The sequence below is a fragment of the Moschus berezovskii genome, chromosome X (assembly GCF_049115385.1).
Source record: "Moschus berezovskii isolate FMDL1 chromosome X, NW_MosBer_1.0, whole genome shotgun sequence".
Taxonomy (NCBI): Eukaryota; Metazoa; Chordata; class Mammalia; order Artiodactyla; family Moschidae; genus Moschus; species Moschus berezovskii.
In genome coordinates this window covers 47,436,188-47,678,220 of record NC_142488.1, presented here as the reverse complement: position 1 = coordinate 47,678,220, position 242,033 = coordinate 47,436,188, and the positions used below count along the sequence as shown (strand labels likewise).

General features: G+C 40.3%; 1 protein-coding gene across 4 annotated transcripts; it reads left to right on the top strand.

Moving 5' to 3' along the window:
* Positions 1–37,149: 37,149 nt before the first annotated feature.
* On the top strand, positions 37,150–161,898 carry HEPH (hephaestin). Of its 4 annotated transcripts, none has more exons than XM_055438574.2 (21): positions 37,150–37,347; positions 43,167–43,372; positions 45,314–45,558; positions 46,471–46,683; positions 47,364–47,546; positions 48,972–49,226; positions 50,625–50,793; positions 51,940–52,076; positions 56,444–56,575; positions 58,285–58,367; positions 59,481–59,631; positions 63,956–64,168; positions 70,877–71,090; positions 72,602–72,741; positions 73,488–73,619; positions 149,257–149,363; positions 150,506–150,731; positions 153,137–153,276; positions 154,590–154,752; positions 158,010–158,054; positions 160,972–161,898. In XM_055438574.2, exons 1-21 carry the CDS (start codon positions 37,318–37,320, stop codon positions 161,202–161,204), a joined length of 3,417 nt encoding a protein of 1,138 aa, XP_055294549.1. In that variant the 5' UTR covers positions 37,150–37,317; the 3' UTR covers positions 161,205–161,898. The 4 variants fall into 4 exon arrangements, with proteins under 4 accessions (XP_055294549.1, XP_055294546.1, XP_055294545.1 ...); XM_055438571.2 differs by having other exon boundaries at positions 58,156–58,367; positions 160,975–161,898; XM_055438570.2 differs by having other exon boundaries at positions 58,156–58,367.
* Positions 161,899–242,033: the final 80,135 nt, after the last annotated feature.

Genomic DNA, 242,033 nt, shown 5'->3' with positions numbered 1-242,033 from the left:
TGTATTTAAGACTAATTCTGGACTTAACAGGTTGAACGTCTGAGGGTGTTCTAAAGGGGAACAATACATGAAGAAAGATGTATCCTGATCTCTTTCATTTCCATCCTCTTCCCCTGCCCTGGTATTAGAGCAATAATTTGGGAGGTTGGTGCCCAGCTACCCATACTTACTCCTTCGCTAGTACTCTTTATTTTGCTCAGTGAACACCATAACCAATAAAACTGTGACTCTCTGGTAACAGAATTTCCCTCTCTCGAAATTTTTTTTTTCTTTAAGTGACTCAATCTAATTTAATTGAAATATAAAACAAAAGTGGGCATGAGGGGCTGGGTGGTGGTGGACAATGAAGAAATGCTCATCCAAGGGTACAAACTTTGAGTTGTAGGATGAGTAAGTTACGAGGACCTGAGGTACCGCTGGAGACTATGTTTCACAATACTCTCTTGTAGACTTGAAAGCTGCTATGAGAGTAGATCATTAATGTTCTCAATGTGACAACAACAAGAAAATGCTAATTATGTGAAGGGAAGGATGAATTCTTTTATCTTATTGTGCAAAATGTTTTACAACATACACCTGTATGAAAATTATCACCTTGTACATCTTAAACTTTGACAATATCTCCATAAATCTGTGAGGGTTAACCTGCAGGACAAAACTAAAGGAAGCAAGTGTAATTTTTTGTTGTGAGCAAGGAATGTTCCCTGGAGCTAATGAGAAACATTTAGTCCATAACCTTCATCTGTGCCTCCTCATTGAGTTCTTCCAGGTGACCTGTGGAGGATTTCTTTAATGCTGAGCAGGTACAGTTCCCTGCTCAATCCCATCAAACAGAGAAGCTCTGATTGGGATTGTCATTCCTATTCTGTTCTTTATTTGAACATGTGGTGGAGTTGATTGATGAGGGGTGGGATTTGGGTTTGGAGGTGGGGGAAATTAGCCATAGATACTGGAAACCAAAAGAGGTTGTCAAAACCTTATGTTGCAGATTAAGCAAATTGGATTACAAGTAGAAAGATCCAAATACTTTTCTTATTTACATGCTGAGGCATTTTCAGTTCAGTTCAGTCGCTCAGTCGTGTCCGACTCTCCGCGACCCCATGAATCACAGCACGCCAGGCCTCCCTGTCCATCACCAACTCCCGGAGTTCACTCAAACTCATGCCCATCGAGTCGGTGATGCCATCCAGCCACCTCATTCTCTGTCGTCCCTGTCTTCTCCTACCCCCAATCACTCCCAGCATCAGAGTCTTTTCCAGTGAGTCAACTCGTCGCATGAGGTGGCCAAAGTATTGGAGTTTCAGCTTTATCATAAGTCCTTCCCATGAACACCCAGGATTGATCTCCTTTAGAATGGACTGGTTGGATCTCCTTGTAGTCCAAGGGACTCTCAAGAGTCTTCTCCAGAACCACAGTTCAAAAGCATCAATACTTCGGCGATCAGCTTTCTTCACAGTCCAACTCTCACATCCATACATGACCACGGGAAAAACCATAGCCTTGACTAGACGGACCTTGGTTGGCAAAGTAATGTCTCTGCTCTTTAATATGCTATCTAGGCTGGTCATAACTTTCCTTCCAAGGAGCAAGCGTCTTTTAATTTCCTGGCTGCAGTCAGCATCCGCAGTGATTTTGGAGCCCCAAAATAATAAAGTCTGACACGGTTTCCACCGTTTCCCCATCTATTTCCCATGAAGTGATGGGACCAGATGCCATGATCTTTGTTTTCTGAATGTTGAGCTTCAAGTCAACCTTTTCACTGTCCTCTTTCACTTTCATCAAGAGGCCTTTGAGTTCCTCTTCACTTTCTGCCATAAGGGTGGTGTCATCTGCATATCTGAGGTTATTGATATTTCTCCCGGCAATCTTGATTCCAGCTTGTGCTTCTTCCAGCCCAGCGTTCCTCATGATGTACTCTGCATATAAGTTAAATAAGCAGGGTGACAATATATAACCTTAACGTACTCCTTTTCCTATTTGGAACCAGTCTGTTGTTCCATGTCCAGTTCTGACTGTTGCTTCCTTACCTGCATACAGGTTTCTCAAGAGGCAGGTCAGGTGGTCTGGTATTCCTATCTCTTTCAGAATGTTCCACAGTTTATTGTGATCCACACAGTCAAAGGCCTTGGCATAGTCAATGAAGCAGAAATAGATGTTTTCCTGAAACTCTCTTGCTTTCTCCATGATCCAGCAGATGTTGGCAATTTGATCTCTGGTGCCTCTGCCTTTTCTAAAACCTGCTTGAACATCTGGAAGTTCACAGTTCACATATTGCTGAAGCCTGGCTTGGAGAATTTTGAGCATGACTTTACTAGCACGTGAGATGAGTGCAATTGTGCAGTAGTTTGAGCATTCTTTGACATTCCCTTTCTTTGGGATTGGAATGAAGACTGACCTTTTCCAGTCCTGTGGCCATTGCTGAGTTTTCCAAATGTGCTGGCATATTGAGTGCTGCACTTTCACAGCATCATCTTTCAGGATTTGAAATAGCTCAATTGGAATTCCATCACCTCCACTAGCTTTGTTCGTCATGATGCTCTCTAAGGCCCACTTGACTTCACATTCCAAGATGTCTGGTTCCAGGTGAGTGATCACGCCATCGTGATTATCTTCATCGTGAAGATCTTTTTTGTACAGTTTTTCTGTGTATTCTTGCCACCTCTTCTTAATATCTTCTGCTTCTGTTAGGTCCATACCATTTCTGTCCTTTATCGAGCCCATCTTTGCATGAAATGTTCCCTTCATATCTCTAATTTTCTTGAAGAGATCTCTTGTTTTTCCTATTCTGTTGTTTTCCTCTATTTCTTTGCATTGAGTGCTGAGGAAGCCTTTCTTATCTCTCCTTGCTATTCTTTGGAACTCTGCATTCAGATGCTTATATCTTTCCTTTCCTCCTTTACTTTTCGCTTCTCTTCTTTTCACAGCTATTTGTAAGGCCTCCTCAGACAGCCATTTTGCTTTTATGCATTTCTTTTCTCTGGGGATGGTCTTGGTCCCTGTCTCCTGTACAATGTCACGAACCTCCGTCCAGAGTTCATCAGGCACTCTATCTATCAGATCTAGACCCTTAAATCTATTTTTTACTTCCACTGTGTAATCATAAGGGATTTGATTTAGGTCATATCTGAATGGTCTAGTGGTTTTCCCTACTTTCTTCAATTTAAGTCTGAATTTGGCAATAAGGAGGCATTTTACAGCCCATTAAAAGCTAGCCAAATGCATTTGGTGAGGGAGGATTCAATCATTCAGTATGGCTATATATATCCAAATCCATTCACAAAGAAACAGTAGAAATTTTTCATTCAGAAAACATTTGAGCACCGACATATCCAGACACTCTGCCAGGTGACACTAATTGCATCATAAGAAAGGAGATGGCCCCTTTTCTCAAGGGGCACACAACATATTGGAGACTGAGAAAACACTGACAGTGGTTACACTATGGATTGAGTGTTCTGTGGGAGTCAGCACAGATGTGAGAGGAAATACAGCTGAGGAAGATGATGGCAGATTTAGTTCCAGGCTGAAGGAACCACTCCCTGGACACTTGAATTTAAAATTCTACCTAGTAATCTGTGCATAGTTCAGATTTGATAATATCATGTCAACACAGAGCTAGAAGCTATCCACCCAGACTCCTAGCCCAGTGCACTTCCCAGGATACCAACTGACTTCTTTAGAGACTAAGAGGGCACCAAAAATCAGTTAGCATAGGTATTTTGATGCACAGCACCAAATGAGAATAGGAGAAGACTTGAGTGAGAGTAAATCTGCTCTGATTAGGAAAGAACTCAGGTTCCTCCAGGATGCTTCTTTATGCCAAATAATAGACAGGGATATGGGGCAGGGAAATGTCTGTATACACAATCTTGGCTTCATAGGCTTCTCCCTCCTGTGTGAGGTGAATGCATCAGGAGGTACTGGACAAGTCAACCTGCCCCTGGAGGTTTCATTTTAGGGGAACAGTGGACTTAAAGGGCCAGACTAAGGAATCTTCAATTTCCTCTGCTCAACAAGTTGTGTGAGAGGATCCATTAACAGAAGTTGACCTGGTGATTGCTGAGTAAGAATGAAGCAGGGGAGAACTGAAGGATACAGTGGCTGATCACAAAAGTATAAATACAAATGTAGGGGTGACTATATTTAACTGGCAGCAGGAACAATCTGATGATTCCCAACTGCTCAAGGATTGAAAAAAAATTCAGGAAAATCTCTACTTCACTTTCATTGACTACACTAAAGCCTTTGACCATGTGGATCACACCAAACTGTGGAAAATTCTTAAAGAGACAGGAACAGCACACCAGCTCACCTGCCTCATGAGAGACCTGTATGCAGATCAAAAAGCAGCAATTAGAACTGGACATGGAAGAATGGACTGGCTCAATAATGGGAAACGAGTACTTCAGGACTGTATGTGTCACTTGATTTTTCAACTTCTATGCAGATTATACCACGTGAAATGCTGAGATGAATGCAGTTCAAGCTGGCCTCAAGATTCCTGGGTGAGTTATCCATAACCACTGATTTTCAGATGACACCATCCTGATGGCAGAAAGCAAAGAGGATCAAAAGAGCCTCTTGATGAAGCTGAAAGAGGAGGGTGAAGAAGCTGGCATCAAACTCAGTATTCTAAAAACTAAGATCATGACATCTGGCCCCATCACTTTATGACAAATGATGGAGAAACAAGGGAAAGAATGACAGTCTTTATTTTCTTGGGCTCCAAATCTCTGTAGGCAGTGACTGCAGTCATGAAATTGAAAGATGCTTGCTCCTTGGAAGAAAAGCTTTGACAAAGCTAGACATCATAGAAAAAAGCAGAGACATCACTTTGTGAACAAAGGTCCATGTATTCAAAGCTATGAATTTTTCAGCAGTCATGTTCAGATGTGACAGTTTGTCCATAAGGAAGGCTGAGCAGGAAAGAACTGATGTTTTGAAATTTGGTGTTGGAAAAAACTCTTGAGAGTCCACTTTACTGCAAGGAGATCAAACCAGTCAGTGATAAGAGACATCATCCCTGAATAGTCACTGGAAGGGCTGATACTGAAGCTGCAATATTTTGGTCAACTGTATGCCAAAAGTCGACTCCTCGGGAAACACTCTGATACTGGGAAAGATGGAAGACAGGAGAAGGGGACAATGGAGGACAATGGAGGATGGCATCACCTACTCAATGGACATGAGTTTGAGCAAACTCTGGGAGACGATGAAGGACAGGGAAGCCTGGTGTGCTGCAGTCCATGGGATCTTAGAAATTCACACGTGACTGAGCTCCTGAACAACAACCAGGATTTAGGCATTGTTGTTACTCAGTCAGGTCTGACTCTTTGCGACCCCATGGGCTGAAGCACACCAGACTTTCCTGTCCTTCACTATCTCCCAGGGTTTTTCCATTGTGTTGATGATGCCATCCAATCATCTCATCCTTTGTATCCCCCTTCTCCCTTCTCCTCCTGCCCTCAATCTTTGCCAGCATAAAGGTCTTTTGCACTGAGTCAGCTCTTAGTATTATGTGGCCAAAATATTGGAGCTTCAGCTGCAGCCTCGGTCCTTCCAATGGATATTCAGGGCTGATTTCCTTTAGGATTAACTGGTTTGATCTCCCTTGCTGTCCAAGGAACTTTCAATGGTCTTCTCCAGCACCACAGTTGGAAAGCATCCATTCTTTGGTGCTCAGCCTTCTTTATAGTTCAACTCTCACATCCATCAGAAAAGTACAAGATGCTTATCAGTTTTCACAATCCATAGCCAGACAAAAACTAAAAATAAATATAATGGAAAGCCATGATGGAAACATGATTAAATTAACAATCAGGGATTATATTGTCAGGTGACCGATTGTTAGGTTAACCCTGTTTCCATGGGGGCTGCAATAGGACTCAGAAAGTAAAGAATCTGCCTGTAATGCAGGACACCTGGGTTTGATCCCTCGTTTGGGAAGATCCTCTGGAGAAGGAAATGGCAACCCACTCCAGTATTCTTGCCTGGAGGATTTCATAGACAGAGGAGCCTGGCAGGCTACAGTTTGTGGTGTTGCAGAGTCAGATACGACTGAGTGACTAACACACACACATAACAATTTGGGGGGGGGGTCAAGCAAAGTGAAAGTGAAAGTGCATAAATGTGCATGTTTTTGTCTTCCCAGCCAGTCAGCCTTTTCCACTGGTTCCATGTAATCCCTTTACTTTTAAGTGATTATCGATGTGTATGATCCTATTTCCATTTTCTTAATTGTTTTGGCTTTATTTTGTGTAAGGATTTTTTCTTCTCTTGTGTTTCCTGCCTTGAGAAATTCCTTTAGCATTCGTTGTAATGCTGGTTTGGTGATGTTGAATTCTCTTGACTTCTGCTAGTCTGAAAAGCTTTGATTGCTCTGCCAAATCTGAAAAAGAGTCTTCCTGGGCACAGGTATCTCGATTGTAAATTCTTGCATTTCATCACTTTAAATATATCATGACTTCCCTTCTGATTTGTAGAATTTCTATTGATAAATAAGATGATGACCTTATGCGGGTTCTCTTGTAGGTTATTTGTCCTTCTTCCCTTGTTGCTTTTACTATTTTATCCTTGTCTTTAATTTTCATCGTTCTTATTAGTATGTGTCTTGGTGTGGTCCTCCTTGGGTTTATCCTGCCTGGACTTGGTAGACTATTTCTTTGACATGTTAGGGAAGTTTTCAGCTATTACCTCTTCAAATATTTTCTGAGTCCTTTCTCTCTCTTCTCCTTCTAGGATGTTTATAATGTGAATATTGGTGCATTTAATGTTGTTGCCAACATCCGCTGGATCATGGAGAAAGCAAGAGAGTTCCAGAAAAACATCTATTTCTGCCTCATTGACTATGACAAAGCCTTTGACTGTGTGGATCACAATAAACTGTGGAAAATTCTGAAAGAGATGGGAATCCCAGACCACCTGACCTGCCTCTTGAGAAACCTGTATGCAGGTCAGGAAGCAACAGTCAGAACTGTACATGGAACAACAGACTGGTTCCAAATAGGAAAAGGGGTATGTCAAGGCTGTATGTTGTCACCTTGCTTATTTAGCTTATATGCAGAGTATATCATGAGGAACACTGGGTGGAAGAAGCACAAGCTGGAATCAAGATTGCTGGGAGAAATATCAATAACCTCAGATATGCAGATGACACTACCCTTATGGCAGAAAGTGAAGAGGAACTCAAAAGCCTCTTGATGAAAGTGAAAGAGGAGAGTGAAAAGGTTGGCTTGAAGCTCAACATTCAGAAAACCAAGATCATGGCATCTGGTCCCATTAATTCATGGGAAATAGATGGAAAAACAGTGGAAACCTCGTCAGACTTTATTTTTTTTGGCTCCAAAATCACTGCAGATGCTGATTGCAGCCATGAAATTAAAAGACGCTTACTCCTTGGAAGGAAAGTTATGACCAACCGTGATAGTATATTAAAAAGCAGAGACATTACTTTGCCAACCAAGGTCCGTCTAGTCAAGGCTATGGTTTTTCCTGTGGTCATGTATGGATGTGAGAGTTGGACTGTGAAGAAAGCTGATCGCCGAAGAATTGATGCTTTTGAACTGTGGTGCTGGAGAAAACTCTTGAGAGTCCCTTGGACTGCAAGGAGATCCAACCAGTCCATTCTAAAGGAGATCAATCCTGGGTGTTCATGGGAAGGACTTATGCTAAAGCTGAAACTGCAATATTTTGGCCACCTCATGCGACGAGTTGACTCACTGGAAAGGACTCTGATGCTGGGAAGGATTGGGGGCGGGAGGAGAAGGGGATGACAGAGAATGAGATGGCTGGATGGCATCACCAACTCTGTGGACATGAGTTTGAGTGATCTCTGGGAGTTGGTGATGGACAGGGAGGCCTGGCGTGCTGTGATTCATGGGGTCGCGGAGAGTCGGACACGACTGAGTGACTGAACTGAACTGAACTGAACTGAATGTTGTCCCAGAGGTTTTTAGGCTGTCTTCATTATTTTCAATATTTTATTTCATGGCAGTGGATATCCACCATTCTGTCCTCAGGTCACTTTTCCATTCTTCTGTGGCAGTTATTCTGCTACTGATAAATTCTAGTGTATGTTTCGTCTCTGTTGGTATTTGGTTTAGTTCTTCTGAGTCTTTGGTAAACTTTGCTTGCACCTTTTCCATGCCATCTCTGAGACCCTGGATCGTCTGCACTATCACTTTTCTGAAATGATTTTCTGGAAGACTGCCTATCTCTACTTCATTGAGTTGTTTTCCTGATGGTTTGTCTTGTCCCTTCAGTGGGGACATAACTCTCTGATTTTTCGTTCTGATTAACTTTCTGTAATGTGGTTTTTGTTCTGGCTGCTGTGGGAATGTAGTTCTCCTTGCTTCTTCTGTCTTCCCTCTGGTGGATGAGGCTAAGTGGCTTGTGTAGGCTTCCTGATGGGAGGGACTGCTGGTGTGAAAACTTCATTATTGCTCTGGTGGGCAGGGCTGTGCTCAGTAAAACTCTTAACTGCTGATGGGTGGGGTTTTGCTTTGTCCCTGTTAGTTGTTTGGCCTATGGTGACCCAGACCTGGGGCTCTATGGGCTCTATGGTAGGGTTAATGGCAACCTCTGAGAGAACTTATGCCAAAGGGAAGCTTCCAGGACTGCTGTTGCCAGTGCCCCTGTCCCTGCAGCAAGCCACTGCCAACCCACACCTCCATGGAAGGCCCTCCAATAGGAGCAGGCAGATCTGTCTGCTTCAGTCTCCTGTGGTGTCACTGCTCCTTTCCCATGAGTCTTCAGGCATTGCAGATGTTTGTGCTCTCCAAGAGTGGCATCTCTGTTTTCCTCAGTGCTGTGGATGTCTTATAAACAAATCCTGCTGGCCTTCAAAGGCAGATTCCCTGGGGATTCCCAGACCTAGAAGCCTGCTGTGGGGCTCAGGACCTTTGCAACAGTGGGAGAACAACTTTGGTATTATTGTTCTTTAGTTAGTGGGATTTTATAATGTTATGATTTTGCTGTCTCATTCAAGGTTCTTCCTTATTTTTGGACATTGGGTATCTGTTTTTGGGGAGTTCCAGCATCATCCTGCCAATCGCTGTTGCACACCTACTTGCAATTTTGGTACTCTCCCAGGAGGAGAGGAGTAGGTGTCCTTCTACTCCACCATCTTGAACGAGTAGCATGAATTTTATAATTTTACACAGAGGAACCAGAGATCAAATTGCAGACATCTGCTGGATCATTGAAAAAGCAAGAGAGTTCCAGAAAAAGATTGACCTCTGTTTTTTTTTTTTTTTTGAATATGTCAAAGCCTTTGACTGTGTGGACCACAACAAACTCTGGAAAATACTTAAAGGGAAGGGAATACCAGACCATAACATTTCTGTCTTTTATTGAACCCATTTTGTGTGAAATGTTCCCTTGAATGATTTGCCTGGGAAACGAACAGAGAACATTCTGACATTTTTGAGATCATGACGAAGTAATGCACTTTGGGTTCTTCTGTTTACTATGAGGGCTACTCCATTTTTTCTAAGAGATTCTTGCCGACAGTTGTAAACAGTCAGTTCAGTTCAGTCGCTGAGTCATGTCCGACTCTTTGAGACTCCATGAATCACAGAACGCCAGGCCTCCCTGTCCATCACCAACTCCCGGAGTTCACTCAAACTCAAGTCCATTGAGTAGGTGATGCCATCCAGCCATCTCATTCTCTGTCGTCCCCTTCTCCTCCCGCCCCCAATCCCTCCCAGCATCAGTCTTTTCCAGTGAGCCAACTCGTCGCATGAGGTGGCCAAAGAATTGGAGTTTCAGCTTTAGCATCAGTCCTTCCAATGAACACCCAGGATCGATCTCCTTTAGAATGGACTTGTTGGATCTCCTTGCAGTCCAAGGGACTCTCAAGAGTCTTCTCCAACACCACAGTTCAAAAGCATCAATTCGTCGGCGCTCAGCTTTCTTCACAGTCCAACTCTCACATCCATACATGACCACGGGAAAAACCATAGCCTTGACTAGACGAAGCTTTGTTGGCAAAGTAATGTCTCTGCTTTTCAATACACTATCCAGTTTGGTCATAACCTTCCTTCCAAGGAGCAAGCGTCTTTTAATTTCATGACTGCAATCAGCATCTGCAGTGATTTTGGAGCCCCAAAAAATAAAGTCTGACGCTGTTTCCACTGTTTCCCCATCTATTTTCCATGAAGTGATGGGACCAGATGCCATGATCTTGATTTTCTGAATGTTGAGCTTCAAGCCAACCTTTTCACTCTCCTCTTTCACTTTCATCAGCAGGCATTTTAGTTCCTCTTCACTTTCAGCCATAAGGGTGATGTCATCTGCATATGTGAGGTTATGACAATATACAAACTTGACGTACTCATTTTCTTGACGTCTGTTGTTTCATGTCCAGTTCTCACTGCTGCTTCCTGACCTGCATACAGGTTTCTCAAGAGGCAGGTCAGGTGGTCTGGTATTTCCATCTCTTTCAGAATTTTCCACAGTTTATTGTGATCCACACAGTCAAAGGCTTTGGCATAGTCAAAAAGCAGGGATAGATGTTTTTCTGGAACTCTCTTGCTTTCTGCATGATCCAGCAGATGTTGGCAATTTGATCTCTGGTGCCTCTGCCTTTTCTGAAACTTGCTTGAACATCTGGAAGTTCACTTTTTACATATCGCTGAAGCCTGGCTTGGAGAATTTTGAGCATGACTTTACTAGCGTGTGAGATGAGTGCAATTGTGCGGTAGTTTGAGCATTCTTTGCCATTACCTTTCTTTGGGATTGGAATGAAGACTGACCTTTTCTAGTCCTGTGGCCACTGCTGCGTTTTCCAAATTTGCTGGCATATTGAGTGCAGCACTTTCACAGCATCATCTTTCAGAATTTGAAATAGCTCAACTGGAATTCCACCACCTCCACTAGCTTTGTTCATAGTGATGATTTCTAAAGCCCACTTGACTTCACATTCCAAGATGTCTGGCTCTAGGTGAGTGATCGCACCATAGTGATTATCTTGGTCATGAAGATCTTTTTAGTACAGTTCTTCTGTGTATTCTTGCCACCTCATCTTAATATCTTCTGCTTCTGTTAGGTCCATACCATTTCTGTCCTTTATCGAGCCCATCTCTGCATGAAATGTTCCCTTGGAATCTCTAATTTTATTGAATAGATCTCTTGTCTTTCCTATTCTGTTGTTTTCCTCTATTTCTTTGCATTGATCGTTGAGGAAGGCTTTCTTATCTCTCCTTGCTCTTCTTTGGAACTCTGCATTCAGATGCTTATATCTTTCCTTTTCTCCTTTGCTTTTCACTTCTCTTCTTTTCACAGCTATTTGTAAGTTCTCCTCAGACAGCCATTTTGCTTTTTTGCATTTCTCTTCCATGGGGATGGTCTTCGTCCCTGTCTACTGTACAATGCCACGAACCTCCGTCCATAGTTCATCAGGCACTCTATCCATCAGATCTAGTCCCTTAAATCTATTTCTCTCTTCCACTGTATAATCATAAAGGATTTTATTTAGGTCATATCTGAATGGCCTACTGATTTTCTGTATTTTCTTCAATTTAAGTCTGATTTTCGCAATAAGGAGTTCAGAATCTGAGACACAGTCAGCTCCTGGTCTTTTTTTTGCTAACTCTACAGAGGTTCTCCACCTTTGGCTGCAAAGAATGTAATCAATCTGATTTCGGTATGACCATTTGGTGATGGCCATGTGTAGAGTCTTCTCTTGTGTTGTTGAAAGAGGGTGTTTGCTATGACCAGTGCATTCTCTTGGCAAAACTCTATTAGTCTTTGCCCTGCTTCATTCCATGCTCCAAGGCCAAATTTGCCTGTTATTCCAGGTGTTTCTTGACTTCCTACTTTTGCATTCCAGTCCCCTATGATGAAAAGGACATCTTTTTTGGGTGTTCATTCTAAAAGGTTTTGTAGGTCTTCATAGAACTATTCAACTTCGGCTTCTTCAGTGTTACTGGTTGGGGCATAGCCTTGGATTACTCTAATATTGAATGGTTTGCCTTGGAAACGAACAGAGATCATTCTGTCGTTTTTGAGATTGCATTCAATTACTGCATTTCAGACTCTTTTGTTGACCATTATGGCTACTCCATTTCTTCTAAGGGATTCCTGCCCACAGTAGTAGATATAATGGTCATCTGAGTTAAATTCACCCATTCCAGTCCATTTTAGTTCACTGATTCCTAGAATGTCTACGTTCACTCTTGCCATCTCCTTTTTGACCACCTCCAATTTGCCTTGATTCATGGACCTAACATTCCAGGTTCCTATGCAATATTGCTCTTTACAGCATCAGACCTTGCTTCTATCACCAGTCACATCCACAACTGGGTATTGGTTTTGCTTTGGCTCCATCCCTTCATTCTTTCTGTAGTTATTTCTTCACTGATCTCCAGTAGCATACTGGGCACCTACCAACCTGGGGAATTCCTCATTCAGTATCCTATCATTTTGCCTTTTGATACTGTTCATGGGGTTCTCAAGGCAAGTATACTGAAGTGGTTTGCCATTCCTCTAGGCATTGCTAATTATGAACCGACTAATCTATTTAATTCTTTGTTAGGCGGTCCTAATTTAGATAGCCCTCGTTCACTTTCTCAAGAATCATGAGAGGTCTTGGTTTAGTGCAAAATAATGTAAAAAAAACAGTTTGTTACTCACAGAAGATTAAATTTACCTCTAGAATTATTTGTACTCCTCTCTGTTCATTCTCCCACAGGACTTCTTGACGAACAAGAACACCCAATAGAATGGATCTATACCCATTTCAGAGGAATAAAGTCACTCACACTTTCAGTTCAGTTCAGTTCAGTTCAGTCGCTCAGTCGTGTCCGACTCTCCGCGACCCCATGAATCACAGCACGCCAGGCCTCCCTGTCCATCACCAACTCCCGGAGTTCACTCAAAGTCATGTGCACAGAGTCGGTGATGCCATCCAGCCATCTCATTGTCCGTCGTCCCCTTCTCCTCCCTCCCCCAACATTTCCTAGCATCAGAGTCTTTTCCAGTGAGTCAACTCGTCGCATGAGGTGGCCAAAGTGTTGCAGCTTCAGCTTTAACATCAGTCCCACCAATGAACATCCAGGATTGATCTCCTCTTTAGTTAATTGCTTTCATCATTATCAAGAGAACTAAAACTGTAATTGGCTCTGATCCTGATAAAATTGTAATACCTATCAATAAATCTCAGTTTGAAAACACATTACAAACTCCCACCGATTTTCAAATAGCCTTCCTAGAATATTTTGGATAAATTTCATTCCATTATCTACCTAATAAGATATGGAATTTCTACAAAAATCCTGAATTTATTATTTCCCATATCGTTAGCTCACAGCCTATATCACAAGCTGAATTTTTCTATATAGATGGGACCAAAAACGCCAAAGGCTCATTCTGGCCTCTCAAAGAATATAAAGTCTTTTACACCAAATTCCATTCAGCTCAACAAAATAAATTATATGTTCTTATTCAAGTTGTTTGCCTACAATGCTTACCGCACTAATATAGTCCCTGATTCCTTATATTCAGTTTTTGTAATAAAAAATCCAGAAACCTCTACTGTAAACTTCAATCTATTATTCGACAACTTTAAAAAGAAATTACAATTACAATTAGAAACCGTACTTCTCCCATTTATATTACCCATATCCGGGCACATTCCTACCTTCCTGGTCTTATGACTCATGGTAATGAACAGGTTGATAAACTTATGCTGGCTCCCTACACCAGCTATAGAAATTCCCATACCACCACGCTAAAGAAATTATTAACAATTGCTCTACTTGTAAACCCCTACATCTTCGACCCATTGCACAAGGTATTAATCCTTGAGGATTGCAACCTAATGAACTATGGCACATGGATGTAACTCATTGTCCTGAACTTTCTTCATCTTCCTTCCTACATGTCTGTATCAACACCAATTATTCTTTTATATGGGCCACACCTCTTTGCAATAAATCTAAACATCTCGTTATAACTCACCTATTAGCCTGCTTTGCTATAACGGGAACTCCTAGTTCTATTAAAACAGACAACGGCCCTGCCTACACTTCAAGATATTTCAAACAATTTCTACAGTCCTTCTCTATTAAACATATTACAGGCATTCCTTATAATCCACAGGCACAAGGCATAGTCTAACAAGCACATCACACACTGAAATCACAAATAAAAGAACTAAAAAGAGGAAAATACACAGGAGCACTGCTGTCTTCCTTATCTAAAGCGGACTTTACTAAATTCCAGCATAAGATACTTTCTAAACCTGCAACTATCGTTACTATGGCTTTATTTGTTTTAAACCTTTTAAACTTACCCTAAGGAGATATCTTGACAAGAGCAGAAAAACATTTTGAGGAATTGAAGGACTCTTTTCTTCCTCTTCCCCTTTGGTACCAGGACAGGTTGAATAAACAATGGAAATCTGGAGAATTAATCTTACAAGGAAAGGTGTATGCTTGTATTTCCCCAGATGGATCCAATGAACTCACATGGTTTCCTCTTCGGAAGATCCAACCCAAGGAGGCCCCCGGCTTTTGAGATAGAGACAATAAAAACCCCAGGAGGAAGAAATTCCAATATAGGCTATGGAAGCTCTAAAGATCTCCAGAAAGCACTGCCCTCGGTGGCATCAACCTTATAATCTCCCTTCTTGGGGACAAATAAAAACCCTTACTAATCAAGCTGAAAATCTGGTTTCTCATCAGAGAATGCCTCAGAGTCCTGAAAACCTTCTCTTCTCTACAATTGCTTTGCTTGCTTGTGCCTCCCCCACTCGAGCTGAACCAATTAATCACACTTACTGAGCTTACATACCCAAGCCCCCTTTACTTCAGGTCGTAGAATGGATGGAGAGAGGACCAATTGTATTAACTAATGACTCCGTACATATGCCTTCTCCCTGGAGCCTTGCCCTGACACCCTGAAGAAGAAGGGAGACTAATTAATATCTCTCTAGGTTATGAAGTCCTTTCTTTATGTATGGGCCCAGCAGAATTATGCATAAATGTTAGCAGACAAACTTGGGCTTTTGTCCTGCCCCCAAAAGAAGACTTTCAGACACTGCTTGGATTATTTATTGCCCTTTCTTTGTCCGTGAACTGTGTTTATACTACTGAAACTTTCGGGAAAGAATTAGGGAAAGAACAAAGAACACTGTGCAAAGGGTTTACTAATAAGAACTTTAAATATATTCCTGTTCACTGGGACAAATGTCAGGCCAAATCAGGAAAATTAATGTTTGTGGCTAATCATACAATTGTCGATTGGGGACCCCATGGTATGTGGTTATATAACTGCTCAGATGATATTAATAGAATTGTGTGTGATTATGTTACTCAAGTGGCATGGAAAGTTACTAATACTACAATGGAGCATTATCATGACAGAGGACTTCTTGGATGGCTTGATGGTGGAATGGCCCCGCCTGGTCCTTGAATCGTTCTTGATAAACAGATTGGGCCTGAGCAATGGGATATCTGGAAACTTGCTGCAAGCACTGAGGAACTTAGGACTTGGACTGGACATTTCACAGGGACTAGTCGTAGCCATAGCAATTATTTCTTTTGCTGTTATCAATCATGTTTTATACAAGCCTGTGTTCCACTTCCTTTTGTTGTAGCTATAGGAAATTTACAATTCAATAAGACTTTACGTTCTGTAACTTGCATATATTGTAAATTACATACTTGTCTTAACTCCTCTATTTCCTTGAGAAATGACTCCCTTTTGATTCTTCGATATCAACATAATCCGTGGTTACCAATAAATCTCCAGCAGCCCTGGGAAGAAGGTCCCATGGCTGGACTTGCTTCCCAGTTACTTACTAAATTGCTCCGGTGATCTAAATGATTCATTGAATGGCTGATTTTTGGCATTTTGGGATTAATAGCTATCTGCACCACTGCTGCTGTCACTGGTATTGCTTTACAAACCTCGATTCAAATACATAATTTTATTCAAAATTGGACTAAAGATGCCCATACTATGTCGGCCACTCAGGCTCAGATAGATGAGGATATTCGAGAGGAAATACAGGAACTAAAAAGAGCCATCAAATGTGTTGGAGATCAACAGATGTACAAAAACAGGTGATGCTAAAATGTGATTGGGATTCTACTCAGTTTTGTGTTACACCTGTTCATTTCAGTAACAGTGCCTACAACTGGGAACAAATCAAATTTCATTTACAAAACATACATGATAATGCCTCTCTGAATGTACAATTATTACAAATGGAAATATTTGAAACCTTTTCTAATAATTTGCCCTTTTCCACTATTTTGGAAACTTTAGCTGAACAATTAGCTGATCAATTATTGGGTCTAGACCCACGTAGGTGGTTTCAAAGCATTACTCACAGCATCGGGTCTGGAATTGTAATTTTATTGATTGTCTTGACAATTATATTTGTCATCTACCATTCAGTTCAGTTCAGTTCAGTTCAGTCGCTCAGTCGTGACCGACTCTTTGCGACCCCATGAATTACAGCACACCAGGCCTCCCTGTCCATCACCAACTCCCGGAGTTCACTTAAACTCATGTCCATCGAGTCGGTGATGACATCCAGCCATCTCATTTTCTGTCGTCCCCTTCTTCTCCCGCCCCCAATCCTTCCCAGCATCAGAGTCTTTTCCAGTGAGTCAACTCATCGCATGAGGTGGCCAAAGTATTGGACTTTCAGCTTCAGCATCAGACGTTCCAATGAACACCCAGGATCGATCTCCTTCAGAATGGACTGGTTGGACCTCCTTGCAGTCCAAGGGACTCTCAAGAGTCTTCTCCAACACCACAGTTCAAAAGCATCAATTCTTCAGTGCTCAGCTTTCTTCACAGTCCAACTCTCACACCCATACATGACCACTGGAAATTGTACAGGAGACAGGGACCAAGACTATCCCCATGGAAAAGAAATGCAAAAAAGAAAAATGGCTGTCTGAGGAGGCCTTACAAATAGCTGTGAAAAGAAGAGAAATGAAAAACAAAGGAGAAAAGGAAAGATCAGGAGAGATAAGAAAACCTTCCTCAGCTATCAGTGCAAAGAAATAGAGGAAAACAACAGAATGGGAAAAACAAGAGATCTCTTCAAGAAAATTAGAGATACCAAGGGAATATTTCATGCAAAGATGGGCTCGATAAAGGACAGAAATGGTGTGGACCTAACAGAAGCAGAAGATATTAAGAAGAAGTGGCAAGAATACACAGAAGAACTGTACAAAAAAGATCTTCACAATGAAGATGATCACGATGGCATGATCACTCACCTAGAGACAGACATGTTGGAATGTGAAGTCAAGTGGGCCTTAGAAAGCATCACTATGAACAAAGCTAGTGGAGGTGGTGGAATTCCAGTTAAGCTATTTCAAATCCTGAAAGATGATGCTGTGAACGTGCTGCACTCAATAGGCCAGCAAATTTGGAAAACTCAGCAGTGGCCACAGAACTGGAAAAGATCATCTACCATTGCCTTCATGCAAAGATTGTTAAAACTAAACAAACTCTTATGGTCAGAACTCTTTTTTCAAATATTATAAATAAAAAAGCAGGGATTGTCAGGGAATGTTTAATGGAAGGATTCCTATGTGCTGTTTCTCATAAATCCTCTGTTCCTTATCAGCTTCTGCCTGAAGCGAGTAAAACTCCACACAGCTCTCAGGACTGAGGTCATTGTGTGAGACAGGCTTGGGTCTCCTTTAGTAAACATTCTCTTTACAACAAAACTGCTTAATCTTTCCCCCCTTTTTCTTGAAAGATGGACTGTCTCTTGACCTTGTGACCATTATTATCCCTTGTTCCCTTGGTAACAGTTATTCCACATTTGGTTTTCTGATCTTTATCACTGTTGAAAGAAATTTCTTGTACTACAGCCTATATATACTCACAGAAAAGTCATTAAAACACCTTTGCTCCGTCAGAGCTTGGGTCCCCATGTCTTTCTTTCTCTCTCCTCAGCTAATTCTCTAGAGCGCAGAAACCCGTCTTGCTCACTCTCCTGCCCGGGTTTCTAAGACTCTCTCGAGAAGGCTCCCTGTGCCTTCACCCCCTCGAGAGGGTACCTAGTGCCTTCGTGAGAGATGCAAGTCCAGTGTCAAGGACTTTATTGGTTCCCTGCATAAACCAGGGAGTAGCAGCCTCTTTCTCTCTTTCACTTTCTTATCATCGACTTCGGACTGCCAGGTCCCAGTCCATTAAATGACCCCAACAGCTAAGATTTCCAAAACTGTTGAATAATAGTGGTGAGAGTGGACACCCTTGTCTTGGTCCTGATCTTAAGGAGAATGTTTTAGTTTTTCACCATTGAGAATAATGTTTGCTCCGGGCTTATCATATATGGTCTGTACTATTTTGAAGTAGTTTCTTTCTACCCATTATTTTAAGCATTTTTATGGGTGGTGAATTATGTTAAAGCCTTTTTCTGCATTTATTGAGATGATCATATGGCTTTTATGTTTCAATTTATTAATAAGTTGTATCACATCGATTGATTTGCATATATTGAAGAATTCTTGCATCCATGGAATGCATCCAATTGATCATTGTGTGAGATTTTTAATGTGTTGTTGAATTCTGTTTGCTAGAATTTTGTTGAGGATTTTTGCATCTATGTTCATCATTGATATTGACCTGTAATTTTATCTTCTTTTTCTTGCCTGGTTTTGCTATCAGGGTGATTGTGGCCTCGTAGAATTAGCTTGGAAGTGTTACTTCCTCTGCAGTTTTTTGGAAGAGTTTCAGAAAATAGACATTACCTTGTCTCTAAATGTTTTATATGATTCCCCTGTGAAGCCATCTGGCTCTGGGCTTTTGATTTTTTGGGAGATTTTTGATCACAGTTTCTACTGCAGTATTTATAATTGGCTTGTTCATAATTTCTGTTTCTTCCTTGTTCAGTCTTGGGGGCTTGAACTTATCTAAGAATCTGTCCATTTCCTATAGGTTGTCCATTTTATTAGCATATAGTGCTCATAAAATTCTCTTATGATCCTTTGTATTTCTGTGTTGTCTGTTGTAACCTCTCCTTTTTCATTTCTAATTTCGTTGATTTGATTTTTCTCCTTTTTTCATGATGAGTCTGGGTAGTGATTTGCCAATTTTGTTTATTGTCTCAAAGAACCAAATTTTAGTTTTATTAATCTTTGCTATTGTTTTCTTCATTTCTTTTTCATTTATTTCTGCTCTGATCTTTATGATTTCTTTCCTTATTCTGACCTTGGGGTCCTTTTTTCTTCTTTATCCAGATGCTTTATATGTAGAGTTAAGTTGTCTATTTGAAACATTTTTTTTATTTCTTGAAGTACGATTTTATCACTATAAACTTCCCTCTGAGAACCCATAGGTTTTAGGTCATCGTGTTTTCATTGTCATTTGTTTCTAGGAATCTTTTGAATTTCGTTCTTATTTATTGAGTAACCTCTTCATTATCTAGTAATGCATTGTTTAATTTCCATGAGTTTGTGTTTTTTTGCAGGTTATTCCTGTAGTTGATATCTAGTCTCATAGCATTGTGGTAAGAGAAGATAATTGATATGATTTCAATTTTCTTAAACTTACTGAGGCTTGATTTGTGGCCTATGATGTAGTCTATCCTGGAGAATGTCCTGTGTGCACTTGAGGAGAAAGTGTATTCTTCTGCATTTGGATGGAAAGTCCTGAAGATATCAATCAGGTCCATTTGTTCTAATGTTTCATTTAAGGTTTGTGTTTCCTTATTGATTCTCTTTTGATGATCTGTCCATTGGTGTAAGTGGGGTGCTAAAGTCCCCGACTGTTATTGTGTTACTGTCAGTTTCCCCTCTTAGGCCTGTTAGTGTTTGCCTTCTGTACTGTGGTGCTCCTATGTTTGGTGCATAAATATTTACAACTGTTATGCCTTCTTCTTGGATTGATCCTTTGTTCATTATGTAGCGTCCTTCTTTGTTTCTTATAATATTTTTCATTTTAAAGTCTATATTATCTGAAATAAGGTTTGCCACTGACTTTCTTTTGGTTTCCATTCTCATGTAGTATATTTTTTCTATCCTTTTACTTTCAGTCTCTATGTGTCTCTAGGTCTGAAGTGGGTCTCTTGTGGGTAGCATATGCATGGGTCTTGTTTTTGTATTCAAATGCCTATATCTTTTGGTTGGTGCATTTAAGGTAATTATTAATATATATGTTCCTATTGCCATTCTCTTAACTGTTTTGGGTTTGTTTTTGTAGATCTTTCCTTTCTCTTGTATTAGTGGTTATTAAGTCCCTTTAGCATTTGTTGTAAGGCTGGTTTGGTGGTGCTAAATTATCTTAATTTGTGCTTGTCTGTAAATCTTTTGATTTCTCCATCAATTTTGAATGAGATCTTTGCTAGGTATAGTAATCTTGGCTGTATTTTTTTTTTCTTTCAGTGTTTTAAATATATCCTGCCATTCCCTTCTGGCCTGAAGAGTTTCTGCTGAAAGATCGGCTGTTAATTGTATGGGTTTTCCCTTGGATGTTTCCTGTTGCTTTTCCGTTGCTGCTTTTAATGGTCTTTCTTTGTGTTTAATCTCTATTTGCTTGATTAATATGAATGTCAATGCGTTTCTTCTTTGTTTTATCCTGTAAGGTACTCTCTGCATTCTTGGACTTGATTGACGATTTTCTTTCTCTTGTTTGTGGAAATTTTCAACTATAATATCTTCAAAAAATTTCTCAAAGCCTTTCTTTTTTTTCTTCTTCCTCTAGGACACTTATCACTCAAATGTTGGTGCATTTAATATTGTTCCAATGGTTTCTGAGGCTATCCTGAATTATTTTCATTCTTTTTCCTTTATTCTGCTCTTCAGCATTTATTTCCACAATTATATTTTCAAGCTCATTTATCCATTCTGCCACAGTTATTCTGCTCTTGGTTCTTTTTACCATATTTTTAATTGCAGTAATTGTATTATTTATCTCTGCTTATTCTTTATTTCTTCTATGTCCTTGGTGATTGTATTAACTGTGCTAATTGTTTCTCATATTTTATCCTTTCTATTTTCAAAACTTCGGAGCATCTTTACTATCATTCTTCTGATTTTTTTTCAAGTGGATTGCTTATTTCATCTTCATTTATTTAGTCTAGTGAGTTTCTACCTTCTTCTTTCATTTGTGTTTTATCTCTCTCTCTCTCTTTTTCTAACCTGTTCCACTGCAGGTCTCCTTTTCTCAGGCTTTAGGGTTGTATTCCTTCTTCGCTTTGGTCTTTGCCTTTGGCGGGAAAGGTTGTTTGAGCAGTCTTTGTTGACTTCTTGTTAGGCGTGGATTGTGCCTGTGTTATAGTGGAAGCAGATCAAGCAAATCAAGAATGTAATTACAGAAAAAATGGGGGCTATACTCACAATTCCACACACACATTTATAACCAACATATTCTATAGAAAAGATTACATGAGATTGACTTGGTGAACAAAGGAAAACAAAAGTTTATCAACCAAATAAGCAGAGCTAGCTAATGCTCAGTTTTATAGCAAAGACAGCTCAACAATTTAACTTATTTGGTGAAATAGAAATAGTGAAGGAAAAGGGGAGAAGAAAAAGAAGAAAGAATAGGAGAAGGGAAAGAAAAGAGAAAATGAAAGGGTGGAAAAGACAGTGGAAAAAAGAGAGAGAAAAGAAAACAGAAAAGCAAAGGTGAATAGACATATTGAATAAGATTTATATATATTCAGGAATAGCTACAGCTGCTAAAGAACTACAAGAAAACCAGTCAAATATGTAAAACACAAATTAGAAGATACACAAAAAAGAGAGAAAAAGGAAAAATAGAAATAACCTTTTTAATTTATATATTGCTTCTTTTATTTTTATAAATGGTATCCTATAGATATGATTCTCTTTCAGACTTTTTCAAAACTACTTTATTATTTTTTATTTTTTAAATTTATTTATTTTAATCGGAGACTAATTACTTACAACATTGTATTGGTTTTTCCATACATTGACATGAATCCTCGATGGGTGTACCTGTGTTCCCCATCCTGAACACCGCTCCAACTTCTCACCCCATCCCATCCCTCTGGGTCATCCCAGTACACCAGCCCCGAGCATCCTGCATCATGCATGGAACCTGGACTGGCGATTTGTTTCACAAATGATAATATACATGTTTCAATCCCATTCTCCAAATTCATCCAACCCTCTCCCTCTCCCACAGAGTCCAAAAGACTTTTCTATACATCTGTGTCTCTTCTGCTGTCTCACATATAGGATTATCGTTACCATCTTTCTAAATTCCAAATATATGCATTATTATACTGTATCAGTGTTTTTCTTTCTGGCTTACTTCACTCTGTATAATAGGCTCCAGTTTCATCCACCTCATTAGAACTGATTCAAATGTACTCCTTTAATGGCTGAGTACGGCTCCGGCTGCGCAGATGCGAGACGCCGGCTTCTGGCGCAACTGACCATGCCCAGAAGCGTGGCCAAGAAGAGCTACCCCACGCCCGAGGTCAGGGGCAGCGGCCGAGAGGAGCTACCCCACGTCCAAGAGGTGGTGGCTGCGCGGGCACAGGAGGGCCGAGAGGAGCTACTCCAAGTTCAAGGTCAGGAGGGGCGGCCTTGAGGAGATACAATTTTTCCAAGGTAAAGTGCAGCATCTGCGCTTTGCTGGAGCAGCTGTGAAGAGATATCCCAAGACCAAGGTAAGAGAAACCCAAATAAGACGGTAGGCATTGTGAGGGGGCATCAGAGGGCACACACACTGAAATCATAATCACAGAAAACTAGCATATCTGATCACATGGACCACAGTCCTGTCTAACTCAATGAAACTAAGCCATGTCATGTGTGGCACCCAAGACGGACTGGTCATGGTGGAGAGGTCTGACAGAATGTGGTCCACTGGAGAAGGAAATGGCAAACCACTTCAGTATACTTGCCTTGAGAACCCCATGAACAGTATCAAAAGGCAAAATGATAGGATACTTAATGAGGAATTCCCCAGGTCGGTAGGTGCCCAGTATGCTACTGGAGATCAGGGGAGAAATAACTCCAGAAAGAATGAAGAGATGGAGCCAAAGCAAAACCAATACCCAGTGGTGGATGTGACTGGTGATAGAAGCAAGGTCTGATGTTGTAAAGAGCAATATTGCATAGGAACTTGGAATGTTAGGTCCATGAATCAAGGCAAATTGAAAGTGGTCAAAAAGGAGATGACAAGAGTGAACATAGACAGTCTAGGAATCAGTGAACTAAAATGGACTGGAATGGGTGAATTTAAGACCATTATATCTACTACTGCGGGCAGGAATCCCTTAGAAGAAATGGAGTCGCCATCATGGTCAACAAAAGAGTCCGAATTGCAGTACTTGGATGCAATCTCACAAACGACAGAATGATTTCTGTTCATTTCCAAGGCAAACCATTCAATATTACAGTAATCGAAGTCTATGCCCCAACCAGTAACACCGAAGAAGCTGAAGTTGGAGAGTTCTATGAAGAACTACAAGACCTTTAAGAACTAACACCCAAAAAAGATATCCTTTTCATCATGGGGGACTGGAATGCAAAAGTAGGAAGTCAAGAAACACCTGAAGTAACAGGCAAATTTGGCCTTGGAGCACGGAATGAAGCAGGGCAAAGGCTAATACAGTTTTGTCAAGAGAATGCACTGGTCATAGCAAACACCCTCTTCCAACAACACAAGAGAAGACTCTACACATGGACATCACGAGATGGTCAACACCAAAATAAGACTGATTATATTCTTTGCAGCCAAAGATGGAGAAGCTTTATACAGTTAGCAAAAACAAGACCAGGAGCTGACTGTGGCTCAGATCATGAACCCCTTATTGCCAAATTCAGACTTAAATGGAAGAAAGTAGGGAAAACCACTAGACCATTCAGATATGACCTAAATCAAATCCCCTATGATTATAAAGTCGAAGTGAGAAATAGAATTAAGGGACTAGATCTGATAGAGAGAGTGCCTGATAAACTATGTACAGAGGTTCATGAGGTACAGGAGACAGGGACCAAGATAATCCCCATGGAAAAGAAATGCAGAAAAACAAAATGACTGTCTGAGGAGGCTTTACAAATAGCCGTGAAAAGAAGAGAAGCAAAAAGCAGAGGAGAAAAGGAAAGATATAAGCATCTGAATGCAGAGTTCCAAAGAATAGCAAGGAGGGATAAGAAAGCAATCCTCAGCGGTCAATGCAAAGAAATAGAGGAAAACAACAGAATAGGAAAAACAAGAGATCTCTTCAAGAAAATTAGATATACCAAGGGAACATTTCACGCAAAGATGGGCTCGATAAAGGACAGAAATGTTGTGGACCTAACAGAAGCAAAAGATGTTAAGAAAAGGTGGCAAGAATACACAGAAGTACTGTACAAAAAAGATATTCACGACCAAGATGATCACGATGGCGTGATCACTCACCTAGAGCCAGACGTCTTGGAATGTGAAGTCAAGTGGGCCTTAGAAAGCATCCCTGCGAACAAAGCTAGTGGAAGTGATGGAATTCCAGTTGAGCTATTTCTAATTCTGAATGATGATGCTGCGAAAGTGCTGCACTCAATATGCCAGCAAATTTGGAAAACTCAGCAGTGGCCACAGAATTGGAAAAGGTCAGTCTTCATTCCAATCCCAAAGAAAAGCAATGCCAAAGAATGCTCAAACTACCGCACAATTGCACTCATCTCACACGCTAGTAAAGTCATGCTCAAAATTCTCCAAGCCAGGCTTCAGCAATATGTGAACCGTGAACTCCCAGATGTTCAAGCAGGTTTTAGAAAAGGCAGAGGCACCAGAGATCAAATTGCCAACATCTGCTGGATCATAGAGAAAGTAAGAGAGTTTCAGGAAAACATCTATTTCTGCTTCATTGACTATGCCAAAGCCTTTGACTGTGTGGATCACAGTAAACTGTGGGAAATTCTGAAAGAGATGGGAATACCAGACCACCTGACCTGCCTCTTGAGATACCTGTATGCAGGTCAGGAAGCAACAGTTAGAACTGGACATGGAACAACAGACTGGTTCCAAATAGGAAAAGGAGTACGTCAAGGTTGTATATTGTCACCCTGCTTATTTAACTAATATGCAGAGTACATCATGAGGAACGCTGGGCTGGAAGAAGCACAGGCTGGAATCAAGATTGCCTGGAGAAATATCAATAACCTCGGATATGCAGATGACACCAAGCTTATGGCAGAAAGTGAAGAGGAACTCAAAGGCCTCCTAATGAAAGTGAAAGAGGAGAGTGAAAATGTTGGCTTGAAGCTCAACATTTAGAAAACAAAGATCATGGCATCTGGTCCCATCATTTCATGGGAAATAGATGGGGAAACAGTGGAAACAGTGTCAGACTTTATTTTGGGGGGCTCCAAAATCACTGCAGATGCTGATTGCAGCCATGAAATTAAAAGACGCTTACTCCTTGGAAGGAAAGTTATGACCAACCTAGATAGCATATTAAAATGTAGAGACATTACTTTGCCAACCAAGGTCCATCTAGTCAAGGCTATGGTTTTTCCAGTGGTCATGTATGGATGTGAGAGTTGGACTGTGAATAAAGCTGATCGCTGAAGAATTGATGCTTTTGAACTGTGGTGTTGGAGAAGACTCTTGAGAGTCCCTCGGACTGCAAGGAGATCCAACCAGTCCATTCTAAAGGAGATCGATCCTGGGTGTTCATTGGAACGTCTGATGCTAAAGCTGAAACTCCAATACTTTGGCCACCTCATGCACAGAGTGGACTCACTGGAAAGGACTCTGATGCTGGGAAGGATTGGGGGTGGTAGGAGAAGGGGACGACAGAGAATGAGATGGCTGGATTTCATCACCGACTCTGTGGACATGAGTTTGAGTGAACTCCGTGATTTGGTGATGGACAGGGAGGCCTGGCGTGCTGTGATTCATGGGGTCGCAAAGTGTCGGTCACGACTGAGTGACTGAACTGAAGTGAACTGAAAACTCCCTAATACATTCCAAGATTGTAATAGGTAGCCAATGGAATATATCAGTTGATTTGTAAAGTAAGTTTGAGAAAGGACACATCTATAGCCTGAGTTATATACTGAGCTTTGATTGTGTTCACATTTCCTGGAAGAGCAGCTGGATTGGGGAATTTCTGCATTTTATGCATGGGAATAGAGATTCAGAATTTGAAAGTGCATGTAGTTCATTTCCCCAAATGATGAACTTTCCATAAAGTCACTCATGCAAACACAGATAAGCTATAAATGGTATTCAGACATCTGCGTGTGCTTTCTGGATGTTGGTGGACTCCAATTAAAAAGACTGAATCACGGAAATATAGGATGTAAGAGCTCAATGGGACCTCAAAGATCAGCTTGTAAGTCTCTCCTTTTGCAAATGAAAGGACTAAGATCAAAGTAGGAGATGACCACTTCCTCTAGTCAGTGATTAAGCCAGCCACCAATGTGATATTGCCACAGTTCTCTGGAAATGAAGATAATATTGGCATGAGAACAAATAAAAGATGGGACTTGGGAGCAAGCACTACACTGTGGGTGCCCAGGAAAATAAATATTTTCTACAAGATAGCTAGTTCTTTTGCTGTTAAAAGGAGGTAAGATGGCATTGACTAGAATTTTTGCTCAGGAGTCCTGAATACAGTACAAAGAGGAAACATTGAACAGAAGATAGAAGAAGGCAAATATTTGACTATTTAATATAAGGAAAAAGTTACTAGAAAGTTGAATGAGTTGTCTTGGGAGATTGTGAGTTCTTAGTCATTGGAGGCATCCAAACAGAGTTTGTAAAGTCACAAGAAAAGGATGTATTAGAAGTTTGCTGATTTATTTTGCTAGGAGCTCTTTCTTTGAATGAAAGTCTACATGGCAGCCTAACCCAGAATATAAAATAGGTAAATGCAGCTCCTTTGAAAGCCCCAAGAAGCAATCTAATCTGGAATTAAACATCCCCAACACTTTCTGAGGCCTCTTTTTGCTCTCTATTCTTCTAACCTGAGGTAACCCAAGAGGATTTGGGAGTCGGGTGCTTAGAGTAACTGAACCAGGCTGGTTACAATGGGTCAATTAGAATGGTATAGGGCCTGGCAGTGACAGACATAGAGGCCTTTTTTAAAACAGACTTGTTGGTCAAACAGTGAAGCTATTAGGTACAACTAAGCCAACCTTAAAACTGGAAATGTCCCATTTGAAACATCTTCCCAAATGAAGGTTATGGAAACAGCTGTTTTCTATTGGGATTTTGCTGACTATGCTCAAAGGATGTCATTGATTATTTTGTTCATCATTTGTTCATCTAGCAAATGTTTATTGAGCACCAAGTCTACATGAAGTGATGTTCTAGGCTCTGAGGTTACAATGGGAAGTAAGAAAGATGTGATCCGAAACTCAGAGGGTTTCCATTATAAGTTGTCAAGACAGGCAGTTAAATAAGCAATTTCATAAGACTGTGGTTAAATATACATTGTATATTGGGTGCATATGGCAGAACCACCTAACTGAGAAATACAGGAGGTCAAGGAAGGCCATCTAGAAGAAGAAAATTCTAAACTAAGACCCAAAAGATGAGTGGGAAGAATAACAGAGGGAAGATTATTTCATTCAGGTAGAATAACATATAAAGTCTGGGGGTAAGAGAAAGCACAAAGTACCTTGTAAAATTGACAAACTGACAGAACCCTAGCATGGGTGAAGCATAGAGTATGAGGTGAGGAAGGGAAAACAGTGAGCTAGGAAGATTAGGAGGAGCCAGATCAAAAAAGACCGTATAGGTCAGGTTATAAAGTTTGACCTTTATTCTAGAGAAAATGAGAAGTCATTAATTTTTATCAATATAATAGTTATAAGTTTCTTATGCACAGAAATACAAAACAGAAACAAAAGTCAGTTTATGTGCACTTTCTAGATAATCTTTAAAAAAACTCACTGACTCAATGGACATGAGTTTGAGCAAGCTCTGGGAGTTGGTGATGGACAGGGAAGTCTGGCATGCTGCAGTCCATGGAGCTGCAGAGTTGGACACGACTGAGTGACTGAACTGAACTATTTAAAAAAAAAAATAATGCATGAAGTTTGAAAATTCAAACAGTTCAAAATAAAAAATGAAAGTCACACTATTCCCCAACTATGGCACTCTCTCTAGTTGAAACCACCATTAAAAATATCTTTGTGATGATATCCAAAAGAAAAACTCCTTATTCTCACATATAAGTATATACATAGCAGTATGTGTGTGTGAATGAAGCAAACACAAAATACTCATTCTTCCGTACCTTACCTTCTACTTAATGATATATCTTGAAGATATTTCTGTACAAACACACATGAGGAATATTTCACCAGTTTTTGTTTGTTTAATTAATTAATTAATTTTGATTGGAGGATAACTATAATATTGTGTGAGGATGGGATGATTTCAGAGAATAATATTTCACCAGTTTGAACGTTATCCTTACCCAAGAACCCTGTTAATTTCTGTATTTTTCTAACTTCAATCAATAAGGAAAACTCTGCTAGAGGATTTTAAGGGGGAAATACACATTTGTGCTTTAGACAAAATAGCTTTGGCTTTTGTTTGAAAAGCAGATTTTGGGAAGAAATAATGAAGACAAAAAGAACAAGGTGAAGTGGTATCAATCAGGCTGTTTCTGAGATTTTCCTATAGCTGTTGTGGGATCTAGCATGCTAAGGTCTGAATTATTTTAGTTCTGAGATTGGTTCAAGATGGAAGAGTAAAAGGACATGTGCTAAGCTCCTCCTGTGAGGGCACAAAACTCACAATTACCTGAAATCACAACTAACTGCTGAACAATCATTGACAAGAAGACACTGGAACCCACCAAAAAAGGTACCCTGTATACAAATACAAAGGAGAAGCCCCAGTGAGATGATAGGAGGGACACAATCATGATAAAATCAAATCCCGTACTTATCAGGTGTGTGACCCACAAATTGTAGAACAATAATATCACAGAAGTTCTTCTACTGTTGTGAAGGTTATGAGCCCCATGTCAGGCATCCCAGCCTGGGGATCTGGCAAAAGGACTAAAACCCCCAGGGAATCTGAAAGCCAGTGGGATTTATTTGGAAACTTCCACAGGACAAGGGGAAACAGAGACTCCTCTCTTAGAAGGCACACATAAAATCTGTTGTGCACCAAGCCCTAGAGGAAAGGAGCAGTGACCACACAGGAGACTTAACTAGACCTACCTGCTAGTGTTGGAAGGTCTCCTGCAGAAGTTGGGGTTGTCAGTCACTCACCACAGGGACAAGGACACTGGCAGCAGCAGTTCTAGGAAGTACCCATTGATATGAGCACTCCTGGAGTTCATCATCAGCCCTTCCACAGATCCTGTAGACCCCAGGGCTGGGTCACTTCAGGCCAAACAACTAATAGGGAACTCATCAATGAATTTGGTAAAGTTGCAGGTTACAAAATTAATACACAGAAATATGTTTCATTTCTATATGCTATCAATGAAAGATCAGAGAGAGAAATTCAAGAAACAATCCCATTTACCATCACATAAAAAAGAATAAAATATCTAGGAATATACCCACTTAAGGAGACAAAAGACCTGTACTTCAAAAGCTACAAGACACTGATGAAAGAAATCATTAACCCAAGTAGATGGAAAGATACACCATGTTTGTGGATTGAAAGAATCAATATTGTCAAAATGACTATACTATCAAAGGCAATCTACAGATTCTATCAAATTATCATGATATTATTCACAGAACTAAAACAAAAATTTCTTAAAATTTGTATTGAGATACAAAGGACCCTGAATAGCCAAAGCAATCTTAAGAAAAGAAAACAGAGCTGGAGGAATCAGGTTCCCTGACTTCATACTATATTACAAAGCTACAGTCATCAAAAAAGTATGACACTGGCAATAAAATGAAAATATAGATCAATGGAACAGGAGAGAAAGCTCAGAAATAACCATACACACATATATGGCTAATGAATCTACAACAAAGAAGGTTAGACTACACAATGATGAAAAGATGATTTCTTCAACAAATGCTGTTGGGAAAACTGGGCAGCTACATGTAAAAAATCAGTTAGATCACTCTTTAGCATCATGCACAAAAATAAGCTTAACTTGGATTAAAGACCTAAATGTGACACTAGACACTAGAAAACTCCTAGAGGGAAACATAGGCAGAACCTTCTCAGACATAAATTGCAGCAATATACTTTTTGATCTGTCTCCCAGAATAATGTAAATAAAAACAAATAAATAAATGATGCCTACTTAAACTGAAAAGCATTTGCAAGGCAAAGAAAACAAAAACAAAATGAAAAGATAACCCACAGATTGGTAGAAAATATCTGCAAATGTTGTGACCAACAAGGGAATAATCCCCCAAATTTGCAAGCAACACAAGAGGCTTAACATCATCAAAATAAAAAACCCAATAAGAAAATGGGCAGAAGACTTGAGTAAACATTTATCCAAATAAGACATACAGATGACCAAGAAGCACATGAAAGGTCATTCAATATTGCTAGTTATTCAGTTCAGTTCAGCTCAGTTCAGTCACTCAGTCGTGTCCGACTCTCCGCGACCCCATGAATCACAGCACGCCAGGCCACCCTGTCCATCACCAACTCCCGGAGTTCACTCAAACTCATGTCCACAGAGTCGGTGATGCCATCCAGCCATCTCATTCTCCGTCGTCCCCTTCTCCTCCCGCCCTCAAACTTTCCCAGCATCAGAGTCTTTTCCAGTGAGTCAACTCGTCGCATGAGGTGGCCAAGTATTGCAGTTTCAGCTTTAGCATCAGTCCCTCCAATGAACATCCAGGATTGATCTCCTTTAGAATGGACTGGTTGGATATCTTTGCAGTATAAGGGACTCTCAAGAGTCTTCTCCAACACCACAGTTCAAAAGCATCGATTCTTCGGCGATCAGCTTTCTTCACAGTCCGACTCTCACATCCACACATGACCATAGGAAAAACCATAGCCTTGACTAGACAGACCTTGGTTGGCAAAGTAATGTCTCTGCTTTTTAATATACTATCAAGGTTGGTCATAACTTTCCTTCCAAGGAGCAAGCGTCTTTTAATTTCATGGCTGCAATCAGCATCTGCAGTGATTTTGGAGCCCAAAAAAATAAAGTCTGACACTGTTTCCACTGTTTTTCCATCTATTTCCCATGAAGTGATGGGACCAGATGCCATGATCTTTGTTTTCTGAATGTTGCTAGTTATTAGAGAACAGCAAATCAAAACTACAATGAGATAAATCACCTCACATAGGGCAAAATGGCTATCATAAAAACATCCACAAACAATAAATGTTGCAGAGGGTATTGAGAGAAGGGAACCCTCCTATACTGTTTGTGGGAATGTAAATTGGTACAACCACTATGGAGAACAGGATAGAGGTGCCTTAAAAAACTGAAAATAGAGTTACCACATGACTCTTCAACCCCTCTACTGGGCACATACTGGAGAAAAACATGGTCTGAAAGGATACATGCAACCGAATTCCATGGCAACTCTGTTTAAAGTAGTCAAGAAATGGAAGTAACCTAAATGCCCATTGACAGAGGGATGCACAAATATGTGGTACATATACACAATGGAATATTACTCAGCCATTAAAAAGAATGAAATAATACTATTTGCAGCAACATGGATGGACCTAGACATTGCCACGCTGAGTGAAAGAAGTCAGACAGGGAAAGAGAAATATTGTATGATAAAGACATAGACAAATGGACTTATTTATAAAACAGAAACAGTCTCAGAGAATGAACTTATAGTTGCCATGCAAAGAAAAATGGGAGGAAGGCATAGTTAGGGAGTTTAGGGTGGATATGTACACATTGCTATATTTAAAATGGATAATGAACAAGGACCTACCATATAGCACATGGAACTCTGCTCACTGTTATGTGGTAGCCTGGATGGGAGGGGAGTTGTGGGGAGAGTGGATACATGTATATGTATGATGAAGTCCCTTTGCTGTTCATCCAAAACTGTCACAGCATTGTTCATTGCCTCTACTCCAATACAAAGCAAAGTTAAAAAAAGAAAACAAAATAGAAACAGACTCATGGTCAGAAAACACACATATGGTTACCAAGGGGGAAATGAGGTTGGGGAATAAATTAAGATTATGGGATTAACAGATACATGAGTGAGTGAGTGAAGTCACTCAGTCGTGTCCAACTCTTTGCGACCCCATGGACTGTAGCCTACCAGGCTCCTCGGTCCATGGGATTTTCCAGGCAAGAATACTGAAGTGGGTTGCCATTTCCTTCTCTAGGGGATCGTCCTGTCCCAGGGATCAAACCTGGGTCTCCTGCATTGTAGGCAGACACTTTACCATCTGGGCTACCAGGGAAGCCCCAGATACATAGTAGAACATATAAAATAGATAAATTACTATATATCATGGGGAATGATATTCACTATTTTTTAATAACCTATATGCTATATTCCCATATAAAATAAAAATATTTTCTTAAAAAAGAACAATGTGAAGATTATTACACTGATCCACTTAGATGAGTATGGCTCAGATGAAGGGTATGGAAGTTGAGATGGAGAAGAGTGGGTGAATTCAAAAGATGCTTAAGATATAAATGTGTCAACATTTGTCACTGAAACGGATATGGATAGTGAGAGTGATTTTTCATTCCCATCCCAAAGAAAGACAAGGAAAAAGAATGTTCAAACTACCCCACAATTGCACTCATCTCACATGCTAGCAAAGTAATGAGCAAAATTCTCTAAGCTAGGCTTCAACAGAAATTCCAGATGTTCAAGCTGGATTCCAGAAAAATATCTACTTCTGCTTCATTGACTACAATAGAACCTTTGACTGTGTGGATCATGACAAACTATGGAAATTTCTTCAAAAGATGGGAATACCAGACCACCTTGTTTGCCTCCTGAGAAATCTGTATTCTTGTCAAGAAACAACAGATAGAGCTGGAGGTGGAAGAGCGGACTGGTTCCAAATTGGGAAAGGAGTACATCAAGGATGTATATTGTCATTCTCCTTATTTAATGTACATGCAGCATACTTAATATGAAATGCTGGACTGGATGAAGCACAAGCTGGAATCAAGATTTCCAGGAGAAATACTAATACCCTCAAATATTGCCACCCTTATGACAGTAAGTGAAAATGAAATAAAGTGAAAGAGAAGACTGAAAAAGCTGGCTTAAAACTCACCATTCAAAAGATCATGGCCTCTGGTCCCATCACTTCATGGAAAATAGATGGGGAAAGAATGAAAACAGTTTCTTTTCTTGGGCTCAGAAATCACTGTAGATGGTGACTGCAGCCACGAAATTAAAAGACCTTTGGTTCTTAGAAGAAAAGCTATGACAAACCTAGACAGCATATTAAAAAACAGAGACATCACTTTGCTGACAGAAGTCTGTCTAGTCAAAGCTATGGTTTTTCCAGTAGTCATGTATGGATGTGAGAGGTGGACCATAAAGAAAGGTGAGAACCAAGGAATTGATGCTTTTGAACTGTCGTGTTGGAGGAGACTAATGAGAGTCCCTTGGATTGCAAAAGATCAAACGAGTCAATCCTAAAGGAAATCACTTCTGAATATTCATTGGAGGGACTGAGGTTGAAGCTGAAGCTCCAATACTTTGGCCACCTGATGTGAAGAACTGACTCATTGGAAAAGACCCTGATGTTGGGAAAGATTGAAGGCAGAAGGAGAAGGAGACGACAGAGGATCTGATGATTGGATGGCATCACTGGCTTGATGGACATGAGTTTGAGCAAGATCTGGGAGTTGATGATGGACAGGGAACTCTGGTGTGCTGCAGTCCATGGGGTCACAAAAAGTCGGACACAACTGAGCTACTTAATTGAACTGAAGTTTTTATTTCAGTCCTCATAACACCCTGCTTATTTAACTTATATGCAGAGTACATCATGAGGAACGCTGGGCTGGAAGAAGCACAAGCTGGAATCAGGATTGCTGGGAGAAATATCAATAACCTCAGATATGCAGATGACACCACCCTTATGGCAGAAAGTGAAGAGGAACTCAAAAGCCTCCTGATGAAAGTGAAAGAGGAGAGTGAAAAGGTTGGCTTGAAGCTCAACATTCAGAAAACTAAGATCATGGCATCTGGTCCCATTAATTCATGGGAAATAGATGGGGAAACAGTGGAAACAGTGTCAGACTTTATTTTTTTGGGCTCCAAAATCACTGCGGATGCTGATTGCAGCCATGAAATTAAAAGATGCTTACTCCTTGGAAGGAAAGTTATGACCAATCTAGATAGCATATTTAAAAGCAGAGACATTACTTTGCCAACCAAGGTCTGTCTAGTCAAGGCTATGGTTTTTCCTGTGGTCATGTATGGATGTGAGAGTTGGACTGTGAAGAAAGCTGATTGCCGAAGAATTGATGTTTTTGAACTGTGGTGTTGGAGAAGACTCTTGAGAGTCCCTTGGACTGCAAGGAGATCCAACAAGTCCATTCTAAAGGATATCAATCCTGGGTGTTCATTGGAAGGACTGATGCTAAAGCTGAAACTGCAATACTTGGCCACCTCATGCAACGAGTTGACTCACTGGAAAAGACTATGATGCTGGGAGGGATTGGGGGCAGGAGGAGAAGGGGACGACAGAGGATGAGATGGCTGGATGGCATCACCAACTCAATGGAGGTGAGTTTGAGTGAACTCCGGGAGTTGGTGATGGACAGGGTGGCCTGGCGTGCTGTGATTCATGGGGTCTCAAAGAGTCGGACACGACTGAGTGACTGAACTGAACTGAACTGAACAACCCTTTGAAATAGATGCCATTATCTCCATTTTGAAAACACAAAAGTGAAGTTTAGAAGACTTAGCTGAGTTTTCCAAGGTTACAGAATCAGGAAGTGTCAGAATTGGAATTTAAATCTAGTTTTTACACTCTTAATAATGTTTTCATATGGTAAATGTGTATATTGCAGGGGTTTCAAACTGTAACTTATTGGCCAAATTTGGTCTGTTGCTTATTTTTGTAAATTAGCTTCTATTGGTATATAGATATACCCAATGTACTATAATGGCCTATTTTAATTATTATGAGAGAAAGTGACTATATATTTTGCACATAAATTATATACAAAAGAGTTTTACTGAAATAATAGTTTACCAATTCCTGGTCTATAGGTATCAACTTAAATCTTTTTAAGGTGATCCTTGAGGGAAAGCACTAAAAATATGCTCAGGATTTGCATACGTTGGTACTGGGTGCCCTTCCAGTGAACTGCTGAATGCATAATATAGGCTCAGAAATCTTACCTAGCTGGCTTCCTGCAGCATTCACTGTGTTGACTCAAGCATATCTATAAAATCTGTTTATTGTTATCTTTTGTGAGTCAGAACACAGGCCTTATCCCTACCCCTCCCTCTCATAAATGCCTTAAAGCTTGGACTTGGATCCCAACTTAATGGGTTTGATCTCCACCTCCCCACCTCCAGTTTCAAGGTCCACATTTGTGCTAAGTGGGGGAAGAGGCAGATAGTCCTAGGGCCTGCTGTTACCTGATCCAGCTTCCCTTGATCATTTCTAAAGGAGCTGAATAAATGGTGGTTCCTCCCTTTTCCCTACTGTTGCTTCTACTTGGCCTAGCCTGAGATGCAGTCTGTAGGGGCAGCTCCTAAGTGTACAGGCACTTTTTAAGCACCTCCAGTGTTTTATGACCCAGACTTTGCCCCACTGCTTCAGTCTTTGAAACTCCTCCTCCCTGGACCCTGCTCCAGATACTTTAAATTTGAGTGAGAAAAAAAATAATGTGTCAAGACTGCCTGGGGAACAGCACCTGCTTCTAGCCAAGATCACCTCATCACAAGTAAGGATACTAGATGGTGGAACTGCCATCATACCTGTTTCCTTTCTATAGCTGATTCTAATGGGTAGATGTAGTCCTTCCCAAAGAGACATGGAGTTCTCCACAAATTACTCTGCACCCACTCTTTTCTTACACTTTGAATGTTTAAAACCTCTTTTTCTTCTACTCTTAATACCAAGAGTGTGGTTTCTTCACGGAATCCTAGATATGCAAATTTATAGTGTTGAGAGGGTCTATATCTAGTTTAAGGCTCTCAATATACAAATGGAAGGACTTAGGCCCAAAGAAAATAAAGTTCTGTACCAAGGCCACATAGCTGATTACTTCAAAAGCAAGCCAGGGAAGGAACCTGGGTCAGTTGACTCAGGCTAGTGATTTTTCACTACCCCTTCTTTCTAGCAAGAACAAAGATGGCCTTTGCTTTTAAACAAATTCAGACTCCAGTTTCATTCAGAGATTTTGGGACCCATTTTGATATTTTTAGTTCCATTTTTAAAAATTTAATATTTCCAATTCTTCTGGGTCTTCTTAGGTTTTAGGATGCTGATCTATGTTAATCCAAGCTATCCACTAGCTGCCTCCGGTCTCCACAATGAAAAATATGAGTAATATGACTCTGGGAGTTCACTCAAGGAGCTGCTAAAAATAGCAGTGGCAGAGTTAATGTACATTAAAAAAAAATCTAGCAGTGACTGGTGCCAGCAAGCACTCAATAATTATGAAGTCACTTCCCTCGTTGCAAAAGGGTTTTCTGGGTTTCTCCATTAAGTAGCAGAGTGTGGTAGTGTGGTGACTAAGAGACTAGATAGACCTACTACAATTCCCCCCTCTTATTAACGGTGTGACTTTGAACGATTACTTTCCCTCTCAGAGTCTGCTTTTCTTCAGTTGTAAAATATGAATTAGCATATTTGTTTCACAGAATAATTGTGAAACTTAAATGAGAATGTTATGTAAAGTAGTTAACATAGGGAGTAGCATGTAGAAAGCTCTTTGTTCTATTACCAGTTTTATTTTTCTCCATTACCAAGCAACCATGGTCTCAGAATAATAGTAGGGCTGATAACTGTGCTTCACAACAAGAGAAAGTGTTGGGGATGGGGGCTCTTCTCACATCTCATAAACTTTGCAGTGGGCCCTATTTCTTAAAGAAGGGTATTGGTATCTTTCTGTGAGTTTTCACTAGCTTCACTGACAGAGTATTTCCTCCTCCGTCTATGCAAATAGTAATCAGCAAGCTGAGATAACAGAAGTGAAACCTATCCTCTTGTAATTCCTCCGGAGATCCTAACCGGGATTTGGAAAACACCCGGATATGGTTAAAGAACCATACCGGGTTTTGTACCAAACCAGTTCCGGAACAAGACATTCCAGTAGATTAGTTTCTGGAAAAGAGGGCAACCAGAACTGCCCCAGCCTCCATTCACTCCTCCCCAGTAACACCAGCCAATTGGAGCCCTGGACTTTGTTTATGAGAAAGGCCTTGTAACCCAGGATACTAACTGAGCAGCGCTGGGAGACTCATGCTGAGGTCTGCAGTTTAGCCTCAGTAGACCGCTGACATGAATATGGAAGGGTTTTCTCCAGCAAAGGTAAGCTTCTCCAGCCCCTTTCTAAACCCTACCTCCTTTTCTTTGAAACAAAAACAAAACTTTTATTCAGCTTGGTTTAGAGAAATCCTGGGCCCACAGGGAGAGAAAGTCAGTGGCTGAGAAGAAGGAAGCATGGCTGAATGTGCAGGAAAGTTAAAATGTAAAATATGCTCTTTTTGTTCCTCTCATCAAAATGGCCAAGGACATACTGGCTCAGCTGTTTCAGAGATGATCCTGGAATTGTAGAGAGTAGTTAATTTTCCTGTTAAAATAGTATGCTCATTTCTTGGTCTCAGTTTATGGGGTTTATTGAGGTGATGGAACACTTAAAAACAACTACTTACTTTCATACTTTGAGATCCAGATTGGCACAGAGCAAGGCAATAAATGATAGCTGAACTAAGTTATCAGCTTAAAATCTAAATTGTTTCTCACACTTAGTGCCTAAGTAGAAGAAATGTTTTAGAAAATATGAATTCAAATTCTGGCCTTGCCAGTAACTGGCTACTTGGCTTTAAGCAAACCCCTTTATCTCTCTGATCTCCATTTTCTCTATGCCATGTCAAGGGGTTGAAAAAGTATAATTTCTAGAAGTTTTTATGGATGTATGAATCCATTAATGCATTCAGACTTTTACTAATCATTTATTGTATTCTAAGCCCTTTGAAAGGGGCTCATACATCCATTATTTTGTTTGATCCTCAAAACAATCTTGTGAAATATAATCCACAATTTTGGATGAGAAAACTGAGACAAAATAGATGAAGTTGACTTGTTGAAAGGTACATAGCTATTATAGGCAAGAAAGAATTTCAACCCAGGTCTTATAGTTTCATATCAGTATACTTTCTATTATACCACAACTAGGGTATGAGGAAATAAAGAAATGCCCCTAATATAAATGCACATATGTAGTGAAATCATATTGTCCCAGGAAAAGCACCATGATGATATACATGATTGTCAGGCTAAAGGACCTTAAGTTCTAGTACTAGCTCTTAGTACTTCAAATGAGTCTCTCCCTCTGGGCCTCAATTTCCCCACTTCTGACATAGTAGAATACAATGATAATGATTAAAAATATTATAAATTGTACTTGTGCTATATGGAATCTTTTGAGGCTCTCAACACTCTCTTGATTTTCCCTTCTAGTAAAAAAAGCCCCATACTGCCTAAAGGTGAGAAAATCCCTTACTTTGAGTCACAAGGTGAAGAAAAAGCCACAAAAACATTAAGAAAGTGGAAGACCAAAAGGTCAATCTTGATAGAGGGTTCTATTAGTAAGACTGCTGAAATTGGAGACAAAACCTCAAGGATAGCTCAGCATTTTTGTGTTCAGTTGAGTGATACTTTGTCCAGGATAAGCTTGTCCAGGCCAGTCTACTCCAACTCAGAGAGAAAAAAACATTATCACATTAAAGGAACAACTTGAAAATTCTAGGAAAAACAGTGATGCAAATTGTGGATAAAGGGGACCAGGCCCAGGTAACATTGGGATGACAGGAAAGTAAGGTTTGTCTAGCCTCAGTGTGTATTAACTAAATTATGTCTAATTCAAAGTATCCCAGCAATTCTTTCTCTTTCACCTCCCCTTCCTTTTAGCACCTCTTCCTTCTGTCCTCCTTTTTTACTTTCCTCCAGGATTCTTCCTCATATTATTTCATTTTCCCTTTCCCCTCTTACCTTTCTTTTTTATTTTTTCTCCTCAGTCTGACCTTTCTATAAGATCTCCTCCTGTGTGCTCAGCTGATAAAAAATAGCCCTCCCCAAATAAATAATTTATGTAGGTCTTCTAAATCCTTCATCTCAGTTGATTTTCATAGCAAACTAATCAGGAGGCCAAACCAGAGATTATCTCCATTTAAGAGATGAGAAAACTCAGGTTCAAGAAACTAAGTGACTTGTTCCATGTTATACAACTAGTAAATGATAATTCCAGAATTAGAATCTTTTTTTTCTGAGTCTAGAGTCTTTCAATTTTACTATGAAATATCCAAACGATTCTAAAAGAATGTTATGTGTTCTCCCTTTCTTTTGTTTTATAATAATAAACCTAATTTAAAAACAACAATAGTAATAGCAACAACAAATGCATCTTTGAGAATAAAATAGGAAGTTAGTGACTAGAAGAAATGAGAAATTATAGTTATCAGATACCTACTAAGTCCCTACGCTATTTCTTTCAAACACATTTGAAAACAGTACTCAAACCTGAGTTTATCTGGTTCAAAAGTTCTGTTTCTTTTCATTATATCATTTTGCTTCCAAAGAAACTAATCTCAGCCATATACATGTACCTGTATGCTTACAATGTGCTACTGTATATAAGAACTTATGAATGTGTTTGTGTTATGGATATCCATAAAATGTTAAAGCTTTGTGAGCCTGGCAATTTTCATTTCTAAACCTATTTCTTTATCTGTAATAATCATAGCCACTAATGCCTTTCAGTCTTTTACTGGTACACTTAAATATTTATTTGTGTTCTATTCACTTACAGATCTTATTTCATTTAATCCTCACAACTACCCTGAGAAGTAATAAATAATATTAATTCCATTTCAAAGATGAAAGCACAAGGACCAGAGAAGTGAAACAGTTTATCAAGTCTCACAGCTAGCAAAAGTGAAGCCAGGGTTTGTTTAGGTAGTCTGATTCCAAAGCCTGTGTCCTCAATGTAAAATATATCTGCAGGGCTCCCATCAAATTATCTTTCAACAGATACACAAAGACTTCTAAGATACTACATCCACTCTCAAGGAATTTATAGTCCAAGCTGGTAAATGAAGACAGTTCATGAGGCAGCTTATGAGACAAAAGTAATAATACAAAATCTGACTTCATGCAATTTTATGCTATTTAGAGTAAGTAGTTCTTCAGAGGATAGTGATATGAAGAGGTTACAGGGGGCCTTCTGGAGCAGATATGATTTAAGTTAGCCCTTAGAGTTGAAATATACGATGTGTGGGAGACGGTAAAGATAAATTAACAAACTCTCGTCAGAAGGGAGAAGGGAGAGGAAGGAAACCAACAGTTATAGTTTGTTATATTCTAAACACTAATTGTCCTGGGACCTTTTCATGTAAGCTTTCTTTTTTTTTAAATTTATTTATTTTAATTGGAGGCTAATCACTTTACATTATTGTATTGGTTTTGCCTTCTCCAAAGCTTATAGTATTAGATATATATATATTAGATATAAATAAGAACATAGGTTCAGAGTGCTTAAGTATTACCCAAGTCTACATAATTGGTCAGCAGGAAAGCCAGGTTTTAGAATCCAAGGCAGTGTGCTTAGTCACTTCAGTCATGTCCGACTCCCTGCAACCCCATGGACCATGGCCCGCCAGGCTCCTCTCTCCTCTGTCTATGGGATTCTCCAGGCAAGGCAGGTTCTTCCCCATATCAAGGGCTTCTTCCAAATGTCATATGAAAACTGTGGGTTACACACTTGGGCCACTGCTTTGTGTGGAAGAGTTTGAGAATTTTTAGAGAGGTCCATAGTTCTATTTATCAATCAGGGTAAATATTTGGGCATTTCCTACCCACATGTGAGTCTGTGCATAATTTTTACTTTCTGTTTTCAATTAAAGTACCTAATATCATGTGGTTAGATTGAGGATTGAGTGAAATAATTTATGTAAAAACTGAGCATCATGTTTACTGTATAGTAATTTCTCCATGAATGATAGTTACCATCATTATTATCATCATCATCATGAATGATACTTATTAGATGTATCTTTGCCTATATAAATATATATGTCTCTCTCTGGAAGTGATCATAACTACATATGATTGCTTATTTCAGAGTATATGGAGTATTCTCAGATATGACAATAGCTATAAACACATACAAGCATACCTTGGAGATATTACAGGTTCAGTTCCAGACTTCTACAGTAAAGTTCATGTTGTAATAAATCTTCACATTTTTAAAATTTTCTAGTGCATATAAAATTATGTTTATGCTATACTGTAGTCAATTAAGTGTATAATAGCATTATGTCTTTTAAAATGTACGTATATCAATTTTAAAATATTATTGCTAAAAAGTGCTAAACATCACCTGACAATGCAGAACTTCCACAAACCTTCAGTTTGTAAAAAACATAATGTCTCTGAAGTGAATTAAAGTGAAGCATAATAAAGCAAGATATGTCTGCAAACGTTCTCTGTGAATGTGCAAATATATTTTGTGAAAGAAAAGCAGTATAGCATGGTAATTAACATGAAACTAATATAATATTGTCAATCGCTTATACTTCAGAAAAAGAAAAACATAAACACTGAACCCATACTCCGTTTACCACACAAGCCAACTCTGCTGATTGTTAACTATGGGAACTTTGACAAATTACCTCATATCTCTGTTTTATAGTTCCTCCTTCTAATAATATGGGGACAATAAAGATATTTGCTTCATAATACTGCTGTGAGGATTGAACGATTTAATCTGTAAAACATTTTGAACAATGTCTGACATATACACACATTATAAATATTGACTGTTATTGTTTTTAATTGAAGTATAATTGATTTTCAATATTGTGTTAATTTCTGGTATATACCAAAGTTATTCAGAAATATATATATTCTTTTCCAGATTTTTTCCATTATAGGTTATTATTATTATCATTATGACAGTGACTAAGGCTCTATGTGACACTGTGAAATGAATGTTGATGCAAGTATGTGCATCTCTACTTTTAGATAAGACTGCATGTGTCTATGTATATGCAAGTGTATGTATATTTATGTATATGTTATGTTGTTTGTGTTCCTTGGATTGATTATAGCTGTGTATGGTATGACTGAGTGCTACATATCAGCCCCAAGAAGTCTAACTGCCTTGTTGATGTATCAAAATGAAAGACTAGAGGTTTAGTTCTAACTCTGAGTCAAGATTGAACACATGAAATGGATTTGTGCATTGCAAAAAACCAGCACAGAACATTTCTTCTGATAAATGTGCTAAGTTCACAGCTCAGTGTATTTTCATAGACTGAACACATCCATGTAATCAATAGTTAAACTGAGAAAAAGAACATTACCTAAAAGCCTTCCTTTTCTTCCCTACCAGCCAGTGAACCCTACCTCAAGGGCAAACATTTTCCTAGCTTCTAACAGCATAGATTAGCTTTGCCTATTTTGTACTTTACATAAATGAAATCATACAATATGTACTTTTGTGTCTGGTTTCTTTCTGCAATATTATATTTGTGAGAGGCATCTATGTTTTCATGCACAGTGTTAGTTTGCTTATTACTATTGCTATATAGCATTTCATTATATAAATAAAATACAATTTACTCATCCATTATAGTGTCATGGGCATGTTGGCTGTTTCCAGTTTACATCTATGAACACTATAGCAAATGTTTTTTGCTGAATTCTCATTTGTTTTTAAACACAGTTTATAGGGGATGGAAAATGACAATGCTGAAAATAGAGACACAGGGAGAATTAGTGACTTCACTTGGGTAGAGTGAGTAACAGTGACTCAATTAGGCTACTGATGCTTGTTTCCTAATTTGAGGGCCAGAGTATCCTCTTCTTTCTACACTGCTGAAGAAAATGAACTCATATTTCTCTACTGAAGAAAGTGATACCACAAAAAAGTCAGTACAAGTAACTTTTTCATTTTACCCTCCAACGTCCAATGTGTAGAGATCCTTGAACACTTGTTGAAAGGAATCAGGTAAGGCAGGGATTCTAGGCTAGTCAGTTTTTATGTTCTCAGTCACTCAGTCTAGTTATTGCCTCTTTACTTTTCCAGACACGTTCAAAGTCCCTTTGTTCTCTTTCTTCCTTACCAGAAGTTATTCATTTGCCTGTTTCCCAGAGTAACGTGGGCCATGGAATCAGGCCATCTCCTCTGGGCTCTGCTGTTCATGCAACCTCTGTGGCCCCAACTGACTGATGGGACTACTAGAGTCTACTACCTGGGGATCCAGGATGTGCGGTGGAACTATGCTCCTAAGGGAAGGAATATCATCACGAACCAGCCTCTGGAAAGTGACATGTAGGTTTAATCTCTTATGGAATTAGAGATGGAGTTAGGGAGGGGCACCCTTGAAGTCAGTAGGTAGCTCTTGAGGACCTTTTCTCAGGGTGTGGTTGCAGTCAGCTCCAGATCTCTCTGTGCCATAATCCCAGTGGTACATTTCCTGAGAAACAACTAATTGACTCAGGAGCCAGCATCTCATATGGAGTCTGCTTTTCCATGCTGAGATGCCTCAGCATTTTTAGGGTCTTAAAGGTCATTCCGTATTGCCTTGATTCTAAGGTGATATCCACAATGCTGTTTTAATAATAGGTGTTTAGCTTTTAAACAGGAAAGAAACATGAAATATATACAGTGTTTGTAAGATGTGTGTGGTGTATGTATGCTTCAGATAGTTCAATGGAACCATACTGATTTAAGATATGTGAAAAAATAAGATCAGCCTTAGAATCAAGGAAAGAACAGTAATAGCTATCACTTATAGAACACTTTGTGACAGGCACCATATTAGAAATTTATATATTTCATCTCACCTAATTCTTATAGAAACTAGGAAGTGAATATGAATATTCTCATCTTATAGATGAGAAAACTGAGGCTCAGGGAAATCAAATGACTTCCCCAAGTCCAACAGTAAATGGAAAAGTTAATGTGGATACAAAGTTGGTACTCCTCTCACCATTCAGCCTCTCACAGATCTTACAGGAATAAACTTTCTTGATCTTAGAGCTCTGCACACATTCCACAAATATCAGCTGAAAAAAATTAATGTGTTAAAAAATCTTTTGTGATCATGAATCATGTTGTCTCTCCAAAGCATCAGAGTTTTCCAAAGTTGACTGTAACATCTCAGAGTTCTCTAGGAAGAATTAGAGTAAGAAAAAGTCATCCGTTTTTTTTTTTTTTATAAACCATCTTTCTAATTATCTAGTTTTGGAGTCACAGAATCTGTATTAAAAGTATCCTTGAGGGATAACTTTTTATCCCCCATTTGCAATAAGTTGAAGTAATAGATAACATTGTTTTGTTTTGTTTTTTTACTATTTTCCAAGTATTTTTCTAAACTATGTATTTTAATTACTTTAGTCACCAGTAAGAGCTGGTACCATGATTGCCTCCATCTTACAGATGGAGAAATTATACTCAGAGAAGTTAAGTAAACTGTTAAAAGTCCTACATATTTGGAAATGGCATTGCTTGCATGCTAAGTCACTTCAGTAGTGTCTGACTCTTTGTGATCCTATGGACTGTAGCCTACCAGGCTCCTCTGTTCTTGGGGATTCTCCAGGCAAGAATATGGGAGTGGGTTGCATGCCCTTCTCCAGGGGAAATGGCAACATTGGCATTTAATTGAAACTTCTTGGCTCCAGAATTTATGATCTTAACCATTATGCTGTAAGGTTTCCCATATATAGCAGGACAACACTAAGTCAAGCCAACTGGATAGGAAGTTGAGCACTTAAAAAGGGTCAGTTCATAATTGGTTGCCTCCCCACTACTATATATTAGGCTTTAGTGAGTCAATCTGCCTATTGTATAAGTTGTGTGCATGAGTGGTAAGTTGCTTCAGTCACGTCTGACTCTTTGTGACCCTATGGATTGTAATCTGCCAGGCCCCTCTGTCCATGGGATTCTCCAGGCAAGAATACTGGAGTGTGTTGCCATGCTCTCTTAAAGGGGATCTTCTCAACCCTGGATCAAACCCGCATCTCTTATGTCTCCTGTATTGGCAGGCAGGTTCTTTACCACTATCCCACCTGAGGAGCCCATTTTGTAGATTAAAAGTGCATATCAGCAAATTCATACTTCTCATTGTCTAAAAATCCAGTCCTAGCCTAAGGCTTTCATATTTTGATCAGTACAATCCCATTTCTTGCCCTAAACAAAAATGGTCACTTTTTGGTCAGCTTCCTCTAGAAGAAAGGCAAAAATGTGAATCTCTCTTTCCTTCCTTACCAGAATAGCTGCTAGCTTCTTGAAGTCTGACAAGAACCGAATAGGGAACAGCTACAAGAAGACCATCTACAAGGAATACAAGGATGGCTCATACTTAGATGAAATGGTTAAGCCAGCCTGGTTGGGCTTCCTGGGGCCAGTGTTGAGGGCTGAGGTGGGAGATGTCATCCTTATCCACTTGAAGAATTTTGCCACTCGTCCCTATACCATCCATCCCCATGGTGTTTTCTATGAAAAGGACTCAGAAGGTAAAATATCCCATCCTTTCTTTCTCCTACCTGCAACAAACATCCCTTTTTCTTTACTGTATTCTGAGAGAGAGAGAAGCTGGGAATGAAGATAGTCTTTTTTGAAATGAGGTGGCAGTTACTCTCCCCAGAGAAAATATGGGTACCATTATCAGCTCTGCTATTCATACACTGTGTAACTTTGGGCAAGTCACTGCCCCTCTCTAAACCACAATTGTTCATTAAAAATGTAGAGATTTACCTTTTTATCACAAAAAAATTGCTTGAATGGAATTCCCATAAAATATTTGACTGTTTTGGAAATATAGGATTGTTCTGTGAATTTTCTTAAGAGAAAGATGGTTACTCATCCGTAGCTCCCACTATCCCAGGCCCAACGGTTTATAATACTGACACACCAGTGAGTGAGGGATAGAGAAGTCAGAAGGTCCTAACTTGATTGTTAACTCCCTGTATCACCTTGGGCAAGTTATTTTCCCTCTGTTTTCTCTTTCATAAGTAGACCAGCTGATAACTGAGCTGCCTTCAGACTGAAATTCTGTGGTTGTCTGCTTTTTGTTTTCCAAAGTGAGTGCTCAGAGGAAGGGAATTTTATTCTCTCTTGCCTCCATGTCATTGGCTTTGCATTGGAGCATTATTAGGTTAAGCTGAATAGTACTTTCAACGGCCTTATCTCCTTCCTTAAGGGCTGCTACCTTTTTAACCTGCTGTTGATTTGAAGTCTAGGGTTCTTGACTAGATATTACCTGAATCTGGCCTTCCTCAGGTTGTGAGGAATACTGTGCTGAACTTTAGAACTCTACCTTCCACAAAACTGAAACTAAATATCTCATATGTCAACACTCTCCTGATTTCTTTATCTGCTAGGTCTCTCTCACCCTGGGACTGAGCATGTGCAATTTCATTTTTTAGGTTCCTTGTATCCAGATGGTTCCTCTGGTTGGCTGAAAGCTGATGATTCTGTACCCCCAGGAGGCAGCCACATCTACAACTGGACCATTCCAGAAGGCCATGCACCCACTGATGCTGACCCAGCATGCCTCACCTGGGTCTACCATTCTCATGTGGATGCTCCACGAGATATTGCTACTGGTCTCATTGGACCCCTTATAACCTGTAAAAGAGGTATAAGCCTCAAGTGTGAGCTGAAGATACAATTTGGGATATCTAGAGGGAACCATGATATAATTGAATCACCTACATATTGAACAACAGCCTGGAGAGCATTAATTTAACACCCCCATTTATTAGCAGAAGTAAACTTTACCAGACTCCCTTTTCACTATTTTTTTCTATTTAATTATTAAAAAAATATTTTTAAAAATACTTTGCTACTTTTTGTCTTATTTCATTAAAAAAACCTCAAATTAGTAATGATGAAAATCAAGTTACATAAGAATAAATGTGTATTAACAGTTTTTTTGGATAGGATTGAAAATGTAGCCATCAGAATTTGGGAAGGATTGTAAGTTTGGCTGGAAATGTGGTATCTTTAAGGTATAATCAGTCCTGAAGACCTATGTGTTGTGGTCAGATTAAGGCCCTGAGTTGAAGACATAGGCAGGGATGTGGAAGGGAATTATTCTAGATTCTAGGTACTTCACCTTCAAGTCCTAGGCTCTACTGAATTGGTGACTTTAAGGAATTTGGAAATAGAAATTAGCAGCAGAAGGTTCTATCTACTTTTTTGTTGCTGATGGACTCTTAAGGCTCTACTCTTTCTATTCTTACTTGTGAGCACCCCTTACAGCTTACTGTTGCTAATGAAAGAAGGTTCTTAAAGGCTATTTTCTTACTTTCAATAGGAACCCTGAATGGGAGCTTCCCTCCTCGGCGGCAGGATGTGGACAATGATTTCTTCCTCCTTTTTAGTGTGATAGATGAGAACCTTAGCTGGCATATCGATGAGAACATTGCCACTTACTGCTCAGACCCTGCCTCAGTGGACAAAGAAGATGAGGACTTTCAGGAGAGCAATAGGATGCACGGTGAGCTGGGAGTAATTGACCACATTTAACAGTGAACACTGATTGAGGTTCTCCCCTGGGCCTAGTATTTGGTGAATATTTTCACATACCTGGTTCTTTTTAATCCTCACGAGGACCATGGGTAGTAGGTGGCTTTTCCCTGTTTCACTCATGAGTAAACCAAGGCTCTAGTATTACACAGAAAATAAATGGCACAGCTAAATTTCCAACTCTAATCTCTCTGACCACATAGACTATGCTCTTGCCATTAGGTACCTTGCCTTCTAACGTGGAACAGCCCAGGGTTGTTGATTCCAAAGTCTATGCTTAGTCACTGGCTAGGGTTGCCCAATGATATAACTAGTTAACATTTCTTTGTTCTAAAAAGGATGCAAACTGGAAAAATTACAGGTTGTGTAGAGAAAAGAAATGAGTTCCCATAAGGGTATTCAGTTCAGTTCAGTCGCTCAGTCATGTCCGACTCTTTGTTACCCCATGAATCGCAGCATGCCAGTCCTCCTTGTCCATCACCAACTCCCGGAGTCTACCCAAACCCATGTCCATTGAGTTGGTGATGCCATCCAACCATCTCATCCTCTGTCATCCCCTTCTCCTCCTGCCCTCAATCTTTCCCAGCATCAGGGTCTTTTCAAATGACTCAGCTCTTCGCATCAGGTGGCCAAAGTATTAGAGTTTCAGATTCAACATCAGTCCTTCCAATGAACACCTAGGACTGATCTCCTTTAGGATGGACTGGTTAGATCTCCTTGCAGTCCAAGGGACTCTCGAGAGTCTTCTCCAACACCACAACCATCTTAATTAAATTTAAAACAAACAAAAGGCACAGAAATCCTAAGGCATGGACAGAAAATGGATTTTAGAAATGAAAAGAAGTTGATTTTGCTTTTGTTTAATTATAGGAGTGATTTACATAGTGACAGAAGTAGGCTCAAAACCAGAGTCCCAAAGGGAAGTGAAAACTCAAGGGGAATATGTGAAAGATGGTTTGGACAGTTCAAATTTCTCTTGAGTTTTATACCAATTGCTTGTAATGACAATTAGTTAGTTAACTTGACAATTTCCCTGTGGAAATTTCAGAAGGAAAATGGCCTAGAAGGAAATAAGGTTTATAAAATAAAGCTCCATTTCTTAGAAAGCTTCCTCAGATTGCTGGGTTCGAATCCTGGCTCTACCACTTAACACCTCTGTGGTCTTGGGAGAGAAGTATTAACAACTTTACCTCTCTGAGCCTAGAAATCCACATTTTTTTCCCATACCAGTGAATTCTGCCTATTTCCCAGGACTGTGAGATTTATATGAGATAATGCATATGGTCAGCACAGTGTACTCTTCGAAACCTCACCTAAGTTTTGTCAGATGGTAAGGCTTCTCTCATTGGGCTATCATTTCCTAACTCTGATATTTTCTTTGTGTTTTATTTTGCAGCAATAAATGGCTTTGTATTTGGAAACTTGCCAGATCTAAGTATGTGTACACAGAAACGTGTGGCCTGGCACTTGTTTGGCATGGGCAATGAGGTAGATGTCCACACAGTTTTCTTCCATGGACAGATGCTGACCATCCGAGGTCATAGAACTGATGTGGCTCATATCTTTCCAGCCACTTTTGTGAGTGCTGAGATGGTGCCCCAGGAACCTGGCACCTGGTTAATCAGCTGCCAAGTGAATAGTCATTTGCAAGGTAAGATCCAACATCTCCGATCCTTTAGATATAGGAGGTAGGTGTCACTGATGGTTATCAGGAGCCTGGGTTTCTGATCTGGAGCCATAAGATTGGTCTTTCAGGTGAGATAACTAGATGTAAATGACAAAACATTAGAATTCTGTGATTCCAGGTTCCTTCCTGGCTCAGTCATTAAATTGCAGGTTGATCTTGGGCATGCTCTCTGGGTTTTATCTTCCCCATCTCTAACATAAGATGGTATAGGAATGGAAGAGTGAACCTTTGATAAGTCATGTCATAATTTTTGAGTCTATGTTTCCTCATCTGAGGATTGCAATAATAATTCCCACCTTATAAAGTTGTAAAGAATTTTCAGAGAGATAATGGGATTTTGAAGCTTAGAGATGGGGGAATGATGAGATCAAGACTGGATACAAGAAAAGAAAATGAGCACTCAAATGTGCAGTTGGAAGACAGGCACTTAAATCTTAATTCTACCTCTGACTAGCTATGTAATCTTGGGCAAGTTATGTAACCTCTCTGATCCTTAGAAAGAAAACTTCATTTGCAAAAGGAGACATTAAGTCTGTTTCACAGGCTAGTTATGAGGACTGAATGAAATAACTAAAATATGTAAATCACCCAGTAAAGGATCTGGCAGATAGTACACATTCAATAAAAATGAATATCCTTATCTTCTCTTTCTTCATGGCTCAGATTTCTGATTTCAAATTTCAGATCTCCTTGGGATGTTGTGAGACTCAAATGAGATAATGTACCTGAATGACCTCTATACACAGCCAAGCAAATATAACACAGTATCATCCATTATGCTTCAATCTAACAACTCCACATTTGGAAACACTACTTAGAATCTACACTTTCCTGACAGTCCCAAGTGTGAAGCTTCATCTTCATATGTAGATGTTCCTTTACTTTGGAAGCTTCCCATTTTACAAATAACACTCTTCTTTTTAAAATTTGATGCTCCCATGGGCCTAGTGTAGTATATTTCTCTGTTCTCCCCATTTACAAATCAGAGGTTAAGCTCAGAGCTAGGAAGTGACTTGCCTAAATTCCTATAGATAGTAATAACGCTTGGACTTGGAATTCAGGTATTTTGACTTCAAGTTCTGTGATGTTGCTACAGTGTAAGCATTTTGCAGAGGCTAGAATAAAGGTCTGATAAATGAGTTAGTAGTGGTGAGCATGTGGGTGATACCTGAATTCCCACTTGCACTCCCTGTCTCCCAGTCAGGCTCTTTAGGAATGAGAGAAAGTAGCTCATTTGGAGGGAGGGGTAAAGAGCCTAGCGAAGGGTGAAAGCAGGAAACAATTGTAAAAGGAGGAAGATGAGTCATCTGGGTAAAAGATATATTGAGTAGAATGGAGCCAGCCCTGATGTTTTTCCTCCAGATGGCATGCAAGCACTCTACAAGGTCAAGTCTTGCTCCATGGCACCTCCCGTGAACTTACTCACAGGCAAAGTCCGGCAGTACTTCATTGAGGCCCACGAGATTCAATGGGACTATGGCCCTATGGGGCATGATGGGAGCACAGGAAAGAATTTGAGGGAGCCAGGCAGGTAAGAAGTAATGTGTTTCCTCTCTCTACTCCTTAGTCAACCCACAAACACCTATTACTCCCTCTCAGAAATCTCTCACGTCACTTGGGGATCACAATCATTGTCTGGAGTTAATGGCACAACTATTAATCAAATTCTCCTGACCCTGCAGGAGTGCCTGCTCTTGGAGAGTTATAAAGCTTTTTGGATGGTCATGTCATATTCCCAGCCAAGGGCCCAAGCAGAAAAGAAGGCCAAGATGGGGTCATGTCATTTAAAATGACATTTCTCCAATTTTAATTTACCAATTATTTATCATGTTGCTCCTTTCTTTCTTTACCATGGTCTGAAGGACACATTTAAGCTGAAGTGTAAAATGTACTCTGAAAGGTAAAAGAAGTGGAGAAGAAACATGCCTTATGGTCATTCTATGTCCCTCCTTTTTGAGGAATTTCTCCAAATTTTCATGCTTCATCCATGACTCAGATATGGGCAAGATAGAGTAGAAGGTTGGTGCCCTAATCAGTTGCTGGGCCTTAAGTTACACTGACTCACTGGGCTATCAGTGATTCCACGTCTTTTTAAAAGATGCACTTGATAGATGACTAAGAGAGTTTGTGGAAAATACTATACAACACCAAATCATGTTTATTCTCCAGTAGGAAATAACAGAATCAATCTGCAGAACATATAGGAAAGTAGGCACTTGGGTGTCAGCATGGCTTCTAAGAATCTACAATTAGTCTTTCTAAGTTACTGCACTTTCATTTTTAAATGAAAAATATTAAGGGGAGAAAGGATTTAGAGTACTTGAGGATGATTAAGGACAGATGTAAGACTATGTAACTCTGGATAATAGAACTGATCCAAGCATCTAGAACTTACAAGCAAGAAGATTTCAGCCTACTATAAAGAACTCCAATCATAAAACTATCCAACAGTAAGAGGAATTATTTTCTCTGAAAATGAGTTCCCTGATCTTGGAAAGGCTGAAGCAGAAGCTATGTATCATTAATTTGTGTTTTGCCAGAGGAGATACCTTCACTAGATGGGAGTTAACCTAGATGATCTCTGAGGACCTTCCTAAACTTGATAAGAACAAGTGTGCAAAGGGGGTCTATTTGATATATGGCTAGATAATTTGATATTTGTCTCCTTATATGCCAGTGGCTCAGATAAATTCTTCCAGAAGAGCTCCATCCGAATTGGGGGCACTTACTGGAAAGTTCGATATGAAGCCTTTCAAGATGAGACATTCCAGGAAAAGGTGCAGCTGGAGGAAGATAAGCATCTTGGAATTCTGGGTGAGGAATCCTTAATTTATGAATTTAATTGACTAGAGCCAGAGAATTGGGCAGGGCTTAAAAACTGGAGTCTGGAGGCCACTCAGAAGCATGCTCTAGATCAACATTTCTCAGAATGAGTTCCAAGAGAGTAGTGTTTTGTGGAAAAGGGTTATGGGTCTGAAAACGTCTGCAAAACACTAAGTTAAACATAGTAAAATAGTATTCTTTGGTGCAGGGCTTCCCAGAGCTGTGGATTTATTTTTGTTCATCATGAATCTCCATTATGGGAGTAACATATACATCATTTCTTATATATACTTGACTACTGAAACCTTTATTTTTTCACATTGAACATCTTCTGATAGCAGTACTGTACAGATCATACTTTTAAATATTATTCTCTAGGTATATTTCTGAGGGTCTATTTAAGGCATTAAGACTTTTCAGGATCTTGGAAATATGGGACCAGGAGCAAATGGCATGACATGTAGACATGGTTGCTATGGTGAGGGATGCAGAACAAAGCTTAGGGCCTGACCTAAAGAGGGTATCTAAAAGGCCTAAAGCACAGTATAGTACTGAAATAGTATAGGAAGTTTCGTTGTGGCTTACTCACCTAGTAGAGCAACAAGATAGATTAGATGGGATAAAACTTTGAAAATGAAATAATATAATAATATAATAGACCATATTCTGGGGTTAGTTATTTACCAATTGATTTTCGGAGATCTGATAATGGATAACTGGTGTTTAATTAGCTGGATAGGGAGATAATAAGGAGCAGAAACACACCTTAGTTCGGAAAAGAGGGTGTGTGGTGAGTAGAAAAGAGGTATAATTAGCTGGTGTTCAATACAGGTCCCCAGACTTATTTTTTCCTTCAATATTTTATTGTGGCAAAATGTGATTAACATAAAATTTACCATCTTAATCACTTTAAAGTATGTAGTTCAATGGTATGAAGTACATTCATAACATTGCATAGACATCACCACGATCCACTTCCATACTCTTTCCATCTTGTAAAACTGAAACACTATTAGTTCAGTTTAGTTCGGTTCAGTCGCTCAGTCATGTCTGACTCTCCGCGACCCCATGAATCACAGCACGCCAGGCCTCCCTGTCCATCACCAACTCCCGGAGTTCACTCAAACTCATGTCCACAGAGTCGGTGATGCTATTTAGCCATCTCATTCTCGGTCGTCCCCTTCTCCTCCCGCCCCCAACCCTTCCCAGCATCAGAGTCTTTTCCAGTGAGTCAACTCGTCGCATGAGGTGGCCAAAGTACTGCAGTTTCAGCTTTAGCATCAGTCCTTCCAATGAACAGCCAGGATTGAGCTCCTTTAGAATGGACTGGTTGGATCTCCTTGTAGTATAAGGGACTCTCAAGAGTCTTCTCCAACACCACAGTTCAAAAGCATCAATTCTTCGGCGATCAGCTTTCTTCAGAGTCCAACTCTCACATCCATACATGACCACGGGAAAAACCATAGCCTTGACTAGACAGACCTTTGTTGGCAAAGTAATGTCTCTGCTTTTTAATATACTATCAAGGTTGGTCATAACTTTCCTTCCAAGGAGTAAGCGTCCTTTAATTTCCTGGCTGCAGTCAGCATCTGCAGTGATTTTGGAGTCCAAAAAAATAAAGTCTGACACTGTTTCCACTGTTTCTCCATCTATTTCCCATGAAGTGATGAGACCAGATGCCATGATCTTTGTTTTCTGAATGTTGAGCTTCAAGCCAACCTTTTCACTCTCCTCTTTCACTTTCATCAAGAGGATTTTTAGTTCCTCTTCACTTTCTGCCATAAGGGCAGTGTCATCTGCATATCTGAGGTTATTGATATTTCTCCCAGCAATCTTGATTCCAGCTTGTGCTTCTTCTAGCCCAGCGTTCCTCATGATGTACTCTGCATATAAGTTAAATAAGCAGGGTGACAATATACAGTCTTGACGTACTCCTTTTCCTATTTGGAACCAGTCCGTTGTTCCATGTCCAGTTCTAACTGTTGCTTCCTGACCTGCATACAGGTTTCTCAAGAGGCAGGTCAGGTGGTCTGGGATTCCCATGTCTTTCAGAATTTTCCACAGTTTATTGTGATCCACACAGTCAAAGGCTTTAGCATAGTCAATGAAGCAGAAATAGATGTTTTTCTGGAACTCTCTTGCTTTCTTCATGATCCAGCGGATGTTGGCAATTTGATCTCTGGTGCCTCTGCCTTTTCTAAAACCAGCTTGAACATCTGGGAGTTCACGGTTCACATATTGCTGAAGCCTGGCTTGGAGAATTTTGAGCATGACTTTACTAGCATGTGAGATGAGTGCAATTGTGCGGTAGTTTGAGTATTCTTTGGCATTGCCTTTCTTTGGGATTGGAATGAAGACTGACCTTTTCCAGTCCTGTGGCCACTGCTGAGTTTTCCAAATTTGCTGGCATATTGAGTGCAGCACTTTCACAGCATCATCTTTCAAGATTTGAAATAGCTCAACTGGAATTCCATCACCTCCACTAGCTTTGTTCGTAGTGATGCTTTCTAAGGCCCACTTGACTTCACATTCCAAGATGTCTGGCTCTAGGTCAGTGATCACATTATCGTGACTATCTTGGCCGTGAAGATCTTTTTTGTACAGTTCTTCTGTGTGTTCTTGCCACCTCTTCTTATATCTTCTGCTTCTGTTAGGTCCATACCATTTCTGTCCTTTATCGAGCCCATCTTTGCATGAAATATTCCCTTGGAATCTCTAATTTTCTTGAAGAGATCTCTTGTTTTTCCTATTCTGTTGTTTTCCTCTATTTCTTTGCATTGATCACTGAGGAAGGCTTTCTTATCTCTCCTTGCTATTCTTTGGAACTCTGCATTCAGATGCTTATATCTTTCCTTTTCTCTTTTGCTTTTCGCTTCTCTTCTTTTCACAGCTATTTGTAAGGCCTCCTCAGGCAGCCATTTTGCTTTTTTGCACAAATAATTGCCTATTGTCCCCCCAACCCTTGGCAATCACCATTCTATTAATACCTTCTGTCTCTATGGTTTTGATTACCTTAAGTACCTCATATAAGTGGAATTATACAATATCTGTCTTTTTGTGACTGACATTTCACTTAGTATAATGTCCTTAAGGTCTAGCCATGTTGTAGTATATTGCAGAATTTCCACTGTAGGTATATAAGTTTTGCTATACTTATTCATTTGTCTATCAGTGAACAGTGATTTTGGAGCCCCCCAAAATAAAGTCTGACACTGTTTCCCCTGTTTCCCCGTCTATTTGCCATGAAGTGATGGGATCAGATGCAATGATCTGAGTTTTCTGAATGTTGAGCTTTAAGCCAACTTTTTTCACTCTCCTCTTTCACTTTCATCAAGAGGCTTTTGAGTTCCTCTTCACTTTCTGCCATAAGGGTGGTGTCATCTGCATATCTGAGGTTATTGATATTTCTCCCGGTAATCTTGATTGCAGCTTGTGCTTCTTCCAGCCCAGCATTCCTCATGATGTATTCTGCATATAAGTTAAATAAGCAGGGTGACAATATACAGTCTTGACGTACTCCTTTTCCTATTTGGAACCAGTCCGTTGTTCCATGTCCAGTTCTAACTGTTGCTTCCTGACCTGCATACAGGTTTCTCAAGAGGCAGGTCCGGTAGTCTAGTATTACCATCTCTTTCAGAATTTTCTACAGTTTATCATGATCCACACATTCAAAGCATTTGGCATAGTCAATAAAGCAGAAATAGAGTTTTTCTGGAACTCTCTTGTTTTTTCCATGATCCAGTGAAGTTGGCAATTTGAACTCTTGTTCCTCTACCTTTTCTAAAACCAGCTTGAACATTTGGAAGTTCACGGTTCATGTATTGCTGAAGCCTGGCTTGGAGAATTTTGAGCATTACTTTACTAGCATGTGAGATGAGTGCAATTGTGCGGTAGTTTGAGCATTCTTTCGAATTGCCTTTCTTTGGAAGATTTAGGATTTTCTCATTATGGTGGCATCTCTTGTTGTGGAGCACAGACTCCAGAGCACTTGAGCTTCAGTAATTGTGGCATGTATGCTCAGTAATTGTGGCTCCTAGGCTCTATAACACAGGCTTAGTAGTTTTGGTGCATGGGTTAGCTGCTCTGAGGCATGGGATCCTCCTGTATCTGGCATTGAACCCATGTCTTCCACATTGGCAGGTGGACTCTTTACAACTGAGCCACCAGGGAAGCCTAAGATAGTGGATTTTAAATTACTTTTTATAACTATAAATGGCAATATAGTAGAAAAAGAATATTCTTATTATTGCAAAGAGAAAACTTTTCTCTCTTTTATATTTCTTTCCTTTCCCTTCTGTTTCCATCCTCCCTGGTCATCACTGTTTTCACCCCCATTGTCTCTCCTTCCCATTTTCCAGGACCAGTGATCCGGGCTGAGGTGGGTGACACCATCGTGGTGATCTTCTACAACCGTGCCTCCCAGCCATTCAGCATACAGCCTCATGGAGTCTTTTATGAGAAGGACTCTGAGGGAACTGTGTACAATGATGGTGAGCAGGCAGGGTTTCAAGAAATGTGGGCTGCAGATAATAGCAGGTACCTCTAGAGCAGCAGTCTCCAACCTTTTTGGCACCAGGGACTGGTTTCATGGAAGACAATTTTTCCATAGAACAGGTTGGGGAGAATTGTTTTAGGATGATTCAAGTGCATTGTATTTATTGTTCACTTTATTCCTGTTATTATTGCATCAGCTCCACCTCAGAGCATCAAGCATTAGATTCTGGAGTTTGAGCACCCCTGCTCTAGAGGATATATAAATAAGGGATGGAAGGAGAGAAAAGAAGGCAGAATTAACTGCCATGGATGGATGTTGTTGAGTATGATATTATAGTGAGACAGAGCTGGGATCAATGAGACAACTTTTAAACATAAATATATTCTGGTTATAAAAATAACATATATGTTATGGAATTTTGATAAAAATGGAAAATTATAAGATAAATAGACCCCATAGGTAGATTGCCATTACATTTTGATATACTTTTTCATATTTTCTGTGTTTATACAAATGTATATATTTATAATGATATGTTTTGTACACTTTGGTATCTTACTGTTTTAACTTACCTTTATATTGTGCCCGTCTTCTATGTCATTATAATGTTACAAACATTTTAATGACTATGTAATAAGGTAAAAATATTCACCTTATCCTCTATCATTTAGACGTGTACATTGCTTTTATTATTTTTTTTTGATATTGTAAATCATGTTGCAATGAATGAATATGTACATTTGGTTTGAATTACTACCTCAGGAAAGAATCCTATAAGTGGGGTTATTAGGTAGTTAATTTCTTCTTTTCCTTGAGAGTAATACTAACATATGCATGCTAATCTCAAGTCAAAAGTACCAAAAAAAAAAAATACTGAAAGCATAAAAGGCAAAGTTACAGACAAATCTACAATAAAAGAATATTCTACAATGCAACTGGTCTAGACTTTTTAAGAAATCGGTGCCAAGGTGGGGGGGTGGAATTAAAGAGACAACACCAAGGGTAACATGAAATCCTTGTCTAATTTTGGTTGTATAAAAAGAGACATTTGGGAGATAATTGGATTTTTTAATATACACTGATATTAGATGGTATTAGGGTATTTTTGAGGTGTGGTAATCTTATTATGATGATATAAGAGATGGTTACTGATGTATATAGAAGTAAAATGTCATTATTCTTGCATTTCACTTCCCAATGATTTAGAAAAAGTAACCATACACATAGCTTTAGATAAATTTAAGATGGTTAAGCCTGTGATAAAATAGATAACCAACAAGTCCCTACTGTAAATAAAAATGATAAATTTTAAAAATAACAAAAAGAAGGATGGCCAAATCAGCTCCAAGTGGTAGAGTGATTATTGTACTATCCTTTAAGGTTTTCTGTATGCTTGAAACTTTAAAAAGTTAGGAATAATGAATGAACAAGAAAAAATAAGTTAAAATCATCTTAAATTATACTACCATGGGATAAATTCCAAAACGCCTTTGTAGTTTATAATCTTTACTCCACTATTTGGAGATGTTGATACTCTAGCCAATGTGAGCAATAAATTCTATGTTTTTCCTGCAGACTCTTCCCACTCTGGCTTAGTGGCTAGGCCCTTTGAGAAAGTAACATACCGCTGGACAGTCCCTCCCCATGCTGGCCCCACTGTTCAGGATCCTGCCTGTCTCACTTGGACATACTTCTCTGCTGCAGATCCCATAAGAGATACCAATTCTGGTCTGGTGGGCCCCCTTCTGGTGTGCAAGGCTGGTGCCTTGGGTACAGATGGCAAGCAGGTATTGTCAAGTTTTCTGGCTGGAAAGCCTGCTGGGAAGATGATGAGGCTGTGTTGCTAAACAGAAGTTATGCATGAATTTGGGTTCTAAAAATAAAAGCATAAAAATTAACCAAGTTATTGAATTGGAAATTAATAGTGGGTGCCTTCATGCTATTTTTTTTGCCTCATCTCTTTATCTAAACTTTATTTTTTTTTCCTTTTCTCCTTTTAACTTGTTTTTTTTTTTTTAATTGGAGGATAATTGCTTTACAATGTTGTGTTCGTTTCTGCCATACAACCACACAGATAAGTTATGACCTCATGCTATTTTGCATGCTATTCTGTTCACAAACACACATCTTCCTTAGTGTCTATTATTTTCAATTTTATATTCTCCCAACATCTCCTCATTTTTTAAAATCTCAGTGGCCCTTAAAACTTGCTTCTAATCTCCACATCTTCCCTAGTGTTTTCTTGTCTTCTTTTATATTCAGCCCACAATTCTTAGCTGTTTAACTTTGGGCAAATTGCTTAACCTCTCTTTGCCTCAATTTTTCATCTATAGTAAGAGGTTAACAATGGAAGTTAATATCTTGGCTTTCTGTGAAGATTAATTAAAATAATACATATAGAGTGCTTAGTATAGTGTCTGATACTTAGTAAACACTCAGTAATAATAATATTACTAAAATTAATAATTGATAACAAAGTATGTTAATAATTAGTGTACTTATTTTTTATTTTATTTTCTAACTTATTCCCCCATAGAGTCCCCCTCTGATCTCCTAGCCATCTTTCCCCACTCCTACCCTTAGCTGATTCCAGACTCTCTTCTATCATACTCTGTACCCCTTCATCATGATCTTCTACTTCTTCCTTGCCCCCTTTCTTGCATTCCTCCCCTCCAGTCTTATAACATTATTCTAACCACCTTTACCTACCTGCAATTTGAAGTTACCTGAAGAAAAACTTCTTAGCAACAACTACAGCTCTATGCAGGAGATATGGATTTAGCTCTGTGTTTGGAAAAGAAATGGAAAATAATCAAGGATCACTGGGGTCTGAAGCTGCACAGTTCACAACTGCTAAAACTGTTGTTATTCTCCTTTGTTTTCTTCCACTGGGACTACAGAAAGGGGTGGATAAAGAATTCTTTCTCCTTTTCTCTGTGTTGGATGAGAACAAGAGCTGGTACAGCAATGCCAATCAAGCAGCTGCTATGTTGGATTCCCGACTGCTCTCAGAGGATGCCAAGGGGTTTCAAGACTCTAATCGGATGCATGGTATGGGGAGTGTTTTTACCCTAAGCTATAGCTGAGAGGTTATGAGTAAAATCTAACCTAGACTTAATCATGATCCATCCCTGAAAACATTGATTCTATTGGTCAGCTCTGCTAAGAGACAAGCTAAATTGAGAGATTAAACCTAAAACAACACATCTTATCCTTAACACCTTCTTGTGCTTTGTTCTGTGTTATGCAGTGAGAGAGACACTGGGAAAAAAGTACTATGAAATGAGGATTGCATACAAAGGGCCCACTAGGAGAATGAGGAGAGTAACCTGGGATGATACTTTTCCAGTCTTATCTCCTCTCTTATCACACACTATCCTTGCTTCCCAACTTCCTCAGTTCAGTTCAGTTCAGTCGCTCAGTCGTGTCCGACTCTTTGTGACCCCATGAATGACAGCACACCAGGCTTCCCTGTCCATCACCAACTCCCGGAGTTCACTCAAACTCATGTCCACAGAGTTGGTGATGCCATCCAGCCATCTCATTCTCTGTCATCCCCTTCTCCTCCTGCCCCCAATCCTTCCCAGCATCAGAGTCTTTTCCAGTGAGACAACTCGTCGCATGAGGTGGCCAAAGTATTGGAGTTTCAGCTTTAGCATCAGACCTTCCAATGAACACCCAGGATCGATCTCCTCTAGAATGGACTGATTGGATCTCCTTGCAGTCCAAGGGACTCTCAAGAGTCTTCTCCAGCACCACAGTTCAAAGCATCAATTCTTCAGCGATCAGCTTTCTTCACAGTCCAACTCTCACATCCATACATGACCACGGGAAAAACCATAGCCTTGACTAGATGGAACTTGGTTGGCAAAGTAACGTCACTGCTTTTTAATATATTATCTAAGTTGGTCATAACTTTCCTTCCAAGGAGTAAGCGTCTTTTAATTTCATGGCTGCAATCAGCATCTGCAGTGATTTTGGAGCCCCAAAAAATAAAGTCTAACACTGTTTCCACTGTTTCCCAACTTCCTACTACAGACAAATGGAGATATTTTCTCTATGTAGACATGTGTGTAGAGTGCTCAGTTGCTCAGCCATGTCCAACTCTTTGCGATCCCATGGACTACTGTAGCCTACAAGGCTCTTGTGTCCATGGAATTTTCCAGGCAAGAATACTGGAGTGGGTTGCCATTTCCTGCTCCTGGGGATCTTCCTGACCCAGGGATTGAACCTATGTCTTCTGCATCTTCTGCCTTGGAAGGAGGATTCTATACAGACATACCCCTTGTACTTTTCTGAGCTCAAGCTTTTGTAATGCTTTGTACTCCATTTGAAAAGCCCCTCTTTACATATTTGCTTTTATCTTATGGAAATTCTTCTCATTCTCTAAAACTCTACTCATAAATGACCTCTTCCATGTAACCATTTCTTATCACCCTATCCCAGGATAATGACACCCTCTTCTGAACTACTGTTGCATTTTAATCAGATTTTTAAATTGTAAATTCCATACAATCCTCAATATTGTAGCTATTTGCTACATGGCTTTTGACTTCTGCTATGCAAGGAGATCCAACCAGTCCATTCTAAAGGAGATCAGTCCTGGCTGTTCATTGGAAGGACTGATGCTAAAGCTGAAACTGCAATACTTTGGCCACCGCATGCGACGAGTTGACTCACTGGAAAAGACTCTGATGCTAGGAAAGGTTGAGGGCGGGAGGAGAAGGGGATGACAGAGAATGAGATGGCTGGATGGCATCACCAACTCTGTGGACATGAGTTTGAGTGAACTCCGGCAGTTGGTGATGGACAGGGAGGCCTGGCGTGCTGTGATTCATGGGGTCGCGGAGAGTCGGACATGACTGAGTGACTGAACTGAACTGAACTGAACTGAAACTGTAGTCTCCTTAAAGGTGAGTATTATTTGTTGTTTATCTGTTTACACTTTAAATGGTCTAATATATAGTAAATAGTTATTGAACTACTGGATTCAATACTACTAAATTAATGAGTATGAACTACTAAATTAATGAGTAGGTGAGTGGATCAGTGAGCAAATTGATAGGGATGGTCCAAGTTTGCAAGGATATCTCAGCATTTTGCAATTCAATGAGACTAATAATGCCCATAAACAATTATAAAACATGTAAGACAGACTATGATTAAGTGCTAAATTGTGTAGAACAGCTTTTAAGTGACATAGAGTTCAGAAGAGGAGAACATTGATGAAGAAAAATCCAATTAAAGAATTATTGGAAGAAGGAAGTGCTCGACTGAGCCTTGAAGTTTGAATCAAACTTTGCAATCAAACACTGTAGTAAAGGAAGCATAATCAAGAGGTTAATGATGTTTCCGTCAGCATCCCATGGAATTATCAAATAAAGTTACTCATTAAAGCTGGTTTCAGTGGGTATAAGGACATTGAAAAGGGCTCAGCTTCAAGCAGGCCTCTGTGTATTTTTGAGTGGAGTGTGCAGGGTGAGATGGGGTCAAGAACAAGTCTGTTGTCTTTTGGCTCCATCTCTTGGTTCTCATTACCGGTCAGTTAAATCAGTTGGAAAAAATAATACAATCTATGAACCAAATTTATTCCAAACTGAATTTATTTGGCACCTGGTAAGTATTAGGCAACATCCTAGGTGCTTAGATACAGAAAAAATGATGCGCTTCCTGTTAAGTCAATCTAGTGTAGAAGATAAATGTAAGTAAATCATATGACTCTATGGTAAGTGACATTTCAGAATTTTGTGGGGATAAAATTTCAAGGAAGCCAGAAAGAATGTAATAACGCGGCTTCACAGGGTAGGTGATATTTGAGCTAGTGTGTAATGTATGTGTAGTAGTTTGCTGTAGTGAAAGACCAGGGCGGGAATTTATTACAGGCAGAGGGAACAGCATGTGAAAAGCCAACATGTATTTTCTAAGTGCTATGGTTTTTCCTGTGGTAATGTATGGATGTGAGAGTTGGACTGTGAAGAAAGCTGATCGCTGAAGAACTGATGCTTTTGAACTGTGGTGTTGGAGAAGACTCTTGAGAGTCCCTTATACTGCAAGGAGATCCAACCAGTCCATTTTAAAGGAGATCAATCCTGGGTGTTCATTGGAAGGACTGATGCTATAGCTGAAACTCCAATACTTTGGCCACCTCATGCAACTAGTTGACTCACTGGAAAAGACTCTGATGCTGGGAAAGGTTGGGGGCGGGAGGAGAAGGGGACGACCAAGAATGAGATGGCTGCATGGCATCACCAACTCTGTGGACATGAGTTTGAGTGAACTCTGGGAGTTGGTGATGGACAGGGAAGCCTGGCGTGCTGTGATTCATGGGGTCACAAAGAGTCGGACACGACTGAGCGACTGAACTGAACTGAACTATGTTTAAGGTCTTATGGTGTGTGTTAGTTGCTCAGTCGTGTCTGACTCTTTGCAATCCCACAGACCATAACCCACAAAGTCTCTCTGTCCACGGAATTCTCCAGGCAAGAATACTGGAGTGGGTTTCCATTTCCTTCTCCAGGGGATATTCCCAACCCAGGGATCGATGTCAGGACTCCCACATTGCAGGCAGGCTTTTTACCATCTGAGCCACATGCACAGGCAAATAGAGCTCACAGGATAATGGTGTGTATATGTATATGAAAGAGAATGGGGGAATAGTTTATAGGTAGAAGCACAGGGAGTAAGATTCTGTAGGATTCAGGCCAGAGATGATGAGAGCCAGAATCAGGGCAGTGGGAGTGAAGATGAAGAGGATGATATAGCTTGAAAGCTGAAGAAGGAATGTTGGGGAACTCTAACAACTTCATTACAGCATGTCGAATAAGAAGAAGATGCAGGAGAAAAAATCAGAAAAGCTATAAGAGAACCAGGGAAGTATGGTGCTACAGAATCCAAGGGAGGGGAGTTTGAAGGAAGTGGGAATAGGAGAGATTGATACTTTTTTGGTATGTGAAGGAGTTTTGGGAGTGGAGAATAGTTCGGTTTTGCCAGGATGTGAAGTATGGTGGAGGAGGGTCAGGATGTAAAACCAGAAAGGTCATTCGATCCCTCATCCCAAAGAGGCAGAACATCATAAGTAGAATTAATGTGGCTTAGAGAAGAAGATGGAGAAGGCAATGGCAACCCACTCCAGTGTTCTTGCCTGGAGAATCCCAAGGACGGGGGAGCCTCGTGGGCTGCTGTCTATGGGGTCGCAAAGAGTCGGACACAACTGAAGCGACTTAGCAGCAGCAGAGAAGAAGGTAGAGGAGTAGAGAATAACTCAGAAATTTCAAGTTGTGGGAAACCTTAGTACAGTGCTGATGCCACAATGCAGGCTGGTGTCTCAGCAATTTGTTCTCATCTTCCCATTCTGTGTTGTGTTTCTGTTTTCCAGCCATTAATGGGTTTCTGTTCTCTAACCTGCCCAAACTGGACATGTGCAAGGGTGACACAGTGGCCTGGCACCTGCTTGGCCTGGGCACAGAGACTGATGTGCATGGGGTCACATTCCAGGGCAACACCGTGCAGCTTCAGGGCATGAGGAAGAGTGCAGCCATGCTCTTTCCTCACACTTTTGTTATGGCCATCATGCAGCCTGACAACCCTGGTAAGTGCCTTAACAGCTGGCCCTGGGCTGAGAAAATTTGTTGAGCATTGGACTGAATGATGTGTGAAGCTGTTGAACAGCAACGAAAAGTCATATTGAGGTACTTGGGAACTTTTCAAAACTGTTGTGTCCTTTTCTCAATGTGTACTCCATATTTTGATTATTTGGATTCTCTTCTCAGCTGCAGGCAGAATAAAGAGCTGAGGAAGTTCTTTTCTGGAATGACAGGAGGAAAATAGAGATGCTGCCCAGTATTAGGGCAATTCTTGTATAGGCAGAGAATGGACTTGGCCACATAACCCCATGGCCATGTAGAGATTTTATAGATATAAGCCCTGCATTGAAGAAAAGATCAATGAAATATACCTATAAGTGCTTCCAACTCTGACTTTCTGTGAAGATTTTTGCACCCTTCTGGTAGGAGCAGGGTGGCATGTGCTGCAACAGTTTTAGCCTAGGAATTAGAACACAGGAACGTCTAGTCCAGGGTCTTTCATTAACTTACTGTCCTATTTTTGTCTAGTCACTTCCCCTCTCTTCCTTCTTTTCTTTTTTGTTAATTTCTCCTCTCTCCCTCTCTTTTGATCTTCCCTCTCTTCCTCCATCCTTCCTTCCGTCCCCCTCCTCCTCCCTCTCCTTACCTTTCTTTCATAATTAAATTTGACTATGATGTTTCTTCAGATTCCATCTTTGTGTGACATTTCCTAACTTGGCAGAAAGTTTTCTCTGCAGTTCCTAGGGTGTATTCTTTTTTCCAGGCAGTAGGTGACAGTAGTGTTTGTAAGAAATATCTGTCAGTTCCATGCAGTTCTCACTAAACTATAAATTCCGTTCATATTTGAGGAAAAATCCTTAACCAAAGCAAGTTTCCTTGACAACTTAATGATTTCATCCTGGCATTGGGTTTGACACACACTTGACATGAAGGAGGCCTCCACAGACTTCTTGGGTCCTCATTTCTGCCCATCTACCTAGGATACTTTGGTCAAGAAGTATTGATATCAGCAAATTAGAAACAGCTATTAATGTGACTGAAAGGACCAACAGAAATGAATGCTTGTAGTGAGCGCTGGGGTGGGGAAGTTCTGAAAAAGAAAGACTCTTCTCTCTAGCTGTGGTCCGCAAGCCAAACCCTAGGTTTAATCTCTTTCATACAAAATTAGCCAGGCTCCCCTGTAAGATCTACATGGCTCTCTAGGGCTCACAGTTATCAATATTTTGCGAGTGAATGGGTTTATAAGAAAGGTGTAAAGGTTCCGTTCCGTTCGTTCCGTTCAGTTGCTCAGTCGTGTCCGACTCTTTGCGACCCCATGGACTGTAGCCTACCAGGCTTCTCCGTCCATTGGATTCTCCAGGCAAGAATACTGGAATGGGTTAAAAGGTTACTCTTGGTCAAAAAATACCCTAACTTTTTACCTTTGCATTTTACAGCCTTTCAAAGTCTCCTTTTCTTGAAGAAATTTTGAGTCATAGAACATTGCCGCTGGTAGAGCCCCTTAGAGAAAATCTTATTTCATTTATTTTACTATTGGGAGGAAGAGACAGAGATCTGGAGGGGGAAAATGATTTTCTCAGGTTAGGGATGTCAGCTCTACCCCCTCCCCTTTGGCCCCATCTCCAACAACCCCTGTTAATTCTTACTCCTAGATAATCTTTTATCTGAAGTCACCTTCATTATACCTCTGGTAGGGGTTAATGTCTAATTAAGATTGAGAGAGACCATTGGAATAGCTCCCCAAAGATAGGACAAAAGTACCAAATTAATGAAAAGATCAGAACCAGAATTTGGCTTTGGAAGTCTAGAAAAAGGAGTTACAATGAAGATTGGTCAATATACATATGCAATTAAACAGCTTTGCAGGTAACTTAAAAACATTACCACGGAGATTCAACATGTTTGCTGGATGCTTACAATTATGTTTAACAAAAGAGAAGAAAAAATTCCCAGAAAAAGTGCATCAAAATGCTAAGAGTGTGAGTGTTATAGGTTTATTTGTGACTTTTTGAAATCCTCTTTTTGCTTTGCTTTAGATCCTAATAATATTTTAATTTCAGATATTAACTACATTTAATGGAAATGACATTTTTACATTTAAAAATCTCCTGAATAACACACTTTACCTGTCCCAGAAGAACTACTGATACTAAAGTTTTGATAGCCAGAGAAAGTGGCAGATAAAGAGGCTAGTGCTTGTAATGTGCCATTTTCCACCAACTTCATGTTAGATTTCTCAGCATCAAAAAGAATATTTATTACTGCTCTGATCCTTCAGAGTTTCTTTTCTCTTTCACCATTAGAACTCATTGTTTATTCATTTATCCCCCCTCCACACCCTTTTCTTTCCCCATTACTTTTCCTCTCTTCTCCCATTTTTCCTATTCCTCTTTCGTCCTGTCTTTGTTTTGTTTCTCTCTCCCTTTTTATATATCTTCTTTTCCCCCTTCTTTCCTTCATTCTTCCCCCTTTTAAATCTATTTTCTCCGATTTTGCCTTTTATCTTTCTTTTCATTTTCTCCTTGTATTATTTTTGTCTTTATTCCCTTTCTTCTTTTCCTTATCTTCTCTCTTTTTTCACTGCTTTTTTTCTTCCTTTGAGTTTTTCCTAGCCTATTTTTTACTTCCTTTCTTTTTGTTTTTAATCTTCTTTTCTCTTTATTTATTTTTCCATGCCTCCTATTTTCTTTGCTTCTTTTTCCTTTTCCTTTAATATGTATCTTTTCTTTTGTCTCTTGTGTTCATGTTTTTCCTTTTTTCTTCCTCATGTTTTATTTTACTTTTTTTTTAACAGGTAGATTTCCCCCAGACATAGTAAACCTGTGTTTTCTTACACTTGTTGGTGTAGATGCTAGGGATGTGAGAATGAATGAGGCAGTTCACACTTAGTGTGGAAGGAAGATAGGTATGTAAACAATATTCTTAATTCTATGACAATACTATCAGACAAGGGATATAGTAACACACAGGAAACTACAACAAATTCTACCTGACTTGTGGAGTGAAGCTTTTCTAGAAAAGCAGACATTCAAATTGAACTTTCAAAGACTAGTAAACTGTTACCAGGCAAAGAAAGAGGGTGGATGGAGAAGAGGGTATTATAGGCAGTAGGAACCACATGGGCAGTGACTTGAGAGCATCATCTGCCCAGAGAAGTTAATGTAGATTGATTTTATTCATTGGTTTTCAACTAAAGTGGTATGCTGGTGTTTGAAAATGTGTGGAATACTTTTAGCTGTTACAATGACTGGAGTTATAAGGGTATGATACTATTGTTTATAGAGTGGGAGTCAGAGATTCTAAAGCTTTCTTCAATATGTAGGACAGCCTTAAACAATGAAGAATAATCACACACAAAATGCTAACGGCAGCCTTGTTGAGAAACACCAAGAAATAAGATTGAAGAGGTGATAGCAGGAGGCCCTTGTAAGAAGTGATAAGAACCTGACAATGGGTGGGAGCAATAGAGATGGAGAGAAGGGGCAGAGTTAAGAGATATTTGAGAGAAAAATGACAAGACTTTGCTAATGGGCTGAGCAAGAAGAAAGGATGTCTGAGGTTTTCAGCTTGGGCATTAGATGGATGGTAGTGTCATTAATCGTATGAGCAAACACAGAAACAAAGAAAAGATACAAAATTTTAGATAGAAAGTATTCATTGGGAGCATGTTGAATTTTAAGTTTCTGGTGACGTCCAGGTGGTATGGATTTTACAGTAGGTAGCTGTGTGTAGTAATGTAAATATTGGAGGAGAAGTCCAGGCTAGGGAGAGATTTGAGTGTTTTCATGTTGATGTCCTTTAGCATGTTATAGGAAATAAAAGTTATAGGAAGTTATAGGAAATAAAACTTAAGGCAGAAATCAACATTTAAGTGGTAGAAGGGAAAAGACAAGCAAGAATAAGGAGACAACAGAAATATTGGTCACAGAGGTAGGAGGAGACTCAGATGCAAAGGACCGAAAAGTATTAAAAAATAAGCATCTTGGAGAACAATGTCCATATGAGATGATGTGTTACTCTCAGGTCACATGATTCTTCCATAAAGTCTTCTATTTGTTTCTATTCCATCCAATGATTATCAGACATTCTTCTTCACACCAACCCCTGAGCTATGACTTTTAGACATTGTATACAGTGTATCCAGTCATTCATTTGCACAGCAATTCATTCACTCAACACATATTTATTGCGTACCTTCCATGTGCTAAGTCTGGGGTGAAAGTGAAGTCTCTCAGTTGTGAGCGACTCTTTTTGCGATCCCATGGACTGTAGCCTACCAGGCTCCTCAGTCCATGGAATTTTCCAGGCAAGAGTACTGGAGTGGGTTGCCATTTCCTTCGCCAATGGATCTTCCCAACTCAGGGATCAAACCCGGGTCTCCTGCACTTCAGGCAGACGCTTTACCATCTGAGCCACCAGAGAAGCCCCTATCATCTCTCACCTGAAAAACTTCAACCATAAGTCTGGGGTAGAGGGGTGAAAAGATAGATATGATACTTACTTCCAGGGAAGATCTACAACATACAAAATCACATACATAAAATGGTAAGACATTTTCAGATCATGATATATGTCATGAAGGAAAGGAACTACATTGATGTGATAAACTGATAGGGACATTACTTTAGAGATGGTGTTTAGGGAAGGCCTCTCGGAGAATGTGACATTTAAGGCCTAAGTAATGGGGAGGAAGAAGCTATATGAAGAATGGCAAGCCACTCCAGTACTCTTGCCTAGAAAATCTCATGGACAGAGGAGCCTGGTAGGCTGCAGTCCATGGGGTCGCTACAAGTCAGACATGACTGAGCGACTTCACTTTCACTTTTCACTTTCACATATTGGAGAAGGAAATGGCAACCCACTCCAGTGTTCTTGCCTGGAGAATCCCAGGGACGGGGGAGCCTGGTGGGCTTCCGTCTATGGGGTCACACAGAGTCGGACACGACTGAAGTGACTTAGCAGCAGCAGCAGCAAGCAGAATATTCTAAGCAGAGGATCCAGCAAGTGTAAATGTCTCAAGATGGGAATAAGCATGCCTTTTTCAAGAGTTGGAAAGAAGGTCAGTATGGTTGAAGTATAATGAACAAGGAGAAGACTGACATCACATGAAATCATAGAAGTTGGCAAGAATCATATTATATAGAGTCTTGTAGACCACAGTCAGGAGCTTTAATTATATTCTGAGTATGAATGGAGCATTTAAAGCAAGAGAGCAATGTCCTCTGGATCATATTTGTTAAAAAGGACCCTGTATCCCTTTTGGAGAATGTTGAAGAGGGAAGGAGAAGCAGGAAGACAGTTGTGAGGCTATTTAAGTTTTCCAGGTGAGAGATGATAGTGATAGATGATAGAGAAGTGACAGAGTAGAAACAGAACAATGACTGTAAAGGAAGTGATGCTAGGATTTATTGATGGAACAGATTTTAGGGATAAAGGAAATAGAAGAGTCAGAAAGTAGATAAGGAAAAAATATTTTTCCATGAGTTTTATAAACTAGTGGAAAGGGTTGTCTTTTAAAGAGAAGAGCACTTAGTCCTTAACCATGTGATCTAGATGAAAAGTGTTTTAGAAGTAGAGAAGCAAAAATGTAGAGCACAATGTGGGCCAGAATAGTCAGGGAGGACTTTCTGGAAGAGATGAAATATGAATTGGGTCTTGGAGAATGAGTGAACTTGTAAAGATATTTATGAGGAAGGGGAGGTCTATTCCAGAAAAGTAATAATAAGTGACAATTTCAAGATAGGAATGAGATATGTGAGAGGGGCAGTCAGGGGCAAATTTAGTTAGAGCCCTGGTTGAATTTGGGGCAGAGTGGGAAGTGGGATTGCATCGATAGTTTGGAGCTATCTCATAGAAGCCTTTAAAAGCCAGGAAGATTTTGTAGTGGTGGTATAGGCAGTCATCAGTGAAATAAGGAATACTGGGGAAATAATGTAAGAAAGTTAACTTCTCCTGATCAATAGTCTATGAGCCTTTGTGTCCTTGACATAGAAACCTGGATCTTGAGATCAGATACTGGCAGCTCTACAATTCAGATATTTATGGCTGATATCCAAACATTTTATTGCAAAAAGCCCGGGGAAGGCCATTTCAGAGTTCTCTGATATAAGCATTCTTATGATCAAGAAGTTCATTATATGTATGCTCACTTTTATTTCTTTAAGACTTGGTAGGAAAGGGAGAAAATTGGTCAATGCCTTCTTTCAAATAATAATTATTACAGCTTTATTTACTTATAGTTTTACTTTTTGAACATTTTACATTATACTATGCCAAGCAATATGTACATATTTTTGTGGTTAATTTTAAAATAATCCCATTAAGTAAAATGCTCCTCACTTTACCATGAGGAAACTGAAATATACAGAAGCTTGAAATTTTCCTGAAAGTTATATGGTTAATAAGTGTCAGATAAGATGATTGGCTATCCCAGTTTTCTCATAACTGAGGAGTTCCCAGAGATGTTGGACTTTCAGTCCTAAAACTAGAGAAGCCTTGGTAAACAGAGAGGAGTTTGTCACTCTAGTGGCAGGTTTAGTTAACCTCTGTGCTAATTATTCTCAATAAATGTAATAATCTTTTACCTAATGCATATCATAACCTTATCTGAAGCTACCTACTCTCTGCTATATGACTAGAGAGAAGTAGGAACTCCCTCAGGCACTATACAGGGGTATTCTGAATTCAGGTTTTGCTCTCTGCTCCCACCTCAGGGACATTTGAAATTTACTGCCAGGCAGGCAGCCATAGAGAAGCAGGGATGAGGGCAATCTATAATGTCTCCCCTTGTCCTGGACACCAAGCCAACCCTCATCAACGTTATCAAGCTGCAAGGATCTACTACATCATGGCAGAAGAGATGGAGTGGGACTATTGCCCTGACAGGAGCTGGGAGCTAGAATGGCACAACCAGTCTGAGAAGGACAGGTAAGGTTTCAGAAAAGAAGAGATCATGTTTTCAGAGACTCTAGACCAGTTTACTGAAATGGAGGACATTCTGAGATGAAGAGGCACTTATCTAAAGTCACCTAATAACATACCAACAAATCTAGAGCAGGGACTAAAACACAGGTAAGGTGGAACTCAGTGCTTCATCTATGTTGCTATACTCTAGAGCTGAAGTAAAAAACTTGCCTACATCTTCTTGCTCTAAGTATCTGCCTCCTTTCCTCCTCTCCTCAGAAGCACTGATATTGGGACTTAAATTTTATACGGAATTTACTTAGGGGACTGAATATCCCAAGCTCAAACGTCCCTTACCAAAATGTCATTAAGATAGAAGCTAAAATGAATAGCAGAAAAAGCCCCCAAAGAGTGGCTTAAGTATGTCAGAATTTTATTTCTTGTTTACATACTAGTGCAAGTATGAGCAGTTCAAGGACAATAGAAACTAAAATGTCTATTCAGGTTGTAGTCATTCCCAGCTATCAAGAAAGGGGAAGTAAATCCAGGGTAAGCACCGTTGTTTGTGAGGCAATGACTTGAAGTTGTATACATTACTTTCTCTCATACCCCATTTTCCTGAACTTATTCATATGGCCATACCTAGCTGCAAGAAAGTCTGGGAAGTGTAATCTCTGGTTACGCAGCAATGTACTCAGATAAAACTTAGGTGATTCTATTACTAAAAAGAAAGGAGGGAAGAATGGAAACTATGGTACAGTTTAGCAATTTCCGCTATCGTTTATTTTTGGTGTTCTCACTACCCTTTGCCAGTTATTTGTGTTGGTTGTTGAAGGTTGAAGGCTTCTTGCTAACTTGTTCTGCAACTTTGAAAAAATGAATTCCCTTTTCTGATTTCTGGTTTACTTATCTTTAAAGTGATGTGGTATATTTGAAAGAACTTGACCAGACTTTAATCCAAGCCCTGGTTCCCCTTCTGGCTGACAGTATCAATGAAGATAAGTCTTGTCATCACTGAAGCATAGGATTTTACCTTTAAGATGTACATACCTCATCAGTCTATTGGAAATGCCAAATAATAAAAGGAATAATATAGCTCTTTGTAAATAGGAAAACATCTCTTAATAAGAAATCTGTAGGATTTCATTTTCTTCCTACCTATCCCCATCCCTCACCCACCAGCAACAGAAGCAGTTAGTATTCTCCTACCATCTGTACCTTGTCCTTTGTCAGACTAATTTCATCTAAAACATCACTAAGACTGGAGCTAATGCTCAGGGTTTGCTTCTCATCCTAATGTTTTTACCTTATAAATTTTACTATACATTCCTAACTAGATGATGACAAAGGACCATAAATAAATATTGAAATCTACCATTTTTAACTGCAGATATGCATCCAAGGTGGATAATCTGACATAGGAATAGGCCTCTCCTAGTATCAGTGCCCTGAAGTTGGGTCTGACTTTGCTATCACATATCTAAAAATGAGAGGTTAAAGGATAGGTGCTCATATTACTCTTTGGATTCCTCTAGCTATGGTCACATCTTCCTGAGCAACAAAGATGGACTCCTGGGTTCAAGATACAAGAAAGCTGTATTCAGAGAGTATACTGATGGTACATTCAGGGTCCAACGGCCAAGGACTGAATCAGAGAAACACTTGGGAATCTTAGGTAAGGGAATTCCACTTTTCTCCTAGTATCTAGAAGCCTGTGATGCTCCTAGGGAGGCTGTGTCATATCAGGAAGCCCTCTCCATTTCTCAGAATCCATTTTCCTTATGACATACTGGAAATGTGGTCATATTTTATAAATCATCTGTGAAAATAAGCAATCAAATGGAGTTAATTCATGAATTCTGCAGCAATCTGAACCAGGTATTTCCAGGCCTCTATATCTTTGGATCTGTAATAGTGATACAATTATTTAAATGCTAAAGGCAAGAGAACTTAAGAGTATCAAAAGGTAGGAAAAATAGTACAGGGAACTAGTATTACCCTTTCACCCTTGCAATTATTGCTTCAGTTTCATCACTTTTATAGGAGCCAATGATCTTCCTCATTCTTATCATCATACAGAAGATACCCACTGGTCCTTGAAGGGAATCCTCTCTCATTCCTTCCCAACAATGATTCCACAGAATTCTGATTATCTAGAAGCTTGGGCTATTATACAAAGAGAGGTGGAAAGTGGGGATAATTGCAGGCATAATCTTGTTGAAGTACCCTTATCATGTGGGCAGCAGTATCAGTTCTGAATTTTAAAATGGAGCCAGTCATGACTTTCAGTCTTGGGGCCCTTTCACAGGATAAACCCTTAATTCTAGGTAGCTCCTGTGTATACCCCTTTCTTTAATTTCTTTAATGTCCCTGTTTCACTGTTCCACTAATGAGACTTTTTTCTTCTTTTGCATTTACTAGGTCCACTTATCAGAGGAGAGGTTGGTGATATTCTAACTGTGGTGTTCAAGAACAATGCCAGCCGTCCCTACTCTGTGCATGCCCATGGAGTGCTAGAATCTAGCACTGGTTGGCCACTGGCTGCTGAGCCTGGTGAGTGGGAACACTTAGTGAAGGAACATAGGAGGTGAAGCATCTCTGTTTCAGCCTCTGGCTTGTTCCTTTTTGTTAAAAAGTATATTCTTAGCAAACAGAAACAGGGATATTTACCAGAGCTAAGCCATAGTCTGAATTTGTCTTTATTAAATATTCATTCTTTCAATCTCAGAACAAACTGCCTACCTTAGGTCTTTTGCTTCATCAAAGACGTACTTGACACTTGTTACACATGAGGCCTTATACTATCCTTAACCCTGAATATAGATTGAGCTTCTAGCCTCTCTAGATCTGGCTATATGTAATCTGAACTCTTAATCATGACTAGAGAGTTGTTTGTCCCAGACCACAAACTGATCTTTAAGCCCAGTCATAGATAAAGTTCCTGTCCTCTTAGGATAGACTGAATCCTAACTGCAGTTACGTATTAAAATTCTAATACTAAATGTAGAGTTACCATAATCTTGACCATATTATCTTCTACTCATTCATTCATTCGTTCATTGAATAAACATTTACTGGGGGCCAACTGGGTGAGGAACAATGTTAGAAGTTATGGAAGTTTTGGGGAATAATACTTGTTCATACTCTAAAAAATACTTGGGCTATTATTATATAGAAATAAGTAAACTGGTAATTATAATGTAGTGTTTTAACTCTTAAATAGGGGCTTTAAAAATGTGCCATGGAATTTTAGAATAAGATACCTAATCTAATGTTTGGATAGTCAAAGATGGTTTCCCAAAGTAGGTGATATGTTGCTGCTGCTAAGTCACTTCAGTTGTGTCCGACTCTGTGTGACCCCATAGACGGAAGCCCACCAGGCTCCCCCTTCCCTGGGATTCTCCAGGCAAGAACACTGGAGTGGGTTGCCATTTCCTTCTCCAAGGTGTGAAAGTGAAAAGTGAAAGTGAAGTCGCTCAGTCGTGTCCGACCCTTAGCGACCCCACGGACTGCAGCCCACCAGGCTCCTCCATCCATGGGATTTTCTAGGCAAGAGTACTGGAGTAGCTTGTCATTGCCTTCTCCAGGTGATATGTTAGCTGAGATCTAAACCAGTAATTCTCAAACTTTAGTATGCATTAGAATCACCTGAAAGACTTGTTAAATCATGGATTTCTTGGAATAACTCCAGCACCTCTGATGCAGTAGGTCTGGGATAAGGTTCAAGAATGTTCTCACTCACAAAAGTGACCAAGTGATTCTGATGTTGCTGGATCAAGAACTATACTTTAAGAACCACCAATCTAAAGAATGAGAAGTAATTATACAGGTAAAGGGATAGTGTGGAACAAAAGCAAGGGAAAGGAAGCTCCAGTTGTGGGGAATGCAATATGTAAAGATTCAGTAGTAAAATAGGTGAAATTTGAAGTTGACAAAAGGTTCCAAAAAGATAAAGTAAGTAGAATCAATGGGATTTGGTTAATGAATATGGAACATGAGAAGGAGAAGGATTCTTGAATGGTAACCACATATTTGGAGGAAAATCCTGAAATGTTTCCAAATTTTTGGTCTGGACAACCAGGTACAAGGGCTATCATTCAACAATATAGAGAATATAGGCAGCAACTAATTTGGGATGGGAGAGAATGAGTGATGATGAGTTCACTTTTTAATTTTTTGAATTAGAAATGTCTATAAGACAACTAAATAGAGATATCTATTAGACAGAAAGGTCTGAAGCTCAAAAGAAGGGTATTATCTGAAGGAATAAATGTGAAAGGCATCAACATTTAAGTAGTAATTGAAGACAAAGAAATAAAGTCACCCTGGAAGAGTATATTCAATGGGACAGTAGGAATCCTAGAATAAAACCCTAAGGAAAACAAATTTTAAGGGAGGTGCTAATTGAAAAGTAAACGTGAGAAAAAGTGAGCAAAATGTTAGAAGAAAAACCAGATAAAATGGTACCAAAGATGTTAAAAAGATCATTTCAAAGATGAAGAGGTCATTTGTTTTAGCTTCCTCGGAGAGGTTAAATAACATAAAATTTCCCATTGGATATAGCAACAGAGGAGTCACTGGTGTTTTTAATACATTGGTGGGAAAAGAAGCCAGATTACAATGGACTAAAGAATAATTGGAAGATCTTGGAGTGAAAACAGTGGGTGTAAGTTAATTTTAAAACTTAGAGCAATTTCAGGTGATAAGATGATGGTCTGTAGTTTAACCAAGGGCCAAAGGAAAGTGGGGTCTTCCTAGGAGGTGCTATTTGTAAAGAACCCACCTGCCAATGCAAGAGACTTAAGAGATGTGAGTTCGATCCCTGGGTTGGGAAGATCTCCTGGAGGAGGGCAAGGCAACCCACTGCAGTATTCTTGCCTGGAGAATCCCACGGACAGAGGAGCCTGGTGGGCTACAGTTGATAGGATAGCAAAGAGTCAGACACAACTGAAGCGACTTGGCACACAAAGGAAAGTGGAGGTGAAGGTTATTGGAATTGAGTAGCCCAAGGCACTAGAAGGCTAGAGTTTTAGGTGAGCTATCCATATAGAATTTAAAGTCACTCAGAAGAGTGGTGGAGATTGAGGTGGAAAGGAAGATGGTGATCCAGGTACTAAAATAATCAATAAATGACTATAAAGAGAAAGGGGATACATTGGAAGCAAGGAAAACATTTAAAAGTCTGTTACAGTAGTACATACAAGTGATGATAATGACTTTATCAAAAGCTGTAGGAAATGAGGATTGAGAGAATTAGTTGGGTTTGAGGGATTGTAATGGATAGTCAGGGCTTCCCTGGTGGCTCAGTAGTAAAGAATCCTCCTGCAACACAGGAGACATTGGTTCAATCCCTGTGTCAGGAATATCCCCTGGAGAAGGAAATGGCAACCCACTCCAGTTTTCTTGCCTGGGAAATCCTATGGACAAAGGAGACTGGGGACTACAGTCCATGGGGTTGCAACAGTTGGGCACGACTTTAGTGATTAAACCAGCACCACCAATAGATAATCAATAGGACATGATGACTGCACAGGTGTTCAGTTCAGTTCAGTTCAGTCGCTCAGTCGTGTCCGACTCTCCACGACCCCATGCATCACAGCACGCCAGGCCTCCCTGTCCATCACCAACTCCCGGAGTTCACTCAAACTCATGTCCATCGAGTCGGTGATGCCATCCAGCCATCTCATTCTCTGTTGTCCCCTTCTCCTCCCTCCCCCAACCTTTCCTAGCATCAGAGTCTTTTCCAGTGAGTCAACTCGTCGCATGAGGTGGCCAAAGTATTGCAGTTTCAGCTTTAGCATCAGTCCTTCCAATGAACACCCAGGATTGATCTCCTTTAGAATGGACTGGTTGGATCTCCTTGCAGTCCAAGGGACTCTCAAGAGTCTTCTCCAACATCACAGTTCAAAAGCATCAATTCTTCGGCGATCAGCTTTCTTCACAGTCCAACTCTCACATCCATACATGACCATAGGAAAAACCATAGCCTTGACTAGACGGACCTTTGTTGGCAAAGTAATGTCTCTGCTTTTTAATATACTATCAAGATTGGTCATAACTTTCCTTTCAAGGAGTAAGCATCTTTTAATTACAGGTGTTAGGCAGGCAATAAGAGAGATAGTAGAGTTAAGGATAAGAAACTGATTTTTTAATTAAACACCTGGATGGTGGTACCAATAAGAAAAAGAAAAAAAAAGCAAGAAGTAAGGGGTATTTTTTGTTGGTTTATTTATTTCAAAGGAAAAATATGTTCATTGTGTGATGTCTTGAATATAAGTTACCTGTAAGACATCCAAGTGAAAAAGAGAATGCTTATAAAAATAGGAGCCTATACTCAACTTGAGTATGAGTCTGTAGTTTGAAAGAAACATCTGGAAGAGATGTAGAGATTTAACAGTCATCAATAACTATAATAAATGATAGGTGAAATCATGATCATATATGAGATTACCCAGTGAGATAGTGTGTAGAGTGACAATAAAATTGAGCTGAAAATGGAACTTTGTAAAATACCATTATTTATTAGGGGGTGATTTACCTTAAATAATTTATAGATTTAAAGTATTTCTAATCAAAATCACAATTGGACAGTTTTGTACTTAAATGAAGTGATTGTATATAAGTGCATTTGGAAGAATAAGGAACAACTGGACAATGAAAAGTTGTTGCTGAACCACGGAAAAGACGCCAAAATTCTTGGCCTCCAGAGGAGAAGAATTAAATCCTGGGCCAGAGATGAGGGTTGATCGCTCAGAGCTTTGTGTAATAAAATTGTATTAAAGTATAAAGGAGATAGAGAAATCTGACATAGGCATCAGAAGGGGGCAGAAAGAGTATCCTCTTGTTAGTGTTCACTAACAATAGTTATATACTCTCCAATTAGTTATTACAGTGAATCAAAAGAATGTCTGGAGGTTGTAAGGACCTCACTAGACTTACTCCCATAATTTACATTTTAAGATAATAGGATTTGCCACCAGGTTTTTTCCAGAGACTGTCTTCAAGCAGGATAGATTATTGTTATATTATCCTAAGGAATGTAGAGGGGGAAAAAAAGTTATCCTTTCTTCCTCCTTGAGAATTCCAGATGCCTCTCTTCTTGGGGACCCCTGGACTTCTTATAAACCTGCCTAGGAAATGACTAGGAGAAGGCAATGGCACCCCACTCCAGTACTCTTGCCTGGAAAATCCCATCAATGGAGGAACCTGGTGGGCTGCAGTCCATGGGGTCGCTAAGAGTCGGACACGGCTGAGCGACTTCACTTTCACTTTTCACTTTCACGCATTGGAGACGGAAATGGCAACCCACTTCAGTGTTCTTGCCTGGAGAATCCCAGGGACGGGGGAGCCTGGTGGGCTGCCGTCTACGGGGTCACACAGAGTCAGACACAGCTGAAGTGACTTAGCAGCAGCAGCAGGAAATGACTCTCTCATTCTCCCCTTTTCTTTTAGGAGAATTATGTTGCCAAGGGAAAGGGGTGTCATTTTCATTCCATAACTACTTCCTGCTGTTTGGGGTGTGGTCCCTAAATTGTTGAGGCAACATATTCTCCTAACCCTCATATTGAGGGTCTCTGACCCAGGGGCCCCAAGGAATAGTTGAAGGAGGCTGTGGCACTCGTAGGAGCTTGGACAACCATTTGTAACTTAAAAACTTTTAGACGGTTGTTGCTGCTGCTCCTAAGTCACTTCAGTCGTGTCCGACTCTGTGTGACCCCATAGACGGAAGCCCACCAGGCTCCCCCATCCTTGGGATTCTGTAGGCTAAGAACACTGGAGTGGGTTGCCATTTCCTTCTCCAATGTGTGAAAGTGGAAAGTGAAGTCTCTCAGTCATGTCCGACCCTTAGTGACCCCACAGACTGCAGCCTACCAGGCTCCTCCATCCATGGGATTTTCTAGGCAAGAGTACTGGAGTGGCTTGCCATTGCCTTAGAAAACTCCATTATACAGTTACGGATGAAAGGCAAAATAGTCATTAAACCAAGTTAAAATCAAAATGAAAAGTCACATTATATCCATCAGTCCATCTTAAGGTTATTAGATGTCTTCAGTTTAAGAAGAAGAATCATATACAATTGTTGTTGAAGGTTTTTGCAGACTTGGAGAAAGTCTTTTCCTTGAAGTGGAGATGTCCACCATGGGAAGCCTTCCACTGATGAAGAGGGGAGAACTCTACAGACCCAGTAGTTAGACTGATTGTGCAATGCTGCATAGGAGTGAGCCCAGGACAGGAAGGCATTTTCTTGAGGATCAAACGACAGACTCAGGATTTTTGGAGTCAGCAGAAGTAGGCTTACATAGATTATCAGGCCCATCTGAAAAGTGCAAAGTCAGAGCATAGAAAGGAAAGACAAAATGAAGTCACTTAGTTTTGGTCAGGGTGCCACCTCTTAATTCGAGTGTGATGTACCCACGAATCAATTTCTGGCACTTTGACAGCTGTAGGAAAAGAAAGAATAACCTGGTAAGGGCATTCCAAGCGGGGCTCAAGGGATGGGCCCCCAGACCCCAATTTTTTTATGAAGACCTCGGTTCCTGGCTCAAATAGAGGCTTGCTTGACTCAGAGATGGTCAGGAGTTGTCTCCCAGAGTTCTGTCAGTGTCTGTTGAAAAATTGATAGCTGAGTTACATAACTAGTTAATTCCAAGGCTTCAGGATCTATAACAATGTCTGTATGTAAGAAAGGCCTTCCATAAATACATTCAAAGGGGGACAGCCCCTCCTTTTTGGGGTCAGTTCGAGCCCTCATTAAAGATGTGGGTAGGACTTTAATCCAATTGTCCTGCGTCTCTTGAGTTAATTTGTGTAGATGTTTTCTGATAGTGTCATTAGCTTTTTCAACCTTTCCTGAAGATTGGGGTCTCCAGGAACAATGTAATTGATATTCTATTCCTAGAGCTTCAGACACCCCCTGAGTTACAGCAGCTTTAAAGGAGGAGCCATTGTCACTCTGAAGGCTCCATGGCAGCCCAAACTGGGGATAATTTCTTGGATTAAAATCTTTATATCCTCCTTAGCCTGTTTACTATGACAGGGAAAAGCCTCAATCCATCCGGTAAAAGTATTCACTCAAACTTGTAAGCAAGAATACCCATTAGCTTTTGGCATATGAGTAAAATCAATTTCCCAGGCTTCTCCAGGATACTTTCCACTTCATTGTAATCTAGATTTTGCTTGCTTTTCATTCTTTGGGTTATTTTTCTGACAAACCTCACACCTTTTGATAATCTTCTTTAAAGTTTTCATTACATTTTTACCTTCAAACAAACGAGAAGCTATCTGGTAAGTACTCTCTGCACCCAAATGAAAACTTTGGCGTAAACCCGTAAAAATTTTCCACTGAGCATTTTCAGGAATTATTAATCATCTATCCTTGGACTGTAACCACCTTTTATCAGTAATCTTTGTTCCTCTTTTCTCATATTTTTCTGATTCTTCCTCAGTATATTGTGGTTTTTCCTGTTCCACAGAACCTGTCCAGATCAAAGGCGTCTGTAGTGAAGCGGTTTCATAAAGTGCTGCTGTTCTGGCTTGACAGTCAGACAGCTGATTACTTTCAGCTACTTTACTCCCATCCCTATTGTGTCCTTTGTCATGCATAACAGCTACTTCTTTTATATATATATAATTTATTTATTTTAATTGGAGGCTAATTACTACATTATTGAATTGGTTTTGCCATACATTGACATGAATCTACCCCGGTTGTACGTGTGTTCCCCATCTTGAAACCCCCTCCCACCTCCCTCCCCATCCCATCCCTCTGGTTCATCCCAGTACACCAGCCCCAAGCATCCTTTATCATGCATTGAACCTGGACTGGTGATTTGTTTCACATATGATAATATACATGTTTCAATGCCATTCTCCCAAATCATTCCACCCTCACCCTCTCCCACAGAGTCCAAAAGACTGTTCTATACACCTGTGTCTCTTTTGCTGTCTCATATACAGGGTTATCATTATCATCTTTCTAAATTCCATATATATGCGTTAGTATACTGTATTGGTGTTTTTCTTTCTGGCTTACTTCACTCTGTATAATAGGCTCCAGTTTCATCCACCTCATTAGAACTGATTGAAATGTATTATTTTTAATTGCTGAATGATACTCCATTGTGTATATGTACCACAACTTTCTTATCCATTCATCTGCAGATGGACATCTAGGTTGCTTCCATGTCCTGGCTATTATAAACAGTGCTGCGATGAATATTGGAGTACATGTGTCTCTTTCAATTCTGGTTTCCTTGGTGTGTATGCCCAGGAGAGCGATTGCTGGGTCGTATGGCAGTTCTATTTTGAGATTTTAAGGAATCTCCACACTGTTCTCCATAGTGGCTGTACTAGTTTGCATTCCCACCAACAGTGTAAGAGGGTTCCCTTTTCTCCACATCCTCTCCAGCATTTGTTGCTTGTAGACTAGCATTTAAAAGTCTCTCAATCTCTCTGAAATGTTTAATAGGTTCTCCTGTTGCTGTTTTAAACTGTCTGCTTTCCTATATTACAGCATGAGCATGTAAAGTCAAATAGGCATACTTAGAATCAGTGTAGATATTTGCCGGCTGCCCTTTGCTTAACTGTAGAGCTCGGGTATAGAGTATAAGGATAAGGCACTACGGGGTGTAAAGGAACTACAGCCTCATTTATTATTTGTAAATCTTGAACTAGTCTCCATTTACCATTTGATTTCTTTATACCCAAAGTAAGAGTGTTGCAGGGACTGTTACAGGGAATTAATAGTCCCTGCTCCTTTAAATATTTGATGATGGGTTTTAACCTTTCCTTAATGTCTCACACACTAGTAAAGTCATGCTCAAAATTCTCCAAGCCAGGCTTCAGCAATACGTGAACTGTGAACTTCCAGATGTTCAAGCAGGTTTTAGAAAAGGCAGAGGCACCAGAGATCAAATTGCCAACATCCGCTGGATCATGGAAAAAGCAAGGGAATTCCAGAAAAACATCTATTTCTGCTTCATTGACTATGCCAAAGCCTTTGACTGTGTGGATCACAATAAACTGTGGAAAATTCTGAAAAAGATGGGAATACCAGACTACCTGACCTGCCTCTTGAGAAACCTGTATTCAGGTCAGGAAGCAACAGTTAGAACTGGACATGGAACAACAGACTGGTTCCAAATAGGAAAAGGAGTACGTCAAGGTTGTATATTGTCACCCTGCTTATTTAACTTATATGCAGACTACATCATGAGGAACGCTGGTTTGGAAGAAGCACAAGTTGGAACCAAGATTGCTGGGAAAAATATCAATCATCTCAGATATGCAGATGACACCACCCTTATGGCAGAAAGTGAAGAGGAACTCAAAAGCCTCTTGATGAAAGTGAAAGAGGAGAGTGAAAAGGTTGGCTTGAAGCTCAACATTCAGAAAACGAAGATCATGGCATCTGGTCCCATCACTTCATGTGAAATAGATGGGGAAACTGTGGAAACAGTGTCAGACTTTGTTTTTGGGGGCTCCAAAATCACTGCGGATGCTGATTGCAGCCATGAAATTAAAAGACTCTTACTCCTTGGAAGGAAAGTTATGACCAAACTAGATAGCATATTAAAAAGCAGAGGCATTACTTTGCCAACCAAGGTCCGTCTAGTCAAGGCTATGGTTTTTCCCGTGGTCATGTATGGATGTGAGAGTTGGACTGTGAAGAAAGCTGATCGCTGAAGAATTGATGCTTTTGAACTGTGATGTTGGAGAAGACTCTTGAGAGTCCCTTGGACTGCAAGGAGATCCAACCAGTCCATTCTAAAGGAGATCAGTCCTAGGTGTTCTTTGGATAGACTGATGCTAAAGCTGAAACTGCAATACTTTGGCCACCTCATGCGACGAGTTGACTCACTGGAAAAGACTCTGATGCTGGGAGGGATTGGGGGCATGAGGAGAAGGGGAGAACAGAGAATGAGATGCCTAGATGGCATCACCGACTCAATGGAGGTGAGTTTGAGTGAACTCCGGTAGTTGGTGATGGACAGGGAGGCCTGGCGTGCTGTGATTCATGGGTTCGCAAGGAGTCGGACACGACTGGGCGACTGAACTGAACTGAATGTCAGGTTTCAGTGAATACTGCTTCTTATGTGCCAATAGGTGTGGGTCTTTGAGCTTGACAGCTACAGGAATCTCACTTTGTGCTTGCCCCACAGATTTTCCATCAGCCTATACTCTAAGATTTACATTCTGTTCAATTAAAGGAAGAGAATGGGAAGGCTCCATATTCGTGGAAATAGAGGCATGGACCTTTTTCAGTATATCCCTCTCCAAAAGTGGTGAGGGAGACTCTGGCACGATCAGAAACTCATGTGAAAATAGCACAGAGTAAGTCACAACTTACAGAAACACTGAAGTAATACCTTTTGACTCATCCTGACAGTCTTCTTACGGAAGTGGATTGGGAAGAAAGTGGGCCAGGGGCTTCAGTAAGCACGGAGTAAGTTGCCCCAGTATCTTAAAGGAAATCGATGGATTGGCCACACACAGTTATTAATACCCAGGGTTCTTCATGTGTAATTAGGATGGGAGCTTGTGTGGGGAAACCTGGGCACATTCAGTCCTGTTTATCTTGAGAGTCTGACCCTTGAAACCTATGCCTCTGGGGGCCGTCTCTCTTCCAGTGTGGTCCTTTGCAGACCGGAATTGGAGCAGGGTGTGGCTTAGATGCCTGAAGGGAATTTTGCTTGATGTGCCCCTCTTTTCCACAGTAATCGCATGCCCATCCCTTTTCACCTGGGTCCCTCTGGGCACTTTTCTCAGGCTGTTTAAAAATCGTTTTCATAGCCATTGTGAGGGCTTCCACCTGTTCCTTTGTCTTTTTCTGCCTTTCTTTCTTTTCCTCATATTCCCTACCATAATAGACTGTCTGAGCCAGTTGTAACAGATTATCTAAAGACTGATTTGATCCAAAGCTCCCCTGGTGGCTCAGAGGATAAAGCGTCTTCCTGCAATGCGGCAGACCCGGGTTTGATCCTGGGTCGGGAAGATCCCCTGGAGAAGGAAATGGCAACCCATTCCAGCATTCTTGCCTGGAAAGTCCCATGGACTGAGGAGCCTGGTAGGCTACAGACCACTGGGTTGCAAACAGTCGGACACGACTGAGCGACTTCACTTTCACTTTCCCGTTTTAATAGCTTACGGCGGATATCTGGAGCCGACTGAGTGAGAAATCTATCCTTTAAAATCACTTTTCTCTCTTCACTTTCATGATCAATCTCAGTGAATCTGCGAAGGGCTTCTCTCAGTCTACCTAGGAATTTACCAGGAGCTTCCTTCTCCTCCTGTTATATGTCTGCCAATTTGCCATAGTTTAAAGACTTACCACACACCTGCCTGAGTCCTTCAGGAAAACATCTGACAAAATGACTCTGATCCGATCTTCCTTTAGCTGTGTTGTAGTCCCAGTCTGGTTCTGTAGTTGGGACCGCCTGATTCCCAGTGGGGAGGGTGGTTATCTCGTCCTCCCTCTTCCCTACTGATTCATTACCAAACCATTCATTTCCATAAGCAACCGCTTTTCCCAAAACTCAAGTCTTTCAGTCGGGAGTCAGCGTTTGTCCCAAGATATACATCACATCCTTCCAAGTAAGGTCATAAAGCAGAGTAACACCTTTAAAAGCTCTATTTTTTCTGGATCCTCTAAATAGTCTCCCAGATCTTCCTTGATTGTTTGTATTTCTTGATAAGAAAAAGGATTATTAACTCTCATAGACTGATTATTTCTCCCAGTGGGTGTTTCATGAAGAGGCAACAGCTTGTGTGACTGTTCCTCAGTCTCTCTGGCTGCTCTGTGCATATGATCCCAAGGATAGATTGGAGAAACCTGCTTTTCTTTATCTGTTTGTTTTCTGTCCTCCATCTCATCTAGCAAAGCAGGAGGATAGGAGTGAGCTGAAGGAGTCACACCCAAATCTATACCCTTAGGACATAAGTCTGGCATATTTCACAGAGAGATAAAGGGCAACACATAGGCTACTTCTACCCATTTTCGTTGTTTTCTACAGAACCGGTCTAATTGTAAAACAGTATTATACTTAAGAGACTCTCCAACTGGCCACCGTTCACCATCCTCCAGTGGGTACTGTGGCCATGTCGTATCACATAGGAAGACCAGGTGTGTCTTCTTTAAGCCCTGGGGATTAAATCTATCCCAGTTTATCAGAATACAGTTCAAAGGAGTGAGGCTGGAATTGTTACATCCCATCTGTAAGAGAGAAAAAAAGTGACCAGCAGCACCCTCTTTCTACTAGAGCAGGTGCTCTAGATGGGGGTGTAGACAGACTTTACACCAAAGCTTTTCTTTCCTGGTCGGACTGAGTCGGTCCCTTACCGATGCAGGCGACATACTCGTCCCTCCCAGTTCTACCACCAAGACGGGGTGCGGATGCATCAGGGGTAGACCTGATTGCATCCCTGACTGACGTCCAGCTCCTTACCATTAAAACCTTGCTTGCCTCTGATGCCACCCGGGGTGCGATCAGAGTAACCTTCCGGAATGACTCCCAGGTTAAGACTGCTGGGGGCACCTTTCGTCACCTGAGTGCCTGTGCACGACCCTGAGTATATTCCTGACCACAATAAGACCAATACAAACAGAAAAGATGTTCCCTCCAAGCGTCACCACACCAGTATAGGAGTATCCTCTGGTCCGCCAAGAGCCAGCATTACCGAAGGAAAAAATAAAATCCATTGTAGTTTCAATCTGAGTAACCTTTAACCTCAGAGATGCTCGTGGAGCTAGAGGTCCATCTAGCTTCCAAACTTTCCATGCCTAATGAGGCTAGGTGCTTCCTGACTACCAATCCAAGCTTGGGACCTAAGTCAGTACACAGTAACAGTATAGATCACAAGTCCCTTGAAAGTCTGTGATCTGACAGATTAGGTTAGTTCTAATTCCCAAGGAGTTATGAAATGGTCAAAGAGACCAAAAAGTTTGACCAAGAAAGAGAGTTCGGTCCACACGCTTTGCCCATTTCTGGTTGGTCCCCAAAGGAGACATGGGGTGCCTCTTGGCACTGACAGGTCAGTATAAACCCTCAACAGGTTTCTGCCATAAGCTGTATGAGGTCGCACGGGATTGCAGAGCAGGGCTGCTCTGCAGGACATTTCATTAATTCATGCAAGCACACCATGGAGTTAGTAAAGTTCAGCAGAAAATGTGTTCACTAGGAGAACAAAGAACTAGAGCTCCAAGAATCCTTACCTTGTCCTGAAATATTCCAGACGAGCCCTCAAGATGAAAGGTTGTTGCTGAACCATGGAAAAGACTCTGGGGTTCTTGGCCTCTGGAGGAGAAGAATTTGATCCAGGGCCAGAGATGAGGCTTGATCGCTCAGAGCTTTGTGTAATAAAGTTTTATTAAAGTATAAACGAGATAGAGAAAACTTCTGACATAGGCATCAGAAGGGGGCGGAAAGAGTACCCCCTGTTAGTGCTAGCAATGGAGTTATATACTTTCCAATTAGTTATTACAGTGAGTCAAAAGAATGTCTGGAGGTTGTAAGGACCTCAGTAGACCTACTCCCATAATTTAAATTTTAAGATAATAGGATTAGCCAGAAGGTTTTTTCCAGAGACTGTCTTCAAGCAGGATAGATTATTGTTATATAAGCCTAAGGATTGTAGAGGGGGAAAAAAAGTTTGTCCTTTCTTCCTCCTTGAGAATTCCAGGCCCCTCTCTCCTTGGGGACCCCTGGACTTCTTATCAACCTGCCTAGGAAATGACTCTCTCAACAAGAAGATCCAAGAAGTATTTTTAAAAAATTAATGAGATGAATGGACCTAGAGAATATCATACATAGTGAAGTTAATCATACTAAGGCAAATACTATGTGAAATCACTTATATTTGGAATCTAAAAAATAATACAAATGAATCCATATACAAAACAGAAACAAACTCACTGATTTAGGGGAAAAATATATATATATAGTTACCAAAAAGTGAGAGGAAAGGAGGAAGGGACAAATTAGGTATATGGAATTAAAAGATGAAAAATACAATCCATCAAATAGACAGGCAATAAAGATAAATTGTATAACACAGATATTTATATTTAATATCTTTTGATAACCTATAGTGGAATATAATCAGAAAAAAAGCTAGAATTAATATACTGTATACCTGAAACTAGCACAATATTTGTAAATCAGATATTCTTCAATAAAAAGGATTAGTGAGAGAAGACTAGCACAGCTCAATATTATAAAAGTACAATAATTAATGCAGTCTGGTACTGTTAAAACGAATTGATAGAACAAAAGAAAAATTCCCTGAAACAGATACAAAGTTCTATCTTTGTCAATAGCCATGGTGGGGATACAACTATTACACTCAGTTCAGTTCAGTCATTCAGTCGTGTCCGACTCTTTGCGACCCCATGAATCACAGCATGCCAGGCCTCCCTGTCCATCACCAACTACCGGAGTTCACTCAAACTCATGCCCATCGAGTCAGTGATGCCATCCAGCCATCTCATTCTCTGTCGTCCCCTTCTCCTCCCACCCCCAATCCCTCCCAGCATCAGAGTCTTTTCCAATGAGTCAACTCTTCGCATGAGGTGGCCAAAATATTGGAGTTTCCGCTTTAGCATCAGTATTTCCAATGAACACCCAGGACTGATCTCCTTTAGAGTGGACTGGTTGGATCTCCTTGCAGTATAAGGGACTCTCAAGAGTCTTCTCCAACATCACAGTTCAAAAGCATCAATTCTTCGGCGATCAGCTTTCTTCACAGTACAACTCTCACATCCATACATGACCACGGGAAAAACCATAGCCTTGACTAGACGGACCTTGGTTGGCAAAGTAATGCCTCTGCTTTTTAATATGCTATCTAGTTTGGTCATAACTTTCCTTCCAAGGAGTAAGAGTCTTTTAATTTCATGGCTGCAATCAGCATCCGCAGTGATTTTGGAGGCCCCAAAAACAAAGTCTGACACTGTTTCCACAGTTTCCCCATCTATTTCACATGAAGTGATGGGACCAGATGCCATGATCTTCGTTTTCTGAATGTTGAGCTTCAAGCCAACTTTTTCACTCTCCTCTTTCACTTTCATCAAGAGGCTTTTGAGTTCCTCTTCACTTTCTGCCATAAGGGTGGTGTCATCTGCATATCTGAGGTGATTGATATTTCTCCCGGCAATCTTGATTCCAGCTTGTGCTTCTTCTAGCCCAGCGTTCCTCATGATGTACTTTGCATAGAAGTTAAATAAGCAGGGTGACAATATACAGCCTTGACGTACCCATTTCCTATTTTTAACCAGTCTGTTCCATGTCCAGTTTTAAGTGTTGCTTCCTGACCTGCATACAGGTTTCTCAAGAGGCAGGTCAGGTGATCAGGTATTCCCATCTCTTTCAGAATTTGCCACAATTTACTGTGATCCACACAGTCAAAGTCTTTGGCATAGTCAATGAAGAAGAAATAGATGTATTTCTGGAACTCTCTTGCTTTCTCCATGATCCAGCGGATGTTGGCAATTTGATCTCTGGTGCCTCTGCCTTTTCTAAAACCATCTGGAACATCTTTAAGTTCACGAATCACATATTGCTGAAGCCTGGCTTGGAGAATTTTGAGCATGGCTTTACTAGCGTGTGAGATGAGTGCAATTGTGCTGTAGTTTAAGCATTCTTTGGCATTGCCTTTCTTTGGGATTGGAATGAAAACTGAACTTTTCCAGTCCTGTGGCCACTGCTGAGTTTTCCAAATTTGCTACTATATTGAGTGCAGCACTTTCACAGAATCATCTTTCAAGTTTTGAAATAGTTCAACTGGAATTCTGTCACGTTCACTAGCTTTGTTCATAGTGATGCTTTCTAAGGCCCACTTGACTTCACATTCCAGGATGTCTGGCTCTAGGTGAGTGATCACACCATTGTGATTGTCTGGATCGTGAAGATCATTTTTGTACAGTTCTTCTGTGTATTCTTCTGTGTATTCTTGCCACCTCTTCTTAATATCTTCTGCTTCTGTTGCTGCTGCTGCTGCTGCTAAGTCACATCAGTCGTGTCCGACTCTGTGTGACCCCATAGACGGAAGCCTATCAGGCTTCCCCATCCCTGGGATTCTCCAGGCAAGAACACTAGAGTGGGTTGCCATTTCCTTCTCCAATGTGTGAAAGTGAAAAGTGAAAGTGAGGTCGCTCAGTCGTGTCGGACCCTTAGCGACCCCACGGACTGCAGCCTACCAGACTCCTCCATCCATGGGATTTTCTAGGCAACAGTACTGGAGTGGCTTGCCATGTTAGATCCCTACAATTTCTGTCCTTTATCGAGCCCATCTTTGAATGAAATTTTCCCTTGGTATCTCTAATTTTCTTGAAGTGATCTCTAGTCTTTCTCATTCTGTTGTTTTCCTCTATTTCTTTTCATTGATCACTGAGGAAGGCTTTCTTATCTCTCCTTGCTATTCTTTGGAACTCTGCATTCAGATGTTTATATCTTTCCTTTTCTCCTTTGCTTTTCGCTTCTCTTCTTTTCACAGCTATTTGTAAGTTCTCCTCAGACAGCCATTTTGCTTTTTTGCATTTCTTTCCCATGGGGATGGTCTTGATCCCTCTCTCCTTTACAGTGTCACGAACCTCCATCCATAGTTCATCAGGCACTCTATCTATCAGATCTAGTCCCTTAAATCTATCTCTCACTTCCACTGTATAATCATAAGAGATTTGATTTAGGTCATATCTGAATGGTGTGGTGGTTTTTCCTACTTTCTTCAATTTAAGTCTGAATTTGGCAATAAAGAGTTCATGATCTGAGCCACAGTCAAATCCCAGTGTTGTTTTTGCTAACTGTATAGAGCTTCTCCATCTTTGGCCGCAAAGAATATAATCAATCTGATTTCGGTCTTGACCATCGGTGATGATGCCCATGTGTAGTCTCCTCTTGTGTTGTTGGAAGAGGGTGTTTGCTATGACCAGTGCATTCTCTTGGCAAAACTGTATTAGCCTTTGCCCTGCTTCATTCCATACTCCAAGACCAAGTTTACCTGTTACTCCAGGTTTTTCTTGACTTCCTACTTTTGCATTCCCGTCCCCTATAATGAAAAGAACATCTTTTTCTCATTTCTACCTCCCTCCTTATGTCTCCTCACAAGGCAGGTGTTATTAATATGATTAATCAGAACGTAGGATATTTGTTGGACAATGTCTTACTAATGGGAAGGGTTATTGTTTCTTTCACTTCAACACTCTCTGTTGCACTGCCTGCTTCCATGTGGTAAGCTGATCTGTGCCTGTGAATGGGTGAACTGGTTATATGATTTAGGACAATGTCTGCACTGCACATTGAGCCATCTTAGTTTCAAAGGGCTAGAATGAAGAAGGTTTCTTTATTCCTTTAAGTCAAAGCTTTTACACTTATCAATTATCGGAGTTCTGCAATAGGAGTTAGTGGACACTGGCTCAGCTATTAAATAAGTGGCACTTTGATTCTCATTTGGCTACAATTCTTTTTATTTCCTTTAATAAAATGTCTCAAGGAGAGGAGAAAGTAATATAAACCAGATTTTCTTGTGCTCCTGTATTAATATTATCACAATAGCTTTGAAAAATTGCATCTAATGCTGAGTATATTTAAAGTTTAATATTAGAAAAAGTTAGCATTTCAGTGGAAGAAAGAAAAACTTAATCAATACAGCCAGCTCTTCAAACACACAGATTCAAGAAACTACATATTAAAAACATAGCTGACATCTGAACAACTTGGATTTCAACTGAACAGGTCCACTTATATTCATATTTTTTCAATAAACATGTACATACTACACAATCTGTGGTCAGTTGAATCCACAGATGAAGAACCATGAATAGGGAGTGCCAAACACAAAGGTATAGGTGGTTTTTTTGATTGTGTGAAGGTTGGCATCATTAATCCCTGTGATTCTACTGTATTTGGAATAAATTCCAGAAAGTTCCAAGAAGCAGAACTTTAATTTGCCGTGGGTTAGGGGAGTCCCTTGGACTGCAAGGAAATCCAACCAGTCCATTCTAAAGGAGATCAATCCTGGGTGTTCATTGGAAGGACTTATGCTAAAGCTGAAAGTCCAATACTTTGGCCACCTCATGCGACGAGTTGACTCACTGGAAAAGAATCTGATGCTAGGAGGGATTGGGGGTAGGAGGAGATGGGGACGACAGAGAATGAGATGGCTGGATGGCATCACTGACTCGATGGGCATGAGTTTGAGTGAACTCCGGGAGTTGGTGATGGACAGGGAGGCCTGGCATGCTGTGGTTCATGGGGTCGCAAAGAGTCGGACACGACTAAGCGACTGAACTGAACTGAAGTGAACTGAACTGAAGGGGCTTCCCAGGTGGTTAAGTGGTAAAAATTCCACCTGCTAAGTAAGAGGTACAGGTTCAATCCCTGGGTGGGAAGATTCCCTGGAGAAGAAAATGGCAACCCATTCAAGTATTCTTGCCTGGAAAGTCCCATGGACTGAGAAGACTGGAAGGCTACAGTCCATGAGGTCGTGGAGAGTCAGACACGATTTGGTGACTAAACAACAATAGAAACTATTTAAATAACATTTACACTGTATTAGATATTATAACTAATCTAGCGATGACAAAGTATATAATAAGAGAGGATGTGTATAGGTTATGTGCAAATACTGTATCATTTATATAAGAGACTTAAGCTTGGATTTTAGTATCTACGGGGGTTCCTGGAACTAATCCAACAAAGTTATCAGGGAGGATTGTATATAGTTTTAGGACAAGTTGTTATTCCTTAAGAAATGCAAAATTATACCTGTGCTTATTACCATATGCTAAAATAAATTATCAGTGGATTCAAGGTAAAATAGCTTAAAAATAAAAGAATTAAAAGAAAATATAAATGAAAGAAGAGCAGGAAGTAGGTCGTGTAGAATCTTATAAGTCATAAAGCTTGCGAAGCTTTTGGAAGATTTTAAGCAGAGAAGTGACATGATCTGACTTTTATTTTAACACAATCAATCTAATTGATGTGTTTTGAAAAGACTGCAAGTAGGCAAGGGAGGAATTATGGAAATAATCTAGAATGCAATGCACTAATTATGTTTAGAGATGAGATAATGGTTGCTTGGAAGAGATGAGCAGTGGTCATGTTTAGGATGGATTTTTAAAATAGATCCAATGAGATATTTTGATGGTCTCAGATGAGGGATGGGAGGGGAAAAGAACAGAAAAAGATGGTTACGAAGTTTTTGGTCTGGATCACTGGAAGTAGTTGTCATTTAAAGAAATGGAGAAGTTTGAAATAAAGTTTAAGATAGGTATGGACATCCAAGTGGAAACATCAAGTAGATACTTTGCTAACAGAAAGGCAATGCCAAAGAATGCTCAAACTACTGCACAATTGCACTCATCTCACACGCTAGTAAAGTCATGCTCAAAATTCTCCAAGCCAGGCTTCAGCAATATGTGAACCATGAATTCCCAGATGTTCAAGCAGGTTTTAGAAAAGGCAGAGGCATCAGAGATCAAATTGCCAACATCCGCTGGATCATGGAGAAAGCAAGAGAGATCCAGAAAAACATCTATTTCTGCTTCATTGACTATGTCAAAGCCTTTGACTGTGTGGATCACAATAAACTGTGGAACATTTTGAAAGACATGGGAATACCAGACCACCTGACCTGCCTCTTGAGAAACCTGTATGCAGGTCAAGAAGCAACAGTCAGAACTGGACATGGAACAACAGACTGGTTCCAAATAGGAAAAGGAGTATGTCAAGGCTGTATATTGTCACCTTGCTTATTTAACTTCTATGCAGAGTACATCATGAGGAACGTTGGGCTGGAAGAAGCACCAGCTGGAATCAAGATTGTGGGGAGAAATATCAATAACCTCAGATATGCAGATGACACTACCCTTATGGCAGAAAGTGAAGAGGAACTCAAAAGCCTCTTGATGAAAGTGAAAGAGGAAAGTGAAAATGTTGGCTTGAAGGCCAACATTCAGAAAACAAAGATCATGGCATCTGGTCCCATCACTTCATGGGAAATAGATGGAAAAACAGTGGAAATAGTGTCAGACTTTTTTTTTTTTTTGGGCTCCAAAATCACTGCAGATGCTGATTGCAGCTATGAAATTAAAAGACGCTTACTCCTTGGAAGGAAAGTTATGACCAACCTTGATAGTATATTAAAAAGCAGAGACATTACTTTGACAACCAAGGTCCGTCTAGTCAAGGCTATGGTTTTTCCCGTGGTCATGTATGGATGTGAGAGTTGGACTGTGAAGAAAGCTGAGCGCCGAAGAATTGATGCTTTTGAACTGTGGTGTTGGGGAAGACTCTTGAGAGTCCCTTATACTACAAAGAGATCCAACCAGTCCATTCTAAATATCAATCCTGGGTGTTCATTGGAAGGACTGATGCTAAAGCTGAAACTCCAATACTTAGGCCACCTCATGCGACAAGTTGACTCACTGGAAAAGACTCTGATGCTGGGAAAGGTTGGAGGCGGGAGGAGACGGGGATGACAGAGAATGAAATGGCTGGATGGCATCACCGACTCTGTGGACATGGGTTTGGGTGAACTCCAGGAGTTGGTGATGGACAGGGAGGCCTGGCGTGCTGTGATTCATGGGGTCATGGAGAGTCGGACACGACTGAGCGACTGAAAGGAACTGAACTGAACCAAACTAGAGGAGAAGTGTGGACTAGAGAAAGAGATTTAAATCATCAGTATGTAGATGACGTTTAAAGATATATTGATAATATGCATGAGATCACTTAGTGAGTGATTTAGACAATAGACAGTGACAAAGATAATTAAATTAATCCAGGTACAAAATGATGGCAGCTCAGGCAAGCCCTATGCTGGTAAGTCGCTTCAGTCGTGTCCGACTCTGTGCGACCCTATAGATGGCCAACCACCAGGATCCTCCGTCCTTGGGATTCTCCAGGCAAGAGTACTGGAGTAGGTTACCCTTTCCTTCTCCAGGCAAGCCCTATAGAATGAAAGGAATAGCAAGTGTTTTGATTCTGGATGTATTTTAAAGTAAATGGATGGATTGGGGTTTCTAGATAGGTTTTTCTTTTGGATTTTTGAAAGTTTCTATCTTTTATCTACTAGTACCATGTCTGTGTTTGTATATTGCAGATATCCTTTCCCAGTCTGTCATTCATCTGTTAATCTTCTGCATGGTGTTGTTTGTTGAACAAAGCGACATTTATAATCAAATTCATCAAATTCTGGCTTCAATATTTGTGTTTTTTAAGTCTTGTTTTGAAAGTCCTTCCAACCTCTGGTCATGATGATATCCTGCTATATTATCTTCTATTTATGAGTTTGCCACATTTGGATATTTAATCATGGCAAAACCATTAACTAAGGATCCATTTCATATTTTCTCCATATAGTGAGGAAGTTTTCTCAATATACTTAATCTTTGCGACCCCATGGACTGTAGCCTGTTAGGCTCCTCTGTCCATGGGGATTCTCCATGCAAGAATACTGAAGCCGGTTGCCATTCATTCCTCCCGGGGATCTTCCTAATCCGGGGATGGAACGCAGGTCTTCCGCATTGCAGGCAGATTCTTTTCTGCCTGAGCCACCAGGGAAGCTCAAGAATACCCACCAGGGAAGCCCAAGAATACAAGAATCTCTGTCTAACCTTTCTCCAGGGGAACTTCCTGACACAGGAATTGAACCGAGGTCTCCTGCATTGCAGACGGATTCTTTAATAGCTGAGCTACCTAGGAAGCCCAATTTTCTCAATACCATATCCTAAACAATTCAGCTCTTCCTCCTTTTTTTTTTTTTTTTGGTCACCTTTACTGTTTGCTTTCTTTAAATAAGTAGATCCAACTCCAAGTTGTTTATTTTGTTGTATTTGTATATTATTTTCTTTTTTTTCACAGATGAATTCTACCAAAATTTTCTTTTTTTTTTTTTTATTGGAGGCTAATTACTTTACAATATTATATTGGCTGGTTTTGCCATACATTGACATGAATCCGCCCTGGGTGTACATGTGTTCCCCCTCTTGAACCCCCCTCCCACCTCCCTCCTCTCCATATCCTCCCTCTGGGTCATCCCCTTGCACCAGCCCCGAGCATCCTGTATCATGCGTCGAACCTGGACTGGTGATTCGTTTCACATATGATAATATACATGTTTCAATGCCATTATCCCACATCATCCTACCCTCACCCTCTCCCACAGAGTCCCAAAGACTGTTCTATACACCTGTGTCTCCTTTGCTGTCTCGTATACAGGGTTAAGGTTACCCTTTTTCTAAATTCCATATATATACGTTAGTATACTGTATTGATGTTTTTCTTTCTGGCTTACTTCACTCTGTATAATAGGCTCCAGTTTCATCCACCTCATTAGAACTGATTCAAATGTATTCTTTTTAATGGCTGAGTAATACTCCATTGTGTATATGTACCAAAGCTTTCTTATCCATTCGTCTGCCAATGGACATCTAGGTTATTTCCATGTCCTGGCTATTCTAAACAGTGCTGCAGTGAACATTGGGGTACACGTATCTCTTTCAATTCTCGTTTCCTCGGTGTGTATGCCCAGGAGTGCGATTGCTGGATCATATGGCAGTTCTATTTCCAGTTTTTTAAGGAATCTGCACACTGGTTTCCATAGTGACTGTACTAGTTTGCATTGCCACCAACAGTGTAAGAGGGTTCCCTTTTCTCCACACCCTCTCCAGCAGTTATTGCATGCAGACTTTTGGATACCAGCCATTCTGACTGGTGTGAAATGGTATCTTTACTTTCTTAAGGCAACAATATCATACTACTTTTATTATTATAAATTTTATTTTTTATTTTAAATTAATTATTTTAATTGGAGGCTAATTACAATATTGTGGTGGTTTTCTCCATACATAGACATGAATCAGCTACGGGTGTACAGGTGTCTCCCCCATCCTGTATGAATTTGAAATTTGTCTTACTATTTGGAAGATAAGCCTCCTTTGTTCAGGGTTGAGTTAGGTTTGTGCCATTTTTTTATACAAATTTTACACTGAGTTTATTAAATTGCTCAACAAAATGCATCTAGAATTTTGCTTCTCATCACACTGAATTTAAAGATTATTTTAGAGATAATTGGTATTTGTATGTTATTCCCTTATTGGAATGACTTTCCATTTATTCAGATAGTCTTATATGTCTTTAATATTGCTATGAAATTTTCACTATAAAGGTTTTACATATGATTGACTAAATTAATCTGTGGAAATTTGATTCCTTTTGTTGTTCATTTTGTTATAATTATAATTGATTATTAATAATATAGATAAATATTATTGATTTTTATAAGATAATATTTTATCTGGTGACTTCCTGAATTTCCTCATTAATTCTGTAGTATGTTGATTGTGACAAATGCTGGAAATTGTATCTTCCTACCCATTATTTATTTCTTCACATGTGTGCTTGCCAGGAGCTGTAATATTGTTGATAGCAGTGGTAACCCTTGTGGCTTTCCTAATCTCAAGGGGACCACAACTAATATTTCTCTCTTTGCTATGGATCATTTTTATTTGTTAAATCCCTTAGTGTCTGATTCTTTGCAACCTCATGGACTGCAGCATGCCAGACTTCTCTGTCCTTCACTATCTCCCAGAGTTTGCTCAAACTTATATCCATTGAGTCAATGATGCCATCCAATGATCTCATCCTCTGTCATCCCCTTCTTTTTCTGTTCTCAGTCGTTCTCAGCATCAAGATATTTTCCAGTGATTTGGCTCTTCGCATCATGTGTCAGAAGTATTGGAGCTTCAGCTTCAACATCAGTCCCTCCAATGAATATTTAGGACTGATTTCCGTTAGGGTTGACTGTTTTGATCTCCTTACTGTCCAAGGGGTTGTCCAGAATCTTTTCCAGCACCACAGTTAGAAAGCATCAATTCATCAGTGCTCAGCCTTCTTTATGGTCCAACTCTCATATCTGTACATGACTTGAAAAAACATTCTTTTGACTATCTCAACGTTTGTCGGTGAAGTGATGTCTCTGATTTTAATATGCTGTATAGGTTTGTCATAACTTTTCTTCTAAGGAGCAAGCATGTTTTAATTTCATAGGTGCAGTCACTTTGTGCAGTTATTTTGGAGCATAAGAAAATATTTTGTCACTGTTTGTAATTTTCTCCCATCTATTTGCTATGAAGCGATGGGACTAGATCCTAGGATTTTGAATATTGAATTTTAAGCTAGTTTTTTCACTCTCCTTTTTCACCTTCATCAAATGGCTCCTTAGTTGCTCTTCACTTTCTGTCATTAGGGTGATGTCACTTGCATATTAGGGGGATAATGATATTTTTCCCAACAATCTTTGATTCCAGCTTGAGATTCATCCCGTTTGGCATTTCACATGACGTATTCTGCATATAAGTTAAATAAGCAGGGTGACAATATACAACCTTGACGTGCTACTGTCAAAATTTTGAAACATTGTTCCATGTCCCTTTCTAACTGTTTCTTCTTGACCTGCATACAGGTTTCTCAGGAGTCAGGTAAGATGGTCTGGTATTCCCATCTCTTGAAAAAAATTCCAGTTTGTTGTGATCCACACAGTCAAAGGCTTTAGTGTAATCAACGAAGCAGAAATAGATATTTTTTTGGAATTCTCTTGTTTTTTATATGATCCAACAGATGTTGACAATTTGACCTCTTGTTCACCTGCCTTTTCTAAATTTGGCTTGTACATTTGGGAGTTCTTCGTTCACATACTGTTGAAGCCTAGCATGAAGGATTTTGAGCATTTTCTTCCTAGCATGTGGAATGAGTGCAATTGTATGGTAGTTTGATCATTCGTTAGTGTTGCCTTCCTTTGGGATTGAAATGAAAACTGATCTTTTCCAGTCCAGCTAATGCTGAGTTTTCCAAATTTGCTTGCATAATGAATGCAGCAGTTTAACAGCATCATCTTTGTAAGATTTGAGATAGCTCAGCTGAAATTTCTTCTTCTCCACTAGCGTTGTTCATAGTAATGTGTCCTAAGGACCACTGACTTCACATTCCAGTATGTCTAACTCTAGATGCGTGATCACACCATCGTGGTTGTCTGGGTCATTAAGACTTTTTTTGTATACTTCTGTGTATTCTTGCCACCTCTTCTTAATATCTTCTGTTTCTGTTAGGTCCATACCACCTCTGTCCTTTATTGTGTCAATCTTTGAGGGAAATGTTCCCTTGGTATCTCTAATTTTCTTGAAGAGACCTCTAGTCTTTCCCATTCTATTTTTTTCCCCTCTATTTCTTTGCATTGTTAACCTCAGGTTTGACAGAAAACAGCAAAATTCTGTAAAGCAATTATCCTTAAATAAAAAATAAATACATTTTATTTTAAATGAAAAAAAAAAGGGGTTTTCTTATCTTCCCTTTGAACTCTGTATTCAGTTGGGTGTATCTTTCCCTTTCTCCCTTGACTTTTGCTTCTAATCTTTTCTCAACTATTTGCAAGGCCTCCTCAGGCAACAATTTTGCCTTCCTGTATTTCTTTCTCTTGGGTATGGTTTTGGTCACCACCTTCTGTACAGTGTTAGGAACCTCTGTCCGTAGTACTTCAGGTATTCTGTTTATCAAATCCTAATGCTTTGAATCTATTTGTCACTTACACCATACAATTGTAAGAGATTTTATTTAGGTCACACATAAAAGGACTATTGATTTTCCCTGCTTTCTTCAATTTAAGTCTGAATTTTGCAATAAGAGTTCATGATCTAATCCAAAGTCAGCCCTATATCTTGTTTTTTTCTGACTGTATAGAGTGTCTCCAGCTTCAGGTGCAGAGTGTAACCAATCTGATTTCAGTATTGACCATCTGGTGATGTCATGCCTGAAGTATTTTTTCAGGAAGATAATAAAAATTATTTAAATCTTAAGCAATGGAAATTACTAAAACTTTAATAAAAGGATCATTTAAAAACCACTTCACAAATTAACTCTGTAAAGTGATTTTTCTAAGATGATTATATCCAAATTCCCCAAAATATCTTTAAAAATATAACTGCCAATAAGTTTGGAATTTATACTCCTCCCCCTCTTTCCCAAATAAAATTTATTTACTTATTTATTTATTTATTGGCAGTTATTACTGTATATATATATATATATTAATTGGAGGCTAATTCAGCTCAGTTCAGTTCAGTTCAGTCGCTCAGTCATGTCCGAATCTTTGCGACACCATGAATCACAGCACGCCAGTCCTCCCTGTCCATCACCAACTCCCGGAGTTCACTCAAACTCATGTCCATCGAGTCGGTGACGCCATCCAGCCATCTCATTCTCTGTCGTCCCCATCTCCTCCCGCCCCCAATCCCTCCCAGCATCAGAGACTTTTCCAGTGAGTCAACTCGTCGCATGAGGTGGCCAAAGTATTGGAGTTTCAGCTTTAGCATCAGTCCTTCTAATGAACACCCAGGATCGATCTCCTTTAGAATGGACTGGTTGGATCCCCTTGCAGTCCAAGGGACTCTCAAGAGTCTTCTCCAGCACCACAGTTCAAAAGCATCAATTATTCAGCGATCAGCCTTCTTCACAGTCCAACTCTCACATCCATACATGACCACGGGAAAAACCATAGCCTTGACTAGACAGACATTGGTTGGCAAAGTAATGTCTCTGCTTTTTAATATGCTGTCTAGGTTGGTCATAACTTTCTTTCCAAGGAGCTTCCACTGTTTCCCCATCTATTTGCCATGAAGTGATGGGACCAGATGCCATGATCTTGGTTTTCTGAATGTTGAGCTTCAAGCCAAACTTTTCACTCTCCTCTTTCACTTTTATCAAAGGTTTTTGAGTTCCTCTTCACTTTCTGTCATAAGGGTGGTGTCATCTGCATATCTGAGGTATTTCTCCAGGCAATCTTATTTCCAGCTTGTGCTTCTTCCAGCCCAGCATTCCTCATGATGTATTCTGCATATAAGTTAAATAAGCAGGGTGACAATATACAACCTTGACGTCCTCCTTTTCCTTTTTGGAACCAGTCTGTTGTTCCATGTCCAGTTCTGACTGTTGCTTCCTAACATGCATACAGGCTCCTCAAGAGGCAGTTCAGGTGGTCTGGTTTTCCCATCTCTTTCAGAATGTTCCACAGTTTATTGTGATCCACACAGTAAAAAGCTTTGGCATAGTCAATGAAGCAGAAATAGATGTTTTTCTGGAACTCTCTTGCTTTCTCCATGATCCAGCGGATGTTGGCAATTTGATATCTGGTTCCTCTGCCTTTTCTAAAACCTGCTTGAACATCTGGAAGTTCACGAATCACATAGTTTTCTATATATAAGTCTTTTCTTTCTTTAGGTAGATATATCCCTAAGTATCTTATTCTTTTCGTTGTAAAAGTGCATGGAATAGTTTCCTTATTTTCTCTATTTTCTCATTATTAGTGTATAGGAATGCAAGGGATTTCTGTGTGTTGATTTTATATCCTGCAACTTTACTGTATTCATTGATTAGCTGTAGTAGTTTTCTGGTAGAGTCTTTAGGGTTTTCTGTGTAGAGGATCATGTCATCAGCGAACGGTGAAAGTTTTACTTTTTCTTTTCCAATTTGGATTCTATTTATGCCTTTTTCTGCTCTGATTGCTGTGGCCAAAACTTCCAGAACTATTGTTGAATTGTAGTGGTGAGAGTGGGCACCCTTGTCTTGTTCCTGACTTTAGGGAAAATGCTTTCAATTTTTCACCATTGAGGATAATGTTTGCTGTGGGTTTGTTATATATAGCTTTTATTATGTTGAGGTATGTCCCTTCTATTCCCACCTTCTGGAGGGTTTTTATCATAAATGGATGTTGAATTTTGTCAAAGGCTTTCTCTGCATCAATTGAGATAATCATATGATTTTTATTTTTCAGTTTGTTAATGTGGTGTATTACATTGATTGATTTGCAGATATTGAAGAATCCTTGCATTCCTGGGATAAAGCCCACTTGGTCATGATGTATGGTCTTCTTAATGTGTTGTTGGATTCTGATTGCTAGAATTTTGTTCAGGATTTTTGCATCTATGTTCATCAGTGATATTGTCCTGTACTTTTCTTTTTTTGTGGAATCTTTGCCAGGTTTTGGGATTAGGGTGATGCTGGCCTCATAGAATGAGTTTGGAAGTTTCCCTTCTTCAGCAATTTTCTGGAAGAGTTTGAGTACAATAGGTGTTAGCTCTTCTCTGAATTTTTGGTAGAATTCAGCTGTGAAGCCGTCTGGACCTGGGCTTTTGTTTGCTGCAAGATTTCTGATTACAGTTTCAATTTCCGTGCTTGTGATGCGTCTGTTCAGATTTTCTATTTCTTCCTGGTTCAGTTGTGGAAAGTTGCACTTTTCTAAGAATTTGTCCATTTCTTCCAAGTTGTACACTTTATTGGCATATAATTGCTAATTGTAGTCTCTTATGATCCTTTGTATTTCTGTGTTGTCAGTTGTGATCTCTCCATTTTCATTTCTAATTTTATTGATTTGGTTTTTCTCCCTTTGTCTCTTGATGAATCTGACTAGTGCTTTATGAATTTTATTTACCTTCTCAAAGAACCAGCTTTTTGCTTTATTGATTTTTGCTATGGTCTCTTTTGTTTATTTTGCATTTATTTCTGCCCTAATTTTTAAGATTTCTTTCCTTCTACTAACCCTGTGGTTCTTCATTTCTTGCTTTTCTAGTTTCTTTAGGTATAGAGTTAGGTTATTTAGTTGACTTTTTTCTTATTTCTTGAGGTATGCCTGTATTGCTATGAACCCTCTCCCTAACACTGCTTTTACAGTGTCCCATAGTTTTTGGGTTGTTGTGTTTTCATTTTCATTCATTTCTATGCATATTTTGATTTCTTCTAGGATTTATTGCTTATTCAGCAGTGTGTTGTTCAGCCTCCTTATGTTGGCATTTTTAATAGTTTTTCTCCTGTAATTGAGATCTAATCTTACTGCATTGTGGTCAGAAAAGATGCTTGGAATGATTTCAGTTTTGTTGATTTTACAAAGGCTAGATTTATGGCCCAGGATGTGATCTATCCTGGAAAAGGTTCCATGTGCCCTTGAGAAAAAGGTGAAATTCATTGTTTTGGGGTGAAATGTCCTATAGATATCTATTAGGTCTAACTGGTCTAATGTATCATTTAGAGTTTGTGTTTCCTTGTTAATTTTCTGTTTAGTTGATCTATCCATAGGTGTGAGTGGGGTATTAAAGTCTCCCACTATTATTGCATTGTTGTTAATTTCCCCTTTCATACGTGTTAGTAATTTTCTTACATATTGTGGTGCTCCTATGTTGGGTGCATAAATATTTATAATTGTTATATCTTCTTCTTGGATTGAGCCTTTGATCATTATTTAGTGTCCTTCTTTGTCTCTTTTCACAGCCTTTGTTTTAAAGTCTATTTTATCTGATATGAGTATTGCTACTCCTGCTTTCTTTTGGTCTCTATTTGCCTGGAATATCTTTTTCCAGCCCTTCATTTTCAGTCTGTATGTGTCCCTAGTTTTGAGGTGGGTCTCCTGAAGACAACATATATAGGTGTCTTGTTTTTGTATCCATTCAGCCAGTCTTTGTCTTTTGGTTGGGACTTTCAACCCATTTACATTTAAGGTAATTATTGACAAGTATGATCCCATGTCCATTTTCTTTATTGTTTTGGGTTCAAGTTTATACAGCCTTTCTGTGTTTCCTGTCTAAAGAAGATCCTTTATCATTTGTTTGAGAACTGGTTTGGTGATGCTGAGTTCTCTCAGCTTTTGCTTGTCTGTAAAGCTTTTAATTTTCCTTCATATTTGAGTGAGATCCTTGCTAGGTGTAGTAATCTGGGCTGCAGGTTATTTTCTTTCATCACTTTAAGTATGTGTTGCCATTCCCTCCTGGCCTGAATAGCTTCTTTTTAAAGATCAGCTGTTATACTTATGGGAATCCCCTTGTGTATTATTTGTTGCTTTTCCCTTGCTGCTTTTAATATTTGTTCTTTGCGTCTGATCCTTGTTAATTTGATTAATATGTGTCTTGGAGTATTTCACCTTGGGTTTATCCAGTTAGAGACTCTCTGGATTTCTTGGACTTGGGTGATTATTTCTTTCCCCATTTTAGGGAAGTTTTCAACTATTATCTCCTCAAGAATTCTCTCATGGTCTTTCTTTTTGTCTTCTTCTGGGACTCCTATGATTCGAATGTTGGGGCATTTAACATTGTCCCAGAGATCTCTGAGATTGTCCTCATTTCTTTTAATTCGTTTTTCTTTTTTCCTCTCTGTTTCATTTATTTCTACCATTTTATCTTCTAACTCACTTATCCTATCTTCTCCCTCTGTTTTTCTACTCTTCGTTCCCTCCAGAGTGTTTTTGATCTCATCTATTGCATTATTCATTGTATACTAAGTCTTTTTTGTTTCTTCTAGATCCTTATTAAACCTTTCTTGCATCTTGTCGATCCTTGTCTCCAGGTTATTTATTTGTAATTCCAATTTGTTTTCAAGATTTTCGATCATTTTCACTATCGGAAATTCAGAGTTCTTTATCAGGTAGGTTCCCTTTCTCTTCCTCTTTTGTTTGGATTGGTGGGCATTTATCCTGTTTCTTTACTTGCTGGGCATTTGTCTGCCTTTTCATCTTGCTTATATTGCTGTGTTTGGGGTGGCCTTTCCATCTTCTGGCAGTTTGTGGAGTTCTCTTTATTGTGTAGTTTCCTCGCTGTGTGTGGGGTTGGACGGGTGGCTTGTCAAGGTTCCCTGGTTAGGGAAGCTTGTGTCGGTGTTCTGGTGGGTAGAGCTGGATTTCTTCTCTCTGGAGTGCAATGAAGTGTCCATTAATGATCTATGAGATGTCAGTGGGTTTGGAGTCACTTTGGGCAGCCTGTATGTTGAAGCTCAGGGCTATTCTCCTGTGTTGCTGGAGAATTTATATGGTATGTCTTTCTCTGAAACTTGTTTACCCTTGGGTGGTGCCTGGTTTCAGTGTAGGTATGGAGGCATTTGATGAGCTCCTATCGAGTAAAGTTCCCTGCAAGAGGAATTCTCTGGTGTTTTCAGGATTTGGACTTAAGCCTCTGCCTCTGGTTTTCAGTCTTATTCTTGCAGTAGGCTCAAGTCTTTTCCATCTGTCACTTCCAAGGCAGTTCCTTCTGTTTAAACTCTTTTGTTTGCTGGTTTCTTCAATGTCTAATTCACCTCCTGACACAAGGGGGCGGTGGTGGACACTTTTAGGCTTACCTCTTTAGTCGTCCTGTGGGGAGGGAGGACTGCTGTTAACAAATATCACTGGTGTCCGTGGGGAGTGCTCACAGTTTCTCGGCTACACTGTGATTGCCCCCACTCACAGCGTGTGTGCTCTTCCTGTTTATGCTGCTCAGGCTCTAGGTTGCTCTGCCGGGAACTGTCCGAGGCCGGCACTGGGTTCTATGCACTTTCCAGGTCTGAGCGGCTCAGGTTCAGGTACTCGGGTACTCCACAAAGGCGCAGACTTGGTTGGGTCTGTGTTTTGTGCCTTTCCCTGGTCCGAGAAGTTCATATGAACAAGTGTTTGGCAAGCCCAGTCGCTGAGACTTATCCCCTCCCTGGTCCCTGCTGCTCGGTTTTCTGGGTGTACAACTGGCGCACCTTCTCAGGCGAATATCAACCGGCCAGAACCCAAGAAGTCTTGGTTAGCAACAAAGCCTACTTGCAAGCTTGGTATTGGACGCCTCTCTGGGGCCATGATTGCCCGCTTCTGGCTCTGGCTGCTCTCCCCTGCCTGTCTTGGCGGGGGATGGTGAATGGGCTGATGGCAGCTGGCTAGCTCTTTTCAGTCCTTTGTTCTGTGAGCAGGTCTGGTGGTGTCTTAGGTTGGGGCTTTTCACCTTTTTACGGGGTAGCTATCCCACAGTCAGCCCCCTCAGATTGCCCTTGGGGCATTCAGGCCCGGTCCTTATTCTAAGTGATGCAGCCAACGCCTCTCTGCCCAGCCCCTGCTTGCTAGTGAGGGGTGTGGGCGGTTGCGCCGCTTCTCTGCTGAGAGTTACTGCTGGGCACTTTGTCTATTGGTTTTTAATTATTTTTTTATTTTTCCTCCTGGTTATGTTGCCCTCTGAGGTTCCAAGGTTTGCCACAGACTCGCCAGTGAGTGTTTCCTGGTGTTTGAAAACTTCTCTCTTTTTTTTTAAGCCTCCCTTCCCTGGACGGATCTCCATCCCCCCCCTTTTGCCTCTCTTTTTATCTTTTATATTATTTCCTACCTCCTTTAGAAGACAATGGGCTACTTTTCTGGGTGCCTGATGTCCTCTGCTGGCATTCAGAAATTGTTTTGTGGGATTTACTCAGCGTTCAAATGTTCTTTTGATGAATTTGTCGGTGAGAAAGTGGTCTCCCTGTCCTATTCCTCCGACATCTTCATACAATCTCCCAAATAAAATTTAAAGATTTTATAATACAGACTCCCACAAAGCATACAAATTCTCCTGTATTCAATAGATGTCCTCCTGTTAGATAGGAAAAACCCAACCTAATTAGGCTAATTACACCACTATTAAAAAGCTGTACTTACTACTTCAGACTATTGGTAGTAACATCTTGTATTTTAACCTAAAATCCTTATTAAATACTAGTTTAATGTCTGCATTATCAATTAGAGGATTGGCTAACTTTAGTGAAATGAGATTTATTCAAGTAATAATGCAACATAATATATTACTACTATAAAAACAAGTATCATGCAGTCAGAATTGTTACTGTATACCCATCTTAAAAATATTTCCCCACATACCTATGTAAAAATACCATTTGAAGTCAATGACACCACAATATGTAAATAGTTATTATAAATGCTCTTAGCATATTCTACAGACACCATATTTACTTTTTAGGAGACCATAAATTGTACCATGGAAAAATTACACCGTTGGAAATTCTCATGTTCTAATAGTGCTGTGTGTTCAAATTTATTTATTTATTTTCTGTTTTTTATTTTTTCAAAATTTATTTATTTATTTATTTATTTTGCATTTCAATAGTTTAATATGAACAATCAGAACTAATTAACAGTATAACAATATTTTATAACTGAAATAATTAAAATAAACTATAAAATTACTACATAAAACAGGTCTGATCTAGCTTATTTACTTTCTATAATCTCTTCAGTGCTGCAAAACCATTTCTTTCTTTTTTTTTCATGTTTTAATAAACACTTCGTCTATTTGTATTGCTTTCTTTTTCATCACAATAATAGAAGTATAACACCATATATCACTGCAAAACAAATTTCCACATAAATGCTGATAAGCACAAAATATTTTTCATCATTTACATTTTAACTGTAATAATATATGGCAGGATTAAAGCTTCATCCATCATGTGTCTAACTAACCTTGCTGTAATGAATTTCTAAATGTAATGGTTTCTGTCGCAAAGTAAAATCGTACATAATGTCTAGTGACACAGTACGCTGGTGGATGGGTGGTTTTGGAAAATGGAAATGCAAATTCATTTTTAATTAGATTTATAAACTTCACCACCTCCACCTCCAGCCAGCTTCCCAACCCTCCCTCCAACCACCATTATTTATTTATTTAAATGAGGCTTCTAATTAATGTTTGACAGAGCTGTTTCACGTTGAACAGACGAAATTTCTTTAAACAAACTTACTTATACTCCAGAGTCCTTTAAAAACTTAATAGTATTTATACATTGAAGGTATTTGATTTTCTTGTAACTAGCACTTCAAATGCAACAAGCATTTGAAGCAACAAGCATTTGACCCAACAAGTAAAACTTTCTACAGTTCATAACTTTTATAAATAAAATAAATTAAATGTACAGTGAATAAGTTCTCTGAAATATTTCAATATTTCTGCAGGTTTAGTAGCATCATAAAATACATTTCAACTAAAATTCACAAATCTAAAAACCTGTTAGGCATTTTTAGGCGTTTTAAGTTGGAAATGAAGACCAATGTTACATCGTAATATGCCAAATACAAATAGTACTTCAAATAGCAAATACTACAGTTTGTCCCAAACTTTAAAAACTATTCATGAACTCAACACTGAACTATTGATGGCTATGAGAATTGTTTCCTAGCCTTTTTGAAAATTTCAACCCATTTACATTTAAGGTAATTATTGATAAGTACGATCCCATAGCCATTTTCTTTATTGCTTTGGGTTCAAGTTTATACACTCTTTCTGTGTTTCCTGTCTATAGAAGATCCTTTAGCATTTGTTGGAGAGCTGGTTTGGTGATGCTGAATTCCCTCACCTTTTGCTTGTCTGTAAAGCTTTTGAGTTCTCCTTCATATTTGAATGAGATCCTTGCTGGGTATAGTAATCTGGGCTGTAGGGTATTTTCTTTCATCACTTTAACTATGTCTTGCCACTTCCTTCTGGCCTGAAGAGTTTCTGTTGAAAGATCAGCTGTTATCCTTATGGGAATCCCCTTATGTGTTATTTGCTGCTTTTCTCTTGCTGCTTTTAATATTTGTTCTTTGTGTTTGATCTTTGTTAATTTGATTAATATGTGCCTTGGAGTATTTCGCCTTGGGTTTATCCTGTTGGGGACTCTCTGGATTTCTTGGACTTGGGTGATTATTTCTTTCCCTGTTTTAGGGAAGTTTTCAACTATTATCTCCTCAAGTATTCTCTCATGGTCTTTCTTTTTGTCTTCTTCTTCTGCAACTCCTATGATTCGAATGTTGGAGCGTGTAACATTGTCCCAGAGGTCTCTAATTTTGTCCTCATTTCTTTTAATTCATTTTTCTTTTTTCCTCTCTGTTTCATTTATTTCTACAATTCTATCTTCTAGTTCGCTTATCCTGTCTTCTGCCTCTGTTATTCTACTGTTTGTTCCCTCCAGAGTGTTTCTGATCTCATCTACTGCATTATTCATTGTATATTGACTCTTTTTTATTTCTTCTAAGTCCTTATTAAATCTTTCTTCCATCTTCTCAATCCTTTTCTCCAGGTTATTTATCTGTAACTCCATTTTGCTTTCAAGATTTTGAATCATTTTCACCATCAAAATTTGAAATTCTTTATCAGGTAAATTCCCTATATCTTCTTCTTTTGTTTGTGTTGGTGGGCAATTATCTTGTTCCTTTACTTGCTGGGTATTTCTCTGCCTCTTCATCTTGCTTATATTGCTTTGCTTGGGGTGGCCTTTCCCTCTTCTTGCAGTTTGTGGAGTTCTCTTTATTATGTAGTTTCTTCACTGTGTGTGGGATTGGACGGGTGACTTGTCCGGGTTCCCTGGTTAGGGAAGCATGTGTCGGTGTTCTGGTGGGTGGAGCTGGATTTCTTCTCTCTCCTTTAGAAGACAATGGGCTGCTTTTCTGGGAGCCTGATGTCCTCTGCCAGTATTCAGAAGTTGTTTTGTGGACTTTACTCCGCGTTCAAATGTTCTTTTGATGAATTTGTGGGGGAGAAAGTGGTCTTGCTGTCTTATCCCTCCGCCATCTTGTTCCTTCCTCCCCAGAACACTGGATTCTTATAGTCCACTTGGTCGTGGAGTATCTCTTCCCAGCTGCTCCAGCAAGGTGTAGCTGCTGTACCTTACCTTGGACAAGGGGTATCTCCTCAAGGCCGCCCCTCCTGCTTTGAATGTGGATCAGTTACTCTCGGCCCTCAGGTGCCCAAGCAGCCACCGCCTCCTGGAGGTGGTACAGCTCCTCTCGGCCACCGCCCTAACCCTGGGTCCGGGCAGCTCCTCTCAGCCACGATTCTGCACGTGCTCGGTTGTGCTGGAGCCGGGCGTCTCTCGCGTCTGCGCCGCCGGAGCCGGGCGTCTCTCACGTCTGCGCCCGTGTGTTCAAATTTAATGACCTCAATTATTAAGTATCTAGATTAAAGAATAAATTTTATTTCAGAAGCATGCTACTTGATTTAGGTCATACATAAATGCATGTGTATCACTTCTAGTACCTTAAGTGCTCACCAGCAAAGCATTATTATGCAGACTCACTCGTCACAAGAATGAAGAGCTATTATTCATCTCTTCTGCATGTTAAAAGGTGGTCAACTCTAATTCAAAAGTGCTCACATCATTATGCCTGTAAATAATCATGCAGTTTAAAGATGGGCTGAGTTAAGTACAACTGCAACATATTATAAACAATTTATTGCAAAAATGTCACAAGTTAAAACTAGAATACTCTACACAATTGATAACAAGATATAATAAAATCTTTTCAATAAAGTTCTCTCTATAATAAGTTGGCCAAATGGATATATATAGATATGATAAAGATCTTATTGAAGATGCATACAGGTCAGAATTTTGAGGAAAATAAATCACATCTGCTTCACCAGGCTCTTGAAAAGTATTCATTACTGGATTCAATTCAGTCACTCAGTCATGTCCGACTCTTTGCGACCCCATGAATCACAGCATGTCAGGACTCCCTGTCCATCACCAACTCCCGGAGTTCACTCAAACTCATGTCCATTGAGTCGGTGATGCCATCCAGCCATCTCATTCACTGTCGTCCCCATCTCCTCCTACCCCCAATCCCTCCCAGCATCAGAGTCTTTTCCAGTGAGTCAACTCGTCGCATGAGGTGGCCAAAGTATTGGAGTTTCAGCTTTAGCATCAGTCCTTCTAATGAACACCCAGGATCGATCTCCTTTAGAATGGACTGGTTGGATCCCCTTGCAGTCCAAGGGACTCTCAAGAGTCTTCTCCAGCACCACAGTTCAAAAGCATCGATTATTCAGCGATTAGCCTTCTTCACAGTCCAACTCTCACATCCATACATGACCACGGGAAAAACCATAGCCTTGACTAGATGAAACTTGGTTGGCAAAGTAATGTCTCTGCTTTTCAATATGCTATCCAGGTTGGTCATAACTTTCCTTCCAAGGAGTAAGCATCTTAATTTCATGGCTGAAATCAGTATCCGCAGTGATTTTGGAGCACAAAAAAAAATAAAGTCTGACACTGTTTCCAATGTTTCCCTATCTATTTCCAATGAAGTGATTGGACCAGATGCCATGATCTTGGTTATCTGAATGTTGAGCTTCAAGCCAAACTTTTCACTCTCCTCTTTCACTTTCATCAAGAGGCCTTTGAGTTCCTCTTCACTTTCTGCCATAAGGGTGGAGTCATCTTCATCTCTGAGGTTATTGATATTTCTCCCAGCAATCTTGATTCCAGCTTGTGCTTCTTCCAGCCCAGCGTTCCTCATGATGTAGTCTGCATATAATTTAAATAAGCAAGGTGACAATATACAGCCTTGACGTACTCCTTTTCCTATTTGGAACCAGTCTGTTGTTCCATGTCCAGTTTTAACTGTTGCTTCCTGACCTGCATACAGGTTTCTCAAGAGGCAGGTCAGGTGGTCTGGTGTTCCCATCTCTTTCACAGTTTTCCACAGTTTATTGTGATCCACACAGTCAAAGGCTTTGGCATAGTCAATAAAGTAGAAGTAGATGTTTTTCTGGAACTCTCTTGCTTTATCCATGATCCAGCAGATGTTGGCAATTTGATCTCTGGTGCCTCTGCCTTTTCTAAAACCTGTTTGAACATCTGGAAGTTCACGAATCACATATTGCTGAAGCCTGGCTTGGAGAATTTTGAGCATGACTTTACTAGCCTGTGAGATGAGTGCAATTGTGCGGTAGTTTGAGCATTCTTTGGCATTGCTTTTCTTTGGGATTGGAATGAAGACTGACCTTTGCCAGTCCTGTGGTCACTGCTGAATTTTCCAAATTTGCTGGCATATTGAGTGCAGCACTTTCAAAGCATCATCTTTCAAGATTTGAAATAGCTCAATTGGAATTCCATTACCTCCACTAGCTTTGTTCGTAGTGATGCTCTCTAAGGCCAACTTGACTTAACCTTCCAAGATGTCTGGTTCCAGCTGAGTGATCACGCCATCATGGTTATCTTCATCATGAAGATCTTTTTTGTACAGTTCTTCTGTGTATTCTTGCCACCTCTTCTTAATATCTTCTGCTTCTGTTAGGTCCATACCATCTGTCCTTTATCAAGCCCATCTTTGCATGAAATGTTCCCTTGATATCTCTAATTTTCTTGAAAACATATCTTGCTTTTCCTAGTCTGTTGTTTTCCTCTATTTCTTTGCATTGATCACTGAGGAAGGCTTTCTTATCTCTCCTTGCTATTCTTTGGAACTCTGCATTCAGATGCTGATATCTTTCCTTTTCTCCTTTGCTTTTCGCTTCTCTTCTTTTCACAGTTATTTGTAAGGCCTCCTCAGACAGCCATTTTGCATTTTTGCATTTCTTTTCCAGGGGGATGTTCTTGGTCCCTGTCTCCTGTACAATGTCATGAACCTCCGTCCAGAGTTCATCAGGCACTCTATCTATCAGATCTACTCCCTTAAATCAATTTCTCACTTCCACTGTATAAACATAAGGGATTTGATTGAGCTCATATCTGAATGGTCTAGTGGTTTTCCCTACTTTCTTCAATTTAAGTCTGAATTTGGCCATAAGGAGTTCATGATCTGAGCCACAGTCAGCTCCTGGTCTTGTTTTTGCTAGCTGTTTAGCTTCTCCTTCTTTGGCTGCAAAGAATATAATCAATCTGATTTCGGTGTTGACCATCTGGTGATGTCCATGTGTAGAGTCTTCGCTTGTGTTGCTGGAAGAGGGTGTTTGCTATGACCAGTGCGTTCTCTTGGCAAAACTCTATTAGCCTTTGCCCTGCTTCATTTCATGCTCAAGGCCAAATTTTTCTGTTACTCCAAGTGTTTCTTGACTTCCCACTTTTGCATTCCAGTCCCCTATAATGAAAAGCACATCTTTTTGGGGTGTTAGTTCTAAAAGGTCTTGTAGGTCTTCATAGAACTGTTCAACTTCGGCTTCTTCAACATTACTGGTTATGTAACATAAGTAAGCAAAATTTGGGACTCATTCTTTCACTGAAATGTGCTTCCATTTCAGTGACTGTTTTCTGAAAGAAATCCCTGGAGCTGCTTTCATAATTCAATAACACTGGGCACTGAACTACCTATAGAAAGCTCTCTCACTTCTGTGTATAAGACAAGTCATGTGTGCTCTGCATCCATCTCCTCACAGAGCTGCATGAACAGATGTAAGTAAAGGGAAGAAGCTGAAGTTGAATGGTTCTACAAGGACCTTTTAGAAGTAACACTAAAAACGATGTCCTTTACATCATAGGAGTCAAGACATACCTGGAGTAACAGGCTAGTTTGGCCCTGGAGTACAGAATGAAGCAAGGCAAAGGCTAACAGAGTTTTGCCAAGAGAATGCACTGGTCATAGCAAACACCCTCTTCCAACAACACAAGAGATGACTCTACACATGGATGTCACCAGATAGTCAATAGCAAAATCAGATTGATTATATTCTTTGCAGCTGAAGATGGAGATGTCCTATACAGTCAGCAAAAACAAGACCAGGAGCTAACTAGCTCACATCATGAACTCCTTATTGCAAAATTCAGATTTAAATTGAATAAAGTAGGAAAAGCCACTAGACCACTTAGATATGACCTAAATCAAATCCCTTATGATTATAAAGTAGAAGTGACAAATAGATTCAAAGCATTAAATCTGATAGTCAGAGTGCCTGAATAACTATGGACAGAGGTTCATGACATTGTACAGGAGGCAGTGATCAAGAATATCCCTAGGGAAAATAAATACAAAAGGTCAAAATGGTTGACTGAGGATGCCTTACAAATAGCTGAGAAAAGAAGGAAAGCTAAAGGCAAAGGAGAAAAGGAAAGCTATTGCATCTGAATGCAGAGTTCCAAAGAATAGCAAGGAGTGATAAAGTGATAAGAAAGCCTTCCTAAGTGATCAATGCAAAGAAATAGAGGAAAACAATAGAAGAGGAAAGACTAGAGATCTCTTCAAAAAAATTAGAGACATCAAGTGAACAATTTGTTCAAAGATGGACACAATAAAGGATAGAAACCATATGGACCTAACAGTAACAGAAGATATTAAGAGGTGGCAATAATACATGGAAGAACTACGCAAAAAAGATCTTCATGATCCAGATAACCTCGATGGTGTTATCACTCACCAAGAGCCAGACATCCTGGAATGTGAATTCAAGTGGGCCTTAGGAAGCATCACTTTGAACAAAGCTAGTGGAGGTGATGGAATTCCAGTTGAATTATTTCAAGTCCAAAAAGATGATCCCGTTAAAATGCCAGCAAATTTGGAAAACTCAGCAGTGGTCACAGGACTGGAAAAGGTCAGTTTTTATTCCAATTCCAAAGAATGTTCAAACTATGGTACAATTGCACTCATCTCACATGCTAGTAACGGAGAAGGCAATGGCACCCCACCCCAGTACTCTTGCCTGGAAAATCCCATGGACGGAGGACCTGGTGGGCTGCAGTCCATGGAGTCGCTAAGAGTCGGACACAACTGAGCTACATCACTTTCACTTTTCACTTTCATGCATTGGAGAAGGAACTGGCAAAACACCCCCACACACACACCTAGTGTTCTTGCCTGGAGAATTCCAGGGACGGATGTGCCTGGTGGGCTTTCGTCTCGTGGGGTCGCACAGAGTCGGACACAACTGAAGTGACTTAGCAGCAGCAGCACATGATAGTAAAGTAATGCTCAAAATTCTCCAAGCTAGGTTTTCCTGTTGGATTTAGAAAAGGCAGAGGAACCAGACATCAAATTGCCAACATCAGTTAGATCATAGAAAAAATCAAGAGAGTTCCATAAAATAGTCTGCATTATTGACTATGCCAAAGCCTTTGACTGTGTGGATCACAAGAAACTGCAAAATTCTACAAGAGATGAGAATAACAGATCACCTTACATGCCTCCTGAGAAATCTTCATGCCGCTCAAGAAGCAACAGTTAGAACCAGACATGGAACAGTGGAGTGGTTCCAAATTGGGAAAGGAGTGCAACAAATCTCTATACTGCCACCCTGTTTATTTAACTTATATGCAGAGTACATCATGTGAAATGCCAGGGTGGATGAAGCACAAGCTGAAATCAAGATTTCTGGGAGAAATATCAGCAACCCCATATATACAGATGACACCACCCTTATGGCAGGAAGTGAAGAGGAACTGAGGAGTCTCGATGAATGTGAAAAAGGAGAGTGGAAAAGCTGGCTTAAAACTCCACATTCAAAAACTAAAATCATGGCATCTGGTTCCATCACTTCATGGAAAATAGATGGGCAAGCAATGGAAACAGTGAGAGACTTTCTTTTCTTGGGCTCCAAAATCACTGTAGATGGTGACTGAAGCCATGAATTTAAAAGACGCTTGCTCCTTGGAAGGAAAGTTATGACAGATCAGGACAGAATATCAAAAAGCAGAGATATTACTTTACTCACAAAGGTCCACCTAGTCAAAGCTATTGTTTTTCCAGTAGTCATGTGTGGATGTGAGTGTTAGACAATAAAGAACGCTGAGTGCTGAAGAATTGCTGCTTTTGAACTGTGGTGTTGGAGTAGACTCTTGAGAGTCCCTTGGACTGCAAGGAGATCCAACCAGTCCATCCTAACAGAAATCAATCCTGAATATTCATAGGAAGTTCTCATGCTGAAGCTGAGGTTCCATTACTTTGGCCACCTGATTTGAAGAACTGACTCATTGGAAAAGACCCTGATGCTTGGAAAGATTGAAGGCAGGAGGAGAAGGGGACAATAGAGGATGAGATGGGTGGGTGGCATCACCAACTCGATGGACACAAGTTTGAACAAGCTCTGGGGGTTGGTGATGGACAAGGAAACCTGGCGTGCTGCAGTGAATGGGGTGGCAAAGAGTCAGACACGACTGAGCAACTGAACTGGACTGACTTGAATACTTGATAATTTTAATCATGTCCTTCAAAACTTTGTTAAGTTCAGGTGGTGGTTTTTGTTTTTGTTTTGTTTTTTTTGGGGGGGCTAACCAGCATTGCTCTGGGCTTCCTTGGTAGCTGAGTGTTACGGAGTCTGCCTGCAATGCAGGAGACCTGGGTTTGATCCCTGGTTTGGGAACATTCAGAAGTGACCACTTTGACCCAAGTAGTAAAACCATAAAGCTCATTCAGTCATGACAGCTGCTCTGTCCATGCATAAAATGACACAAAATGACTTCTTCAGTTTTCCTGATATGTAATCATTTAAAGGGGCTTCCCTGGTAGCTCAGTTGGTAAAGAATTCCCCTGCAATACAGGAGACCATGGTTCAATTTCTGAGTTGGGAAGTTACCCTGGAGAAGGGATAGGCTACCCACTCCAGTATTCTTGAGCTCCCCTGGTGGTTCAATTGGTAAAGAATTAGTCTGCAGTGAGTGAGACCTGGGTTTGATCCCTGGATTGGGAAGATCCCCTGGAGGAGGGAATGGCAACCCACTCCAATATTCTTGCCTGGTGAATTCCCATGGACAGAGGAGTCTGGTGGGCTACAGTCCATGGAGTCACAAAGAGTTGGACATGACTCAGTGACTAAGCACAACACACAACAACACAATCATTCAAAGACTTGAACATTTCTGTAGCTATGGTGTTGGTTTGCAACAGAAGTGCATATCATCCTCCTGCAAATATATCACACAAAAATAAGCATTATTGCCTTGTTGTCAACATCAGTTGACTTGTCCACCTGGATTACTTACATTGTGATGTGTGCTGTGCTGTGCTGTACTTCGTCTCTCAGTCATGTCCAACTCTTTGCAACTCTATGAACTGTAGCCTGCCATGCTCCTCTGTCCATGGGAGTTCACCATGCAAGAAAACGGAAGTGGGTTGCCATACCCTCCTCCAGGGGATCTTCCTGATCTAGGAATCAAACTGGGTTCTCCTGCATTGCAGGCAGATTCTTTACCAGCTGAGCTACCAGGAAAGCCCAGTGACTCATTCCGTTCCATTCCGTTCTGTTCCATCGCTCAGTCGTGTCCGACTCTTTGAGACCCCGTGGACTGTAGCCTCACCAGGCTTTTCCATCTATGGGATTCTCCAGGCAAGAATACTGGAGTGGGTTACCGTTTCCTTCTCCAGGGGATCTTCCCGACCCAGGGATGGAACCTGGGTCTCCCGTATTGGAGGCAGACGCATTAACTTCTGAGCCACCAGGAAAGCCCAGTGACTCATTAATCCTCTCTAAAAATTGTAGCTCAGTAGCCTCTGCTATTTCATCAGTTACTCTAGTTTTGGTGCTAACTGAAAGAGGAATACATGTCACAATTGGAACTTCACCCTCTCCTAAAAGTTCATGACAAATGTCCTTAGAAGCAGACAGGATCAACTCTTCACCAATAGGAAAGGACCTTTATATATATATATAAATTAATTTATTTATTTTAATTGGAGTCTAATTACTTTACAATACTGTAACGGTTTTTCCCATACATTGACATGTATCAGCCATGGGTGTACATGTGTCCCCCATTCTGAACCTCCTTCAACTCCCCCACACACACACACACATCCCATCCTTCAGGGTTGTCCCAGTGTACCGGCACTGAGCGCCCTGTCTCATGCATCAGACCTGGACTGGTGATCTATTTAACATAGTAAAAGTGTTCTTAACTTTAGCAATGTGGTTCAGTTCAATTCAGTCACTCAGTCGTGTCTGACTCTTTATGAGCCCATTCATTGCAACACGCCAGGCTTCCCTATCCATTACCAACTCCCAGAGCTTGCTTAAGCTCATGTCCACCAAGTTGGTGATGCCATCCAACCATCTCATCCTCTGTCATCCCTTTCTCCTCCTGCCTTCAATCTTTTCCAGCACCAAGATCTTTTCAAACGAATCAGTTCTTCGCATCAGGTGGCCAGAGTATCCGAGCTTCAGCTTCAGCATGAGTCCTTCCAATGAATATTCAGGATTGATTTCCTTTAGGATGGACCGGTTGGATCTCCTTGCAATCCAAAGGACACTCAAGAGTCTTCTCCAACACCACAGTTCAAAAGCATCAATTCTTTGGCACTCAGTTTTCTTTATGGTGCAACTCTCACGTCCATACAAGACTACTGGAAAAACCATAGCCTTGACTAGACGGACCTTTGTGGGCAAAGTAATGTCTCTGCTTTTTAATATGCTGTTTAGTTTTGTCATAACTTATCTTTCAGGGAGCAAGAGTCTTTTAATTTCATGGCTGTAGTCACCATCTAGATTGATTTTGGAGCCCAAGAAAAAAAAGTCTTTCACTGTTTCCATTGTTTACCCATCTATTTTCCATGAAGTGATGGGACTGGATGCCATGATCTTAGTTTTTTGAATGTGGTGTTTTAAGCCAGCTTTGCTGTTTCACTTTCATCAAGAGATTCCTCAGTTCCTCTTTGCTTTTTGCCATGAGGGTGGTGCCATCTGCATATCTGAGGTTATTGATATTTCACCCAGAGATCTTGATTTTAGCTTGTGCTTCATCCAGCCCCTCATTGCACATGATGTACTCTGCATATAAGTTAAATAAGCAAGGTGACAATATAGACTTGTCGCACTCCTTTCCCAATTTGGAACCAGTCCACTGTTCTATGTCTGGTTCTAAATGTTGCTTCTTGAACTGCATGCAGATTTCTCAGGAGGCAGGTAAGTTGGTCTGTTATTCCAATCTCTTGAATAATTTTCCACAGTTTCTTGTGATCCACACAGTCAAAGGATTTGGCGTAGTCAATAAAGCAGAAGTAGATATTTTTCTGGAATCTTCTAGTTTTTTTCTTTGATCCAACATAGGTTAGCAATTTGATTTCTGGTTCCTCTGCCTTTTATATATCCAGTTTGAACATCTGGAAGTTCTTGGTTCATGTATTGTTGAAACCTAGCTTGGAGAATTTTGAGCATTACTTTGCTAGCATGTGAGATGAGTGCAATTGTGTGACAGTTTGAACATTCTTTGGCATTACCATTCTTTGAAATTGGAACAAAAACTGACCTTTTCCAGTCCTGTAGCCACTGCTGAGTTTTCCAAATTTGCTGGCATATTGAGTGCAGCTCTTTAAGAGCATCATCGTTTAGGATTTGAAAGAGCTCAGCTGGAATTCCTTCACCTCCAATATCTTTGTTCATATTGATGCCTTCTAAGGCCTACTTGAACGCACAGGGCATAGCAAACACCCTCTTCCAACAACACAAGAGAAGACTTTACAGATGGACATCACCAGATGGTCAACACGGAAATCAGATTGATTATATTCTTTGCAGCCAAAGATGGAGAAGCTCTATACAGTTAGCAAAAACAAGACCAGGAGCTGACTGTGGCTCAGATCCTGAACACCTTATTGCCAAATTCAGACTTAAATTGAAGAAAGTAGGGAAAACCATTAGACCTTTCAGATATGACCTAAATCAAATCCCTTATGATTATACAGTGGAAGTGAGAAATAGATTCAAGGGTCTAGATGTGATAGATAGAGTGTCTGATGAACTCTGGTTGGAGGTTCGTGGCATTGTACAGGAGACAGGGACCAAGACCATCCCCATGGAAAAGAAATGCAAAAAAGCAAAATGGCTGTCTGAGGAGGGCTTACAAATAGCTGTGAAAAGAAGAGAAGTGAAAAGCAAAGGAGGAAAGAAAGATATAAACATCTGAACGCAGAGTTTCAAAGAATAGCAAGGGGAGATAAGAAAGCCTTCCTCAGTGATCAATGCAAAGAAATAGAGGAAAACAACAGAATAGGAAAAACAAGAGATCACTTCAAGAAAATTAGAGACATCAAGGGAACATTTCATGCAAAGATGGGCTCGATGAAGGACAGAAATGATATGAACCTAACAGAAGCAGAAGATATTAAGAAGAGGTGGCAAGAATACATAGAAGAACTGTACAAAAAAAGATCTTCACGAAGAAGATAATCACGATGACGTGATCACTCACCTGGAGCCAGACATCTTGGAATGTGAAGTCAAGTGGGCCTTAAAGAGCATCACGACGAACAAAGCTAGTGGAGGTGATGGAATTCCAATTGAGCTATTTCAAATCTTGAAAGATGATGCTGTGAAAGTGCTGCACTCAATATGCCAGCACATTTGGAAAACTCAGCAGTGGCCACAGGACTGGAAAAGGTCAGTCTTCATTCCAATCCCAAAGAAAAGCAATGCCAAGAATGCTCAAACTACCGCACAGTTGCACTCATCTCACATGCTAGTAAAGTCATGCTCAAAATTCTCCAAGCCAGGCTTCAGCAATATGTGAACCATGAACTTCCAGATGTTCAAGCAGGTTTTAGAAAAGGCAGAGGCACCAGAGATCGAATTGCCAACATCCGCTGGATCATGGAGAAAGCAAGAGAGTTCCAGGAAAACATCTATTTCTGCTTCATTGACTATGCCAAAGCCTTTGACTGTGTGGATCACAATAAACTGTGGAAAATTGTGAAAGAGATGGGAATACCAGACCACCTGACCTGCCTCTTGAGAAACCTGTATGCAGGTCAGGAAGCAACAGTTAGAACTGGACATGGAACAACAGACTGGTTCCAAATAGGAAAAGGAGTACGTCAAGGTTGTATATTGTCACCTTGCTTATTTAACTTCTATGCAGACTACATCATGAGGAACGCTGGGCTGGAAGAAGCACAAGCTGGAATCAAGATTGCTGGGAGAAATATCAATAACCTCAGAGATGAAGATGACTCCACCCTTATGGCAGAAAGTGAAGAGGAACTCAAAGGCCTCTTGATGAACGTGAAAGAGGAGAGTGAAAAGGTTGGCTTGAAGCTCAACATTCAGAAAACGAAGATCATGGCATCTGGTCCCATCACTTCATGGGAAATAGATGGGGAAACAGGGGAAACAGTGTCAGACTTTATTTTTGGGGGCTCCAAGATCACTGCAGATGCTGATTGCAGCCATGAAATTAAAAGATGCTTACTCCTTGCAAGGAAAGTTATGACCAGCCTAAATAGCATATTAAAAAGCAGAGACATTATTTTGCAACCAAGGTCCGTCTAATCAAGGCTATGGTTTTTCCCGTGGTCATGTATGGATGTGAGAGTTGGACTGTGAAGAAAGCTGATCGCCGAAGAATTGATGCTTTTGAACTGTGGTGCTGGAGAAGACTCTTGAGAGTCCCTTGGACTGCAAGGAAATCCAACCAGTCCATTCCAGGGGAGATCAATCCTGGGTGTTCATTGGAGGAACTTATGCTGAAGCTGAAACTCCATTACTTTGGCCACCTCATGTGACTAGTTGACTCACTGGAAAAGAGTCTGATGCTAGGAGGGATTGCGGATAGGAGGAGATGGGGACGACAGAGAATGAGATGGCTGGATGGCATCACCGCCTCGATGGACATGGATTTGAGTGAACTCCTGGTGTTGGTGATGGACAGGGAGGCCTGGCGTGCTGTGATTCATGGGGTCACAAAGAGTCGGACACGACTGAGCGACTGAACTGAACTGAACTGAACTGAAGGTCTACTTAACTTTGTACTCCAGGATATCTGGCTCCAGGTGTGTGATCACACCATTTAATTATCTGGGTCATTAAGGTTTTTATTTATTTATTTTTATAGTTCTTCTCTGTATTCTTGCCATCTCATCTTAATATCCCCTGCTTCTGTTAGGTCCTTAAATTTCTGTCCTTTATTGTGCTCATCTTTGCATGAAATGTTCCCTTGGTATCTCTAGGTTTCTGGAAAATATTGCTAGTCTTTCCATTTATTGTTTTCCTCTATTTCTTTCTATTGATCTCTTAGGAAGGCTTTCCATTGACCAAGAATAAGGCTCCTAGTGAGGACACATTTGTTGAATTGATGGCCTTCTATAATTGCTTCTATTCTTCATTTTCACGGATTTTTTTTCTTTTGAACAAATACAGTGGCTTGTCTTTTAATTCAGGGTATTTGGTTTTCATGTCATGAAGCAATTTTGAAGGTTTCATGGCTTTTTTGGATGGTGGTTGTCACATATTATATAAAACAGACTTGGAGAATGTGAATACTTGTTGCAATGAACCTGTAACCTAAGTAGTTCTCTATATTGTATTTTAATTGAGCTTTCTTTTTGTTGTCTTAGAGTCTTCTGCTCTGTCATCATTGGGTCTTTTGTAATTTTCAACGAAGCTCCCCAGTGACTTTTTTTTTTTTAAACTCATTTTGGCTAGTGTTATCTTGTGGGCTTACCAAAACTGTGACTGAGACAAGTGTGCAGTGTAGAAAAGAGGCATAGATGGAAGTGTTAAATCAAATAATGAATTGACCATGCATGGACTAAAATAAGTGTCAGATTTTAACTTAAAGCCTCCTATTAGATGCAGATTGTCACTTGCCATTCAATAATATGGGCTAGATATGAGTGCAAGCAACTGATTTATTATTGTCTCTGTACAATTGAACCTCTCTGCTAGTGATAATATGTATTTGTAGCCACTCCCATGTCACCACCTCAGCTCAACCACAGATCATCAGGTGTTAGATTCTCATGAGGATTGTGCAACCTAGCAGAGTAAGCAGTAAGGTTTGCACTCCTATGAGAATCGAAAGCTGCTGCTTATCTGACAGTAGGCAGAGCTCAGGGAGTAATGAGAGTGATGAGTAACTGTAAATACAGATGAAGCGTCACTCACTCACTCACTACTAACTTCCTGCTGTGTGGCCTGGTTCCTAACAGGTTATGGACTGTTGATACCATTTTCACATAGAGTCCTTGGATTGTTTTGCTTTCAGGGTAAAGCTGGCCTGATAAAATGTTTAAAAATGTCTCCTCCTCTTCTGTATTTTAGAAGAGTTTGAGAAAGACTGCTGTTAATTCTTTTTTGAATATTTGGTAGAATTCACCAGTGAAGACTTATGGTGTTGGACATTTATTTGTGGGTACTTTTGTTCACAGATTAAATCTGCTTACTGTTGATCAATCAGTCTGTTTAGATTTCTATTTCTTTATGTTCTAGTCTTGGAAGAGTGTGTATTTCCAGTAATTTACTCATATCTTCTAGGTTGTCAAATTTGTTGTCATGATATTGTTTCTAGTTGTCTCCTGTGATCCTTTGCACTTCTGTATTATTAGCTGTGATATGTCTTCTTTCATTTAATTTTGAACTTATTTTTAATTGGAGGATAATTGCTCTACATTGTGTTCTTGGTTTCTGCCATAAAACTGCATGAGTTAGACATAAGTATACATATATGCTTTATCGAGCTCATCTTTGCATGAAATGCTCCCTTGATATCTCCAATTTTCTTGAAAAGGTCTCTTGTTTTTCCTATTCTGTTGTTTTCCTCTATTTCTTTGCATTGATCGCTCAGGAAGGTTTTCTTATCCCTCCTTGCTATTCTTTGGAACTCTGCATTCAGATGCTGATATCTTTCCTTTTCTTCTTTGCTTTTCGCTTCTCTTCTTTTCACAGCTATTTGTAAGGCCTCCTCAGACAGCCATTTTGCTTTTTTGCATTTCTTTTCCATGGGGATGGTCCTGGTCCCTGTCTCCTGTACAATGTCACGAACCTACGTCCAGAGTTCATCAGGCACTCTATCAGATCTAGTCCCTTAAATATATTTCTTACTTCCATTGTATAATCATAAGGGATTTGATTTAGGTCATATCTGAAAGGTCTAATGATTTTCCCTACTTTCTTCAATTTAAGTCTGAATTTGGCAATAAGGAGTTCATGATCTGAGCCACAGTCAGCTCCTGTTCTTGTTTTGCTGACTGTATAGAGCTTCTCCATTTTTGTCTGCAAAGAATATAATTAATCTGATTTCGGTGTTGACCATCTGGTGATGTCCATGTGTAGAGTCTTCTCTTGTGTTGTTGGAAGAGGGTGTTTGCTATGACAAGTGCGTTCTCTTGGCAAAACTCTATTAGCCTTTGCCCTGCTTCATTCCGTGCTCCAAGGCTAAATTTGCCTGTTACTCCAGGTGTTTCTTGACTTCCTACTTTTTCATTCCAGTCCCCTATGATGAAAAGGATATCTTTTTTGGATGTTAGTTCTAAAAGGTCTTGTAGGTCTTCATAGAACCGTTCAACTTCGGCTTCTTCAGCATTACTGGTTGGGGCATAGACTTTGATTACTGTAATATTGAATGGTTTGCCTTGGAAACGAACAGAAATGGTATGGACCTAACAGAAGCAGAAGATATTAAGAAGAGGTGGCAAGAATACACAGAAGAACTGAACAAAAAGATCCTCATGATGAAGATAATCACGATGACGTGATCACTCACATGGAGCCAGACATCTTGGAATGTGAAGTCAAGTGGGCCTTGGAGAGCATCACTACGAACAAAGCTAGTGGAGGTGATGGAATTCCAATTGAGCTATTTCAAATCCTGAAAGATGATGCTGTGAAAGTGCTGCACTCAATATGACAGCAAATTTGGAAAACTCAGCAGTGGCCACAGAACTGGAAAAGGTCAGTCTTCATTCCAATCCCAAAGAAAGGAAATACCAAAGAATGCTCAAACTATCGCACAATTGCACTCATCTCTAAAGCTAGTAAAGTCAAGATCAAAATTCTCCAAGCCAGGCTTCAGCAATATGTGAACCGTGAAATTCCAGATGTTCAAGCAGGTTTTGGAAAAGGCAAAGGAACTAGATATCAAATAGCCGCCATCTGCTGGATCATGGATAAAGCAAGAGAGTTCCAGAAAAACATCTATTTCTGTTTTATTGACTATGCCAAAGCCTTTGACTGTGTGGATCACAATAAACTGTGGAACAATCTGAAAGACATGGGAATAGCAGACCACCTAACCTGCCTCTTGAGAAACCTGTATGCAGGTCAGGAAGCAATAGTTAGAACTGGACATGCAACAACAGACTGGTTCCAAATAGGAAAAGGAGTACGTCAAGGCTGTATATTGTCACCCTGCTTATTTAACTTATATGCAGACTACATCATGAGGAACGCTGGGCTGGAAGAAGCACAAGCTGGAATCAAGATTGCTGGGAGAAATATCAATAACCTCAGATATGCAGATGACACCACCCTGATGGCAGAAAGTGAAGAGGAACTCAAAAACCTCTTGATGAAAGTGAAAGAGGAGAGTGAAAAGGTTGGCTTGAAGCTCAACATTCAGAAAACGAAGATCATGGCATCTGGTCCCATCACTTCATGGGAAATAGATGGGGAAACAGTGGAAACAGTGTCAGAGTTTATTTTTTGGGGCTCCAAAATCACTGCAGATGCTGATTGCAGCCATGAAATTAAAAGATGCTTACTCCTTGGAAGGAAAGTTATGACCAAACTAGATAGCATATTAAAAAGCAGAGACATTACTTTACCAACCAAGGTCCATCTAGTCAAGGCTATGGTTTTTCCCGTGGTCATTTATGGATGTGAGAGTTGGACTGTGAAGAAAGCCGATCGCCGAAAAATTGATACTTTTGGACTGTGGAGCTGGAGAAGACTCTTGAGAGTCCCTTGGACTTCGGGGAAATCCAACCAGTCCATTTTAGAGGAGGTAGATCCTGGGTGTTCTTTGGAAGGACTGATGCTAAAGCTGAAACTCCATTACTTTGGCCACCTCATGCGACGAATTGACTTACTGGAAACGAATCTGATGCTAGGAGGGATTGTGGGTGGGAGGAGACGGGGACGACAGAGAATGAGATGGCTGGATGGCATCACCAACTCGATGGACATGAGTTTGAGTGAACTCCGGGAGTTGGTGATGGACAGGGAGGCCTGGCATGCTGTGATTCATGGGGTCGCAAAGTGTCGGACACGACTGAGCAAATGAACTGAATTGAACTGATAAATATATCCCCTTCCTCTAGAACCTTGCCCTACATCCCCATTCTACCCCTCTAGGTTGTCACAGAGCACTGGGTTAAATTCTCTTTTGTACAGCAGCTTCCCACTAGATATTTGTTTTACATATCGTAATGTATAATCTTCAATGCTATTCTCACAATACATTATCAACCTCTCTTTACCCTGATGTGTCCACAATCTTTTCTCTGTATCTCTGTCTGTATTCCTGCCCTGCATATAGGTTCATCAGTACTGTTTTTCTAGATTCCATATATATGCGTTAATATGCAATATTTGACTTCCTCTTTCTGACTTACTTCACTCTGTAAAACAAGTTCTAGGTTCATTAACCCCAGTTCAACTGACTCAAATTTATTGCTTTTTATGAGTGAGTAACATTCCATTGTGTGTATACACACACACTTTATCCACTCATCTGTCAATGGACATCGAGGTCGTTACGATGTCCTGGCTATTATTAATAATGCTGCTATGAACATCGGGGTATATGTGTGTTTTTGAATTATGGTTTATGGTTTTCTTAAGGTATGTGCCTAGAAGTGGGATTGCTGGGTCATACAGTAGTTTTACTCCTACTGTTTAAAGGAATCTCCATAATGTTCTCCATAGGGGCTCTATCAATTTACATCTCCACCAACAGTGAGAGAGTGTTCCCTTTTCTCCACATCCTCTTAAGCATTTACTGTTTGTAAATGCTTTGATGATGGCCATTCTGACCAGTGTGATGTGATACCTCATTGTAGTTTTGATTTGCAATTCTGTAATAATGAGCTAGGAGCTTACCAGTGGCTCAGTGGTAAGGTGCAATGCAGGAGACACAGGAGATATGGGTTCAATCCTTCATCAGAAAGATTCCCTAGAGGAAGGCATGGCATCCCGCTCGAGTATTCTTGCTGGGAAAGTCCCATGGATTGAGGAACCTAGTGGACTACAGTCCATAGAATGGCAAAGAATCAGACACAACTGAAGCAACCCAGCATGCAATGATGAGCTTTGCTGAGCATCTTTTCACATGTTTATTGGCCATTTGTATATGTTCTTTGGAAAAATGTCTATTTAGGTCTTCTGCCCATTTTTAAAGTGGGTTATTTGTTTCTCTGATACTCAGCATCATGAGCTGATGTATATTTTGAAGATTAATTCTTTGACATTTGCTTCATTTGCAATTACTTTCATTCTGAGGGCTGTCTTTTCATCTTATTTATAATTTCCTTTGATGTGCAAAAACTCTTGTTTAAATAAGTCCTATTTCTAATTTTTATTTTTACTTCCATTGCATTATGACATGAGCCAAAGAGAATCTTGTGCGATTTATGTCAAAGAGTGTTCTGTCTATGATTTCCCCTAAGAGTGGTCGCAAAGAGTCAGACACGACTGAGCGACTGAACTGAACTGAACCTTACAGTTAGATCTTAAATCCATTTTGATATAATCTTTGTGGATGGTGTTAGAAACTGTTTTGTTTTCATTATTTTACATGTAGCCATCCAGGTTTCCCAACACCACTTATGGAAGAGGCTCTCTTTTCTCCATTGCATATTCTTGCCCCTTTATCAAAGATAAGGTTCCCAGAGATGTTGGTTTATTTCAGGGCTTTCTATCTTGTTCTATTGATATATATTTCTGTTTTGGTGAAAGTACCATAATGTCTTGATTACTGTACCTTTGTAGTATAGTTTGAAGTCACGAAGGTTGATTCCTCCAGCTCCATTTTTGTTTCCAAAGATTACTGTTGCTATTCCAGACCTTTTGTGGTTCCATGCAAATTGTTAATTTTTTTGTTCCAGTTCTCAGGAAAATGCCATTATTAATTTGATTGGGATTTCACTGAATCTGTAGAATGCTTTGAGTTGTACGGTAATTTTCATGAGGTTGATTTTTCTGATTCAAGAACATGATACATATCTCCACTTTTTGTGTTATCTGTTTTCTTTCATCAGTGTCTTACACTTTTCTGCATATAGGTCTTTTGTCTCCTACAGTTTAGTTCAGTTCAGTTCAGTCGCTCAGTCGTGTCCGACTCTCCACGACCCCATGAATCACAACACGCCAGGCCTCCCTGTCCATCACCAACTTCCGGAGTTCACTCAAACTCATGTCCACAGAGTCGGTGATGCCATCCAGCCATCTCATTCTCTGTCGTCCCCTTCTCCTCCCGCCCCCAACATTTCCCAGCATCAGAGTCTTTTCCAGTGAGTCAACTCGTCTCATGAGGTGGCCAAAGTATTGCAGTTTCAGCTTTAGTATCAGTCCTTCCAATGAACCTTGTCTCCTTAGGTAGGTGTATTGCTAGACATTTTATTTATTTATTTATTTATTGTTGCAAAGGGTAATGGGATTATTCTTACAAATTCTCTTTCTGACTTTTTGTTGTTAGTGTATAGGAATTCAAGGGATTTCCGTATATTTATTTTCCAAACTGTGACTTTATTAAGCCCATTGATTAGCTCTAGTAAGTTTTTGATATTATATTTCGGTTCAGTTCAGTTCAGTTCATTCGCTCAGTCGTGTCTGACTGTTTGCAACCCCATGAACCGCAGCATGTCAGGCCTCCCTGTCCATCACCAACTCCCGGAGTTTACCCAAACTCATGTCCATTGAGTCGGTTATGCCATCCAACCATCTCATCCTCTGTTGTCCCTTTCTCCTCCTTCCCTCGATCTTTCCTAGCATCAGGGTCTTTTCAAGTGAGTCAGCTCTTCATATCAGGTGATCAAAATATTGGAGTTTCAGGTTCAAGATCAGTCCTTTCAATGAACACCCAGGACTGATCTCCTTTAGGATGGACTTGTTGAATCCCCTTGCAGTCCAAGGGACTCTCAAGAGTCTTCTCCAACACCACAGTTCAAAAGCATCAATTCTTCAGGGCTCAGTTTTCTTTATAGTCCAACTCTCATATCCATACGTGACTACTGAAAAAACGATAGTCTTGACTAGACGGACCTTTGTTGGCAAAGTAATGTCTCTGCTTTTTAATATACTGTCTAGGTTGGTCATAACTTTCCTTTCAATGAGCAAGCATCTTTTAATTTCATGGCTGTAGTCACCATCTACTGTGATTTTGGTGCCCCCCAAAATAAAGTCAGCCACTGTTTCCACTGTTTCCCCATCTATTTCACATGAAGTGATGGGACCAGATGCCAAGATAATTGTTTTCTGAATGTTGATCTTTAAGCCAACTTTTTCACTCTCCTCTTTCACTTTCATCAAGAGGCTCTTTTGTTCTTCACTTTCTGCCATAAGGGTGGTGTCATCTGCATATCTGAAGTTATTGAGATTTCTCCAGACAATCTTGATTCTAGCTTGTGCTTCTTCCAGCCCAGCATTTCTCATGATGTATTCTGCATATAAGTTCAATAAGCAGGGTGACAATATACACCCTTGACGTACTCCTTTTCCTGTTTGGAACCAGTGTGTTGTTCCATGTCCAGTTCTAACTGTTGCTTCCTGACCTGCATATAGGTTTCTCAAGAGGCAGGTCAGGTGGTCTGGTATTCCCATCTCTTTCAGAATTTTGCACAGTTTCTTGTGTTCCACATATTCAAAGGATTTGGCATAGTCAATAAAGTAGAATTATATGTTTTCTGGAACTCTCTTGGTTTTTTGATGATCCAGCAGATGTAGGATTTTCCATATATAATATCATGTCATTTGCAAAGAGAGAGAATTTTACATCTTCTTTTCCATTCTGAATTCCTTTTATTTATATTCCCTGTCTTATTGCCATGGCTAGGACTTCCAAAACTATGTTGAATAGTAGTGAAGAGATTGGACACTCTTGTCTTGCTCTTGATATTAGAGGAAATGGTTTCCACCACTGAGAAAAATCTGTGCTGTTGGTTTGTCTTATACAGCCTCTATTATGTTGAGGTAGTTTCATTCTATAACCATTTTCTGGAGAGGCTTTTTAAATCACAAATGGGTTTTGGATCTTGTGTAATGCTTTTCCTGTATCTGTGGAGATTACCATATTATTTTTATATTTCAATTAATAATATGGTGTATCACATTGATTGATTTGCATGTATTGAAGAATCTCTGTATCTCTGTGATAAACCACACTCGACCATCTAATATTATGCTTTCAATGTATTGTTAGATTCTGTTTTCCAGTATTCTGTTGAGGATTTCACATCTATGTTCATCAGAGATACTGGCCAATAATTTGCTTTATTGTGATATTTTTATTTTGGTATCAGTGTGATGGTGGCCTCATAGAATGAGTTTGGGTATGTTCTTCCTTATGCAGTTTTTTGAAAGATTGAGAGAGACAGATGTTAGCTCATCTCTAAATGAAAGAATTTGCTTTTGAAGCCATCTTGCCCTGGGCTTTTGTTTTGGGGGAGATTTTTTTAAAAAACTAAGTTTCAATTTCAGGGCCTGTGTTTTGTCTGTTTAAATTTTCTATTTCTTCCTGGTTCAGTCTTGAAAGGTTGTATTTTTCAAAGATTTATCCATTAAAATTTTTTTTCATGTAATTGCTCATAGTAGTCTTTATGATCCTTGATATTTCTGCATTTTCTGCTGTATCCTCTCCTTTTTCTTACTGTTTTATTGGTTTGAGTCTTCTCCCTTTTTCCTTGGTAAGACTGGCTTATGCATAGTTAATTCTGTTGTTTTATTGATCTCTGATATTGTTTCCTTTATTTCATTCTCGTTTATTCCTCCTCTGATCTTTATGATTTCTTTCCTACTAACTGTATTGTTGCTGTTGTTATTCTTTTTCTGGTTGCCTTCAATGAAAGGTTAAGTTGTATATTTGATGGTTTTCTTATTTCTTTTTTAAAATTTATTTATTTAATTTATGATATTGTATTGGTTATGCCATACAATGACTTGAATCCGCCATGAGTGTACATGTGTTCCCCATCCTGAAACACCCACCCATCTCCCTCTGAGTAATCCCAGGGCACCAGCCCCGAGCACCCTGTCTCATGCATTGAACCTGAACTGGTGATTTATTTCACATATGATAATATACATGTTTCAATGCCATTCTCCCATACCATCCCACCCTCGCCTTCTCACAGAGTCCAAAAGACTGTTCAATACATCTGTGTCTCTTTTGCTGTCTTGCATACAGGATTATCATTGTCTTCTTTCTACATTCCATATATATGCGTTAGTATACTGTATTGGTATTTTTCTTTCTGGCTTACTTCACTCTGTATAGTAGGCTCCAGTTTCATCCACCTCATTACAACTGATTCAAATGTATTCTTTTAATGGCTGAATAATACTCTGTTGTGTATATGTATCACAGCTTTCTTATCCATTCATCTGCTGATGGCCATCTAGGTTGCTTCCACGTCCTGGCTATTATAAATAGTGCTGCGATGAACATTGGGGTACACATGTCTCTTTCGATTCTAGTTTCCTCGGTGTGTATGCCCAGCAGTGGGATTGCTGGGTATATGGAAGTTCTAATTCCAGTTTTTTAAGGAATCTCCACACTGTTCTCCATAGTGGCTGTACTAGTTTGCATTCCCACCAACAGTGTAAGAGGATTCCCTTTTCTGCACACCCTCTGCAGCATTTATTTCTTGTATGGATAGCAGCCATTCTGAGTGGCGTGAAGTGGCACCTCATTGTGGTTTTGATTTGCATTTTTCTGATAATGAGTGATGTTGAGCATTTTTTCATGTGTTTGTTAGCCATCTGTATGTCTTCTTTGGAGAAATGTCTGTTTAATTCTTTGGCCCACTTTTTGACTGGGTCTTTTATTTTTCTGGAATTGAGCTACAGGAGTTGCCTGTATATTTTTGAGATTAATTCTTTGTCAATTGCTTCGTTTGCTATTATTTCTCCCATTCTGAAGGCTGTCTTTTCACCTTGATTATAGTTTTCTTTATTGTGCAGAAGCTTTCAATTTTAATTAGGTCCCGTTTGTTTATTTTTGCTCTAATTTCCAATAGTCTTGCAGGGGATCATAGAGGATCCTGTTGTGACTTATGTCAGAGAGTGTTTTGCTTACATTTTCCTCTACGAGTTCTATAGTTTCTGGTCTTACATTTAGATCTTTAATCCATTTTGAGTTTATTTTTGTCTATGGTGTTAGAAAGTGTTCTAGTTTCATTCTTTTACAAGTGGTGGACCAGTTTTCCCAGCACCACTTGTTAAAAAGATTGTCTTTTCTCTATTGTAAATTCTTGCCTCCTTTGTCAAAGATAGGGTGTCTTTAGGTGCGTGGATTTATCTCTGGACTTTCTATTTTGTTCCATTGATCTATATTTCTGTCTTTGTGCCAGTACCATACTGTCTTGATGACTGTGGCTTTGTAGTAGAGCCTGAAGTCACGCAGGTTGATTCCTCCAGTTCCATTCTTCTTTGTCAAGATTACTTTGGCTATTCGAGGTTTTTTGCATTTCAATACAAATTGTGAAATAATTTGTTCTAGCTCTGTGAAAAATACCGTTGGTTGCTTGATAGGGAATGCATTGAATCTATAGATTGCTTTGGGGTAGTATACTCATTTTCACTATATTGATTCTTCCGATTCATGAACACGGTATATTTCTCCATCTATTAGTGTCCTGTTTGATTTATTTCACCAGTGTTTTACAGTTATCTATATATAGGTGTTTTGTTTCTTTAGGTAGACATATTCCTAAGTATTTTATTCTTTTCGTTGCAATGGTGAATGGAATTGTTTCCTTAATTTCTCTTTCTGTTTTCTCATTGTTATCGTGTAGGAATACAAGGGATTTCTATATTTTAATTTTATATCCTGCCACAATATTCATTGATTAGCTCTAGTAATTTTCTGGTGGAGTTTTTAAGGTTTTTATTGTAGAGGATCCTGTCATCAGCAAACAGTGAGAGTTTTACTTCTTCATTTCCAGTATGGATTCCTATTATTTCTTTTTCTGCTTTGATTTCTGTGGCCAAAGCTTCCAAAACTATGTTGAATAGTAGTGGTGAGAGTGGGCACCCTTGTCTTGTTCCTGACTTTAGGGGAAATGCTTTCAGTATTTCACCATTTAGGATAATGTTTGCTGTGGGTTTGTCATATATAGCTTTTATTATGTTGAGGCATGTTCCTTTTATTCCTGCTTTCTGGAGGTTTTTTTTTTCTTAATCATAAGTGGATGTTGAATTTTGCCAAAGGCTTTCTCTGTCCCTATTGATATAATCATACGTTTTCAGTTTTCAACATTGATTGATTTGTGGATATTGAAGAATCCTTGCATTCCTGGGATAAAGCCCACTTGATCATGATGTATGATCTTTTTAATATGTTGTTGGATTATGTTTGCTAGAATTTTATTAATGATTTTTGCATCTATGTTCATCAGTGGTATTGACCTGTAGTTTTATTTGTGGCATCCTTGTCAGGTTTTGGTATTAGGATGATTGTGGCCTCATAGAATGAGTTTGGAAGTTTACCTTCCTCTGCAATTTTCTGGAAGAACTTGAGTATGATAGGTGTTAGTTCTCTAAATTTTTGGTAGAATTCAGCTGTGACGCCATCTGGACCTGGGTTTTTGTTTGCTGGAAGATTTCTGATTACAGTTTCCATTTCCATGCTTGTGATAGATCTGTTAAGATTTTCTATTTCTTCCTGGTTCAGTTTTGGAAAGTTATACTTTTCTAAGAACTTGTCCATTTCATCCAAGTTGTCCATTTTATTTGCATATAGTTGCTGATAATAGTCTCTTATGATCCTTTGTATTTCTGTGTTGTCTGTTGTGATCTCTCCTTTCTCATTTCTAATTTTGTTGATTCAATTTTTCTCCCTTTGTTTCTTGATGAGTATAGGTAGTGGTTTGTCAGTTTTATTTCTCCTCTCAAAGAACCAGCTTATGGTTTTGTTGAGTTTTGCTAAGGTCTCTTTTGTTACTTTTGCATTTGTGCCCTAATTTTTAAGATTTATTTCCTTCTAATAACCCTGGCATTTATAATTCTTTCCATTTCAAGTTGCTTTAAGTGTAGAGTTAGGTTATTTAGTTGACTTTTTTCTTGTTTCTTGAGGTGTGCTTGTATTGCTATGAACCTTCCCCTTAGTACTGCTTTTACAGTGTCCCATAGGTTTTGGGTTGTTGTGTTTTCATTTTCATTTGTTTCTCTACATATTTTGATTTCCTTTTTTATTTCTTCTGTGATTTGTTGGTTATTCAGCAATGTATGCATCAGCCTCCATACGTTGGGATTTTTAATAGTTTTTCTACTGTAATTGAGATCTAATCTTACTGCATTGTAGTCAGAAAAGATGTTTGGAATGATTTCAATTTTTTTGAATTAACCAAGGCTAGATTTATGGCCCAGGGTGTGATCTATCCTGGAGAAGATTCCATGTGCATCTGAGAAAAAGGTGAAGGTCATTGTTTTGGGGTGAAATGTCCTATAGATATCAATTAGGACTCACTGGTCTATTGTATCATTTAACGTTTGTGTTTCCTTGTTAATTTTCTGTTTAGTTGATCTATCCATAGGTGTGAGTGGGGTATTAAAAATCTCCCACTATTATTGTGTTATTGTTAATTTCCCCTTTCATGCTTGCTAACATTTGTCTTACATATTGCGGTGCTCCTATGTTGGGTGAATATATATTTATGATTGTTACATCTTCTTCTTATATCGGTCCTTTGATCATTATGTAGTGTCCTTCTTTGTCTCTTTTTACAGCTTTTGTTTTATAGTCTATTTTATGTGATATGAGTATTGCTACTCCTGCTATCTTTCGGTCTCTATTTGCATGGAATATCTTTTTCCAAGCCTTCACTTTCAGTCGGTAGGTGTCCCTCATTTCGAGGTGAGTCTCTTGTTGACAACATTGTTTTGGGTTCGAGTTTGTACACCCTTCCTGTGTTTTCTGTCCAGAGAAGATCCTTTAGCATTTGTTGGACATCTGGTTTGGTGGTGCTGAATTCTCTCAACTTTTGCTTGTATGTAAAGCTTTTGATTTCTCCTTCATATTTGACTGAGATCCTTGCTGGGTACAGTAATCTAGGCTGTAGTTTAATTTCTTTCATCACTTTAAGTATGTCCTGCCATTCCCTTCTGGCCTGAAGAGTTTCTATTGGAAGATCAGCTGTTATCCTTACAGGAATCCCCTTGTGTGTGATTTCTTGTTTTTCCCTTGCTGCTTTTAATATTTGTTTTTTGTGTTTGATCTTTGTTAATTTGATTAATATGTTTCTTGGGGTGTTTTGTCTTGGGTTCATCCTGTTTGATACTCTCTGGGTTTCTTGGACTTGGGTGACTATTTCCTTCCCCATTTCAGGGAAGTTTTCAACTATTATCTCCTCAAGTATTTTCTCGTGGTCTTTCTTTTTGTCTTCTTCTGGGACTCCTATGATTCGAATGTTGGAGCGTTTAACATTGTCCCAGAGGTCTCTGAGGTTGTCCTCGTTTCTTTTAATTCTTTTTTCCTTTTTCTTCTCTGCTTCATTTATTTATACCTTTCTATCTTCTACTTCACTTATCCTATCTTCAGCCTCCGTTATTCTACTTTTGGTTCTCTTCAGAGTGTTTTTGATCTCATTTATTGCATTATTCATTATATATTGACTCTTTTTATTTCTTCTAGGTCCTTCTTAAACCTTATTTGCATCTTCTCGATCCTTGTCTCCAGCCTATTTCTCTGTAACCCCAATTTGTTTTCAAGATTGTGGATCATTTTCCGTATCATTATTCAGAATTCTTTATCAGGTAGATTCCCTATTATCTTTCTATTTTGTTTGATTTGGTGGGCATTTATCCTGTTCCTTTAACTCCTGGGTATTTCTCTACCTTTTCGTCTTGTTTACATTGCTGTGTTTGGGGTGGCCTTTTTATTCTGGCAGTTTGTGGTTCCTCTTTGTTGTGGAGGTTCCTCGCTGTGGGTGGAGTTGGACGGGTGGATTGTCAAGGTTTCCTGGTCAGGGAAGCTTGTGTCGGTGTTCTGGTAGGTGGAGCTGGATTTCTTCTCTCTGGAGTGCAATGAAGTGTCCAGTAATGAGTTATGAGATGTCAGTGGGTTTGGTGTGACTTTGGGGAGCCTGTGTGTTGAGGCTCAGTGTTATGTTCCTGTGTTGCTGGAGAATTTGTGTGGTATGTCTTGCTCTGGAACTTACTGGCCCTTGGGTGGTGCTTGGTTTCAGTGTAGGTATGGAGGCATTTGATTCAGTTCAGTTCAGTTCAGTTCAGTCGCTCAGTCGTGTCCGACTCTCCGCGACCCCATGAATCACAGCACGCCAGGCCTCCCTGTCCATCAACAACCCCCGGAGTACACTCAAATTCATGTCCACAGAGTCGGTGATGCCATCCAGCCATCTCATTCTCCGTCATCCCCTTCTCCTCCCGCCCCCACCTTTCCCAGCATCACAGTCTTTTCCAGTGAGTCAACTCGTCGCATGAGGTGGCCAAAGTATTGCAGTTTCAGCTTTACAATCAGTCCTTCCAATGAACATCCAGGGTTGATCTCCTTTAGAATGGACTGGTTGGATCTCCTTGCAGTATAAGGGACTCTCAAGAGTCTTCTCCAACACCACAGTTCAAAAGCATCGATTCTTCAGTGATCAGCCTTCTTCACAGTCCAACTCTCTAGCTCCTATCAATTAATGTTCCCTGGAGTCAGGAGTTCTCTGGTTTTCTCAGGATTTGGACTTAAGCCTCTTTCCTGTGGTTTTCAGTCTTATTCTTGTAGTAGCCTCAAGACTTCTCCATCTCTCACTTCCCAGGCGGTTCCATCTGTTTTAGCTTCTTCAGTTTGCTGGTCTCTTCAGTGTCTAGTTTCTGCCCTGACATGAGGGGGAGGTGGTGGTCACTTTTTTAAGGCTCACTTGTTCAGTCATGCTGTGTGGAGTGCTCACATTGTCTCAGCCACACTGGGATTGCTCCCGCTCATGGTGTGTGTTCTTTCCCTGTCTATACTGCTCAAGCTCTAGGTTACTCTGCCTGGAACTGTCTGAAGTGGGCCCTGGGTTGCATGCACTAACCAAGTCAAAGCCAGTCAGGTTCAGGTACTCAGGTGTTCCACAAAGACTCAGACTTGGTTGGGCCTGCGTTTTGTGCCCTTCCCCAGTCCAAGCAGCTCATGTGACCAAGTGTTTGGTGATCACGGTCACTGTGACTTATCACCTCCCTGGTCCCTGCCACTCGGTTTTCTGCGTGTACAACCAGCGCACCTTCTCAGGTGGATGTCAACCGTTCAGAATCGCTAGAAGACCTGGTTAGCAACAAAGTCTGCTTGCAGTTTGGTAAATGATGCCTCTCTGGGTCCACGATTGCCCCCTTCCGGCTCTGGCTGCCCTCGCCTGTCTGTCTTGGTGAGTGATGGGCCATCTGCAGCAAGCTAGCTCTAGTCAGTTCTTTGTTCTGTGAGTGGGTCTGGCGGTGTCTTAGGTTAGGGCTTTTTGCCTTTTCGTGAGGTAGCTATCCCGCAGCCTGCTTTGCTATCTCAAGTTAGCTCCCTCAGATTGCCCTCGGGGCGTTCAGTCCCGGTCCTCACTCTAAGCAATGCAGCCCATGCCTCCCTGTCGAGCCCCCGCTTGCTAGTGGCGGATGTGGGCGTCTGCACTGCTTCTGCACTGGAAGTTACCGTTGGGCACGTAATCTGTGGGTTTTGATTGTTTATTTATTTTTCCTCCTGGTTATGTTGCCCTCTGAGGTTCCAAGGCTCACCACAGACTCGCCAGTGAGAGTGTTTCCTGGTGTTTGGAAACTTCTCTCTTTTTTAAGGCTCCCTTCCCAGGACAGATCTCCATCCCTACCTCTTTTGTCTCTCTTTTTATTTTTTCTATTTTTTCCTACCTCCTTTAGAAGACGATGGGCTGCTTTTCTGGGTGCCTGATATCCTCTGCCAGCATTCAGAAGTTGTTTGTGGAAGTTACTCAGCGTTCAAATGTTCTTTTGATGAATTTGTGGGGGAGAAAGTGGTCTCCCTGTCTTATTCCTCTGCCATCTTAGGACCGCCCCCCTTTAATGTGTAATTTTATAATTTTTATAAATTCCTGACTGAATTATTTTCTTCCAATATTTTGAGTATAGAAGCCCACTTTTCCCCAGCCTGCTCGGTTTCTGTTGAAAATTCCTCATTTGAATGCTAAGCTACTTCCACAAAACAACTTCTGAACACTGGCAGAAGACATTGGGCACCCAGAAAGGCAGCCCATTATCTTCAAAAGGAGGTAGGACAAAATAGAAAAGACAAAAAGAGCGACATAAGAGTTAGGGATGGAGACCTGTCCTGAGGAAGAAGTCGTGAAGAAGGAGAAGTTTCCACACAGTCGTAAACCCTCTCACAGAGGCTCTGTAGGGAGTTTTGGAATCTCAGAAGGCAACATAACTGGGAGAAAAAACAAAACAAAACAAAAACCCCACAGGATACACACCTAACCACAACTGCAGAAAAAAGAGCTTTCCTGTTAAACGCTATAACCTAACAACCTAAAGCACAGCTTGGCCCGCTCACAGAAGAAAGCATTGAGTGAATACCAAAGGAGCGCTCAGTTCAGTCAGTTCAGTTCAGTCGTTCAGTTGTCTCTGACTCTTTGCGACCTCATGAATCACAGCATGCCAGGCCTCCCTGTCCATCACCAACTCCTGGAGTTCACTCAAACTCATGTCCATCGAGCCGGTGATGCCATCCAGCAATCTCATTCTCTGTTGTCCCCATCTCCTCCTGCCCCCAATCCCTCCCAGAATCAGAGTCTTTTCCAATGAGTCCACTCTGTGCATGAGGGGGCCAAAGTATTGGAGTTTCAGCTTTAGCATCAGTCCTTCCAATGAACACCCAGGATCGATCTCCTCTAAAATGGACTGGTTGGATCTCCTTGCAGTCCAAGGGACTCTCAAGAGTTTTCTCCAGCACCACAGTTCAAAAGCATAAATTCTTCGACGATCAGCTTTCTTCACAGTCCAACTCTGACATCCATACATGACCACTGGAAAAACCATAGCCTTGACTAGATGGACCTTGGTTGGCAAAGTAATGTCTCTACTTTTTAATATGCTATCTAGGCTGGTCATAACTTTCCTTCCAAGGAGTAAGTGTCTTTTAATTTCATGGCTGCAATCAGCACCTGCAGTGATTTGGAGCCCAAAAAAATAAAGTCTGACACTGTTTCCACTGTTTCCCCATCTATTTCCCATGAAGTGATTGGACCAGATGCCATGATCTTGGTTTTCTGAATGTTGAGCTTCAAGCCAACCTTTTCACTCTCCTCTTTCACTTTCATGAAGAGGCTTTTGAGTTCCTCTTCACTTTCTGTCATAAGGGTGGTGTCATCTGCATATCTGAGGTTATTGATATTTCTCCCAGCAATCTTGATTCCAGCTTGTGCTTCTTCCAACCCAGCTTTCCTCATGATGTACCCTGCATAGAAGTTAAATAAGCAGGGTGAAAATATACAACCTTGAAGCTAGCCACTGGTAACCGGCCCCTCCCCACACACCCCCACCCAGAGGCAGAGAGGCAGGCTTGCGACAGCCATAGCCATAAGGCAAGGGGGTATTGCATCTTCCACCGAACTGTGAGCAGATTCCCAGTTGCTCACCGCATCTTCCTGAGATACTGTATCCACCAGGAAGGTCACAGCCTAAGATCAGCTCTACAGAGGAGACATACAGCACACCTGAGACGGTGCTCTCACGTTGCACCTGGGAAACCTAGTGGTCGGGACCTGGGAGCTGATTAAGATGCATGGCCCACCCGGGACAGTGTGCTCGCCAAGCTCCTGGTCACCTGAGCTGCTCAGATCAGGGAAGGGCACAAAACGCACCCCCAATAGAGACTGAGCCAGAATTGTGTCTGAGTGTCTCCTGTGTAGGTATTAGTCAGCAGTGGCTTGCTGCAAGGGCAGAGGATCTGGGTGCAGCAGAGCTGGGTATGGCATAAGCCCTCTTGGAGGAGGTTGCCAGTAACTCCGCCATAGAAACACCAGAGTTTACACAAGACTGGGGAAACAAACTCTTGGAGAGCACAAAAAAAAAAAAACCTTGATGCACCAGGACCCAGGAGAAAGGAGCAGTGACCCCACAAGAGACTGACCCAGACTTGCCTGTGAATTCCCAGGAGTCTCCAGTGGAGGCGTGGATCAGAGATGGCCTGATATAGGGTTGGGGGCACTGAGTGCAGCAGTGCGTGCATGGGACCTTTTGAAGGAGGTCACCATTATCTTCATTACCTCCAGCATAGTTTGGCTTCAGGTCAAGCCACAGGGAGGGAACATAGCCCCAACAATCAACAGAAAATTGGATTAAAGATTTACTGAATATCGTCCCACCCATCAGAACAAGACCCAGTTTCCCCCTCAATAAGTTTCTCCCATCAGGAAGCTTCCATAAGCTTCTTTTCCTTACCCATCAGAGGGCAGATAGAATGAAAACCACAGTCACAGAAAAATAATCAAACTGATCACATGTATCATGGCCTTGACCAACTCAATAAAATGATGACTCATGTCATGTAGGGCCACCCAAGATGGACGGATCATAGTAGAGAATTCTGACAAAAATGTGGTCCACTGGAGAAGGTAATGGCAAGCCACTTCAGTCTTCTTGCCTTAGGAACCCCATGAACTGTATGAAAAGGCAAAAAGATATGACCCTGAAAGATGAACTCCCCAAGTCGATAGGTACCCAATATGCTACTGGAGAAGAGTGGAGAAATAACTTCAGAAAGAATGAAGAGATGGAACCAAAGCAAAAACAACACTGACTTGTGGATGAGACGGGTGATGGAAGTAAAGTCTGATGCTGTAAAGAGCAATATTGCATAGGAACCTGAAATGTTAGGTGCATGAATCAAGGCAAATTGGAAGTGGCCAAACCGGAAATGGCAAGAGTGGACATTGCCATTTTAGGAATCAGCAAACTAAAATGGACTGAAATGGGTGAAATTAACTCAGATAACCATTGTATCTAATACTGTGGGCAAGAATCCCTTAGAAGAAATGGAGTAGCTATCATAGCCAGTAAAAGAGTCTGAAATGCACTACTTGGATGCAATCTCAAAAACGACAGAATGATCTCTGTTTGTTTCCAAGGCAAACCATTCAATATCAGAGTAATCCAAGTCTATGCCCCAACCAGTATGCTGAAGAAGCTGAAGTCAAATGGATCTATGAAGACCCACAAAACCTTCTAGAACTAGCATCCAAAAAAGATGTCCTCTTCATTATAGGTGACTTGAATGCAAAAGTAGGAAGTCAAGAGCTACCTGGTGTCACAGGTAAATTTGCCCTTGGAGTACAAAATGAAGTAGGTCAAAGGCTAACAGAGTTTTGCCAAGAGAATGCACTTGTCATAGCAAACACCTTCTTCCAACAACACATGTGATGACTCTACATATGGACATCACCAGATGGTCAATAACGAAATCAGATTGATTATATTCTTTGCAGCCAAACATAGAGAAATTCTATACAGTCAGCAAAAACAAGACCAGGAGCTGACTGTGATTCAGAAGAACAAAAGTTCAAAAGCATGATCTCCTTATTGCCAAGTTCAGACTTAAATTGAAGAAAGTAGGGAAAACCCCTAGACCATTCAGGTATGACCTAAATAAATCCCTTATGATTATACAGTGGAAGTGACAAATAGGTTCAAGAATTTAGATCTGATAGACAGAGTCCCTGAAGAACTATGGACGGAAGTTTGTGACATTGTACAGGAGTCATTGATCAAGACCATCTTCCAAGAGGGAAAAAAATGAAAAGGGCAAAACGGTTGTCTGCCAAAGTCTTACAAATAGTTGAGAAAAGAAGAGAAGCTAAAGGCAAAGGGGAAAAGGAATGATGCACTCATTTGAATGCAGAGTTCCAAAGAATAGCAAGGAGAGATAAGAAAGCCTTCCTCGGTGACTAATGCAAAGAAATAGAGGAAAATAGACTGGGAAAGACTAGAGATCTCTTCAAGAAAATCAGAGATACAAAGAGAACATTTCATGCAAGAATGAGTACAATAAAGGACAGAAATGGTATGGACATAACAGAAACAGAAGATATTATGAACAGGTGGCAAGAATACACAGAACTATACAAAAAAGACCTTTATGACCCAGATAACCACAATGGTGTGATCACTCACCTAGAGCCAGACATCCTGGAATGTGAAGTCAATTGGGCCTTAGGAATCATCACTACGAACAAAGATAGTGGAGGTCATGGAATTCCAGTTGAACTATTTCAAATCCTAATAGATGATGCTGTTGAAGTTTTGTATTCAATATGCCAGCAAATCTGGAAAACCCAGCAGTGGCCACGGGACTGGAAAAGGTCAGTTTCCATTCCAATCTCAAAGAAAGGCAACGCCAAAGAAAGTTCAAAATACTGCACAATTGCACTCATCTCCGTTCAGTTCAGTTCAGTTGCTCAGTCGTGTCTGACTCTTTGTGACCACATGGACTACAGCATGACAGGTCTCCTTTTCCATCACCAATTCCTGGAGTTTATCACACTCATGTCCACTGAGTCAGTGATGCCATCCAACCATCTCATCTTCTGTCATCCCCTTCTCCTCCTGCCTTCAATCTTTCCCAGCATCATGGACTTTTCAAATGAGTCAGTTCTTTGCATCATGTGGCCAAAATATTGGAGTTCAGCTTCAGCATCAGTCCTTCACATCAATTCTTTGGTGCTCAGCTTTCCTTATAGCCCAACTCTCACATCCAAACATGCAGGTCAAGAAACAACAGTTAGAACTGGATATGGAACAACAGGCTGGTTCCAAGTTGGGAAAAGGGTACGTTAAGGCTATATATTGTCACCCTGCTTATTTAATATATATGCAGGGTACATCATGCAAAATGCAGGTCTGGATAAAGCAGAAACTTGAATGAAGATTGCTGGGAGAAATATCAATAACCTCAGATATGCACATGACATGACCCTTATGGCAGAAAGTGAAGAGCTAAGGAACATCTTGATGAAAGTGAAAGAGGAGAGTGAAAAATTTGCCTTAAAACTCAACATTCAGAAAACAAAGATCGTGGCATCTGGTCCATCACTTCATGCAAATAGATGGGAAACAATGGAAACAGTGAGAGATTTTATTTTCTGGGGTTCCAAAATCACAGCAGATGGTGACAGCAATCTTGAAATTAAAAGATGCTTGCTCCTTGGAAGAAAAGTTATGACCAACCTAGACAGCATGTGACCTAGAAAGTGGTGACATTATTTTACTTACAGAAGTCCGTCTATTCAAAGCTATGGTTTATCCAGTAGCCATGTATGGATGTGAGATTTGGACTATAAAGAAAGCTGATCACTGAAGAATTCATGCTTTTGAACTGTGGTTTTGGAGAAGACATTTGAGAGTCTCTTTGAACTCAGCACAGAGTTCAAACCAGTTAATCTTAAATCAGTCCTGCATATTCATTGGAAGGACTGATGTTAAAGCTGAAACTCCAATACTTTGGCCACCAGATGCAAAGATTTGACTCATTCGAAAAAACCTTGATGCTGGGAAAGATTAAAGGCCACAGGAGACTGGGATTTCAGCAGATGAGATATTTGGATGGCATCACTGACAAGATGGACATGAGTTTGAGTAGGCTCTGGGAGTTGGCAATGGACAGGGAATCCTGGCTTGCTGCAGTCTATGGGGTCGCAAAGAGTCAGACACTACTGAATGACTGAACTGAACTGATCTGATCATTACATATATTTTTTTAGCTCCAGAGTTTTTGTTTGATTCTTTATTATTTTTGTTGAACTTATCATTTTGTTTATATGTTGCTTTCCTGATTTTGTTAAATTGTCTCTCTGTGTTCTCTTGTAGCTCACTGAACTTTAAAAAACAATAATTTAATTTTGTTTGGTCAGGCAATTTTAGATCTCCATTGTGTTGGAGCTGGTTACTGGAAAACAGTGTTCCTTTGTTGGTATTTGGTGGTCATATTTCCTTAATTATTAATATTTTTCTACCTTCGCAATGGTATCTCCACTTTTGAAAGACTGACCCCCTCTTCCAAACTTTATAACCTAGCTGCCATGGGGAAAGATCTTCACCTACGGTTGGATGCAAGGGTGCTAGCTGGGTAGAATATGGTAGCTTTGGCTCTGTGATTGTTCAGCACTGGCTCTGACTCTGGGGAGGGCACAGTTGTATAGCCTACATACAGTTCCATCAGCTGAATATTGCAGTGATCTTCAGAAACTAAGTCTCCAGGTGTCCAAAATAGTGACAAGAACTATTGGAGTCCTTGGTAGTAAAGGCTACCGAAAGGTTGCTGATGAGAGCTGTGAACAATGCGAGGATTCTTGGCTTACAGAGGAGAGGAATTCAATCCGGGGCCAGTGATAAGGCTAGATTGCTCAGTGCTTTTTGTGTAATAAAGTTTTATTAAAGTATAAAAGAGATAGAGAAATCTTCTGACACAGACATCAGAAAGGAACAGAAAGAGTGCCCCCTTGCTAGTTTTTACCAAGGAGTTATATACCTATTAACAAGTTTCTAATTAGAGAAAGGAAACACCTCAAAACTGAGAGTTGCACCAGACCCCTCACCCAAAACATGCACTTTGAAATAGCATTGGCACAAGGTGAGTCATCCTGAGCCAAAACACAATTGATGTGAATCTTGAAGAAAGGCAGTTCAGTTCAGTTCAGTTCAATCGCTTAGTCGTGTCCGACTCTTTGTGACCCCATGAACCACAGCATGTCAGGCCTCCCTGTCCATCACCAACTCCTAGAGTTCACTCAAACTCATGTCCATAGAGTCGGTGATGAAATCCAGCCATCTCATTCTCTGTCGTCACCGTCTCCTCCTACCTCCAATCCCTCCTAGCATCAGACTCTTTTCCAGTGAGTAAACTTGTCACATGAGGTGGCCAAAGTATTGGAATTTCAGCTTCAGCATAAGTCCCTCCAATGAACACCCAGGATTGATCTCCCCTAGAATGAACTGGTTGGATTTCCTTGCAGTCCAAGGGACTCTCAAGAGTCTTCTCCAGCGCCACAGTTCAAAAGCATCAATTCTTCGGCGATCAGCTTTCTTCACAGTCCAAATCTCACATCCATACATGACCACAGGAAAAACCATTGCCTTGACTAGACGGACCTTGGTTGGCAAAGTAATGCCTCTGCTTTTTAATATGCTATCTAGGCTGGTCATAACATTCCTCCCAAGGAGTAAGCATCTTTTAATTTCCTGGCTGCAATCAGCATCTGCAGTGATTTTGGAGCCCCAAAAAATAAAGTCTGACACTGTTTCCACTGTTTTCCCATCTATTTCCCATGAAGTGATGGGACCAGATGCCATGATCTTCGTTTTCTGAATGTTGAGCTTCAAGCCAACCTTTTCACTCTCTTCTTTCACTTTCATCAAGAGGCTTTTGAGTTCCTCTTCATTTTCTGCCATAAGGGTGGTGTCATCGGCATATCTGAGGTTGTTGATATTTCTCTTGGCAAACTTGATTCCAGCTTGTGCTTCTTCCAGCCCAGTGTTCCTCATGATGTAGTCTGCATATATGTTAAATAAGCAGGGTGACAATATACAACCTTGATGTACTCCTTTTCCTATTTGGAACCAGTCTGTTGTTCCATGTCCAGTTCTAACTGTTGCTTCCTGACCTGCATACAGGTTTCTTAAGAGTCAGGTCAGGTGGTCTGGTATTCCCATCTCTTTCAGAATGTTCCACAGTTTATTGTGATCCACACAGTCAAAGGCTTTGTCATAGTCAATGAAGCAGAAATATGTTTTTCTGGAACTCTCTTGCTTTATCCATGATCCATCGGATGTTGGCAATTTGATCTCTGGTGCCTCTGCCTTTTCTAAAACCTGCTTGAACATCTGGAAGTTCACGATTCACATATTGCTGAAGCCTGGCTTGGAGAATTTTGAGCATGACTTTAGTAGCGTGTGAGATGAGAGCAATTGTGCGGTAGTTTGAGCATTCTTTGGCATTCCCTTTCTTTGAGATTGGGATGAAGACTGACCTTTTCCAGTTCTGTGGCCATTGCTGAGTTTTCCAAATGTGCTGGCATATTGAGTGCAGCACTTTCACAGCATCATCTTTCAGGATTTGAAATAGCTCAATTGGAATTCCATCACCTCCACTAGCTTTGTTCGTAGTGATGCTCTTTAAGGCCCACTTGACTTCACATTCCAAGATGTCTGGTTCCAGGTGAGTGATCATGCCATCATGATTATCTTGATCGTGAAGATCTTTTTTGTACAGTTCTTCTGTGTATTCTTGCCACCTCTTCTTAATATCTTCTGCTTCTGTTAGGTCCAGACCATTTCTGTCCTTTATCGAGCCCATCTTTGCATGAAATGTTCCCTTGGAATCTCTAATTTTCTTGAAAAGATCTCTTGTTTTTCCTATTCTGTTGTTTTCCTCTATTTCTTTGCATTGATCGCTGAGGAAGGCTTTCTTATCTCTCCTTGCTATTCTTTGGAACTCTGCATTCAGATGTTTGTATCTTTCCCTTTCTCCATTGCTTTTCACTTCTCTTCTTTTCACAGGTATTTGTAAGGCCTCCTCAGATAGCCATTTAACTCAGATGACCATTATATCTACTATTGTGGGCAGGAATCCCTTAGAAGAAATGGAGTAACCATCATAGTCAACAAAAGAGTCCGAAATGCAGTACTTGGATGCAATCTTAAAAACGACGGAATGATTTCTGTTCATTTCCAAGGTAAACCATTCAATATTACAGTAATCCAAGTCTATGCCCCAACCAGTAATGCTGAAGAAGCTGAAGTTGAACAGTTCTATGAAGACCTACAAGACCTTTCAGAATTAACACCCAAAAATGATGTCCTTTTCATTTAGGGGACTGGAATACAAAAGTAGGAAGTCAAGAAACACCTGGAGTAACAGGCAAATTTGGCCTTGGAACACGGAATGAAGCAGGGCAAAGGCTAATAGTGTTTTGCCAAGAGAACGCACTGGTCATAGCAAACACCCTCTTCCAACAACACAAGAGAAGACTCTACACATGGACATCACCTGATGGTCAACACCGAAATCAGATTGATTATATTCTTTGCAGCCAAAAATGGAGAAGCTCTCTACAGTTAGCAAAAACAAGACCAGGAGCTGACTGTGTCTCAGATCATGAACTCCTTATTGCCAAATTCAGATTTAAATTGAAGAAAGTAGGGAAAGCCATTAGACCATTCAGATATGACCTAAATCAAATCCCTTATGATTATACAGTGGAAGTAAAAAAATAGATTTAAGGGTCTAGATCTGATAGATAGAGTGCCTGATGAACTCTGGACGGAGGTTCGTGACATTGTACAGGAGACAGGGACCAAGACTATCCCCATGGAAAAGAAATGCAAAAGAGCGAAATGGCTGTCTGAGGAGGCCTTACAAATAGCTGTGAAGAAAGGCAGATTTTCAAGCAAATACCTAGTTCATTAACATTGCCTAAGGAAGACATTTCCATGAGAAAAAAGCATTGGTTAGCTCAAGGTTTGAGATAAAGTTAAGTTCAGGTGGAACCAGGTGTCATCATGACAACACAGAATTTTAAAAGAAAAGAAAAAATAAAGTCTGTCACTTACAGTTTTATTTCCTCCTGCTGCTTGGGGACATCTGCCCTCCCTTCCACGGCTATTAACACTCTCACTACCTGGATCTTTCTGTTCACTTTTTCCACCACGAAGCAGAATTACAACTGAGAGCATTCCTCTTGACACTATGTACAACATGTGGGTGCACATGTAGCTGTGTCTGTGATGCACAGAAATAGCTTTGGCTCCAGAATTCTGTGGGCCACTCACTGCTGCAGTGGTGGTAGTATCTCAGCAGAGGATCATCTCCTGTTGGGGGAGAGGGTGCACATGGCAGCTATTCTGGTGGTAGTGGAGCAGCAGTGGCTCCTTCTGAGTAGAGAAGCCAGAGTAGAGTTCCAATGGCTCTTTCCCTGGGAGAACACAGAGGTGAAGTGTCTGTTGGGAAAGGGTGCTTCAGCAGCTCATTTTTGAGGGGTTGGGTGTTGATGGATCCTTTTGGGGGGAGCTAAGTGTCAATGTCTCTTTGGTTGGGGAGTTGAAGCAGCTCTTTCAAGGGTCATAAGGAACAGCTGTGTCTTCTTCTGGCGTAATGCAGAGCAGCAGTGACTTCTTCTGGCAAAGGCAGCATTGATGGCTCCTTGTCAAGTTGAGGGGGAAGGAGGGCAGCAGTTCTTTATGGATATGGGAGGGCAAGGAGTAGCAGTAGCTTCTTTTCAGGAGGATGCAGTGGTGATGACTTCTTCTAGGAGAGTGGAGCAATAACAATTCCTTCTCTACTGTGACATATCAGTAGTTACTCCTTGTGGAGCTGGAGGTGGGACAACTAAAGCTTCTTGGAGTAAGGACCAATTGGCCATGGCTCCTTCGGTTGGGGAGCAAGATTGTGGCTCTGTCTTGGGAGGAAGGAAGGGGAGGATTTTCTTGAGGTTGAGGTGATGGCTGCTCCTTCATGGAGTGCAGAGAAGCTACAGCTTCATCTTGAGTTGTGGCAGAATGTTGGTGGTTCCTTCTTGTAGAGGTGGCAGAGAGGTGTGGACTCCAAGTTCAGTTGAAAGGTGAGTGTAAAGAAAGACAGTCTGGTAGTGAGGGCCACTGGCATTATCCTGCTGTCTTTTTCAACCATGGGGATTACCTCTTAATTCCTAGCTGTGCCAGACTGGAGTGATATGGGTAAGATATTTCTTATATTTACTTATTTGCCTATTTGCAATTTTTTTCCCCACTTGGTTGTTACACATTCTTTGTATCGTGGAACTCTCAGGGCTATTAAGTGGGTATATAGTTGCTTATTCCTTGTTTTGGTAGTTATTGTAGGGAGAAGTGAGTATTGGGACCTCCTCAGTCTGCTATCTTCCTGACATGACTTGTGAATAATCTGATTTGTATAAAATATTCAGAATAATAAAACTATTGAGACATAAAGTAGATTAGTGGTTGTCCAGGGCTTGGGTGTGAAATGGATTGGAGAATAAGTCTAAGGAGTTCAGGGGCTTTTTTAATGGTAATAATTTTCCTAAAATTATTGGATTGTGGTGATGATTACAAAATTCTATGGATATACTAAAAACCATTGATTTGTACTCTTTACACGTGTGAATTTTTTGGTTTGAAAATACCTCAATAAAGATGTTATAAAATTAATATGATATTAGTTGGAAGATGGATTGAAGACAACCAGAGTTGGAGACAGAGAAACAAGTTAAGAAGTTTTGTATTAGTCCAGTCTTTAAAATAAATATCTAAGACGTTCCACTCTAGATCGCTTCTGTAAAAGAAAAGGTAATTTTACTCAGATTAGATACCAGTCTACTTTATAAAGACAAGTGGATTATAGATTTTAAAAATAGTCCTTTTCTTCCCGTTAATTGGACATGGACATAAGCTTACATCAGCAAAAGGTAATTTGGTGCCCAGGATGATTTTGCAGTTAAGTGATTGCTCATTGGTAAAGTGACTACCTTAAGTTTTCAAGACCCCCTATCTGCTGTGACTTGGGAAAACTGTTTAGGTTATATTTGAAAAAGTAGCTTTTTAAAATCGTATAGCCCAGCAGAAACCTTAGGTTGAATTTTATAGGTATAATAATCCTTGTAATTTTCCCAGAATTGGGGGCTGGATGAAATAATAGCCATATTCTTGTGCATTGTAACAGCAGTTTTACTGCTTGGACCTTTAACCATTTTAGAGTTAGATACTAAGGAAAGTAAAATTAATTGGTTGTCATGGTTCCCCCCTCATATCACTAAACAACTAGTTCCCCTTCCCTTTTGTCAATTCCCATTGTGTGTTTTTCAAAAAAGTACTGTATTCTGGTGCCAGCCAATAGATTGTCACACAATGGAAAATGATATTCATTGTAAGGTTTAATAAAATTAAATTTGCACCAAAAAGAAAATAAAATAAACATCTAAACTGTAGCAAAAATATCAGGAATTGGAAGGAAGAGAATATGGTTATAAAATATAATGTAGAGGTTGAATCAGTAAGACTTGCCATTTAATTGGATTTTAAATGCATGAGAGTGGGGAGACAAAGTAAACTAAATTTTTGAATCTGGGTAATTAGGAGGATTTTGATGTTATCACCAGATACTGGGAGCACAGATTAAGTAATAGCATTTTTTTTCCAAAGGAGGAAGATGAATTCATAACAATTTTAGTTTTTTATGTGTTTGTTGTCAGGCCAACTTTCAAAAGACTTCCCGTATCTTCAATTTACAAAATTATGTTATCTTCATATATGCAGCATTGTGATTCAGCTTTTTTGCATATTATTCTCCATTGTATGATATTATTAGATAATTACAATTCCTTGTGCTTACAGTATATTCTTGTAGCTTACCTATTTTATACATAATAGTTCATTTCTGTTAATCCCATTAAATACATAAATTCCAGTATATGATTGAAAGTTTTGGATTATAGCTTAGTGACAAGGAAGATCTGGCTATTTGAGTCATCAGTGCACACAGATTAAAACTGACATCAGAAAGATGGCTGAAAGCTTCCCTGGGGAACTTACAGAAAAATAGGAGAAGAGCACTAGCGACAGAACCTTGAACAGCTGCATTTTAAAGACAAGGACAGTAAAAGAGAAGCTGAGGGTGTCCCAGGAGGGAGAAGAATAAAGTCACAAAAATAAAATGAATACTGGTATGGAAATGATAGAGAAATATCATAAAGAACCTGGGACTCACCTGACACAGCCTTTTTGGGATACCTGGGAAATGGGAGGCATCTTTGACCTGGTCCAACTGGAGATTTCTGTTATCCTTTCTAGGCGAGGTTCTCACTTACCAATGGAACATTCCAGAGAGATCTGGCCCTGGTCTCAATGATTCTGCTTGTGTTTCTTGGATCTACTATTCTGCAGTGGATCCCATCAAGGTAAAGATAATATTGGCTTCTTGGAGATGTCTCAGAAATGGGCAGACTGCCTAGCAAAAATAAGCTACTAAAAAGGTTAAGAGCCCAGTACTAAAGTCCAGAGACTGGGGGAAATTCCTCAAATCCAGAGCTTATTTGAATAGGTAGAAGGAGAGATAAAATGATTAGGTAGCACCCATGTTTGTTCTGAGGAATTTCTTCCTTGTTTCTTCTTCTTGGATATTATAAGGCAGTATGTTATCATTCTAGGAACTTAGAATTTGTTGTCAAGAGATTGGGTTTCTAGCCCAAATTTGGTTCTGTCTTTCTGCCTCTGATTTCTCATCTGGAAAATACTAATCTGTGTAGCCAGCCATGCACAGCCAGATGTCAGCAATCATTTATTGAGAGCCTGCTACATTTTAGGCATTTTACCTGGCTCTTTTGATGATAAAAATATAAGATTCAGTTCCCATCTTCAAAGAGTGTGATCTGTAATATCTGTGAGAAACAGATGAGTATAAATGTAATATTTGTATTGAATATATAAAATATAAGTAAAGTATATAGTGAAACTAGGTCTCTCCCGCATGGCAAGCCAATGCTTTACCAACTGAGCTACACATGAAGCCATATATATATATATATATATAATAAATTTTAAACATAACATAGTGTTAGCGACTACTTAAAACTACTTAATAGAAAGTGCTATTGGAGTCCATGAGAGAGTGATTAATTCTGCTTGGAGGAGAGAATGAAAGGGAAACTAGAGAAGGCAATGTGATGATAAGTAGGTGTACTTTGAGCCTTAAAATTGGAATAGTATTATAACATAAGATAAGGGATATGGTGGAGGAGTGGGCATTAAAAAGAAGAAGAAACAACCTGAGAAAATGTACTTGGTTGTGAAAGTGGTTGGTGGGTTTGGAGATCAATGAATATTCCAGCAGAGATAAATCATAGGTGAGATAGTATATCTTAACTGTGTCCCAAGATGGTTGTGAGGATGGATTCAGATAATATAGTTGAGCCTCTTATAAATACAAGGCATTATGTTAAAGCGCTGAAGACACCGTGGGCTTGAATGTCAGCCTATCTCCCTGCAGAGCACCTATTGGCCAGGAACAACTCCATCTTGTTCATTCCTTTCCCATATTCAGGACATGTACAGTGGCCTGGTGGGACCCTTGGCCATCTGCCGAAAAGGCATCCTGGAACCCAATGGAGGACGGCGTGACATGGACCGAGAATTTGCCTTGTTATTCTTGATTTTTGATGAGAACAAGTCTTGGTATCTGGAGGAGAATGTGGAAACTTATGGGTCCCAGAATCCAGACCGTATTAACCTACAGGATGAAACTTTCTTGGAGAGCAATAAAATGCATGGTCTGTAGAAAGGAACCTATCCCATTTCCAAAGAAATCCTTACTGGTTTCATGGAGATAGTTTTGATAGGCCCATCACAACCTAAGGGAACATAATCTCTGAAAGGTTAGGAAGGTGGAATGGGGACACATTAGAAGAAATGTCTAGTACTACAGTATTATCTATAATGTGGTTCATGTTAGATCAGGTGCTCAGAAAACAGGAAGCTGACTCCATAAAGTTGCCGTGGTAACACGAGCACATTTTAACCTGTTAGAGAGTGCAAGACAGACATTTATGGCCTTCAATGTACCTGGTGCACTGGCTGATTAGGGCCTCTCTACTTAAAAATTTTGAATTTAGTTTCTCAATATTATCTAATTTCCTTGCTACTCTGGATTTGAGATATGTTTTCTCAATGGATTCTAACATAGATAAATGAAGGACAGCTTGCCTTTTAATCTATTTTTGAAACAATGGTTATATTCACAGATGGAAGGATTGGAGAGAGAGCCTCAAAGAACAGCATACTGGGTTATATTACAAATAAGAACTTTTTGATGCTCAAATGGATTTTGAAGGGAAATTGTGCACGCAAACCTTCCTTTGTTCTACAGATTTGTGTATCTTTTTTAAAAAATAGAGACAATCTCAACTAAGAGGAAGAATTTCAGTGCAGGGGAATGTAGCAGTGAAATATTTCCTTGATTTGAGGGTAAATTGAAGCTTTGATAATGACTCTACTGGAACTCAAAAGTAGTATCTCATTGTCACACAAATTATAGCTATTTCTCCCTGATGGAAATATGAGTGATTCACATTGGATCTAATGATTCACAGACTTTACAGAGTGGCTTTTTAGCTCCTTTCAAATCTGAGAAATGCCCAAAACCAAATGGAATAAGGATACAGATCTTGCTAGTGAAGGGGTTTGGCTAATGCTCATTTCCATCTGGTGTTTAAGTGTTTATTCGTCCAACTCTTCAGGTATCAGTCTACCCATCTATCAGGTATTAATTGAACACTCTCTGAGTGTGGGCATTAGAGATAAAAAAGTAATGTTGGAGTCTGATGGCAAATAAATAAGACCCTTCCTTCCCTTCTAGATTTCTGAACTAATTGAGAAAGAGACAGAGCTGCTTAAGATCAAATGTGAACTTACTGAGAAAGCTAGTTGGCAAACTGAATTTAGTTTTGCAGCAAAATAGGCTTGCTAATAGTCCCCCAACAATGGATAGATTTTCTGTCCTGTTATTGACATAGAGGGACAAAAACAGCCCACCTTCTTTACAGGGGCAAAATCTTCCCCATGATGGAATAACAAATCCATTTGCACTACTTCCTGTGGTCTGATCTAAGAGAGAGAAGATTCAGAATGGGGCTGAGTTGAATATATTTAGTTCCTTTCTCAAATACAGAATTTGACTCGAGTAAATAGACAGGCTATAAATGTTCCTTCCATTATTTCCTCTCATGGATGAAGAGTATAAATTATCTTCCTTCTATGAGAATATTAAAAGTGGAGAAGTGTATCCTGGGTACACTCTTGAAAGTGTGAATTAACACAGTGCTGAGTGGTTTATTATCTTTAGAGCATGAGATGGGTCCTGGGAAGAAGCAAATGGGGAGTCCCATGCATTAATATCATTATTAATTCCAAGAATGTGACAAATATTTTTTAACATATATTGTAGGATCAGGTGTCTGCTTGGTGTTCTGAAGAATACAAGTACGGTATTATAGTATACACATTTATTTCCTGCTTATTAAAAACCATCAACCTATTTGGGAATATGAAATTTCACAAATTAAAAGATAGATGAATGTAGGAGGCAGTTTCTAGTGAGTTCCAAGGAGTGATACAGATAGTACTGGAGGAGTTTAGATGTGGAAGAAATGCAGGGAATGAGGTTTAATAAGAGGAAAAAGAACAAGGAACTATTGTTAAAAGAAGTGAAAGTGTGACTGAGCTTTGAAAAGATGAGTAAAAGGAAGAATTTTTGAAAGGGAAGATCAGAAACATGAGCAAGAACACAAAGAACATGAATAAGGGGCCAAAATAGGAGATGGTTAAGAAATTACCCTAATTGAAATATGTTAGATAGTGTTAGACACATCTGGGAAAGCTTGGGACTATATTTTGAAGGACCTTGTTGGTCTAAGGAGTCATGGACTTGATCTTTTGGGTGGGGAGCAGGGGGCTATTAAGGTATTTTAAGCAGCAGAATGACATGGTCATACTAGTTATTAGAGAGACCACTCTTATAGCACCAGTGTGGGAGATAGATTGAAGAGGGACAAATGGAATAGAAAAGAGAGCAGCTAGGGGGATACTGCTGTCATCAGAGATGATAGGGATTATCTTTATGGTAGTGGCAGTGGTAAGTCGAAATGAGATATACAAAATACCTTTTCTTCTCTTACAGCCATTAATGGAAAGCTCTATGCCAACCTCATGGGCCTTACAATGTACCAAGGAGAACGAGTGGCCTGGTACATGATGGCAATGGGACAAGATATTGACCTACACACTGTCCATTTCCATGCAGAAAGCTTTCTCTACCGGGTGAGCTAGAAAGAGGGCTGAGTCCCTCAAGGGTGATTATAGGAGTGATCCGATATCAATTAAGAAAGAAGAGGAATTCAAGAAACAAGATAATAATCAGTTAAAAGATGAAAGGTATTATACATGGAGTATTGAGCAGAGAAATCTAGTTTGGGTTTGCATCCCAAGGTCAGTCGTTGTCCTCCAAACCTTATTTTTCCCCTTTGATATAGAGGAAGCGTGTGGCTCATTTATGGGATAAGAAGACCGAAGGAATAAATGTTATTGGATCTCAGTCAGGGACTTGAGGCCCAGTGAGCAGTCATCCTAAGAGCAAGAAATTTAAGAGAATTGTGTCACGATCTCTGAAAGTCCTTAATCCATTCCTGAACATCAATTCAGGAACTACATTGGACAACATGTGGGTTTTGAAGATTTTTTCTTAGGAAAGGGGGTTAGAGTTGTAGGCATTAATGAGTGGACTTGATGACAAAGGTCCATATAGTCAAAACTATGGTTTTTCCAGCAATCATGTATGGATGTGAGAGTTGGATCATAAAGAAGGCTGAGCACTGATAAAATGATGCTTTCAAACTGTGGTGCTGGAGAAAACTCTTGAGAGTCCCTTGGACAGTAAGGAGATCAAACCAGTCAGTCCTTAAGGAAATCAACCCTGAATATTCATTGGAAGGACTGATGCTGACGCTGAAGCTCCAATACTTGGCCACCTGATGCGAACAGCTGACTCGTTGGAAAAGATGCTGATGCTGGGAAAGACTGAGGGCAGCAGGAGAGGGGAGCAACAGAGAATGAGATGGTTGGATGGCATCACTAACTCAACGAGCATGAGTTTGAGCAAACTCTGGGAGATAGTGAATGACAGGGAAGCCTGCTGAAGTCCGTGGGGTCTCAAAGACTTGGACACAACTTAGTGACTGAATAACATAAAAGATTTAGAAATGCTGATAAAGGTGGTGGCATGGAAGATAAAGCAAACTGAGTTTTATTTCCAAAGTAAATACGTGGATCTTTCCTAGGGGTCAAGGCTTAAACCTGCTAAAAAGTATGGATATACTAGTTTTTAGCCCTCTAATGAGAGCTGGAATGGATTTTACTTTGGGTCACTTTGAGAAAAGTAGGAAGAGAGAGTCTCCTCTGTTGAGTCAGTTTGTATGGGTGGGTTTATAGAGAAGATGGATAAGGTAGAATCTTTTAGCTGCTCTCTTGGAGTCCTATGTACCTGATGTGGATACTGAAGCCTTATACTTTCTATAAACTCTGAGATGTTTACTATGCCCTTCACTTTTTCTCTCCACCACCAATCTCTTTTGCAGAGTGGAGAGAGCTACCGGGCAGATGTAGTGGATTTATTTCCAGGGACCTTTGAGGTTGTGGAGATGGTGGCCAGCAACCCTGGGACATGGCTGCTTCACTGCCATGTTACTGACCATGTCCATGCTGGCATGGAGACCATATTTACGGTCTTGTCGAAAAAAGGTAAAGCCTAACTATGCCATCTTCTAGTGCTTTATCTAGTCTATAAGAACCAGAAAATCCCAAGAAGTCTCTTGCATCTGTCTTCTGATCCCAATAAGTACCAGGTTTTAAAACAGAACCAACCCCCCCAGGTGTTCTCTCAACCTTGTTGCTCCCCTGCTCATGCCTCCTAATTTCTTCGACATTTGTTGAGCTCACATGAACTGATTCAGCCTGAAACTGACTGGGCTCTATGCACTGATGCTCAGTATAGATTTACTTCCTTTTAACACATTTTAATTTGTATATAAATTTATTACTTTAGAATTTATTAGGTACTAGCTAGTTCAAAGAATGTTGTTAATGAGTTATTTTTTTTCTAAAAGAAGAAATATAATTCAAACAGCTACCCCTTAATTGGTTTGTTTTGTGGAGACCATCTAAGGCTGAAAAGAGATAATTGGCCTTCAATTACAACTAATCCTAGACAGATGCTACCAAAGGTGGCAAGAAGTTTTCCTTTTATATGTTATATGGAGAAGTATTAGCGAGGGTAGTTTCTTTACCAATTTTTATTCATCACCAAGAACATAGAAGAGTAGGTTGTGTTGAATTTTGTGTCTTTGGGCCATTAAAGAGTTGAGTCTCACTTCTTACGCCTCTTAACCTGAATCCAGTACTCATCATTATTCCCCTCCCAAGAGGCCCAATAGAAATTCTTAAGGCCCACAGAAATTCAGGGAGGTTTTCTTTCTTTCTTTCTTTTTTTTTGTCACGCTGTTTTGGAAACTGGTAATATTGAGAGGGGCTTCCCTGATAGCTTAGTTGGTAAATAATCTGCCTACAATGCAGAAGACCCTGGTTCAATTCCTGGGTCGGGAAGATCTTTTGGAGAAGGGATAGGCTACCCACTCCAGTATTCTTGGGCTTCCCTTGTGGCTCAGCTGGCAAAGAATCCACCTGCAATGCAGGAGACCTGGGTTTGATTCCTGGGTTGGGAAGATCCCCTGGAGAGGAGAAAGTCTACCCACTCCAGTATTCTGGCTTGTATAATTCCATGGACTGCATAGTCCATGGGGTCGCAAAGAGTTGGACACGACTGAACGACTTTCACTTCACTTAATATTGAGGTACGTATTCCGGGATTCCTCGCCTCCGGCATTCTATCAGCATAAATAGAAAGTGGGAAAATGTCTTTAGGCATTCAAATAGGACTAGCAAACCATGGTAGAAAATACAACTCTGCCATTTAACCCCAGGAAGGGAGACAAATGATTGTACATTATCATTTCCTATATCTTTGGAAAACTTTATTCTCCGGTAACATACTGCTAAAATGTGTCTTCTAGCTACTACTGTAGTACTACTCCCTACCTCTCAGACAAGCACATATAATTCTTTAGTGTGTTCTGTCAGTCCTTAGAACCAAAGTCAAGTGGTGAATTGTTGTATCATCAAGATCCTGTAGATCCAAAACAATAGATTTTCTCCACGTGTAATGGCAGATCATCTCAAATAATGACCATTTATTAGATAAGACACTGCATCAATACATGTCATCAAGGAACTTCCATAAACAAGAATAGCTCATATCTCATTTTAATAATGAGCCAGACCATAATTTTACCTATTTGCCTTTTATTTGTTTGACACCCTATAGTCTAATGTGATATTTTTCCAGTTACATATGAGCTACCCAGGCCAACCAGAGAGAAGAGCTGAAGGCAGATGGGAAAAAAAAGACTGAGTGTTAGAAAAAGCTTCCTGTGGAAGAAGAAGGGGATGAAAGCCAAAGGTACAATAAAAGATTAGAGTGGAGTAAGGTCATTTTTCTACTAAAAGGAGAGAGGAATGGATCAATGTGTAGGTTTGGGTGAAAGGCTTGATAAAAAGGTAGACTATTTCTGTCTTATGGGCTGTGTTTCATCTGTAATGAAGTGAAAGACAGAGGGTATGGTAAGGGGCTTGAGAAAAGTGGGCAAAGGTTTGAAATAACCACTCTTTGAAGTGGGGTCAAAAGTTACTCTGAGTGGTGGAAGATAAGTTAATTACTGCCAAGCAGCATCGAAGACTTAAATTTGTACCCAAAGAATATTTCAGTTCAGTTCAATTCAGTTCAGTCGCTCAGTCGTGTCCAACTCTTTGCAACCCCATGAATCGCAGCATGCCAGGCCTCCCTGTCCATCACCAACTCCTGGAGTTCACTCAACTTCATGTCCATTGAGTTGGTACTTATACTTAAAAAAAGAGAATACTTATATTTACAATTGTATGATGTTTCTCCACCAGCATTCAGGATATAAAAAAATATATATAGCTAATGGTGTTTCAGCAAATGATTATAACAGTCCAGGTAAGTTAGTAGTTGAAGTGATAAACAATGTAGTCAAGCCTGACCAGGAATGGAAGGAAAAACAAGATGAAACTGGTGAGTTGGGAAAAAAATTGAACTGTCCAAGAGCTAGAGATCTTCATGAGAGAATAAAACAACAGGTTAAATGGAGTAAGTAGCATTAGAACATAGAATAGAAGAGCATTGTTAGACATTTGAAATGAAGCAGTTCTGCATAATTAGGCCAATGTGACCAGAGTTAGAGTATATTCGAAATTTGTTGGAGTTAAGAGGTCCAAAAACTGTGAGACTTGACTGTTAGATAGGTCAATACCTTCAGTAGGAATTGAGGACAATAAAGACTGAGCCACATACCAAAGACTTCCATGAAGAGAACTGTTAGGTAACAGTGATAAGTGGTTGCGGTTTTTTCTAGCCAAATAATGAGCCTCAAAAGACATGGATCTTTGCAAAAAGGGGAGGAATGATAAGTGGTCTCAAAGTAGTATTGAGAGAATGCAAAGGAAATGTTGTCCTCAGAGAAGAGTTCAGCCCCTTTAAAGCAAGAAGAGGAAGAAATAGTCAGAGAGATTGAAAATGTAGGGACAGGTTTGACAAAATGCGGGGACTTCCTGAAGGAAAGCTGGAAAAGTGTGACAAAAATAATAATAATAACGATAAAGTGCCAATAAATATGTAAATATTGGTAGTGTGGTGATTTACCTTTTGGACGCCCAAGCCTATACACTTGTTCATATTTGTATCAATGCTAAAAAATCAAATCCACATACCAATACTGACTTTGACCACAAGTAGTTAATTCCAGTCACCTCCATTTTGCTTACTATATCACAGAGAGTTCCCTCCAATCAATGCTAATCTCCTACAACAAGCCTGTGAATACGTAGGAAAAATAATAGGACTAACCTTTTTTTTTCCCCTCCAGAACACTTAAGCACTACCACCACCATCCCTGAAGAGATCGGAAAAGGTAGGGAGAATGACACGCAGATTGGGTACTTATATATGTTGTGCATTCGGGGAAAGGAGCAGTGCCTCTAGAAAATTGGTTTCACATGACTGAAAGCTGTACCACAATGCTAACAGGAAGAATCCTGAGATTTATTTAAGACTTCAGAAACAAGAAATCTAAGGTTAAGCTTCCAGTTAAGCTTCTCTCAGCAGATTTATTCTCTCTGACCCCCATACCCACCCACTTTAGTTGAGGAAAATGGCCCCATCTCCAGTTGAAGGCTGCTATCTTATCCTCTCACCTAATGTGTGAGGTTCGGAGAAGGCAATGGCAAGCCACTCCAGTACTCTTGCCTAGAAAATCCCATGGATGGAGCAGCCTGGTAGGCTGCAGTCGGTGGGGTCGCTAAGGGTCGGACACGACTGAGCGACTTCACTTTCACTTTTCACTTTCACACATTGGAGAAGAAAATGGCAACCCACTCCAGTGTTCTTGCCTGGAGAATCCCAGGGACGGGGGAGCCTGGTGGGCTTCCATCTATGGGGTCACACAGAGTCGGACACGACTGAAGTGACTTAGCAGCAGCAGCAGCAGCAATGTGTGAGGAGGAAGAAAATTCAAGGTCTTACTGAGTTGTGCATAAAGGAGCTATAGCACAGATATTAATTCCGAACAAGAACAGTGTGAAACTAAGACAAATACTATTCAATCTATGGAATACTAAATAGTTGACTTTTGGGGACCAGCCATTTCTGCACTTCAAGAAAACAGAGATTCTTGTCTTATCCAGGCTGCTGCTACTGCTGCTGCTAAGTCACTTCAGTCGTGTCCGACTCTGTGTGACCCCATAGACGGAAGCCCACCAGGCTCCCCTGTCCCTGGGATTCTCCAGGCAAGAACACTGGAGTGGGTTGCCATTTCCTTCTCCAATGTGTGAAAGTGAAAAGTGAAAGTGAAGTCGCTTAGTCGTGTCTGACCCATAGCGACTCCTCGGACTGCAGCCTACCAGGCTCCTCCATCCATGGGATTTTCTAGGCAAGAGTAGTGGAGTGGCTTAGGTTCAAGTAATTATTTTACTTTGTTCCTCATTTGTATCTAAACTGAGAAAGATTCAGAAAGTTATGAAGGTCTAGATCAGATGTTAGAGATCCTCAGTTCAGTCTGGAAATTTTTCAGCTCTATTTGGAAAAGACCTGATGACTTGACTGGGCTTCCCAGGGGACTCAGTGGTAAAGAATTCGCCTGCCAGTGCAGGAGATGCAGGTTCAATCCTTGCTCCAGGAAGATCCCCTGGAGAAGAAAATGGCAACCCACTCAAGTATTCTGGACTGGAAAAGCCCCATGAACAGAGGAACTTGGAGGGCTACAGTCTATGCATCACAAAAGTTGGACACAACTTATTGACTGAACAAAGATCTGCCTAAGTATCTTATAAACAGTCGACCAGGAAACTAGGGTATGTTCTCCAGGGATTAGGGAGTGGACAGGTGAAGCAGAGAGAGCAGAGTGCCATACACATATGTGTATGTACATACATATTTGCAGGTTTCCCTGGTCATTCAGACAGTAAAGAATCTGCCTGCAATGTGGGAGGCCTGGGTTCAATCCCTGAGTCAGGAAGATCCCCTGGAGAAGGAAATGGCAACCCACTCCAGTATACTTGCCTAGAGAATTCCACGGACAGAGGAGCCTGGTGAACTCCAGTCCACGGAGTCGCAAAGAGTCAGACATGACTAAGTGACTAACACACACACATATACATGTTTTGTACATACATTTGTATATACACTTGTACATACCAGTATGTACATCCAAACATACATCTTCATAAGCTCTTGCCTGTTTTAAAATGTTGAACAGTGGGAAAACCCCCTCAGAACTGTTGGTATACAAAAATCCAGTATTTTCTACATGAGAAACTGAGAGATGGAAAGTGATTTTTCCAAGTTCACAAGAAAAGTAAGTAAGTGGTGGAATGTGAACTCAAGACCAGGATGTTTCCCAGCTTCTGACTGAACTCATTTTATTACATCTTCTCTCAGTTCTGTAAGAATATTGTTTCATCCAATTATATATTCATCAAACACATGCTGACTGCCAGAGACACCAAAATAATAAGATATAATCACTATTTTCGAGGAGATTCAAAGTAGAATGAGACACAGAAACAATAATTGTAGTTCTGGATACTGTATATAATTTTTAAAGGTGGGGAAAAATAGTAACAACTGATCAATTATTGTGCATTTTCTATCTTCCAAGAACTATGTTGAATATTTATAAATATTGACTCAAACCTCAATTAAGCATGGTTATTATCCTCAGTTTATAAAAGAGGAGTCTGAGCTTTACTCCATGGGCTAATTGGGGATCATCAAAAGTTCATATGCCAGGAACTAAGAAAATTAGATATTTCACTTAGAAATATCAATGTGACATCAGTGTTATAATGACTCAAAGATGCGAGAGACCAGACAGAACAGTAGCAGGCTCTTACCATGGCCCAATTGTCAAAGTGAGTATTGATAAGCTAGATAATTGAGTCAAACTGCTTCACAGGAGATTCTACCTGCTACTACTAGTTCTACACTCTGGAGCAATGCAAAAAAATTATTTATTTTTTGCTATATCATAAGCCTTTATATATTTTAAGAGACATGTCAAGGCCCTTCTCACTCTGAGTCCTAGTTCTTTCAATGGGGGCATTGGAGCTTCAGTGCTTCTTTAAAGATTTTCTCAACTACGGCATTTTGTTACATTGATTCCCTGTAACCTCTGAGACTATCATCATTGGTTGATCTTTTGAGGTATAAGAACAGTTCTTCTGTCCTATTTGAATGAGCTTATTTATCCTCTTCCAGAGTTGATTATAAAATATGCCTTTTAAGAGTACTCTCCATCCCATGGTTCCCATTTTCCTCTTGTTCCATTTCAGTAGCAATTTCCAGAGACACTGGAGAAGGCAATGTGAAGATACTGGGCATGCAGATCCCTATAAAGGATATCAAGATACTGACTTTTGTCTTGATTGCCATGGGTGTCATTCTCCTGCTCATTGCTCTGGTTCTTGGTGGTGTGGTGTGGTACCAGCATCGTCAGAGAAAGTTACGGCGTAACAGGAGGTCCATCCTGGATGACAGCTTCAAGCTTCTGTCTCTCAAGCAGTAACAGCTGGATCTTGGAACTGCACATCTGGAATATACACTCAGCAGGCCATGGACTAGCAACTGGCATACATTTAAAGGGTATGGGTTGTAGAAAAGACAAAGGAAGGAATCAAACTCATCTGAGTATTTCTTCACTTATTTATTTGTATGGAAATTGTATTCTTTCCTTTTCTTTAGTTTCTTTGTTCCACTTGGGCACCTGGGGCTGAGTCCCCTAGAATCTCATATCACAAATTTCAATAGCTAGATTATATCACCCACTGACACTTGGAAGATCTGGTAATTTCTAAAACCTGAAACATTTTCTCATAAAGTAGATGCCAAAAGTAAGGTTCATTTATTAAGTCTCTACTGCTTTCCAGAACTTAGGCAAGTTTATTCTGAACCAAGGCTAAGTGAGCTGTGACAATAATCCACATCTAAAGACTAAGAACATAGCATGACAGGAAATGAGTGAGGTAGGATTTAAAGATCCAAATTGTATTTTTACTTTTCTTGAAAGTGGACCATTTTCGTTAAGTGGGTAAATGCAATATTACTGCCAAGAGCAACTACAACTTCTGGATACAGGAACTCCTCAGGAAGACAATATTCCAAGTTACAATGTACAGTTGCAATGAAGGGAATATTGAGTGTCCTTTCCATGCTTTCATCAGAAGATTCTATATATTAAAGTGCTTATTATAACACTGTAAGAGTGAACTTGTTGATTTTTATTGTCTCTGTGGTCTCTTGAAGGTTGTGACTGTTCCTGAAAGAGAGAGCATTCGGTGAGACTGGTGAAGGTGGTTAGGGGTACGCATAGAATGGATCTGCCTATCTTTTGTAGATGCTTCAAGTTTGTGTTTGGAAAGTGAATAAGCTGTCCCAGAGGAGACCTCAAAATCCATAAGTGCCAAAATTATCGTAGATGCTAAGAAATGTTGCCAGAGGGAAATAGAGGACTGAAACTAGGTTCAAATCTTTACACTGGGCAATGAGAGGAGGGCACAGATCTAGTGAGCTCTTTTGGTAGTTGGGGGTATGAGACGTCTACTTGCAATTTTATAGAGTCCTTCCTCTGGTAATTTAAAGCAATATTCCTTTGTCACAAGTTCAAGCCTCTCTAAAACCTTGGTCAGAGAACACAGAAAAGAGATAGAGTAGGGGTGGGATAAGCTGACCCATTCTTACTATGGTATCCATTATATCATTTTACATGGCCAATAGAGAATGGAAGAAGCATCAGAACAGTAAAAACAATAACCGAAATGCATTGTGCTTTATATTTTACAAAACATCTAATAGCTAATTGCATTTGACTTCCATTAGTTCTATCAGGGTGACATTTTTGCTATACTTTTAAGCAAGCAAATGATAAGAGAAAGTGATTTTGACCTCAAGCCATTCAGCTAAAAATTGAATGAGGATTCAAGCCTTCATCTATCCAACTCCAAATAGCTGCTTCATCCTTCTGTATCATGGAAGCTCCACTAATCTCCATCATTCATTATCCACATTGAAACCAACTTCCCTCTTTCTGTCTTTCCAGTAAACTTATCTGCCAAGTTAGCAACCCTTTGAAGATTAAGTGTAGAAACCCACAGAAATGGTGTTGAGTTACTAAATAATGTTGAAAGTTAGATGGCAAAACATAGTCCAGAGCCTATCATTCATCTTGGTTTACTATGGTCAATGACTTTGTGGCAGGCTTTACTGGAAATCTCAGAAACATATAGGGAGTAAATGTGGGAACAGATTTGGACTGTTAGTGATAAAATCAAATTAGGGTATTTTAGCCATTGCATAATCAATGAAATTAACAACAGAGCTCTGTTGGTGTATTGTTAACATGAAGGTTACTGAAAACCCTGGGAACTCTACTAAATTTTTAGCTGTAATTTGTATGCAGCTGGAAGGTTGTTAACTTGGTCTCAGTCATGAATCTGAGACAAAGAGAAATAGCTGGGATGGAGATGCATTTCTTCTGAGTTTTTAATCCTGCTCCAGATTGAGGAATATAAGCTAAAGTCCATCTATTTCAGAAAGGAATACATTTTTAATTTTTTTGTGGTGGGTTTGCTCCTTGTGGGGATGGAGGAGATGTTTTTGACAATTAAGTGGCACTTCCAACCATTCAGTTGCTCAAGTCAAAAATCCCCAGTCTACACATCAGAAAATCTTGTTTGTTTTTCCTACAAAATAACTTTAATTTGTTCATTTGTTTCTATCTTTACTGCTACTACCCCAGACTAAAGCACAGCCATCTGTTACCTGGACTTGTGTGGTAACCTCCTGCTTATTACCTTACTTTCACTCTGTGTGCGTGCTAAGTCACTTCATTTGTGTCTGATCCTGTGCAAACCTATGGACTACAGCCCTCTGGACTCCTTTGTCCATGGAATTCTCCAGGCAAGAATACTGGAGTGAATTGCCATGCCCTCCTCTAGGGGATCTTCCTGACCCAGGGATTGAACCTGTGTCACAGAAAACTGATGGTTGAAAAGCCTAAATTGGACTTCCAGTTTAGATGAGCTACCTTAAATATCTCTCTCTGGTGATAAATAAACACTGGGAAAAAAAAAGCAAAGATATAAGGACTAAAAAAAAAAAAAAATAGAAAAGAAGGCAGCCTGGAGAAGAGCAGAGAAGCACAATAACAGGGCATCTTTGCAGTCCAAAGTTAAAAAAAAAAAAGAGTTCTAGTGACTTCAGGTGGATTTGGAGACTCTGGAATGAGGGACTGGGGAGGAGCCTTGCTTATGTCAAGTAGTCTTGGAAATTGCTCTTCATCTCTGTTGGCCAAAGACTCCCCTCTCCCATTTAGACATGGGAAAGAAACAGTAAGGGGAATCTCAACATAGCAAGTTTCAGCCCAGGAAGTACTCTTTATGCTTGAAAGATGGAGAATCCCTTTTCCTATTCAGAGACAATAAATAGCTCTGGCAGAGATCAACAGGAGCCTCAGTGACACCAGAGAAACCAAGCAAAATAGAAAAGTAAAGCAAAGTCTCTGTAAGCTGCATAGCCATTTTAACACAAAATTATGCCAGTACTTGTGCTAAACACAAACAGGATTATTGCCTCATAAAATAGATTGTTTTAATATGGTTCAGAGCTCCTTCATACCAAGAGTCAGGAAAATCACAACTTGAATGAGAAAAGACAACATACTTTATGGGTGTCCTCTCTGTGGGCTGTGTGTGTCCTGTTGTGGTGGGTCTGATTACTGTGAGGACACTGGTAGGTGGGACTGTTCTCTTGTCCAGTTGGTTACCAGGCACTGTCTTGTGCAGAGTCTTTGAGCCACTGGTGGACAAGGCCATGTCCTGGTATGGCTCTGTTCACAGTCGGGGGTGTCCAGGTCTTGGAGCTGAGCCACAGACAAGTTGTGGCCATGTCACAGGGTAACTGTGAATCTCAGAGATTCCAAGAGAATCTCAGAGCTAGTGCTGGTCCACCAGTGTGTATGGCCAAGTCCCAGGATGGTTGACTCTGATGTCAAGGATCCCAGAACAAATGTTGATTGGTTGCTAGGTAGGGATAGTCCCAGGATATCCTGGGTACTGTTGGCCTGCTAGAAAATGGGGTGGATATTGACACAGCTAGATGAGTCTGCTGAGGTCCCAGGGCTGGTGCTCATACATAAGTAGTGAAGCTAGATCCTAGGTCTAATGTTGGTCAACTGACTTTCAGAGTGAGGTCTCAGGTCCCTGGCTAAATTCAGGGGTTCCCAGAGCTGGTGTTGGCCCATAGGTGTCCAGTTCCAGGGCCCATGGTGACCCAGGGCAAATGCCAACACACTGGTGAATGGAGCTAGGGATTTAAGTTACTCTCTGCAGGGCCCTGGTAGTCCTGGAGTTGGTATAGGTAGGTGGACAGGGCAAGGTACCAGGGAATCCTTGGGCTGGTGCCAGGCTACTAGTGATTACACTGCATTTTATCACAGCTGCCTGCAGGGCCTTGTTGATCCAAGGGCTGATGCCTGCCTGCTGGTGGGTGAGGCCTGGTGCCAACTTTAGTGCCTGCATACTGGTTGTCAAAATCAGATCCTGGGGTCTCCGGCTATGGGACCTAGAGTTTCTGGAGCTGACGTTGTCCTACTGGTGGGTGATGCCAGGACTCAGGGTTTCCTGGAGCTTGTGCCCATGCCCTGGTGGATGATGCTGGATTCCAGGTCTAGTAACAATCCACTGGTGGGTGGGGGTCATTCCTGGGTCCTCTGGTGGGTGAGTCCAATTCTGGAAAGGCTTGGTGGTGAGGATCCTACAGAAGCTGACCTGCTGGTGAGTAGGCCTGTGTTTCTACTCAGCTAGCTGCCTAACCCGGAGTGTCCCAGATCTGATGCCAAATGGCTGGAGGGCAGGGCTAGTTTCCAGCACTAGTAAGCAACAGGGAGGATTCCAAAATGGTACTTACCAACACCAGTGTCCTCTTGGTATGATGTGAGTGTGTGTATTAGTCACTCAGTCATGTCTGATTCTTTGCAACACCATGGAAAGTAGCCCACCAGGCTCCTCTGTCCATGGAAATCTCCAGGCAAGAATACTGGAGTCGGTTTCCATTCCCTTCTCCAGGGGATTTTCCCAACCCAGGGATTGAACCCAGATCTCCTGCATTGCAGGCAGATTCTTTACCAACTGAACCACCAGGGAAACCCTCTTGGTATGATGAATGCCCATAAATTGCTGCTGCCAGTGTCAATGTCCTCAGGGTGAATTTCAACCATCTCCTGCCTCTCTAAGCGGTTCCTGCAAATCAGTAAATAGACCTGACCTAGGTACTTTTTAAATTGCTGATTCTAATCTGGATATCAGAGCACGTGAAATATTGTGTGTGTCCGTTAAGCATGGAGTCTCCGTTTCCCATAATCCTCTTTCTCTCCCAAAAGTAAGTCCTACTGGCCTTCAAAATCGAATGTTCTATGGGTCATCTTTCTGGTACAGGACTGGTTCACCTGGAAAGCCTAAATTTATGGCTCATGCCCTTCGGCCTTGAGAAGAACCACTTCAATTGTGCTTATCCTCCTTTTATGGTTATCTACCAGGGAATATGGGTCTCAATTTAAAAAAAAAATCTGTCTTTCCTACTCATCTTGTTGTGATTCATTATTTATATCTTTAGCTGTAGCAGATCTTTTCTGCTAGTCTTTGTGGTTGCTCTCTTAGATAGTTCTTCTATAATTAGTTGCAATTCCATTATGCCCATGGAAGGCGGTGAGATCAGGGTCTTCATAGTCAGCCACCTTGGCCATACCTCCATCCAATCTCTTGTTAAAATTTGTAAAAATAAATTTAAGAAACTGTGTTAGATACCATTTTCCAGTACAGAAGACAGTTATAACTAAAATGCTCTAAAAGCAAATGGAAGAACCAGATAACTGGGAGGGATCAGGAGGAATATCAAAGAGAATATAGTTCAGCTGAATCTTGAAGGATGAGGAGAAACTTGGTAGACAGGTGAAAAAGCATTCTAGGTCAGATGAAGAGAAGGCTTGAGAAGATACTATATCTTTAGAATGTGATATAAAATTCAAATTATAACAAGTCTAATGGAGAAACACTGCCTTTCCCCACTAAATGTGTTCTTCATCAATTGTATCCCATTTCAGCAAATATCACCATCTGTGAAACTATTCAATGTGTAAACTTGAGTCATCCTTCAGCCCTCCCTATCTTGCGCTTTTCACTTCCAATCTAAACATAATTTCTACCAGTTGTATATTTAAAATATATCCAAAATCAATCGGTTTTTAAAAATTCTACACCCCACCCAAGTATAAGCCACTATCACCTTTCATCTGAGCAAATATAATAGCCTCTTCCCTGTTAATACTTTTACCCTTGCATTGCTACTATTCATCCTTTCTACAGCAACCTGTGAGATCTTATAAAAGTATAGTTTGGATAATATCACTCCCATTCTTAAATTTATTTTTAATTGGATTATAATTACTTACCAGTGCTATGTTGGTTTCTGCCATACAATATCGCAAATCACTCATAACTATATGTATATATAAATATCCTTTTCCTCTTGAGGCTCCCTCCCACCCATCCCCCAATCTTGAACCTTTAGGTCATCAGAGAGTGCCAGGCTGGACTCACTGTGTTATGTTATACCAAATTCCCACTAGCTATCTATTTTACAAATGGTAGTGTATATGTTGGAGAAGGAAATGGCAACCCAATTTAGTACTCTTGCCTAGAAAATCCCATTGAAGGAGGAGCCTGGTGTCCATGGGGTCGCAAAGAGTCGGACACGACTGAGCAACTTCACATATAGGGCTTCCCAGGTGGCTCAGTGGTAAATAATCCACCTGGCAATACAGAAGATGCAGTTTTAATATTTGGGTTGGGAAGATCTCCTAGAGGAAGAAATGTCAACCCACTCCAGTATTCTTGCCTGAAAAATCCCATGGACAAAGGAACCTGGTGGGCTACACTCCATGGTTTGGAAATAGTCAGACACAACTTAGCGACTAAGTAATCACACTGTATATATGTCAATGGTACTTTCTCAGTTAATCCCATACACTTCTTTCCCTGTTGTATCCACAGGTCAATTCTCTGCATCTCTATCTCCATCTTTCCTTTGCAAATAAGCTCAGCAGTAATATCTTTCTCGATTCCATACATATGCGTTAGGTAGTTCAGTCACTCAGTCGTATCCGACTCTTTGTGACCCCATGAATCACAGCATGCCAGGCCTACCTGTCCATAACCAACTCCTGGAGTTCATTAAAACGCACCTTCAACGAGTCGGTGATGCCATCCACCCATCACATTCTCTGCCGTCCCCTTCTCCTCCTGCCCCCAATGACTACCAGCATCAGACACTTTTCCAGGGAGTCAACTCGTCGCATGAGGTGGCCAAAGTATTGCAGTTTCAGCTTTAACATCAGTCCTTCCAATGAACGCACAGGACTGATCTCCTTTAGAATGGACTGGTTGGATCTCCTTGCTGTCCAAGGGACTCTCAAGAGTCTTCTCCAGCACCAAAGTTCAAAAGCATCAATTCTTCAGCGATCAGCTTTCTTCACAGTCCAACTCTCACATCCATACATGACCATGGGAAAAACCATAGCCTTGACTAGACGGACCTTGGTTGGCAAAGTAATGTCTCTGCTTTTTAATATGCTATCTAGGTTGGTCATAACTTTCCTTCCAAGGAGTAAGCGTCTTTTAATTTCGTGGCTGCAATCAGCATCCGCATTGATTTTGGAGCCACCCAGAATAAAGTCTGACACTGTTTCCACTGTTTCCCCATCTATTTCCCATGAAGTAAGGGGCCAGATGCCATGATCTTTGTTTTCTGAATGTTGAGCTTCAAGTTAGCTTTTTCACTCTCCTCTTTCAGTTTCATCAAGAGGCTTTTTAGTTCCTCTTCACTTTCTGCCATAAGGGTGGAGTCATCTGCATATCTGAGGTTATTGATATTTCTCCCAGCAATCTTGATTTCAGCCTGTGCTTCTTGCAGCCCAGCGTTCCTCATGATGCACTCTGCATATAAGTTAAATAAGCAAGGTGACAATATACAACCTTGATGTACTCCTTTTCCTTTTTGGAACCAGTCTGTTGTTCCATGTCTAGTTCTAACTGTTGCTTCCTGACCTACATATATGTTTCTCAAGAGGTAGGTCAGGTGGTCTGGTATTCCCATCTCCTTCAGAATTTTCCATAGTTTGTTGTGATCGACACAGTCAAAGGATTTGGCATTGTCAATGAAGCAGAAATAAATGTTTTTCTGGAACTCTCTTGATTTTTCCATGATCCAGCGGATGTTGGCAATTTGATCTCTGGTTCCTCTGCTTTTTCTAAAACCAACTTGAACATCTGGAAGTTAAAGGTTCAAGTATTGCTGAAGCCTGGCTTGGAGAATTTTGAGCGTGTCTTTACTAGCATGTGAGATGAGTGCACTTGTGCGGTAGTTTGAGCATTTGGGATTGAAATGAAGACTGAACTTTTCCAGTCCTATGGCCACTGCTGAGTTTTCCAAATTTGCTGGCATATTGAGTGCAGCACTTTCACAGCATCATCTTTCAGGATTTGAAATAGCTCAACTGGAATTCCATCACCTCCACTAGCTTTGTTCGTAGTGATGCTTTCTAAGGCCCACTTGACTTCACATTCCAATGTATCTGGCTCTAGGTCAGTGATCACACCATCGTGATTATCTTGGTTGTGAAGATCTTTTTTCTACAGTTCTTCTTGGTCGTGAAGATCTTTTTTGTAGAGTTGTGAATGTGACTGCTGATAGAAGCAAGGTCCGATGCTGTAAAGAGCAATATTGCATAGGAACCTGGAATGTTAGGTCCATGTATCAAGGCAAATTGGAAGTGGTCAAACAGGTGATGGCAAGAGTGAACGTAGACATTCTAGGAATCAGTGAACTAAGATGGAGTGGAATGGGTGAATTTAACTCAGATGACCATTATATCTACTACTGTGAGCAGGAATCCCTTAGAAGAAATGGAGTAGCCATCATGGTCAACAAAAGAGTCCGAAATGCAGTACTTGGATGCAATCTCAAAAACGACAGAATGATCTCTGTTCGTTTCCAAGGCAAAACATTCAACATCAGAGTAATCCAAGTCTATGCCCCAACCAGTAATCCTGAAGAAGCTGAAGTTGAACAGTTCTATGAAGACCTACAAGACCTTTTAGAAGTAACACCCATAAAAGATATCCTTTTCATTATAGGGGACTGGAATGCAAAAGTAGGAAGTCAAGAAACAACTGGAGTAACAGGCAAATTTGGCCTTGAAGCACAGAATGAAGCAGGGCAAAGGCTAATAGAATTTTGCCAAGAGAACGCACTGGTCATAACAAACACCCTCTTCCAACAACACAAGGGAAGACTCTACACATGGACATCACCAGATGGTCAACACCGAAATCAGACTGATTATATTCTTTGCAGCCAAAGATGGAGAAGCTCTATACAATTAGCAACAGCAAGACCAGGAGCTGACTGTGGCTCAGATCATGAACACCTTTTTGCCAAATTCAGACTTAAATTGAAGAACTTAGGGAAAACCACTAGACCATTTATGCGTTAATATATGATATTTGTTCTTTCTTTTTGACTTACTTAACTCTGTATAAAAGGCTCTAGGTTCATTCATCTCATTTCAACTGACACAAATTCATTGCTTCTTGAGGCTGAGTAATATTCCTTTGTATGCATGTACCAAAACTTCCTTATCCATTCATCTGCTGATGGACATCTAGGTTGGTTCTATTTCCTGGCTACTGTAAATTGTGCTGCAGTGAACACTGGAGTACATGTGTCTTTTTCTATTAAAGTTTTTCAGGGTATATTCCCAGTAGTGGTGTTGCTGGGTTATATGGTAGTTTTATTCCTGGTTTTTTAAAGTCATCTCTATACTGTTCTCCATAGTAGCTGTATCAATTTATATCCTCACCATAGTGTAAGAAGGTACTCTTTTCTCCACACCTTCTCCAGCACTTATTGTTTATAGGCTTTTTGATAATAGCCATTCTGACCAATGTGAGATGATAGCTCAGGTTTTTAATTTGATGATTTCTCATTTCTTGAGGTAGGCTTGTATTGCTATAAACTTCCTTGTTAGCACTGCTTTTACTGCATCCCAGATCCCGTAGAGGAGGGCATGGCAACCCAACCCAGTATTCTTGGCTGGAGAATCCCATAGACATAGGAGCCTGGCAGGCTATAGTCCATAGGGTTGCAAAGATTTGGATATGCCTGAAACAACATAATATGCATATGTTTTGGATTGTAGTGTAGTGTCATTTGTTTCTAGGTATTATTATTCCTCCTTGATTTATTCAGTAACCTCTTGTTCATTTACAAGTATATTGTTTGGCTTCCATTTGTTTGTATTTTTTTAATTTATTTATTTTAATTGGAGGCTAATTACTTTACATTATTGTATTGGTTTTGCCATACATTGACATGAATCTGCCCCAGGTGTACATGAACTCCCCATCTAGAACCCCCCTCCCACCTCCCTCCGCATCCCATCCCTCTGGGTCATCCCAGTACACCAGCTCCTGTATCATGCATCGAACCTGAACTGGCGATTCGTTTCACATATGATAATATACACGTTTCAATGCCATTCTCCCAAATCATCCAAATCTCGCCCTCTCCCACAGAGTCCAAAAGACTGTTCTATACATCCGTCTCTTTTGTTGTCTCATATATAGGGTTATAGTTATCATCTTTCTGAATCCCATATATATGCGTTAGTATGGAGAACAGTGTGGAGATGATTTAAAAATCTGGAAATAGAACTGCCATACGACCCAGAAATCGCACTCCTGGGCATACACACTGAGGAAACCAGAATTGTTTGTATTTTTTACAATTATTTTTCTAGTAATTGATATTTAATCTCGTAGTTTTGTTGTCATTAAAAAAAAAAGTCTGTTGCTGTTGTTCAGTCACTCAGTCATGTCCAATTCTTTGCAACCCCATGTACTGCAGCATGCCAGGTATCTCTGTCCTTCACTATCTCCTGTAGTTTGCTCAAACTCATATCCATTGAGTTAATGATGCCATACAACCATCTCATCCTCTGCTATCCCCTTCTCCTCCTGCCCTCAATCTTTCCCAGCATAGGGTCTTTTCCAATGAGTCAGGTTTTTGCATCAGGTGGCCAATGTATTGGAGCTTCAGCTTTAACATCAGTCTTTCCAATGAATATTCAGGCTTTATTTCCTTAAGGACTGACTGATTTGTTCTCCTTGGTGACTCTTGCTCTCAAGATTTTTCTCCAGCACTACAATTCAAAGCTATCAATTCTTCAGCTGTTGGTCTTCTTTATGGTCCAGCTTTCACAACTATCGGAGGGAGTGGCAAGATATACTTAAATTGACGAATGAAAAATTTTTAAAAATAACCTACAGCCAAGATTATTCTACTCTCAAGCGTTCTTATTCAGATTTGACAGAGAAAGCAAATGCTTTTACAGGCAAGCTAAACTTAAGAGAATTCAGCACCAAAAAACAAACTTTAAAACAAATGCTAAAAGAACCTCTGTAAATAGGAAACACAAGAGAAAGAAAAGACCTTGCCAACAAAGGTCCGTCTAGTCAAGGCTATGGTTTTTCCAGTGGTCATGTATGGATGTGAGAGTTGGACTGTGAAGAAAGCTGATCGCCCAAAAATTGATGCTTTTGAACTGTGGTGCTGGAGAAGACTCTTGAGAGTCCTTGGACTGCAAGGAGGTCCAACTTGTCCATTCTAAAGGAGATTAATCCTGGGTGTTCATTGGAAGGACTGATGTTAAAGCTGAAACTCCAATACTTTGACCACCTCATGTGACGAGTTGACTCACTGGGAAAGACTCTGATGCTGGGAGGGATTGGGGATGGGAGGAAATGGGGACGACAGAGGATGAGATAGCTGGATGGCATCACTGACTCGGTGGACATAAGTTTTAGTGAATTCCGGGATTTGGTGATGGACAGGGAGGCCTGGCGTGCTGTGATTCATGGGGTCTCAAAGAGTCGGATACGACTGAGCGAATGAACTGAACTGAAATGAACTGTCACTCCCTTCTGGCCTGCAGAGTTTCTGCTAAAATACCAACTGTTAACTTTATCAGCATTTCATGTTATTTGTTACTTCTTCCTTGCTGCTGTTTATATTTCTTCTTTTTGCTTAATTTTTGTTAGTGTGATTAACATGTGTCTTAGTGTATTTCTCTTAGAATTTATCCTGTGTGGGACTCTATGGATTTCATGGACTTGGGTCACTATTTCCTTTCCCTGAAAAACTTAGGGAAAGTTTTTGTCTATAATCTCCTCAGGTTTTTTCCTCAGACTCTTTCTTTTTTCCTTGTTATTTTGGTACACCTATAATTTATATGTTTGAGTGCTTAATGTTGTCTCAGATGTCTCTGAGAATGTCCTAATTTCTTTTCATTTTTTTTCTTGGTTCTTCTCTGCTTCAGTTATTTCCATCATTCTATCTTCTAAGTTTACTGTACAAAAAAAAAGATCTAAATGAATCAGATTACTATAATGATGTGGTCAGCCACCCGGGGCCAGACATTCTGGAGATCAAAGTCAAGTAGCCCTTAGGAAGCACTGCTGTTAATAAAGCTAGTGGATGCAATGGAATTCCAGTAGAACTATTCAAAACCCTAAAGGGTGATGCCATCAACTTGTTTGCATTCAACATGTCAGCAAATCTGGAACACCAGCAGTGGCTACAAGACTGGAAAAGGTCAATCCTCATCCCAATTCCCAAGAAGGGTACTACTGAAGAATGTGCTAACCATCAGATATTTGCACTCATCTCCCATGCTAGTAAGGTTATGCTTAAAACCCTGCATGCTTGACATCAGCATTATGTGAACCAAAATCTTCTAGATGTCCAAGCTGGCTTTAGAAAAGGAACCAGAGATCAAATTCCCAACATTCACTGGATCATAGAGAAAGCTAGGGAATTCCAGGGGAAAAAAACAAACAAACAAACATCTATCTCTGTTTCATTGACTATGCGAAAGCCTTTGACTATGTGGATCATATTAAACTGTGGAAAGGTCTTATAGAGATGGGGAATATCAGATCATCTTACCTGTCTCTTGAGAAACCTGTATATGGGTCAAGAAGCTATAGTCAGAGCCCCGTATGGAACAAATTATTGGTTCAAGATTGAGAAAGGAGTACAACAGGGCTGTCTGCTGTCATCCTTTTTGTTTCATCTATACAGTGAGCACATCATGAGAAATGCCGGGCTGGATGATTTTCAAATTGGAATGAAGATTGGTAGGAGAAACATCAACAACCTCAGATATGCAGATGATACCACTCTAATGGCCCGAAGCAAAGAGGAAATAAAGAGCCTCTTGATGAGGGCAAAGGAGGAGAGTGAAAGAGCCAGACTAAAACTAAATATTAAAAAAAAAAACTAAGGAGAAGAAGATGGTGGAGGATTAAGTTGGGGAGATTGCCAGCCAGCTCATAAATATGTCAAAGGCTCATCAAGATATGGAACAACTCCTACAAAACAACGTCTAGGCGACAGTAGAAGACCCCATGCCTCCAGGGAACAGGCTAAGCTCACTGGAATGAGTAGGAGAGTGGATGGAAATATGAAAAGGCAAAAGACAGAGAATTTCTTGACTGGAGCTTGTGCCCCAAGGAAGGAGGCAGTCCTAAAACAGGAAGAGTTCCCATGCACTGGAAAGCTCCCTCACAGGCAGGTCCAAGGGGAAGCTGTGCAATCTCAGAAAACTGGGCAAAACAAGAACTTACAGGACAGAAAAAAGAGAAAGCTGCACTTCTCATCCTGTAAACAGCTCATGAACTGTGGCCTCGATCATACGGTGGGCTAGGGAAATTAACAGAATACCACAGAAGCCCCACAGTGCAGAGGGCTGGCCTAGATTGCCCAGAGCGGCATGGCATGCAGATTTTTCCAGCACACACAAATCTCTATGCACAGAGGGTGGCCTGGGATGGCAAGAAAAGCATGGCACAAACCTCTCCAATGCACACAAACTGGGTGTGTGTGTGGGTGTGTGCACAAAGAACGGGTCCAGGGAGCCAAAGGAATGCACAAGCCCCATAAGATAGAGGGAAGGCTAGTTAGCCAAAACAAGTGTACACAAGCCCCAGGATGCAGAGGGAGGACCCCTGGAGCACAGACAAGTGAATACAAGACCCATGATGTAGAGGAAGTTGGGCCCAGTGAGCCAAGACAAGTGCACACAAGCCCTGTGATGCAGAGGGCAAGCTTAGGGGGCTGAAGAAAGCCACACAAGCCTCCATGATGCAGAGGGAACACTTGGGACGTCGAGAAAAGAACCACACAAGCGTTGGCTTGCAATGTAGGGTGGGGCCTGGGAAAAGAAGCACTGGCAAATATTCCAGGGACAAGTAGGGGGCTGGTGACAGTGAAGATATGCTAATACGGCCACTATGAAGTGCCTGTGGAAATAGACATGTCTAACACTGCCAAAACCAGGACTTCCCAAGAAAAACTGAAACGATAGACAGCCCAAAACCTACTACTGAACACTGCACTGACCTTCAGAGAGATGAGATCCAGCTCCATGAAGGAGAACATAGGCACAAGCTTCCCCAACCAGGAAAACATCACAGGATATTAATCCGACTCCATGTATAGAGCAGACTCCACAACCAAGAAGAACTATGACCTTGAGAACATTTTTTTTTCTTATAAATCACACTATATATCCCCCCTACACATTTCTATCTTCACATTAGCCCTTTGTGGTGCTGTAGAGTTTTCCTATTTGTTTTTCTTGTTTAAAAAATGTACTTTAAGAATTTTTGGCTGTACTAAGATGGCGGAGGAATAGGATAGGGATACCACTTTCTCCTTCACAAATTCATCAAAAGAACATTTGAACGCTGAGTAAATTCCAGAAAACAACTTTGGAAAGCTGGCAGAGGACATCAGTTCAGTTCAGTCCAGTCGCTCAGTCATGTCCGACTCTCCGTGACCCCATGAATTACAGCACGCCAGGCCTCCCTGTCCATAACCAACTCCCGGAGTTCACTCAAACTCATGTCCACAGAGTCGGTGATGCCATCCAACCATCTCATTCTCGGTCGTCCCCTTCTCCTCCCGCCCCCAAACTTTCCCAGCATCAGAGTCTTTTCCAGTGAGTCAACTCGTCGCATGAGGTGGCCAAAGTATTGCAGTTTCAGCTTTAGCATCAGTCCTTCCAATGAACACCCAGGATTGATCTCCCTTGGAACGGACTGGTTGGATTTCCTTGCGGTACAAGGGACTCTCAAGAGTCTTCTCCAACACCACAGTTCAAAAGCATCAATTCTTCGGCGATCAGCTTTCTTCACAGTCCAACTCTCACATCCATACATGACCACGGGAAAAACCATAGCCTTGACTAGATGGACCTATGTTACAAAGTAATGTCTCTGCTTTTTAATATATTATCAAGGTTGGTCATCACTTTCCTTCCAAGGAGTAAGCGTCTTTTAATTTCATGGCTGCAATCAGCATCTGCAGTGATTTTGGAGCCCCCCAAAATAAAGTCTGACACTGTTTCCACTGTTTCACCATCTATTTCCCATGAAGTGATGGGACCAGATGCCATGATCTTTGTTTTGGCAGAGGACATCAGGCACCCAGAAAAGCAACCCATTGTCTTCAAAAGGAGGTAGGAAAAACTATAAAAGATAAAAAGAGAGACAAAAGAGGTAGCGACAGAGATGTGTCCCGGGAAGAGAGTCTTTAAAAAGAGAGAAGATTCCAAACACCAGGAAACACTCTCACTGGCGACTCTGTGGCAAACCTTGGAACCTCAGAGGGCAACATAACCAGGAGGAAAGATAAATAAATAATTAAAACCCACAGGTTACATGCCCAATAGTAACTCCCAGCAGAGAAGCAGCGCAGACTCCTGCATCTGCCTTTAGCAAGTGGGGGCTGGGCAGGGAGGTGCAGGCTGCATTGCTTAGGGTAAGGACCAGGCCTGAATGCCCTGAAGGCAATTTGAGGGAACTAACATGAGATAGCAAACCAGACTGTGGGATAGCTATCCCGTGAAAAGTCCTAGTGAGAAATAGATTTAAGGGACTAGATCTGATAGATAGAGTGCCTGATGAACTCTGGACGGAGGTTCGTGACATTGTACAGGAGACAGGGACCAAGACCATCCCCATGGAAAAGAAATGCAAAAAACAAAATGGCTCTCTGATGAAGCCTTACAAATAGCTATGAAAAGAAGGGAAGCGAAAAGGAAAGGAGAAAAGGAAAGGTATAAGCATCTGAATGCACAGTTCCAAAGAATATCAAGGAGAGATAAGAAAGCCTTCCTCAGCGATCAATGCAAAGAAATAGAGGAAAACAACAGAATAGGAAAAACAAGAGATCTCTTCAAGAAAATTAGAGATTCCAAGGGAATATTTCATGCAAAGATGGGCTCGATAGAGGACAGAAATGGTATGGACCTAACAGAAGCAGAAGATATTAAGAAGAGGTGGCAAGAATACACAGAAGAACTGTACAAAAAAGATCTTCACAACCAAGATAATCACTATGAGGTGATCACTGACCTAGAGCCAGACATCTTGGAATGTGAAGTCAAGTGGGCCTTAGAAAGCATCACTACGAACAAAGCTAGTGGAGGTGATGGAATTCCAGTTGAGCTATTTCAAATCTTGAAAGATGATGCTGTGAAAGTGCTGCACTCAATATGCCAGCAAATTTGGAAACTCAGCAGTGGCCACAGGACTGGCAAAGATCAGTCTTCATTCCATTTCCGAAGAAAGGGAATGCCAAAGAATGCTCAAACTACCACACAATTGCACTCATCTCACACGCTAGTAAAGTCATGCTCAAAATTCTCCAAGCCAGGCTTCAGCAATATGTGAACCGTGAACTCCCAGATGTTCAAGCAGGTTTTAGGAAAGGTAGAGGCACCAGAGATCAAATTGCCAACATCCACTGGATCATGGAGAAAGCAAGAGAGTTCCAGAAGAGCATCTATTTCTGCTTCATTGATTATGCCAAAGTCTTTGACTGTGTGGATCACAATAAACTGTGGAACATTCTGAAAGAGATGGGAATCCCAGACCACCTGACCTGCCTCTTGAGAAACCTGTATGCAGGTCAGGAAGCAACAGTTAGAACTGGACATGCAACAACAGACTGGTTCCAAATAGGAAAAGGAGTACGTCAAGGTTGTATATTGTCACCCTGCTTATTTAACTTCTATGCAGAGTACATCATGAGGAACGCTGGGCTGGAAGAAGCACAAGCTGGAATCAAGATTGCCGGGAGAAATATCAATAATCTCAGATATGCAGATGACACCACCCTTATGGCAGATAGTGAAGAGGAATTCAAAAGCCTCTTGATTAAAGTGAAAGAAGAGAGTGAAAAAGCTGACTTGAAGCTCAACATTCAGAAAACTAAGATGATGGTATCTGGTCCCATCACTTCATGGGAAATAGACGGGGAAACAGTGGAAACAGTGTCAGACTTTATTTTTTTCGGCTCCAAGATCACCGCGGATGCTGATTCCTCCATGAAATTAAAAGACACTTACTCCTTGGAAGGAAAGTTATGACCAACCTAGATAGCATATTAAAAAGCAAAGACATTACTTTGCCAACCAAGGTCCGTCTAGTCAGGGCTATGTTTTTTCCCGTGGTCATGTATGGATGTGAGAGTTGGACTGTGAAGAAAGCTGATCGCTGAAAAATTGATGCTTTTGAACTGTGGTGTTGGAGAAGACTCTTGAGAGTCCCTTGGACTGCAAGGAGATCCAACCAGTCCATTCTAAAGGAGATCAATCCTGGGTGTTCATTGGAAGGACTGATGCTAAAACTGAAACTCAAATACTTTGGCCACCTCATGCGATGAGTTGACTCACTGGAAGACTCTGATGCTGGGAAGGATTGTGGGCGGGAGGAGAAGGGGATGACAGAGGATGAGATGGTTGGATGGTGTCACTGCCTCGATGGACATGAGTTTGAGTGAACTCCGGGAGTTGGTGATGGACAGGGAGGCCTGGTGTGCTATGATTAATGGGGTCGCAAAGATTCAAACACGACTGAGTGACTGAACTGAACTGAACTGAAGACACCACCAGATCCGCTCAGAGAACCAAAGACTGAACAGTGGTAGCTGGCTGCGGTCCAGCACATCCCCCACCAGAGACTGGCAGGCGAGAGCAGCCAGAGCCGGAAGGGGGCAAGTGTGGCTCCAGAGAGGCATCCTATACCAAACCTCAAACAGATTCATTGCTAACCAAGACTTCTTGGGATTCTGGACAGTTGACATCCATCGGGATGGTCACAGCCAGAGGTCAGCTTCCCAGAAGAGACATACAACAGACCTGAGAAGGTGAGCTGGTTGTACACCCAGAAAACCGAGCAGCAGGGATGGGGGAGGGGATAAGTTTCGGCCTTCAATTGAGGGTGACTGCACTTGCCAAGCACGTGGTCAACTGAGCTGCTCGGACCTGGGAAGTCACAAAACCCAGGCCCAACCAAGTCTGCACCTTTGTGGAGTACCCGAGTACCTGAACCTGAGCGACTTAGACCAGGGGAATTCATACAACCCAGGGCCGGGCTCAAACAGTTCCCAGCAGAGCAACCTAGAGTCTAAGCAATGTAGGCAGGGAAAGCACATACACCGTGATCAGGGACAAACCCAATGTGGCCGAGACACTGCTAGCACTCCCCAGTGTTATTTGTTTTCAGTGCACAACTGAACAAGTGAGCCTAAAAAAGTGCCCACTTCCGCCCGCTAGTGTCAGGGCAGAAATTAGAGACGTAAGAGAGCAGCAAACAGAAGAAGCTAGAACAAACAGAGGGAACCGCCTTGGAAGAGATAGGTGCAATAGATTAAACTCTGTAGTTAGCACCGACTACCTAGGAAAGGGTCTATATATCTTGAGAAGTATAAGCCGGATTAAGGAACTATCTGAAAGTGAATTGACCCTACATTGTCCACAACAACACAAGAGAAAGTCCTAGATATATTTTTACTATTATCATTTTTAAAATTTTTTAAAAAAATTTCAAGTCCTCTATTACTCTTTTAATTTTCATTTATATAACCTACTATTACTTTTCAAAAAAAGACCCTATTTTTTAAAAGCAAACTTCATATACGTATATATATTATAATTTTTGTGAATTTTTTTTCTTTAATATTGTATTTTTGAGAATCCAACATCTACTCTAGATTTTTAATCTTTGATTTTTGGTATTTGTTATCAACTTTGTACCTTTAACAACCCAATCTTCAGTACCCATTTTTACTTGGGAGAGAGATTACTGGCTTGACTGCTCTCTCCCCCTTTGGACATTCCTTTTTCTCCACCAGGTTGCCTCTATTTCCTCCCTCCCCCTTCTCTTCTCTACCCAACTCTGAGAATCTCTTCATGTGTTCCGGGCTGTAGAGAACACTTAGGGAACTGATTACTGGCTGGATCTGTCTCTCTCCTTTTGATTCCCCCCCTTTATCCTCCTGGCCACCTCTGTCTCCTTCCTCCATCTTCTCTTCTCTATGTAAATCCGTGAACATCTCTGAGCGGTCCAGACTCTGGAGAGCACATAAGGAAGCGATTACTGACTAGCTTGCTGTCTCCTCTTTTGATTCCCCCTCGTCTGTTCCTGTTCACCTCTATCTCCCTCCTCTCTCTTCTCTTTTCCATGTAACTCTGTGAACCTCTCTGGGTGTCCCTCACTATAGAGAAACTTTTCATCTTTAACCTAGATGTTTTATCATCAGTGCTGTATAGATGGAGAAGTCTTGAGACTACTGTAAGAATAAGACCAAAAACCAGAGGCAGGAAGCTTAAGTCCAAATTCTGAGAACACCAGAGAACTCCTGACTCCAGGGAACATTAATCGATAAGAGCACATCAAAAGCCTCCATACCTACACTTAAACCAAGCACCACCCAAGGGCCAACAAGCTCAAGAGCAAGACATACCACTCAAATTCTCCAGCAACACAGGAAGAAAGCCCTGTGCTTCAATATACAGACTTCCCAAAGTCACTCCAAACCCATTGACATCTCATAACTCATTACGGGACGCTTCATTGCACTCCAGAGAGAAGAAATCCAGCTCCACCCACCAGAACACCGACACAAGCTTCCCTAACCAGGGAACCTTGACAAACCACCTGTCCAACCCCACCAAGAGCGAGGAACCTCCACAATAAAGAGAACTCCACAAATTGCCAGAATACGGAAAGGTCATTCCAAACACAGCAATATAAGCAAGATAAAGAAGCAGAGAAATACCCAGCAGTTAAAGGAACAGGAAAAATGCCCGCCACCAAACAAAAGTGGATGACATAGGGAATCTACCTGATAAAGAATTCCAAATAATGATAGTGAAAACGATCCAAAATCGTGAAAACAAATTGTAGTTACAGAAATATAGCCTGGAGACAAGGAGAAGATGCAGAAAAGGTTTAAGAAGGACCTAGAAGAAATTAAAAAAGAGTCAATATATAATGAATAATGCAATAAATGAGATAAAAAAGCACTCTGGAGGCAACCAACAATAGAATAACGGAGGCAGAAGATAAGATAAGTGAGGTAGAAGACAGAGTGCTGGAAATAAATGAAGCAGAGAGGAAAAAAGAATTAAAAGAAATGAGGACAATCTCAGAGACCTCTGGGACAATGTTAAACACCCCAACATTAGAATCATAGGATCCAAGAAAAAGAAGACAAAAAGAAAAATCATGAGAAAATACTTGAGGAGGTAATAGTTGAAAACTTCCGTAAATGGGGAAGGAAATATTCACCCAAGTCCAAGAAACCCAGAGTACCAAACAGGATAAACCCAAGACAAAACACCACAAGACACATATTAATCAAATTAACAAGGATAAAACACAAAGAACAAATATTAAAAGCAGCAAGGGAAAAACAACAAATCACAAAGAAGGGGATTCCCACAAGGATAACAGCTGATCTTTCAATAGAAACTCTTCAGGCCAGGAGGGAATGGCAGAGCATACTTAAAGTGTTGAAAGAAAATAACCTACAGCCAAGATTTCTGTACCCAGCAAGGATCTCTTTCAAATATGAAGGAGAAATCAAAAGCTTTATAGACAAGCAAAAGCTGAGAGAATTCAGCATCACCAAACCAGCTCTCCAACAAATGCTAAAGGATCTGCTCTAGACAGGAAAGAGAGAAAGGGTGTATAAAGTCGAACCCAAAACAATAAAGTAAATGGCAAGGGGATCATACTTATCAATAATTACCTTAAATGTAAATGGGTTGAATGCCCCAACCAAAAGACAAAGACTGGCTGAATGGATACAAAAACAAGACCCCCATATATGTTGTCTATAAGAGACCCACCTCAAAACAAGGGGCATAAACAGACTGAAAGTGAAGGGTTGGAAAAAAATATTCCACACAAATAGAGACCAAAAGAAAGCATTAGTAGCAATACTCATATCAGATAAAATAGACTCTAAAACAAAGGCTGTAAAAAGAGACAAAGAAGGATGCTACATAATGATCAAAGGATCAGTCCAAGAAGAAGATATAACAACTATAAATATATATGGAACCAACATAGGAGCACTGCAATATGTAAGACAAATGCTAACAAATATGAAAAGGGAAATCGATAATAACAAAATAATAGTGGTTGACTTCAATACCCTACTCACACCTATGGATCGATCCACTAAGCATAAAATTAACAAGGAAACACAAACTCTAAATGATGCAATAGACCAGTTAGACCTAACTGATATCTATAGGACATTTCACCCCAAAACAATGAATTTCACCTTTTTCTCAAGCACACACGGAACGTTCTCTAGGATAGATCACATCCTGGGCCATAAATCTAGCTTTGGTAAATTAAAAAAAAAAAAATTGAAATCATTCCAAGCATATTTTCTGACCACAGAAAGACTAGTTCTCAATTACAGGAGAAAAGCTATTAAAAATTACAACATATGGAGGCTGAAAATTACACTTCTCAATATCCAACAAATCACAGAAGAAATAAAAAAAGAAATCAGAATATGAATAGAAAGGAATGAAAATTAAAACACAACAACCCCAAACCTGTGGGACACTGTAAAAGCAGTGCTAAGGGGAAGGTTCATAGCAATACATGCTTACCTCAAGAAACAAGAAAAAAGTCAAATAAAAAACCTAACTCTACATCTAAAGAAACTTGAAAAAGAAGGCATTATGAACCCCAGGGTTAGTAGAAAGAAAGAAATCTTAAAAATTAGGGCAGAAATAAATGCAAAAGAAACAAAAAAAAGACCGTAGCAAAAATCAACAAAGTCAGAAGCTGGTTCTGTGAGAAGATAAATAAAATTGACAAACCATTAGCCAGACTCATTAAGAAATAAAGGGAGAAAAATCAAATCAATAAAATTTGAAATGAAAATGGAGAGATCACAACAGAAAACACAGAAATACAAAGAATCATAAGAGACTACTATCAGCAACTATATACCAATAAAATGAACAACTTGGAAGAAATGGACAAATTCTTAGAAAAGTACACCTTTCCAAAACTGAACCAGGAAGAAATAGAGAATCTTAACAGACCCATCACAACCACGGAAATTGAAACTGAAATTGAAATCAGAAATTTTCCATCTACAAAAGCCCAAGACCGGACAGCTTCACAGCTGAATCTCCCAGCAATTTAGAGAGGAGCTAACACCTATCCTACTCAAATTCTTCCAGAAAATTGCAGAGGAAGTTAAACTTCCAAACTCTTTCTATGAGGCCACCATCATCCTGCTACCAAAACCTGTCAAAGATGCCACAAAAAGAAAACTACAGGCCAATATCACTGATGAAAATATATGCAAAAATCCTTAACAAAATTCTAGCAATCAGAATCCAACAACACATTAAGAAGATCATACATCATGACCAAGTGGGCTTTATCCCAGGAATGAAAGGATTCTTCAATATCTGCAAATCAATCAATACACCACATTAACAAACTGAAAAATAAAAGCCATAAAATTATGTAAATAGATGCAGAGAAAGCCTTTGACAAAATTCAACATCCATTTATGATTAAAAAAAAAAAACTCTCCAGAAAGCAGGAATAGAAGGAACATACCTCAACATACTAAAAGATATATATGACAAACCCAGAGTAAACATTATCCTCAATGGTGAAAGTGTGAAAGCATTTCCCCTGAAGTCAGGAACAAGACAAGGGTGCCCACTCTCACCACTACTATTCAACATACTTTTGGAAGTTTTGGTCACAGCAATCAGAGCAGGAAAAAAAATAAATAAAAGGAATCCATATTGGAAAAGAAGAAGCAAAACTCTCACTGTTTGCAGATGACATGATGCTTTATATAGAAAACCCTAAAGACACCAACAGAACATTAGTAGAGCTAATCCATGTATACAGTAAATTTGCAGGATATAAAATCAACACACAGAAATCTCTTGCATTCCTATACACTAACAATGAAATGACAGACCCAAAGAAATTAAGGAAACAATTACATTCACAACTGCAACGAAAAGAATAAAATACTTAGGAATAAATCGACCTAAAGAAACAAAAGACTTATATACAAAAAACTATAAAATACTGATGAAAGAAATCAAAGATGACACAAATAGATGGAGAAATATACCATGTCAATGGATCAGAAGAATCAATATAGCGAAAATGAGTATACTACGCAAAGCAATGTATAGATTCAATGAACTATTTATCAAGCTACCAATGGTATTTTTCAGAGAACTAGAAAAAATACTTTCACAGTTTGTATGGAAGTACAAAAAACCTCGAATAGCCAAAGCAATCTTGAGAAAGAAGAATGGAACTGGAAGAATCAACCTGCCTGACTTCAGGCTCTACTACAAAGTCACAGTCATCAAGACAGTATGGTACTGGCACAAAGACAGAAATATAGATCAAGGGAACAAAATAGAAGGCCCAGAGATAAACCCATGCACCTATGGACACCTTATCTTTCACAAGGAGGCAAAAACATGCAATGGAGCAAAGACAATCTCTTTAACAAGTGGTGCTGGGAAAAACAATCAACCACTTGTAAAAGAATGAAACTAGAACACTTTCTAACACTATACACAAAAATAAACTCAAAATGGATTAAAGATCTAAATGTAAGACCAGAAACTATAAAACTCCTAGAGGAGAACATAGGCAAAACACTCTCTGACATAAATCACAGCAGGATCCTCTTTGATCCACTTCCCAGAATATTGGGAATAAAAGCAAAAATAAACAAATGGGACCTAATTAGAATTAGAAGCTTCTGCACAGCAAAGGAAACTATAAGCAAGGTGAAAAGACAGCCTTCAGAATGGGAGAAAATAATAGCAAATGAAGCAAATGACAAAAAATTAATCTCAAAAATATACAAGCAACTCCTGCAGCTCAATTCCAGAAAAATAAACTACCCAATCAAAAAATGGGTCGAAGAACTAAACAGCCATTTCTCCAAAGAAAACATACAGATGTCTAACAAACATATGAAAAGATAATCAACATCACTCATTATCAGAGAAATGCATAACAAAACCACAAGGAGGTACCATTTCTTGCCAGTTTGAATGGCTCCTATCAAAAAGTCTACAAGCAGTAAATTCTGGAGAGGGTGTGGAGAAAAGGGAACCCTCTTACAATGTTGGTGGGAATGTAAACTAGTACAGCCACTATGGAGAACAGTGTGGAGATTCCAGAAAAAACTGGAAATAGAACTGCCATAAGACTCAGCAATCCCACTGCTGGGCATGCACACTGAGAAAACCAGAATCGAAAGAGACACGTGTACACCAAAGTTCATCGCAGCACTGTTTATAATAGCGAGGACATGGAAGCAACCTAGATGTCCATCAGCAGACGAATGGATAAGAAAGCTGTGGTACATATACACAATGGAGTTTTCAGTTCAGTTCAGTTCAGTTCAGTCGCTCAGTCGTGTCTGACTGTTTGCGACCCCATGAATCACTGCACACCAGGCCTCCCTGTCCATCACCAACTCCAAGAGTACACTCAAACTCATGTCCATCAAGTTGGTGATGCCATCCAGCCACCTCATTCTCTGTCATCCCCTTCTCCTCCTACCCCCAATCCCTCCCAGCATCACAGTCTTTTCCAGGGATTCAACTCGTCACATGAGGTGGCCAAAGTAATGGAGTTTCAGCTTTAGCACCAGTCCTTCCAATTAACACCCAGGATTGATCTCCTTTAGAATGGACTGGTTGGATCTCCTTGCAGTCCAAGGGACTCTCAAGAGTCTTCTCCAGCACCACAGTTCAAAAGCATCAATTCTTCGGCGCTCAGCTTTCTTCACAGTCCAACTCTGACATCCATACATGACCACTGGAAAAACCATAGCCTTGACTAGACGGACCTTTGTTGGCTTAGTAATGTCTCTGCTTTTTAATATGCTATCTATGTTGGTCATAATTTTCCTTCCAAGGAGTAAGCGTCTTTTAATTTCGTAGCTGCAATCAGCATCCGCAGTGATCTTGGAGCCCCAATAAATAAAGTCTGACACTGTTTCCACTATTTCCCCATCTATTTCCCATGAAGTGATGGGACCAGATGCCATGATATTTGTTTTCTGAATGTTGAGCTTCAAGCCAACGTTTTCACTCTTGGCTTAGAGCTTAGTGGCAGCCATTTGGTAAAGCACCTCTGAGAGGGTAACAGGCAGGAAGGCCAGGGGTCTCCAAACGAAGGAAATATCCTGCAAGTGTCAGATATTATTTTACCTCTCTCTTAAGTGACAGGAGGAAACAAACAAGTGTTAGATTTTTCCTCTTTTGTATACAAATTTAAAAAGATGTTTCTCTTAAAGTTCTGTGTTGCCATGATGACCCCTGGCTCCACCTGAACTGAACTTTTCTCAAAGCTTGAGCTACCTTAGACTCTTTCTTCAGTTGTTTTCTTTGCACCTGGAATATTTTTCTTATGTGGAACTACTACTTATTTATGTCTTCCCATTAACTGGACATACCCCACATCCAAGGTCAGAGAAGCCCCAGCAAGATGGCAGGAGAAGGGAAATTGTGTTTAGAATCAAACTCCGTACAACCCAGAGATGGTCAGAGGGCTCAAACAAACCTTGTGCGCACCATGACCCAGAGACTCCAAAAAGACTGAGAGAGAACTGTGGTTGATTGTCTCCTGTGGAGGTATGGGGCAGCAGTGGACGGCCACAGAGGCAAGGGCTCTGGGTGTAGCAGACTTGGGTATGTTATAAGCCCTCTTGGAGGTCACTGTTAACCCCAACAGAGGACTGCCAGATCTTACACAGGACTGGAGAAATAGACTTCTGGAGGGCACAAACAGAACACTGTGAGCACCAGGACCTAGGAGGAAGGAGCAGTGACCCCACAAGAGACAGATACAGACTTGCCCATGAGTGTCCAGGATTCTCTGGTGGAGGTGTGGGTTGGTAGTGGCCTACTGCAGGATTGGGAACACTGAGTGTAGCAGTGTGTGCATGCTATCTTTTGAAGGAGGTCGACATTATCTTAATTAAGTCCAACATAGTTTAGTAAATAACAGGAAGGGAATGCAGCTTCACCCATCAACAGAAAATTGGATTAAAGATTTGCTGAGCATGGCCGCACTCATCAGAACAAGACTCAGGTTCCCCCTCAGGCAGCCTCTCCCATCAAGAAGCTTCCATAAGCCTCTTATCCTTCATCAGAGGGCACAAAGACTAAAAACCACCATCACAGAAAATTAAGCAATCTGATCACATGGACCACAGCAATGTCTAACTCAAGGAAACTATTAGCCATGCCATGTAGGGTAACCCAGGACGGTCGATTCATGGTGGAGAATTCTGACAAAATTTGGTCCATTGGAGAAGGGAATGGAAAACCGCTTCACTATTCTTGCCTTGAGAACCCCATGAACTGTATGAAAATGTAAAAAGACAGGGAAATAAAAGATGAACTCCCCAGTTCAGTAGCTGTCCAATATACTACTGGAGATCAATGGAGAAATAACTCCAGAAAGAATGAAGAGACAGAGCCAAAGCAAAAACAACACCCAGCTGTGGATGTGACTGGTGATAGAAGTAAGGTCGGATTCAGTAAAGACTAATACTGCATCAGTTCAGTCCAGTTCAGTCGCTCAGTCGTGTCCGACTCTTTGCGACCCCATGAATCACAGCACGCCAGGTCTCCCTGTCCATCACCAACCTCCGGAGTTCACTCAAACTCATGTCCATCGAGTCGGTGATGCCATCCAGCCATCTCATTCTCTGTCTTCCCTGTCTCCTCCCACCCCCAATCCCTCCCAGCATCAGACTCTTTTCCAGTGAGTCAACTCGTCACATGAGGTGGCCAAAGTATTGCAGTTTCAGCTTCAGCATTAGTCCTTCCAATGAACACCCAGGACTGATCTCCTTTAGAATGGACTGGTTGGATCTCCTTGCAGTCCAAGGGACTCTCAAGAGTCTTCTCCAGCACCACAGTTCAAAAGCATCAATTTTTTGGCGATTAGCTTTCTTCACAGTCCAACTCTCACATCCATACATGACCATTGGAAAAACCATAGCCTTGACTAGACAGACCTTGGTTGGCAAAGTAATGTCTCTGCTTTTTAATATGCTATCTATGTTGGTCATAACTTTCCGTCCAAGGAGTAAGCGTCTTTTAATTTCCTGGCTGCAATCCGCATCTGCAGTGATTTTGGAGCCCCCCAAAATAAAGTCTGACACTGTTTCCACTGTTTCCCCGTCTATTTCCCATGAAGTGATGGGACCAGATGCATGATCTTCGTTTTCTGAATGTTGAGCTTCAAGCCAAACTTTTCACTCTCCTCTTTCACCCTCATCAAGAGGCCTTTGAGTTCCTCTACACTTTCTTCCATAAGGGTGGTGTCATCTGCATATCTGATGTTATTGATATTTCTCCCGGCAATCTTGATTCCAGCTTGTGCTTCTTCCAGCCCAGCATTCCTCATGATGTATTCTGCATATAAGTTAAATAAACAGGGTGACAATATACAACCTTGACGTACTCCTTTTCCTATTTGGAACCAGTCCGTTGTTCCATGTCCAGTTCTAACTGTTGCTTCCTGACCTGCATACAGGTATCTCAAGAGGCAGGTCAGGTGGTCTGGTATTCCCATCTTTTTCAGAATTTTCCACAGTTTATTGCGATCCACACAGTCAAAGACTTTGGCATAGTCAATGAAGCAGAAATAGATGTTTTTCTGGAACTCTCTTGCTTTCTCCGTGATCCAGCGAATGTTGGCAATTTGATCTCTGGTTCCTCTGCCTTTTCTAAAACCTGCTTGAATATCTGGAAGTTCACGGTTCACATATTTTTGAAGACTGGCTTGGAGAATTTTGAGCATGACTTTACTAGCGTGTGAGATGAGTGAAACTGCGTGGTAGTTTTAGCATTCTTTAGCATTGCCTTTCTTTGGGATTGGAATGAAGACTGATATTTTCTAGTCCTGTGGCCACTGCTGAGTTTTCCAAATTTGCTTGTATATTGAGTGCAGCACTTTCACAGCATCATCTTTCAGGATTTGAAATAGCTCAATTGGAATTCGATCACCTCCACTAGCTTTGTTCATAGTGATACTTTCTAAGGCCCACTTGACTTCACATTCCAAGATGTCTGGTTCCAAGTGAGTGATCATGCCATCGTGATTATCTTTGTCGTGAAGATCTTTTTTGTACAGTTCTTCTGTCTATTCTTGCCACCTCTTCTTAATATCGGGAACCTGGAATGTTAGGACTATGAATCAAGGCAAATTGGAAGTGGTCAAATAGGAGATGGCAAGAGTGAACTTCGACATTTTAGGAATCAGTGAGCTAAAATGGACTGTAATGGGTGAATTTAACTCAGTTGACCATTACATCTACTACTGTGGGCAAGAATCCCTTAGAAGAAGTGGAGTAGCCATCATACTAAACAAAAGAGTACAAAATGCTGTACTTGGATGCAGTCTCAAAAATGAAAGAATGATCTCTGTACATTTTCGAGGCATGTTATTCAATATCACAGTAATACAAGTCTATGTCCCAATGATGATGCCAAAGAAGCTGAAGTTGAATGGTTCTATGAAGACCTACAAGAACTTCTAGAACTAATACCCCAAAAAGCTGTCCTTTACATTATAGGGGACTGGATTGAAAAAGTAGGACGTAAAGAAATACCTGGAGTAACAAGCAAATTTGACCTTGGAGGACAGAATGAACCAGGGAAAATGCTAATAAAGTTTTGCCAAGAGAACGCACTTGGTCATAGCAAACACCCTCTTCCAACAACACATGAGAAGACTCTATACATGGACATCACCAGATGGTCGACACCAAAATCAGATTGATTATATTCTTTACAGCCAAAAATGGAGACAGCTTTATGCAGTCAGCAAAAACAAGACTGGGAGCTGACTGTGGCTCATATCATGAACTCCGTATTGCCAAATTGAGAGTTAAAATGAAGAAAGTAGTTAAAACCACTAGACAATTCACGTATGACCTAAATCAAATCCCTTACAATCATACAGTGGAAGTGACTAATAGATTCAAGGGGTTAGAACTGATAGAGTGCCTGAAGAACTATGGACTGAGGTTTGTGATATTGTACAGGAAGCAGGGATCAAGACCATCCCCAAGAAAAAGAAATTCAAATAGGCAAAATGGTTGTCTGAGGAGGCCTTACTAATAGCTGTGAAAACAAGAGAAGCAAGAGGCAAAGAAGGAAAGGAAAGATATACCCATTTGAATACATAGTTCCAAAGAATAGAAAGGAGAGATAAGAAAGCCTTCCTCAGTGATTGATGCAAAGAAATAGAGGAAAACAATAGAATGGGAAAGACTAGAGATCTCTTCAAGAAAAGTAGAGATACCAAGGGAACATTTCATGCAAAGATGGGCACCATAAAGGACAGAAATGAAATGGACCTAACAGAAGCAGAAGATATTCAGAAGAGGTGGCAAGAATACACAGAACTATACAAAAAATATCTTCACAACCCACAGAAACATGATGTTTTGATCACTCACTGAGAGCCAGACATCCTGGAATGTGAAGTCAAGTGGGTCTTAGGAAGCATCACTACAAACAAAGCTAGTGGAGGTGATGGAATTCCAATTGAGCTATGTGAAATCCTAAAAGATGATGCTGTGAAAGTGCTGCACTCAATATGCCAGCAAATTTGGAAAGCTCAGCAGTGGCCACAGGACTGGAAAATGTCAGTTTTAATTTCAATCCCTAAGAAAGGCAATGCCAAAGAATGCTCAAACTACTGCACAATTTCACTCATCTCACACGCTAGTAAAGTCATGCTCAAAATTCTCCAAGCCAGGTTTCAACAATACATGAACCATGAACTTCGTGACGTTCAAGCTGGATTTAGAAAAGGCAGAGGCACCAGAGATCGAATTGCCAACATCCGCTGGACTATCGAAAAAGCAGGAGAGTTCCAGAAAAACATCTATTTCTACTTTACTGACTATGCCAAAGTTTTGACTGTGTGGATCACAATAAACTGTGGAACATTCTGAAAGAAATGGAAATACCAGACCACCTGACCTGCCTCTTGAGAAACCTGTTTGCAGATCAGGAAGCAACAATTAGAACTGGACATGGAACAACAGGCTGGTTCCAAATTGGGAAGGGAGTATGTCAAGGCTGCATTTTGTCACCTTTCTTATTTAACTTATATGCATCATGAGAAATGCTGAGCTAAAAGCATATGTAGGGGTCTTGTTTTTGGATCCATTCAACCAGATTTTTTATTTTGGTTGAAGCATTCAACCCATTTCCATATAACGTAATTATTGGTAAGTATGATCCCATTGCCATTTACTTTGTTGTTTTAGGTTCTAGTTTATAAACCTTTTCTGTGTTTCCTGTCTAGAGAAGATCCTTTAGCATTTGTTGAAGAGCTGGTTTGGTGGTGCTGAATTCTCTCAGCGTTTGCTTGTCTGTAAAGCTTTTGATTTCTCCTTCATATTTGAATGAGATTCTTGCTGGGTACAATAATCTGGGTTGTAGGTTTTTCTCTTTTGTCACTTTAAGTATGTCTTACCATTCCTTTCTGTCTTGAAGAGTTTCTATTGAAAGATCAGCTGTTATCCTTATGGGAATCCCCTTGTGTGATATTTGCTGTTTTTCCCATGCTGCTTTTAATATTTGTTCTTTATGTTTGATCTTCGTTAATTTGTTTAATATGTGTCTTGGCGTGTTTTGCCTTGGGTTTATCATGTTTGGGAGTCTCTGGTTTTCTTGGACTTGGCTGACTATTTCAAAACTTCCCCATTTTAGGGAAGTTTACAACTATTATCTCTTCAAGTATTTTCTCATGGCCTTTCTTTTTGTCTTCTTCTTCTGGAATTCCTATGATTCGAATTTTGGGGCATTTAACATTGTCCCTGAAGTCTCTGAGGTCTCTCATTTCGTTTAATTCTTTTCTCTCTTTTCTCTTTTCCTCTCAGCTTCATTTATTTCCACCATTCTATCTTCCACCTCATTTATCCTATCTTATGCCTCACTTATTCTACTGTTGGTTCCCTACAGAGTGTTTTGATCGCAGTGATTGTATTATTCATTATTGACTGGCTCTTTTTTCATTTCTTCAAGGTCCTTGTTAAACTTTTCTTGCATCTTCTCAATCCTTGTCTCCAGACTATTTATCTGTAACTGCATTTTGTTTTCAAGAGTTTGGATCATTTTTACTATCAATATTCTGAATTCTTTTTCAGGTAGTCTCCCTATCTCTTACTCTTTTTTTGTTTGTTTGTTTTGGTGGGCTTTTATCATGTTCTTTACCTGCTGAATATTTCTCTGCCTTTTCGTCTTGTTTAGGTTGCTGTGTTTGGGGTGGCCTTTCTGTATGCTGGAAATTTGTGGTTCCTCTTTATTGTGGAGGTTCCTCCCTGTGGGTAGGGTTGGATGAGTGGTTTGTCAAAGTTTCCTGGTTAGGGAAGCTTGTGTTGGTGTTCTGATGGGTGGAGCTGGAGCTCTTCTTTCTGGAGTGCAATGAAGTGTCCAATAGTGAGTTTTGGGGTGTCCATGGGTTTGGTGTGACTTTTGGCCATCCGTATTTTTGTGCTCAGGGTTATTTTCCTGCTTTGTTGGAGAATTAGCTTGGTATGTCTTGCTCTAGAACTTGTTGGCTCTTGGGTGGAGCTTGGTTTCAGTGTAGGTATGGAGGCTTTTGGATGAGCTTTTGTCGATTAATGGTCCCTGGAGTCAGATATTTTCTGGTGTTGTCAAGTTTTGGATTTAAGCCTCCTGCCTCTGGCTTTCAGTCTTCTTCTTATAGTAGCCTCAAAATTTCTCCATCCATACAGCTCCGATGATAAAACATCTAGGTTAATGATGAAAAGATTCTCCACAGTGAGGGACACCAAGAGAGGTTCACAGAGCTACATGAAGAAGAGAAGGAGGAGGGAGATAGTGGTGACCAGGAGGAGAGGAGGGGGAGTCAAGAGGAGAGAGACCAATCTAGCCTGAGATCAGTTCCCTAAGTGTTCTCCAAAGCCCGGAACACCCAACAAGATTCACAGAGTTAAGTAGAGAAGAGAAGGGAGAGGGAGTATTTAGTGGTGACCTGGGGGAGAAAAAGGAGAGTCAAAAGGGAAGAGAGCAATCAAGCCAGTAATCACACTCCTAAGTAAAAATGGGTATTGAAGATTGGATTCTTAAAGGTACAGAATTGATAACAAATACCAAAAACCAAAGAATCAAAATCTAGAGTAGAGATTAGACTCTCAAAAATATAATATTAAAAATACAAAACAAAATTGCAAAAATTATATTAAAAATATATGAAATTTGCCTTAAAAATAAGATCATTTTTCTTCACGGCAATAGTAGGTTTTAAAAATGGAAATTAAAGGAGTAATAAAGAACTTAAAAATTTAAAAAATTAAAAATGATAATAGTAAAAATATATCTAGGGATTTCTCTGGAGCTATTGAGGGCAGTTTTGGTCAGTTCATTTTGAGATAGTTCCTTGTTCCACATTATGCTTCTTCTCAAGGTCTATAGGTCCTTTCCAATGTAGTCAGTGCTAACTGCAGGGTTTTAATCTGTTGCACCTGTCACTTCCAAAGCCATTCCCTCTTTTTTTTTATTTTGGCTTCCTCTGTTTGCAAGTGTCTTCAGTATCTGACTTCATCCCTGACACAAGGGGGTAAATGTGGTCATTTATTTAGGCTCACTTGTTCAACTGTGCCACGGGGAGGGAGGAACACTGCAAACAAATATCACTGGCATGTGTGGGGAGTGCTCACAGTGTCTCGGCCACACTGGGTTTGCCCCTGCTCACGGTGTGTGTGCTTTCGTGGTCTACACTGCTCAGGCTTCAGGTTGCTCTGCTGGGGAACTGTCTAAGGTGGGCCCTGGGTTGCGTGCACTTCCCAGATCTACGCCATTCAGGTTCAGGTTCTTGGGTACTCCACAAAGGCACAGACTCAGTTGGGCCTGCGTTGTGTGCCCTTCCTAGGTCTGAGCATCTCAGGTAACCAGGTGCTTGGCGAACGCACTCTTCCCAGCTGGGTGGTGCATCTTATCACCTCCCCCCATCCCAGCTGCTCGGTTTCCTGGGTGCAGAGTGGGGGCACCGTCTCAGGTGTGCCATGTGTCTCTTATGGGGTGCTGATCTCTGGCTGCGAGTCTCCTGACAGATGTCAACCATCCAGGATCCCAGGAAGACTGGTTAGCAACTGGAAGCCTGCTCACAGTGTGGAGTTTGGTAGAGGATGCCATCTCTGGGGCCCTGTTTGCCCCTTTCCTTCTGGCTCTGGCTGTCGCCCGCCTGCCTCCTTGTCTCCAGCGTGGGATAGGCCAGTCCACAGCTGGCTAACTCTCCTCTGGTATTCTCTCAGTTCTTTGTTCTGTGAACGGACCCAGCAGTGCCTTAAGTTAGAGCTTTTCATGGGAAAGTTCTCTCTCTCTCTCTTTTTTTATCCTTTCTGGCTATCCCATGGTTTGTGTTGCTATCTCACGTTAGCTCCCTCAGATTGCCCTCAAGTCTTTCAGACCTGGTCCTTACCCTAAGCAATGCAACCCATGCCTCCCTGTTCAGTCCCCGCTTGCTGGTGGTGAACGTGACTGTCTGGGCTACTTCCCTGCTGGGAGTTGCAGTTAGGCATGTAATCTGAGAGTTTTATTTATGTATTTTTCCTCCCAGTTATGTTGCCCTCTGAGATTCCAAAACTCCCGACAAACCCGCCAGTAAGAGGGTTTCCTGGTGTTTGGAAACTTCTCCTTTTTATGACTCTCTCCCCAGGATGGATCTCCGTCCCTAACTCTTTTGTCTCTCTTTTTATCTTTTATATTTTATCCTACCTCCTTTTGAAGAAAATGGGCTGCCTTCCTGGATGCCTGGTGTCTTCTGCTAATGTTCAGAAGTTGTTTTCTGGTATTTTCCCAGTGTTCAAATGATCTTTTGATGAATTTGTGGGGGAGAAAGTGGTCTCCCTGTGCTATTCCTCTGCCATCTTAGGACTGCCTCCCAGTCTGGTGGGTTTTTACCATGTTCCTTTCATCTGCTGAATGCTTCTCTGTTTTCATTTTGTTTAATATACTGTGTTTTGTGTCTCCTTTCTGCAAGCTAGAAGGTCATACTTCCTCTTCAACTGTGGAGTCTGCCTCCCATAAGTGGGGTTGGACCAGTGCCTTGTGAATATTTCCTTGTTGGGGTGACTTGTACCTGTGTTCTAGTGGGTAGAGGTAGGTCTTGTCACTCTGAAGGGCAATGCAATGTCCTGTAGTGTGTTTTGGAGTGTCTATGAGTTCTATATGACCTTGTACAGCCTGTCGGCTAATGTACAGCATTGTGCCACTGTTTTGCTTAAGGTTTAGTGTTGGGTGTCTAGAACTGAAGTTTCCTGGCTTTTGGATGGGACTTGGTTTCAGTGTTGATATTGAGGCCTTTTTGAGGACTCTATTCTATTAACGTTTCATATGGTCAGGAGTTCTCTGGTGGTCCAAAGTTATGGAGTTAAGTCTCATGCATCTGGGATTCAGGCCTGACCCATTTATGTAGCACCAAGACTCCACAGGCCACAAAACGTAGCAGAAAATACCCCTAGACTAATAGTGAAATAATACTCAACAGCCAAGAATATCCAAAAACACACACTCACATAGAGAAAAGAAGAATAAAAGGGGAGAAAAAGCATAGAAAGAGGAGTCAAAAGAGAGCAATCAAACCAATGATCAAACTCCTATGTGAAAGTGGATTCTAAAAATTAGACTCTCAAAATACAAAATCAAAAATATGGAAAAAATTTAGACTGTCAAAGACTAAGGTGTTTTCTTTAAAAGGAAAGAGTAGGTTATAAAAATTAAAGGACTAATAAAGAACCACATTAGAAAAATACAGGGGGTGGATGGGTAAAAAGGGAAGGAGATATATAGAGAGTGTTAGTAGGAGGAATGCCCAAGTGATTCCTCCGTTTTCCTGCTCCAGTTGATTTACCTCTTCAACGTCCTCCAATATATCTAGGAAGATCTCTGTACCTTTTGTGGGTCAGCTCAGACTCAGATCTTGCCTTGCTCCAGCTTGTATTAATACTTGCTCTCAAAGTCCATAGTTACACTTAAAGTTCACAGTCTCGGGCTAATTGTGGGAATTTAGACCTCTGCACCTGCAAGTTGTGGAACTGTTTTCCCTTCTTACCTTTGCTCTTGCAGCTCCTAGTTTTCCACTTTGGTTTTGGGTCTGCCACGGGAGCCTGGTAGGCTGCCGTCTATGGGGTTGCACAGAGTCGGACACGACTGAAGTGATTCAGCAGCAGCAGCAGCTGCTTGTGAGTCTCTCTCAAGTGTCTTTTCTCCACCCAGGCACAAGAGGGTGAATATAGCCCTTTATTAGGGCTCACTTACTCAGTTGGAGAAGGGAATGTCAACCCACTCCAGCATTCTTGCCTGGAAAATTCCATGGACGGAGGAGCTACAGTCCATGGGATTGCAAAGAGTCTGACAAGACTGAGCAACTTCACTTTACTCAGTTGAGCTGGGGAGAAGAAGGGGTACAGCAGACACAGCTAGGGGGTGTGGGAAGTCCCTGCATGGCTGGAACCTGTTGTGGGTCGCAACAGTCTGAGGTGGGACATACACTTCCCAAGGGGAGTTGACCCCAGGTTGGGGCACCCTTGGCAGAGGCAAACCACTCAGGCTCCCAAGAAGACATGGGCAGTGACCTGGGGCTGCTTACAGTTTGGCAATAGCTGCAATCTCTGGATGTGAGACCATAGCAGCCCCCTGCCTTCTACCTCTGGTGCTCACACCTACTTCTCTGCCTCTGGAGAAGCACACTACAGCCGACTCACCAAGGCCCCCTCCCCTTCAGCATTTGCTAGGATAGGATCCTTTGCTGTGCAAGTTCACAGAGTTAGAGTATAGCATTAGAGCCTTCCCACAGGAATGATCTTTAGCTTCTCTGGTAGTCTCAGGCTTTTCCTGGTCTGTCCTTGCTGTATTTGTATCTGTAACCCCTTCAGAGTACCTTCATGGCAGTCAACCCTGGTCCTTTCCCTCAGAGCCAAACACCGAAGACTGAGCCTCTGTACCAGCCCCTACTCTTTGTGGTAGTCGTGAGCATGTGAGCTACTTTATGACCAGGAAGTGCAATTTGGCATGATCTCTGTGGTGAATTCTCTGTTTTGTCTTCTGAGTTCCCATTGTTTCACTGCCTTCTGAGGTTCAGAAGCTCTCCCCTGACCCTGCCTGTGAGGAGTTTCTGAGTGTTCAGAAACATTTCCTCCTTCAAGATTCCCTCCCCAGGCTGCAGGTCCCCATCCTGAAATACTTTGTCTCCATTTTTGTCTTTATCTTTTGCCTCACTTCATTCCGAAGAGATTGGTTTGCCTTTCTTAAGGCTGTGGTCCTCTGCCAGTGTTCACAAGATATTCTATGTGAGTTGTTCCAATGAAGGTTGTTTTTTTTTTTTTTTTGGTGGGAGGGGAAGTGATCTTCCCATCCTATTCTTTCACAAACTTGAATCTCCACCCCCAAAAAATCAGTCTTTTTTAAATGAAAGTTGACCTAAGGTAGTTTTTTTTTCTTTTGGTATTCAATGTACTAAATCTATTGTCATCACAGTCTGAAGCTTTTAAGGAATTCTTACATAGAATTTCTTTAGAAATTATATCATTGGAACTTCCCTGGTGATACAGTAGATACGATTCCACATGCCAATATAGGAGACATGGTTTCATTCCCTGGTCTTGAGATTTCACATGCAGTGGAGAAACTAAGCCCATGTGCTGCAACTACTGAGCACACACTCTAGAGCCCACATGCTGCAACAACCGAGCCTGTGTGCTACAACTACTGAAGTCTCTGCACCTAGAGCCTATGCTCTTCAAGAAGAGAAACCACCACAATGAGAAGACCCTCTGCTGCAACAAAGAATAGCCCCCACTCATCACAACTAGAGAAAGACCTCATGCAGCAGCAAAGACCCAGCACAACTAAAAACAGAAAATAAATTATATAAAATAAGTTATAGAGAAAAAAATAAAACTACCTTAAATTATTTAATTCAACAAAGAAGCTGCCTTTCCAAGTAATGGAGAAAATCCAGCAAACACTAAAGGTAATAAACATATGAATATAAAGAAATGAAGTAGAGAACAACACCATTTAAAAATAAAGAAAATTAGCAAAATCAAGCTTTGGTGTTTTTATAAAACATTTTAAAAATCACTGGAAATTCCCAGGTGGCACTAGTGGTAGCAAACCCTTGTGTAGGAGACATAAGAGATGCATATTCGATTCTTTGGTCAGGAGGGCCTCCTTTGGCAAGAAGGGCATGGCAACCCACTTTAGTATCCTTGCCTGGAGAATCCCATCGACAGAGGGGCTTGGAAGGCTACAGTCCATAGGGTCACAAAGAGTCAGATACAAGTGAAGTAACTTAGTGCACGTATTTTAAATTTCATTCCTTTAACAAGACTGATCAGGAAAAAAGAGAAAATGCAGTAAAAAATTGCAAAGAAAATGGAGAATAACTACTGAAAATAACAGAGAATAAGACAGAAGTTATTTATGAACAGTGTGCTAATAACTTTATCCATGATAAAATGGATACATTTTTTAAGAAACATGCCACAATTGAAGAAAAATAAAAAATTTAGATCAATAGTATTAAAGAAATTGAAATGGTAGTCAAATCCCTCCCCTACCTCCATGACAAGCACCACCACAAGCGGTATTCTAGTTCCAGTCAGTGAGAAGCAATTTCTACAAATATTTAAGAAGCAGTTAATTCCTCTCATACAAATTCTTTAAAAAGAACAACAACAACAGCAACAACAAAAAGGAGTTAAAACTTCCCAGCTCTCTTACAAGGCTTAAATTACCTTTATATGGTTTCACGTATGGTAATATACATGTTTCAATGTTATTCTCTCAAATCATCCCATTCTCACCTTCTCCCACATAGTCCAAAAGTCTATTCATTACATATGTGTCTCTTTTGCTATCTTGCATATAGTTTCTAAAACCATATAAAACTAGCTGTCTCATGCTCATGGCTGGACAGTATCTAGGCCCTCACCAGGGCTGTCTCTTTCACATGGGTGGCCCCTATATATGACCATTTGCCACCAGGGCCAACTCACTCATGCCTGCAGCCATCAGCTACCCTGCATGCCTCATCTCGACTGGAGCTCCTGCAACCTTGCCCACTACTGCCTAAACATTAACTTTTCAGCAGGGTGGACTCGTGTGTTCTGGGGAAGCCTCAATAGCAGACCCCTGTAAGTGGTCCACATGCATAGGTGAGGCTGAAACTACAGCTAAGCCCCAGGGGTCATGCAACTAAGGAAGAAATGCTAAAATCTTTTTTCACAGATGCACAAGTCACAAACTGACACCCCCATGACAAACTTTGTACAAGTTTCAATTACAGAACATCTGAATGGATGAGTGTTCTCACAGTCAAGACAGGTCTTGCTTTAGCAGCTGTAGATTTTAAGACACATATGCGGGGATTGGACCAGACTAGAGCCTGAGCTTCTCCCATAGTTCCCACAGCAGGTCCAGATCCATGATTATCACAATCCTGATACCTGATTTAGTGGATGTACTCTGTTGAGTTGTTGAAAACAATTCCTGAGAAACATCAGAGACAATTGCTGATATATCCACGGTTAAGGTGGGACCAAGAGCAGTGCCAAAAATAGGGCAATTTTTGAGCTTTCACAATGACTTAAAGGTGACACAACAGAGCATGCTCACAAGGGAACAGCTTCAGGAAACAAACACTCTGTGGCTTCACTTTCAGTGGAGATGCTCCAATCCCACATTGTTTGCACTGTAGATCAAAAGCACAGGTAAGAAACTCATCTGGGGGCCTCTATTCCATCAACTAGAGAGTAGACCTTGCCCCTAACAAGGCTGTGACAACCACAGATCAAAGGGGAGGCCCCACTCAATATCCAGGGTAGGCTCTGGTTACCACAACACCAGTCAAACTCCCTATCAAGGTGTTAACAGCCAGAATATACTGAGGAAAGAGATGGCAGAACATCCATATTGAAACAGACATTATACTTATAAATAAATAAATATAATCAATCAGGATATACAAGTATGTTGTGCATTAAAATACCCCTTCAGGACAACCAAGGATCTAACATTGAAAGGAAGAATCCCCAGAGGATTTAGGCTTGAAGGCCAGCAGGGTTTTAGTGCAAAAGCTCCACAGGGTAAGGGGAAACAGAAAAGCATTCCTGGAGGACACACACAAAGTCTAATATGCCCTTGAACCTGGCACAAAGTACTACTTTCTAAGAGCTTGGGCAAGATTACCTAGTGGTCTTGGAAGGTCTCCTGGTTGTAGCAAAATGCGGGGGCAAGGACACAGGTAGCAGAGGCCTCAGGAAATTGTTATTGTTTTTTCAGATTTTTATTGTTATTAATTTATTTTTTATTTTAATATTGATTTTTGTCTGTTTTGTTCTGTTCATTTGTTTTCTTTGCTTTTTATTGGTCATTTCATATTGATAATTTGGTTTGGGGGTTTCTTGTTTGTTTTCTTGTTTTTTTCCTCCCCTTCTTTTTTGTTGCACCACAAAGTCTTGGTTCGCCAACCAGGGGTAGAATCTGAGCTCCCGTGGTAGGAGAGCTGGGTCTTTGCCACTGTCCCACCAGTGACAAATTCCAAGACCCAGGGAATATTAATGGGTGCAAGCTCTTGCAGAGGCTGCCATCTCAACACTAAGACTCAGTCCAAACCAACGGTTTGCAGACTCCAGTGCCAGAGTATCTCCAGCCAAATGATCAGCAAGACAGAAAAACAGACTCACCTATCAGCAGACAGGCTGCCTAAAGTTGTGCTAAGCTCACAGACACACCAAAACACAATAATTGACATGGCCCTGCCCATTAAATGAACAAGAACCAGCTCCATCAACTAGAGAGCAGGAACCGGTCTCTCCTACCAGGAAGTCTACACAAGATTCTGAGCAAATTTCACCAACTAAAGGACAGACAATAGAAGTAATAAATATTAAAATTCTGTAAACTATGAAACTATGCCAGGCCTCCCTGTCTGTCCATCAACAACTCCCAGAGTTTACTCAAACTCATGTCCATTGAGTCAGTGATGCCATCCAAAAATCTCATCCTCTGTCGTCTCTTTTCCTTCCTTCTTCAATCTTTCCCAGCACCAGGGTCTTTTCAAATGAGTCAGTTCTTCACATTACGTGGCCAAACTATTGGAGTTTCAGCTTCAGTATCAGTCTGTCCAATGAATATTAAGGACTTATTTCCTTTAGGATGTACTGGTTGGATCTCCTTGCAGTCTGAGGGAGTCTCAAGAGTCTTCTTCAACATCACAGTTCAAAACCATCAGATCTTCAGTGCTCAGCTTTCTTTATAGTCCAAATCTAACATCCATACATGACTACTGGAAAAACCATAGCCTTGACTGGACGGATCTTTGTTGGCAAAACAATGTCTCTGCTTTTTAATATACTGTCTAGGTTGGTCATAAATTTTCTTCCAAGAAGCAATCATCTTTGAATTCCATAGCTTCAATCAGCATCTACAGTGATTTTGGAACCCAAAAAAATAAAGTCAGCCACTATTTCCCCATATATTTGCCATGAAGTAAAAACATTGTCACCCTCCTTATTTAACTTATATGCAGATTACATCATGAGGAACGCTGGGCTGGAAGAAGCACAAGCTGGAATCAAGATTGCTGGGAGAAATATCAATAACCTCAGATATGCAGATGACACAAACCTGGTGGCAGAAAGTGAAGAGAAACTAAGAAGCCACTTGATGAAAGTGAAAGAGCAGAGTGAAAAGGTTGGTTTGAAGTTCAACATTCAGAAAACAAAGATCATGGCATCTGGTCCCATCACCGCATGGGAAATAGATGGGGAAACAGTGGAAGCAGTGGCTGACTTTATATTTTTGGGCTCCAAAATCACTGCAGATGCTGGTTGCAGTCATAAAATTAAAAGACGCTTGCTCCTTGGAAGGAAAGTTATGACAAACCTAGATAGCATATTAAAAAGCAGAGACATTACTTTGCCAAAAAAGGTCCGTCTAGTCAAGGCTATGATTTTCCCGTGGTCACGTATGGATGTGAGAGTTAGACTGTGAAGAAAGCTGATCACCGAAGAAGTGATGCTTTTGAACTCCGGTGCTGGAGAAGACTCTTGAGAGTCCCTTGGACTGCAAGGAGATCCAACCAGTGCATTCTTTTTTTTTTTTTTCCATTGGAGGCTAATTACTTTACAATATTAAATTGGTAGGTTTTGCCATACATTGACATGAATCCACCCCGGGTGTACATGTGTTCCCCTTCTTGAACACCCCTCCCACCTTCCTCCTCCCCTAATCCTCCCTCTGGGTAATCCCCGTGCACCAGCCCTGAGCATCTGTATCATGCGTCGAAACTGGATTGGTGATTCGTTTCACATATGATAATATACATGTTTCAATGCCATTCTGCCAAATCATCCCACCCTCTCCATCTCCCATAGAGTCCAAAAGACTGTTCTATACACCTGTGTCTCTATTGCTGTCTCGTATACAGGGTTATCATTACCATCTTTCTAAATTCCCTATATATGCATTAGTATACTGTATTGGTGTTTTTCTTTCTGGCTTACTTCACTCTGTATAATAGGCTCCAATTTCATCCACCTCATTAGAATTGATTCAAATGTATTCTTTTTAATGGCTGAATAATAAACCATTGTGTATATGTACCAAAGCTTTCTTATCCATTCATCTGCAGATGGACATCTAGGTTGCTTCCATGTCCTCACTATTATAAACAGTGCTGCAATGAACATTGAAGTACATGTGTCTCTTTCAATTCTGGTTTCCTCGGTGTGTATGCCCAGGAGTGCGATTGCTGGATCATATGGCAGTTCTATTTCCAGTATCTCAACACTGTTCTCCTTAGTGGCTGTACTAGTTTGCATTCCCACCAACAGTGTAAGAGGGTTCCTTTCTCTCCACACCCTCTCCAGCAATTGTTGTATGTAGACTTTTGGATAGCAGCCATTCTGACTGGTGTGAAATGGTATCTCATTGTGGTTTTGATTTGCATTTCTATGATTATGAGGGATGTTGAGCATTTTTCCATGTGTTTATTATCTATCTGTATGTCTTCTTTGGAGAAATGTCTGTTTAGTTCTTTGGCCCATTTTTTGATTGGGTCGTTTATTTTTCTGGAATTGAGCTGCAGGAGCTGCTTGTATAATCTGGAGATTAATTCTTTGTCAGTTGTTTCATTGCTATTATATTCTCCCATTCTGAAGGCTGTCATTTCACCTTGCTTATAGTTTCTTTTTCTGTGCAGAAGCTTTTAATTTTAATTAGGTCCCATTTGTTTATTTTTGCTTTTATTTCCAATATTCTGGGAGGGGGTTCATGGAGGATCCTGCTGTGATTTATGCCGGAGAGTATTTTGCCTATGTTCTCCTCTAGGAGTTTTATAGTTTCTGGTCTTACATTTAGATCTTTAATCCATTTTGAGTTTATTTTTGTGTATGGTGTTAGCAAGTGATCTAGTTTCATTCTTTTACAAGTGGCTGACCGGTTTTCCCAGCACCACTTGTTAAAGATACTTTCTTTTCTCCATTTTATATTCTTGCCTCCTTTGTCAAAGATAAGGTGTCCATAGGTGCATGGATTTATCTCTGGGCTTTCTATTTTGTTCCATTGATCTATATTTCTGTCTTTATGCCAGTACCATACTGTCTTGATGACTATGGCTTTGTAGTAGAGCCTGAAGTCCAGCAGGTTCATTTCCCCATTTCCATTCTTCTTCCTCAAGTTTGCTTTGGATATTCGAGGTTTTCTGTGTTTCCATACAAATTGTGAGACCATTTGTTCTAGCTCTGTGAAAAATATTGCTGGTAGCTTGATAGGGATTGTGTTGAATGTGTAAATTACTTTGGGTAGTATACTCATTTTCACAATATTTATTCTTCCAATCCACAAACACGGTATATTTCTCCATCTATGAGTGTCCTCTTTGATTAATTTCACCAGTGTTTTATAGTTTTCTATGTACAGGTCTTTTGTTTCCTTCACTTCAGCTCAGTTTAGTTTAGTCGCTCATTCGTGTCCGACTCTTTGGGACCCCATGAATCATAGCACTCCAGGCCTCCCTGTCCATCACCAATTCCCGGAGTTCACTCAAACTCATGTTCATCGAGTTGGATATGCCATCAATCAGTCTTATTCTCCGTCGTCCCCATCTCCTCCTTCCCCCAATCCCTCCCATCACCAGAGTCTTTTCCAGTGAGTCAACACGTCGCATGAGGTGGCCAAAGTATTGGAGTTTCAGTTTTAGCATCAGTCCTTCCAGTGAACACCCAGGATTGATCTCCTCTAGAATGGACTGGTTGGATCTCCTTGCAGTCCAAGGGACTCTCAAGAGTCTTCTCCAGCACCACAGTTCAAAAGCATCAATTCTTCAGGGATCAGCTTTCTTCACAGTCCAACTCTCACATCCATACATGACCACGGGAAAAACCATAGCCTTGACTAGACGGACCTTGGTTGGCAAAGTAATGTCTCTGCTTTTTAATATGCTATCTAGGTTGGTCATAACTTTCCTTCCAAGGAGTAAGCATCTTTTAATTTCATGGCTGCAATCAGCATCTGCAGTGATTTTGGAGCCCAAAAAATAAAGTCTGACACTGTTTCCACTGTTTCCCCATCTATTTTCCATTAAGTAATTGAACCAGATGCCATGATCTTCGTTTTCTGAATGCTGAGCTTCAAACCAACCTTTTCACTCTCCTCTTTCACTTTCATCAAGAGGCTTTTGAGTTCCTCTTCACTTTCTGCCATCAGGGTGGTGTCATCTGCGTATCTGAGGTTATTGATATTTCTCCCAGCAATCTTGATTCCAGCTTGTGCTTCTTCCAGCCCAGCGTTCCTCATGATGTACTCTGCATATAAGTTAAATAAGCAAGGTGACAATATACAGCCTTGACGTACTACTTTTCTTATTTGGAATCAGTCTGTTGTTCCATGTCCAGTTCTAATTGTTGCTTCCTGACCTTCATACAGGTTTCTCTAGAGGCAGGTCAGGTGGTCTGGGATTCCCATCTCTTTCAGAATATTCCACAGTTTATTGTGATCCACATAGTCAAAGGCTTTGGCATAGTCAATAAAGCAGAAATAGATGTATTTCTGGAACTCTCTTGCTTTCTCCATGATCCAGCGGATATTGGCAATTTGATCTCTGGTGCCTCTGCCTTTTCTAAAACCTGCTTGAACATCTGGAAGTTCATGATTCACATATTGCTGAATATTCCTAAGTATTTTATTCTTTTCGTTGCAACAGTGAATGGAATAGTTTCCTTAATTTCTCTTTCTATTTTCTCATTATTAGTGTATAGGAATGCAAGGGATTTCTGTGTGTTGATTTTATATCCTGAAACTTTACTGTATTCATTGATTAGCTCTAGTAGTTTTTTGCTAGAGTCTTTAGGGTTTTCTGTGTAGAGGATCATGTCATCAGGGAACAGTGAAAGTTTTACTTCTTTTCCAATTTGTCTTCCTTTTATGTCTTTTTCTGCTCTGATTGCTGTGGCCAAAACTTCCAGAACTATGTTGAAGAGTAGTGGTGAGAGTGGTCACCCGTGTCTTGTTCCTGACTTTAGGGGAAATGCTTTCAGTTTTTCACCGTTGAGGATAACGTTTGCTGTGGATTTGTAATATATAGCTTTTATTATATTGAAGTATGTTCCTTCTATTCCCACCTTCTGGAGGGTTTTTATCATAAACGGATGTTGAATTTTGTCGTAGTCTTTGCATCTATTGAGATAATCATATGATTTTTATTTTTCAGTTTGTTAATGTAGTGTATTACATTGATTGATTTGCGGATATTGAAGAATACTTGCCTTCTAGGGATAAAGCCCACTTGGTCACGATGCATGATCTTCTTAATGTGTTGTTGGATTCTGATTGCTAGAATTTTGTTAAGGATTTTTGAATCTATGTTCATCAGTGGTATTGGCCTGTATTTTTCTTTTTATGTTGGATCTTTACCAGGTTTGGGGATTAAGGTGATGGTGGCCTCATAGAGTGAGTTTGGAAGTTTCCCTTCATCAGCAATTTTCTGGAAGAGTTTGAGTAGAATAGGTGTTAGCTCTTCTCTAAATTTTTGGTAGAATTCAGCTATGAAGCCGTTTGGTACTGGGCTTTTGTTTGCGGGAAGATTTCTGATTACAGCTTCTATTTCCGTGCTTGTGATGGGTCTGTTCAGATTTTCTATTTCTTCCTGGTTCAGTTTTGGAAAGTTGTACTTTTCTAAGATTTGTCCATTTCTTCCAAGTTATCCATTTTGTTGCCATATAACTGCTGATAGTATTCTCTAATAATCCTTTGTATTTCTGTGTTGTCGTTTGTGATCTCTCCATTTTCATTTCTAATTTTATTAATTTGATTCTTCTCCCTTTGTTTCTTGATGAGTCTGGCTAGTGGTTTGTCAATTTTATTTATCTTCTCAAAGAACAAGCTTTTGGCTTTGTTGATTTTTGCTATGGTCTCTTTTGTTTCTTTTGCATTTATTTCTGCCCTAATTTTTAAGATTTCTTTCCTTTTACTAACCCTGGGTTCATCAGTTCTTCCTTTTCTAGTTTCTTTAGATGTAGAGTTAGGTTATTTAGTTGACTTTTTTCTTGTTTCTTGAGGTGTGCCTGTATTGCTATGAACCTTCCCCTTAGCACTGCTTTTACAGTGTCCCAGAGGTTTGGGGTTGTCGTATTTTCATTTTCATTCATTTCTATGCATATTTTGATTTCTCTTTTGATTTCTTCTATGATTTGTTCATTTTTCAGCAGCGGGTTGTTCAGCCTCCATATGTTGGCATTTTTAATAGTTTTTCTCCCGTAATTGAGATCTAATCTTACTACATTGTGGTGAGAAAAGATGCTTGGAATGATTTCAATTTTTCTGAATTTACCAAGCCTAGATTTATGGCCAAGGGTGTGGTCTATCCTGGAGAAGCTTCTGTGTGCACTTGAGAAAAAGGTGAAATTCATTGTTTTGGGGTGAAATGTCCTATAGAGATCTATTAGGTCTAACTGGTCTATTTTATCATTTAAAGTTTGTGTTTCCTTGTTAATTTTCTGTTAGTTGATCTATCCATAGGTGCGAGTGGGGTATTAAAGTCTCCCACTTTTATTGCGTTGTTGCTAATTTCTCCTTTCATACTTGTTAGTAATTGTCTTACATATTGTGGTGCTCCTATGTTAGGTGCATAAATATTTATAATTGTTATATCTTCTTCTTGGATTGTTCCTTTGAGTATTATGTAGTGTCCTTCTGTGTCTCTTTTCACAGCCTTTGTTTTGAAGTCTATTTTATCTGATGTGAGTATTGCTACTCCTGCTTTCTTTTGGTCTCTATTTGCATGGAATATCTTTTTCCAACCCTTCACTTTCAGTCTGTATGTGTCCCTTGTTTTGAGGTGGGTCTCTTGTAGACAACATATATGGGGGTCTTGTTTTTGTATCCATTCAGCCAGCCTTTGTCTTTTGGTTGGGGCATTCAACCCATTTACGTTTAAGGTGATTATTTTTAAGTATGAGCCCATGTCCATTTTCTTTATTGTTTTGGGTTCGAGTTTATATACCCTTTCTGTGTTTCCTGTCTAGAGAAGACCCTTTGGTATTTGTTGGAGATCTGGTTTGGTGATGCTGAATTCTCTCAGCTTTTGCTTGTCTGTAAAGCTTTTTATTTCTCCTTCATATTTGAATGAGATCCTTGCTAGGTGTAGTAATCTGGGCTGTAGGTTACTTTCTTTCATCACTTTAAGTATGTCTTGCCATTCCCTCCTGGCCTGAAGAGTTTCTGCTGAAAGATCAGCTGTTATCCTTATGGGGATCCCCTTGTGTGTTATTTGTTGTTTTTCCCTTGCTGCTTTTAATATTTGTTCTTTGTGTTTGATCTTTGTTAGTTTGATTAATGTGTGCCTTGGAGTATTTCGCCTTGAGTTTATCCTGTTAGGGATTCTCTGGGTCTCTTGGACTTGGGTGATTATTTCCTTCCCAATTTTAGTGAAGTTTTCAACTATGATCTCCTCAAGTATTCTCTCATGGTCTTTCTTTTTGTCTTCTTTTTCTGGGACTCCTATGATTCGAATGTTGGGGCGTTTATCATTGTCCCAGAGGTCTCTGAGAATGTAGTCATTTCTTTTAATTTGTTTTTCTTTTTCCCTCTCTGTTTCATTTATTTCTACAATTCTATCTTCTAGCTGGCTTATCATGTCTTCTGCCTCCGTTATTCTACTGTTTGTTCCCTCCAGAGTGTTTTTTATCTCATCTATTGCATTATTCATTGTATATTGACTTTTTTATTTCCTCTAAATCCTTATTAAATCTTTCTTGCATCTTATTCATCCTTTTCTCCAGGTTATTTATCTGTAACTCCATTTTGCTTTCCAGATTTTGAATCATTTTCACAATTAACATTTGAAATTCTTTATCCGGTAGTTTCCCTATATCTTCCTCTTTTGTTTGTGTTGGTGGACATTTATTCTGTTCCTTTACTTGCTGGGTATTTCTCTGCTTCTTCATCTTGCTTATATTGCTGTGCTTGGGGTGGCCTCTTGGTCTTCTGACAGTTTGTGGAGGTCTCTTTATTATGTAATTTCCTCACTGTGTGTGGGGTTGGACAGGTGGCTTGTCATGGTTCCCTGGTTAAGGAAGCTTGTGTCAGTGTTCTGGTGGGTGGATCTGGATTTCTTCTCTCTGGAGTGCAATGAAGTGTCCAGTAATGAGTTTGAGATGTCAATGGCTTTCGAGTGACTTTGGGCAGCCTGTATATTGAAGCTCAGGACTATTCTCCTGTGTTGCTGGCTAATTTGCGTGGTATGTCTTTCTCTGAAACTTGTTGACTCTTGGGTGGTGCCTGGTTTCAGTGGATGCATGGAGGCATTTGATGAGCTCCTATCAATTAATGTTCCCTGGAACAGGAGATCTCTGCTGTCTCAGGATTTGGACTTAAACCTCTTCCTCTGGTTTTCAGTCTTATTCTTGCAGTAGGCTCAAGACTTCTCCATCTGTCATTTCCAAGGCAGTTCCTTTTGTTTAACTCTTCTGCTTGCTGGTCTCTTCAGTGTCCGATTCCTGTCCTGACACAAGGTGGCAGTGGTGGACGCTTTTATAGGTTCACATGTTCAGACGTGCTGTGGGGAGGGAGGGATGCTGCTAGCAAATATCACTGGCATCTGTGGGGAGTGCTCGCAGTGTCTCGGCTACATTGGGATTGCCCCCGCTTGCGGCCTGTGTGCTTTCCCTGTTTATGCTGCTCAGGCTCTAGGTTGGTCTGCCGGGAACTGTCCGTGACTGGTGCTGGTTTGCATGTATTTTCCAGGTCTGAGCGGCTCAGGTTCAGGTACTCGGGTACTCCACAAAAGCTCAGACTTGGTTGGGCCTGCGTTTTGTGCCTTCCCTGGTCCGAGCAGCTCTGATGACCAGGTGTTTGGCGAAAGTGGTTACTGCGACTTATCGCCTCCTCAGTCCCTGCTGCTGGGTTTTCTGGGTGTACAACCGGCGCACCTTCTCAGTAGGATATCAACTGGCCCAAACCCAAGAAGTCTTGGTTAGCAAGGAAGCCTGCCTGCGGCTTGGTATGGGAAGCCTCTCTGGGGCCGCTGTTGCCCCTTCTGGTGCTGGCTGCCCTCCCCTGCCTGTCCCGGCAGGGATCCAACCAGTCCATTATAAAGGAGATCAATCCTGGGTGTTCATTGGAAGGACTGATGCTAAAGCTGAAACTCCAGTACTTTAGCCACCTCATGCGATGTGTTGACTCACTGGAAAAGACTCTGATGCTGGGAGGGGTTGGGAGTGGGAGGAGAAGGGTACGACAGAGGATGAGATGACTGGATGGCATCACCAACTCAATGGACATGAGTTTGAGTGAACTCCAGGAGTTGATGATGGACAGGGAGGCCTGGCGTGCTGTGATTCATGGGGTCACAAAGAGTCGGACATGACTGAGTGACAACTGAACTGAACTGAACTGAATGGGACAAGATACCCGTGATCTTAGTTTTCTGAATATTTAGCTTTAAGCCCACTTTTTCACTCTCCTCTTTCACTTTCATCAAGAGGCTCTTTAGTTCTTCGCTTTCTGTCAGAAGGGAGGTGTCATCTGCATATCTGAGGTTACTGATATTACTCCTGGAAATCTTGATTCTAGTTTGTGTTTCATCCAGCCAAGCTTTTCTCATGATGTACACTTCATATAAGTCAAATAATCAGGGTGACAATATACAACCTTGACGTACTGCTTTCCCAATTTTGAACCAGTCTATTGTTCCATGTCCAGTTCTAACTGCTGCTTTCTGACCTGGACACAGATTTCTCAAGAGGCAGATCAGGTGGTCTGGTATTCCCATCTCTTTAAGAATTTTCCAGAGTTTGTTGTGATCCACATAGTCAAAGGTTTTGGCATGGTAAATAAAGCAGAAATATGTTTTTCTGGAACTTGATTTCTCTATGATCCAGGAGATGTTGGCAATTTGATTTCTTTTTCCTTTTCCTTTTTTAAATCCAGCTTGAACATCTGGAAGTTCATGTTTCACGTACTGTTGAAGCCATCCTTGGAGAATTTTGAGCACTACTTTAGTAATGTGTGTGATGAGTGCAATTGTGTGGTATTTTGACCATTCTTCAGCATTGCCCTTATTTGGGAGCTACGCTCAATATGCCACCATTCAGTTTCTTCTGACTCTTGACCATCTCAATGATGAATTAATATTTATGTATTGTAAATATTAATATTATGTGCCATTGTAGGTTGTACTGTAGCTGTTTAATATGTGAAATATAAGTGGCACCTTTGATAGCTAAGATGTGTTTCATATATTTCTAAAGCTTTTAGACCACAGTAGTGTAAGTTATTGGAGAAGGAAATGGCAACCCACTCCAGTGTTCTTGACTGGAGAATCCCAGGGAAGGGGGAGCCTGGTGGGCTTCTGTCTATGGGGTCACACAGAGTCGGACACGACTGAAGTGACTTAGCAGTAGCAGCAACACTCAATATGCCAGCAAATTTTAAAAACTCAGCAATGACCATAAGACTGGAAAAAGTCAGTTTTTATTCCAATCATAAAGAAAGGCAATGTAAAAGAATGTTCAAAATACCGCACAATTGCATTCATTTCACACTGATATCTAGGTAATGCTCAAAATCATTCAAGCCAAGACTCAACCGTACCTGAGCCAAGAACTTCTGGATGTAGAGGCTGGATTTCGAAAAGGCAAAGGAACCGGAGATCAATTTGCCAACATCTGTTTGATCATAAGGAAAGCAAGGGAATTCAAGAAAAACATCTACATCTGCTTCATTGAGTATGCTAAAGCCTTTGGCTATGTGGATCACAACAAACTGTGGAGAATTCTAAAAGAGTTGGGAATATCAGACCACTGTACTTGCCTCCTGAGAAACCTGTATGTAAGTCAAGAAGCAACAGTTACACCTGGACATGGAAAAACAGGCAGGTTCAAAACTGGAAAAGAGTACATCAAGGCTTTATATTATCAGCCTGATTATTTGGCTTCTATGCAGAGTACATTATGCAAAATGCTGGTCTGGATGAATCACAAGCTGGAATTAAGATTGCTGGCAGAAATACCAACAACCTCTGATATGCAAATGAAAACACCCGAATGGCAGAAAGTGAAGAGAAACTAAAAAGTCTTTTGATGAAGGTGAAAGAGAAAAGTGGAAATGCTGGCTTAAAATGTAACATTCTAAAAATGAAGATCATGGCATTCACCCCCATAACTTCATGGTAAATAGAGGGGGGAGAAAATGAAAGAAGTGGCAGATTTTATTTTTTTTTGGACTCAAAAATCACTGTGGACCATGACTACAGCCACAAAATTACAGGATGCTTGCTCCTTGGAAGAAAATCTATGGCAAACCTAAACAGAGTATTAAAAAGCAGAGATATTACTTTGCCAACAGAAGTCCATATAATCAAAGCTATCCAGTCATCATGTATGGATGTTAGAGTTGGACCACAAAGAAGACTGAGAGTCGAAGAATTGACGATTTCATATTGTGGTGCTGGAGAAGACTCCTAAGAGTCCCTTGGAGAGCAAAGAGATCAAACCAGTCAATCTTAAAGGAAATCAACCCTGAATATTCATTAAAAAGACTAATGTTGAAGCTGAATCTCTAATACTTCAGCCACTTGATGTGAAAAGCTGATTCATTGGAAAAGACCTTGATTCTGGGAAAGATTGAAAGTAGTAGGAGAAGTGAGCAACAGAGTTGGGATTGATAGATTATGGTGAACATTTTTCCATCAGCCGACACTTTAGGATTTACATCTTGTTCAATTAATGGGAGAGAAAGGGCAGGTTCCATATTCATTAAAACAGAGGCCTAGACATTACTCAGTATATCCCTCCCCAGAAGGGGTGAGGGAGACTCCAGCACGATAAGAATCTCGTGAGAAAACAGCACAGAGTCCCAGTTGCAGCTTAAAGGATGACTAAAATAATAGTGTTTGTCTAGTCCTGACAGTCTCATTACAGTAGTGGATTAGGAGGAAAGTGGAACAGGGGCTTCAGTGAGCACAGAGAAATTTGCCCCAGTAGCCAAAAGAAAACTGACTGATTGGACCCCCACAGTTATTTAGTACTCAGGGTTCCTCAGGTGTTATTAGGACAGGAGCTTGTGTGGGGACCCCTGGGCACCTTCAGTCCTGATTGTCCTGAGAGCCTGACCCCTGGGGCCTACACCTCTGGGGGCAATCTCTACTCCAGTGCGGTCCTTCACAAACTGGACAGGGAGCTGGGAGCAGCTTAGATACCTGAGAGTAACTTCACTTAAGATGCCCCTCCTTTCCACAATAATAGCAAACTCGTCCCTTTTCAACTAGGTTTCTCTGGGCATTTTTCTCTTCAAGCTGATTCATAACAGTTTTAACAGCCATCACTAGAGCATGGGCCTTTTCTTGGTTCCTTTCTGCTGTTGTTTTTCCTCCTTATATTCTCTACTATAATATACTGTCTTTGCCAGCTGCAACAGTTTTTCTAAAAACTAATTCAGTCTGAACACCTGTTTTTGTAACTTACAGTGGATATCTGGAGCTGACTGAGTGAGAAATTTATCTTTTAAGATCATCTCTCCCTCTGCACTCTCAGGAAAAATATTAGTGAACTTTCAAAGGCTTTCCCAAAGTCTCTCTAGGAATCTGTCAGGAGCTTCCTTCTCTTCTTGTTCTATGTCAGCCAATTTAGCATAATTTAGAGGCTTAGTTCGAGCTCTCTTAAGCCCTTCTCTAATGCAACTGATGAAGTGGGTCTGCTCCCATATCCCTTTCTCTTTGTGATAATCCCAATCTGGCTCTGCTATGGGAACCACTTGGCTCCCCATAGGGAGGAGGACTATTTCATGTTCCCTCTTGCCCCTTGTCTCACGTTCAAGCCATTCATCTCCAAAAGCAGTAGCTTCCCCTAAAGCTCAAGCTCTTGAGTCAGGAGTCAGCATCTGTCCCAAGACCTACATTACATCTCTTCAAGTAAGCTCATAAAGTAAAGTTAGCCCCATAAAGCCTTCTATATACTTTTTGGGTCCTCTCAATATTCTCAACCACAATTGGTACTGTTTGAATTTCTACCGAGATTGAGGCAACCCCTCCTGGAAGTGTGCCCTATTTCTCAGCCTGTTGGGAGCCCCAGATACAGTGGCAAAGTAAGAGAACAGGAGGCAGAAGAAGGTTTAACACCCTAATCTTCACCCTTAGGACATAAGTCTGGCATATCGTGCAGAGCAATAAAGAGCAACACATATGTCACTTCTTCTCATTTCTCTTGTCTTCTACAGAAACAATCTAGTTTTAAAACAGTATCTTAATTGAGACCCTTCAACCGGCATTGTCTGCCAGTTGTCTGCCACAACAGATATTGTAGCCATGCAGATTTGCAAAAGAAAACCAGATATGTCTTTTTTAAACTCTGGGGGTCAGACTTATCCTAGTTTTTCAGGATGCAATCCAAGGGTGTGAGTCTGGAACTTTAAGTAGCTCCCATCTGTAAGAGACAAAAAAACGGCAGTCAGCACCTTTGCTTCCTTCCTTCTGAGGCATCCCTCTCTGCTCTAGATGGAGGTGTAGACAGACTTTCCACCAAAGATTCCCTTCCCTGGCAGAACTTAATCTGTCTGTTACTGATACAGGTGACTTACTCGTCCCTCCTGGTTCTACCACCGAGGTGGGGTGGAGATGCACCAGGGGTAGACCTAATGGCAACCCGAATTGACTTCTCATTCCATACCACCATGACCTTTGTTTGATTTGCAGAGTAGTTTCCTGAAATGTTTCCCAAGCTAGTACTACTAGGGGAAGCACCCGTCTTCCATGTGCCCATTCACATTCCTGAGTAGAGTACTGACCAAAGTAGAAGTGAATGAATCATTACCACATCAGTAAGCCACTGGAGAGCTTTATCTATTCCACTAAGAGCTAGTACTACTAAAGGAAGAAGCCCACTATACTCCCAAACTGGAATTCCTGACCTATATTCTTAGAAGCCTCACGCTCACTAGCAGCACTTCCATCAATATAGTTTGGAGGCACAGCTATGGCAAGGACTCAGTAGCTCCACTTAGTTCCTAAACACGCTCCTAGCAAGTCTGGGTTCCTAATACTATCAAACTTGGAGTCTAATTAAAAGTATATAGTAACAGCATGAATCACAAGTCCACTGAAGGTCTATGATCCAACAGATTAGATCAGTAGTTCTAATTTCCCATGTAGTCATGAAATGGTGAAAGAGACCAGGAAAACGTGACCAAGAAAGGAAAGTTCAGTCCACATGCTTCTCCCATTTCTGGTTGCTCCCCTCAAAGGGACCTTGGGTGTCTCTTGGCATTGGCAGGTTGGTATAAACCCCCGACAAGCCTCCCGTTTGGGGAGCGGCCTTCAGTCATTACAAGGCACTGTGAAACCACAGAGCAGGGATCATCACTTCCTTCATGCAGGGTGTATCATTCATTCATACAAGCTCACCGAAGAGTTATTAAAGTAAAGCAGAAAAAGTATGTGCTGAGAAAGCAGAGAGACTAGAGCTCTGAGGGTTCTTAGCTTGTCCTGAAGATCCTGGACTAGCCTCCAAGATGGTAGCTTATGGTGTACAGTGTCAGATTTGTGATCTCTGAAGAAGAAGATTTAACTTTGGGACCAGGTACCAGGCTTTATCACTCAAGAGCTTTTGTATAGCAGAGTTTTATTAAAGTGAAAAGTGACAGAGAAAGCTTCTGACATAGACATCAGAAGTGGGATGGGGAAAGCCCCCCTCACTAGTCTAAGCAAGGGAGTTATATACTTTTTTAATTAGTTACTATAAAAAATCATAAGAATATCTCAAGATTGTAAAAAATTTACCAGACTCACTTCCACAATTGACATTTTAAGGTAACAGGATTAGAACTTAACAATAGAAAGATCTTACCAGACCCACTCCCATAATATACATTTTAAGATCACAGGATTAGTAAGTCAGGAAGGAGAAACTGTCTTCAAGCAGGATCAGTTCAGTTCAGTTCAGTCGCTCAGTCGTGTCCGACTCTCCGCGACCCCATGAATCACAGCACGCCAGGCCTCCCTGTCCATCACCAACTCCCGGAGTACACTCAAACTCATGTCCACAGAGTCGGTGATGCCATCCAGCCATCTCATTCTCCGTCGTCCCCTTCTCCTCCCGCCCCCAACCTTTCCCAGCATCAGAGTCTTTTCCAGTGAGTCAACTCGTCGCATGAGGTGGCCAAAGTATTGCAGCTTCAGCTTTAGCATCAGTCCCTCCAATGAACATCCAGGATTGATCTCCTCTAGAATGGACTGGTTGGATCTCCTTGCAGTATAAGGGACTCTCAAGAGTCTTCTCCAACACCACAGTTCAAAAGCATCGATTCTTCGGCGATCAGCCTTCTTCACAGTCCAACTCTCACATCCATACATGACCACGGGAAAAACCATTGCCTTGACTAGACGGACCTTTGTTGGCAAAGTAATGTCTCTGCTTTTTAAATATACTATCAAGGTTGGTCATAACTTTCCTTCCAAGGAGCAAGCGTCCTTTAATTTCATGGCTGCAATCAGCATCTGCAGTGATTTTGGAGCCCAAAAAAACAGTCTGACACTGTTTCCACTGTTTTTCCATCTATTTCCCATGAAGTGATGGGACCAGATGCCATGATCTTTGTTTTCTGAATGTTGAGCTTCAAACCAACCTTTTCACTCTCCTCTTTCACTTTCATCAAGAGGCTTTTGAGTTCCTCTTCACTTTCTGCCATAAGGGTAGTGTCATCTGCATATCTGAGGTTATTGATATTTCTCCCAGCAATCTTGATTCAAGCTTGTGCTTCTTCCAGCCCAGCGTTCCTCATGATGTACTCTGCATATAAGTTAAATAAGCAAGGTGACAATATACAACCTTGACGTACACCTTTTCCTATTTGGAACCAGTCTGTTGTTCCATGTCCAGTTCTAACTGTTGCTTCCTGACCTGCATACAGGTTTCTCAAGAGGCAGGTCAGGTGGTCTGGGATTCCCATCTCTTTCAGATACATTGTTGTTATATAATCCTTAGTACAGAGTTTCAACTGAGTTCTTTGTTGTGTAATCATCAGTTCTGGGATTAAAGTAAAAAACATAAAATAAAGTTTTATGTGACTAAGACTAATAAATGCAGGGAAAAATAAAAAGACATTTGTCCTTTCCTCCTCCCTGAGAATTCGAGACCCTTATCTCTTCTTTGAGAACCCCAGATCCTTCTCTCCTTGGGGACCCCTGGACTTCTTATTAACCTGTCTAGGAATTGACTCTCTCAAGATCACCAATTCAAAGGACATGAATTTTAGCAAACTCAAGGAGATAGTGAAAGACAGGGAAGTCTGGCATGCTGTATTCCATGGGATCTCAAAGAGTTGGACACAACTTGGCAACCTAAGAAAAATAACAACCTGTGAAAAGGAGACCACAAACACAGTAACTTAAACCAAATGAAATGACAGATAGATGTAGCAGGTGAAGGGGCAAAATAAAAGCATACAAGAATAACCATAATAAGAGGAGATAGGCTCTTTATCTGAAAAAGAATTAAGAATAATGATAGTAAAGATATTCTAAGGTTTTGGGAAAAGAATGGAGGGACAGATTAAAAAGATACAAGAAATGTTTAACAAAAACCTGAAGAACTAAAAAACAAACAATAATAAACAACACAATATCTGAAATGAAAAATATGCTAGAAGGAATCAGTAGCAGAATAACTGAGGCAGAAGAATCGATAAGTGAGCTAGATTATAGAGTGTTGGAAATCACAGACACAGAATAGAATAAAGAAAGAATGGAATGAACTGAGGGGAACAATAAAGGCACCAACATTCCAATTAAACTAGTTGTTAATGAAGAAGAGAAAGGGACTGAGAAGACACATGAAGAGATTATAGTGAAAAAATTTCCTAATATATGAAAGGAAATATTCACCCACATCCAAGAAGTGCAGATCTCATACAGCATAGAGACAAGGAAGAACTTATGAAGAAACCTATTAATCAAACTAACGATTAAATAAAATGTAAAAATAGTAAAAACACAAAAAGTTTTCAGTTCAGTTCAGTTCAGTCGCTCAGTCGTGTCCTACTCTCTGTGACCCCATGAATCACAGCACGCCAGGTCTCCCTGTCCATCACCAACTCCCGGAGTTCACTCAAACTCATGTCCACAGAGTCGGTGATGCCATCCAGCCATCTCATTCTCTGTTGTCCCCTTCTCCTCCCGCCCCCAACCTTTCCCAGCATCAGAGTCTTTTCCAGTGAGTCAAGTCGTCACATGAGGTGGCCAAAGTATTGGAGTTTCAGCTTTAGCATCAGTCCTTCCAATGAACACCCAGGATTGATCTCCTTTAGAATGGACTGGTTGGATCTCCTTGCAGTCCAAGGGACTCTGAAGAGTCTTCTCCAGCACCACAAAAAGTTTTACAGACAAGCAAATGCTAATAAAATTTAGCACTACCAAAACAGCTTTAAAACAAATGATAAAAGGGCTTCTCTTGGCAGGAAAAAAGGAGGTGACAACTAGAAAACAGGAAAACCTCAAATGAGAAGCTCACTGGCAAAAGCAAATAAACAGAAAAAATAGGAAACAATCCAATAATAAATATAATATCAAAACTCACAACCATGAGGAGCAAAAATGGAGCAAATAGTAACTGCACCTGAAATTAAGAGACCAGAAACTTAAAACTATCATATATATCTATCGGGGACCAGCCTCGATATGGCCCAGGGTATCCTCGGGATGAACGGCGTCGGCATCAGAGAGAGAGAGAGAGAAAGAGAGAGAGAGAGAGACAGGGGCTGATGATTCCTTGGTTTACGCTGGAAACCAATAAAACCCCAGCACGGGGTTTGCTCTGTTTACGTAGGCCACAGGCGCCCTCTCAAATCACTGGAGGCACCCCACCAGGGCACCCCCTCGAGTGGGTCTTAGAATCCCAGGCAGATAAGTAAACTCAGAGGGCCCAGCGCTCCAAGGATCTCAACCAGAAAAAGGAGAATAGAGAAAAGGACGGAAAAAGAGAAAGAACGACACGGGGAGACCAAGCTTCAGTGAGCAAGGCCCAAAACTTTATTTTCCAGTGCTGCTTTTATACCCTAAGTTGTGCACATAAGAAACAGAGAAAGGGAGGTATAGAGTCACGCCAAAATCACGTGGGGTCAGCAGTCTTGACCCTTATCAGGATCAGGGCTTATTTTTGTGTGTCTTGTGATAAAAGTTTTAGGTGGTTTACATCATCTTCTGGCCAGGGGACCTGCTAACAGTTTATGGCCCTCTCTCCTAACAATAGGTTAGTTAGCTAGTAAAAGGCTTATATTCTTTTCAGGTGACTTTCCTAAAGTCAGGTGCTAGACACATGACAAAGTTACATTCCTATAAGGCAAAGGTATAGTGAGCTACAAGAAAGGAATTTATTAACTAAGATCTGATGTGGTTAAATCAAAGGCTACTACTTATATTCTCTATATGTGATTAATATATTTCCAAGGATACAATAGATAGAGGAAACTTTGCAGCAAGCATTGATTCAACAATGAAATCTTTTTTAGTACTATTCTAATGATCTTAACTTCTTCAACAGATCCCTGTATTTTAGAATATTAGGCTTTCTGTCCTTGCATGGCTGGGAGGCTGTAAACAGTCACATTCATAGTTGTAAGAGCCCGGACAAACTTGTCATGCAAGTTAGAAAGCTATCAGAGGGGCTTGGATTGGAGCACTCCTATTAAGCCGAGGAGAACTTTTAAACTACAGCTCTGAGTTAATCTTTTCAGAGAAAGGTGGTTTGGGGGAAGCCCCCGTAAGTATTAGAGGACTTGGTAAGAGGCGTAAGATAGTAAAGCAGTCAGACTCCGGTTTTCTTTGGGGTAGATGCTCAGGTAAGTCCAGGGGGTTCCTCGAGTCCTGATTAGCCTTTGCCAGTCAGGCCTCTTCCCCAATTGACCTTTGCCACGGGTAGGATTTCCCTCGCTGGCTCCCGGCATATATCATATATATACTATTGAGGAGGGCACAGCAACCCATTCCAGTATTCTTACCTGGAGAATCCCATGAAGAATCCCATGGAGAATCCCAGGCAGAAGAGCCTGGAGGGCTACAGCCCATAGGGTTGCAAAGTGTCTGCCACAACTGAAGCAAATTAGCATGCATATATACTACTAAACAAACTTCATGGGAACAGGAAACACACAACTATGATATAAACAAACACACAAAAGTAAAGGCAAGCCAAACACAGCACCAAAAATTATTTTTAACCACAAGAGAAGAGAGAAAAAGAAGTTAAAAAAAAACCATAAAACAAGTCTACAAAAACAAACTCAAAATAATTAAGAAAATGGCATTAGGAAAATAAGTATCAATAATTATCTTAAATATAAATGGATTAAATCCTCCAACAAAGAGACACAGACTGGGTGAATTGATATAAAAACAAGATATGTATATATATGTATATATGTATATACATATATACTATCAATAAAGGACTCACTTCAGACCTAGGGACACATACACACTGAAAGTTTGGGGATGGAAAAAGGTATTTCATGACAATGGAAATCAAAAGAAAGCTGAAGTAGCAACACTCATATCTGGCAAAGTACACTTTAAAATAAAAATTATTATAAGAGACAAGGAAGGATACTACATAGTGATCAAGGGATCAAACCATGAAGAAGATATAATAATTGTAAATATATATACACCCAGCATAACAGCATCTCAATGTATAAGGGAAATGCTAACAGGTATATAATGGGAAATTGACAGTAACACAATAGTAGTGGGAGACTTTAACACCCTTCTTACACCAGTGGACAGATCATCCAGACACAAAATTGATAAGGAAATACAAGCTTTAAATTATAACATTAGACCAGAATAACTTAACTGTTATTTATTGGACATTCCAATAGTAAATAGCAAGATAAACTTCCTTCTCAACTGCACATGGAATATTCTCCAGAAAAGACCATATCTTAGGTCACAAATCAAGCCTCAGTAAATTTAAGAAAACTGATAGGATATCAAGCATCTTTTCCAAAAATAATATGAGGTTAGAAATAATTACAGGGGAAGTATGTAAAAAACACAAGCATATGGAGGCTAAACAATATGTTACAGAACAATCAGTGGATCACTGAAGAAACCAAAATGGAAATAAAAAAATACTAAAGACAAAAGACAATGAAAATATGACAAACAAGAACCTATAGGATGCAGCAAAAGCAGTTTTAACAGGAAAGTTTATAGCAACACAATCTTAAGTCAGGGAACAAAACAATCTCAAAAAAAAATAATAATAACCTAACCTTATAGCTAAAGCAACTAGAGAAAGAAGAACAAACAAAACCCTAAGTTAGTAGATGGAAAGAGATCATAAAGATCAGAGCAGAAATAAATGAAATAAAATGAAGAAAACAATATCAAATATCAATGAGTCTAAAAGCTGGTTTTAGAGAAGATAAACAAAATTGACAAACCTTTAGCCAGACTCACCAAGACAAAAAAATGAGAGGACTCAAATCAATAAAAATTAGATATGAGAAGAAGTAACCATGGACAACACAGAAATGCAAAGCATCAAAAAAGATTACTACAACCCATCCTACACCAACAAAATGAACAACTATAAGAAATGAGCAAAATCTTAGAGTTAAAAACTTTCAAGATTACAAAAGGAAGAAATATTAATAGAAGATATGAACAAACCAATCACAAGTACTGAAATTGAAACTACGATGTAAAAACTCTCAACTAACAGACACCGGCCCTGGCGGCGCAGACACGAGAGACGCCGGCCCCGGCGCAACCGACCACGCAAAGAGGCGTGGCTGTGAGGAGCTACTCCACACCTGAGGCCAGGGCCGGCAGCCGAGAGGAGCTACCCCACATTCAATAGGTGGTGGCTGTGCGGGCCGAGAGGAGCTACTCCACATTCAAGGTCAGGAGGGGCGGCCTTGAGGAGATACCCCACATCCAAGGTAAAGTGCAGCGGCTACACTTTCTTGGAGCAGCTGTGAAGAAAAAGCCCACGCCCAAGGTAAGAGAAACCCAAATAAGACGGCAGGTATTGCGAGGGGGCATCAGAGGGCAGACACACTGACACCATAATCACAGGAAACTAGTCGATCTGATCACATGGACCACAGCTGAATGTGGTCCACTGGAGAAGGGAATGCAAACCACCTCAGTATACTTGCCTTGAAAACCCCATGAACAGTATCAAAGGGCAAAATGACAGGCTACTGAATGAGAAATTCCCCAGGTTGGTAGGTGCCCAGTATTCTACTGGAGATCAATGGAGAAATAACTCTAGAAGGAATAAAGGGATGGAGCAAAAGCAAAACCAATACCCAGCTGGGGATGTGACCGGTGATAGAAGCAAGGTCTGGGGCTGTAAAGAGCAATATTGCATAGGAACCTGGAATGTTAGGTCCATGAATAAAGGCAAATTGGAAGTGGTCAAATAGGAGATGGCAAGAGTGAACATAGACATTCTAGGAATCAGTGAACTAAAATGGACTGGAATGGGTGAATTTAACTCAGATGACCATTATATTTACTACTGTGGGCAGGAATCCCTTAGAAGAAATGGAGTAGCCATCATGGTCAACAAAAGAGTCCGAAATGCAGTACTTGGATGCAATCTTAAAAACGACAGAAAGATTTCTGTTCGTTTCCGAGGCAAACCATTCAATATTACAGTAATCCAGGTCTATACTCCAACCAGTAATGCTGAAGAAGCAGAAGTTGAATGGTACTTTGAAGACCTACAATACCTTTTAGAACTAACACCAAAAAAAGATGTCCTTTTCATTATAGGGGACTGGAATGCAAAAGTAGGAAGTCAAGAAACACCTGGAGTAACAGGCAAATTTGGCCTTGGAGCACAGAATGAAGCAGGGCAAAAGCTGGTAGAGTTTTGTCAGGAGAATGCACTGGTCATAGCAAACACCCTCTTCCAACAACACAAGAGAAGACTCTACACATGGACATCACCAGATGGTCAACACCGAAATCAGATTGATTATATTCTTTGCAGCCAAAGATGGAGAAGCTCTATACGTTCAGCAAAAACAATACCAGGAGCTGACTGTTCCTCAGATCATGAGCTCCTTATTGCCAAATTCAGACTTATATTGAAGAAAGAAGGGAAAACCACTAGACCATTCAGAAATGACCTAAATCAAATCCCTTATGATTATAAAGTGGAAGTTAGAAATAGATTTAAGGGACTAGATCTGATTGATAGAGTGCCTGATGAACTCTGGACGGAGGTACATGACATTGTACAGGAGACAGAAAGCAAGACCATCCCCATGGAAAAGAAATGCAAAAAAAGCAAAATGGCTGTCTGAGGAGGCCTTACAAATAGCTGTGAAAAGAAGAGAAGCGAAAAACAAAGGAGAAAAGGAAAGATATAAGCATCTGAATGCAGAGTTCCAAAGAATAGCGAGGAGAGATAAGAAAGCCTTCCTCAGTGATCAATGCAAAGAAATAGAGGAAAACAACAGAAAAGGAAAAACAAGAGATCTTTTCAAGAAAATTAGAGATTCCAAGGGAACATTTCATGCCAAGGTGGGCTCAATAAAGAACAGAAATGGTATGAACCTAACAGAAGCAGAAGATATTAATAAGAGGTGGCAAGAATACACAAAAGAACTGTACAAAAAAGATCTTCACGACCAAGATAATCACGATGGTGTGATTACTCACCTAGAGCCAGACATCTTGGAATGTGAAGTCAAGTGGGCCTTAGAAAGCATCACAATCAAAAAAGCTGGTGGAGGTGATGGAATTCCAGTTGAGCTATTTCAAATCCTGAAAGATGATGCTGTGAAACTGCTGCACTCAATATGCCAGCAAATTTGGAAAACTCAGCAGTGGCCACAGGACTGGAAAAGGTCAATCTTCACTCCAATCCCAAAGAAAGGGAATGCCAAAGAATGCTCAAACTACCGCACAATTGCACTCATCTCACACGCTAGTAAAGTCATGCTCAAAATTCTCCAAGCCAGGCTTCAGCAATATGTGAACCGTGAACTCCCAGATGTTCAAGCAGGTTTTACAAAAGTCAGAGACACCAGAGATCAAATTGCCAACATCCGCTGGATCATGGAGAAAGCAAGAGAGTTCCAGAAAAACATCTATTTCTGCTTCATTGACCATGCCAAAGCCTTTGACTGTGTGGATCACAATAAACTGTGGAACATTCTGAAAGAGATGGGAATCCCAGACCACCTGACCTGCCTCTTGAGAAACCTGTATGCAGGTCAGGAAGCAACAGTCAGAACTGTACATGGAACAACAGACTGACTCCAAATAGGAAAAGGAGTGCGTCAAGGCTGTATATTGTCACCTTGCTTATTTAACTTATATGCAGAGTACATCATGAGGAACGCTGGGCTGGAAGAAGCACAAGCTGGAATCAAGACTGCTAGGAGAAATATCAATAACCTCAGATATGCAGATGACACTACCCTTATGGCAGAAAGTGAAGAGGAACTAAAAAGCCTCTTGATGAAACTGAAAGAGGAGAGTGAAAAGGTTGGCCTGAAGTTCAGCATTCAGAAAACAAAGATCATGGCATCTGGTCCCATCACTTCATGGCAAATAGATGGAAAAACAGTGGAAACAGTGTCAGACTTTATTTTTTGGGCTCCAAAATCACTGCAGATGCTGATTGCAGCCATGAAATTAAAAGACGCTTACTCCTTGGAAGGAAAGTTATGACCAACTTTGATATTATATTAAAAAGCAGAGACATTACTTTGCCAACAAAGGTCTGTCTAGTCAAGCCTATGGTTTTTCCCTTGGTCATGTGTGGATGTGAGAGTTGGACTGTGAAGAAAGCTAATTGCCGAAGCATTGATGCTTTTGAACTGTGGTGTTGGAGAAGACTCTTGAGAGTCCCTTGTACTGCAAGGAGATCCAACCAGTCCATTCTAAAGAGATCAATCCTGGCTGTTCATTGGAAGGACTGATGCTAAAGCTGAAACTCCAATACTTTGGCTACCTCATGCGACGAGTTGACTCACTGGAAAAGTGTCTGATACTGTGAAAGCTGGGGGCGGGAGGAGAAGGGGACGACAGAGAATGAGATGGCTGGATGGTATCACTGACTTTGTGGACATGAGTTTGAGTGAACTCCGGGAGTTGGTGATGGACATGGAGGCCTGGCGTTCTATGATTCATGTGGTCGGGGAGAGTCGGACACGACTGAGCGACTGAACTGACCTGAGCTGAGCCCTCCCCTTCTCTAGGTGATCTCCCCAACCCAAGGATTGAACCCAGACCTCATGCATTGTGGGTGGATTCTTTCCTGGCTGAGCCACCAAGAAAGCAAAAAGGAATACAATTTGGAAAAGAAGTAAAACTGTCATTATTTGCAAGTGACACGGTACTATACATAGAAAATCCTACAGATCCTATCAGCAAACTACTAGAGCTTATCAATGAAAATTAATACAGAGAAGTCACTTTCATTCCCATTTGCTATGAAAGATCAGATGGAGAAATTAAAGAAATAACCCCATTTACAATTGCATCAAAGAATAAAACACCTAGGAATAAACCTACCTAAGGAGGCCTATCCTTATACTCTAAAACTATGAGACAATGATAAAAGAAATCAAAGATGCATGTCATTGGAGAAATATGCCATGTTGTTGGACTGGAAGAAATAAGTATTGTCAAAATAACCATGCTACACATAGCAGTCTACAAATTTAATGCAATCTCTGTCAAATTACCAATGGTATTTTTATTACAGTATTAGAACAAAACATTTTACAATTTATGGAGATACAAAGGTCTCGAATAACCAAAGTATTCTTGAGAAACAAAGAGAACTCGAGGAGTCAGGCTCCCTGAATTCAGATTGTACTACAAAGCTACAGTCATCAAAACAGTTTAGTACTTGGAGAAAAACAGAAATATGGATCAATGAAACAGCATAGAAAGTCAATATATAAACCCAAGCACTGCTAGTCACCTAATCTATGATAAAGGAGATAAGAACATACAATGGAGAAAGACAGTTTCTTCTATAAATGTTGCTCAGAAAATTGGACAGCTAAATGGAAAAGAATAAAATCAGAATACTCTCTAAAAAACAAATCAAAATAAGTTAAAGACTTACATATAAGAAAAAATATATAAAATTCTTAGAGGAAAACATAGGCAGAGTACTCTCTGACATAAATGGCAGCAAGATCTTTTCTGATCTTTCTCCTAGAGTAATGGAGAGTAAAACAAATATAAACAAATTGAACCTAATTAAAGTTAAAATATTCTGCACACAAAAGGAAGCCAAAATCAAAATAAAAAGACAGCTCACAGATTAGGAGAAAATATGTTAAACTGAAATGACAAAGGGTTAACCACCAAAATATCCAAACAGCTCATAAAGCTCAATATGAAAAAAAAAGAAAGAATCCAATCAAAAAATGAGTGGAAGATTTAAAAAATATTTCTCCAAAGAAAACATACAGATGGCCAAAAAGCACATAAAAAGTTGATGAACATCACTAATTATTAAAGAAATGCCAAAGCCTTTGACTATGTGGATCACAACAAACTGGAATATTCTTAAAGAGATGTGAATACCAGATCATCTTACCTGACTCCTTAGATATCTGTGTGCAGGAAAAGAAGCAATAGTTAGAGCTGGACATAGAACAACATATGGGTTCAAAATTGGGAAAGGAGTATTTCAAGGTTGTATATTGTTTATTTTAACTTCTATGCAGAGTACATCATACAATATGCTGGGCTGGATAACTCACGAGCTGAAATCAAGATTGCTGGGAGAAATATCAACAACCACAGATATGCAGACAATACCACTTTAATGGCAGAAAGTGAAGAGGAACTAAAGAGACTCTTGATGAAGATGAAAAAGGAAAGTGAAAAAGCTGGTTTAAAGCTCAACTTTCAAAAAACAAAGATCATGGCATCTCGTCTTATCACTCCATGGCAAAAAGATGGGGGAAAATTGGAAACACTGTGAAATTTCATTTTTTGGCCTCCAAAATCACTGCAGATGGTGACTGTAGCCACAAAATTAAAAGACACTTGTTCTTTGGAAGAATAGCTATGACAAACCTAGACAATGTATTAAAAAGCAGAGACATCACTTTGCTGACCAAGGTCTGTATAGTCAAAGCTATGGTTTTTACAGTAGTCATGTATGGATGTGAGAGGTGGACCATAAAGAAGTCTGAGCAATGAAGAATTGATGTTTTTGAACTGTGGTGCTGGAGAAGGCTCTTGAGAGTCCCTTGGACAGCAAGGGAATCAAACCAGTCTATCCTAAAGGAAATAAACCCTGAATATTCATTGGAAGGACTGATGCTGAAGCTGAGGCTCCAATGCTTTGGCCACCTGCTGTGAAGAACCAACTCATTGGAAAATACCCCGATGTTGGGAAAGATTGTGAGCACGAGGAGGAGGGGGAGTCAGAGGATTAGGGGTTTGGGACTGTATAAATGGATAAAAAGCCAAGAGAAATATATATACTATCTAATAAATTAACACAGATTGAACATGGAAGATGCAAAAAGCTATTCTGTGCATATGAAAATTAAAAGAAAGACAGGGTAGCAATTCTTATTTCAGAAAAGCAGAATTTAAAACCAAGGTTGTAACAGGAAACAAAGAAGGACATTTCATAATGACAAAGACATCAATCCTAAAAGAAGATATAAGAACTGTAAACATATATGCACCCAGCACAGGAACACTTAAATAAATAAACCAAATATTAAGAAACATAAATGTATATATTGGCAGTTACAGTAATAGTAGGGGACTTTAACAGCCCGCTAACCTCAATAGATCATCCATTGTTGATCTGTCTGGATCAATAAGGAAAGCTTGGCCTTAAATGTCACATCAGAGCAAATGAACTTAAGAGCTATGAATAGAAAAATTCATTCAAAAGCAGCAAGATGCTCATTTTTTCCATGTACACAAGGAACATTCTTCAGGTTATAGCATATGCTAAGCCACAAAACAAGTCTTGAAAAATGTATGAAAATTAAGATGATATCAAGCATCTTTTCCAACCATGAAGCTATGAGACTAGAAATCAACTACAAGAAAAACAACAACCACCACCACCAATGGATGCCTGAAGAAATCAAGAAGGAACTTTAAAAGTACCTCAAGAGAGACTGAACAAGAACTCAATGATCCCAAATATATAGGACTCAACAAAAGCTGTTCTAAGAGGGAAATTTATAGTAATACACAACTATCTCAGGAAACCAAAGAAATCTCAGATTTACAAAGTGACCTTTCACCTAAATGAACTAAAAAAAGAACAAGTAAAACTGAAAGCTAATGTAAGGCATATAACCAGAAATATCAGAGCAAAAGATAAAGATAAAGTAGATAAACTCTTAGTCAGATTCACCAAAATAAATAAATAACAGGAATAGCCAAAACTAATAAAATCAGAAATGAAGAAGGAATACTTACAGCAGATACCATAGAAATAGAAGGGTTAAAAGAAGCTATTATGAACAACTATATGTCAATAAGGACAACCTGGAAAAAATTAGGAAGTTCATAGAAATGTACAATCTTCCAAGACTAAACCAAGAAAAAGTAGAAAATATTAACAGGTCAAGTACCAGTGGTTAAATTGAAATAGTAATTTTTTTTTCTTTTCTTTAATTTATTTATTTTAATTGGAGGCTAATTACTTTACATTATTGTATTGGTTTTGCCATACATTGACATGAATCTGTCCCTGATACCAAAACCAGAGTAAGATATAATAAAAAAAGAAAGAAAATTATAAGACAATATCATTGATGGACATAGGTGCCAAATGTCTCAATGAAATATCAGAAAACTGAATTCAATAATTCATTAAAAGGATCATACATACACCATGAGCTCTTAGAAGAAAATATAGGCAGCACACTCTGACATAAATCACAGCAAGATTTGCATTGAATCACTTCCTAGAGTAATGAAAATAAACAAATGGGACCTAATTAAACTTAAAAACTCTTGCACAGCCAAGGAAATTATAAATAAAATTAAAATAACCCTCAGAATGGGAGAAAATAATTGCAAAGTAAACAACTGGCAATGGATTAATCTCCAAAATATATAAGCAGCTCATACAGTTCAATATAAGAAAAACAAACAGTCCAATAAAAAAAATGGGCAGAAGACCTAAACAGACATTTCTCTCTAAAGGACACACAGATGGCTAATAAACACATGAAAAGATGTTCAACTTTGCTCATTATTAGAGAAATGCAAATCAAAACTACCATGAAGCATCACCTCACACCGATCAGAATGGCCATCATCAAAAATACTACAAACAATAAATGCTGGACAGGATGTGAGGAAAAGGGAACTCTATTCCACTGTTGGTGGGAATGTAAATTGGCATAGCTACTATGGAAAACAGCATGGATTTCTCTTAACAATGGAATATTACTATGCCATAAGAATAAACAAATTTGAGTCAGTTTTAGTTGAATCAGTTGTCAGAGTAGTCAGGCAGATGAACCTAGAGCCTGCTGTACAGAATGAAGTAAGTCAGAAAGAAAAAAAAATATTGTATATTAACACACATATATGGAATCTAGAAAAATTACTGATGAACTTATTTACAGAGAAGAAATGGAGACACAGAATGTAGAGAATGGAATGGTGAATATAGCGAGGGAAGGAAAGGGTAAGACAAATTGAGAAAGTAGGATTGATATATATATACACTATCGTGCAAAATAAATAACTAGCAGGAAGCACAGCTTGGCACTCTGTGACAACCTAGAGGTGTGGAATGAGGGGAAGTCTCAAGAGAGGGGGTATACATATATATATATAATTATGACTGATGTACAGCAGAGACCATCACAGTATTGTAAAGCCATTATCCTGCAATAAAATATATAGTTCAAATTAAAAAAAAGATGTTTCTCAGAAACTCAAAAATGATTCAATGCCAGGAAATAAATCAAGTTGATACACCCCATCAACAAATTGAATAACAAAAATCATATAAGCATCTCAATCAATGCAGAAAAGTCTTCTGACAAAGTGCAACATCTATTTTTCATAAAAACTCTCCACAAGGGGGTTATAAAGGGAATACACCTCCACATAGTAAAAGCAGTATATGGCAAGCATACAACTAACATAATATTCAAAGATAAAAAGCTGAAAGTATTTCCTTTATGATTAGTAAAAAGACAAGTATACCCACTCTCAGCACTTTTACTCAACATAAGATTGGAAGTCCTAACCAAAGAAATCATATTAAAAAAAATGAGTGTTCAAGCAAAGTAAATAAAAACTACTAAAATTCATCAATGAATTTGGTGATATTGCAATATAAAATATTAATATACAGTAATCTCTCACATTTTTGTACACTAAAAACAAACTACCAGAAAGAGAAATTAAGGAAACAACCCCATTTACAATGGTATCAGATAAATAAAATACTTAGAAATAGACCTACATAAAAGGTAAAAGACTTGTATTTAGAAAACTATAAGACAGTGATAAAAGAAATTGAAGAAGACACAATAGAAAATTATACAATGCTTATTAATTAGAAAAATTAATATTGTTAAAATGACCATATTACCCAAGGCAATATACAGAGTAAAAGTGATCCTATCAAATTAACCAGAGCATTTTTACAGAACTGGATAAAATAATTTTTAAAATATACATGGAAAAAGAGACACCTGAATATGCAAAAGGGAAAATAAAAAACAACTTGAGAACTAAAAACAGAGCTGTAACAGAATAGAGAGCCCAGAAATAAGCTCAGGCTCTTATGGTCAATTAGAATATGAGAAAGAAAGAAAGAATATACAATTTAGAACAGTCTTTTCATATGTGGTACTGGGAAAACTGAACAGCTTCATGTAAAAGAATGAAATTAGAACATTCTGTAACACCATATACAAAAATAAACTCAAAATGGATTAAAGATGTAAATATAAAACTGGAAACCATAAAATTCCTAAAAGAAGCAAAAGCAAACACTCTTTGACATAAATCATAACAATATATTTTTGGATCTGTCTCCTAAAGCAAAGGAAATAAAAGCAAAAATAAACAAATGGGACCTAATTAAACTCAAAAGTTTTAGTACAGCAAATGAAATTATTGACAGAACAAAGGGACAGTCAACTGAATGAGAAAAAAACATTTGCAAATGATACGATCAATAAGATGTCAATATACAAAATACATCACTGGAGAAGGGAATGGCAAACCACTTCAGTATACTTGCCTTGAGAACCCCATGAACAGTAACAAAGGGCAAAATGATAGGATACTGAATGAGGAATTCCCCAGGTTGGTAGGTGCCCAGTATGCTACTGTAGCTCAGTGGAGAAATAACTATAGATGGCATCACCGACTCTGTGCACATGAGTTTGAGTGAACTCCAGGAGTTGGTGATGGACAGGGAGGCTTGGCGTGCTGTGATTCATGGGGTCGCGGAGAGTCGGACACGACTGAGCGACTGAACTGATACAAAATACATAAATAGTATATACAAACCATAATTTTAAAAAACCCAATTTTAAAAAAAAGATCAGAAAGAAAGAAAAAGATGATGGAGGAGTAGGTGGATGTGGAGTACCTTCTCTCTTCACATATACATTAGGAATACACTTTCAAACAGAGAAGATCTTGCAGAACCCCAGCTGAGTACCTAACCACTGGAAAAGAATATATGGAACCACACAAAACTCAGTAGGACAAAGGAAGGAGGGGGAGAAAGAGGAGAGTGAGCAGGACTGAATCTGTACCTGAGGAGTGGGGGAACTGAAGCAGGGGTCAGGCCCCCACATCAGGGAAATTGTTTGGGACAGAGGAGAAGCAGTTGAGGCTGTTGGAAAGTGAAGCAGCTGACCTGTGACAGTCTGAATGAAATGAGACTCACACAGGCAATCCTTGCTGTAATAATACATACACAGGACAGGGATGCAAGTCCCCTAGAAAGCACAGTGGCTGGTAGCTGGAGCATAGGGATTGGAGAGCAATCCCAGGGTGAGGTCCTTCTGACTGTGGTGAGACAACTTATGGGGACATGAGGAAGGAGATCGCAATGTGAAATGCCTTTGGAGGAAAACCAGGCAGTCATGGAGGCAAGGCAATACTGCTGAGTCACACAGAGGTGGTGGAGACATCACTCTAGTCTCTTTCTCCCCACATGCCGGCAACAGCAGCTGAGCAACAGAGAAAGACCCCAGAGAGTCTGGCCCTTTAAGTGCCTGATAAACCAAGCAACAGAGAAAGATCTCAGCCACGGGGGTCCTTTAACTGCCTAAATGGGCCTAGCAACAGAGAAGAGCCAGCCAAAGAGGACCTTTGATTACCAGGTACCAGAGGCTAGAAAAAGACTCTGATAGGGCCATAGCTCCTGTAGTTGAGGCAGTCTATGACTCTGCACATATTTTGCCACCAAAGTCCCCATGATCCAAGCAGCTGTGCCACCTCTATGTTCAATTCTCACTGTGACAGAGCTGTCAGAGGCTAGAATAAACCCTAATAGAGCCATATCTCCTGTGAAAATAGCTGCCAGTGCCCCTGCATACTGGCATTGCCAGGGTTCCCCTGATCCAAGCAACTGTGCCACTTCCATGCTTGATCCCCATTGGGACAGAGCTGCCAGAGCCTAGAAAAAAACCCTATAGAGCAGGGTTTATAGAGCAGGGTTTTTAGAGCAGGGTTTTATAGAGCTGGGGTTCTGCATATTTCTTGTTGACCTAGCCACTGGATCCCCTGAGTACCTGGTCCTGCCAAGGCTCCTGCAGTCCAAGCATCTGTGCCATCTCCACACCCAGTACTCCTGGGACAGACCCAAGTCCTCCAGGGCAGACTCAGGAGCAAACCCCTGTTGATGACTCACATGTAGAGGAGGAGATAGAACCAATTGGAACCCAAGGGCAGCGTGGCTAAGAAAGAGGACCCAAAATCTTCCCACAAGCTATATTAGCTGCAGATTAAGTCCACATGATTAACCAGGCAGACTCTATGGACTATATAAAAGGACAATGAGAGTTTCCACAAAAGTAAATGCATTAGTTCTGGAAGCTGTGGATATTGGAGGCAAGAATATTCAGGAGTAGAACCAGATTAGAGTCTGAGCTGCCCCCTCAGCTTGTCCAGAGACCAGCCCAGTATTGGAGGGAATCCTAGGGAGACAAGGTGGACTGTGACTTGCAGTGAGAGAAAGGACACTAACAGATGAAATCCAAAAAGAAGGAAAACATTTATTATTCTTATATTTTCACTTGTTCTGTAGTTGCTTCTGGATTTCTTTCCTTTATTTATTTTTATTTTTAATTTCCCCCCAATCCGTTGCTGTAGCTGTTGATTTTATTACTAATATTAAATCTATTTAAGCTTTTGAGAATTTTTAATCACACTTTATTTCCTTTTAATCACACTTTTTATTTCCTTTATATACCTCAGCCTCTAATTTGGCCTTTTGTGGTTCTGTAGAGTCTATTTTTTTTTTAATTTTTAAATTTTTTAAATGTATCATTATTTTTCTACATATATTATTTTGTTTGATTTTCATATTGCTCTTTTCCTGCTGTAGCTATTCTTTAATATATATATTATATTATATATATATAATATATATTATATATATATAAATCTTCTTTATCTACCTCTATTTAACTTTCCTTTTCTTTTCATTAATTCTCTTTTCTTCCTTTTCTTACCAAGTTGTTAGTTTGCTTTGATTGTGTTGCTTTATTCCCCAGTTGGCATCTTGTTTTTGTTTTGTTTTCCAGTTTGTGCTTTAGATAGTTTTGTTTTTAACTGGTTGATAAAATTTTCAGGTTCCTCTGCTTGCCAGGTCAATCTTTTGGAATATATATATATATATATATATATGTTATTATATGCAGAGACATTACTTTGCCCACCAAGGTCCGTCTAGTCAAGGCTATGGTTTTTCCTGTGGTCATGTATGGATGTGAGAGTTGGACTGTGAAGAAAGCTGATCGCCAAAGAATTGATGCTTTTGAACTGTGGTGCTGGAGAAGACTCTTGAGAGTCCCTTGGACTGCAAGAAATCCAACCAGTCCATTCTAAAGGAGATCAATCCTGGGTGTTCATTGGAAGCACTGATGCTAAAGCTGAAACTCCAATACTTTGGCCACCTCATGCGATGAGTTGACTCACTGGAAAAGACTCTGATGCTGGGAGGGATTGGGGGCAGGAGGAGACGGGGATGACAGAGAATGAGATGGCTGGATGGCACCACCGACTCGATGGACATGAGTTTGAGTAAACTCCGGGAGTTGGTGATGGACAGGGAGGCCTGGCGAGCTGTGATTCATGGGGTCGCAAAGGGTCGGACATAACTGAGCGGCTGAACTGAACTGATATATTTTGGAACGTTTGGTTTTGTTAATGTGTGTAAATGTGTGTGGATATTCCATTACTTTTATTATTATTTGGCTGATTTTGTAGTTGCCACTTATCTGGGGTTCATCTCTTGCTTCTTGCTTGTGTGTGTGTGAATGTGTGTCTCTTTTAACCGCATTTAATGGCACAAAAAACCACCTGTAGAATCTCTGTTCTCTGGTCAGAGATTTAGCTCTGAGCCTTTGGAGTGGGATCACTGATTCCAAGACCATAGATTTCCAGAGAATTCCTAACCTCAAGGGTATTAATTAGTAAGAACACATACAAAGGCCTCCACCTGTATAAAAGACCACGTATCACACAACTGCCAGCAGCACACAGTGCAAGATGCCTTATCAAAACGACAAACACAAAAACAGAAGCCCAATCATCACCAGACATGATTACCACATCACACAGCCCTGCCCATTAGAGGGGGGAAAAACTGCCCCTCTCCCACCAGAACACAAACACAAGACACACAACACGAAGTCCACACAAAACTGGACCAACCTTACCCACTGAGAGTGGAAAACAAAAGGAAGAAGGAATTCAACCTTGAAGCCTGGAGAAAGGAGACCTCAAAAATAAGTTTAAAAAAAAAACAGAAACAAGAAAGAAAAGGCAGAGAAATATTGCAACAATTAAGGAACATCTAGAAACACACAAGGTAAAATATACAAAGAAGAAATAGGCAAAATACCTGAAAGAGAATTCAGAGGAATGATAGTAAAGATGATCAAAAACCTCAAAAATAGGATGGAGAAAATTCAAGAATCAATTAATAGATTGGTGCTGGAGAAGACTCTTGAGAGTCCTTTGGACTGCAAGGAGATCCAACCAGTCCATTCTAAAGGAGATCAATCCTGGGTGTTCATTGGAAGGACTGATGCTAAAGCTGAAACTCCAATACTTTGGCCACCTCATGCGACGACTTGACTCCCTGGAAAAGACTCTGATGCTGGGAAGGATTGGGGGCAGGAAGAGAAGAGGACGACAGAGAATGAGATGGCTGGATGGTATCACCGTTTCAATGGAGGTGAGTTTGAGTGAACGGGAGTTGGTGATGGACAGAGAGGCCTGGCGTGCTGTGGTTCATGGGGTAGCAAAGAGTCGGACACGACTGAGCGAATGATTTGAACTGAGAAGAAATAAAGGACATACAAATAAAGATGAACAACACAATTGCTGAAATTAAAAATACTCCAGAAAGAATCAATAGCAGAATATCTGAGGCAGAAGAACAGATCAGTTAGCTGGAAGATACAATGATGGAAATAACTGTCAAAGAGTAGAATAAAGGAAAAAGAATGAAAAAAAAATGAGGATAGTCTCAGAGACTTCTGGGAAAATATTAAACACACCAACATTTGAATTGTAGGTGTTCCAGAAGAAGAAGAGAAAAATTAAAAGCCTGAGAAAATTTTTGAAGAGACTATAGTTGAAAATTTCCCCACCATGGGAAAGGAAACAGTCAGTCAAGTCCAAAAGATAAGGAGTCCCATACAGGAAAATCCCAGAGAGAAACACAGTTAGACACATACTAATCAAGCTAACAAAGATTAAATACAAAGAAAGAATATTAAAAGCAGCAAGGGAAAAGCAACAAGTAACATACAGGGAAAACCAGATATGATTAACAGCTGATCATTCAGAAGAAATTCTGCAGGCCAGAAGGGAATGTCAGGATATATTTAAAGCATTGAAAGGGAAAATCTACAATCAAGATTTTGCTACCAGCCAATGCTCGCATTTAAAATTTATGGAAAAATCAAAAGCTTTACAGACAAGCAAAAGTTAAAGAGAATTTAGTACCACTAAACCAACTTCACAACAAATGTTAAAGGAACTTATATAGACAGGAAGCACAACAGAAGGAAAAGATCTGCAAAACAGGTCCCAAACAATTAAGACAAAAATATAGATCAATGGAACAAAATAGAAAGCCCAGAGATAAATCCACTCACCTATGGACACCTTATCTTTGACAAAGAAGGCCAGAATATAAAATGGAGAAAAGACAGTCTCTTTAACAAGTGGTGCTGGGAAAACTGGTCAGCCACTTGTAAAAGAGTGAAACTAGAACACTTCCTAACACCATACACCAAAATAAACTCAAAATGGATTAGAGAGCTAAATGTAAGACTAGAAACTTTAAAACGCCTAGAGGAGAACATAGGCAAAACACTCTCTGACATAAATCACATCAGGATCCTCCAAGACCCACCTCCCAGAATATTGGAAACAAAAGCAAAAATAAACAAATGGGACCTAATTAAAATCAAAAGCTTCTACACAGCAAAGAAACTATAAGCAAGGTGAGAAGACAGCCTTTAGAATGGGAGAAAATAATAGCAAATGAAGCAACTGATAAAGGATTAATCTCCAAAATATACAAGCAGCTCCTGCAGCTCAATTTCAGAAAAATAAACGACCCAATCAAAAAATGGGCCAAAGAACTAAACAGACATTTCTCCAAAGAAGACACACAGATGGCTAACAAACACATGAAAAGATGCTCAACATCACTCATAATCAGAGAAATGCAAATCAAAACCACAATGAGATACCATTTAATGCCAGTCAGAATGGCTGCTATCCAAAAGGCTACATGCAATAAATGCTGGAGAGGGTGTGGAGAGAAGGGAACCCTCTTACACTGTTGGTGGGAATGCAAACTAGTACAGCCACTATGGAGAACAGTGTGGAGATTCCTTAAAAATCTGGAAATAGAACTGCCATATGACACAGCAATCCCACTGCTGGGCATACATGCCAAGGAAACCAGAATTGAAAGAGAAGATGGACAGAAAAAGATGGTTCCAAGGTTTTTGTTCTGGATCAATGGAAGTAGTTGTCATTTAAAGAAATGGAGAAGTTTGAAATAAAGTTTAAGATATGTATGGACATCCAAGTGGAAACATCAAGTAGATACTTTGCTAACAGAAAGGCAATGCCAAAGAATGCTCAAACTACCGCACAATTTCACTCATCTCACACACTAGTAAAGTCATGCTCAAAATTCTCCAAGCCAGGCTTCAGCAATATGTGAACCATGAACTCCCAGATGTTCAAGCAGGTTTTAGAAAAGGCAGAGGTACCAGAGATCCAATTGCCAACATCTGCTGGATCATGGAAAAAGCAAGAGAGTTCCAGAAAAACATCTATTTCTGCTTCATTGACTATGCCAAATCCTTTGACTGTGTGGATCACAATAAACTGTGGAAAATTCTGAAAGAGATGGGAATACCAGACCACCTGACCTGACTCTTGAGAAACCTGTGTGAAGGTTCAGGAAGCAACAGTTAGAACTGGACATGGAACAACAGACTGGTTCCAAATAGGAAAAGGAGTATGTCAAGTTTGTATATTGTCACTCTGCTTATTTAACTTCTATGCAGAGTACATCATGAGGAACGCTGGGCTGGAAGAAGCACAAGCTGGAATCAAGACTGCTGGGAGAAATATCAATAACCTCAGATATGCAGATGACACCACCCTTATGGCAGAAAATGAAGAGGAACTATAAAGCCTCTTGATGAAAGTGAAAGAGGAGAGTGAAAAGGTTGGCTTGAAGCTCAACATTCAGAAAACGAAGATCATGGCATCTGGTCCCATCACTTCATGGGAAATAGATGGGGAAACAGTGTCAGACTTCATTTTTTGGGATTCAAAATCAGTGCGGGTGCTAATTGCAGTCATGAAATTAAAAGACACTTACTCCTTGGAAGGAAAATTATGACCAACATAGATAGTATATTACAAAGCAGAGACATTACTTTGCCAACAAAAGTTCGTCTAGTCAAGGCTATAGTTTTTCCAGTGGTCATGTACGGATGTGAGAGTTGGACTGTGAAGAAAGCTGATCGCCAAAGAATTGATGCTTTTGAACTGTGGTGCTGGAGAAGACTCTTGAGAGTCCCTTGGACTGCAAGGAGATCCAACCAGTCTATTCTAAAGGAGATCAATCCTGGGTGTTCATTGGAAGGACTGATGCTAAAGCTGAAACTCCAATACTTTTTGGCCACCTCATGCAACGAGTTGACTACCTGGAAAAGACTCTGATGCTGGAAGGGATTGGGGGCGGGAAGAGAAGGGGACGACAGAGAATGAGATGGCTGGATCGCATCACCAACTCGATGGACATGAGTTTGAGTGTACTCCGGGAGTTGGTGATGGACAGGGAGGTCTGGCGTGCTGTGATTCATGGGGTCTCAAAAAGTCGGACACGACTGAGCTACTGAACTCAACTGAACTGAACTGAACAGGCATATCACAAGCACGGAAATAGAAACTGTAATAAAATATCTTCCAACAAACAAAAGCCCAGAACCAGAAGGATTCACAGGTGAATTCTACCAAAAATTTTGAGAAGATTGCAGAGGAAGGTAAACTCCCAAGCTCATCCTATGAATCCACCATTACCTTAATAACAAAACCGGACAAAGATGCCACACACACAAACATGAAAACTACAGGCCAATATCACTGATGAAAATAGATACAAAAAACTCAAAAAAAAAAAAAAGTCTAGGAAACAGAATCCAACAAAATATGTAAAAGATCATACATCATGACCAAATGGGCTTTATCCAAGGGATGCAAGATTCTTCAATGTTCATAATTAATCAACGTGATTCATCATATTAACAAATTGAAAGCTAGAAGACATATGATTACCTCAAGAGAAAGTCTTTGACAAAATTCAACACACATTTATGATAAAAACTCTCCAGAAAGCAGGCATAAAAGGAACATATCTCAAAATAATAAAAGTCATATATGACAAACCCACAGCAGACATTATCTTCAATAGTGAAAAATTGAAAGTATTTTATCTAAAATCAGGGATAAGACAAGGGTGCCCTCTTTCACCACTACTATTGAACATAGGTTTGGAAGTCCTAGCCACAGCAATAAGAGAAGGAAAAGAAATAAAAGGAATCCAGATTGGAAAAGGAAAAAGTAAAATTCTCTCTGTTTGCAGATGACACGATCCTCTGCATAGAAAACCCAAAGATACCAGCAGAAAACCATTAGAACTAATCAACGAATGTAGTAAAATTGCTGGATATAAAGTTAATGCACAGGAATCCCTTTCAGTCCTATACACTAAAAATGAAAAAAGAGAAAGAGAAATTAATGAAACAATCCCGTTCAACACTGCAACAAAAAGAATAAAATACTTAGGAATAATTTTATCTAAAGATAATATAATATCTTTTATATTTATAATAGCCAGGACATGGAAGCAACCTAGATGTCCATCTGCAGACGAATGGATAAGACAGCTTTGGTACATATACACAATGGAGTATTACTCAGCCATTAAAAAGAATGCATTTGAACAAGTTCTAATGAGGTGGATGAAACTAGAGCCTATTATACAGAGTGAAGTAAGACAGAAAGAAAAACACCAATACAATATACTAACGCATATATAAGGAATTTAGAAAGATGCAAATGATAACCCTGTATACGAGACAGCAAAAGAGACACAGACGTATAAAACAGTCTTTGGGACTCTGTGGGAGAGGGTGAGGGTGGGATGGTTTGGGAGAATGGCATTGAAACATGTATATTATCATATGTGAAACGAATCGCCAGTTCAGGGTCAATGCATGTTACAGGAAGCTCGGGGCTGGTATGCAGGGATGACCCAGAGGGAGGATAAGGGGAGGAGGGAGGTGGGAGGGGGGTTCTTGAGGGGGAACTCATGTACACCCGGGGCAGATTCATGTCAATGTATGGCAAAATCAACCAATATAATATTGTAAAATAATTAGCCTACAATAATAATTTTAAAAAAATAGAAAATGGCAATAGGAACTTATATATCACTAATTACTCTAAATTCAAATGGAATAAACATTCTAACCAAAAAACACAAACTGGATGAATGGGGGCAAAAACAAGATCTATATATATAATGTCTACAAGAGACCCACTGCAGACCTAGAGACACACACAGACTGAAAGTAAGAGTATGGAAAAAAATATTCCATGAAAATGGAAATCAAAAGAAAGCCAGAATAACAATCCTCATACCAGACAAAATAGACTTTAAAATAGAAAATATTGCAAGAGATAAGGAAGTGCAGTTCAGTTCAGTTCAGTCGCTCAGTCGTCTCCAGCAGTCCAGGCCTCCCTGTCCATCACCAACTCCCGTTCACTCAAACTCACCTCCATCGAAACGGTGATGCCATCCAGCCATTTCATTCTCTGTCGTACCCTTCTTTTCCCGCCCCCAATACCTCCCAGCATCAGAGTCCTTTCCAGGGAGTCAACTCTTCGCATGAGGTGGCCAAAGTATTGGAATTTCAGCTTTAGCATCAGTCCTTCCAATGAACACTCAGGAGTGATCTCTTTTAGAATGGACTGGTTGGATCTCCTTGCAGTCCAAGGGACTCTCAAGATTCTTCTCCAACACCACAGTTCAAAAGCATCAATTCTTCGGCAATAAGCTTTCTTCACAGTCCAAGTATCACATCCATACATGACCAGTGGAAAAAACATAGCCTTCACTAGATGTACCCTGGGTGCAAAGGAATGTCTCTGCTTTTTAATATTCTATCTAGGTTGGTCATAGCTTTTCTTCCAAGGAGTAAGCGTCTTTTAGTTTCATGGCTGCAATCAGCATCTGCAGTGATTTTGGAGTCCCCCTCCCCCCCCAAAAAAAAAGCCTGACACTGTTTCCACTGTTTCCCCATCTATTTCCCATGAAGTGATGGGACCAGATGCCATGATCTTCGTTTTCTGAATGTTGAGCTTCAAGCCAACCTTTTTCACTCTCCTCTTTCACTTTCATCAAGAGGCTTTTGAGTTCCTCTTCACTTTCTGCCATCAGGGTGGTGTCATCTGCATATCTGAGGTTATTGATATTTCTCCCAGCAATCTTGATTCCAGCCTGTGCTTCTTCCAGCCCAGCGTTCCTCATGATATACTCTGCATATAAGTTAAATAAGGAGGGTGACAATATACAAACTTGATGTACTCCTTTTCCTATTTGGAACAAGTCCGTTGTTCCATGTCCCGTTATAACTGTTGCTTCTTGATCTGCATATATTTTTCTCTAGAGGCAGGTCAGGTGGTCTGGTATTCCCATCTTTTTCAAAATTTTCCACAGTTTGTTGTGATCCACACTGCCAAAGACTTTGGCATAGTCAATAAAACAGAAATAGATGTTTTTTCTGGAACTCTCTTGATTTCTTCATGATCCAGTGGATGTTGGCAATTCGATCTCTGGTGCCTCTGCCTTTTCTAAAACCTGCTTGAACATCTGGGAGTTCATGGTTCACATATTGCTGAAGCCTGGCTTGGAGAATTTTGAGATTAATTTTCTAGCGTGTGAGATGAGTGCAATTGTGCGGTAGTTTGGGCATTTTTTGGCATTGCCTTTCTTTGGGATTGGGATGAAGACTGACCTTTTCAAGTCCTGTGGGCACTGCTGAGTTGTCCAAATTTGCTGGCATATTGAGTGCAGCACTTTCACAGCATCATCTTTCAGGATTTGAAACAGCTCAACTGGAATTCCATCACCTCCACTAGCTTTGTTCGTAGGGATGCTTTCTAAGGCCCACTTGACTTCACATTCCAAGATGTCTGGCTCTAGGTCAGTGATCACACCATCGTGATTATCTTGGTCGTGAAGATCGTTTTTGTACAGTTCTTCTCTGTATTCTTGCCACCTCTCTTAATATCTTCTGCTTCTGTTAGGTCCATATCACTTCTTTCCTTTATCGAGCCCATCTTTGCACGAAATGTTCCCCTGATATCTCTAATTTTCTTGAAGAGATCTCTTTTCTTTCCTATTCTGTTGTTTTCCTCTATTTCCTTGCATTGATCACTGAGGAAGGCTTTCTTATCTCTCCTTGCTATTCTTTGGAATTCTGCATTCAGAT

Coding starts and splice junctions, on each gene's coding strand:
- HEPH (XM_055438570.2), top strand. CDS start 37,318: ATGAATATGGAAGGGTTTTCTCCAGCAAAG. Junction 46,684..47,363: donor CCTTATAACCTGTAAAAGAG/GTATAAGCCTCA, acceptor TACTTTCAATAG/GAACCCTGAATGGGAGCTTC. Junction 149,364..150,505: donor CTGCAGTGGATCCCATCAAG/GTAAAGATAATA, acceptor TCCCATATTCAG/GACATGTACAGTGGCCTGGT.